Source organism: Camarhynchus parvulus, chromosome 17 (genome assembly GCF_901933205.1).
Source record: "Camarhynchus parvulus chromosome 17, STF_HiC, whole genome shotgun sequence".
Taxonomy (NCBI): domain Eukaryota; kingdom Metazoa; phylum Chordata; class Aves; order Passeriformes; family Thraupidae; genus Camarhynchus; species Camarhynchus parvulus.
The window spans coordinates 8,354,675-8,643,032 of record NC_044587.1 but is presented as its reverse complement, the minus strand read 5'-3'; the positions used below and the strand labels follow the sequence as shown (position 1 = coordinate 8,643,032).

The 288,358-nt window shown below is 45.9% G+C and overlaps 3 protein-coding genes across 3 annotated transcripts; all 3 read right to left on the bottom strand.

Moving 5' to 3' along the window:
- Nucleotides 1–26,352: 26,352 nt before the first annotated feature.
- On the bottom strand, nucleotides 26,353–44,166 carry TNFSF15 (TNF superfamily member 15). The gene is made up of 4 exons (XM_030961462.1): nucleotides 43,889–44,166; nucleotides 35,283–35,334; nucleotides 33,884–33,931; nucleotides 26,353–27,065 (listed from the first exon to the last, which is right to left on the bottom strand). The coding sequence occupies exons 1-4, from the start codon at nucleotides 44,075–44,077 to the stop codon at nucleotides 26,638–26,640; spliced, it is 717 nt and encodes a 238-aa protein (XP_030817322.1). The 5' UTR covers nucleotides 44,078–44,166; the 3' UTR covers nucleotides 26,353–26,637.
- Nucleotides 44,167–89,816: 45,650 nt separating this feature from the next.
- LOC115911065 (tumor necrosis factor ligand superfamily member 8-like) lies at nucleotides 89,817–115,211 on the bottom strand. The gene is made up of 5 exons (XM_030961751.1): nucleotides 115,116–115,211; nucleotides 111,106–111,285; nucleotides 103,187–103,232; nucleotides 90,825–90,899; nucleotides 89,817–90,226 (listed from the first exon to the last, which is right to left on the bottom strand). The coding sequence occupies exons 1-5, from the start codon at nucleotides 115,209–115,211 to the stop codon at nucleotides 89,817–89,819; spliced, it is 807 nt and encodes a 268-aa protein (XP_030817611.1).
- A 26,727-nt stretch (nucleotides 115,212–141,938) lies between these two features.
- On the bottom strand, nucleotides 141,939–219,167 carry TNC (tenascin C). The gene is given in 28 exon segments (XM_030961241.1): nucleotides 141,939–143,244; nucleotides 144,839–145,002; nucleotides 146,998–147,159; nucleotides 147,837–147,933; nucleotides 149,826–149,977; nucleotides 151,938–152,070; nucleotides 152,996–153,126; nucleotides 154,747–154,890; nucleotides 155,921–156,040; nucleotides 157,242–157,385; nucleotides 158,560–158,682; nucleotides 163,055–163,327; nucleotides 165,043–165,315; nucleotides 166,884–167,159; nucleotides 169,421–169,693; nucleotides 170,751–171,023; nucleotides 172,934–173,206; nucleotides 183,397–183,660; nucleotides 185,322–185,411; nucleotides 186,156–186,341; nucleotides 187,376–187,645; nucleotides 188,214–188,370; nucleotides 188,451–188,566; nucleotides 189,565–189,828; nucleotides 191,104–191,370; nucleotides 191,373–192,323; nucleotides 193,270–193,862; nucleotides 218,907–219,167. Coding segments are annotated over 27 exon segments (6,150 nt in total). The 5' UTR covers nucleotides 193,733–193,862; nucleotides 218,907–219,167; the 3' UTR covers nucleotides 141,939–143,133.
- Nucleotides 219,168–288,358: the final 69,191 nt, after the last annotated feature.

Below are 288,358 nucleotides of genomic sequence, written 5' to 3'. Positions count from 1 at the left end.
ATCTCCCGACTTTACAGGCAGTGTCAATAATTTGCTGTGCTTGGAATCAATCCAGTTGTCACTATTTGCAAGTCTTGGCTTGGTTTGCCTCATTCTTTAACCCCAAATTTCACCCTGTGGAACGTTTACAGCTGTGAGTTGTGATGTTGCTTCATGCAAATCAAACAGAAAAACAAAACAAAGAATTTTGTGGGTGACTTTCCCTTCTGCCCATTCACCTTTCCAAAGTTTTTTTCTGCCTTTTTTTTGGACCTTTTTGATGACCTAAAAGTTATTCTGGGGGAAACCACCTTGTAAAATTTGGAGGGTTTTCTGAGTTTTTAATTTATTTCTTTTCTTGTTGCTACATTTCCCAATTCTCTCTCATTCTCTCATTTCATATTTCATGTGTTCAAGGCTCTCAGCTGCGAATTTTCTCCTCTGACAAATTCTCTGAGTCATTTTTTTGGCTTCTTGTCAGTGGCAAAAGTATGTGCAAAGCTCACAAATATTTCCTGCACGATGCAATGCCTTTGCCTTCGAGGGTTGTAGTGCTCATTCCTTGTCCTTTCACTGTGGTACCAAAACAAAAGCACATTTTGAGGGGATCAAAATAATCCTAATTCTAGATTTTCTCCCTCTGTTGTGTGTTAGGTGCTTCTGTGCAGTGGTTTGAAAATATTTATTAAAAGAAAGCCATTAATTAGGGTTCAGGATCTGCTGTTGAACTGGAGGTTGGATAAAACCTTTTTACTAAATAATTCAATGAATGATAGACTGAATTGGGTATTTTTAATGGGAATTGGGCATTTTTAATGGGAATTGGGTATTTTTAATGGGAGCTTTATGTTATAGAGGAAAACCTCATTTAGATATGAGCAGGGGAGGCATTTTCAGGCATTGGAGAGGAAATAATTTCTTCAGAAATTACAAAAGTTTTTGTTTCACTTTTTCCCCAGAAAAAAAAAATTGGGCATCTTTATGCAGCAAATTTCTGTATTTCTGGTTTTTATCTCACTTCAAAGTAAAGAAAACCCAATCCAAATGTCAGAAATTGCCCTGGGGTGCAAGTTCTGTTTTCGGCTGTGATAGATCAGGACTTTAAAGCCACAAATCTCTCCATGTTCCCATCATCAGACTTGCTTAGGGAAAATCCTTAAACTTTGTGAGAAATCAACATTTCATTCTCTCCCTGCTTAAAGAGCTTTGTGTGTTCCGAGGTTAAAGGTTCCAAAGATTTTTACCTGAGGAGTAAATACAGAAAAATTGGGTTAATTTTGTTTTTGTTTTGGGGGTTTTGTTTGTTTGTTTTGGTTTTGGTTTTGGGGTTTGGTTTGGTTTGGTTTGGTTTTTTTTTTTGGTGGGGGGTTGTTGTTTTTTTTTGTTGTTTGTTTCCTTTTTTGGGTTTTTTTTTGGTATTTTTTGCATTTTTCAGAGTTGAGTTTGGAAGAGGAGCAGCAAACTCTGGGAGCTCCAGGTGGAGATTGCACAGGACTTTTAGAGGTGAGGAAGGATGTGGGATTCCTGAACTCAGCATGGTCAGATTTTCATTTTGTTCATGAAAAGCACATTTTCCTAACCTCAACATCTGAGATGTCAAGTTTGGATTAAAAACACCCCAGAAGCAGCTCTGAGCACAACAGGGATATTCAGAGGTGACTTCCTGGGAGAAAAGGCTGTTCTGGAGCTCTGGCTACAGAACTGACCAGGATCCAGCTGTTTGTGCCTCCAAGGATGGACATTCAGGTTCCAGCCACACCTGCCCTGCTCAGGTGGGGACTCAGCCACAAAAAGATCCCAAAATCTGCCTCCCCACAGGTTTCCAGAGGCTTTAGCTGATAAGAAACCTCAGGATTTGAGCTTTCCAGCAGCTCAGGGACCTGAGGAGTGTCACAGGTGGCTGCTGCCTTTGGGGATGTAACTGTTCTGATGTCATTCTCACCATGTGTTTGGAGCTGGGTGAGGTTGCTCATCTCGAAGAACCAACAGAAAATCCCCAACAAACCCCAAAACAATCACGGCTTGCTCAGGGACACTGGTCTGGAAGGAGAAGCCTGAACTCAGATTCAACTTTTGGTTTTGCTTTGTGTTTGTTTTGTGGAGCAGAAGCGGTTTCAATCTCCAGCTCCCAGTCTTGCCCCAGTTCTGCTTTTCCTCCCATTTCCACGTTTCTGTGCTGGGCTCATCCTGTCTCTTCTCCTCCTCCTTTGCTTGTTTTGACCTCAAATTTCACCAACAACTCCTTAATTTTGCTCTAGGGAATGAGCAGTGTTCAAAAGGACACAATGGGGTCCTGGGGGAGAGGTTCTGGTGACATCTGGAGTGTTCAATCCTTGGAATAATGCAGGGAATCTGTCTGTCTGTCAGAGTTTTCATGTCCTTGGCTTTTTGGAGCATCCTCAACACAATTTGTTTATTTAGTGGCTGAGTTAAAAGTCAAACATCCGAGGAATGAATGCCTGGAGACGTTTTATCCCTTAAAAAAACACATTTGAGGACAAAACTGAGAGGAAGGACATGCTCAAGAAGGGATCTTATATAAGAGGAGGAGGCTTCAAGGAGATATTTTTGTGGCTTTAAAGGGGATTTGTAAGAAAGAGCGGGACAGACTTTAGAGAGGACAAGAAGTGATGGTTTCAGCTTTTAAACTAAAATAGGAACAATTTAGAGTAGATATAAGGGTTTTTTTACAATGAGGGTGGGCAGGCCCTGGCACAGGGTGCCCAGAGCAGCTGTGGCTGCCCCTGGATCCCTGGCAGTGCCCAAGGCCAGGCTGGGCAGGGCTGGGAGCACCTGGGACAGTGGGAGGTGTCCCTGCCATGGCAGGGGTGGGATGAGGATGACTTAAAAAATCCCTTCCAACCCAAACCCTTCCATCTTTGACCCTCTGCGAGTGAACTCTGGGGGAGTTTGGGCTAAATCCAGGAGGAAAACAGGAATCCTCCCCACATGCTCACCTCTCCTACAGCACCAGCAGTGCCCTGCTGAGCCAGTCCATCACCTGGCAGCTCTGGCACATCAATTTTTACCCTGGAGACTCAGCAATGCTCTCTTTAGAGCAATATTCACTGGATGGACCTTCTCTTGGTACCTTTTGCATCTCCCCCAGCATCAGGGCAGATGCTGCTGGTTTTTGGGGCGTTTTTGGATGGCCCAACCCTCCTGCAGCCATCCAGGCTTTACTCCCTGAACACCAACCACAGTCTGGCCTGCTGCAAATCTATGGAGAGGTTTTACAGCAATTTCAGAGAGCCAGAGAGAAGTTTGATCAGAGGATCCATGTTCACCCCTGGAAGAATTTTGTACCAAGGTTGTGGACACAGAACCCAAGAAAGAAAGAAGGAGAAATAAGAGAAACCTGCACCTGCCTGTTCCAATGAGCATTTTCTTTGTCTTTCCTGACCAATGAGTAAAGTGTGAACGGATGAGTTTGTAAGAATGTATAAAAAGCATCCAGGCTAGAATAAAAACAGCTTGAAGCCTTCTGAAAATGGAGCATGTGTCATTGTGATATATTATGAAAAATCCTTTTGTCAGGATTTCTTCTCCTGGGAAGCTGGGAAGCTTCAGCTTCTCCCTGTTTTGCTGCTTTGGAATGCGATTTGGAGACTTGTTTACCCAGCATGTGAATTTGTTTTAATTTAATGACCAGTCACAGTCCAGCTATGTCGGGACTCTGGTCAGTCACAGGTTTTTATTATTCATTCTTGTTAAGCCTTTGGTCTGTATCCTTTGTCTTTTTTTAGTATAGTTTTTGTATAGCATATATGATATGTATGATATGATATGGTATGATATGATATGGTATGATATGATATATGATATAATATAATATGATATAATATAATATAATACGATATAATATAATATAATATAATATAATATAATATAATATAATATAATATAATATAATATAATATAATATAATATAATATAATATAATATAATATAATATAATATAATATAATATAATATAATATAATATAATATAATATATATAATAATATAAAAATATAAATATAAATAATATAATATAATATAATATAATTACCTAACATAACATAATATAATATAATATCAGCCTTCTGAGAACATGGAGTCAAATTCTCATCTCTCACCTCATCCTGGGGACCTCACAACACCACAGAGTGTTTTTTTATTGTGACTCTCTGAACTCTGACACAAATCTTGGCCAATACAGAGCTTCAGCCCAACATCCCAAACCCCCAAAACGCCTTAACACCATGCTGAATACCTGCAGGATTTATAGCTTTGTCAGGTCATGTTCAGGTAGTTTCTGTTTTAAGGGAGGTTGGGTAAATAAAGGAAAATCAACAACAAAAAAATCCTTCGGACACTTAATCCTGGAGCTTCCTATGAAAAAAGAAATCACTTGGAAATTCAGAGCACAGTCTGTGTAAAACTCCCAGGAGACAGGAGATGAGTCTGTCCTGCATAAGCCCAGCCCTGAAGTCAGGCTCTCTGCAGTGATTTTCCCTCTCCTGCTCCCGATGGTGCTTGGACAAGGCAAATTCTCCTCCTGGCCCTGGTGAATCAGCAGCAGAGTGGCTGCAGGGGCTGCTCTCCTGGCAGAGTTTATTACAGAATCATGGAATGGTTTGGCTTGGAAGGGACCTTCAAATGACCTCATTCCAAGCCCTCTGTGTGAGCAGAACCAGCCAAACACGGATTTTCCTGCCTGGTTTGGCAGGCTGCGGGATCTGGGGTGCTCAGTCAGCTCCTCTCCCTGCGTGCAGAGATTGCCAAACCTGCCCTTGCCGCCAAAGCCTCACGGCAGCTGACCTTTTGCCACATGACAACATTTCCTGTCCCATCAGCTTTGTCTAATTACTGGGTTCAGGGGTGTAACCGAGTTACTCCTTGAGATCATGCCCAGCTGAGTCCAGCCAGGAATAAACACTCCTTGGGTCTGATCAAAAGCTTCCCTCTATGCATGTTGTAGTGTGTTTTTATGTTTTATAATGGTCTTGTCTTTGTATCCCCTTATTTTCTCCAAATGGTTTACCCCAGATTGTGTCCCCCTCCCTCTATGTCGGGGTCTCTAGCTGGTCAGAGTGACCCCGAGAATATTCAAAGTCTCTTTTCCCAGCCTGGCACTTGAAGAATGAGTTGGAGCTCTTCAGTTCTCAGTCTCAAGGTTGTTTATTGTTCCTTATCTATAAAAATTTTTCTCCTGTCCAGCCAAGGTCCATCCAGCAGGACAGTTCCAGGCACTCTGCCTGCCCCCAGGGCAGTGTTATGTCTTTATACTAAAAACTACATGTACAATGTTTACAATTAATTCCCAATACCTATCACCTATGTTAGACAGTGAGCTTCTACTCTAAACCAATCCAAAAGTGCCAACATCACAGCAGAAGATGGAGGCCAAGAAGAAGAAGAAGGAGAAAGGCTGGACACGTCCAGTTCCCTCCATCTTGCCCCCTGAACCCCCATACCAGAAACCCCAAAATCTACTTTTCCACCCCATGATAACTTCACTAATATTCTACTTAAACTGTTGTGGCTTGCAGATCTTCATATAAGGTTGATAATTTGCTCCACGGGTCATAATCAAACCCACAGGTGTTTTGGGCTCCGTGCCAGGGTCTCTGAGCCCCCTGGCAGGGGTCTTGGCTGCTCAGACAGCCAGAGGGATGTCCTGGGTTCCCACATCTCTACCTGTGTAATCCCTTTCCTTTGCTGAGATCATCCCCAAATCCCCACTCTGGCCCTCTGTCAATCACTCAGCATCCCATCCCCTCCATCTAGAACTTTCTGTCCAGGACATCAGTGATTAGCCAGAGGCCAGGGGTCAGCCCCCCCATACACTGTCCTGAATGTCCATTCCCCAGTATCCATCCCTTAATTTTTCTTACTGGTTTGTAACATGTTATCTACTTTAGATTTCCACCTCCCTTTAAATGTAACCTTGGCACATCTCTGTCACAGACATCTTTTCTGAAAAATCCTTTCCTTAAGAGGCCTCAGGAACAACATGTAAACAATGATTCTCTGCTGCTGTGGAATGCAACAGGTGCATCTGTGATTGGTCTCATGTGGTTGTTTCTAATTAATGGCCAATCACAGTCAGCTGGCTCGGACTGTCTCGGTCAGTCACAAAATTTTGTTATCATTCCATTCTTTTTCCTTTGCTTGGTAGCCTTCAGATGAAATCCTTTCTTCTATTCTTCTAGTATAGTTTTAATATGATATATATCATAAAATAATAAACCAGTCTTCTGAAACTTGGAGTCACATCCTCGTCTCTTCCCTGGTCCTGGGACCCCTGTGAACACCAGCACACATCTCCTAGGGCTCTCAGCAGGAGCCCCTGAGGTTTGTGGGGCTCCCCAGAGCTCCAGAAATAAACCTTGGATTAAGCCCTGCTAAGAGTTGGCCCCTTCCCATATGGGCATGGGCAAACAGCAGCTGGGAGCTTGTGTCTGCCAGGGGAGGGGAAAAGTGGGATGTCACCAGGTGTGGGGGACACCAGTAGATCCTGTGAGCTCTGGGAGGGGACCTGGGTTTCTCTGGCAGCCCCTTGGGTGAGAGTGGAACTCAGAATTCTCATGGGAATGACATTTAGGGGACTTCACTTAGCTTTCTTGAACAGCCCTTGGTGTTCATCCACTGGCACTCATCTCTCCTACTTGTTACAAGGGGTTGGAGGTGGTTCCCACCAGGGATTTTCTCCTTGGAGGCCCTGCCATGGCACACCAACCCGGCCTGGTGTCTCCTGCTGTGCCAAGGGAAATTCAGGTTGAATATTAGGAAAAATTTTTTCACAGAAAGAGTGATAAAGTTCTGGAATGGCTGCCCAGGGAGGTGGTGGAGTCCCCATCCCTGGGTGTGTTTAACAAAGCCTGGATGTGGCACTGGGTGCCAGGGTTGAGTTGAGGGGTTGGGGCTGGGTTGGACTCGATGGTCTTGAAGGTCTCTTCCAACCCAGTGACTCTGTGAATTCTGTGAATTCTGTGAATTCCTGTCTCTGTTCTGCTCCCAGGTCACCCCCATGGCCAACCCTGGATAACCAGCAGAGGATGTGGATTCCCAAAAACAAATCCAAGCCACTTTGCTAGACAATAAACACTTCCTAAAACTCCCTCCCATCACAAGCGGAGTCAGCCCTGGGACAGATATTAATTACTAAGAAGCTGCCAGTGGGATTTATTGGCTGAGTAACCACTAACCACTGACCCCATGGGTTTGCAGGAGCCTCTGGGGAAATGCTGGGGAAGGCCTGACCCAGGGAAGGCTCTGGGAGCTGCCTGGCTCCACAGGTCCCTCCACCTGCAGCCTCCCAAGTGCTGCTGCTCCCTGGCCCTGCCAGCTGGCAGCTGGTGGGTCTCTGGAGTAAGAGCATGAATTAGAGACTTTCACCCTGCGTGGATGATAACGAGCCCAAGAACAAAGACAGATAACAGTAATCAAGGGCTGGATCAATAACTTTAATCCTAGGACACAGACAGGCCCTATTAATTCAAAGTAAAACCCTCCCAGACTGAGAATTTAGTGGTTAGAAACAACATGGTTTCGAAAACTCATTTGTTTTCTTTTTTCCCCATCCCTTCTCTAATGCAAGACATGCAGCAGGGGGTGGATTTCTTCTTCCAAGGAGGAACACTGGCAACCTTGGCTGTCTCTGGAGACAGCCAACAGAGCAGGCAGGAGAGTGGGGAGAGGCAGTCCAGCTTTCCTGAGCACCGAGGGTCTCCCTGCAGACCCTTTGCCATGGACACCAGACAATTCCAGGATTTCTGGCCTAGGGGCTGTGCATGCTGCAGGGCCAGCTGGTCCCAGCCCCATCCTGGTGCCTGGGAGCTGGGCTGGAGATTTCCCTGTCCTGGGGAAATGTTCCCTATCCTGCTGGCTAGGAGGGACCCCAGGGGACAGCCCAGGCTCTATGACCCCATAAGAGACTGGGGTTGCCTTTCCTGGGCTCCTTCCTCTGTGTGCTGCTCAGGGGATGCTGTTGGTGGCCAGAGGAGGTGGATGGGCAGCAGGGGCAGGGTGACAGCAGTGACAGCAGTGACAGCAATGACAGCAGTGTCCTGACCCTCTGGAGGAGGGGGAGTTCCACAGAGGAATTCCACAGAGGGGGCTCTCACTGTGCCCTGACCAACAACCCACAGCATGGGACAGGAGACAGGTCAGGGGACGAGGGGGGACCTTGGAGGACCTCCCTGGTTCCCTTTTCTTCGGCCACCACAAGTTTCTCTGTGACTCCAGCCAGTCATTTAATGTCTCCAAGGTTCCCCATTTGCAAAAGTGGACTTTCCCACTCTCCCAGGAATGTTACAGGGATAAATACACCAAGGAGCCTTGAGCACTCTTTTGATGTAGCCTGGCTGAGGCCGGTTCAATCAGGACCTCCCTAAAGCAAACAGACAGGAAAGCTCCTGGTTTTCTGGGAACACATCCTGGTTTTCTATGAAAACCAGGACCAAATCTGTTATTTCAATGAAAAAAAGATACAGGAGTATCTTGTGTGGCTGCATCAAAGCACACAGGGATGTTTGGAAGTTGTTCTTGATAAATAATTCCATTTATCATGAGCAAGACCTTGGAGTAAAGGCTGCTGCTCTAGGTCCTTGAATAGCTAGAGGGCAGGCTGGAAAGGCAGAGAACATGAGGAGTAAAGTCCAAAATGTTCTCAGTGTAAGCAGGAAATATTCCTGGTGAGGTCACTTGAGCAGGGAGAGCCGTTTGCCATCCGTGGATGGGATCAGGGTGTCGCTCCCAAGGAGGTGCAGAGGTCTCCTGGCAAGAGCAGAGGTCTCTCCCTCTTCTTCACCTCACCCAAAGCAGAGCCAGAGTGGGGGCAGAAAAGCAATGAAGGTGATGCCTCAGGTTTTGGCTTTTCTATTTTTCACATTCTGTGCTGCTTTAGTGGGTGGGTCTGAGCTTCATATCAGGGGATGGTGAGCTCTGTGCACAGAGCAGGGAGACAAAACAATTCCTGCTCCAGCTGGGCACCAAGGACAAATGATCCAAATCTCAGCCCAGGAGCACAAACACCGTGGGCTGGAGAGAGAAAAACAAGCAGGGTGGGACTGCAGGGGCTAAAGCTGGAATGGGACAATGAACTGCAAGATGCAAATGGAGCAGAACTGATCCCAGTGACAGACCCCGTGCCCAGTCGTGCATTTTGGGGCCATTTTGGTTCATCTTGGGTGCAGCCCTGGCTGGGCTCTTGTGCTGCCCAAGGTGGATCCATGGAGGCCTTTAATAAATCCCTGCTTTATTCTTTAGCTCTGTCCAGCCTCTGTACTAGGGCAGCCTGCACAAGGCATCAAAGGGAACAGGAGCTGCCTGATGTGGCCTGGAAGGAGCCCCTGGTGAGGGAGGCTGACCCTGGGTGCTCAGGAGGACACAGAAAGGCCAAGGCTGTGTCTGAACCTTTCCCTGGGGGTTTGCCATTGCTGGATTTTCCTGAAGAGGAGCGTGCAGGGCAGAGATTTGGGGAAATCCTGTCAGGGCAGAGACACACCCTGCTGCGCTTGATAGGGGGTGACAGCTGCTCTGGTCACGGTGTTAATGAGACCTAATTGACCCCGTTAATGAGAGCTAATTGAGCCCATCGGCCTTGCCCTACTCCCACAGGTGCAATGGAGAGGAATGAGAAGGGGAGAGTGGGTTGAGGTGGGGTGTTGCAGCCCAGGAGGTGTTTTGGGGTGGTTCTGGGTGTGCTGATCCCTGAAGGTACAGAGGGAAACTGAGGCAGAACACCTCAGTCTGGGAGAGTTGAGAGTGTTCATTGGGAGAGGAGAAGTTCCAGGGAGAGCTCAGAGCCCCTTGCAGGGCCTGAAGGGGCTCCAGGAGAGCTGGAGAGGGACTGGGGACAAGGGATGGAGGGACAGAACACAGGGAATGGCTCCCACTGCCAGAGGGCAGGGCTGGATGGGATATTGGGAATTGGGAATTGTTCCCTGGCAGGGTGGGCAGGCCCTGGCACAGGGTGCCCAGAGCAGCTGGGGCTGCCCCTGGATCCCTGGCAGTGCCCAAGGCCAGGCTGGACAGGGCTGGGAGCACCTGGGACAGTGGGAGGTGTCCCTGCCATGGCAGGGGTGGAATGGGATGGGATTTAAGATCCCACCCAAACCAATGTGTGTTAATGTCCTATTTGGGGTGGTTGTGAGGGAAGCTGAGGGACTCTGATTCCTTATGGTCAACTATTTTTAAAATTTTTTAACAGCTCAGTCAATTCTGGCTCCTTCAAATACCCAGACAAAACCTAATCAGCCACACCACAGTTCAGGCTCATGACTGGGATATTTCCTGTCTCCTGTGCTTCTGAATGGACTCAGGCCTTTGCTGCTGCAGCCAAAGACTTTTCCTGGTCCCCTTCCAGTTAAATATCCCTGGGTGAGGAGTTGTGGCTCTGTTCTGTGAGCCAGCTGCTGGCACTGCTGGAGCTCCTTGTAAATCCCTGCTGTGGGGAGCTGGGCTGGGAGCAGCTCCTGCCACGCTCCTCCCTGATCCTTGGAGCTGGCTCCCCAAGAACTGGGTGGGCTCCTGGCTCTGTGAATGGGAAAAAGGGAAATTGAGTAAGGAACATTGATTCCTGATGCAGAGCCAGCTGGGGAAGCCACCAAAGGGGAAAAGAGTGATGGGGCAGCAATGTCCTGGCTGCTCTCTCTTTTCTCACAGAGCACAGATCAATGATATCACAATGGGGGGGGTGGCAGGGTGAGAGGAAATATCTCATCCAGTGTAATTTCTCAGAGTCTGGAACTGGCTGTGCTGTCCCTTACTCATCCCCAAAGTCTAAGGGTGTTCCTTCGTCCCAGGGCTGCTCAGGCAGTGCAGGGAGCCAGCTCTGAGGGTCTCTGCCTGATTCCCATGGCCCCAGGGTGGCTCTGGTGGCCAAAAAGACAAACAGAGGTGTGTGACTGTGTTCACAGGGGTCTCAGGATGAGGGAAGAGATGAGGATCTGACTCCATGTTTCAGAAGGCTTGAGTTATTATTTTATGATCTATATTATATTAAAACTATACTAAAAGAATAGAAGAAAGGATTTCATCAGAAGGCTAGCTAAGAATAGAATAGAAAGGAGTGATAACAAAGGTTTGTGGCTCTGCTCTCTGTCTGAGCCAGCTGAGCTGTGATTGGCCATTAATTACAAACATCCAACATGGGCCAATCGCAGATCCACCTGTTGCATTCCACAGCAGCAGATAACCATTGTTTACATTTTGTTCCTGAGGCCTCTCAGCTTCTCAGGAGGAAAAATCCTAAGGAAAGGATTTTTCATAAAAGATGTCTGTGACATAGGCTGGCCCCCGTGTGTGCATGGGAGGCAGAGAAGATTCCTTGTGGCTCTGCTGAGGTTTCTTTCGCGTGGCCCAGGCTGCCGAGTGATGAGCAGCTGGGAACACGGCTGCTGGCACTCAGCTTGGTGCTCCAGAGCTCCAGCCAAGAGGGAGAACCTGCCCCAGACTGATTCCAAGTGCTCCAGGTGAGGCTGCAGCTCCAGGGCTCTTCCCATCTTCAGGCTGGAACAGGTGAGAGCGTTCTGATGCAGTGAGCAAAGAATTTAAGGAATCTGTTACAGGAAGCTGGGGGAACAAATAATGCCAGCTTGGTTAGAAAGTGCTGAGGTTAATTGTGAGTTTAATGCTGAGGGATGGGTGTGGATGCACCTCTGGAATCATTGCTGGGGCAGCAGGACAGGAGGGAAAGGAGGCAGGCAGCCCTCAGCCCCTCCTGTGCTCCTTAAACAGCATCTCCCACCACTGCTGTTCAAGTCCTGCCTCCGTGCTCCCCTGGCCTGGTGTTTTGGGATGTTCCCCATGTCTGTAAGGGGCTCCAGGCCCAGATTCCCTGGGGGAATGCTCAGCTGCAGCCTGGCTTGTGTCAGTCCCAGCAGGGCTGCCTGGCAAAGGGCACCCAGGGACCCTCGTGCCACAGCAATCAGCTCAGGGATCCTTCTCTCAGAGGTGGTGAAAAACCTTGGGTTTGGGCCGAAAAACACATCCCAGGAAAGATTTATCCATGAAATCTACTCTCTCCTCACACCAACCTGTGGTTTTGCCCAAGTGGTGTCTTTGGAGGAGAACCCTGAGCTGTGTGTGTCTCGGGTTTGTTGTTGCTGGAATGGCTCCTGAGGCATTGGAAAGTCTCTTTTTTCCCAGCCCTGAGCTCGAGGAAGAAGTTGAGATTCCTCAGCTCTGGTTTTCAAGGCTGTTTATTTTCTCTTATCTAATACATTCTCTTTTGGACCTGCTGGATCTGTCCAGCAGGTTGGTCCATGGCACACTGACCACCCTCAGGGCAGTGTTAGCTTTTTATACTAAGAACTAGGTGTACTTTATTTACAATAATTTTCCAATACCTATCACCTATGTTAGACAGTCTGTCTCTGCTCTAAACCAATCCAGAAGTGTCACCATCACAGCAGAAGATGGAGGACAAGAAGAAGCAGGAGGAAGGACAGGACATGCCCAGATTCCTCCATTTTGCCTCTTGAGCCCCCATTCTAAATCCCCAAAATTCTACTTTTCCACCCTGTGATAAATTCACAATCATTCTACTCAAACTCTTGTGGCTTGTAACTCCTCACACAAAGCTGGTAATTGTTTCCATGGGTTAAAACCAAAGGCATGGGTATTTTTGACTCCGTGCCAAGGTCTCTGAGCCCCTGCCAGGGTCTCAGGTCATCCAGGGCAGCCAGAGGAATGTCCTGGGTTCTGACAAGTGTGCTCCCCTCTGCCAGGACTGCACTTGTAGCATATTAAAATAGTCCTGGAGGGTTTTTTTTGGCTCTGAGTGGCAGAAAGATGCTTGTTCCCAAACTGGGAGAAGCCACTGGAGGTGGGATATTCCCAGATGCTGGGTGGTGACTGCTGAGGCTGGTGAGGGCTCTCAGAGAGGACTGGGTATGTTTAGTGAAGCTTCAGCTGAAGTTGTTAATCCTCTCCTGATTTCCAGCCTGTGTAAAAATCAACCTCAATGAATGAGCCTTGATTAGTTTGCACCAACTCTGACATCAGACAGGCCCCAGTGTAAGATGAAGGTAAAATAATCTAATTTTTATCATCTACTGCAAAGGAAAGGTGTCCTGTGTGGGAGCAGAGGGACACCTGGGGATGCAGTTCCTCCTGTAGGGATAGCAGAGGGAGAACTGAGCAGAGATTATCTTGAGGAGCCACAGCCCCATCACAGAAATTATTGGATTTATCCTACTAGAGGATGGGTGTCACCATGATATTTTAGGAAAAATCCCTTCACCAGGATTTCTTCTCCTGGGAAGCTTCAGCTTCTCCCTGTTTTGCTGATTTGGAATGTGATTTGGAGAATTGTTTATCCAGCATGTGAATTTTTTTTAATTAATGACCAATCCCAGTCCAGCTGTGTCAGACTCTCTGGTCAGTCACAGGTTTTTATTATTCATTCTTTTCCAGCCTTCTGATGTCTCCTTTGTCTTTCTTTAGGATAGTTTTAGTACATAATTTTCTTTTAATATAATATCGTAATATAGTAAATCAGCCTTCTGAGAACACAGACTCAAATTCTCATCTCTCACCTCGTCCTGGGGACCTCACAACACCACAGATGGGCATGAACCCATTAATTATGAAATCAAGACACTGAGCTTTAGCAATTGGAACTTTGCTTTGATGCTTGGAGCAGGACAACCTGGAAACAGAGGCCAGAAAATGTTAAAAATATAAAAGTGGATATATTTAATGAAGGACCTTCAGGTACATTAAGGGTAGATGAGGTGTCCCAAGGAGCTACACCCAGGATGGGCCATAGCCACGAGTTTTTCAGACAATTATAAGTTTGGTCCATTTACATATCAGGGGTTAATCCTTCAATTACAGCTTCAGGTAATTAAGCCATTTACCTCCAGTTTGCTCCCACTAAATTAACTTTTGGTTTTAATTATAATTTTGTTTATAAGTCACTTTTTACTTATAATTTTTGGGGTCTGAGGTAGAGGATGTCCTTGGTTCTCAGGCTTAGAAGGATTGTTTTGTCTGCCCAAAACGTGAAGGGAGCTTACGAACGCTCTGTATGGAGTTCAGAGTTATTATGAACTAATGCACTTCAGAATCTGAAAAATAAAATAGCTCAGCTCTCAAGGACCAGCTGGCACCTGCTTAAAGGGAAAGAGGAGAAGTTCAGCTCAGAACTGCCTGGCACAGCCCAGGAGCCTTCCTGTGTCTCCTTCCTGTAGGAGCGACGGGGAGTAGGATGGTTGGGATGGAGACGAGAGATCTCAGAGCCAGGTCTGGAACTTGGGGTTTATTGCAAAGGGCCTGGGTGCAGGGCCCTGCTGGGAGCTGCCAGCCACAGCTCAGAGCAGGCTGAGAGAGGAGAGGGGGAGAGAGGATGAGAGGGTGAGAGAGTAAGAGAGCGAGGTTCCCATTACAATACCATAAATCTTCTTCCGTGCTGAATATTCTAATTCTCACTAACCAATCTAGTCCAAGATACAAATCCTATAGCATTTCCATACAGCCTGTAAGAATCATTACATTACCATCCTGTGTTACATTTTAAACTCTAAAAACTCCTCTTTGGGCCCCTTCTGCCAAGCCAGTAGGGTCTGCTCTGACCCTTGGGCCTGTCTGCAAGCAGAGGGTGTTGTTCCATCAAAAGGGGATCACCTTCAGTGGCCACACCATTGTTTTCCATTTGTGCAGTAACTGAGGTATCTCAAAGCTGCTTTCATTTCAATCTCACTTATAGTTTCTATATTCTCAAAATCTCTTGCCAGACAATCATATTGATAAGGCTTTCCTGTTTCATCCTCCCCAACAGTTCCCTTGGCTGTGGGTGGGCAGAGGAGTTCCCTGGGCTATGGGAAGGGAGGAAGGGGAGCACCTGGAGCAGTCCCTGCTGGCCCTCCTGCCATGGCCAGGCTCAGCCCGGAGTCTTCCTCTGGGATTTTCCAGGATGAGCAGGGCAGGAGCTGGTGAGGCAGGACAGTCTGCCTCATGCCTCGGGAGATCCACCCAGTGATGCTGTCAGACCTCTCGGGGAAGGAAGGAAGGATGTGGAAATTCCCTGTTGCAAGGGTAAGAGCAGCTCTTCTTTACCCAACAGTTTTTCTTAAAATAGCAAGGCTTTGCTCAGCTACACCTTGGGAATGTTCCAGAGGCACAAATAAAGTCAGAGCCCTTTGAAAAACTGTGGTGTCATTGCTACAGTTCCAGCCCAAAAGCCTGATCCCACTGAAGCAGGAAAATCATCCCAGAGTAAGCTGTGCTTGCCAAACAAATGGTTTGTGGTTGCACACATGGCTTTGGGTGGGTGTGTTAATGTCTTCTGGAAACTGGGATTGGGATTTAGAAGCTGGGTAAGGACTAACAGATTTGCTCAACAGAACCTGCCTGATGAATGAATACTGAACTGTGGTTTGTGGCTATGGAGGGTCAGTAATCCCAGAATTGTTAATGTTGGAAAAGACCTCAAAGATCATTGAGTCCCAGCTGTGCTCAATCGCCACCTTGTCACCAGAGCTCTGAGTGCCATGTCCAGGAATTCCTTGGACACCTCCAGGGATGGGCACTCCAAAGCTCCCTGGGCAGCCCCTGCCAGTGTTTAATCACCCTTTCCATGGGGAAATTCCTGCTGATCCCCACCCTGAGCCTCTCCTGAGGCCGCTCCCTCTGCTCCTGTCCCTGTTCCCTGGGAGCAGAGCAGGGATGGCAGGGATGTGATCAGGATGTCTCTGGCTCATCTGGAGGTTGCTCTGAGCCTCTGTGGCTCAGCTGAGCCAGATCTGCTGGGTTAGGGAATCAGCCAGGAGAGGGAACACACACTCTGGTTGTGTGGCTGCCATGAATAAAACAGCAGCCAGTTTAGGATCAGGATCATTTAGGTTGGACAAGGTTTCCACAATCATCGAGTCCAACTTGTGCCCAATGCCCACCTTGTCCCCAGCCTAGAGCACTCAGTGCCACCTCCAGCCCTTCCTGGGACACCTCCAGGGATGGGCACTCCAAACCTCCCTGGGCAGCTCCATTTGATGTTTAACAACACTTTCCATGGGGAAATCCCTGCTGCTGTCCACCCTGAGCCCCCCTGGCCCAGCCTGAGCTGTTCCCTCTCCTCCTGTCCCTGTTCCCTGGAGCACAGCCCGACCCCCCCGGCTGTCCCCTCCTGTCAGGAGCTGTGCAGAGCCACAAGGGCCCCCTGAGCCTCCTTTGCTCCAGGCTGAGCCCCTTCCCAGCTCCCCCAGCCTCTCCTGGGGCTCCAGCCCCTCAGGGTCCCCCTTGCCAGGAGGGCCCAGGACTGGACACAGCCCCTGAGGTGCCCCAGCAGTGCCCAGGAAGGGGACAATGACTCTCCTGGTCCTGCTGGCCACTCTGCTCTTGATACAGGCCAAGACAGGATTGACCAGGTGGGACACACTGATGGCTCCAAAGCTTTGAATTTATGTGAGCCAATGGCTTTTTCATCCTCCTTAGCCTATCTCCTCTATTAAAGAGTTATAAAAGGAAAAATTCTGAAGGGAAACCAATGAGCTGCCCCCATGTGTGAGGTAGTGAGAGCTCCAGGGACTGTGGTTCCAGATCTGCACACAGATACTGGAATTGTGCCCATACTGTGACACCTTTTCTACTTTCTCACCACACAATCTGGCAGCAGACAGGAACAGCCCCACTTCTAGAACAAAAAGCTGTTTCATATCTCCTTGTTTTTGCTCTAGAGATTCCCCTGATTACCATACAGATGCCCCACTTCCTTTTCTTCACTCAGTGAAGTCATCTTGCTGAAGGGCCACGAGCAGTGCCCCTGTGGGAGGATTTCACTGCTGGGAGAAGGGAAGCAGCTCTGGGCTCTGTGATTTCCCCACCTGGCAGAGGTGCTGGATCCTTTCCCCTGCAGGCAGGAATGCCTCCCATCCTGTCTGCAGGATGAACCCAGCCCTGGTGAGGTGGTGCTGTGCCTGTGGAGCCCCCAGCACGGGATACTGAGCCCCTGCCCTTCTTGGCAGTGCTCCAACACTGAATTAATGAGTTTATTCTCATCAGATGGGGAGGAATGTGACCGTGTTCACAGGGGTCCGAGGATGAGGGCAGAGACGAGGATCTGACTCCATGTTTCAGGAGGCTTGATTTATTATTTTATGATATATATTACATTAAAACTATACTAAAAGAATAGAAGAAAGGATTTCATCAGAAGGCTAGCTAAGAACAGGAAAAGAAAGAATGATAACAAAGGCTTGTGGCTCAGAGAGTCCAAGCCAGCTGACTGTGATTGGCCATTAATCAGAAACAACCACATGAGACCAATCACAGATGCACCTGTTGCATTCCACAGCAGCAGATAACCATTGTTTACATTTTGTTCCTGAGGCCTCTCAGCTTCTCAGGAGGAAAAATCCTAAGGAAAGGATTTTTCATAAAAGATGTCTGTGACAGAGGAGGGCAGGGAGTTTTGTGCCAGCTGTTGAAAGGGGACAGCCCTGAGGGCAGGAGCCAAGTTCAGGCTCTGCTTCTGGGAAACTGTCCTGGTTTAAGGTAAATTTGAGAGAAAACCTCCAAAGGGGCCCCTCCAGAAAGCAAACCCACACAGCTCCTTCCCCCAACCAGGTCGGGAAGGATTCCTTGGAGAGAAGTGGAAAGAACCTGTTTATTTAACAGGCAAAGCACCCCCAGCACACAGAATGAACAATACCAGATGACACCACTCTGAAAAAGATGACAAATTCAGAAAGTCTCTCTTGGTGGTGATCACTCTGTTGTGAGTCCCTCCTGTGCTGGGGCAGCTGCTGCAGCCACAAGCTGCAAACTCTCGGTGTTCCCAGGTCCCAGTCCAGAGCAGGTTTGAGTGATTCCAAAAAAGGGAAAGGAGAAACAGTCCAGGGAAAATTCAGACTGCTTAGCTAAACTAACTAATGGGCAGAAGCAAAAAGCAAGAGTGTCACAGACATCTTTTATGAAAAATCCTTTCCTTAGGATTTTTCCTCCTGAGAAGCTGAGAGGCCTCAGGAACAAAATGTAAACAATGGTTATCTGCTGCTGTGGAATGCAACAGGTGCATCTGTGATTGGTCTCATGTGGTTGTTTCTAATTAATGGCCAATCACAGTCAGCTGGCTCAGACTCTCTGAGCCACAAGCCTTTGTTATCATTCTTTCTTTTTCTATTCTTAGCTAGCCTTCTGATGAAATCCTTTCTTCTATTCTTTTAGTATAGTTTTAATATAATATATATCATAAAATAATAAATCAAGCCTTCTGAACCATGGAGTCAGATCCTCGTCTCTTCCCTTATCCTAAGACCCCTGTGAACACGGTCACGCAAGAGCAAAGCAAAAAGCAAAAGCAGCACCATGTACTGCCCTGTCTCTGTGTCCTGCCAGCTGTGGGGGAGCAGCTGAGAGCAAAACCAAACTTGCACTCTTCAGAGCCAGTCTTGAAGGCACAGAACATGATATCCAGCATAGACAGAACACACAAATGGGGATACAAGCATCAGAACGTCACCCCAGGACAGAAATGCTGCAAACATCTTCCCTCCCCAGCAGGGTCTGGCTCAGCTCAGCAATGAAGCCAGGGTGTGATTCCTGCCTCTGAGCCCTCTGCAATCAGCTGAGGAAGGGAGATGGTGCTGGCAGAGTCAGCCCAGCACTGGAGGCTCTGGGAGAAGCCATGCTGACACCCAAATTCCAGGCTGCAGCTTGCAGCCAGCCCTGCTCCTTTAGCTGGCCAAACCCATGAGCCAAACCTGCTACTGCAGGACACAGAATTCATTTTTCCCTTTGTTATTTTTTTTTGTTTCTGTTTACAGAAATAGGAATTGATGGTCTCGGTCCAATGGGGCCTATCGTGAGAATTAGCAATTTGGTTAATCCCCATAAAGGCCTCTGTTGTGAATCATAAATCCTGTTCTGTTCCAGTGTTCTGAAATTGTAAAGAAATCCCAAAACAAAGCAGGGTTTTACAAAATAATCTCCTTATTGTTGAGTAAAAAGCAGTTAAATGGGAAAATAATTTTTTCATTCAAAAGCCTTATTTATCTTTGGGGCTTGTTATGGCTTTTTGAGGGGGTACCCTTAGAAATGGGACTTGGGCACCCTTAGAAATGTAGGTCAGATTCAGTTGTGTCTAGAAACTAAAATAGGAACCTGTGGAATTTGAAAATTACTCAGATGAGACTGGAACAAAATTCTCTAAAACCCTTAAAGGCTCAGGGAAATGTCTGAACCTTGTCCTCGCATGAATAGGGTTTAATTTCACTGCTCTGGAAATGCCAGGATTACTCATTGCTGTGTGTATTCTGAATGCAATTAATAGTTTATATAAAAACCCCAACCCTACACATTTATAACACACCATAAACTTTGACATAGGGAAATGTCTGCCCTTCCCAGCTGTGAGTAGAGCACTTGGTGGGCGCTTATTAGAATAAAATAACACTCAGGAATAAATATGAATCCAATTAATTTTATTTTTTCCCTTTAAGACATAAAGAACATTTTTAAGAACGATCTGTGAACTTAATTTCCCAAAGAAATAGCATCAAGTATAACAGATCTGAACTTTATACCGTGAATATTACAATTTCTCTTCCATAAAATTAAGACATCTCTATGTACAGTACCAATAAATATGCAGCAAAACTTTTCAGTGCCTTTTTTTTTGACGTTTTAATATAAAACTCTACAATCAATGGCAGAACATAAGGAGATTTGTGCAAGACTGAGAGCAGCTGGAAAGCTATTTTAGTTCATAATTCAGCAAAGAAACCGAACACTGCTGACTTATGTTGCTTAATAAACTGGGTTATGATCTCCCAGGCAATGATTTTCATGTTGTTCCAAGGGATTTAACAATCAGGAAACGGGGATTTGGAAGTGTCACTGCAGAGTTCACACTCTGGGAGAGAATTGCAGCCAGTGCTGGCACCAGGACTCACCAAGAAATAAAAGTGGAGCTCTCCTTTCCTTTGGGAACCTGTCTGCTTGCTGAGGGGGATGGGAAACACATCCCTGCCCTTCAGCTGGGATTTTTATAGGCTTGGACCTTCCTGGGAGGGAAAATCATTTCCAGTTTGTCTCAGCTCGTGCTGCATCCTCCATGGGGATAAAGCCCTGCCAGAGGAAACCCCAGAGCTGGATGTGCCCCCTGGGATCTTGTGCCCAGCTGGGAGAAGGGGGACAGGGTTGGGAGGGATTAATCCAGCTGTGGCTGGGTCCTGGAGAGCTGGGAATGCCCAGCTCCTGTGGGCAGTGTCCTGTCTGCAGCATGGATTTCCTGCAGTGGCTTTCCAGGATGAGAAAAGTCACCCTCCCCTCAGGATTGGTGCCCAGCTCTGTATTTAACATTAAACCCTCCCCAAAAAGATTTATCCACCCACCCCACAGTGAGAGCAGTGGGGTCTTCCCTTTCACCAGCTGCTTGGGTCATCTTTACCCAGAAAAACACCACAAAAATCCCTCTCCAGCCTGGGAGAGAAGCACCCCAGTGATCCCCACCTTCCCTAGGATGTGCAGCCTTCCAGGGATGTGCCTCTCTCCCCCTCCTCTCTCTCGAGGGAGCCTGGATTTATTGAGAGCAGACACCTTTGATAAGATTAAAGGAAGCCCAAATGCAGCATAATGCTCACACTCAGTGTGTTTAGACCACAAAGAATCTCAAGTTATTACCCTAAACGTGCAAAGCACGGAGTAGAATGGCAGGGAAATTGAATTCTGCTCTGCTCAAGTTAAAATAGAAAATAATAATAATAAAATTCTGTTTTGCTTTTGCTAAGTGTGAGGTAGTTATTGGATTAAAAAGAAAAAAAAAAGAACCCCAGCATAACAGCAAGTAACATCTTTTTGGTGTGACAGGGGAAAGCAGCCTGATTCCCACTGTCTAATCAACTCCTGGCTGATCTACAGAGGCTGTTAACAAAACCTCTCAGGGATCTGCAAGTGGGTGGAAAGCAGGAGAAACAAATGTCCTCCACCAGAGTATTCCAGTGAAAACCTTCCAGGAGGCAGAGCACAGAGCCCTTCCCCAGAAACCTCTTCTGAAGCAATTTAGATGCGATGCTCCGAGTTCAAGCCAGGAAAACAAAACAAATTTTGAGAATAAGAAATAATATGGCAAATGGGAGACTGTCTCTCAGTGCTGCTGGTGGAAAGAAAGGAATTTGCATTCTTGGCAGCAGAGGAATTGCAGATAGCAGCAGCCAGGATGAGGAATGAACACCCAGGGGATGCTGCTGCTCTGCTGGGAGGGTAAGGACAGCCAGGCTGGAGCTGGAATGGGTTTAGGGGTGCCCAGGGCTCTGCTGCCTTCACTTGGACTCTCATTTGGCCAAAATTTCCTGGTTGGTTTGTGCCTGTCAGCCAGGAGCTGAGCAGCTGGGAATACAGAGTTCCCAAAATGCTGAGGTGTTTTTGTGTGTGGTTTTTGCCTTATGAAGTGCAAGTGTCTCTAAATTCCCAGGGGAAAGTCTGGACCTGGTTTCACCCTGCTGAGGGACCTCTAACTGCATGAAATAATGATTATTCACACTTTTACACACAATCAAACTGGTTTCTTATACATCAGCATTAGCTGGTCACTCTTAATTGTGATTAGTGTTTTGGGAAGGGACTGGGATCAAAAGTGGTCACATTTGTTAAGTTGCATTTTTATTATCATAAAACTTAGGAAAATATAAAGAAGTTAAGTCAGTTCTTGTGGTAAAGATACATCTCAGTGCTGAGGCACAAGACAAAAGACAATCCCTTCTAGAAAATCCCTTACAATAGCAAAATGCTATTACTGGTGTGTAACACCCACATCGGGGCAAAGATCCTTGACATTTTCTGATTCTTCTAAAGAATGAATTCTCTCCTCATTTCTCATCTGAAATGATGGGCCACTCACAAGACAAATAAAGCAAAGGACAGGGTGGTCAGTTGTGCCATAGAGGGGTGAAAAACCAAGATTCCTTCAAAATTCTGGAATATTGTGTTGAAATTTTCAAGCGAATTCCTAAATCTGTTGGGCTTGGTTGGGGACCCCATTTGTAGAGAGGTTTGCTCATCACAGCCCCTGCCAAAAATCATCTCAGCAGCATCTTTTTGGGTCCATCCTTTGGACTCTGATCCTGCCAACACCTCTGTGCTGGACAGTCCCTGCAGTCACTCCTTGATTTGGAAGATTGCACCAAACCATGATGGAGCTGAGGATAAACACAATTAAAACTTTTATTTAAAACTTTTAATTTGAGGCATGCAGGTTTTACTCCTCCCATCCACCAAACAGGAGTTGATCCCCTTCAACCACGTACTCAGGGCTGTGCTCAGCACAAATAAATGTTGGCAGGATTGGAGCTGCTTTCTTTATACCTTGATTAAAATGTACTAAATTTATTTCTGCGTGTGCATGGAGAGAAAGTTAATGCTTATTTATCAATATTCAGTTTTTAAGGGGAAAGGAAGTGGTAGGAACACTGATGGATTTGGGTTGTGCTTAGTGTTAGTTTTTTGGGGATGGAAAAGATTAGGGAAGAAGCCAACTCCTAAGATCTAGAATATTTTGAGCAGTTGTTAAATAATAATTTGATACTTCTTCTTTTAGTGGTTTTGTTCTGAAAAGTGCTTTTGGGTTCTTTTTCCTAAGAAATGGAAGGGTCAAAACCTAAAATCATATGTTTAACCTCATTTAGCTCAAGCTGCCTATTTCACATTTCTTTCTCCAGATTCCATTGTTTTTTTTCCTGATAACAGTTTTCGTTTCACAGCCCCTCCCAAAACAAAGCACATGTTCAGCTTGACCACAGACTTTAAGGTCACTACTTCCCATGACCAGATCTCACCAGCTTCTCATTTAATTGAAAATGCTGATGCCTGGGCATTTTCACATCTCCAGAAACACTTTATGTTTTCTAGCTCAACAAACACAAGTTTCTGAGAATGCTTGTGTCCTTATTTAACTTAAAAAAAAATTAAAAATCTGAGAATCCACAGTTTAGGTTCAATCTCTTGGAGAGATTTCCCTCTAAGCTTGACTTTGGTCTCACTAAAGTGGCTTTACTCTGACTTCATGCCTTTCGCTTCTGTGGAGGAATATCTAATATAAAACAGGGGCAGAATCAGCCCCTGAATACTTATTTTATGTGCTGGTCACTGTTACAGTAACATTATTAGCACTGAAAAGGGGGGAAAAAAGGGAATATAGAGAATTTCCATGAGGATGCATGTGGGGATCAATATGTCTGCACCACTTTAAAACAAGTAATGCCACATATATTGTTTTATGTCCTATAAAATGTGTGCTAAATGTGCTCCAAGCTGGTGTGGGTAATGGGGTGCAAAAGCTCTAACTGGACTAAAATAAATATTTCTATGGATTATGGAGAATCACACCTGGAATGGAGCTGCAGCAGGCAACGTTTTGCTGCTGAAGTTAATCTTTAGTGTGCAGTAGACACAAATTCTGTGCTAGAAAAGGCTCATTATTGCCAAAGGAACTTCTGGGGACTTCTATGGAATATCCACCAAAAAAAAAAAAAAAAAAAGGTGTGTGTATATGCCACATTCTGGCTCTTTGAATGGCAGGTGTTGCATCCCCTCCTCCTGTGCCCCAGCCCTCACAATTGCCATCGTTCAGCACACCAGGATTGAGTGATGGTGCCTTGGGATACAGCTTCCCTGGGAATCTGCCGTCCCAGCCTGTCAGGATTGCCTTGTGCCCTCAGAATGATCAGCTCATTCACAGAAAAGAGAAGCTTTCTGTATTACTGTAATTATCTCAGAATAGAGAGAATTTCCCTTCCAATTTCCTCCAAGGATAAACCAATTTCACACTATTTTGTCCTTTGCAGAAGCTCTCCTGCCTAACTGCTGGGAATCATCTGTTTTGGAAAAATGATTTCAAATCTTCCTTACATGAGACTGACCATGTTGTTTCGTGTGCTGGTCAGCTAAAGTGCTCTACATGTTCCAAAAGCTGCAGATTTTGTGTTTTCATGAGTTCAGATCCTGCTTTGGGCACACAACCAAGTGATCAAAGACTCAACATGAGGTGTGAGGGAACACTTCGCAAAATTTGAGCTATGGAAAGTCTCAGGGTTTCACTGGGAGTAATTTTGTCTAGAATTGCAAAGAATGGGGGATTTCACCAGATTTTACCCTGGTGGAGGGGATCTCTGAGCAGGAAGAGGAGCCCTGAAAAGGAGCTGGATCACCAGAACAAGGCTGAGGTTGTGTGAATGGATAATTGGGGAATAACTGCTCCAAACACAGCTAAAAAAACTAGGCTGGGCAGGTGGAGACAAAATAGGAATAAGGGCTCAAAGATGGAAGTGATCTGGATCATAAAGACATAAGAGGATCCCTTGACTCTGAGTGTTTCCATCTGCCTGCAGGATAATTAAATTTACTTTCTCCAATCCAAACCTATTTTGAGATGTCACTTTTCTTTGTGGGCTGGAGAAATTGAGTGTAAAAAATGGCATTTGGACAAAGAATGTCCTATCACTTGATGGACAGGGCCAGGAAGGCAGGAGGGAGCAAGAGGACAGCTGAGATGTGGATGTGGGGAGGGTGAAGGATGAGTCAAAGAAAGGATGGGGAGCCAAACGGGGATGAGGTTTTGATGCAGGGAATTTGTCAAGCTCCCCAAATAGGCAGAGTTGTGCCAGGAGCCAACACTCAGTGATGAGACTCAAGGAAAATCTGGAAGCAGGAAAAGAGGGCAGGGCATTTCGGGGTGGCAAAGTCCTGGATGTTGTGATGTGCCTAAAACAGGGAAGGACTGAAACTGTGGGGTCCAGGAATTGCAGGCTGGGGAAGAATGGGCAAAAATCCACCATTTTGAGATGATTTACCACAAAAAACCTGCCAGTTTTCATGTCACCAGGATGTCCTCACACCAAGATGTGAAGACATCCTGGTGCTGCCTGGACCTTCCCTCCTCCTGCTCTGCTCCTCTCCCTTCCCAATCTCCTTGGCCTCTCTCCCTGCTCCAGCTGCTCCACTGACAGCTCAAGCAGATCTTCCCAGAGCAATAAGAGCTCTCCTGGTGGGAAGGGCTTTGCCATGGCCAAAGCTGCAGGATCTCACATGGGCTTGTCCCCAGCACAAAGCCTGTGCCCAGTTCATCTCTGCAGACACAGCCCCTCACCCCAGTGCTGCAATTCCCCACCCGTGATGGGAGCACCTGGGGCTCCACCAGGGCTTTGGGTGGAAACATCAGTTCAGGGACAAAGCCTTGCTGTCATTCCTGGGCAAGAAGTGGAGAAATGGAGGAAATCCAAGGAGGTGAGGCAGGGGAGAGCTGCAGAGCCTGGTGGGTGCTTGGCTGTGAGACCTCAGGGCTGCTCAGGGTGTAAAGTCCAACCCATGAGGGTCCTGAGGCACTGCTGGAGATGTGTTTGCTGCAGGAGGGGAGGGGAAAATGGGATTTTCCCTGAGAGGCAGAAAGGTCTGTGGAAATGAGTAAGTGCAAGGTGGGAAGTTAAAGTTAAACAGCCCTGAGCTCCACCAGGGTCGTGTTTCTGGATCTTTTCACCTCATGTGGGGACAACTGGTGGCCAAACTTCACCCAGGGCAAGGCTGGGAGTCCCTTGGGACCAGGGGCCACCATCAGCTGTAGTTGGAGCCCAGGCAGTGATTTCTTCAGTTGCATTTGCCTTGCATTAAATATAATGGAAAGCAAAGCATTGCAGAGGTTTTCTCCCAAAATTTCGGTGGCTGATTTAAAAGTGTGCAAAATTTTGCTCTGTGTATCTCTCTACCTTGGTTTTTTTTTTTTTTTCTTTTTTTTTTTTTCTGTTATCCTAAAGTTAGGACCTGAAGGGGACATTCCACTTTCATGCTGAAACAGAAAGTGTTTTGTGTGTTCCCTAGATCTTTTCCAGAATATTTTGAGGCTGTATATGGACTTAGAGAACTGTAAATAATTTTTTTTGGAAAAACCAAAAATCTCAAGTAGCTGCTGCAAAGCACATGATATAATTTTAATCTACTTTACAGGGAAGTTGGAAGGGATTAATTAAGCAGTTAATAATTAACCTGAGCTTTATGTTAGTGCAAAGTACTGAGTAAATGTATTAATAAGAAAATTATGAGAAGCAATTACCTTTTAGAAAGGAGAATCTGAAGAAGGATCATGCAAAACTATACTGGAAGTGCTGGAGAAAGCTCAAAAAACCTTCTTTTTTTGGGGGGGGTTGAGGAAATTGTACATTGAAGGTGGAACTAGGGGCATAGCCTGGCTCAATATTCAAGAAGAAACTTCCGACCCACAGGTATCAAACGTTCCTTTTTAGCTTACAAAGTCATGAAGAACTTTCAACTTTTGCTTTCAAAAATACATTTTTCCCCCCTCCAATATGACTTTCATTTTTCTAATTTGGCTTTTCTTTGTTTGTTTGTTTTTGGGTTTTTGTTCTTGTTTTGGGTTTTTTGGGTTTTTTGTTTTTGTTTTTTTTTTTTGAGTTAGTTTTTGTTTGGTTTTTGTTGTGTTTTTTTGGGGGGGTTATTTCACTCCAACCTGCAGCTTTACCTTTCCCTACCCATTAAATTAAGGCTCTACTGTGCTGCAGGGGAGTGATGGCACAGAAGAACAAGAAGAAGAAGAAGAAGAAGAAGAAGAAGAAGGCAAACAGCAGAGATCTCACCCCAACACACACCCACAAAGCCAAAACCCAACAAAATCCCCCCGATGACCCTGGAGGGATCCCCCACCATCTGCTGCAGGCCACAGCCCTACAGCAGAAAGGCCCCAAAGAAAGTTTTGTGCTCCTTGGTGTAATCCACCAGCTTGATGTCACTCACGTTGACCATCAGCTTGTCTCCCACCTCCAAGGAGACCACAGCGCCCAGGTAGATGGGTTGGAACCAACCATTGCCGTTCTCACTGAGGGTCTTGGTGCCCATCAGCAGCTGGGTGGGCTCAGGGTAGCTGTCAGTGACCTTGGTGATGATCTCAGTGACAGAGTTGGCCTTGTGGCTGCCCTCCACGGGCCCTCGGAAGGTGACCTGGGCATACACGTAGTAATCTCCGGTCACGGGGATCACCAGGGCGTTGCTGGAGTAGCTCAGGTTGTTCTTGGTGAAGGCCAGGCCTCGCTTGTCCTCCCATTGCAGGATGGGCATGTGGCTCCCCACGTCGCTGGCCAGGTCCTGCCTCTTCACTGCAGCAAGGAGAGAGAGGGAGAGGAGCGCGGGTGAGGGTGGCACAGGGTGGGTGGGACGTGAAATCTCTGCTCTGAAGGGAGAGGGGTTTAAACAGGGTGAGCAAAAAAGCTGGGGCAGAAATGTTCTTATTTCACAATGAGCTGAATGGGCTGCAGGACTGTGGGAAATGCATTTGGAGAGAGTTCTTAGGGTTTGATAGAAAGAAACCCTAAAAGAAACCTTTATATCAAACCCTTAGGGTTTTGTTGTGTTTTTTTTGGGATTATTTCACTCCAACCTTCAGCTTCACATTTCCCTACCCATTGAATTAAGATCCCCTAGGGTTTGATAGAACCTCCTCCTCCTCCTCCTCCTCCTCCTTCTCTCTTCTTCTTCTTCTTCTTCTTCTTCTTCTTCTTCTTCTTCTTCTTCTTCTTCTTCTTTGTCGTCGTCGTCTTCTTCTTCGTCTTCTTCTTTTTCTTCTTCTTTGTCGTCGTCGTCTTCTTCGTCTTCTTCTTCTTTTTTTTCTTCTTCTTCTTCTTCTTTCTTCTTCTTCCTTCTTCTTCATCTTCTTCTTCTTTCTTCTTTCTTCTTCTCCTTCTGTGCCATCAATCCCCCTGCAGCTCAGTAGAGCCTTAATTTAATGGGTAGGGAAAGGTGAAGCTGCAGGTTGGAGTGAAATAACCCCCAAAAAACAACCCTTAGGAGTTTGATAGAAGGAAACCCTAAAATCTCTCTACAAGTCCATTTCCCACACAGGACAACTTTCCAGTGCTGTCTCCAGGGTGCCCACGGGGTGTCCAGGTCTGAGCTGTCAGAACTGAAAGCCAAGGGTGCTCTAGGAAGATCTTGACAGTGTTAGCTAGGCCTGGGGGTCCTGGTTGTGGGTCAGACCCCAAAGGATGAGCTGTCCATCCTCAAGGCTGAGTCTCCTGGCACTGGGAAGATGGAGATGGCTTTACCTTCCCATCTCACCCATTTCCAGAGTGAAAACCTTTTCCTCAGGTGACACCAGCACTGGGGCAGTTGTACCATGCTTGTTCCTAAGGGTTGGGGACGGGAAGAGGAAATTCTAAACCAGCTTTTCCTTCAGGAGGGGTGGGTTGCAATTCTGTTTCTTAGAAAGACACTGCTGAGCTTGCAGAATGCCCACACTGGTCACCACGATGTGTCACCACTTGGACTTCTCTTCCTGCTCCTTCTTAAGGGGGGTTGGGGCTCCTCAGCCCTTCTCCTCCTCTGTGCTCCCAAGGACATCTCTTGTAGAATTGCTTTTGGTTTAAAATCCAAGGTCACTGGATTTTAGCAAAAAACCCCAAAGACCCCACTGTGCTTCAAGAGCTCCACTTCCTAAGCAACACATTCTATTTTAAACCATTTTCATCCCTCTCTTCCCTTTTTTTCTCTCTTTAATGCTTTTCTGGAACAAAATACTACATTTGGAGTCAGCCTCAACATTCCTCCAGGCTTTTTCCCCCCAGTCTTGTGGTGAGCAGATTGAGCTCCAGTCCTGACCCCAGCATCAGTCTGACCCAAGCTGAGGATGCTTCCCAGCCTGCAGGGGAAAAATGAGGGAATTACTGCCCTTTTGCCTTCACCACTTTGATTTCTCACACACAACAGAGAGGACAATAAACCTCAGCCCTTGCATGCTCTTCTGCAGGGAAGCAAGAGTTGTCTCTGCTCTTTACTGCCTGCCACATGGAATTGTTGTGCTAAAACAGCAGCAGTGGGAAGAAGAGGATAAAAACCATGAAGATTATCTCAGGTATTGAAATGAACCTGGAAAGTGAATGATGAAGGCTTAGAAAAGATTGAGGGAAGAGAGTTACAGGAACTGAGACCTTTCAAATGAGCTTGTGTTCACGTTTCAAAGCTGATTTTTATTCAGTATTTGGGGAAGGGGGTGTGGGCATGGGAAGGGGGGCAAATGGAATGCAGGTGAGGGAAGGCTTTGGAATTCCCTTGGCTATAACCAGTAGGTCCATCCTGGGTGAAATGAGACTCAGAAAAAGGAATGTGCTCATGTCCCAGTGGCATCTATTTCCCTCTTTTCCAACAGTAAATAATCCATGAGGATACAGGAAGCTGTTGGGAGTACAATTCCTTTTATATTCTCTGAGCAGCACAACAAATAACAGCTTTTTTTCTTTGTTTTTTTTTTTTTTTTTTTAGTGCTGCTGAAGTATCAAATCCTTCTGATCTTTTCCCAGGAGGCAAAGGATGGGGAAAGCATTTCAAGTATTTCAGGGATGGGGAAGACACACAGGGATTGTGGCAGCAAGGAAAGCTGAATTATAGTAATATTATAAAGGTTAGAGACAGTGGAGCTTTGGCACAGAGTGGGGAATAAAAGAAAGTGCTCCTGGTTTGCCTTCATCTGCATCCACCTCAATGCATCATCCCTCAATTCAGGGACTTTCTGAATCCTGGGAAAAGCTCAGCTAGCTTTGGATCACTCTAAGCTTTGCAAGAGCTCAGAGCAATTCATCCCAGAGAGCAGAGGAAATCTTGTTTGAGGTGGGAAGGATGAGGAAAGATCAGAATAGTTCCAGAAAATGTCCTGGGCTCTATTCCATCTCTGGAATTTTGGGGGAATTTGAAGAGAAGCTGCCTGTGAAATATTATTTTCTTGTAGAATGATGAATTTAAAATGTCAATGACACTCAATTCCACAATGAATTTTTATATTAGTCATAAAATAGATTTTATTAGTTATAGAATATAATAAGATCTCAAATAACTACATGACTTCCTGACTTCCAGAATTAGTCAGGTTTCACAGCTTTAACCTCCCTTTTAGGATGAATCTCCCTCTATTGATGCTCTCTATTTTCAAGTTAATTAGTTTTTTCCCATGCTTTCAGCAACAGGAGAATAAAATGAATGTTCAAGTGCTTTTTAATACAGCACAGCTCCTTTTCTAGCAGCAGCTGTACTTTGTACTTGTCTTTTATTTATTTATTTCCTAAATTCTGGAGCTCTACTTCCTGCAAATATACCTGTGATGCTAATTCTTAAAGGCATTAAAATCTGCTTCTAATAAGAGATTCATTGCCACAGTTCCTTCTGTTTTCTCACACACTATAAATTTCTGGCATCCCTTAATTCTCCTGTCCCCAAATCCCTTTTGGTTCAGTCCCTTGCTGGAGAATCCCTGTTGCCTGTCAGATTTTGGGTCTATTTTGTGGGGTTTCTGCAGTTCTTAGCACCAATGGGAGAGACTAATCCTCAACTCTGAGTCTGAGCAAGAGACTGGAGCCTGTGCAGCCCTTGTGGTGAAAGGTTCTGTGTCTGCAGGGTCTCTGCTGCTCCAGTTCATGCCCTGAGGGTTTAATAAAGGCGATTGGGAGGCAGAAATGAGGCTCTGCCCACATTCAGAGGTGGGTTTGGGACCAAACGAGGAGGAGCATGAGCCAGGTGCCAGGTTTGGGACCAAATGAGAAGGAGCATGAGTCTGGGTCAGGTTTGGGACCACAGGAGGAGGAACATGAGTCAGGGTCAGGTTTGGGACCTAACAAGGAGGAGCATGAGCCAGGGCCAGGTTTGGGACTACACAAGGAGAAGCATGAACCAAGCACCAGGTTTGGGACCAAATGAGAAGGAGCATTAGCCAGGTGCCAGGTTTGGGACCAAATGAGGAGGAGCATGAGCCAAGTGCCAGGTTTGGGACTACACAAGGAGAAGCATGAACCAAGCGCCAGGTTTGGGACCAAATGAGAAGGAGCATGAGCCAGGGCCAGGTTTGGGACCAAATGAGGAGGAGCATGAGCCAGGTGCCAGGTTTGGCACCACTGCAGCACCAGAAGCACGAGGTCCTGCAGCTTTGGCCATCCCCTGTGCCACAGGCTGGTGACAAGAAGGAACAGGCACTGCCCTGAATCCTGACCCCAAACCCAACCAAGTCAGTGGGGAGGGGATGGTGGCAAGGCAAGGGGAAGCCCCAAATGAACATTAATGCACAGGAGGAAATGGGCTTGGAGGGAACTCTGAGCTGGGTTTTGGCACATCTCAGTAGGTAAAACCATCAGGGAGGGGAGATTTTGATTCCAGCCTGGGTGAATAAAAATTCTCAGTGTGAGTTAAAAAGGCCAAGGGCAGCTGGAAGATTTATCATAAAGGAACAGACACCAAAACATGGAGCTGTTCGGCTACTGCCAATTAATCAGTGCATTCCCAAAGAACTCCATCCAATTCTCATTCCTCTCACTCCTCTGTTCTCACCTTCACAACAGATGTGCCTAAAACTAGAAAAAGACAGAATAAAGGTGTGGAAGAGATTTCCTACAGTTTAGGATTTGTAATCTGCCACCTTCACATTGAAAACAACACCTGAGGTGGGGGGATGTAACAAAGACCAGGGGAATAATTATTCCTTTTACACTTTCTGTGTACAAGTCATTGTTTCTGAGAAGAGAACACCAGGGTGGAGCCCAAGAAATTATTTATGCACAGAGTTGAAAATAACAGGAAATATTTTCTGCCTGCAAAGTGCTGTTAAGCTGGGAAATTCATTGCCACAGGGAGAAGCACCAGGAATATGTTCAGGCTAAAAAAAGGTTAAAGATAATCCATAGATATTGGGTTTCTTGATGACTACACAGCACAGCACAGAAAGGAGAGAGAAACTTCCCTCAAGTTTCCCCTTTTCTTACTCTTTTCTATGGCCAGCAGTGACTGGCCCTCAGTGGAATGCCTGAGAGGAGGGACACAGACCCTGGGAGGCTGCCTGCGAATGATGGCAAAGGAATTTTTGTAAACATGGGGGCTGGAGAAATGTGGAGAAAACTGCTGGGTGTTTCCCTGTGGCAGCTGGGCTTTTGTGCAACCCAGGGAAGTTCCCAGCAGCAGAGCAGAGCTTTGGCTGCTCCTCTGAGTCACTGGAGCCTCTGCCAGGGGGGATTTAAAAAACCAAAACCTTACAGCAGCAAGGCTTTGCTCCTTAAAACTGGCACTTGAGCAAAGTTGTGATTGTGGCTAAACCAAGCCAGGTTTGGAGCTCCAGAAACCCACGTGGCAAAGGGAAAGGCACCAGGGATGTGCATCAGGAAGGAGGAAAGGAAAGGAAAGGAAAGGAAAGGAAAGGAAAGGAAAGGAAAGGAAAGGAAAGGAAAGGAAAGGAAAGGAAAGGAAAGGAAAGGAAAGGAAAGGAAAGGAAAGGAAAGGAAAGGAAAGGAAAGGAAAGGAAAGGAAAGGAAAGGAAAGGAAAGGAAAGGAAAGGAAAGGAAAGGAAAGGAAAGGAAAGGAAAGGAAAGGAAAGGAAAGGAAAGGAAAGGAAAGGAAAGGAAAGGAAAGGAAAGGAAAGGAAACTCTGCTGGGAATGCATCAGCCCTGAGCTGCAGAGTGATGGGGCCCTGCGGGTGCATTTGGATCCCTGCAGGAAATCAAGAGAGAAACATCCCACCACTTCCTGCATTTCTCAGGTTACAAAGTGCACCCTGGGGTGCTGGGGAAGCCTCTGCAGTGAGCTGTACTTTGGAGAGGGATAAAAGGCCTCGGGCCAGCTGGAAAACCCTTTGGCACTCACTCCATCCACACTGGAGCCAGGCAGGAACTTCTCTCTGGGAATACCTAAATTTTCCACCTGGGTGGAGCTGGTGGGGGTGGGGGATGTCTCAGGGCAAGGTCCTTGGGGTGGTGACAGCCTCAAGGCTGAGGTGGTGACATGGGGACCTTGGAGATGCTGGCAGCCCCTTGGAAAGGCATGGAAGACCCTTGGACAGGCATGATAACTCTTTGGAAAGGCATGGAAGCCTTTTGGAAAGGCATGGAAGCCTCCTGGAAAGGAATGGAAACCTCTTGGAAAGGCGTGGAAAACTCTTGGAAAGGCATTGAAGCCTCTTGGAAAAGTATGATAACTCTTTGGAAAGACATGGAAACTTCTTAGAAAGGCATGATATCCCTTTGGAAAGGCAGGGAAGACCCTTGGAAAGGCATGATGACTCTTTGGAAGGCATGGAAACTCTTGGAAAGGCATGGAAACCTCTTGGAAAGGCATGGAAGACCCTTGGAAAGACATGGAAACCTCTTGGAAAGGGATGATAACTCTTTGGAAAGGCATGGAACCTTTTGGAAAGGCACAGAAACCCTTTGGAAAGACATGGAAATCCTTTGGAAAGATGGAAAGCTCTTGGAAAGGCATGATAGCTACTTGGAAATGGATGATAACTATTTGGAAAGGGATGATAACTCTTTGGAAATGGATGATAACTCTTTGGAAAGGCCTGGAAGCTCTTTGGAAAGGCCTGGCAGCCCACTCTGTGACAGGACTTTGTGATGGCACCTCCCTACCACAACATAAAAGCTCGGAGGGCTCAGCTTGGCATTACCTTTCCCTGCTTGCTCTGAAGTGTGTCAGAGATTATCTCACTGAAAACAGGGAGGAGGATTAATGGGAATATGGTGTGTGTGGATTCTGAGTCAGGCCTTGCAGAAAAAGAAAATAAAACCAGCCTGATTTGACCTGATTTTGCTCCAAAACTTGTAATTCTTGCCAATTCACTGCTCCACAAGGGCTCACATGAGCTCCTTCCCTGCCTTTTCTGGGGGATTCAGCACATCACCGAGACATTAGGAACCTATTTCAGTTCAATTACAAAAGCTGGTCATTCAATGAAAGAAACAGCTCAGAAAAGTGACATTTCTGTCAGCTGTCCCTTCGTGGGCCCTTCCCTGCAGACACACTGCACTCAGCCTGGCCTGCTCAACAAGGCAAAGCTGATTATTCTGCTCCCCATGCTTCCTGCAACACCTGCTCCCACCAGATGCACAGGGACCAAGCTTACTGAACCACAACATTGGCTGTAAAAAGGCTTTAGTGGTGAACAAGAATTACCTGTCAGGTGAGCTCGCGGCTTCTCCGCGCTGGAAAGTGTGTCTGTAACTGAGGGAAAAGGGAAAAAAAATGGTGTGAGGATCGTTGCTGCTGTTCAATAATAAAATCACAGAACATCCTGAGCTGGAGGGACCCACAGGATCATCAATCCCACCTCTGTCCCTGTACAGACACCTCAGAATCCCACCCTGTCCATCCCTGGCAGCGCTGTCCAAAGGCTCCTGGAGCTCTGGCAGCCTCGGGGCCGTGCCCATTCCCTGGGCAGCCTGGGCAGTGCCAGCACCCTCTGGGGGAAGAACCTTTCCTAAGTCAGCAAAATATGAGTGGTGATTGACTCCCCTGAGGAAATGTGCAGGCTCTTTCTGAGTCAGGGCTGATTTGTTGGTCTCTTTCTGACGCCCCTGAGGTGATAAATGCAAACAGGGGAGTTTGGCAGAGCTGCTGCAGCACCAGCAGGGCACATTGTGGCTGTGTCCTGAACTGCTGAAAGCAAACAGAGGAGAAGGGTGAGGAGCACAGGCTCCCGAATCCCTGCTGGTGCTTGTTCAGGGAGTCCCACTGACCCTGCAGTGTCACCGTGATATTTTATGAAAAATCCCTTCACCAGGATTTCTTCTCCTGGGAAGCTGGGAAGCTTCAGCTTCTCCCTGCTTTGCTCCTTTGGAATGTGATTTGGACAATTGTTTACCCAGCATGTGAATTGTTTTTGCTTAATGACCAATCCCAGTCCAGCTGTGCTGGACTCTCTGGTCAGTCATGGGTTTTTATTATCATTCCTATTTTAGCCTTCTGATGACTCCTTTCTCTTTCTTTAGTATAGTTTTAGTATAGCATTTTCATATAATTTAATATGATATAATAGAATAATATGATATGATACGTTATGATATATAATATAATAGGATATGATAAGATATAATATAATAGGATATGATATGATATATGATATGATGTAATATGCTATGATAATATAATATAATATAATATAATATAATATAATATAATATAATATAATATAATATAATATAATATAATATAATATAATATAATATAATATAATATAATATAATATAATATAATATAATATAATATAATATAATATAATATAATATAATATAATATAATATAATATATCAGCCTTCTGAGAATTTGGAGTCAGGTTCTCATCTCTCACCTCGTCCTGGGGACCCTCACAAACACCACCACACTGCAGAGCTGTGGGGGAAGCCTGTGCCTGCACAGCTTTCCCAGCCTGGGGCTAGAAATGTTCCCATTTCACTCTGCCCACTGTTATCTGCCTCAGTGTGCCCTGGCTGGCTCGTCTGGGCAGGGGTTGGGGTGGTGAGGGCAGAGGTGTGCTGGGATTGCAACACCACAGGGGAAAGGGTGGCAAACTCACCAGCAGCCACTGCTCGTTGCTTCAGGAAGTGAGAGCCCCTCTCCTCTGTGACCTGCAGGGACAGCGACAACAATCAGCTCAGAGGGGTTGGTGGGAATTATCCCAGAACATGGAACAGCTGCAGTAACATCTGTCAGAGGGTCGGGGGTAGGACGGTGGGGATGGATGGAGACGAGAGATCTCTGGAGCCAGGGCTGGAACTTGGGGTTTATTGCAAAGGGCCTGGGTGCAGGGCCCTGCTGGGAGCTGCCAGGCACAGCTCAGAGCAGGCTGAGAGAAGAGAGGGGGAGAGAGGATGAGAGGGTGAGAGAGTAAGAGAGCGAGGTTCCCATTACAATACCATAAATCTTCTTCTGTGTTGAATATTCTGATTCTCACTAACCAATCTAGTACAAGACACAAATCCTATAGCATTTACATACAGCCTATAAGAATCATTACATTACCATCCTGTGTTACATTTTAAACCCTACAAACTCCACTTTGGGCCCTTCTGCCAAGCCAGCAGGGTCTGCTCTGACCCTTGGGCCTGTCTGCAAGCAGAGGGTGTTGTTCCATCAAAAGGGGATTACCTTCAGCTGGCCACACCATTGTTTTCCAGTTGTTCAGTAACTGAGGTATCTCAAAGCTGCTGTCATTTCTATCTCAGTTATAGTTTCTATATTCTCAAAATCTCTTCCAGGCAATCATATTTATAAGGCTTTCCTGTTTCATCTTCCCCAACAAACATCAGTGAATTCAAATGGAGCATTTTGGCTAAAAGGTGAGCCCTGACAAGCCTTTGTTCACTGCAAGACATTTCTGCTGTTAGTTTAGAGCTGCCCTCATCTCTGACACGTTCCAGGTCCTGTGGGGGGGTTTGTTACAAACCCTTGGCATAGCTGGGAGAGCAGCAGCAGAGTGACCCAGCCATGCATGGTGACTGTCCAGCCCTGCAGAGCCCCTCCTGCCCTCAATCCAGGCGCAGCAAGCAGAGAAAAGGGAGAGATTCTCCTCAAGTTAGCCAGGTCTGAGCCCTTACAGGAGCAAAGGTTCCCCACAACCCCAGGAGAGACTGAGGTGGGTCAGCTCCACCTGCCTTTTGTCCTGCACTTGTCTTCTTCCAGACCAAGGCTGTTCCTTAGGTCTGTCTGGAATTCTGGGCGTCCTCCTGGGCAGCAGGAGCTGAGCAGAGCCAGGGAGCAGCTGCAGGGTGAGCTCTGCTGCTCGGGTGTGCGCTGGGGAAAGGCTCATCCTTCCTCTGCTCTGCAATTCCCTCCTGCAGCTGGACACTCCCACTGCCCTCATGGCCCTGAGGCCCTGCCCTGCTGCCACCGAGCTCGGGCAGTCCCCAGGGGCTGTGCCTGTCACACACCCCAGCCCTGAGCCACCTGCTGTGCCCCCTGGGTCACCGGGCACGGCACAGGGAGTGGGCTGGGGGTCTGGGGATGCTGGGGGTACTGGGGATGCTGGGGATGCTGTGAGAGAGATGCTGGGGAGTGATGTGGGATGGTGTGGGATCCTGGGGGGATGCTGGGGGATGATGTGGGATGCTGTGGAATGGTGGGGGATGCTAGGGATACTGGGGGTTGCCGGGGGTGCTGGGGGATTGTGTGGGGTGCTGTGGGTGTTGGGGATGGTGGGGATGATGGGGGTTCTGGGGATGGTGGGGGTGCTGGGGATGCTGTGGGGTGCTGTGGGATGATGGGGGGTGCTGGGGAATGGTGTGGAATGGTGGGGGATGCTGGAGGATGCTGGAGGATGCTGGGGATGCTGTGGGATACTGGGGGATGTTGGGGGGTGCTGGGAATGATGGGGGATGCTGGGCAGTGCCAGGGGATGTTGGGGGATACTGGGGGATGCTGGGGGCTGCCAGAGATGATGGGGATGCTGTGGGGTGCTGGGAAATGCTGGGAGATGATGGGGGATGATGGGAGATGCTGTGGGGTGATGTGGGATGCTGGGGATGGTGGGGGTGCTGCCTCACCTCCAGCCTTGTGGGGCTGTGAGGAGCAGCCCTTGGAGCAGCCTGGGTTGTGCTGACCCTCAGGACTGACCCTCAGGAGTGACCCTCAGAGCTTCAGGAGCCCCCATTTGTCAGGGACACACAGGGCTGGCACCATGTGTTTTATGGGCAGACACCCAAACCACACTGAATAAATGGAATAAACCACCCCTGGTCAGCTCATAGCAAAGTATTTGAGGCACTTTGCCCAATAAACCCTGGAACAATATTAATATCTAGGTGCTGAAGCTGGCTCCTGCTGGCTGTGTCTCACACAGCTTCAAACACTGCAGGAGAAGGAGAGAACAGAGAATTCATACTGGCTGGGGAAGGGGAATGTTTGTGGAAGGAGAGGCAGCCTGCCTGGCATTGGGGGCTGCTGGCTGCTCCAGGAAAGCCAAAGAGAGTTTAATGTTTTACTGGAAGTAAACATCCGTGTGCTGCTGCAGCAAACAGTCATTTCTAAAATAGCTGCTCCAGCATGCTGGGGAAAATGGAGAAGGAAACAGCAGGGAAAATTCTCCTTTTTGTTTTGTATTCCCTTGCCCACCTGTACAGAAATGTGTGGCCCAGCCCCAGCAGCCTCCTGGCACAGACTGGTGTGAACTTCCAGTGTGGGGCTGTGTGAACTTCCAGAAAATTGCTGCTGTGCTGTCCAGGAGATTCCTGAGCCTTTCCTCATGTGTGAGGAGTTCCAAGGTCCTGCTCCCTGTGGTGACTAACCATGAGTGCCCTGCTGATGTGACTCAGTCCCAGCCTTTGTCCCTGCCCTGGTGGGAAGCACAAGGTCAGAATTTAGGATTTCCCTCACGCTCCCCTGGCTTTCAGCCAGGTGTATTAATCTAGGACTATATTTACACATTCCTTGTGTGGCATTTCCTACCTGTTTCCCAAGTGACTAATTCTAGTTAGTGATCCCATTCTCTAAGGATTCTGCAGCCGGGAGAAAAAATCAACCCCAAACCTATATTTAAGAATGTAACTTCTGCGGAACTGTTTACATACTTGAAGCTTAACTTCTGCTGAAGTTCCTTGTATAAACTTGGATGTTGCAATCCAAACAGAGGTGGCAGGAAAATGGGAAGGAGAGCAAGAAGAATTATGCTTCTTTATAAAAGATAACAAAAAGGTTTTGTTTAAACCTAAATTTACTTGTTTCCTAAGAAATCCAGCTGGAAACTCCAGGTGCAGGAGCTGCATTCAGAGATGCTGAGCGACAGAGCAGACAGAGCAGGGGGACACAGCAAGGTGTGAAATTATTCTAATGCTTGGCAAAGGTATGGCTGTTCTTTTTTTTTTTCCTACTTGTGCTATCTCATAAAGGTGTAAATATAAATACAAATCTCCTGCAGAAGGTATTTTAGCAGCAGACAATGCTGCATAATGACCAGGTGTCAGAAATAGGCACAGCTGTTGTGCATTGATGGGGAGGGAGAGCTGAGCAGCAGGAGCCAGTGCAGAGAACATTCACACAATCAGTGCTTTTCTCTCTTTTCCCTTTCTTGCTCAGCTGTGGTTCTGTAAAGTTCACAGCTCCAATTTTCCCTTTGGTTACTGTGGAGAGCCCAACCACTGAGTGATGCTGAAAACCCCCCTTGAGCTGACTCACAGATGTTTGGACAGGCAGCTCTAATGAGCCTGGGCATTGCTGGGGGCTGAACACTTCTGGTACCACAAATCTCCAAAAAGCCCCAGTGCATTTGTATCCAGGTATTGCTAAACCCAAACAGGAGGGCTGATTTCCAGTGGTATGGCAAGAGCAGCTGGCTCTGCAGGCAGAGGGACTGTGAGCAGAATGAATTCCCCCAGCTCCTCCATCCACTCCATCTCAGCACTGTTCCACAGGGAGGGGCTCTGCAGGCCATGTGCAGTACATAAATCCAATTTTTTCTAACTCCAGAGATGCTGCATGGCCTGGGCTGGGAATTTTTGGCAGGAACTGGTCTGTGCCAGTAAAAACTGGCTTCAATCAGAACATTTTGCTGCCCAGTGGGAGGCTGTACCCAAGGCATGTGCCCACAAGGAACATCTGCATCCAGCCAGGCAGGGATTTAACTGGTGCTGGCTTTGGAGGGGAATCCCAACACCTGGGCCCATCCAGATGTGCTTGCTGCTCCTTCCCAGGCATTTCTCCTTCCCAAAGTTCAGGAAGCTTTTGAGGTTCTCCCTCTTTTATGGGCAGGCCATGAGGGCAGATTTCTCCTGGGGTTTGTTGCCAGTGTTCCAGCAGGATCCAGATGGAGCCTGTGGGATTTTCCAGTTCCTCCTGCTCTGCAGCAGGTCCTTTCTCCAGTGCCAGCTGACATGGCACAGTCCTGGCACACAGGTACATGTCCAACCCTGCTTGGGACAGGGTTTGGAATCCCTCTTTATGCTGCTTGTGGCGTGCCGAGGATGCCATGAAAAATAAACGCAAACACCAACTCCTCCAGGCCACAGGACTTGATGCTCTGCTGAGTGGGATGCTGAGGCAGCCAGAGCTGCTCTCCTGTGCCCTTCCATCGATGGTTTTGGAAACTCAGCCCGAAACTTGGCTTCCCTTTGAGGAAGGATTGCCCTTCCTCCAGCAGGGCACCACGATGGCCTTAAAATAGATTTCCTGCTAGCAACACAAGCCACGTGTTCTGGTTTGAAAAACCCTTTTTCCTCTCCTCCCTCTGGACTGAATCAAAAAAGAAAGTGGCGTCTCTTTCCCAAAGGAGCATGGAGGGAGCCTGGAAGGTGTCCAGGGAAAACCATCACCAGAGTGCAATTATTCATCCAACATGCAATGCACCATGACACACAGAGAACACTGGTAGCCCACGCATTTTGCTGTAATGACATAACCTGCCCTGCTTTTTCCTGAAAGGGACATTTCCAGTGAAAGAGATGAGTTTGCATCCCTTCAGAGGCACCGGGTGACACCAGGGCCAGGCAGGGATGACCAAGGTGCCTCGCCCTGCGGGCAGCATGCCCAGGGACACTCCCCTATTGCACAAACCTTCCCGGGCTTCCCTTCTCCTCCTTGCTCCAGGAAGGACTCAGGAGTTTGCTCCATCTGCTCCTCACCTGCTGAGTCCCTCCCTCCTCCCAGGGCTGTCCCCAGAGCACTGGAAGGTGACAGCTGTGTGTGGGCAGAGCTCTGTGGGGCAAGCACAGGACTCCTCCCGTGGGTGCAAGGGTCAGGAGGCCAATGCTCATCTGCCCACTCATCCCAGGGCACCCACACCCCAAACCAGTGCCCCAGAGAGCTCTGCCACACCTGGCTGGTCCCAAACTCCTGACCCGAGCTGTCAGTGGGGCACATGAGGACAGAGCCATTTAGCAAACTCTGAATGCAGAAGGAAATGCAAAAAGACATTTTCCTGAGAGCTTTTATGCCCAGAAATACTCCCAGGGCCTGAACCTCTCTGCACCTGCAGGCTCCTGGGGGATATTGCTCCTTGGGGCATTCAGAGGCAGCCACACAGGCAGAGAGATCCACCCCTGTGTGCTGTCCTGCTGGACAACAGTGATGGGCATAGAGCAGCAGAGGGGATGGTGGGCACAGAGAGTGGCACAGAGAGCAGCAGAGTGAATGGTGGGCACAGAGATCAGCACAGAGAGCAGCAGAGTGAATGGTGGGCACAGAAAGCAGCAGAATGAATGGTCACCCCAGAGAGCAGCAGAGTGAATAGAGTGCACAGAGAGAAGCAGAGAGAGCAGCAGAGTGAGTGGTGAGCACAGAAAGCAGCTCAGGGAATGGTAAGCACAGAGAACAGCAGAGAAATCAGCAGAATGAATGATGAGCACCAACAGCAGCAGAGTGAATGGTGACCCCAGAGATCAGCAGAGGGAATGGTGGGCACAGAGAGCAGCACAGAAGCAATAGAGTGGATGATGAGCACAAGAGCAGCAGAGAGAAAAGCAGAGTAAGTGATGAGCACAGAGAGCAGCAGAGGGAATGGTGGGCACAGAGAGCAGCAGAATGAATGAAAATCGGGCTGTGGCAGGGCCCAGAAGAGGTGCAGCTCCTCCCACAGCACCCCGGGCACCCTGCCAGCCCCGATGACTTTCCTCTTCCTCCCTGGGACTCGCAGAGGTTGTGACTCCTCTATCACCTCGTAACATCATTGTGGAAACATTACGTGTTGCTAATTGGGAGCAGGTGCATGGGAATGCACACCAGAGTTGCAATTCCAACCGTTTACGATGTGCTTTTCCTCTTAAGGAGCCAAACCCACTCATAAAAGAACTTTTCTCTGCTAACCCTGCCAATAGGGTCACGATCCAGGAACGCATTGGACTGATTAAACAAGTTAACATTTGATTATTCTTTTGCTCCAAGATTGTTTCTATTCTCTGGTGGGACACAAACAAACCCAGAGCAGCAGCACAGTGCCCAAAGCACCTCGTGAATTTTACCACCCCAACCTCGAATAGCACCCAGCTTTTCAAGCTCCTCCATTCAGCCTCTGCTCTGCTGTAATTCCACATTTCCGAACTGAAGGCCCCCAAATCCTCTGAGATCGTGCCCAGCCCCTGAAGAGAGCTGTGCTGGCACCTGCAGACAGGGCAGCCTGGAACTGACAGCAGTGAGGGCAGCATCACTCAAGGAATTGCCAGATTTACCAGCCCGAGGGGCTGCACCAGGTTAAAACCTGGTGAGGAAGAGGATGCTGCACCCTGAGCATCACTCGGGCAGAGCAGCCTAGGGGTCCCAGCAGAGCCAGCACAGCCCCAGGAGCCATCAGCAGCTCTCGCCTCCCTGAACATCCCCGGGCTAAATGTGAGCCAGGGGACAAACCTGCCTTCGAGGCCACCCAAAACCAACCCCCCTTTCTGGGGCCCTGCTGGTTAGCTGGGGAATTTCAGACCTGAAGCTAAAATTCAAAGCTTAATTCACCAGTTTACAGCACGGGGCATTCCCCGTGGGAATAGGGAATTGCAGGAGGGATGGAGCAGCAGAGAAGTTTGTATGGCTGGGAGAAAAGTCTGGCGAAGGAGAAGAGATGAGAGGAACTCTGGACTGAGAGAAAATTCTAATAGGGAGTTAAAAACAGGATGCAAAGTTTAGGGCCAGACTCCCTTTTATTGCCTCAAATCAGATCTCTGCAGAAGTTCTCATTAATAATAATTAATTATTCAGCAGAGCTGTAACTGTCAGCCCAGTAACGGGTGACTGACCCACTGACATCAGCAGATCTTCCTGAAATCACACACTGTGAGGGGAAGCCACAGATTTAACCCAAAAAAGGGAGGAGAATGAGCCATAGCATCAAAAATCTGGCAGAAATCAGTGATATTTTTTTAAGGCATTCCTTGCGTCACAGCAATAAAAGTTTTAAAGTCATGTACTCCTGAAATTAGACACTGCCAAGGGAAGCCACAGATTTAACCCAAAAGAGGGGAGGAAAATGAGCCATAGGGTCAAAAATCTGGCAGAAATCAGTGCAGAGACAGTGATTTCCACCAATCAGTGATTGTTTAAAGCGTTCCATGCACACCAGCAAAAAGTTTTAAAGTCATGCATTCCTGAAATCAGACACTGCCAAGGGAAACCGCGGTGTCATGTCCCAGATTTAACCCACAAGAAGGGAAGAAAATGAGCCATAGCATCAAAAATTTGGCAGGAATCAGTGATTTTTTAAGCATTCCCTGCAGCACAGCAGTAAAAGTTTCAAAGCCATGTACTCTGCTTGTGACCTCAGTGAAAGTAAGGAACCGTTAGTTAAAAAAGAATGAGGAATAATGAGATTTATCCTCGGGGTGAGGAAGAAGGAATGCAACAGCGAGTCTCACACGTGCCCTCGGACAGGAGAAATTCACAAAGAGCATTAAAAATGTTTCATGGACATAAGAAATTCACAAAGAGCGTTAAAAGCGCTCCAGGGAGGCTCCGTTGGGAGGCGCAGACAGTGCTCAGGTGCGCCCAGGTGTTGGGAAGGATGAAAGTTTGACAAGAAAGTCTCACAGGTATGTGTGCTCAGCAGAAAGATTTTTGAATGTAGGATCTGAAGAAGGAATAGAGATGGAAGCAAGTTTTGATACAGAAGAAAAGAATTACTGGATAAGTAAAGAGGCAAAGGGTGTGTTAGTTAGAAGGGGTTTTTATGACGTAGAGCAAAGGATAAACCCACCCCAAACAAGAAGATGTTTTTACCAAGCAGAAAGATGGCACAGGCAAACAAGTCAGCAAAGTTGCAAGTAGAAAAGAGGTCTCAGAATTTTCCACTGCAAGAAAACTGAATAACAACTTCTAGCTTAAATTGTAATGTACTAACTTTTAGTGATTGGAGAAAAGTAACATGAATATGGTAATTACAGTAGTTATGACAGGCTATAGGTAATAGTCAAGGTATAGATTGGTTCTGCTGTATTAAGATGCTCAGCAAAGGAAAGTATATAATGCATTGTAACCAAAAGAAAAGTATATAATGCATTTGTAACAAAAAGAAAAGTATAGAATGCGTTGTAACCAAAAGGAAAGTATATAATGCATTGTAACCTAAACTAAGGCTCTCCAGGCTTATCTGCTGCTGGAGCTGATGGCTGTAGGCACAGGCTCTGTAAGTCACGACCCTAGATGTAATAAACTGCATTTTGAAGAGCCTCCTGGAGTCCCGCATCCCTCCCTTCGGCTCCGACAGCCGTGCCTTACCTGGCCGCAGGAGCTGGGCGCTCTCAGGTTCCCGACCAGCAGGTACGCGGTGGGCAGCATGAGCAGCAGCACGGCCAGCAGGCAGAGCAGCAGCGCACAGCGGATCCTGCGCAGGTCCTGCCGCAGCCGCATCCCCGCTCCGAGCGCGCTGCCCGCAGCCTGCGCTCCCATCTCCGCCGCGCTCTCCATGGCTCCTGCGAGGGAGCCGGGCACCGCCAAACCTCCTGTGGCGCCTGCCCTGCATGGAGACCCCCATTAAATAAGAGCAGTGCGGAGTGTGGGAAGGCACCGGGCGCACGCATTCCCTCCCTCCCTCCCGAGGAATGCACCGCCTACAGTAGAAACCCGGCAGGAGCCGCGGGAGCGCTCGGCCCCGCTCCTGCCTCCCAGCGCTCCTGCTCCCCCCGCTCCCTGCTGGAGGAAGCCAGGAAAGTCCCGCTGGGTGGAGCCAGGATCAGCCCTCCTGCTGGTGGGGCTGGTGGTGGTGCTGGCGGGCTGGAGCTCCGCGAGGTTTTCCGCCTGGCAAAGGGAACGTGAAACCGATGGGAGTGAAAGTGAGAAGCAGGGCGAGAGCGAGAGGCAGAGAGAGCACAGCTCGGCAGTTTCTTCTTTCCCAGAGAAAGGGGAAGAGGCTTTTGGGGAAGGTGAGATGACAGGAAGCAAGTGACCCCAGAGAAGGGGTCCGCTTCTCTGAAGTGTTGCTTCATCCCCCTCATTTTAGCAGAATTCACAAGAGGCTTCCCGTTGCTCAATGTGCACCTTTCGCACAAAACCGTCAGGACTTAGGCACAAAATCGGATGTTTGTCTGCTCTGGGGCTCATCTTCTCCCGAATCATCTTAATTAAAAACCTTAACAAAACGTTGTGCTGTCACAGGAGTCTGTTGTGATTTTACTGTACTTGGGGGAGAAATGATGTCAGCGTTACTTGGCTGACAGCTGCCCTCCCTGACAGAGAGGGGCTGCAGCCTGTGGACATCCTCTGGAGCTGATCTATGGATATTCTTAATTCAGTTGGAGAAAGAACAGAGATAATTTTTCTCAGGCTGAGCCTGGGAATTTTAGAAAAAAAAATAATTAAACCAATTATTATTTCTCTTTCTGTAACCATTGTTTGTAGTTATGGTTCTCCACAGTGTGCTATTCATAATCACTAATAATGTGAGATGTTTTCTACTTTGAGCCAAATCAGGTCCCAGCTTAGCGAGTGAGACTGTAAAACTCACAACTTCTTCCTCTGCTGTAATTCCACATTTCCAGAACTGAATTCTTGCTAATAAAGAATTATTCTATTTTACCTTCTGATCCATCTAAAGACTTGAGTCTTTATACCCATCCCTGATTCATCAGCATCACTGATCAGCAGCACAACTGGGAGGAACAAGCTCTGCTGGCAGCTGATGTCCAGCTGGAAGGGGTTCCTGTATCCCAGGAAAATTCCTAAATTTCTTCCACTCTGCAGCAGCCCACCCTCCCCAGGGAAATCTCTCATTTAGGAAGTGCTTGGCATGCAGATGTTGCCATTTAGACTTGCCCACACTGTTGAAATTGTTTTTTTTTTTTTTTGTCCCCAGGAAAGTTCTCATGAAAACAGAAACTTTCTTTGAGGTGTATATGCACACACAATGATGTGCAGGAACTTCTCCTTTTTCCCTGGGTAGAGAAACAGGCTGGAAACTTCAACACTTTTTTTAGTGACAGAGATTTGGTTCCTCCCCACAAAAAGCTTTTCAGATTTGGGCTTTTAAAAAATAAGATCAAGGAAAGAAAACTAATTTTTTGTGTCCCAGGCTGTCTATAACATCCTTTTCCCTCATAAAAATTCAGCCAGCTCTTCTCACTTCAATGAAAAAAAAATCTTCCTATTGCAATAGTTGGTGCAGCTCTTGATGTTCTGGAGAGCTCCAAGTCATGCTCTGAGCAGAACATGTGGTTTGGTCAGCAAGGCTGAGGCTGCCAGCAGCAAGAACAGGATCCTTGCCAGCAGAGCAGAGAGGGAAGAGACCAGGGAAAGAGAAAGTATGAAAGAGTAAGCAAGAAATTGTGAAAAGCAGGAGGTTTAGGGAGTTGAGAGAGAATCCTGGAGTGGTTTGGGTTGGAAGGGATCTTAAAGGTCCCCTGGTTCCACACCTGCCATGGGCAGGGACACCTTGCACTGTCCCAGTGCTCCAGCCTGGCCTTGGGCACTGCCAGGGATCCAGGGGCAGCCCCAGCTGCTCTGGGCACCTGTGCCAGGGCCTGCCCACCCTGCCAGGGAACAATTCCTGATTCCCATTATCCAATCTAAACCTTCTCTCTCTGAGTTTGAAGCCATTCCCTGTGTCCTGTCCCTCCATCCCTTGTCAATCTTCTCTCTCCATCTTCCCTCTTGTCCCCTCCAGGCCCTGCGAGGCCACACTGAGGTCCCCCCAAAGCTTCTCCTGTCCAGGTGAACAATCCCAGCTGTGCCAGCCTCTCCTCCCAGCAGAGCTGCTCCATCCTCTGATCCCCCTGGAGCCTCCTCTGGATCTCTGCAGCAGCTCCAGCTCCTCCCTGTGCTGGGCCAGGGCTGGGGCAGCTCTGCAGGTGGGGTCTCACCTGAGCCCAGGGCACAGGGGCACAATCCCCCTGCCCTGCTGCCCACGCTGGCTCAGCCCAGGGCTCAGGGGGGTTTCTGGGCTGGCTCCTGCCCAGCTTCTCACCCAGCAGAGCTTTGTAAAGCACCAAAGGCTCCGCGCTCCAATCCCAGCCAAACCACACCGCTCCTGTCAGGCATTAGACAAGTGACTGACTCTGTTTCCTTCCTTAATTCACTGTTTGTTTTCATTTAGGTTGTAAAACCTTGGGGACAAGGATTGCTCGCTGCTTTTGCAGAGCCCAGATCTCATTTCAGGGTAGGTGTGGCTCCATTTATCCTCTAACAAAACTCTTATTTCTCTGAGGTGCTGTGTAGAAAAGTGATTTTTTTACCTTTTCTTTTTTTTTTCCCTCTGGGGTCCCAGTTGCATATTCTAGAGCAAAATACTAAAAAACCCCAATACTAATATTTTGACCACGAGTGTCAAAGTTAATTTTCTCTTCACTGTGAGTGCTACAAACAGCTGAAAATATATTCAAGGCATGAGCCTTGCCAGCAGACGGACACAGATATCTCCGGGGAATGCCAGGAGTTTATTTTTATTTTATTTGCCAAGGATTTCCAGGGGAGCCAGCTCTGAGTTACAGCAGCTTGTAAGAACTTTTATTGGCCTCAGCCTTCTTGCAGCAGTGCCCTGCAAATCTTTGGCTGGAAGAGGATGAGCAGCTGGAGCCTCTTGAGATGAGCTGGGAGCAGGCTGATGCTCTGCTCTTGGCACTGAGGCTGAGCTGAGAATTTGCTCTTCAAGATCCCAAGAGAGGAAGGAGAAATTTCTTTTTTCCTGTGCAGACAAGTGTGCCTGGCAGAGAGGAGCCTGGTACTTGCCAGGAGGGGACTCAGCAAAAGAAAGAAAAATAACACAGAAAAAGAACATTCCCAGATATGGACTTATTGGGAGAGGAGAAAAAAGAGAGGAGCACTGAGAGAGATTCACTCCCATCTTTTTCCCCCCAAACTGGGTATTTTGGTACCTATGGGTATTTTGGAATTTTTGCACATATGGGTATTTTGGTATTTTGGAATTTTTGCACATGGGTATTTTGATATTTTGGAATTTTTAGATATGGTTATTTTGGTATTTTGGAATTTTTACATATGGGTATTTTGGTACATATAGGTATTTTGGTATTTTGGAATTTTTACACATAGGTATTTTGGTATTTTGGAATTTTTACATATGGGTATTTTGGTATTTTGGTACATACAGGTATTTTGGTATTTTTACACATAGGTATTTTGGTATTTTGGAATTTTTACATATGGGTATTTTGGTCTTTTGGTACCTATGGGTATTTTGGTATTTTGGAATTTTTACACATGTGTATTTTGGTACCCATATTTATGGGTATTTTTACATACCCTTGCTGGGTCTGTAAAAATAAAGGGCAAAGAGTGATCCTGAACTGTCACATACATGGGACAGGCACCATTTAATGTTCACAGCAGGACCTCAGGACCTCCCTGCACCATAAAGGGATTTCCAGGCCCAAACAAACCTGCTTGGTCTGGTGCCTCCTGTCTCACCTTTCCAAAATGAAACTCTCTCTGGAGCTGCCAGGAGAAACCCAGCACTGGGATGCACTGGGATGCTCTGGGATGTACTGGGATGTACTGGGCTGCAATGGAATTAACTGGGATGTACTGGAATGCTCTGGGATGCAATGGGATGCAATGCGATACACTGAGATGTACTGGGATGCTCTGGGATGCACTGGAATGCTCTGGGATGCTCTGGGATACACTGAGATATACTGGGATGCACTGGGACACACTGAGATGTACTGGGATGCACTGGGATGCACTGGGAGGTACTGGGATGCACTGGGATGCACTGGGATATACTGGAATGCTCTGGGATGTACTGGAATGCTCTGGGATGCAATGGGATACACTGAGATGTACTGGGATGCTCTGGGATGTACTGGAATGCTCTGGGATGCTCTGGGATGCACTGGGATGTACTGGGATGCACTGGGATGTACTGGAATGCTCTGGGATGCAATGGGATGTACTGGGATGCACTGGGATGTACTGGGATGCTCTGGGATGCAATGGGATGTGCTGGGATGCACTGAGATGCACTGAGATGTACTGGGATGCACTGGGATGCACTGGAATGCTCTGGGATGCTCTGGGATGCACTGGGATGTACTGGGATGCACTGGGATGTACTGGGATGCTCTGGGATGCAATGGGATGCAATGGGATGCACTGGGTTGCACTGGGATGCTCTGGGGTGCTCTGGGATGCAATGGGATGCACTGGAATGCACTGGGATGCTCTGGGATGCACTGGGATGCAATGGGATGTACTGGAATGCAATGAGATGCACTGGGATGCACTGGGATGCAATGGAATTAACTGGGATGTACTGGAATGCAATGAGATGTGCTGGGATGCACTGAGATGCACTGAGATGTACTGGGATGCACTGGGATGCTCTGGGATGCACTGGGATGCACTGGGATGCACTGGGATGCACTGGGATGCACTGGGATGTTCCCCAGCCATCCCTGGCTGCCCTCAGGGAATGGGGACCCTGGGAACCACCATGGTCTCATCTTTCCTGTGAAGGGATCCTGATCAGGGCGATCAGGGATGGTCGTGCTCAGCTGTCAGTCATGCCACATCATGTCACATCATGCCACCTTTCACACGTCTCCTGCTGCTCCCTGTTTGTCCCCAGCTCCTCTCTCAGCCCAGACTGTTGTGTAAATTCTCCTGCTCTTGTGCAGACATGTCCCAGCCTGGGATCTTTGAGTAGTTTCTACCGATGACAGAAATCTGCAGGGGTTGTCAACTGCTGCTGCAGCTCAACGAGCGTTAAAGGGGGCAGACGTTCTGCTGGGGAGTCACTGTGGGGCTCAGAGATGTTTTGGACGAGCTGAAAAAGTATGAAAGGAATTAGGGATCCAAAGAAAAAACAGCTTGGCACTGGGGCACGTCACTGCTGTGCTGCTGAGCTCTCTCTGCTGCCTGAAGTGCTTTTTGTTCTCCCTGCGTGTTTGTGCCTGATGTGTCTGAGGGCATTTTGTCTGAGGACAAGCTGGATCACATCTAGAGCGAGGAGAGAGAAGTGCACAGGGATGGTCTGACAGCTGTTCCTGTCTTTAGCATGGAAAATTCTCATTATATGGAATCTTTATTCATTCCGTGTGTACATCAGGACCTGGCTGTGCTCAGTTTTTAGGCTCATCATGACAAGAAGGACATTGGAGCATGTCCAGGGAAGGGAACAGAGCTGGGGAAGGGGCTGGAGCCCCAGGAGGGGCTGAGGGAGCTGGGAAGGGGCTCAGCCTGGAGAAAAGGAGGCTCAGGGGGGACCTTGTGGCTCTGCACAGCTCCTGACAGGAGGGGACAGCCGGGGAATCAGGCTGTGCTCCCTTGGTAAGAAATAACAGAAGAAGAGGAAACAGCCCTGAGTTGTGCCAGGGGAGGCTCAGGGTGGATATGAGGAGGAATTTCTTCACTGAAAAGATTTTCAAGCCCTGGCACAGACTTCCCAGGGCCGTGGTGGTGTCACCATCTCTGGAGGGATTTAAAAGCCATGTGGATGTGGCACCATGGCCCAGTGGTGGCCCTGGCAGTGCTGGGGAACGGTTGGACTCAATGACCTTGGAGATCTTCTCCAAGCTAAGCAGTTTTATAGATGGATGAGTCTATGTCTGTGTTTTAAGTTTTGAAGCTTGCACTGAGTGTGGAGAAAAAAATACTTGAGCATTCCAAGCCCATTTCACAGATTTTCTAAGGGTTTTCAAAGTGATTTTTGTTCACTGTGTGGGGAATGCTTAAAGTTTTATTTACACCACTATTTCTGCTGAATCCTGAGAGACTGCCCCAGAAATACAAAGCACAAGGGAATCCTCAGCTGGGAGAGGAGAAATCAGGGTGTGAGTTTGCTCCCTCATCATTTCCTTCTGTCCTGGTTTAGGACAAATTTGTCAGAAAACCTCTAAAGGGTTTTCTTTTAGAAAACAAATTTAAGTGGCCCTTCCCTTAACTGCTTAGGGAAAAAGATTTCTTTGGAGAAAAGTGGGGAAAAATCCCTGTTTATTTAACAGCTAAAGCATTTAGTAGTACAAAACCCAAACAATATTAAATAATAAAACCTCTTGCAACTTCAAAAGAGATGACAAACTCAGAAAATCCCCTCCACGGGCTGTGGCTCGGCTCGCTCAGTCTCTTATCAGTCTCTTATCAGTCCCTCTGGCTCTGGAAATGCCACGGCCCCTGCCCGGTGGGCACAGGTGTGAGCTCCTGGTGCTCTTCTGGTGTTCAGTCCAGAGCAGGTTTAAATAGGTCTAAAGAAAAAGAAAAACCTCGGTGCAGGGAACTTCTCTGCCTCAGTGAGCTAAAACTAACTAAAAGCAAAGGGGGGCTCTGTCCTGCTGTCTGTCTGTCCATCCGCAGACAGCACAGTCCAGGAGAAGGGATGTGGAGGAGCAAGTGCAGTGTCTGAAAACAAACTCTTCTTCCTTCCCTTTCGCTCTTAGAATTAGCCTTAAAGGCGCAAAACTTGTTTTTGGGCTGTGGAAAACGCGTATTTTATTATTGGATTTTTGCAAATATTGAAATGAAAATTATAAGTGTTATGTTAGAAAGTAACGCTGTATTAATTCTCTTAAGTAGTGTGTTAAATATAGTTTTAGGTTATAACAATGTTAAAATAGAAACGATGCTATGTAAGATCCTTTTTAAAGAAGGGACTTGCAGGGAGATAGCAGCCACAGGACACCTAAATCTTTCAGAGAAAGGGAATTTATTGCTCCATTATCAGAAGAAATTAACTTCTTCCCACCTCGCTCAGCCATGAAGAGCTGTTAAGATTCAGAGGAAGAAGCTGACACTGACCAGACAGAATCCTTTATTTGAATGGAATTTATGCATCATGTATGAGGTGTATGAATATGCAACAGGCTATTGCTTTTAAGGGTTAATCCTTTGTTAATGTGGGTCCTTTTTTGGGCTTATTTTGCCCAGAAAGAGGTACCTGGACTTCCCATAGCTCTTTGTTTCTATTGTCTCATATTGTCCTAATCCAAATTGTCCAAATTATTATTACTCTAATTATATTGCTATTTTTATAACCATTTTATTATCATCAAACTTTTAAAATAAAAAAAAAAAACCCCAAGTGATTGATGTTTTTCACAGGGCCAAGCAAACAAATGGAGATTCAGAGTCACCCTGGGACACCTTCCTGCTCGGCCTTTGGCTGGAGCATCTGGAGTCTCCCACCAGAGGTTTCCTGTGTCAGAGGTGCAGCAGGACTGGAGTGGAGGCAGAGGGATGGGAGGGCTCCTCTCGGCATGATCAGCTCTTGGGCTGTCTGTGGAAGGGTTTCCTGTTGGGTTTTCTCCTGGGCAGGTGAGGGGCTGTGTGCCCAGGGGCTTTCCAGGTCACTCCTGGCCCTTGCACAACTCCTGAACCCCAGTGAGCAGAAGTAGGGCAAGTTTCCACCCTGCTGCTGTGTGGAAACATCACCCAGTCAGACTGGGTTTGCCAGCAGGCAGGAGATGGGGATCAGCTCCCCAAACACCTCTGGCCACGGGATGTCACCCCATGTCCCACCTTATGACAGCCACAGGTGAAAAATGCCAATCACTTGTTTTTAAAATTTTAAAAGTTTAATAGTAATAAAATGGTTATAAAAACAGTAATACAATTAGAGTAATAATAATTTGGACAATTTGGATTAGGACAATATGAGACAATAGAAACAAAGAGTTACGGACATCTGGGTACCTTTTCTGGGCAAAAAAAGCCTGAAAAAGGACAAACGTTAACAGAGGATTAACCCTTAAAAGCAACGGCCTGTTGCATATTCATACACCTCATACATGATACATAAATTCCATTCAAACACAGGATTCTGTCTGGTCAGTGTCAGCTTCTTCCTCTTAATCCTGATGTCTCTTCATAGCTGAGTGAGATAGGAAGAAGTTTGTTTCTCCTGATAATGGAGCAATAATTTCCCTTTCTCTGAAAGATTTAGGTGTCCTGTGGCTGCTATCTTGGTGCAAGTCCTTTCTTAAAAAAAAAAAGTATCTTACATAGCATAGTTTCTATTTTAACATTGTTATAACCTAAACTATATATAACACACTACTTAAGAAAATGAATACAGCATAACTTTCTAACATTACACATGCAATATTCATTTTAATATCTGTGAAAAGCCAATCATAAAATACACATTTTTCACACGCATGAGACGGGAAGGAGCGGGAGGTGTGGGATGGTTCCCACCTCACACTGTGACCGTGTTCACAGGGGTCCCAGGATGAGGGAAGAGATGAGGATCTGACTCCATGTTTCACAAGGCTTGATTTATTATTTTATGATATATATTATATTAAAACTATACTAAATGAATAGAAGAAAGGGTTTCATCAGAAGGCTAGCTAAGAATAGAAAAGGAATGATAACAAAGGCTTGTGGGTTGGACAGAGAGTCCGAGCCAGCTGGACTGTGATTGGCCATTAATTAGAAACAACCACATGAGACCAATCACAGATGCACCTGTTGCATTCCACAGCAGCAGATAACCATTGTTTACATTTTGTTCCTGAGGCCTCTCAGCTTCTCAGGAGGAAAAATCCTACGGAATGGATTTTTCAGAAAATATCATGGCTACGTCACGCCGTGTCCCTCCTGTGACCTCCCAGCTCCCAGCTGCTGCACAGCTCCTCCTGCCACCACTCTTCCCTCCCACGCTCTGAGGGAGCCCTGGGCAGGGCTGGGCTGAGGTGGCAGGAGCTGGCAGGAATGTCATGGCCCAAAGGGATGTGGCTGTGCAGGAGGCAGGGGCTGTGAGATGGCAGCTGAGCCATTCCAGGGACTCCAGGAGAGCCTTGCAGGGTCACACCTGGCCTGTTCCCTCCCCTGTGCTGTGGGAAGAGAGAATGACATGGTCAGACTGGAATTCTGGTGTTTAGAGTGGGCACTGGACACTGCTTTTGTTGGAGCTTTGCAGGGAGTTTTGTGCTGTCAGGCGCAGCTTGGCTGGACATTTCGCTGTCCATTCCAGCTCACAGCAGGAAGTTTGCTCTGTAAAGTGCTGCCTATTGTAAATCAAAGGTGACTCTGATGAAGGGGAGAGAGAACGAGGAGAGAGAATGATGCATCTGACTCCATGGATATCAGAAGGCTAATTAATTACTTTATTATACTATACTACGTACATTGTATCTAAACTGAATCTGCCATGCACTCACTCTTGCTCACAACTGCTCAACTGCACTCATCATCTCTGATTCTCTCCTCACTGTCCCGTGAGAGTCTGACACACACACCTGGCCCTGATAGGCCAAGGGAACAAAACATCCTCACTCTGGGTAAACAATCTCCACATTGCATTCTTGTAGGAGCATCAGGGGGTAGGACGGTGGGGACGGACGGAGAGGAGAGATCTCTGCAGCCAGGTCGTGGAACTTGGGGTTTATTGCAAAGGGCCTGGGTGCAGGGCCCTGCTGGGAGCTGCCAGGCACAGCTCAGAGCAGGCTGAGAGAAGAGAGGGGGAGAGAGTATGAGAGAGAGAGAGGATGAGAGGGTAAGAGCATAAGGGAGTAAAAAAGGTAAGAGCGTAAAAGGGCTAAGAGAGCGAGGTTCCCATTACAATACAATAAATCTTCTTCTGTGTTGAATATTCTAATTCTCACTAACCAATCCAATACAAGATACAAATCCTGTAGCATTTCCATACAGCCTGTAAGAATCACCACATTACCACACTGTGCTACATTTTAAACCCTAAAAACTCCTCTTTGGGTCCCTTCTGCCAAGCTGTAGGGTCTGCTCTGAGCCTTGGAGCTGTCTGCAAGCAGAGGGTGTTGTTCCATCAAAAGGGGATCACCTTCAGCCAGCCACACCATTGTTTTCCAGTTGTTCAGTAACTGAGGTATCTCAAAGCTTGCTTTCATTTCAATCTCACTTATAGTTTCCATATTCTCAAAGTCTCTTGCCAGACAATCATATTGATAAGGTTTTCCTGTTTCATCTTCCCCAACACATTCTACTTTGGCACAACACAGGCACAGCAAGCGAGATAAGAATTGTGTTTTCCTTCTTCTCTGCTTGTCTCACAGCTTCTGTCTGTTCAGAGGCCATGTGAATACCACAGCTCCCTCCATGGCCAGGGCTCTGTTCCCCTCCTGGCTGTCCCCAGAAATCGAGGTGGAGCCTTGACTCTGCCCCAGCTTCCCTGCTCTATGTGCTTGGTGTCCATCACAGCAAACCACAGCTGACTGCTGGTGTGTGGACATCCAGGGGTTGCTGAGGACACACGGAGCAGCATCAGGGACACGTGGTTCTACGTGACAAAGGCAGGGGCAGAAGATCTGGTTGTACAATGCAGTGACTGGTGATTCCCTAGAAAGGATTGTATGGCGTGAAAGAATGACTTGTTCACTGCCTTCCTTGCACATGTCACAGCTGGGCACAGCTGGACTTTCCCTCTCCCTTCTTTGGGAGTGATGCAGCCCAGAGCTGTTCCGAGTGAGCAATGGGATCTTGGAGCCTGCTGGCTCCAGACTCCGAGTTTCCTGAGCACAGCAGTGGTGACATAGTCTGAGCTCATGGTCGCAGCCTGCAGTGCTCCAAAACACTTCAGCTCTTGAGCTCGGTCTGCCAAAGATTTGTTTCCTTTTTAGCACAGGCCTTCAAGTTTTAGGCTGCTGCTGCCACGTGAAGTGAATGCTCTAAAAACCCAGGGGGTGGGTATTGTGTTCTTTCCCTGAAGGGAGGCCCCATGTTCCCCCAGACAAAGCCTGCTGCTCCCATAGACACCAAAGCTGGCAAAACACCCCCAGGCATGGCTGGAGTGCCAGCTGGGCAAAGGAGCCAGAGCTGAGCACAGCCAGGGTGCCATTCCTGTGCTTCTGCTCCCCAAAACCACCGGGCATTGATCCAGGGTGCCGTTCTTGTATTCCTGCTCCCCAAAACCACAGGGCATTGATCCAGGGTGTCATTCCTGTGCTTCTGCTCCCCAAAACCACAGAGCATTGATCCAGGGTATCATTCCTGTGCTCCTGCTCTCCTGAACCGCAGAGCATTGATCCAGGGGGCCATTCTTGTATTCCTGCTCCCCAAAACCACAGAGCATTGATCCAGGGTGCCGTTCTTGTCTTCCTGCTCCCCAAAACCACAGGGCATCAAACCAGGGTGTCATTCTCGTGTTCTTGCTCCCCAAAACCATAGAGCATTGATCCAGAGTGCCATTCTCGTGTTCCTGCTCCCCAAAACCACAGGGCGCTGATCCAGGGTGCCATTCCCATGTTCCTGCACCCCAAACCACACGGCATCACCAAATCCTGCAGGAACTTTCTCACAGGAGGCCCAAAATTCAGAAACAAACTCCAGATGGTTCCTCCCACCTCAATGAGAAAGGATTGTTTGCGTGATGAAATGGAGATTTATGGATTTTCTCAAGTTCATCATGGAAGGTTTGTGTCAGATCCAAACCTTTTCCGCTGTATTTCTGATTTAGCTGCAGCCTTTGTCCAGTGTGTTGAAAAACCCACCCAGAGAGGAAAAAGGTTGACACATCAGTCTTGGCTCAGGAAGCAGAGAGGTGGCTCTGGGGCACAGAGGGAATGACTGTGCTAAAGCAGAGCCCTCTGATGAAGTGCACGGACTGTGAAATCCAGGCTCTCAATCCTTGTGCTCTGGGGAACACGTAACTGTCTGGGGGAAAAGGAGCTCCCACTGCCTCAGTCGCTCTGATCACACCTGGCCCCACTCCAGCTCCAGGCCTTGGCCAAGGGCAGAGTCAGGAAAGGGAAATCAGCACAAATTTTCGTCAGGACCTCGCTGTCCTTCTGTGCATATGAACAGACAGCAAACTTTGGTTTTCACATCTGGGAGGAATTAATGACTTCCCATGTGCCAGTGATTTCCTGGCACTGATCTAGCTGTGGTTTTCCCTTGAAATGAACAATATCATGGGTTTATTCCTCATTCAGCCATCCCTTTCCACACTTCTGCTATCAAGTAATTTGCCCTTTTGTGCCATTCTGTACTGGCTTTATAGCTTGCTTTGTCAGAGGCTTAATGGATCATTTCCTATCAGGTAAACAAACAAAGACAGGGCCAGTGGCCACCACTGGGATTAATTTCAGAGCTCTCCTTCCCAACAGCTCACCCAGGAGAAGGACCTGATCTCTTGTGAGCCTTGTGATGTGTTGATCTGTCTACAGATGTTGTTTGTGAGAGTGGTGATACCAAGAAAGCCCTTGTTTGAGTGGGGAGAATGCAATTAATAATTCAGTTAATTGCAATTAATTGAATGTAATTAATAACTGTACAGAAAGAAACCCAATGCCCTCCTGCTCTCTCTGGTTCTGGGCAGGATGCCCAGCCCTGAGCAGACCAGGATTTTACAGCTGATGTTACAGCTTGGTTCCCACTGAGTGAACTTTAGAGGAACTCACAGAGAAATTTTATCATCAGCCATCACTGCCAGGTATTTATGGCCACCATCACCTGAACCAATTAAATTCATAACATCAAAGAATTTCAGACTTGTTTTACTTAAGGGACCTTAAATATCATCAAATTCCACCCCCTGCCATGGCCAGGGACACCTTCCACAATCTCAGATTGCTCCAAAAGCCCCATCCCACACTCCCTGAGATGGGACATCCACAACTCCTCTGGGCAACCCATTCCATTGATGCCTTGTGCAGGCTGCCCTAGAACAGAGGCTGGACACAGCTAAAGAATAAAGCAGGGATTTATTCAAAGGATCTCCTCAATGGATCCACCTTGGGCAGCACAAGAGCCCAGCCAGGGCTGCACCCAAGATGAACCAAAATGGCCCCAAAATGCACGACCGGGCACGGGGTCTGTCACTGGGATCAGTTCTGCTCCATTTGCATCTTGCAGTTCATTGTCCCATTCCAGCTTTAGCCCATGCAGTCCCACCCTGCTTGTTTTTCTCTCTCCAGCCCACGGTGTTTGTGCTCCTGGGCTGAGATTTGGATCATTTGTCCTTGGTGCCCAGCTGGAGCAGGAATTGTTTTGTCTCCCTGCTCTGTGCACAGAGCTCACCATGCCCTGATATGAAGCTCAGACCCACCCACTAAAGCAGCACAGAATGTGAAAAATATAAATCCTAAAACCTGAGGCATCACCATTGCCTCATCAACCTCACAATAAATAATTTTTTCCTAAAAACAATGTATTAAATAAATGAAATTATTGCCAGGATCTATTGAATTAATGTTAGGATTAATGTTGGAGGTGTCCAGCTGCAGGTAGCAGAAAACAGGCAGTGCTGGGACATTTCTGGAAATTGCTCCCTGATATTGGCAGCTTGTCATGGCTCCAGTGGGAGGAGATGGATGGAATCTCTGCTGGGTCTGGAGGCTGGAGCTGCAGAGTGGGGTGGGGGCAGCCTGTGCTCAGCAGAGGATGGCGTGGCCATGCTCAGCCTGCTGCCCTCTTGATCAGGATTTTAAGTGACAATCATGGAATTTCCTGAGCTGGAAAGGACCCACCAGGGTCACCCAGCCCAGCCCCTGTCCCTGCCCAGCCCCCCCACAACCCCACCCTGTCCATCCCTGGCAGCGCTGGCCAAAGGCTCCTGGAGCTCTGGCAGCCTCGGGGCCGTGCCCATTCCCTGGGCAGCCTGGGCAGTGCCAGCACCCTCTGGGGGAAGAACCTTGCCCTGAGCTCAGCCTGAGCTGCCCTGGCCCAGCCCCAGCCGTGCCCTGGCTCCTGTCCCTGTCCCAGAGCAGAGATGGGAGCTGTCCCTCGGGAGGAGCTGCAGCCCCGGGGAGCTCTGCCCTCACTCTGCTCCAGCTCAACCAGCTTCTCCTCCAGGCCCTTCTCTGTGTAATAATTACACATTTCCTGCTCGCAGCCTTTCAGCCCACTTCGTGTCCTCTGCAGAAACCCGATCCCTCGGGTTTCCCAGCGGGATGGGACAGAGCATCCCCTCTGGGCCCTGGCCCAGTCCTGTGGCCGCGTGGGAGACTCCTCGCTTGTATCGCCCTTCCCCTCCCTCCAACACACCCTTTCTGTTGGCTGCAGTTCTGAAGAACCTGCTTGCCCACACAAAACTCTTACTGAAATGAGGGATTAAGAAATAAATGCACTTAGCAGAGGCTGGAGAGTCAGCCTGCTGAATGTACAGTTCTTCAGGAGCTGAGCTTCACACCGCTGTTCTCAGAAATGTGATGTATCATGAGAATTTCAGTGATCCAGTTGGAAATGCCACAGGAAAGTACTCCAAGGCTAGTCTGCAATTCTAGATCTCTGAAAATCTCTCTCTCTAGATCTTTCTATAGATCAGAAACAAAGCAGGCTGGGAAAGGCATATGGTTTGTCCATGAAATTTTTCTCAGGCTGATCTTATTGTTTCAGCCTCTCTCTCTCTCTCAGAGGCTCTGGATGAAACTGTGTCATTTTGGTTATTTTCATTATTTCAGGGGGATTTTACTTCTGTTGACACTGAGATTACCAACCCATCACAGGTACTTTTTTGTGGAATGTGAAGTACAAATAAATAACTGCAGTTGTTATTCTGACCCTGACAAGAAACATGCACTAATCCCAGCCAGGGTAGAGCTCCTAGATTCCACCTTGCAGTGGGATAATGGCTTATTGTTTATTGATCCTCCTCCTGTAAAAAGTATCTTCATTTGTCAAGGAAAGCAAATCTTTTGTGGAAGTGGAGCCCGAATCTTTGCAGAGATGGGAAACACCCCATTATTGGGTGGACAACAAAGCACAATACATTTCTTTGTGCTTCAAGACTTTCCGTCTCTCCTTGTTTTTCCTGGAGAAGAGAGGATAACCACTGGAAATGTTGTCAGGCTTGCAGGAGATGCTCGGCTGTGGGGGGACAGAGACCTCTCAGGGCCAGCCTTTTGCCAGGTATGTCCATTTGCAGGGCTGTCAATATATATTTAGATTATAAAGGATAATGTTCTCTTTAGCCAAACCAGCTTTAAATGGAGGCTCTCTGACCCAGTGTGTGACTTGAGAGCAGTTGCCAGGCAGCATTAAGGCTTTTTCCATCCATCCATCCATCCATCCATCCATCCATCCATCCATCCATCCATCCATCCATCCATCCATCCATCCATCCATCCATCCATCATGCATCCGTCAACCATCCATCCATCCATCCATCCATCCATCCATCCATCCATCCATCCATCCATCCGTCATCCATCCATCCATCCATCCATCCATCATCCATCCATCATCCATCCATCCATCCATCCATCCATCCATCCATCCATCCATCCGTCATCCATCCATCCATCCATCCATCCATCCATCCATCCATCCATCCATCCATCCATCCATCCATCCATCCATCCACAAAGTGCTGACTTTGAGTTTCATCCCTGGAAGTTGCAATGTGTGTGTCAGACAATGTGTGATTTTGTTTACTGGGATTTTGGAGGCTGCTTCAGCCCAGAACACAGCTCATGCTTAAAATTAAAAAAGAGACACTGTCAACATCCTGTGAGGCCTCATGAGTTGAGTGGGCAAATTCTACTCATGGTGAGCAAAGAAAACCACAACTCCTGGGTTGTGAAAACCACAGCCTGCTGGCATAAGAGGTGAGGGCATGGAAATTACAAAGGGGCAGAGGAAATCGTTGTCATCTTGCACAGAATATGTTGTCATGCCTTTGAATGCAGAAGTGACATAAGTGTGAATGAAGGACAGATTCAGCCTTCACTTCCCTCAAGCTTTGTGGTTTTTAATAATGAGCAAATTCAGGGATGATTTAAACATCTGTGGAAGCTGCACAGATGTGCAGAACCCTCTCAGTTTTACAGAAGTACAGAAGAATCTCATTAGCTCTAGGCAGCATTTATTTTGACTGTGTGGCTTCTCCCTGTGAAGTGCTGGCTCAAAATTATCTCAACACCTGGAAATTATTGTCCAGAGAAAAACTGTGGCTGCCCCTGGATCCGTGGAAGTGTCTAGGGCCAGGTTGGATGGGGCTTGGAGGACCTTGGGATGGTGGAAATTGTCCCTGCCCATGGCAGGGGAATGGAACTGGATTATCTTCAATGTCCCTTCCAACCCAAAGAAGTCAATGATTCTATGAAATGCAGCTATTACAGGAACAATCCCTGACATCTGCTTTTCTTGGGCAGATCAGGCCTATTTTTCTTGAGATGATGCCCAAGGAACAATCAGCGCATTCCTGAGATGCACCATTTGGACAGGAGGAAAGCTGGGAAGCTCCTCCTGGTTATTTGAGGTGGCATTTGAGAGGCAGGAGGTCTCCTACCAGGACAAAATATGTTTGCATTCATGTCGTCCAAGGGAATTTCTTTGGAATTCATAACATGATTTTGATTTTCATTTGGGGTTCATAATTTCAAGAACTGGGATTGGTTGGAAGACTTAATCAAGTGAATATAGAAGAACATGCCTTTATCTTACTCTGCCTAACTACTGACCTGGGACAACAGAGAGCTGCACTTGCAGAGGTTCACCCCCGAACACTGACCAGGGAGAAAATAACTGCACCAAGCATCAGTGCAGACCACAGAAATGAGTAGCAGTGAGATGGGACCCCTGCAGGGAATTGCCTGACCCCTGGGTTGTTGTGTAGAGGGGCTGCATGACCCAGCTGCTGCCATGAGCTGCTCAGGGAGGTTCCCATCCCTGGAGAAGTGTGGTCAAGGTGGGAAGGTGTGGAAGAGATTTTACAGTGACTTCTGAGAGCCAGAGAGAAGTTTGATAGGAAGATCCACATTCACCCCGGAAGAATTTTCTACCAAGGTCATTGACACAGAAACCAAGAAAGAAAGAAGGAGAAATAAGAGAAACATGCAACTGCTTGTTCCAATGAGCACTTTGTTTCTGCGACCAATGAGTAAAGCGTAAACTGGTGGGTTTGTAAGAATGTATAAATAGCATGCATGCTAGAATAAAAACAGTTTGAAGCCTTCTGAAAATGGAGTGTTTTGCTTTGTATTGTGACTGTCTGAACTATGACAGACAGGAGACAGGCTTGAACTAGGACCACTTTGTGGGTGGATGTGGCAGCAGGATGAGAGAGCAGCAGGGAAAGAGCAGGTCTGGGGAAGAAATGATGGCAAATGTCATGGTCAGCCTGCGCAGAAGGGCCTGCTGGAGGTTTGGAACTGGTTTTACACTTGGAAGGGCTGAGGAGGGAAAATGGAACCGTGACATGCAAGGAAGGTGCTTGCAGCAGCTTGAATGCAGCTGGGTGAAGCCTGCTCTGATACCACCACGATTTGGTAAAAGCCATGGTGGAATGAGGATGGATCTGCAGCTTTGAATCCCCATGAGGATGGCGCTGAGAGGAGCTGGCGGGTGTGGCTGTGAGGCAATCCTGCCAGGCATTACTGCTCTGTCAGCTCCATGGGGGCACTGACATGCTGAGGAAGGAGGAAGGAGACTTGTTGGGACAGCCCAGCCTGGGATGCAGGATCTGGGTAGGAGTCTGTGCAGGCTCCTCTTCCTGGCTGCCTTCTGAGGTCAGGAGTTTGCTGCTTCTTAATTGGGCCTGTCTCACAAGTTAATTAGTCAATTCCTGAAACTTTTCAACAGGGCTGTGCTCCCTCATCTCCTCCCGTGGGATCTGCTGGCACAGTCTCAGCTGTGGGGTGAGGAGCCAGCCCTGAGCATTACGCACTGGCTTTGTGGGTGAGCCCTCACCCAGCCCATGACCACAGTGCAGGACACGACAGGGGCGCGCCAGCATGGACATGCAAACGAGGAAACAGGGACAGCATGTCCACGAGCCTGGAAAAGTGATGTAACAGCCCTCAGCTCCCAGCCCTGGTGTTTGGGCAAAGCCAGTGAGTCAGGGAACTCTGGGGAAGAGCAGGAATGTGTTTTGTAGCAAGCATCGAGGCTGAGATTTCCGGTGGGTGAAATAATGGAGCATTGCTAGAGTACAGCAGCGGCTCGTGCAAGGATCTCTTGACACAGGATGTGACTCTGCCTCTATCCAAATGTGTTTTGACTGCCTGATAAGGCTGATTGCTGATAATGCTCATGACTTTTGTGGAGCTGAACTCTGGGCTGTAGTACGCAGAACAGAAGTTATAATTTAACCTACGGATAAATCAAGCAATAAAACTTTCTTTTTTCTTTTCTTTATTTCTTTCTTTCTTTTAAACTGGAATCAAAGAATAAATTGAAAAGCAAAATTCTCTAAAAGCTTTATATTTTTTTCCCACTTGAAGCCTCTCTGGTATGGCACAATAAAAGGACAGTGGTTGAAGTGGAAGGTGTTACACGGGGAAAATGCTGAGAAACAGATGCTCAGCTTAATGGCTCAGTCTGTGCTTTATCACAAAATTATACCTAATCCTATACCTAATTACACCTGCAGGTTTTATCTGCAAGTGCTTGTCATTTCCCAGGTTAAACATCAGCTTGTTTCTGTAATGCCATCTAAACTAATTGTTACTTACACACAGCTGTCAGGACATAATGCTTGGCAAAATGTTCTGCCTCCAAAATGTTCTAGCAGCTGATCTGGTGGGATTTGAAGCCTATAAATGAACACACTGCCATTGACAATGGGAAGAATTTTCATATTTTTGAATATTTTAGAATAGAGGATGCAGGAATGTCATGGATAAGTGGAGGTCTCTTGTGGAGAAAGGTTGTTCCCTTGTACTCTCCCCCATTCAATTATTTAAGGCAAATCAATTCTGGTTTACACTGGTCTGTAAAAATCTGGGCTTGCTAGTCTAAGAACAGAAGGAAGGTGAGAATGTAGGCTGGGGGAGATAATAACCCTATTAGAACAAATATCCTGGGGATATTCTGGGGAAATAACACTACAGAAATACTCGATGTTCCTTACCTCATTCCCCCTTGCCACACACACCTGTCCTGTAGCTCACACAGCAACACTTCCCATTCAGATTTTGGCAGTGCTGTGGCCCTACAGAGCCACTCCAGCCCCAAAGCTGTCCTGCTCCTCTCTTGTGTTGCTGTTGATAATTGCTGCCCTGAGATGTGCAGGATATCTCTTCTTCATGCAACTGAAGAACAAGTCTGGACTCTTCACTTTTCGGTCTTGAGGTTGTTTATTAATTCTTATCTATAAAATTTTCTTTCTGCCCAACCGAGGTCTGCTCAGCAGGGCAGCCACAGGCACTCTGACCGCTCCCGAGGTGGTGTTGTCTTTTTATACTACAAACTACATATAACATATTTACACTTAATTCCCAATACCTATCACCTGTGTTAGACAGTGCACTTCTACTCTAAACCAATCCCAAAGTGCCAACACCACTGCAGAAAATGGAGAAGAAGAAGAAGAAGAAGAAGAAGAAGAAGAAGAAGAAGAAGAAGAAAGGCTAGATCCATCCACGTGATCCCATCCACGCCCAAGTTCCTCCACCTTGTCCCCATAACCCCCATACCAAAAATCCTAAAATCTACATTTTCACCCCGTGATAATTTTATTATTGTACTATTTAAACTTCTGTGACTTTCAGGTCCTCATACAAAGCTGGTAATTTTCTCCAGGGGTCAAAATCAAATCCCCAGGTGTTCTGGGCTGTGTGCCAGTGTCTCTGAGTCCTCGGCAACTCTGGACACCTGGAGGGATGCACTGAGTTCCGACACTCCTCCAGGCACTCAGTGACTTCCCAATGACAACCCATTCCTGTCACACCCAGCTCCATGGCTGGGAAGGGGACAGGGACAGAGAAGGCTGGAGGGAAGTGCTGGAGTGCTGCCATGGTAAATGAAACAAAGTGCAGAAGGGTTTGAGCCTCGTTTCCTCATCCATTTCTTTTCTGTCTTTCAGTGTCGTTACTACCAAGGTGCAGAAGGAATGAGGAGCAGGACGTTCAGAAACACCTGGGGAGTCTGAGCAACACAGCTTAGGGGGGCAATTTGGAGTACTGGGAAGGGCTCTGTGGTGTAAGAGTCACTGAACAATGAGAGAAGGGACACAACTCACACCCAGGGACACACAAATCACACCCAGAGATGTAAATCACACCCTGTCTGCTGTCATAGGTGGATCAAACAAGAACAGCACGATTTCTAAATCTGCAGAATAATTTTGCCCTATGTTCTCATCTCTTTGTCAGGTACAAGATGGTATCAGCTATAGCTGAAGGACTAATACCTGTTTCTTCGTAATTACTATTGATTAAACTCTCCTCTCCTGTTGCTGAAAGATGAGTTATTGTGGAAAGCTTTAACATCTGTCTGTGCTGTGTAATAAAACTCTGCCGTTTGCAGAAATGCCATGCAGGCTGCCATGCCATTCCCAGAAATTTTGTCTATTATCTGAAACTGTGAAGAATAGCAAGAGGGGAAGCATCCTGAATAATCTCATTTCTTTGAATAAGCAATGGTCTCGAGAAAACGAAGCTGTGGAAAAACCACAGGAGGATCATCACAGCGACTTCTACAGCTTTCAGCAAACCAGTCTTGATAAATAAAGACAAATGATTCATCTGTGTGTGTTCATTTGGAGCAGACACTGGATGAAAGATGCCCCTCTGCTTCCTTTATCCTGTTCCACTGAGCCTTCAGCAGAGCAGCCTTCCCCACCTGATGGGAGGAAAGAAGGAGCTCAAATCATGAAGCTCTTCCTCCCTCCCTACCTATTTTAGAGACTCCTGTGTTTTGTTTTTCCATCTGTTTGTTGAGACACAATTTCCCTCATCTTCTCAAGCTCCTCTTCCCTCTTGTTCTCTGGGTCATTCCAGTAACACATTTTTACAACTATGAATATTCCAAATTCCCAGTGGGATGTCTCACCACTGAACCCTCTGGATTTTGAGGGCACTTCCTCAAGTCTTGGGCATTCATGGGGAAAATCTCCCTCACTAAATCATCTAGGACTGGTGTTTGCAATGAGTAATGGAAGGGCATTTGGGGTCATGTGGTATCAGTAATGTTGTGTTTAATGGAAATTAAGCACAATTTAATTTTAATTTAATTAAACACAATTTAATGAAACACAATTTAATCTTCCAAGAAGATTGGAAGAGAACTGTATTCCCCAAAAATTGTTCTTTTCTGACTGGGACTGTCTCACGGTATGATAGCCACGGGTTTGATCTTACTGCTAAGCAGAGATGATACTTGAAATTTCCTTTCTCTGGGCCATGTTCAGATGTTTCGCTTTGTTTTCTTTCAGTACACAATGAAAAGAGAGGAGAGGAGAGGAGAGGAGAGGAGAGGAGAGGAGAGGAGAGGAGAGGAGAGGAGAGGAGAGGAGAGGAGAGGACAGGAGGGAGGGAAGGAAGGAAGGGAGGAAAGGAGGAAGGGAAGGAAGGGAAGGAAGGAAGGGAAGGGAAGGGAAGGGAAGGGAAGGGAAGGGAAGGGAAGGAAGGGAAGGGAAGGGAAGGGAAGGAAGGGAAGGGAAGGGAAGGGAAGGGAAGGGAAGGGAAGGGAAGGGAAGGGAAGGGAAGGGAAGGGAAGAACTAGGGAATGGAAGAGAAAACTAGAGAATCAGGTAGGAAGGCTTCTCTTTCATCTAGATCTAGATTTTTTTTAAATTTTCCCCGTGCCTTTCTCCAACTGGGCTTGACCCAGGAGGTTGCAGCAGCTCTGCTCTGCCTCCACTCGCTGCAGGTCCCCACCCTGCAGAGCCCTCCCTGTGTGTGCCAAGGCGCCGGTGCCACCCCTCGGTCACGTCTGCAGCCGTGCCTGGCAGCTGCCAGCAGGCAGGGTGAGCAGCTCTCAGTGGTGGCTGCTCTCCTGGCAGGGAAGTCACCTGGCAATCAGCAGCAGCCCTTGCACAACGCCTGGCACGCACGGTGATGTGCCAGCAGCCACCTGTGGCTGTGCAGCCAGGCTGGAGCCTACACTGCCCTGACACCCTGGGGTGGCCCTGGGTCCCCAGGCAGACAGTGCTGGCTGTGCTCTGGGGGTGTCCTGGTGCCCTCTGTGCTGGGCTGTGGTCGTTCAGGGGATCATTGTCTCTGGGAGAGGCTGGAGAGCTCTGGGGTGTCAGAGCTTTGCAGTGCTGGCATCAAGGGATTTTATTGACATTCCATGGCAGAGACACAATGAATAACATAAAGTGCTGTCACAGAATCCCAGAGTGGTTTGGGTTGGAAGAGACATTAAATCCATCCAGTGCCACCCCTGCCATGGCAGGGACATCTCCCACTGTCCCAGGCTGCTCCAAGCCCTGTCCAGCCTACAAAACTTTTTCTCTCTCTTTCTTTCTTTCTTTCCTTCTTTCTTTCCTTCCTTCCTTCCTTCCTTCCTGCTTTCCCTCTTGCTTTCCTCCTTTCTTTCTTTCTGGAATCAAAGAATTAGTTGAAAAGCAAAATTCTCTAAAAGCTTTATATGTTTTTCCCACTTGCAGCCTCCCTGGTATGGCACAATAAAAGGACAGTGTTTGAAGTGAAAGGTGTTACATGGGGAAAATGCTGAGAAACAGATGCTCCCTGGCCTTGGGCACTGCCAGGGATCCAGGGGCAGTCACAGCTGCTCTGGGCACCCTGTGCCAGGGCCTGCCCACCTCACAAGGAACAATTCCTTTACACATTGAAGCTAATTTCCCCCTCTTTCAGGTTAGAAGTGTGTTTGTCTCTGGTACCTCTGTAGCAGCATGTCCAATTGCAGGAAACCCAGGAAAACCCAGTGAGGATTGCTCAGGGTGTGGGCAATGCAGGCAGCAGAAGGCACAACATGAAGGGTTTGGCTAAAAGATGACTACAGAGCTTCTTTAAGACTTCATGGAATGTTTTTGAGAGGACAAAAAGAATACAGAACTGATAAACAACTTAAAAATGGGCCAGAGAAAAGGCTTTAAATTGTGTGTTCTGCACTGACCAGTTGCTCTTCTCTTCTGGGCTTTGAATTTACAATAGGAAAATGCAGGCTGGGATTCTGGGCTCCTTATTTCACATAACCATTGATGTTGGAGTGGACTTACAAAGTCATTGAGCCAAAACTTTGTGAAGCACTTGATTTAATCAGAAATTGTTATCATTAATATTGCTACTCCCAATATTACTACTGGTATTGTTATTGTTGTTATTGTTGTTATTAAGTAAATTTCTTCAATGGCAGCTATTTCTTAAATGCTAATAATAGTTTCAACTTCAATATCAGTGTTTAGATCAGTCTCTGCTCTTTAAGATTGCAGATCTAGTATGAAAATACTTTCAAAATCTTCCCAGATTGCATAACACAGAAGTTCTGCTGTTTAAAATAATGGCTGGGAAGAAGAGAGCAGCAGGACTTAATTTGCACAGAGGGTGAGAGGCAAAACCTCAATCCCAAGGTTCATCCAGCCCTAGGCACCTCACATTGAGCCACGTCAGAGTTAAGAGAATCTTTCTGATAAAAATATTTTTCCTCTGGAGAGAAAATTAGCTTGAATCAAATGAAAACTTGAAGGAATGATGCTGTCAAGAGCGAACATCAACAGTTTTAATTTCAATGATATTTGATTGTCCTGTTTCAACTTTGTTTGATTTAATTTCAAAATAATCCCTATTTTCTCTGTTTTGGTAAAAGTTAAAAAAACCCATCAGGACTCTACTGTAGTTAAATATTAGACAAATCAAGGGATTATATTCAGGGAATGATTTTCAGCTTTTCATTCTGTACTGAAAGGAAACAAAGTGAAACATCTGAACATGGCCCAGAGAAAGGAAATCTCAGGTATCATCTCTGGTTAGCAGTGGCAAGATCAAACCTGTGTCTGTCAAACTGTGAGACAGTTCCAGTGAGAAAAGCACAATTTTTTAATAATACAAACAGTATTTTCACAGAATATGGACAAGCACATGTCCAGAGCTGTCCACATTCTGATTGCACCGGTCGGAAAAAAATTGTTGCAATATTTTCTTCCTCAGAGTCTTTATTTATCTATTTGTTCATCCTTGAAAAAGGATGTGCTAAAAAATAGAAGCAGAACTTTTGGCTGTTTCACGCTGGAATGGTGCAATCAGCAGTGTGTTTGTGAGATGAACCCCGTGTAGTCATGTCTACATTGCTGTGCTGTTACTCCAAGGATCTTAATCCGTGTTTGTCACAGCTCCTATTATTAGCTCATATTCTAAATGTTGTTTGAGGTTGCCAGAAGGAGTTCACTGGAGGTTCTCTGGACCCTCTGATCCTCGTCACTTCTCAGCTGGCCTTCCTCACATTTTTTGGAGGAGCCTGGGAGTAACTAAACAGAAACAGAACTATGCAGAAACACCAAACTTTGGGTCTGAGGTCAGGCTTAGGCCTGACACACATTACCTGGGTCAATGGATTACTTTAACTTTTGATACTTCCCTGTGACCGTGTTCGCAGGGGTCTGAGGATGAGGGAAGAGATGAGGATCTGACTCCATGTTTCAGAAGGCTTGATTTATTATTTTATGATATATATTATATTAAAACTATACTAAAAGAATAGAAGAAAGGATTTCATCAGAAGGCTAGCTAAGAATAGAAAAAGAAAGAATAGTAACAAAGGCTTGTTATTATCCTCACTGTGATTGGCCATTAATTAGAAACAACCACATGAAACCAATCACAGATGCACCTGTTGCATTCCACAGCAGCAGATAATCAATGTTTGCATTTTGTTCCTGAGGCCTCTCAGCTTCTCAGGAGGAAAAATGCTAAGGAAAGGATTTTTCATAAAAGATGTCTGTGACACTTCCCCTGTTCCATGTCACGTTCTTGACAAGCTACAGGAGCACCAAGGCTCCTCCAGCAGCCAGAGGAGCTGGGGACAAACTCCTGAGGGCAGCTCTGCCCTCAGAGCCACACAGAGCTGTCCCTGTGTCTGCTGGGACCCCCTGTGCCCTGGGCTCAGGTGAGACCCCACCTGCAGAGCTGCCCCAGCCCTGGCCCAGCACAGGGAGGAGCTGGAGCTGCTGCAGAGATCCAGAGGAGGCTCCAGGGGGATCAGAGGATGGAGCAGCTCTGCTGGGAGGAGAGGCTGGGACAGCTGGGATTGTTCACCTGGAGGAGAAAACCTTCAGGGTAAACCTCAGTGTGGCCTTGCAGAGCCTGAACGAGCCAACAAGATAGAGAGAATTTCCAAGGGCCTGGAGTGTCAGGACGAGGAGGAATGGCTTCAAACTGACAGAGAGTGGGTTTAGATTGGCAATTAGGAATAAATCCTTCCTTGTGAGGTGGGCAGGCCCTGGCACAGGGTGCCCAGAGCAGCTGGGGCTGCCCCTGGATCCCTGGCAGTGCCCAAGGCCAGGCTGGACAGGGCTGGGAGCAGCCTGGAATAGTAGGAGTGGAACTTTATAATCTTTAAGACCCTTTCCAATCCAAGCCATTCTCTGACTTTGTGGCTAAGAGAACAAACTGTGGTTTTCTGCTTCTGTGGGGTTGTCTCCCTTCTTTCCCAGCTGGCAGCTCCTAAGGAAGCCCAGGATTTTCAAGATCTCTTAGTCACAGTCTTATGTTGCAACAAATCCTAACGAATCTGGTCACTCAGCTTGGAGGCTATCTGAGGCTTTTTTGTGGTGCTTCATGGCAGCATCACATCTCCTCCACACAAGTTCCCACCAACTGTCTTTCCCCACCATCCTGCACATGTGAGAGGTGGGCAATCATGAATCAGAAGCTTTTGTGCATCACAAACCTTCCTGTGGTCACTCTGAACACTTTACAGGAAGGAGGATTTTTGGCAGCCACCCACTGCACATTTCCTGGGGAGAATGTTCTGGGTGCAAAGCTGACAAGCACAGCGTGCAAGGACTCCGTGTGGCCCCTGCTGAGGATGTGGTCCATGATTAACACAGTTAAGAGGATTAATTTGGAAAATATTTAGGGAAAATTTCAATTTTTTGTTTCGGTTGAAAGACAAGATTGACTTTTCTCACTTTGCTGGTCAAGTAGAGCAGCCCTGTTTAATCAAGAAGCTCTTCAGCCACGATGGAAAAATTCCCAAGCATGAGAGAAAAGTTCCAGAAACAGTGCAAAGCTTGATATCCTCACACTATTATTCACATTTCCAGTGAAAAATACCTGCTTCTATCTCTGGACGTGATTTACATAAAGATGCTGATGGAAAAAAAAAAAAAGAAAAGAAAAGAGTCAAGTCCTGTAATCCCACGCATGTGACCACAGGGGCAGAAAATCCCATGGCTTGCCTCAACACACCCTCTGCCAAGTGTTTCCTCTGTTTCCTCTCCTGCTCTGTGACTGGGGGTGGCCTTTTCAGCCACCCCCACGCAGAGAAACTCTGCAGCTCCTTCTCTGCTCTGCAGCTCCTTGACAAGGGAGGCACCGAGGAATGGTGTGGGTGGGACATCTCCAGGGAAACCCGGACCTGCCACAGGAAAAAGGCATTGAAAACAAACTTTTTTTTTAATTCCTCCAAGTACTTGTGAGGAAGGAAGGAATGCAGTGAGGGTCACCAGAGTTGTGGCGGGGTGACACTGCTCGTTTTGGCCCAGGGAGGGGAAAACACCAAAATCCAGAAAGGATTTTTTTCATGCTCTGTGTGCAGCTGGCAGTGCTGCTGGGTTTGTGGCAGTGCTGGGAAAATTGGGACTGCTTGTGCCCAGTCCAGTGAAATCAGTGGAAGGAGTTCTGCAGCTTTTGGGACAGGCCTCATTGCACCAAAATGATGGCAAAGCCAGGTGTTTTCTTTTTATCTTGTTAAAAGTCAGGAGAAGAGAGGCCAGAAAACTAAGGGGCAAGGTTAGGGCTCTCCACTTGGTGAGAGTGAGACTGTGTTGGGAATGTAATGTCCATTTCTGGATCAGGAGACTGGGATGGGATGGGATTATAGGAAATCAAGGCAACGCCGATGAAGGGGAGAAATGACGAGGAGGACTCTATTGATATCAGAAGGCTCATTAATTACTTTATTATACTATATTATTCTATACTATATTACATTTCATCTAAACTGAACCTGCCCAAGCACTCAACTCAACTGCACAGAATTTTGTGACTGTCAGCCCACAGTCCCAACACACACCTGGATTCAATTGGTCCATGAATCAAAACACTCACACCAGAATCCAGTTAAGCAAATTCCTTCAGGTAAACAATCTTCCTCAATGTATTCCACTTGTTCCAAAATACAGAAGCAGTAAACGAGATAAGAATTGTTTTTTCTTTCTCTGAAGTTCAGAGAATGTGAATCCCAGAAAATATCCTTGGGAAGTTGTGCCTTGCTTTTCTCTGTGAAGAGAAATGTGGCTATGTGGGATGGAATAGAAAATAGAATAGAATAGAATAGAATAGAATAGAATAGAATAGAATAGAATAGAATAGAATAGAATAGAATAGAATAATCTCAGTTGGAAAATACCTACAAGGATTGTGTCGTCCACCTGCCAGACCCCTGCAGGGCTCACCCAATGTTAAAGCAGATTCTGAAGGACATTGTCCAAAAGCCTCTTAAACACAGCCAGGCCATTCCTCTCCAGGAATTCTGCTCCAGCCTTTGACCACACTCTCTGTGAAGAAATGTGGAGTCTAAACCTGCCCTGATGCAGCTTTGGACCATTCCCACATGTCCCATCCCAGGGAGCAGAGATCAGCACATGCCTCTCCAGTTCCTAGAGATGCTCAGGGTCCTGCCCAGCACAACCTGGGAGAGGTTGAGGGAGCTGGGCTGGTTTTATTTTTGGCAAAAGTTAGCCAAAAAGTCCTGCCAGTGCCAGATAATTCACCCAGGGTGCCACCACTGCCTTTTAGGAGATGGATGATGGAAGCTGGATAACCTTTATCACTCAGAAGGTGATAGAGCTCAGGAACAGGCCCTCAGAGAAGTGCCCGAAACCCTTCCCTGGGGAGATGTCAAGGCTTGGCCAGAGAAAGCCATGAGCAAACTGATCTTGTGTCAGTGCCAGTCTTGCTTTGAGCAGGAGGCCAGGCTACAGAGCCCCAAAATCTGGTCCAGCCAAAGTACAAATTTATATCCCCATGTAAATCAAAGTCCTTTCAGCCAAGGACTTTGATTAATTAAAGCTGATGATGCTATTAATAATAATTTAAATAGCAGCCTTGTAGTGTCAGGTTTCTCATGTCTCAGATATTATGCAAAGTGAAACAATCATTGATTATGCAGCCAAATTCCTGCTATTTCCTGAACTCACTTCCTCCAGCTTTGCTTAACTGGGACAGTGACTGGCAAGACACTTTTCCAACACATAACTGGACCCATCCCAAACCAGAGTTATCACTGCACTAAAGTTCACATAGCAGAGAAGTCGCTTTTTCTGAGACTTTTCTGGGGAAATGTTTGGATGCCTTTGGAGGTAACAATTGCTCCCTGCAAGGGGTGAGATGGCCACGTGGCCCTGAGAGGGGACAGGGATTAGGATGAGGCAACACTGGCCAGCAGAGTAGGCAGCCCTGCGGATTTCTATCCACGTCATGGTTTTATTTTCCTGATTGTGAGATGATGACCATGATGACCACGAGCAGAAAAAGCAGAAGGAAGACTAAAGCAACTGCTGTGAGTCAGCAGGGCCAGGGCTTTGTGGAGCCCTGCCTGTACAGCTGCCTGGCAGGGAACATGGCCAGGACACAGCCAGGGCCCAGCTGAGGTTTCTGTGCCTTTGGGGCTGCGTGTGGGGCGGAGCTGCTGGTGAGGCAGGCGGCACCTCACCCTCCTTTAGGCCCCCTCTGGGTCAGAGAACATGTTCACCTTGTGGATCCTGAGCAGATGTGGAGCACACTCAGCCTTCCCTGGGGATGTGCAGGTCCAGGAGGGCAGGCGGCTTCTCCTGGCTCTGTGGTGGCCACTGGAGTTCCTGCCATGGGAGCCCACATGCTACAGATGGCTGGGAGCCCAGGGAGGAGGGGGAGGACCTGGAGGAATCCCAGGAAGCGTGTGGGAATGGTTTGTCATTGAGAGCACAGAAGAGCTGTAGGAGAGGGATGTTTTCTGGGGCAGGGGAAGCCCAGTCCTTCCCACAGCACTTCCAGGTCTGTGGTTGCCCACAAGTCAACAGCAAAGGAAGCGTGGAGAAGGCTGAGCAGTTTTTGGAAGCTCAGCAAGGCCACTGGGGACAGACAAAGCAAAAAACCAAGTCTCCAGAGCTGAAATATCCTTTTGTTTTTGCCTCTCTCCTTTTCTGCAGTGGGAGACCATTCCAAGCTGCAGCCAAGGCCTGTGATGAGTAATTTGTTTAACTCTATTCAGCTTTTCTTTTCTAAAAGTTTTTCTCCCAAAACCAGCCTTCCCTTCCTGCCAACAGCAGGCTAATTGTTTACTGAATTGGCCCAAGTCCTGGAGCCATTTAGCTCCCTAGCAAGATCCCACTGATTTTGCAATGTCTGCTAGGGCCTGGTCACATGTCATCTTCCTGATTAAAGAGCCCCTTATCTGCGTGCTTCAGAAGAAGACCCAGAGCAGCAGAAAACATATGCAGGGCTCCTTAACATGCACAGTACAGAGTTAGGCACGAAGGAAAGAAATTAGGATGGGAAATGTAACAGGACCTTGAGGTCTTGCACTGACGTTAATGAAAATAACGACGTAAAGCAGCGACCGATGGGCAGCTGGCTATTGTGTTTTAATTAAAGTGAAATTGATGTCTATTTAATATTAAATGCTCTTTAAGGAGGGGAGAGGCAGTTTCAGGGCACTGTGGCTGTGGTGGAAGGAGCAGGAGCTGGATGCTCTAGCTCACGGGCATGTCTGAACACATGTGAGCTGGCTCTGAGGACGTCACCGTGCCCTCAGCAGCTTATGTAACTTGTTTTGTTTGATCCTCAGCAAGAGGCCGGGCCTGAAACGGGAGCCAGGAAAACAGGAGGCAAATTGGTTTAGCTCCTGGGCTTGCGGTTTTTCGCCCTGGTGCTTCTCACTCTCCTCCCCCCCTCCTTAATTGAGCTCCTTGCATGGTTTCAGGAGAAAGTGGAAAAGATGGGATCACTGCCTGTGCTGTCCCAGGATAAGGTCTAGCAGTGAGCACATCTAATCAACTAATTATCAGACTGAGCAGCACTTGCTGGCTCCTGTCTACAGCTCTCAATCTCAGGTCACTTTTGCTTCTAGCAGGAGAGTACCTGGTAACATCAAATGTTCTGCCAAAACCACAGGGTTTTGCATTGCCTGTGCTCAACCACATCTTCCGCTTGCACAAGACTTGTGTGTGGGCCTCTTTCCATGGATGAGATGATCCCAGATTCTGCTCAGATTCACAGTGGCCTCTCCTGCATGCTGAGCAAGTTGCCACCAAAGCCTTGCTGTTGAAGTGTGATGGGTACTGGCTGCCTCAATGCTTGACAAAATATCTGTAAGATCACTGCTCTTTGCTCTGCCTTGAGTGATTTCCTCCCATTTCCCACCAAAATGAGTTCCTGGATGAATCAGAGCATGGGAGTTTTTATTTATTCAGAAACCTGCAGGATCTCTTTGGTTAGATAAAGATTTGCCTCTTAACCTTTCACCTTTATTTGTCACTCTGCTCCTGCTGGCTGGGAAAGGGGCAGAGTGCTAAAGGCTCTTTCCTTGAGCCACAACAGCAGGAGAAGTGCCAGAGGTCCCCAAAAAATTCTCTGGGAAAGAGAATTCACAGGGAAAGAAGGGAAAAGTACAGTTCGTGGGGCTTTCCCTGGCTCATCATGGTCATGGGCAGCCTAGGCCTGGCTTTATGGAAACCAGTCTGTATGACTTCATGAAACAATCATTGATTATGCTGCCAAATTTCAGGAAATTTGCCCCAGAAAAAATGTGCTGGGTTTTTGCCTCAGCCCAGGAGGGGCTGGGAATGCTGCTCTGCCAGCCTGGATGGGGCTGGGTTGGGATGGCTCCACAGGGAATGTGGCAGCTCCATGCCAGGGCACAGCTCGGGGAGGCTGAGGGAGTGTGGAACTCAGAATGATTCTTCTGGGCAACTCTACTCGATATCTGGGAGCAGTGAAAGGAGGGGAATTTGTCCATTGTCATCCTAAAAACGAAAGCAATGAGAGCAATGCACACAAATAAATGCCTACGTATAATTTCCAAGGTGAAATCCAGCATCCAGCACTTCCAAGGGAAGTTGAAGAGAGTCTATGATTGCTTATGACCTGTGATTAATTTTTCTTAATATTTTCTAGAAAATAATTAGAAAAGGATTTGACTTCCTATTGTATGAGACAGACAATTATTTTCCACCACAAGCTTACGGGTTTTTTTTGACTATTCCTTCTATTTCAATATAAGGAGTCCTAAATTCTAATACCCCACATGTTAAGATCAAATTGTTTCAAGTAAACTGGAATATCCTGAAAAACAGAAATCATGATTAAACAGCAACATTTTGAACAGAGGAATGCACTGAAATTTCACTTTCAGAGAACTGAGGAGAGTAGCAGATTTAAACTTTTTCTTTGGGAGACACCTCTGTGCTTGAAGTACATAATCCAATATGTGATGTACAGTTGAAATGCCTCCACACTATTTTGAGTCTGTGTTTCCATGCTGAATTGATTGTGCTTCCACGGCTTATGGATGCTGATCAGGAGCACTGGGGGAGCTGCCTTGGATCCCTTTGTCCCAAGGCTGTGTCCCATAGGGAAAATTCATCCATGTGCAACAGTGAAAACTCATCTGTGAAAGTCTCTGGGCTTTCTACAGATGCACCTGCTAGTGTTTGCAGCTTCTTTGAGAACATTAATCCCCAGCTTTTGAGCACCCATTTATGAAGGGGAGTTGGAGTAGTGTTTGGTGGGTTTCAGGTGTGTTTTATTGTGGATCAGAAAGCAAACTTCACACAGGATATGGGCAGATATTTTCTTCGATCATTTCGTGCAAGTGCTTTTGGAGGGTAGTGAGAGCAGGGATGCACCTCCAGCAGGGCTTGAAATGAGTCTCAGAGTCATTGTCCTTGACTTGCCAGGGCTTGCAAAGGATCCTGAGCCAGCTTTACTGTCCCTTTGCTGTCCCATGCTGTCAGTGCAGGAGCAGGCAGCAGGACATGGTGGGAGGTTGATAAGGGGTGTGAGGGAAAAGTGACCCTCACGGGGGCCAGGATCACACCTGCCTGCAGGTGAGCCAGGCCAGCCTCTCTGTCTGCCCTGGAGCAGCACCACTGCTCCCAGGATCCTTCCTGGATGGTCCCAGCTTCATGCTGGTGTGGGGTTTGTCACAGCCAACCCACCAGCATCCCACACTGGGACTGACCATGCCTGAGACAAACTCGGCTTCTTTTGGGGGTTTGAGAGAAAAGCTCAGAATTTACAGTCCATAGTTGTTGGAGCCTTCTGGGAATGTCCACCACTCCCCAGAGGAGGTTGTGCCATCCTTCTATCTCGTTCCAAACACACCCTTGGAGCAGCACCTGGAACAGCACTGGGAAGCCAAGTCATGCCTCAGGTTTTGGCTTTTCTATTTCTCACATTCTGTGCTGCTTTAGTGTGTGGGTCTGAGCTTCATATCAGGGCATGGTGAGCTCTGTGCACAGAGCAGGGAGACAAAACAATTCCTGCTCCAGCTGGGCACCAAGGACAAATGATCCAAATCTCAGCCCAAGAGCACAAACACCGTGGGCTGGAGAGAGAAAAACAAGCAGGGTGGGACTGCCTGGGCTAAAGCTGGAATGGGACAATGAACTGCAAGATGCAAATGGAGCAGAACTGATCCCAGTGACAGACCCTGTGCCCGGTCGTGCATTTTGGGACCATTTTGGTTCACCTGAGATAAACTCTGCCCTCAGGCTGCTGTGGGCACAGCCATGCTGAGCCATGGCAGAGCTGGGAATGATCAGAAATGCTGTCATTTCAAGTATCTGCTGTCCAAATCTCAGTGGGTTTCTAAGCAAGCTGTACGTTCACTCTTTCAGACTCCTTGGAAAACCCCAGGCAAAAGCCACTGCAAGCTCTGGCAAGATGACAGATCATTCTCTGCATCTTGCAAAACAGTTTTCTTCTTTCTCCAACTCCCACAGAGTTTCTTGCGGGAAGAGGAAGCAGGCAGTGGTGTCCCAGTGCCCTTCCACTGCAGAGTTTGTGTCTCACTGTGTTTGTAGGACACCTCCCAGTGATGTGACCCTCCCCAAGGTGCCGGAGGGAAGGTCACAGAGTGCAGCTGGAACACGGAAAATCAGCGTAGGAGAGAAAAGGACTCGAGGAAATGGAAAGAGGAAGAGCTGGCCAACACTTTGTACTTCCTGCTTTTCTCTGTTGTTGGGAGGAAATACCAAAGAAAAGACCCAGCACGTATTTTCCAGGGATTCCCTTGTTTTTAAGGGAGGAGTAAGAGCCTGATAGCAACAAGACAGTGAGGCAGAGCTGGAAAATCAGTGAGGGAGAGTGAGCACTCTTGTGATGCCCTGTGCAGGCTGCCCTAGAACAGAGAATGGACAGAGCTAAAGAACAAAGCAGGGATTTATCCAAAGGATCTCCTCAATGGATCCACCTTGGGCAGCACAAGAGCCCAGCCAGGGCTGCACCCAAGATGAACCAAAATGGCCCCAAAATGCACGGCCGGGCACGGGGTCTGTCACTGGGATCAGTTCTGCTCCATTTGCACCTTGCAGTTCATTGTCCCATTCCAGCTTTAGCCCATGCAGTCCCACCCTGCTTGTTTTTCTCTCTCCAGCCCACGGGGTTTGTGCTCTTGGGCTGAGATTTGGATCATTTGTCCTTGGTGCCCAGCTGGAGCAGGAATTGTTTTGTCTCCCTGCTCTGTGCACAGAGCTCACCATGCCCTCATATGAAGCCCAGACCCACCCACTAAAGCAGCACAGAATGTGAAAAATAGAAAAGCAAAACCTGAGGCATGACTTGGCTTCCCAGTGCTGTTCCAGGTGCTGCTCCAAGGGTGTGTTTGGAACAAGATGGGAGCATGGCACAACCTCCTCTGGGGAGTGATGGACATTTCCAGAAGGCTCCAACAACTGTGGACTGTAAATTCTGAGCTTTTCTCTCAAACCCCCAAAACAAATAACTGACACTCATTTATTAGACCTCCACCACGGAGATAAGGCATTCTGGTTCCCCAGGGGAAATCTGACATTTTTCGACCACCAACCCTTCCAGCAGAGGGGTTTTACTGGACCATCCCCAGCAGCAGCTCCCAGATTCAGTTTTCAGCACTGAGGTTCTTCCTTAGCATTTTTGGGACTTTAAAAAATCTGTTATTAGCAAGGAAGCACCAGCACTGCAGTCAAAGAGAGGGACACCCCAGCAGGATGTTCTTAAGCACAGTCACATCCCTGTGTTGGTTATCAGGAATTTGAGCAGGGCTGGGCCTGGTGTAAAGCTCTGCAGCCCCTGCTGCCTCTGGGAAGAGCCAGATCCCCTGGATATTTTCTGTTAATGCCTTGGTTTTTCTGTGGTTTTGATCAGAAATCCCAGCGATGCTCTTAGCAGTCCCTGTTGATACAAGCTCCAGTGAAACTGGTACTTTCCAGAAAAAGTGAGAAAATATTGTGTCTTGGTGGAAAAATCTGTGGCTTACACTTTCTGAGACATTGGTTTTCCTCGTGGGCTGAGTCCTGAAAGCTTTGGGAAAAACAAACAAAACTTTTGGGTTCAGTTTCTTTTCTGTGATACTTCCTTTTGTTTTCAACATAAACTTCATTTTCATTCTCTATTGGGCAATTGCTAGTGAAGAGTGGAGAAACAAATCTCTTTTTCCCCCTCTGGATTCTGATCTTTCTGGAAAAAAAAAAAATCAGGAATGATAAGAGTTTATGTATTCAGTACTACAGGTCCCTGTTAAACAGGGGAAAATCAGGTTATTTGCTCTGAGTAGGCTCAGAGTATTTTATAACCCTGGAATGTAAACCAACTGCAGCCTATAAACTTGAAAAAATCATCAGGGGAAAAATTTCATTCCTGTTAGGAGCTGGGATTCCTGCTAAGGGACGGGAGTGGATTTTTTCCCCTGGATTACATGTTGCAGTGGCTGCTGTTCAACACACTCATTTTGCCTCATTTTGATAAGATTTGGGAAGAATGGGAAAAATAGAGAGTTTCTAGGAACCCTTTGAGATGTATGAAACCAGATTAGCTGAGTTATCTCCCAGTTATGCAGGGCACTCTATGACTGGGCTGCTCTTCATTGTTTTCTCTTTTATCCTCAAGCTTCCTCTCTGGATGGTTTGCTTACAGATCCCTGGATTTATGCATTTTCCCTTGTTTTTTTTTTGTAGGCTCAGGCAGCAGCAGGAGGGAAAACTTGCAAAACTGAACAAAATCAGCAATGTCACCATGAGTGCGGGCCGTGAGTCATTTTTGAGGGGACACGATGAGGGAAGCCAAGCAGTGATGGCTCACCCTGACTGAAAGGTGATTAATTCAAAACAACCCAGAAGAGTGATTCTCCCCTTCATATTGCTGAATAATTAATTAGTCTGTGCTTGTTGCACCTCAGGAGGTTGGAGTGGGGAGATTTTAATGGGATCTCTTTTGGTACAGCATGTGCAGAAGAGCTGAGACATCTCATGGCAGACCAGGGGATCTCCTGGTGGGATGGGATGGGGCATGGGACAGGCCTTGCCCTTTTACCTGCTGGGTACTCCTGGTTTTGACTCGAGACCAGCAGGTTTTGTTTTCCCCTGCAGTGTTTAAACCAGCTTTACTTCAATTTTAAAAGGCTCATGTTGCAGTAAGGTAGAAAAATTATAAAGAAAAACCGTATAAAATCAGGCCTGCTCTGGCTGGCCTGTCATTTCTTCTAAGTCAAGCCAGCACTGTGCAAGTTCCCAGGTGAAAGCAATCCCGGTGTGAGCAGTTCATTAGCATGACAATCCGTTCCTGGGTGAAAAACAACTTGCACCTGTATAAACTCTTTTTCCACCATTAGATAAAGAAATCAAACTATCTCTCATGAGCAACTTTTCCTGCACGTACACACCGAGGGTTGGAGTGACCAATCCATGCAGAATAACAACTTGTTACTGACCAATAAAGTGATTGGCAAGAAAGCTCCTGGCCAATGGGAGTCACACATGAGGTCTGTAAAACTGTATAAAAAGGAGTTCTGTGAATAAAGAATGGGCTTTTTCCACCAGGAAGAAAATGGAGTCCATGTGATTTATTCCCATAGCTGAAGTGCACCCTTGACTGTAACATCCTAATGAATCTGCTTCCGTAAATCACATCCTTCCTTCATGAAAGCAAATCTCTGGCTGGAAATTTAAAAAAGAAAATAAGTATTTGGAGTTGTACGTGGCATATTACTCGTGGGGCAGATAATTAGTAAAGTTATTTTCTGCTTTCTTTATCTTTTACAAGAAGGAAGTTACTTTGTCTAATCTTCATGGAATTTAACATAAAAGACTTATGGAATGAGTCAGGTCTGTTGTGTTTTCTTCTGAATAGTTACTGTAGTTTTCTTTTCAGGTTTTTTTTTTTTAATTTTTTTCAACAAAAGTCAGCTTAAGAATTTTTTTCCCTTGACCTGTTATCCTTTGAGTGAACTTATGTCACACCTGAACAAAATGCACACTGAAGTCCTTGTTGCTTAGTGAGTTTTGCATCTTTTAAATTGACATTAGTGAGTTTTACACCCTTTAAATTAAATTTATTTGGGCCTTAAAACACCCCCTAATGTGTTTTGTAGTGAAAGGTCAGCACAGGCTGCCCAGAGCAGCTGTGGCTGCCCCATCCCTGGAATTCTCAAGGCCAGATTGGACAGGGTTTGGAGCAACCTGGGATAATGGAAGGTGCTCCTATTTTTCCATCCTTATTTTTTGCATAGAAGTGGATAGAAAAGGAAATCCAACATAAGTTAAAGAGAGAAAAAGGAAAGAAAGCAAAGTGTGGAGAATTTAGAAAAATACCCCAGCAGACATGAGCTCTAAGAAGCCCTGACTCCAAGGATGTGAGGGAATGGGGCTCTAAAGCCAGGCTGGGCAGGGCTTGGAGCAGCCTGGGATAGTGGAAAGTGTCCCTTTCCATGGAATACAGTGGAATTAGATGACCTTTAAGGTCTTTTCCCAACCCGAAAAGTTCAGTGATTCCATGATCAAAGCTGGAGGGGAAGACCAAGTGACTCATTAAAAATACTGGCACTAAACAAAGGTATCTTACTCAACTGTTGATACAACGCCGTGACCCCGAGCTGCTGCAGCACCTGAACTCCTGCACTTTGACTGTTCCTGCTTAAAACCACTCCAGAACTGAAGTGGTTTTGTATTTTCAGAGCCTCTTGTTTGCTATTAAACACCTGCTGGCAGTGAGGTCTGCACTGAATGCTCCTCTGCGTCAGAGCACAAGCACGAGCCCTTTCCAGGCCTGAATTCCCAAACCTGGACTGGGATCCAGCTAAGCTGTTTGAATCATTAAATCTTCACATGGACATTTTTAACCTCCTGGAGAAAATCAGAAACCAGCCAAGCGCTGGGAGATCCTGCAAATGTCTCTGCAGCTCTGAAATGAATCAGAGAACCACAGGGAATGACAGAGTCAAATTAAGTTGGAAAAGACCTCTGGGATCATCGAGTCCAACCTGAGCGTGTGGTGACAGGACAGGGGAATGGCTTTAAGCTGGCAGAGGGGAAATTTAAGTTGGATAATGGGAAGAAATTCTCCCCTGTGGAGGTGGGGAGGCCCTGGCACAGGATGCCCAGAGCAGCTGTGGTTGCCCCATCCCTGGAATTCTCCAGGCTAGGTTGGACAGGGCTTGGAGCAATGGATAATGAAAGGTGCTCCTATTTTTCTGTCTTTATTTTTTGCACAGAAGTGGATAGAAAAGGAAATCAAACACAAGTTAAAGAGAGAAAAAAGAAAGAAAGCAAAGTGTGGAGAATTTGGAAAAATACCACAGCAGTTGGAACAGTTAGATGAGCTCTAAGAAGCTCTGGCTCCAAGGATTTGAGGGAATGGGGCTCTAAAGCCAGGCAGGACAGGGCTTGGAGCAGCCTGGGATAGTGGAAAGTGTCCCTGCCATGGAATGGGGAGAATGAGATGGGCCTTAAGGTCCCTTCCAACCCACACCAGTCTGGGATTCTGTGATTCAGTCCCAGCTTTATGGGAGAAGGGCAGTTCCCCCCCTGCAGCCCTTTGTCGCCACATTTCTCTTCACAGAGAAAAGCAAGGCACAATTCTTCCCAGGAATTTTTCTGGGTTTCTCTGAACCTCAGAGAAAGGAAAAACAATTCTTATCTCGCTTGCTGTGCCTGTGTTTGTGCCAAAGCAGAATGCAATATGGAGATTGTTTACCCAGAGTGATGGTGCTTTGTTTCCTTGGCCTGTCATGGCCAGGTGTGTGTGTCAGGACTGAGGGTGACAGTCACAATATTCTGTGCAGTGTGAGCAGGGTTGAGTGCTTGGCAGATTCAGTTTAGATGCAATGTAATATAGCGCAATATAGAATAGAATAATATAGTATAATAAAGTCATTAATTAGCCTTCTGATAAGATGGAGTCAGATGCATCATTCTCTCCCCTTGTTGCAGCTGCCTGTGAATTCCATTGCCCTCAGCCCAAGCAGTTGTCCAAAGGGATCTGTGCTCCAGCACCAGGAATTCCTTTCCCATAAGGAATTTGGGCCTACAGGACCAGCCTGTGCCCATCTCTACCCTAAAAGCTGCCCTGTGATTTGTCTGAAGATGGTTAAAGACACTCTCACCACCGTGCTCTGAACCAGGTGTGTTTATTCAGGAAAACACCTGTGCTCCCAATATTTAAACTGAAATAATTAGCACAACACAATTTCATTTTAAATGGGAAAATTGGTTTTTCATTTCATAGGTGTCATTGCTAGAGTCCCCAGTGAACACTCACAACACAGTTGAGTTTATACATGAAAAAGACCCTTTAAATATCAAGGCTCTGCAATGCTGCTCATAATTCTGCCTGCCAGAGGCACAAGTCCTGCTCTCCCACCACTGTTCATGTTGAGGAACTTGGTTGAAGCCGCTGGAGTTGCATCCAAATAAAGTGTTTTAAAATTGCATAAAATTAGCATTTTTCACCATAAAGCTTCGTTTTCCTCTACATAAGATGTAGAAATTGCTCATGTCAAATCGTGATTGATGTGAATATTGGAATCAAAGGATCCCAGTGGAAGGGACCTTAAAGCTCATCTTATTCCCCCCATTCCATTGGCAGGGACACCTCCCACTATCCCAGGTTCTCCAAGCCCTGTCCTGCCTGGCCTTGGAGCCCATTCCCTCAAATCCTTGGAGTCAGAGCTTCTTAGAACTCATTTAACTTTTCAAACAGCTGTAGTATTTTCCCCCAATTATTCACACTCTGCTTTCCTTCCTTTTCCCCCTTTACCTTATGTTTGATTTCCTGTTCCATCCGCTTTCACACAAATATAGAGACACAAAAACAGAAGCAAAGAGAGGAAAAAGCAGAATGACAAAAACCCTAGAAAATTAAGAATTTAAAAACTGAAAGAATGAAAAAAAGTCATATGTTTACTACACAGTTTTCTATGAGAAAAGTAGCTTCAAAGGGACTTCCAGTTCTGAATTGGTGCTTAATTCCAAAATGTGGCTTTCCCTCTTTCAGGTCTGGACAAGCCCAAGGAATAAGTGGAATAAAAATGACCTAACAGGCAAATTTTATTCTTGTGTGGCCATAAATCTACCAACTTGCTCAGTTGTCGTTGTGTTTTGCCTCACAAATGTGTCCTGCTTGGAGGCCTCAGTCCATAAATTTCCCCTGGAAAGTGGCCATAAATTATCAATCCACGCATTAAATAATCATTTCTTTATCTGGAACTGCATGAGGCTATTGAGTGTGAGGTGGCTGGGCAGAGTAAAGACTCACTCAGCAGCTGAGCCTGGCTTTTCTAGGCAGCTATTTTGGTTGCTCTGACTCACCTGGAGTTTCCTGTTTCACATTGGCTCTAAGAAGGAATTAGGGAGCCTAAATTTAGAAGCTGTTGACATGAAGGGAAATGGAATGTCAGGAGTGCAGGATATGGCAGCTCAGGAAAAGCTGATGGCTTCACTGCTGGGGTGCAGCACCCCTGACTTGCACCAGAGCACAGAGGCTGCTGCAACCCCAGGGAATGCTGCTGCAATCCCAGGGAATTGTGAGCATGGAGAAGGCTCTGCCCCCATGGAAATGTCCAGCTCTGGGGTCTCACAACCTTCCCTCTCCTTGGAAGCACCTGAATTCCTCCTGGAGCCTGAATTTCAGACAGTGCCACGCTGTCCTTGGGGCTCCACCCTTCTCCATCCCAAACCTTCAAGGTCCTGGGATCAGCAGTGAAAATCAAAACTGGGGATTGAAACCATGGGGGGGCTGGGGAGGTTCCATGTCTGACTGCAGAATGTGCTCTTCCAAAACATTTTTCCAAGACCATTTATCCTCACATTCATTGAAACTGAGCCAATTAAAACCATTAAAAGCTGGGCCTGGAGGTTTTGAGGTCACTACGTGCAGCTCCTGCTGCCCCAAGTGTTGCTCATCAGAATTTGCATTTGTTTCAGTCATTCTCCCTCCAGAAGCTGCCTTTGCTCTGAGGTTTTCTCTTCCTGTTTGCAGTAAACACAAGTTATATCACTTCCACTTTCTAAGGTCCCAAACAGAAAAGTTTCTTATTTATTTTTCTTTTTAGGTTGGTTATTTGTGTTGAGTAGTCCCTTTCTTATGTTATCTTCAGATTAGGGTCCTTGAAAACAGTGGAGCTGCTTTGAATTTTTCTATCTAGTAACATTATGAATAATTATAATAACAATAATAATAATAATAATTTAAGAGCATGAGCAATTAGCCAAGAATTTTGCAGAGTGCTGCTAGTTCTCTCAAGGGATCTGTGTGGCTCAGAGCAGTGCAGAGTCAGGCAGTGGCTACCCAGAAGGTCAGGGCCCTATTGATCCAGGTGAGATATTTAAATAAAAACTGCTGTGCATTTTTAGGTTGCCAACAGCCCCTGGTTGGCACAGGAAGGGATTTTCTCTCTAAGTGACTGATGTTTTCTTTCTAAGGTCCCAAATATAAAAGTTTCTTATTTATTTTGCTTTTTAGGTTCATTATTTGTGTTGAGGCATCCCTTTCTTATTTTATCTTCAGAATAAGGGGGCTTGAAAACAGTGGAGCTGCTTTGAAATTTTCTATCTAATAACAATAATAATAATAATAATAATAATAATAATAATAATAATAATAATAATAATAATAATAATTTAAGAGCATGAGCAATTAGCCAAGAACTTTGCAGAGTGCTGCTAGTTCTCTCAAGGGATCTGTGTGGCTCAGAGCAGTGCAGAGTCAGGCAGTGGCTACACAGAAGGTCAGGACCCTATTGATCCAGGATATTTAAATAAAAACTGCTGTGCATTTTTAGGTTGCCAACAGCCCCTGGTTGGCACAGGAAGGGATTTTCTCTCTAAGTGACTGATGTTTTCTTTCTAAGGTCCCAAATATAAAAGTTTCTTATTTATTTTGCTTTTTAGGTTCATTATTTGTGTTGAGGCATCCCTTTCTTATTTTATCTTCAGGATAAGGTGCTTGAAAACAGTGGAGCTGCTTTGAAATTTTCTATCTAATAACAATAATAATAATAATAATAATAATAATAATAATAATAATAATAATAATAATAATAATAATAATAATAATAATAATAATAATAATAATAATAATAGTAATTTAAGAGCATGAGCAATTAGCCAAGAATTTTGCAGAGTGCTGCTAGTTCTCTCAAGGGATCTGTGTGGCTCAGAGCAGTGCAGAGTCAGGCAGTGGCTACACAGAAGGTCAGGACCCTATTGATCCAGGATATTTAAATAAAAACTGCTGTGCATTTTTAGGTTGCCAACAGCCCCTGGTTGGCACAGGAAGGGATTTTCTCTCTAAGCGACTCTGATGTTTTCTTCTCGTGCTGAACAAAAACTGAAACAAACCCAGAAGTGAATGTGAAAGTCCCTCCGTGGATAATGAATCTGTGTCACATAAGCCATGGCTTCATTTTCACAGCTGAGCTTTCAGGAGTTTGGGTTGGGGCCAATTTCATGGGAGGTGTCACTGAGCCTTGTGAAATCTGATTGCTCTCGTGGTTTCAAAGTCTCCACGGCTCCAGCAGAGCTCAGATGCAGCTCTGTGATCTATGATCTTAAAAACCTGATCAGATTTGGGGTTGCTGCCCCCGGGTGAGCTGGGATGGAAATGTGTTACATCAGCATGGCTGCAATTGAAATCCCTGTTCAAGATTTCCGCAGCAATTAACGTCAGACACAATTAAGCCAATAATAGGAATTTTTTTTCTTTCTCAACTAAGATTATGGATAAATCCTATAGATGCCCCATGGCCAAGCAGAAATCAGATTAAGAGCGCAGCTTTATCAGTGATTGGGGAGGCTCAAACTCTTTGACAGAGCAGAACTGTGGGATTATTGCTGCTCCCTGTGTCTGGTGGAGTTGGCAATAACAAGGCACAGAAAACCCCACATTTGCCCCATCTGAGGACCAGGGGAGGAATTTGTACAATTTCTCCATTATTTTGGTGCGTTAGGATTTTAGCTTTTATATTTTCCATATATTTGTAACCCTGCCGTACAATCTCCATGAATATGGAAAGTACATGAATGTACATCACTGTGAATTTCCCTTCAAATGTTACAACCCTAAATTCTTTAGTGTGTAACTCCAAACTCCACACTCAGTGTGAGCTGCTGCTTTCCCATTTGGGGCAGACACAACAATTCCTCTCCAGGCCTGGCAATCAAGGACACCTCACTGCCTCAGGCCCCAGAGATGGAAACAAAAGTGAGTTTTGGGGGGAGCAAACTTGGGGTCAATGACTTCATTAGCTGAAGCTGTAATTAATTAACCCCCAATATGCAAATGGACCAAACTTATAAAAGTGAAAACCCATGACCCATCGTCCACTTTGGGCGTAGCTCCTGGGGGGCTTTGTCTGCCTAAAATGTACCTGAAGGGCCTTCAATAAATATACCCGCTTTTTATTCCCTTAATTTTGTCTGGCCTCTGTTTTTAGGTATCTCAAAAGGCATCAACTTCAATGCATTTGGGATTTTTCCCCTCTCCTGTGCTGGGGAACCAGAGCAAGGAGTGGCTCCTCAGAAGATGGAACCTCCTGCTGCAAACTGGGCTGTTCCCCACAGGGAACTGCTGTTGATGCTGCTGGAGAGACACATCCTTGTGGGAAGGACCAACCTGGGTATTTTTTTAAATACAGGTTTGTTGTCAAAATGACCTGCTTCAAAAACTTAGAAAAAAAAAATAAATGAAGGAAAAGGGATGAAAGAATGAAGTGGCTTGGAGTGTGCCTGCCTCAGGGCCTTGCTTCATTTAAAGCTATTTAACATTTTTGTAACTGATGAAGAAATTGTCCACTATTAATGGGCTTTCTTTCTGGCTATAATTTATTCTTATTTCTCAGAGGCAATGGGGTAGAGGCCAGGTTTCTTTATCCAAAGGTATTAAAATGCCTGGGGCTGAGCAGCTTAGCATTGCTTTGTCAGGATTTTCTCCATCTGGCAAAATATTAGAATAAAATCACCCTGTGCAGGGAGATCTGCTTTATTTTTAAAAGAATGCCCTTTCTCCTTCAAGTCAAAGCCTCGAGGGAGAGGAGGAGGGGTGGGATGTGTGAGGAGAGGCATATTTTCATGCACTGACTGCTTCCATATTCAGGAGCTATGATCCCTCTCTGCCAGGCTTGCTTTAACTTCTCTGGAAACTGGTTGTGTGGATCAAAGTGGAGGCAAATAGAGGATAAAAGCCCTGTTCAGAGACCTGAGGGATTTATAGGGCCCAGAGGAGTGAGGAGACCCCAGAGGAGGTTCCAAAGTCATAGGCAGGGTCAGCTGATTCTTTTAAAAATAAATTTCTCTATGCTAAGAGAAAAAGAAAGAAGAAAAAAACTAAATCCATGTTTTTTTGTTTTTTCCTTTTGATTTAGTTTCCTTTTTTTTTTTTTTCCTGAGTCATTAACAGCAAAAGGAAATTTTGGTTGCATCAATGTTCATCAAAACAGAAAGTGGGTATCTCTAGCAGTGAATCATATCAGCTCCTGACCTTTAGAAAGTGTCTGGTGTAATTTGAAGTCACCTGGATGGATGAGACAAAACCTCATTGATATGCACCATCAGTTTCTGGTGATGTAAAACAAGAAACAAATTTCTGCTCTGAGGAATATTTGGAGTGTGATCACACAAACTGAGCTCCATCAGTCACCAGCATCCACTGAGCTTGGGTGATAAAGCACCGGGCTTCTGGAGCCAGAAACTCAATCTATGACTAAATGTTTGCTGTGGAGAGTTTGCCAAGCTGCAGTCATAGAAAAATGTCAGTTGTGCAAGGAGAAAAACTCCAATAATGGTGACAACAGGCCTTCCTGGATTCCCAGAGATGAAGGGAAAAGGGAAGGACTGAACCAGCTTGGAACCAGCTTGGGAACATCTTAGTCCCTTCCCTCCCCACACTGTAAGAATGAAATTGCAAATACATGTCTGGGTTACTGCAATTCATGGAATACGAGGGCCTGAGATTCTTCTTTTATCCTGAATTCTCTAAATATTCCAGGCATCCAAAGAAGCTCAAATACCACCCATCCTCTGGCCTGCTCAAACATCTCAGCTCTCAGCCGAGGGCCAGTCTGAAACTGTTTGGGAAAGTGTGGACTTTGGGGAAGTCTGGAGCCCTGGCTTTCCAGGAGGTGCTGGTGTTGGAGGAGGATTCCCAGCCCAGTGCGGTCTGTGCCAAACTGGCAGGGCAGCACTCGAGGAAAATGCATCCTGATGGACTTTGCTATTTGCCAGATTGGCGACTCCATTGCTGTTTTAATGTTGAATGTGAAAAGGTCTGAGAACCCCAGGGGAAAACAGAGGTTGAGCACTCTGCTTAGACCAAGTCTGTCCCAAAGAGCTTTATATTTAAATAGAAAAGATGGATAAATAGTGACAAGGAAGACACTTGAAAGAAACGACATAAAGTCCATAGCAGAATGCAGCCCAGAAATTTCCTGTAAATCCCAAATCTCCTATGTCCTGCCCCAGAGTTTCAGCTACCAGCCCGAGAGTCAATAATTTCATCATTTCTGCTGTTGTACAATGAATCTGCTCCAGAGTTGTCATTGTGTGCCCGTGGTAAAGAAAAGCTTTGGCTACAAGCTTTGACTGTTGGGTTTTTGGAAAGACTGAGTTAAAACACTACTCCATAAAATAGAGTTAAACACATTTCCCCATGTCCAGAGCACATGTGCCAGCAGTTTATGGCCCTAAAAATCTCTGTATTGTGGATTCTTGCCATGATCTGGCTGGGTTTTAGTCTGTGTTTGCACAGATTATTTTGAGGAACCCTTGGTGGGTTATGTGCTGGATAGTCCAACAATCCCACCCAGAGCCAGGCCAGGGAACCTGGCAGCTGTGGCTCTTGCAGTGGTTTTTTTTTTTTTCTGGGACACTCACAAAGTTCCTTGTTCACCCTAGGGATGAGGTAAGGTGTGAAATTTAAACCAAGGTGGTGCCTAGTAAAAGCAGGCTGCTGGTGTTCAGAGGAAGGGTCTGGGCAGCAGTGGCAGGTCAGGGAGCTGCTCCCATTCCATCGCTGTACTTCAAGACCCCAAGAACATTTTCATTGGGAAGAGAAACGTCATTCAGGAACTCAGGATGGTTCAGTGTTACTGATATTTTGTCCTCCTTGTCCAGGTGTGTCAAGTGCAGCTGGATCAAGGTCTTAAAAGTCTCGTCTTGGCACGTTTCTGAGGCACAGAATGTGGACAACGTCTGCCTGTCCACCCTGTCGTTCACCAGGAGCTCGATCTTGAGGTCGATGGGGCTCTTGGAGCAGTTGGGAAAGTGAAAGTTCAAGTTGCAGAAGATCAAGTAGAGGCCTTGTTCCCTGATCACCAGCTCTGGGCTCTGGCACTTGATGGCCTCACAGATCCCCTTCTCCACCAGGCTCAGCTTGGAGCTGTTCACAGCCCTGGACACTGCAGGGAAAGCAAAGGGATGTTAGCTCCGAGCTCCACTGAGCTCCCTTCAGCCCTAGCACACCTCCAGCAGGGTTTCCTGCTAAAAGGAGACACGTGTCCAATGATTTCCTGCAGGAAACTCCAGGAAAAACCCCCGGAAAGACAGCTGGGAGCTCACACATGGAGGTGGGGTGCTAAAAATTCCAAGGATTTACTCAGCCCTTGGGAAATCCAGGACAGCGAAATGCATGAGTGTTCATCTCCATTATTTCCCCACTTGGCATTTGAAGGGAATTCATAGAAGTGTACATTCATGTACTTTCCATGTTCATGGAAATTGGACAGCTCATGGAGGTGTACCTTCCTCCATGCATGTGCAGAAGGTAAATCTTTATTTCCTTTTATGTTTATCAAGTTAAAATAAAAGTTTCTAGTATCAGATAGGGGTTTGCCAATCACATTCCAGGAGAGCTAAGGAATTTTTTTCCTATAAAATGCCCTTTTGGACAAAAAGGCTATTTGCTAGTAAACCCAGTGTGAATGACATGAGCAGCTTTTCAGACAGCTCTGAAATTTTCTTTTCCCAACCCTCTTCCCCCCTGGACTCCTCGCTGACCTCTCATGTAGGCAGCAGTTCCATTGGCTGCTGGGACACTCTGTAGGATCCTCAAATAGTCTTCAAAGGTGTTACCTGAAGAAAACAACAGATTAACTCATTGCTCCTGAGCTTTATTTAAATTTTTTTGGTACAATAAAATGCAGCCAGCACTTGGTACCCCACTTCCAGCATGGTTCTTACTCCTTGGCTGATGATATCTGATCTGCCCAGGGAATTCACAGCAGTGTCACTCAGCTGGTAAATCTATAACAACCTAAAGCTCTGGCAGATTGCAGCTCTCAGCCGTGAAAAATTAAATTCCTTACCCTGCTTCTTAAAAATAGGAGTGATGGTTTTCAATTCAAAGAGGGTGCATTTGGAATAGACACAAAGAGGAATTACAGTGAAAGTGGGCAGGTCCTGGCACAGGGTGCCCAGAGCATCTGGGGCTGCCCCTGGATCCCTGGCAGTGCCCAAGGCCAGGCTGGAGCAGCCTGGGACAGTGGGAGGTGTCCCTGCCATGGCAGGGGTGGAATTGAGATGAGATTTAAGGTCCCTTCCAACCCAAACCAGTTTGGGATTCTCTGATTCTATGAAACAGAAATCATGTGCAGGTAAGCTTAATTTAACCAAGTTGTTTTTGTGGTGCAATTACAAAAAGCTTTTAAACATTTAAGTGGGACATAGTTCTGAAAATGGCTATTTGGGTGCTTTTGAAATGTTGCTCTGTTCCCTCATGGTTAAAATGTGGATTTCATCAGCACTTTAGGATGTTCATGTAATCCTAGAGTGGTTTGGGCTGGAAGAGACCTTAAAGCACATCCTGTTCCACCCTGCCATGGGCAGTGACACTTTCCACCATCCCAAGCTGCTCCAGCCTGGCCTTGGGCACTGCCAGGGATCCGGGGGCAGCCACGGCTGCTCTGGGCACCAAGGACCCGAAAGCTGCTGCTGGAGGGGCCGAGCCGGCCCCGCTCCCCCCGCACACCCCGAGCCCGCCCCACGCCGCGGGTCCGAGCCCAGGGCAGCGGCCGAATCCGGGAATGCCCCAAATCCAAAGAGGAGGAACAGGGACTGCCCCCCATCGGAAACTGCTCCAACCCTCGGGAGCTGCTCCGTCTCTAAGGAACTGCTCCATCCCTCAGGAACTGCTCCATCCCTCGGGATACAGGAGCTGCTCCATCCCTCGGGAACTGCTCCATCCCTCGGGATACAGGAGCTTCTCCATCCCTCGGGAACTGCTCCATCCCTCGGGATACAGGAGCTTCTCCATCCCTCGGGACACGAGAACTGCTCCGTCCCACGGGAACTGCACCATCCCACGGGATACGGGAACTGCTCCATCCCACGCCACGCTGGGATGGCTCCATCCCACGGGATGCAGGTATTGCTCCCTCCCACTGCCTCGCGGACTGCTCCGTCCCACGGCCGCAGGAATTGCTCCATCCCACGGCCGCGGGGACGGCTCCATCCCACGGCCGTGCCCGGCACTGCAGGCGGCCGCAGCGCACCGAGGAACCGAGTCCATCCCCGCATCCCGGCACCGCATCCCGGTGTCCTGGCACCGCATCCCAGCACCGCATCCCGGTACCGCATCCCAGCACCACATCCCAGTGTCCCGGTACCGCATCCCAGCACCACATCCCAGTGTCCCGGTACCGCATCCCGGTACCACATCCCAGTGTCCCGGTACCGCATCCCGGTACCACATCCCGGTGTCCCATCCCCCGCATCCCGACACTGCATCCCGGTGTCTCGGCACCGCATCCTTGTGATCCAGATCCTGCATCCCGGCACTGTATCCTGGTGTCTCATCCCCCGCATCCCAGCACTGCATCCTTGTGATCCAGATCCTGCATTCCAGAACCTGCTCCCCACTTTTCCCCCTTGCATTTCACCTCCTTTCCATCCATATTCCCGCCTTTCATCTCCTCTCTGTAAGCTTTTCCTCGTCTCACCATCCTGGATGTTCAGTTCATGGCACTGATTATCCATTCCTGGCAGTGCCCAAGGCCAGGTTGGATGGGGCTTGGAGCAGCCTGGGACAGTGGAAGGTGTCCTGCCCATGGCAGAGGGTGGGATGAGGTGAATTTTAAAGTCCTTTCAAACCCAAACCATTCTAGGATTCAGTCAATGATTCTGTGATTATTCTGTCTTCGTTCTGCATGACACAGAATTGTCCCCTAGGTCCACACATGGATGGACACACAGACAAGGTGTGTCCATCCAGGAAAACAGTGCATATCCCAGTGCTGCAGCCTGACAGGTGGATGGTTATTTCTCCTTGCATTTGCTCTCCTTTACATCTCCTGGCCCTGCTCTGGCTGTGGAAGTGCACAGGAGCTCAGATGGCAAACTGGGAATTTTCTGTGTTCCATTCCACAGCTGAACACCAAGAATAAAGCAGGAAGGAGTTTCAGCAAAGCTTTTTAAAATTATACTCCCTCTCCCTGGGTACACAAAACTCTGAAGTTGTCCTGTGACTCTGTATATAAAACTGATATCAAAGTCCCCAACCCTACAAGGGTCTCCTGAAGGAGCAGTTAATGCACAAAACAAAGTCCTACTAAACCTGACATCAGCTGCTGTGTGTCATGATCCTCACATGTCCCACTCTGCTCGGTGCTGGTGTGGCCTCACCTCAATTCCTGGGGGCACTTTTGAGAGTCACAATGAAAGAAAGATCTAAAGCTGTGAGAGAGTGTCCAAAGGAGGGGCACGGGGATGGGGAAGGGTCTGGAGGGGCTGTGAGGAGCAGCTGAGGGCTCTGGGGTTGTTCAGCTGGAGCAGAGTGAGGGCAGAGCTCCCCGGGGCTGCAGCTCCTCCCGAGGGACAGCTCCCATCTCTGCTCTGGGACAGGGACAGGAGCCAGGGCACGGCTGGGGCTGGGCCAGGGCAGCTCAGGCTGAGCTCAGGGCAAGGTTCTTCCCCCAGAGGGTGCTGGCACTGCCCAGGCTGCCCAGGGAATGGGCACGGCCCCGAGGCTGCCAGAGCTCCAGGAGCCTTTGGACAGCGCTGCCAGGGATGGACAGGGTGGGGTTCTGAGGTGTCTGTGCAGGGACGGGGGTGGCACTGGATGATCCCTTCAGTCCCTTCCAGCTGAGGATATTCTATGGTTCAATGATTCTAACAAGAGCTCTATTTATATGCAGACTAGGATAAGGATCTTAAATTTCATAGGATTCCTGAAACTGGGGTAATGATAAGAGATTTAAATCTCCAGACCCTTGCTGTATCTACATGACCTGATTTCTGAGGGAGTTTTGATAACAAAGATGGACAAATCAGGGAGAAGCTGGTCCCACACCCGAGTTCCCCTGGTTGGAGGGGGTTGGTGTGGTGTATATTGCACCCTTTGCACACTCCACTGGAGACAGAAACTGTGGATATCTTGAAAAAAATGTGATATTCATCTGATCTCAGTATTTAAAGACTTTTGTGGTGAGCAGGAGCTCGCTGCTCTCCAAGAATGAGTAAGTTATGTACCAAAGTCCCTTCACCATTCTGGAAATCCCCAAAGAAAAACCAAAACCTGCTTTCCTGGTGTTAGTCATGTCAACCTGGTGTTTTAGTGAGGGCACAGGCACTGCAGAGATGTGGAGATATGGCTTGGGATGGGCAGAAACCCTTCTGGCCCTTATCCAGCTGTGGTGATAACAAGAGTCTGGTAACACAATCAGCACCACGAGCCCACTCACACTCCTGTGGCTGCAGGAAGGGGGAGATTATTTACAGAAACTCAGTGGCATTTAAGGGGTTTACCCTCCAAAAGCTGAAAATCCCCTGCTGCAGCAGCAGCCCTTGGAGGCTGCAGCCCTGTGAGCTGTGCCAAGCCAAGTGCTGAGCCTGCCCAGAGAGTGCCCAGAGCTGCCCTGAGCTGCTCAGGGTGTCCATGGATTGTCCAAAGATCTCCCCTCTCTGACATGGCTGCACTGTGCATTTCCAGAGCTGTATTTAACATTTACTGCTGTCAGCAAGTTTGGTGTGCCTGTGTTTAAGTTGGGTGACATCAGCTGCATTAGTCAGAAGGGAAATTATGGAAAAAAATATTTGTTTTAGAGAGACAGGTCTGGTCCTCACTCTGTTGAGGCAGTTTATAACTGTTTTCTACTTTTATTTCTCAAGTTAATTCTTTTATCTGAAACATTTCAGCTCAAGCCAAGAGAGGCTGAAATTCCCTTCAGGACTGATCGATGGATGTGCTCACATGGCCTAATTGGCTCTGCACGAGTCATGGTGTAAATCAGAGCTAATCCCTCTGCAGTCAATGGGATTAGATGGGTTTAAAATACTGTGAGGAGGAGGAAAAACAAAGCTACATCTGGGGCTAAGGACCCAGGAGAACACACTGGTTTGTGTTTCACTGTGTGCTCTGAGGCACAGACACTGCAGATCTGCTTTAAGGAGATCTGCTGGGTTAGGGAGGGGTCTCAGGGGGGAAACCCTAAAGAAGATACCAGGAGATCACTTATTTTTGACCCTTTTGACCCTTTTTATGGTAGGATGGGCATCCAGAGGGTGCAGCCCCAAGGAAAAGAGCCTGAATGTTTCCAGGAGGTCCATGCAGCTTTTCCCCACTGAGCCAAAAGGGGCTGGGAAATGGGGCTGGGAAATGGGGCTGGGAAATGGGGCTGGGAAATGGGACTGGGAGATGGGACTTGGAAATGGGGCTGGGAAATGGGGCTGGGAAATGGGACTGGGAAATGGGGCTGGGAAATGGGGCTGGGAGATGGGGCTGGGAAACAGACTGGGAAATGGGACTGGGAGATGGGACTTGGAAATGGGGCTGGGAAATGGGGCTGGGAGATGGGACTGGGAAATGGGGCTGGGAAATGGGGCTGGGAAACAGACTGGGAAATGGGACTGGGAGATGGGACTGGGAAATGGGGCTGGGAAATGGGGCTGGGAAATGGAACTGGGAAATGGGACTGGGAAATGGAACTGGGAAATGGGACTGGGAAATGGGACTGGGAAATGGGACTGGGAAATGGATCTCAAAGAAGCTAAAATTCCACTGAGCCCCCAGAATTTCACCCTGAGGTGCAAAATGAACCCCTGGGGTTTTCTCAGAGCACCATGTCCAGCCAGGAGGAAGCCAAGGGCTCAGGGACACAAGGGCTGCTGCCAGACATGTCCCAGAGGATGTGGCTGTGCTGGGGAAAGTTCTCTCTGCTGGCTGCCTCAGTTTCCCCACCTCTGAGATGGGTCTGACGGGAGCACCAGCAAAGGGCACTGAAACCACGAGCTGAATGTGGCTCTGTCAGCATGGAAGGTGCTGCTACCCAGGCATGGAAAGCCCCTCGAGGGGGGCTCCTGAGGCTCGTCCTGCTCCCAGCCATCCCTGGGTGACATTCCACTGCCAAGGGGGTGGCATCACCTCTGGCTGGGGGCTGAGTGTGGGCAGGCACAGCAGCAGGGCAAAACCCTGAATTATTCTATGAGGTAAAGTAAAAGCAGGCAACAAACAGCTTTAGATTCCTCTGTAACCCGCGCGGATTGAAGTGCTTGTGGAATTAGGCAAGGTGATGTCACACATCTCTGTCAGCAAGCCAGAATTAGCAGAATTTGCTTCGTGTTATTTCGCAGCAGCCACTCCCTGAAGTCCCTGTGGCTAATTTTAACCCTCTCCTGCCAGTCCAGTGCCCTGCAAACAGCAGCCAAAGCACTGGCCCAGCCTGTGATGCTGTGACAAGTGGCAGCTGGGTGACATCCCCTGCTGGGCTCTGTGACAGAGCTCTGCGCTCTGCTGCTGCCTGTGCCTGTCACACACACACCCAGAGCCTTCGGACCTCCAGAGCCCCAGAGCTGCCACTCAGGCCCGAAGGGGACTGAACTCAGCTGCCAAATTTCCTTCCAAAACCAGAAATTAAAGAAATATTCATTTTTTTCCCCCACCAAATTTAGGAAGAACATCTGATGAATTCCTCACTGCACACCTGAGTACTGCCAAACCTGTGGAATTTGAGGTTAAAACTCTTCAAATCTCTGCTTGCTTGGTAGTGTAGCAAAGGACACATAATATCATGAGTTATTTATATATATATATATATTTATATATATATATAAATAAAACTATAAACACAGATATATCAATATAGATATATCAATATAGATATAGATATAGATATAGATATAGATATAGATATAGATATAGATATAGATATAGATATAGATATAAACACAAATATAATCACAAATACAAATATAAATATATAGATAAATATAAATAATAGATAATAGAAAAATAAGATATAGATATAAATATGTGTGTGTATTCATATATATATTTATATTTATTCACACATATTTATTGATATATATTCACATATAGCTTGTGTTTTAAGTGTTGGAGAGAGGGCAGAGCCCCCCCTGAGCACTCTGAGCAATGCCCATCAGCCCAGCTGTGATGCCCACCCTGGCTGTGTGTGGTGCATTTCCCCCCATGCTGGCCTGCAGGAGGCCTCTGCACTCTTTCCAGCATTTGCAAGTGCAGGCTTGCCCGGGTTTTCAGCCCTAGAAACACAACTGCTGTGCCCTGCCCTCACAGGGTCACATTTATGCACCCAGACACCTGCCTGGACTGAGGCTGACAAGGGAAAAACCTTTTTGGCTTAGCGTGAAATATCCACTTCTGAGGAAGCCACTGCTGTGGGATTGGTGTCTGATGCCCTGCACTGTCATCACACAATCACAAGGTCATCCAGGTTGGAAAAGACTTCCAAGATCATCAAATCCAATCTGTGCCAAATCCCCACCTTGTCCCCAGCCCAGAGCTCTGGGTGTCACCTCCAGCCCTTCCTGGGACACCTCCAGGGATGGGCACTCCAAAGCTCCCTGGGCAGCCCCTGCCAATGTTTAATCACCCTTGCCATGGGGAAATTCCTGCTGATCCCCACCCTGAGCCTCTCCTGAGGCCGCTCCCTCTGCTCCTGTCCCTGTTCCCTGGGAGCAGAGCAGGGATGGCAGGGATGTGATCAGGATGTCTCTGGCTCATCTGGAGGTTGCTCTGAGCCTCTGTGGCTCAGCTGAGCCAGATCTGCTGGATTAGGGAATCAGCCAGGTGAGGGAACACACACTCTGGTTGTGTGGCTGCCATGAATGAAACAGCAGCCAGTTTAGGATCAGGATCATTTAGGTTGGACAAGGTTTCCACAATCATCGAGTCCAACCTGTGCCCAATGCCCACCTTGTCCCCAGCCCAGAGCACTCAGTGCCACCTCCAGCCCTTCCTGGGACACCTCCAGGGATGGGCACTCCAAACCTCCCTGGACAGCTCCATTTGATCTTTAACAACCCTTTCCATGGGGAAATCCCTGCTGCTGTCCACCCTGAGCCCCCCTGGCCCAGCCTGAGGCCGTTCCCTCTGCTCCTGTCCCTGTTCCCTGGAGCACAGCCCGACCCCCCCGGCTGTGCCCTCCTGTCAGGAGCTGTGCAGAGCCACAAGGGCCCCCTGAGCCTCCTCTGCTCCAGGCTGAGCCCCTTCCCAGCTCCCCCAGCCTCTCCTGGGGCTCCAGCCCCTCAGGGTCCCCCTTGCCAGGAGGGCCCAGGACTGGACACAGCCCCCGAGGTGCCCCAGCAGTGCCCAGGAAGGGGCACAATGACTCTCCTGGTCCTGCTGGCCACTCTGCTCTTGATACAGGCCTTTTCCCCTTTCCTCCTTTTCCTAGCTCCCTCCACTGCTTCTCACAGTGTTGGGATCACATTTGGTTGCAGAAGGCCAAAGTGCCCTCTGAGACACAGCTGCAGATCTGGAAAGGCTCCTTGGCTCATTGGCTTCAGCCTGATTTTCTCCACAGTAGCAGGTTTGTGACTGTCACCTGTATTATATTAATTTCTCAGAGCCACATTTTTCTTTGGGAACATATTTCCCATTAAAACTGAGAGCAGGGTGCTGGATTTCTTTTCCTGGTTTTGTCGAGTGTCAGAGAAAAATACCTATAAATTGTGTGTGCATGTGTGTGTGTTCATTTGTATCTGCAGGGTTTTTTATTTTTTTATTTTTTTCTCTTTTGCAAATGAGAAGATATTTTGATACCAAATCTTTTCAGCTCAAATAACAAGAAAAGCCATCAGCCCAGACTACACAATTCCCAGTGAAATGAGGCTCAGAGAGGCCAGCAAGGAGATGATGAGGGCTGTACCTTTCCAGGTCATCAATTTGTCTGTGAGTCCATTTTCCCTCTAAAAAATGAACTTAACAATACCCCTCAGATCCACACTAATAGATGATTTGTTATTTGTGAAATGGGGATGAGTTTCTGCAGAGAAATGCTTCCACAGAAAGAACATTTCACAAACACTTGGTGATGGATTTCATTCCTCCCTCTGTTGCTCAGGTACTGTACAGACATGGCACGGAGCATTGGAGGAGACTGATCCCATTTTTCACAAACATTTAATGAGCTGACATTGCATCCCTCTCAGCCTGTGCCTGTGGGTTCCTGCAGCCCATCCATTGGGGCCTGACAGCTGAGTCAGGGCTGGAAAACTCCCATAAATCTGCTTTAGTGCCCACTGGTGTTTAGCTAACAATAGAACATAATCTCATTGGGGATTGAAATTAAATCATTGCATTTCCCTGCTTTAATAAGACACAGTTAATCCCTGTTGTGGCTGGGGCTGGGCTGCTCCAGCTCAGTGAGGTCTCTGCCTGAGTGACCTCAGCTGGACCCAGCACTGAATTGTTGTGTCAGAGGATCATGGAATGGTTTGGACTGGGAGGGACCTTCAAGCTCATCCACGGGCACCTCCCACTATCCCAGGTTGCTCCAAGTCCTGTCCAGCCTGGCCTGGGACACCTCCAGGGGTGGGGCTGTGTCCCCCAGAGCATCCCTGAGATGCTGGCACTGCCACAGGGCTGGAGCCAGGCTGAGCACCCAGCTGGGCAATGCTGGGTTTTCACTCCCGTGCCCATTTTAACCGTGCAGGAGCCCTGGTTTGTAGGAATGTTGGGGGTAGGATGGTCAGGACAGAGATGGGAGATCTCTGCAGCCAGGTCTGGAACTTGGGGTTTATTGCAAAGGGCCTGGGTGCAGGGCCCTGCTGGGAGCTGCCAGCCACAGCTCAGAGCAGGCTGAGAGAAGAGAGGGGGAGAGAGGATGAGAGAGTGAGAGAGTAAAAGGGGTAAGAGAGCGAGGTTCCTGTTACAATGCAATAAATCTTCTTCTGTGTTGAATATTCTGATTCTCACTAACCAATCTAGTCCAAGACACAAATCCTATAGCAATTACATACATAAGAATCATTACATTACCACACTGTGTTACATTTTAAAAACTCCTCTTTGGGCCCTTCTGCCAAGCTGTAGGGTCTGCTCTGACCCTTGGGCCTGTCTGCAAGCAGAGGGTGTTGTTCCATCAAAAGCGGATCACCTTCAGCCAGCCACACAACTGTTTTCCCGTTGTTTAGTAACTAAGAGGTCTCAAAGCTTGCTTTCATTTCAATCTCACTTATAGTTTCCATATTCTCAAAATCTTTTGCCAGGCAATCATATTTATAAAGCTTTCCTGTTTCATCTTCCCCAACACTGGTTCATGGCTACAAACCACACCCAGTTTCCATCTGGGCTGCCTGGGAGGCAGAATGGATCCAAATCTAAATCCACAGCAACTCCAGCCTCAGCTCAGGCCCCTTCCTGAATGTTTGACCTGCTCCTGTCTCTGGGTGGGACCTGGCAGCAGTTGCCACAATCCCTGCTTGGTTGCCAGCAGCTGACAGAGCTCCCTGTGAGGGGCCCTCAGTAAATCACCCACTGGGTATATTAATTAATTGTTGGGGTACACAAAACAGAGAGTACTTTGGACCTTAGCAGAAGAGATTTGACAAACAGAATACCTTGGCAAGAGCAAACAGAACTTTGAGGATTCAAAATGCAAGAAGATTCAGACAGGTTTACCAGAAAATGAAAATTACATCAGACTTCTGCAAGCAAGAGATGTTTAAAATGTATAAGTTTGTTTATGTGATCTTTAACCCAATCACTGTAGTAAAGCATTACTAGTCTCCCTAAAATAGAATATAAGCATTTGTATCCCACAATAAAATCAGATTCTTTGATCACTTCAACGTCTTCCCCATCTCTCTGCTGATAATTAATATGCTCTGCTTTGTGGATTTTAAGAGGAAAGTAAAAGGCCCTGACAATTTGCTCCCACTTGAATGCTCTAATGCTCTGTTACCCTCCATATATATATATATATATATATATATATATATATATATACACATATATATATATGATTTATATATGGTATATAATAATATAAATTGATATATTTTACATTTTAAACAAATTTAAAATATATTTATAAATTTATATTGATTATATTTTAATTGTATTTATAATTTTTATTTAAATAATACTTACATAAATATATAATATATAATATTTATATAAACAAACAACACATATATAAACATTATATAAACATTAAATTATTATTAATATTATATAAGGTAATATTAATAGCATTACATAAAGTATTATTATTTTTATATTTATTTATATTTTAATTAATATTTATTTTTATATTTATATCATGGATCATATAAATATTTATATTATAGACAGAGATAATATAAACATACCATTTAATATTTATGTGATAAATAAAAATATAGATATAAATACTTATGTTATAAATATTTATATGTATATTTATATTTATAAATAGTAGAAATATAATTATGAATGGACTTTTGGACCAGTGACCTCTCTCTCCCTGCCCTGGGAATGCCCCTACCCCTTGTGCCTTGCTTTGAAAAGCACTGACCTACAGGTACAACCTCTGTGGCATCTCCTCTGGGGATCATAAGGCTCTGTATACCTCCAGGTCCTGCTCTATTTCTGAGCCTCTTCAGATATGAAATAAGGCACTAAAAGACTTGAGAAAAGCATAAGAAGATTTAAAGGGATGCTTAGGGTGCCAGAGATAAAGCAGTGTGTGTGTTAGGGTGCCTTAGGGAGGGCCTAAGGGGAAAAGAAAATTCCTCCTGGTTACAGGAATTTTACACCTTACAAAAAGTGATGGTCAGGCAGGATGTGAAGCTCTCAGGAAGGACATGGGGACACTCAGGGGCTGCCTGGGGAGCTGTGGGCTGTGAAGTAAGCCCAGCATGGGAGAGTCAGGGATTCCAAAGTAACGTAAAATGCAGTAAGGGGTGCCCAAATGCTGCAAAAACGCAGCTGCAGAAAAGGTAATTGTGGGACTGGGACACTTCAGACCTTGGGCTCCTCTTACTAAGAATCCTGGAAGCACAGAACATCCTGAGCTGGGAGGGACTGAAGGGATCCCCCAGCCCAGCCCCTGTCCCTGCCCAGCCCCCCCACAACCCCACCCTGTCCATCCCTGGCAGCGCTGGCCAAAGGCTCCTGGAGCTCTGGCAGCCTCGGGGCCGTGCCCATTCCCTGGGCAGCCTGGGCAGTGCCAGCACCCTCTGGGGGAAGAACCTTGCCCTGAGCTCAGCCTGAGCTGCCCTGGCCCAGCCCCAGCCGTGCCCTGGCTCCTGTCCCTGTCCCAGAGCAGAGATGGGAGCTGTCCCTCGGGAGGAGCTGCAGCCCCGGGGAGCTCTGCCCTCACTCTGCTCCAGCTGAACAACCCCAGTTTTCTCCAATCTCCCCTTCTGCTCCACCTCTGGATGAACACAGGGCTTCATTTCCCCGCTGCGGGGGAGGCAATGGCATCGCCTGCCCTCTGGGACTGGGCACCAACTTGCATTTGCAAGGAGTCAGATATCGGTGCTGAGAGCCATGAGAGGCTCATGTTACAGTGTCAGTGACATGAACAGTGTCAGTGACATGAACAGTGCTCCTGATTCACGCGAAGGCAAAGCAGAATCTTGGTAAATTGTCTCTGTTAGACAGATTTTCTTATTTCAGGCTCCCTGTGCTCACACTCTGCCTGTTCCAATTCCTTGCTTTGTTCCTTTTGCTTCTGGTCTCCCCTTGTCCATTCTTGACCCACCCATTCCCTTCTCCCTTATCCCCTCAAACCAGGAGCTGGTTTGGAATATGCCAAACACTGTTTTACCCCTCCCTCATGAAGATGAGGACTTTACACACATTTGCAAGAGCCAGCACTTAAAATAAGACCTTAAAATCAGAGTGATGTTCACATCTCCTGGCAAAAAGCTCTTTGGAACAGACACCCCAGGGCACATTCAGAAATATTTGTTATTTCCTCAGCCATACACTTACCCAGATGTACTGAGTAATTTGAAAGCTTTTTTCTTGTTTTCATTTTCCCCCCACTACTTTAGCTCTTCACCAACAGGAGCCTTTATTGGAAATGTTAAGATGTGCACAATTGAGTTATTTGTGCTCCTGGGCAATATTTGCATTAGAGATAAGACAAACTGCCTGTGTTGTTTACGGGTCTTACCTGTCCTGATGGGTTTTTTGATGCCCTCCATGGCAGGATCAGCTTCCTGAAAGAGAGGAAAGAGTAGAGATGGATTATTCTGGCAATAGGAAATACCCATCTTGTGTGCAACTGAGGATCTGAAACATTTCTGGTTTTTTCCTAACATAGAAAATTGACATTTTTGACACAGCCAGATGCTCTCAGTGCAGTAAGAAAATTTTGTGGGTTCTGTTGGGGCTGTTGCAGAAACACAAGTCCTAAAAAATCCCTCTCTGTGTTTTGCAAGGCTTGGAGAGAGTAGGACAGAGTGGGACTGGACAACCTGGAGAGCCAAGGGCTGGGAAAGATCACTAAAGCCCCAAACAGGTCTGAGCATGACAGTGATGCCTGTCTCACTTCTACTTCTTGCTGAGGTGTAAAACCAAGGGTGAAAATGGCACAGGAAATTCTCCTCAATCAGCATGACATGAGAAATTCCCAGAAAACCAGCTCCAGGGGTGAAATGCAGCAGGATTCTTCTGATGACACCTTCCTGTCACCCAAACACACACCCCAGAGCTCCTGGCACCTCATAAATGCCCTCAAGGGGCAAAATGTTCTTCCAACAGCTGAGGAGAGCACTGGGAGCTCCTTGTTGCAGTAAGGTAGAAAAATTATAAATAAAAGCCATATAAAATCAGGCTGCTCTGGCTGGCCTGTCATTTCTGCTGAGTCAAGCCAGCACTGTGCAAGTTCCCATGTGAAAGCAATCCTGGTGTGAGCAGTTCATTAGCATGACAATCTGTTCCTGGGTGAAAAAACAACTTACACCTGTATAAACTTTTTAAATAGAGTTTTATAACAGTTTTATAACAGTTTTTATACTGTTAGATAAAAAAATGAAACCATCTCACAAACAACTATTCCTGTACATATACACTGAGGGTTGGAGTGACCAATCCATGCAGAATAACAACTTGTTACTGACCATAAAGTAATTAACAAGAAAGCTCCTGACCAATGGGAGTGACACATGAGGTCTGTAAAACTGTATAAAAAGGAGTTCTGTGGATCTAGAAGGGGCTTTTTCCACATGAAGAAAATGGAGTCTGTGTGATTTATTCCCACAGTTCCTCACTGTGTGTCACATCCCTTCAGTGCCACCCTGGGTGATCCCACCAGGATTTCAGTCACAGGGAGTGAGCTCTGCTCAGGCTGGGCTGAACCAGCTCCTCTTACCTGGGTGCAAATTACCTGGGCTAATTGTGCAGGCTAATCAGGCCAGGTCTAGCTTAGCACATTGGAAGGGATCCATTAGGATCAAGTGCTTCTCCCTGCTCCTCATTTACCTAAAATTAAACCACAGGACCTAAAACCTCTCCCAGCTGCTCCTTGAGCCTTGTCAGTGACCCACCTGAGCACCTCCCTGTTCACTGACCCACCAGGACGTGCAGGGAGGAGAAATTTGGGAAGCTCTACCAGCTCTAAGATAACATCTGATATCTCCTGCCGTGGTGGGAACAGCTTCATCCATAGTGATATTACAGCACAAACACCTCATTTCTGTGTGAGAAGTGGATAATGGGTGCTGTGGGGAGGAGGAAGCTGGTTGGACAAGGAGAGAAGATGTGCTGGGTCTGTTTGTGGTGCTTAATGTTCTAATCTTAAATGTTCAGGAAGGTTTTTAATTAGATTTTGGCTTCGTGTGGCCATGTTTTGAACAGCAGAGGAGTGTGGAGCTGCATCTGCTCCCAGCAAAGAGTTGTTATGCTTTGGTGTGATACCAAATGCTGTGTCCTGCAGAGGTGGCAGAGCTGCTCCCAGGGGCCTGGGCAGTGACAAGTTAATGGTTGGACTCACTGATCTTTGGGCTCTCTCCCAGTTTGGAGGATTCTGTGATTCTCCAGGGATTTGGAGATCTGTAATTTGGTCATTTTCTCTCCCCACACCTGTGTAAGGCAGGGCAGAGTCACCTGTTGAGCCAATATTTCTCCAGGTGACCTTCCTGAGTCTGCAGGGAGGTGCTGGGCAGCAGAAGAACAGGAACCCAGAGGTGGAATATGACAAAATGGAGATTTCCAAGCTTTTTGGCCCTGACACAACACCCTTCCTTGGGAGCTCTCATGGATCTCATCAGGTACCACCAAATGTTAAACTGAGCAGGCTTTGGGCTGAAAACACTCCCAGGAATCTCTGCCAGGACCTCTCAGCCCCTTCCCTTGCCCCTGCCCTGGGCTGTTGTCTCACACACACTCAGGACACAGGGAAGTGTTGCTGTTCAATGCAATATCTGAACGTTCCTGCCCTCTGTGGAGAATTCAGGATATTTTAGGTGACAGGAAAAGGGGGCTCTGCCCCCAGTGAGATTGCACTCAATGAAATCAGGCAGCCAGGGAGGTGTTTTCCTTGCTGGTGGCTCAGAGCCTGTTCTGCATAAAAACAAAATTAAAATGGACTAAAGGCATTGTGTTCTCACCTGGGAAGGCTAAGGGCATAAAAACAAAATTAGGGCATAAAAACAAAATTAAAATGGACTAAAGGCATTGTGTTCTCACCTGGGAAGGCTCCCAGCACATAGCAAAGCAATTTATTTTAGTGACAATTGAGTAGATACTGAAATCAACCTTTAGGACTTCCTTTGAAATATTATTGGTATTATTTCTTTCTTTTCCAGCAGCAAGAATATCACATGTAATGCTGTCATTTGGAATGCAAAGAGGTACACAGGAGGAGCCCAAACAGATTAAATTCTACAGTGCCAGCTAAGAAAAAATTCAAGACAACAAATTTCACTCTGTCTGGAGCGATCTGGGGGCTGGTGATGAAAGAGCTCAGTCTTTCCTCAGCAAGCAGAATAATTTGAGTTTGCTTTATTAGAGAAAATGATAATCAGGTGCCAGTGAAAGTGATTTATTTCTTTCTCTTAATCATTTTACAAGAAGCTTTCTCAAGCTGAGGCAGAATAAAGGGTCATTCTAAATTCCTGGGTCACAATAGTGAATATTCATTGAACCAGACACCTCTGACCCCTGTGAGGGTGGGCAGGCCCTGGATCCCTGGCAGTGCCCAAGGCCAGGTTGGAGCAGCCTGGGACAGTGGGAGGTGTCCCTGCCATGGCAGGGGTGGGATGGGATGAGTTTTAAGTCCTTTCCAAGCCAAACCAGGCTGGGATTCTGTGAATCTTTATCTACTATAGAAAGTCCAAGGAAATTTCCCCCTGACCAGTGCCCATAACTGGGCCGGGGCTCTCCAGGATCATCTCCTCATGGCAGCTCTGTGGGCAGGAGCTCTTTGGTCCCCTGCCCTCAAAGGAAATGCTTCCATTCCAAAAGAAGCCCCAGGGCGCTCCTGTGTTTCTGCCCAGCCTCTCACCACCATGATTTCAGCAGGAATTTCCCCATGGAAAGGGGGCTCAGACCTTGGCAGGAGCTGCCCAGGGGATCTCTGGGCTGGGGACAAGAGGGGATGGGGAAGTGTTGGGGAAGATGGAACAGGAAAGCTTTATAAATATGATTGCCTGGCAAAAGATTTTGAGAATATGGAAACTATAAGTGAGATTGAAATGAAAGCAAGCTTTGAGATCCCTCAGTTACTGAACAACTGGAAAACAATGGCGTGGCCAGCTGAAGGTGATCCCCTTTTGATGGAACAACACCCTCTGCTTGCAGACAGGCCCAAGGGTCAGAGCAGACCCTACCAGCTTGGCAGAAGGGGCCCAAAGAGGAGTTTGTAGGGTTTAAAATGTAACACAGTGTGGTAATGTAGTGATTCTTACAGGCTGTATGGAAATGCTATAGGATTTGTATCTTGGACTAGATTGGTTAGTGAGAATCAGAATATTCAACACAGAAGAAGATTTATTGCATTGTAACGGGAACCTCGCTCTCTTACCCTTTTACTCTCTCACCCTCTCATCCTCTCTCCCCCTCTCTTCTCTCAGCCTGCTCTGAGCTGTGCCTGGCAGCTCTCAGCAGGGCCCTGCACCCAGGCCCTTTGCAATAAACCCCAAGTTCCAGCCCTGGCTCCAGAGATCTCTTGTCTCCATCCGTCCCGACCGTGCTACCCCCCGATGCTCCTACAGGGAACAGGTTGGATTTGATGATCTTGGAGGGCTTTTCAATGATTCTGAGATCTATTCTGTGACCCAGCTCTGGCTGGGGAAGATGTTGGGGGCACTTCCTCCTGAGGTGCCAGGAGGCAAAGGTTGAAGCTGGACATGAGAAGAGCAGAAAGCAGAGCATTGTCCCCACTGTCCCTCGTCTGATAATGGAAACACAGTGAAAATCATTTTTCCTGTGCTGACCAAAGCAACATCCACAGCAAGAGCTGGGCCAGGGCAGTTTTCTCCTAAAATGCCTCCCTGGATTTCCTGTAGTGCTCAATGAGTGGGAATTCTGCTTTGAGAGGAATTTTCAGTATTTTAATTTTATTTTATTTTTGAAAGTTTATTTTATTTTCCTGTCTGTCAGGGTTGCCACAAGAGGGGGCACCCGGGGCCAAAATGAGATTTTAGGAGACATAAAACACAATAAATAGTGCAGGACTGTGCTGGCTGCTGTATGAGTCATTCACAAATCTACTTCTAAAGGTTCTTAGCAGCCTTAAAGAGCAGATCAGCAAATAGAAAAAGCTGCTCTGACCTTTAGTATTTGCCACACTGCTGATAAAAGGTTTTCCCCACACAGTTTAGAGGTTCAATAGATGAAGTCTACAAAATCCAGAGCAGTGATGGACTAACCCTGATCATGGACTCAGGACATCCACACAATTTGTTAATGGGAGGCCCAGGTGTCTGATGAACTTTTCTGTACAGCACCAGGCTTGTGAGGGTCTGTGTGCCTTAAAATGACATTAACTGTGTGCCTTTAAATGCCTTAAAATGACATTTTCCAGCCCTTCCTGTCCCATTCTCTGTCACTGGTTTGCCATGTCTCTCTCTATGCACACAAATATCTCCAGAGGTGGGTATATACACATATATCCAGCAGAGAATGCAGCAGGCACAAGGGTGGAGGGTTTGACACACTTATAAACAGTGTTAAGAAGAAAAATGATGGCTCCAGACCACCTTACAGAGACTGTGCTCATTCCAGAGGAAAATTGAGTCACTTGTGACAGATCAACAATGGCCTGAAGCCAAGTGGCTCTGCAGATGAAAGCTGAAGGAATGAACTGACTTCAGCACTGCAAATAGTTCCAAAAAAACAGAGTTTAGCTCTAAAATTGACCCTTCCCAGATATGGCACTAACGTGCTGTGCCACCCGTCTGAAAAACAAGGCGTAAAGGAAATTTCTTGGGGTGCTGGAAAGTGGGGAGGTGTGATAATCTCTGTTAGAGGTGCTGTAGGATTCAGAGAAGCAGTTTTGAATCATAGTTGCCTTTTTCATTCAGCCTTTCATGTTGTGTTTCCCGTCTTTGGAGCACTCAGATTGTGGGGGTTGCAAGTGCCTGGTTTCTGCAGAGTTTGATTTTCCTTTTCCAGTCTGTCTTCCTTCAACTTAAATTAGGCAATTATGAATTCATCAAAAGGCAGCCTGTGATAGGGGCAGGGACAGTTTGATTTTGTCACCACAAGTCTCTTAAAGCTGTGGCACCCAAAAGGTCCAACCCCTGCATTGTGACCCTCAAACATCCCTTGGAACAGAGGGAAATAAAAGGGTGAGGAGGAAAAAGCATGAGCAGGGTGTGAAGTTACCCCTGAACTCATACACAATCCAGCTGGCAACCTCTGGAGGGAAAACCTCATTGCCCCAAGGAGATGATGACACAAAATGTTGGCCCTTTTGTCAGAGTCATAAAGAAAATAATGAGGTCAGCTGTTACTGCTCTGATCCCTACAGCAACTCAGGGCTGTTGGTCCTTTTGTCGGAGTTACAAAGAAAATAATGAGGTCAGCTGGTGGTGCTCTGGTCTCTCCAGCAGCTCGGGGTTCCAAGGGCTCCCCAGTCAGGGCTGGAGATGCTCAGATTCCCCAAAGATCCTGAGCCCAGCCTCTCTCTGACAGTGCAGCCAGGAGCTGAGGTGTTTTTGGAGCAAGCCTGGAGCTCCCTGTGGAACCTGTCCCACAGAACCAACCCTTCTTCTCTGCTCTGCGAGTTCAGGACCAGGCACAGATGGGGGATGGCTGTTCTGCTTCTGAGCTCCCTGAGAGCAAAACACTATCTGGGTTTCACTGCCAAATCCTCCTCAGAGCGTAAAATTGCTGCTTGATTTTATTTGTTCCTCACACCTCTCAGCTTCGTATTTCCTCCTTCAGCCAAGCTTGTTTTCAAAGCAGCTGCCATGGTGTCATTACTCTTTTAAATCAAAACCTTGGCTCTTTCAGCAATCCTGTTCCTCTGGCAACTCCTGTAACTGCTTTATCCCGATGGAGAGGTGATTTAATGCTTGCTTCCATAATCAGTACAAATGAAAGCCTCATTATACAGCAAAGCTGTGGCAAGTCTGTAATTACCTAGACTGTTATTTTAAAGATCTCCCCTGATAGCCCACTATTTCTCACTTAAAAAGCCCCATGTCTCATGTTAACTGTCCTCAAAGTGCTTCTCTTTTGGGAGAACACTGATTACAGGTAAATGATTCCTCTCTTGAAGGAGTATCAGTCAAGCCTTCCTGGTTTAATTTCTGGATAATGTGCATACACGGGCACACAAATTGCACAGGGTAAATTTAGCAAGAGAAAATATTGAGTCAAAGGATCATATTTTGTTTTCCATGGCCAGTTCCTCCAGCAGCTCTGTGCTGGAGCTTTCCCTCTATGAACAGTAGTGGGGGTACCTCAGCACTTTGATTTTTGCAATAAGATTTCAGAGACTATAAAACTTCTAACCTGGCATTTTACCTTGGTGAAGTTGATGGTAATGTCCCTACAAGGTCAGAAATTCACTTTTTATCCTCACAACCATCCATCTCCTCTCTGGCTGTCACTGGTTCCCCATCAATCCCAGATCCATTTGAAAGCACTATTTTATTTTAAGAAGTTAAAGCGACTGTTGATGGAGGGAAGAGTTGTTTGTGCGTGACCTTGTGTCACTGATATCCTTTCTACAACTGTGGTTGTGCACTAAAAATCACACCCAAGGCAGGACTGAGGGGACAGGAGGCACAAGGGAGCTCCTTGGTCCCCAGCACTGCTCTGGGTGCTTTGGGACAGCTCTGCCTCACATCAGCAGGCAGCACCACAGGGTGCCACAGAGCTGTGCCATGTCCCCTGCTGCAATCCATTCCAGAGAACCAGACCAGACCTTCTCAAACACTGGTTGCTCTCCAAGAACCAGCAGGAGACACACACCAAACCAGGTGGGACAGAGGCTGCTTGGCACCTTGGGTCAGGAGCTTTCTCTTTCCATTTAGAGTAGGAACTGTGTGCCAAGAATAAGTGGTGTCTATGGAGAAAGGTCCTATTTCCTGAAGTTCTTTTATCTGTGTTTCATCTTCCCCCTAATTCACGTGTGTGTGCATTTATAACAGAGGTAGGAACTGTTCTTCTGGCCACAGAATGAAAAAGAGGAAGGGAAGGGAAGGGAAGGGAAGGGAAGGGAAGGGAAGGGAAGGGAAGGGAAGGGAAGGGAAGGGAAGGGAAGGGAAGGAAGGGAAGGGAAGGGAAGAGAAGAGAAGAGAAGAGAAGAGAAGAGAAGAGAAGAGAAGAGAAGAGAAGAGAAGAGAAGAGAAGAGAAGAGAAGAGAAGAGAAGAGAAGAGAAGAGAAGAGAAGAGAAGAGAAGAGACGAGAAGAGAAGAGAAGAGAAGAGAAGAGAAGAGAAGAGAAGAGAAGAGAGAAGAGAAGACAAGAGAAGAGAAGAGAAGAGAAGAGAAGAGAAGAGAAGAGAAGAGAAGAGAGAAGAGAAGACAAGAGAAGAGAAGAGAAGAGAAGAGAAGAGAAGAGAAGAGAAGAGAAGAGAAGAGAAGAGAAGAGAAGAGAAGAGAAGAGAAGAGAAGAGAAATGAATCAATTTCTTACCGTCCTCTGGACGACCAGGACCATGATGGTGGCCAAGGCAAAGACGAGCAACACACCCAGGGTGGCGATGATGGAATACAAACAGACTTTGTTAGTGGCTCCAAGCCTCCTGGAATCAGTGTCTTCATTCACATTCATGGCTGATTCATGCGAGTCCTTCACCTGAGAAAGTGTTTGCTCCTGTTCCTGTTATGTTCTTATATAGCTCGCCAGGCACTGCTGTGTGTCTCCCCTCGGTCAGGTTCAAGTTGCAGCCCATCTCTGCTCCTGGCAGGATTTTCCCCCTTCATCCTGGCTCATGTGATCTGGAAAAAAAACTTCATCACTTGCCGTACAAAGAGAGAGGGCCCCGGGGGCGTGAGGCAGGACGCAGCTGTGAGCAGGGGAAGGAGCTTCATGTTCTTGCTCAGGGCTTTCTCCGCCGAGGTCCTGCGCTGCAGCCGAGGTTTCTGATGTCACAAGGTGCACAGACACCGCGATCCCCCGCCCCAGGCTCTGTGAAATGGGCAGATATGCAAATTCTCTTTCATTTTATACTCCGTGCAGCTGCAGTTGGGCTCAGGGAGTCGCCCCGAGCTCTGCCTTCCTGTTGTGCACTGAAAGCTCTGCTGCCTCCCAACAGGGAGCCACCTCCAGAGCTCTGCATCCACAGGTGGCCCTTGGGCAGCCCCACTGGGCCCTGGGGTGCCCCAAGCACAGCATCACATCCAGGGGACAGAGGGAGGGAGGAGATGGACCTGTTCTGCCCTGCGCCTCGAGTGCTGGGAGCAGTTTTGGGCATCTCAGCAGGAAAAGGACATTGGACTCTGAGGGTGTGTCCAGAGTGGTGAGAAAGGCACCAAGGGCAGCAGGACTTATGAGGAACATCTGAGGAGATTTGGTTTGCTCAGGCTGGAGAAAAGGTGGTTGAAGGGACTCATGGCAGTCCAGAGCTTCCTCACAGCAGGAGCACGGCAAGAGCTGCTGGTCCTGGAGCAGCTCCTGCCCTGGAGCTCTGCATCCACAGGTGGCCCTTGGGCAGCCCCACTGGGCCCTGCTTTCTCCTGCACCTCGAGTGCTGGGAGCAGTTTTGGGCACCTCAGCATGAAAAGGACATTGGGCTCTGAGGGTGTGTCCAGAGTGGTGAGAAAGGCACCAAGGGCAGGACTTATAAGGAACATCTGAGGAGATTTGGTTTGCTCGGGCTGGAGAAGAGGTGGTTGAGGAGGGGACCTCATGGCACTCCAGAGCTCCCTCCCTGCTGATCCTACAGCAGCTCCTGCCCTGGAGCTGCATCAGGGGAAGTTCAGATTGGACATTATTGAAAGGCTCTTCCCTGAGAGGGTGGCTGATCACTGGAATAGGCTCTCCACAGCACTAACCCTGCCCAAGGGGAAAGGAACCTCTGGGTGAGCCTCTTGGTCACAGGATTTTGTGCTGGGCACTGCTAGGAGGAGCAGGAAGTTGGACTCAATCCTATGGATCCCTTCCAGCTCAAGATATTCTATAATTATGTGGTTACCCTTGTCTGTGGAGGTCTGGAGATAATTTGGGTGAGATTTTCATTGAAGAGTTTCACAGAAATGTGTCAGAAATGAATTTCTGATTCAGTGTGCAAGTTCTAGGCAGAAAAGAAGCAATGACACCAAAGTAGCTGAATGCAGAGGTTGGGATATTCCCACAGAGGGTGTCAGTAATCCCAGGTTTATCTGCAGTCAGGGAATTCCTGCTCATTTCTATCCTGTCCTGGCCTGGGACTATCGCCCTGGCTTTGCACAGAACTCAAGTGAGATTTATCTGGAAACATTCCCACTCTGTTCCAGTGCTAAAGGACCCTGCATGTTTTCTGTGGGATGACTCCTGACTTTCTGGCCAGACCAAGCCAAAAGACACCTGAGATTTTCTGACAATGTTCCCAGCTGGATGTGTGTCCCCTTTTGAATCACATCCATTCAAACAAGTTTATTTATTTAACAGGAAAACAAATCCTGCGTTATTTGTTTTGGCTAATCCCAATTTGATATTACAAGGACATCAGAGAGGGCAAAGAGGATTTTACCAATGGTCCATCCAGCTCAGCACCTTGCCTTCAGCAGAGAGCAACAAGAAATTCCTTGGGAAGAATATCAGAACAGAAAAACCAGGCATTTATTGAGTGCAATTCTCCAGTTTCCTCTGATTTGGGCTCGTGGCCTCCCACGAGATAGAACTTTTAAATTTTAATCCAATTGTTCTTTACACTCCTGACACGACAGAGTTGTAGCATTTTCCTATCATTACCACTATCTTTAATAAAATCACTGGAGCACAGCACTACAAAGGCTTCTACAGATTTGCAAAGCAATGTTTTTCACAGCATCCCTTATCACCATGGGAACAGGCACAACCTGTTTAAACCAGAGACAAATGAGAAAATGGCCTCACTTGGTCAGACCTGGCAGGCTGGATGAGGTGGATCTTCACCTTCTTGGTGGATGCAAAACTTCTAGACATGAGAAGCAGAGGTTCTAAAATTAATCTGGAAATTAATCTTTATTGTAAAGGAAATATTTACAACTTCTTGCATGTGGAAGTTCATTTGACCCCTTAAGGCAGCCAGTGCAGAGCAGCAAATCCATTCTTTGGGAAGCAGCACATGGAGATTTCCCACCAAAGTAATCCCCAGCCCTCCTCAACAATGTGACAGCTCTGAAATGCAGAAAAATCCAAATTCCCAATGTCCTGCAGTGGCTCTAGAGCAGGCAGCAAGCAACTCCTGCTTGTGACTGAGCAGGTACATCCCTCACTGGGGTGGATGATATTGCAGAGGATAATGGAAGTGTAGTTTGTGGGATGTCACCTTGTGTGGTGTCATGAGGGTCTCAGTGAGCTTCTAGGCTTTTACACTCACACCTGGACTGCAGGTCAGATCTTCAGACATAAAAACACCTGTGCTAAACTCATGTAAGGACAACCAGGTGTGATGGCTGCAAAAGGAAAAGAGATCAGTCAATGTCAGTGAGAAAAAACGGGGTAAATTTGTGTAAACAAGTGTAATCCAGGTTAAACCAGACCTGGTGCTTTCTGAGATAAATCTGCTCAGCCCACGAGCACAGCACTGCAAACCCACAGGGTGAGCTGGAATCTGCTGGGAAGGTCCCATAATCACAGAATTCCAGACTGGTTTGGGTTGGAAGGGACTTTAAAGCTCATCCTGCCCCACCCCTGCCTGGGCAGAGACACCTCCCACTATCCCAGGCTGCTCCAAGCCCTGTCCTGGCCTTGGGCACTGCCAGGAATGAGGTACCCCCCATTACATAGAGGTTTTGGAGTCTTCTGGCTGTGTGTTCTGGCTCAGAGGTGGTCCCTGTCCTGGCCTTGGATACTTCCAGGGATGGGACACCTCCATTAAATAGGGGTTTGGGGTACTCTGGTTGTGTGTTCTGGCTTAGAGGTGGTGATGTGCTTTCAAACATGACAGCATCACCCTGCACACCTTTCACACTCTCACCTGCCTGATGGTGCTGATTCCCTGAGCAGTTTCATTCTTCTGACCAGAATTGCATCAGTTCTCCCCAGCTCTGGTTCAAGAGGTTAAAGAGCAGGTGCTTGCCCCAAAGTTGCATCAGCACGAGCTGTGTCCTCTGCAGCAAAGAGCTTTGCATAAAAGGGCAGGGAGGCAGAAAACAAGGCAACCACAAAACCAGCAGCTCTAATTATTTCTTGGTAGATATTGCAAGTGATTGCCTTTGTCAGGAGAAATACAAAACATCCCAGCCTGTTGTTAGTACTTATTGTTTTGCTCCTTGGCTGAAAGGAAATGAACTCACTGAGAGCTGAGAACCCATCCATGGGGTCACTGGAAATTCACCCTTGACTGAAGTTGTGATAATTGAAACTATATCAAAGACAATAATGCCCAATTTTTGAGAGATGTGTGGGCATCCAGCTGCCACTGAAATCCAGGGGGTGAAGAGTGTAGGTGCCTTAGGAGGTTCCTGGGTTCATATGAACTGTGTCCATTTCTTGTCAAAGCCATCAGCCATGTTTACATCCATGTAGTTGATTCCCAGAACCTCATCCAAGATCTGAGAGACAAAATGAACCATCATCATGTCTGTTTTATTAGCCTGAGTGATTCCTGCCATCACCCGAATGGTGAAGCACCCCATTGATAGCAGGGATGCTGTCAGGCTCCTTATGGAATCAGGGAATCACAGAGGGCTTTGGGGAGGAATGGACCTTAGAGATCATCCATCTTTGCAATGTCACTCTCAGTTTGTGCAGGCTGAACAATTGAATCTTGCCCATTCTTGAATTCTGCCTCCCTCTTATTCCTTTCTTTGATGTCTTTGTGCAAATCTCTTGGGGCTTCTCGGGCACACCACACACAGCAGGTTTTGCTGGTGGAAAAGTGGGATTTTCCCCTGTCCAGAAGAGCTGGGCACTGAGATGCCTGAAGGACACTCAAGAGAACCCATCATCATGAGCCACTGTAACAAAAAGCGTTTTTCTGGCGGTTCTGCTTTTCCAACCTTTTTCCTTAGATTTTCCACAGTGGAGCTCTGCCAGCCTACATAGATCACAGAATGGTTTGGGTTGGAAGGGACCTTAAAAATCACCTGATCCCACCCCCTGCCATGGGCAGGGACACCTCCCACTGTCCCAGGGTGCTCAGAGCTCCATCCAGCCTGGAATAAGAGGATTTCCAAAATCTTTCATGGAGGTGTTCACAGGGGTCCCAGGACAAGGGAAGAGATGAAAATTTTGACTCCATGTTTCAGAAGGCTGATTTATTATTTTATGATCTATATTATATTAAAAGAAAACGATATATTAAAACTACTAAAATAATAGAAGAAAGGATTTCATCAGAAGGCTTGAAAGGAAAGGAAAATAATGATGATAAAATCTTGTGACTGACCAGACAGTCCGAGCCAGCTGACTGTGATTGGCCATTAATTAAAAACAACCACATGAGACCAATCAAAGATGCACCTGTTGCATTCCACAGCAGCAGATTATTATTTTTTACATTTCGTTTCTGAGGCCTCTCAGCTTCTCAGGAGAAAAGATCCTAACGAAAGGATTTTTCATAAAATGTGTCTGTGACAATCCTTTATTTTCAGTGAGAGACCCCAGTGGCTGCAGGGTTCTCTGGCCCCCTCTGAGCTGCAGCTGATTGCACACTCATGAACATGTCAGCACATGTGGAGAGCATTTGATATGGAAATGCAAAATCAGTAAATTGAGGTGGCTGCAAAACACCCGGAGCGCTTCGCGGATGAATCACCTCACTGGAGGCTTTGTTTCCTCTGATGAATCACTGAGGGGCTGTGCTTGAGCTGCACATCTCAGCCCTTGGCCAAGGCTGAAAAAGTTGTTTGGGTTTATTTTTAGCTGTATTTATTAGAATCTCTGTCCATTCACATGGTCCTGAGCAGAGGAAATGACACTCCAGTATCTCATTCCCCGCACTGCTGTGAGGATACCTTTGGCTGTCAGCACTAAACTCTCTTTTGAGGGAGATGCTGCCTATCTCCCATCTCACATCCCAGCCCCTTGGAGAGTTTCCAAGAATAGCAACGTTCTTTACTCATTTTGTTTCTCAAGTAAGATCACTGGATAAAAATAGACATCAGACAGGAGGAAAATGAGGGGGGAAAGGGAAGGTTAAAGCTGCCATTGAGCAGTGTTATCTCCTTGGGAAGCTGCAGAGGGTTTATTCATGCTGTGCTGCTGCCTCCTTGCTCAGAAGAATTCTATCACTCAGTCATGTAAGAATATGGAAAATCAGGTGTATTAAATTAGCTGAAAATTGGTTATGGAGGAAAAAAACACCTCTTGATACTGCAGTGGATGTGCACCATCCATCTCTCCTTGGAGAGCAGAGGTGTTAGGAGAGATAATAAAAAGCAATAATAAAACAATACAAATGGAACAGTTATAAAAGTGCAATAACTTCCACAAAATTTGTCAGAGACAGAGTTTGCTCAGTGGGATTTATTGTCTGCTCAAACACACCCAGAGTCCTTCCCCTGTGGCATCCCCCAAACTGGGGAGCTGGAAAACTTCTGGTGCCTTTCAGCAGCACTTGAGAGAGTCAATCCAAGTGGAAAACTCATTTCTGGGTATTAAACCCCTCTGTGTTCTGCTTAATGACCAGAAGAAAATAATACATGAATTGCAAAGCTGTAGAAATGGAATAATTAATATAGTTTACATTAAAAAAAAAAGTAGAGTTAATCAGAATGAGATTTTCAGGCACATCTAGAGATTTCAAATCACTGAAATTCCAGTTATTCTGTTATAGAACACCAGAAGAACATTCATTTCCCACAAGGATCTCATAATTTCTTGAAAACCAGGCTATTTCTCTGTGATTTCAGCAGCATAATAAAAATATTGAGCCGTACAGAAGTACATTCAGACTCTCATGCATACTCTGGGATCTAATTAATAAAAAACTAGAAGAAGATTGTATCCATTTCAAGTTCATTAAGAGAGAGAAAAGGAACATTTACATTTGCTGGTGTGAGTGTGGCTCTTGAAAATCTTGGCCTGAGAAAATCCATGAGGTGGATTTGGGTCAGGAGGAGGAAGTGCTCATGTATGGATTTGGGTAGCAGGAGGAGACAAGCACGGGAGCCCAGGGCTGTGAGGGGAAAAGCTCAATTTCTCACACACACCCCAAAAGCACCACCACAAAAGCATCACTGAAAAGCATCTTACCCACAAAATCTGCAGGAAAATTACAGGATTTAAGCCAAAAAAGGGCTTTTTAGATCATATGATTGGACACACTATTCAGGAAAGGGCACAGAGTTTTATCCCAAACCCTGGAAAATGAGAATTGTGCTGAGCATCAGGTGGGGGCTGAGCTGTGGGGCAGGGTCAGGCTGGAGCAGCATCCTGGGGCCCTGTCAGCCACCCAAGGGACAGAGTGAGGCTTGTGGGCACCCAGGGGTGGGCATGAGCAGTGCTTCTGGAAGTGAGGACACTGGGAAGGGCAGCTTGGGTGTCTTGGGGACACAGATCTGAGGGTCTGGGTTAGGACAGGCAAGGCTCTGGAGTGGTTCAGCTGTAATAATCAGAATTTCCCTGTGTCAGTATGAAATATTAATCACTGGCCATGGGAAGAAGTGGAACTATGAGCTAAAGGTTGTTCAGTCTGATTTAGGGAATTGTTATTTGTGTTCCTTGTGCATAAGTGTTGGAAGCTTTTGATAAAAGAGAGATGAGAGATCTGAGGTGAGATTGAAAACAACCAAACCTTTCTAGGGACCACACCATCTCTGGTTAGACTTCAGTGGGAGAGCAGAGTTACCTCACAGCTGAATTCACCTGGCAGCATGAGGTACCCAGGTTGGAAATAAATCCCCCCAAAAGCTGGCATTCAGCATTTGACAGCTCTTAAATCTCCCTGTGTCCTACAAACAGGGCCTGCTCAGCGTGGCACTCATACACTGAACCCTACTGGAAAATAATATCAGAACCACTGAGAAATCAAAGTTTCACTAGCTTGAGATGCAGTCTGTACATCAAGGGAAGTGCAGGAATGTGGGGTGAAAGTCTATTTATAATTCTGGCAGGTTGAAAGGCTTTGTTGGTTCACCTTTCTCAAAATAAGGAAGCTCCATCACTCTTCTGCTCAGGCAAGAAACTGTGAAGTTGTTTATTTTTTCCATCCCTATAGGGCAAATAAGGAAAGATCTTACAAAATTCCCTCTGTAGAGTTCCTTGGGTGCCAGGGCCACCTTCTGTCACTCAGTCTGGAGTGGATTTATCCCCACAGCAGCTGCTGAGGGGGGTCAGTGCTGGTGTTCCTCCTCTACCTCCCCATCAAAAGACAGAAATGAAGCATCAGAAGGTGGAAGGGTCTCTGTTTCACCTTGGGGGTTAAACACAGCTGTGCCCTCCAGTCTGAGGGCCCTCTTTAGGTGTTTGTGGCCCTAAATGCTCCCTGAAGCAGTCCCTAAGACTCTGGGGTGTCTTGGGGATGCCCTGATTGGCAGCCATGCCAACAACAGCCATGACTGTCAGGGCATCACCGCTGCCTGTTCATTTACATGAGCTACAAAATGTAAAAATCACAGGAGAATGGAAAAGGAAAATGAAAATATTCAGCCTTGAGTGACAGTTTTTGTTTGTCCCTACAAAGGAATTTATTTGTCAGGTAAAATCCTGCATCTGCCAGCATTTTCTCTGGAACAGTTACCCTGAAATTATCCAAAGCCTTTTCAGAGCTGTTTTTCCTGGCCACAAGAAGGACACATCCACTCTGGATCCCATTTGGTTTGCCCTCTGTGGAATTAAGTTTGACATTTTTCTTTGATTCCAATCAGGACATACAAAAGCTCTGTGCATTGCCATTGATATTCACATCATTTCTACTCCAGTTTCTCTTGAATTAATGAAACCCCAGAATCTTTGCAATGTCACTCTCAGTTTGTGCAGGCTGAACAATTGAATCTTGCCCATTCTTGAATTCTGCCTCCTTCTTATTGCTTTCTTTGATGCCTTTGTGCAAATCTCTTGGGGCTTCTCGGGCACACCACACACAGCAGGTTTTGCTGGTGGAAAAGTGGGATTTTCCCCTGTCCAGAAGAGCTGGGCACTGAGATGCCTGAAGGACACTCAAGAGAACCCATCATCATGAGCCACTGTAACAAAAAGCGTTTTTCTGGCAGTTCTATGTCAGAATTCAGGACATCCCTCTGGCTGTCCTGGATTGCTCCAGCCCCTGCCAGGGGGCTCAGAGACCCTGGCACAGAGCCCAAGACACCGGTGCCTTTGGTTATGACCCATGGAAAAAATTACCAACCTTATATGAGGGTCTGCAAGCCACGAAAGTCAAAGCAGAATAATAGTTAGTTTGTCACAGGGTGAAAATGTAGAATTTTGGGGTTTTTAGAATGAGGGTTCAGGAGGCAAGATGGAGGAATCTGAGCATGTCCAGCATTTCTCATTCTTCTTCTTGGCCTCCATCTTCTGCTGTGATGGTGGCACTTTTGGATTGGTTTAAGGTAGAAACTCACTGTGTAACATAGGTGATAGATGTTGGGAAGTTACTGTAAATATTGTACACATAATTTTTAGTATAAAAAGATAACACTGCCCTGAGGATGGCCAGTGTGCCTCTGTCTGACCTTCTGGACACACCTCAGCAGGCCAGAGAAAGAATTTTGTAGATAAGAAACAATAAACAACCTTGAGAAAGAGAACAGAAGAGTTCTGACTCCTTCTACGACTGCTGGGCTGGGAAAAGAGACTTTCCAACATATCTCACTCTGACCGGCAGAATTCTGAGAGTTCTACTTTTCCAAACTCTTTCCTTAGATTTTCCACAGTGGAGCCCTGCCAGCCTACATAGATCACAGAATGGTTTGGGTTGGAAGGGATCTTAAAAATCACCTGGTCCCACCCCTGCCATGGCAGGGACACCTCCCACTGTCCCAGGTGCTCCCAGCCCTGCCCAGCCTGGCCTTGGGCACTGCCAGGGATCCAGGGGCAGTGACCCAGCTGCTCTGGGCATCCTGTGCCAGGGCCTGCCCACCCTCACAGGGAAGGATTTATTCCCAATATCCCATCCATCCCTGCCCTCATTTATCTTAAGGCCAGCCCCCCTTGTCTCATCACTGCCCATCCTCATGAAAATCTCTTCCCAACCTTCTCCTGAGTCCTGTCAAGCACTGGAAGGTGCTCTGAGATCTCCCCAGAGCCTTCTCTTCTCTCAGAAGAAGGGATGCCACAAGGGGAAGTTCAGCCACACCTGCAGAGGTGCCACCAAGCAGCACTTGGGGACCTGTGTGTTCCCAGAGCTGGCTGACAATTCCCAAGGAGCTGAAGCCCTGGCGGATCCAGGGGCTGTGGTTTGGTGAATCAGCAGCGAACACCACCCAGAGCAACTCAAGGTGATGCTGAACTCCGTGAGCAAACCTGGCCTGCGGTTTCATGCAAAGCCCTTTTCCTTCTTTTAGTCTGTGTGGGTTCATGCCCCCTAAATTTCGCTCTCAGTTTCAGGTGTGAATAAATTCAATATCTTCAGGTTGTGTTGAGTTAAGAGAAACTCCCCAGTTCGGACTGGTTTCAGTACAAACCTAAGCAAAACCACAGAATTGCTCCTGGTCTCCAGACCAAAGCATGCAGTTCCCGTTGTTTTTGGGGTTTTATGATGAAAATTTCATGGAGTCTGAAATAGAATAGACACAGAGCTTTGAATTTTGGCCTGTCCACTTTGGCCTACTGGGAATATAATGGTTGGTGATGGAAATCTTTGCTGCCAAGAGATATTTCTGTGCTGCCCAGTTGGTTTTAAGTGAAAATTGATTGATTTATTTGCCCTCCTTGGGTCTTGAGCTTTGAGCTTGGTTTTGGCCCTTGCTTTGGTCTTCATAGCATGGTTTCAACCCTGTCACCCACCCAAGGGACAGAGTGAGGCTTGTGGGAACCATCAGCCCATGTCTGGAAATCAGAAATGATGGATTCTTCCTCATGGTGGGAAATCAGTGCAAGCATGCAATAGCCGAGCCTGTATCTTCTACATCTCAGGGTTTAAAGAGATTTAGAAAATGGTGAGACTCTGCTGTTGTTCTCTCTTGCTGATTAACAGAGATTCTTCCAGGGGAGATTAAAACTTGGATAATTTCTAAGTCAGGGAAATGATCAAGCACTTGGTAACTCAGAGTTCACACTTAGGTGAGTGTGATGCACAGGAAATACAGCTTCAGCCTTGAATTTGTGACAATCAAATAGCAGAGACATGAAAACACGAGTGAGATGGAGGGTGGGCAATACTGGAGAAAATTTGTAGAAAATTTGTCTTGAAATATATCTCATTTTTAGTGATACACAAGCAGATGTGTGTATTTTTCCTGGGTACATTTCCAAAGGCCATGTCTCACCTACTGAGCCAATTCTGTCATCCAGGATACATCAGTGCTGATCCATTCTGCTGGATTCCTTAGGAATTGCCTTACTGAGCACAGCTGAACCAAGAGACAACTAGACTGGAAGATTTCATATTAGAAGACAGCCAGGTTTCAGCTCAAAGCTTCCAGTCAGGGTGGACTGGCCACTTCTTCCAAGGAGTCATGACAATGTTTATCTTACTCCAGTCTGATGGATTTGCTCCTCTTTTCTGTTGGATTGACAGAGCCAGAGAGAAAAGAGGAAAACCTTGTGGATTATTTTCCCTCAGCTGTTGTTAACTCGCATTTCCACTGGTCAGAACTTTCTTTATTTTAACCTAAATTCACATGAACCCAGGTTCAGATTTCCTTCTTTCCCCAGCTGGAATAAAAAATAAATAAATAAATAAACAAACCAAATTTGTCATATTTCTATTAGTAAAGATATTTTCTAGACCCCAAACCATTTGTTCACTCCTGCTGCTGTTGAGCAAGGAAAATCTGTACCCAATTTCCCCTGCTCAACAGAGACAGTGACTTCTCAAAACACGTAGGATGGGAAAATGCAGCTTCAAACAGTGTTTTGAATGAATGAAATAAAAGCACAGCAAATAATTGAAACGTTTGAGGCATCCACTCAAATGAAAAAAATATCCCCTTTCTGTGTGACCACTGCTAAATGTAACGAGGCAGTTTCAGGATGTGTCTTGATATTCTGTTTTTGGTTGGGTTTGAACTATTTTTTAGAGGAGGTTGGCCCATGGGAAAAACCCAGACTGGGAGGAAATCTGGTTTCACATCTGGTCCCTGCCCAGGGCTGTGTCACAACCGTGTCCCACCCTGGTGGCTCTGGGAGAAAGGAGCAGGGCATGACTGGGAGGGTGTCAGCATCCCTTGGAAGTGGAGAATCATTTTAGAGGAGATACTCAGGACTTTGCCTCAAGTTTCTTAGGCCAGAAACCCAAGGGAAAAGAGTGGGAGAGAAGCAGTGATCAGTCTACAAGGAAAAATTGCTCTTTTATTGTTGCCCATTGTTTCAAGTTGATGCATTTTAGGTAGAAAGGCAATCAATGCTACATACATCCCAAATATTACAGTAAAATTCCTGACTAACTATGTACCAGGAACTCCCAAATCATTAAAATTAAAGCTATGACCTCACTAGGAATATTCAGCACTTCAAACATTTACTTGATTATGGGATGGAGCAGCATATCTCATTTAAGGGAAGCTTTTGATAACATATATTTTAACATTTTCTTCAAGAAATAGGAAGTAGGAAATTGAAATGCAGCGTAGGACTCAAGACCACCCAAGGGTAGAAAGAATGATAGAAGCAAATGTATCTGAAAACAAAATCTTAACTCTTCCTCCTACAGCTTAACACTTAAGAGCCACCAAGATGTGCTTTGCACTTTTCTGCTGCTCCATGAACACCTTGGGAAGGGAGATGTTTGAGCCCAGTTCTGAGCAGAAGCACCTGATAATGATAATATCTACGTGTCTAAATCCAGCTATTTTCACCCCACAGCTCAAATCCTGTTAGAAGCAAAATTTTCTTGATTTTTTTCCATTTTACAGACAGAAAACCTCAGGCAGGGGGTGGAGACGTGAAAAATGGAGCAGAGACTCCCCAAAAGCTTTGCCAGATGAATTGGGTAAGTTAGGCCTGTGGAGCTGCAGTGGGGCTCTTCCCTGAATTCCAACAGGATCATTGGGCAGAGAAAAGCTCCAGGAGCACTTGTGACAGGGGGCTGTCCCTGTTGTCCCAGCTGAGCAAGGCAAGGAATGAGGGAGGGATGTGGTGAAGATCATGAGGAGGTGGTGGTGTAGGTTGTGAGAGAACATGAAGCAGCTTCGAGACAGGCAGAGGAAACTTCACATTTGGAATTTCAAAAAGTCAACTCGACATTTCTGCTGTAGCAGATAAACATCTCAGTCTCTTTTATGGCTGGGAATCATCTTTTTCTGTTTATAAATAGAAAAATACACAACAAGTTACCCGGTGTTATTTCCTCTGGGGCTTTTTGGGGGTGGATATCTGTGGGTGCTAAACAGCCCGCAAAGAAGTTGTTGTTATTAATAATCAATGTGAAGCAGGGGAGGGCGGGGGCTGAGGCTGACATGAGCCTGGTTTGGGCTCACCACAAACCAAATATAGGTGAGGGAGGGATGGCACAGCCACGCTGCTGCTCTGGGGCTCTGATTGTTGGACACAGTCTCAAAGTGCATCAGGGGAAATATAGGTTGGATATTAGAAGGCAGTTTTGCACAGAAAGAGTTGTAAAGTTCTGGAATGGCTGCCCAGGGAGGTGGTGGAGTCACCATCTCTGTTTAAAAAAAGCCTGGATGTGGCACTGGGTGCCAGGGTTTAGTTGTGTTAGGGCTGAGTTGGACTCGATGATCTTGAAGGTCTCTTCCAACCCAGTGATTCTGTGATTCCGTGAATTGCTGCTTTGTGATATTTATATCCCTACCAGCATTTTTCTTGCCAAAAAACACCTTAGGCAGACACACAAAGACCTGAAAGCCTCAAAACTAGAAATGAGCCATGAAGGCATTGACAAGCAGCTGGACAATGTGAGCAGAGCACTTGAGGAAGTGTTTTAGCCTTGGCAAAGCCTTGCTGGTGCCGTGGTGCCAGCCAGCAATGGGCGCCTGTGGGCTGGGGCGCTGCACAAACACACTCTGAGGCAGCCTGGGTGTGATGGTGTTCACAGGGGTCTGAGGATGAGGGAAGAGATGAGGATCTGATTCCATGTTTCAGAAGGCTTGATTTATTATTTTATGATATATATTACATTAAAACTATACTAAAAGAATAGAAGAAAGGATTTCATCAGAAGGCTAGCTAAGAATAGAAAAAGAATGGAATGATAACAAAGATTTGTGGGTCGGACTCTCTGTCTGAGCCAGCTGACTGTGATTGGCCATTAATTAGGAACAACCACATGAGACCAATCACAGATGCACCTGTTGCATTCCACAGCAGCAGATAATCATTGTTTACATTTTGGTCCTGAGGCCTCTCAGCTTCTCAGGAGGAAAAATCCTAAGGAAAGGATTTTTCAGAAAATATCATGGCTACACCTGGGGAGTGCAGCCCGGTCAAGTGGTGCAGAGGTTGATGAGGAGGAGAAGCACAGCACATTTATCAGAGTTTTGAGGCTCTGTGTGCCAGTCTGGAGTGCAGGGACTGTTCTTGTTCTCCTGGAGCATCCCCAGGGTGGGCAGCAAAGCCTTCAGTGCTGCTCCTGCAGGGGATGGATCTGCCTTTGGGGAGAGGGCAAGAGAAAGCTTTGGAGTTGGGACTCTGAGGCACCCACGGCTTTTTGGCATGCCCAGGTGGGCTGTGGCCATGGGGGACAGTCCCAGCAGGTGCCAGCTGGTAAATCTGTGCCAGCTGCATCAGCAAAGCCAAGATACCCTAAACCCTGTGGGTGCTGTGGCATTGGGATGTACTGGGGGCACATCTGGCCAGTGAGGCTTTAGAGTGACCTTCAGGGCAACCTCAGCCATCAAATCTGAACCCAGCTGGGGCTTCTCAGGGTGCCCAGAGCAGCTGTGGCTGCCCCTGGATCCCTGGCAGTGCCCAAGGCCAGGCTGGACAGGGCTGGGAGCACCTGGGACAGTGGGAGGTGTCCCTGCCATGGCAGGGGTGGCACTGGATGGGATTTAAGGTCCCTTCCAACCCAAACCATTCTGAGATTCTATGAAATACTGCAGTGGATTCCACTCCTCTCAGAAATGCTGTTTCACTAGAAGCAAAACTGGATTTTGGAAAGATGATCATTCTGATAAAAGTATTCAGAAATAATTTTTAAAATCCCCTTTATTTTAATAAGCTTGAAAGACACAAGTTCAGCATTTGGGGAATAGAATGATTTCATTTTTCTATAAAAATGGCATTTTGTTTTGGAACTCTTCACTTGTTATTAATTTATTTATTCAATATGTTTATTCAGCTTGAAACTATTGGGAAAATTAAGCCTTTTGATCTATGTTTGCTACATTTTAGTGGTGGAGAAAGGGACTTTTTTTTGTGATACATTTCTAGGATTTTTTTTTTCTGTAAATAGAATTTATTTCTTAAGCTGCCTCATTACAAACCAAACACAACAGCTAATTAATTCCTGATGAAATATTTGCATCACTGGCAGTTTTTCAGTGATAGCAAACTCTGTCAGCACTTCTATTCAGCAATTCAGGAAGCCTTGCCTTACTGCCAATCTAATGGATTTTGTAACACTTTGGAAAAGGATCAGTTTTGTTTTATTTCCTGAAGAAACAAAGAATTCCTCAGTGCAACAAGGACTGGGTGATGATGCACAAGAGGGGACAGGGACTTGCAGGCAGGAAAAATAGGTGATTATAGGAAGAGGTGGAGAAGGAAGGAGCTGTAGGGATAAGTGAGGATTAGGCGGCTGAAAGATTTAACTTGTGGGTCCAAGGGAATGGGAAGGATGTTGTCATGAAGTTTTCATGGGACCTGGGCACAGGAAAAGGTGCCCATCCTTGCAGGGCACTGTCCCAGGGGATGGAGCCAGGCAGAGGTCAGGCAGCTCCAGCAGAGCAGCAAACAAACATTGGTGACTACACTGAATTTCTTTGGGAAATTCTTTTGGGCTCCATTTTTCTGATTAAAGCCAGCAGTTGGATCAGGGAATCTCCACACAAGGAGCAATTTTCTATAGGCAGCCTTTGAGACCTCTATAATGTTAAAATCTAAATATTTAGCCTAAATATATATTTATTTATTAAATAAATTAAATATTGAATTAAATATTTTTATTTTTTTCATTTATTTTAGTCTAAATATTGATTTGGCCTCCAGCTGAGTGTGCAGCACAAAGGGAAGGAGAGCAGCCAGGTAGAAACCAAAACCAGAGCACACTGTGGACCTGCAAGTCAGAGCAAATCCCTGTCAGAAGCAGAGTCTGGTGACCTCAGCCAGAAGTTCACTGGGTGCAGCCATTGAAAGGCAATTGATGTGTTGGATTAATTGAGAGGTAGAGGAGGAAGTACCCCAAGAGCTCAGGTTAGCACAGGATACAGTCCTAGATGCCTGCACAGCCCACAGCCCGAGCTTTCAACACCCCTGCGGTGGAATGGGCTGTGATAGCCATCTCTGTGAGCAAAGAGCTGCCTGCCAGGAGATTCTGGAGCTCCAAAGATGGGAGAAAATCGTTCAGTGACTCATCAGTTCATTAGAAAAGGAACTTTCAGGTTGACCAAGCCTGTTCATGAATTTGAGTTGGGTTTTGCTGAATGGTTGAGGTGAAACCACAAGTTTTGGAAGCGCTGAAACATCAGAATTAGACAAGATAAGGCAGTGGTTTAGATCCAAGATTGCTCGCTTGGTTTGGCTCTTGCCAAACCCTGAGACAGATGATGGAGGTATTTTTCCTCATCCATTACCAGGCTGATTAATTTACCACTGGATGCCATAATAACAGATGTAATCTCCTCTCTGAGTAATTCAGAGCACAGATTTGAGCAATCTTCCCCCATCTTCAAGAAATCATGACTGTGACAGCATGCACAAATTAGAATACCATAATCTGAATGAAAGCACAGGAAAATACATTATAATAATTCCATGAAAACTGAAGATAAAATTCCCTCCCTGGGGCTCCCAGAATGAGTACGTATTAGAGGAGTCTGTGAATTTAGACCTGGACTCAACAGGAGATCAACAACCCTTTCAATATTAGCTGAGTAAAGATGAAAATGTCTTGGCTTACAGTTCTATCTTTATTTTTATGCCAGAGCAGAAAGTTGTGTTCCATACACACTTAAAATAATAAATAAATGAATACATACATAAATAAATACATATATAAATATATAAACCATTCTGGAGCCCAGCAGGGACAGATTGTCCAGAGCCACCTCGTCAATGGAATCACAGAATGGTTTGGAAGGGTCCTAAAAGGATCATCTGATTCCACCCCCCGCCATGGGGACACCTTCCACTGGAGCAGGGTGCTCAGAGCTCCATCCAGCCTGGCCCTGGGCACTTCCAGGGTCACCACCTGCTCTCTTTGGTCCCTGCAATGAGCACAGAGCAGCCCAAATGTCCATCCAGCCCAGTGCACCATCAGCAATAACTGAGTGCAAGATGCTTTGGGAGAGAGGAAAAACAACAGCTAAAATACAGCAGGAATTCACCTGAGTGAGTCCTGCTTGAGCCCAGTTACACCCTGTGACAGTGACATCCATGATTTAATTGTGCAATGTAGAAAACAAGCATTATTTTAATTTCATTTTTTAAGTGCTGAAGGGTTTGTTGTCCTTGAGCCTGTCCCCATGCTTGGGTTATGGCCTGGATTACTCTCTGGCTTGCTGCCTCCACTCAGTCAAGGTTTAACAGGGATCTTTGAAATCTCTTCATTTTGAAATCAAGAGAGAGAAATGGAACTTTTCCAGAGGGGATTGTCCAGTTTATTTTATGCCTCTGGTTCATGTCCTGTCCCTCCCCAGAGACTCCACTGCCATCAGCTTTGGCTGAGAGAGCTCCATGCCTGGGACACTTCAGTGTCTGGCCAAACACAGCCTGGCTGGGCAGGGCAGCACTTCCTGAAGTCTCAGACAAGGGAAAGAAGGAGGAAAATCAAAAGCAAGGTTTGGTCTTGATATGAATCCTGCATGACAGCCAGACCCAGAGAGCTGTGACACCCGTGGGACAATGACAGAAAGTGCCTGAGTTTTATCTTGGAGCAAAAGCCATTCAAAGTGAGCTGGATGAAGGGGGAAGATGTCTCTGCTGGTTTCTAGGATGAAGCAGCTGCAGGACCCTGCCCCATGGGAACCAGAGCTGCTTCCCATCCCCTGCATGAGGAGCCAGCAGGGATGCAGCCCTTCCCAAGGCCAGCCTGGCTGGGAGGCACTGAGCAGCTCTGCTTGGCCTTGAGAGGTTATCTGAGAGCAGAAAACTCCGAAATCATGAAGAAAAACTGAAATGAAACACTATTTGCTCGTTAAAAGAGCTGAGGCAGCTTTTTAGGTTTGTTTTCATTTCAGCGGATGCCAGGTCATTTTTAATTTTGATGTGTGTTCATTCTCCCATCCCTACAGATGCAGGCACAGCAAGAACACACCTCAGGCTGCCTGACAGATTTCTGGTGTGGTTTTGTAAGGTTTCCTGAGAATCAGGGGACATTTCTTGTTTTGCAGCTTTACAAAAACCCACAAGTGCCTGAGTGCTGTGGTGCTCTAACAAACAGGTCAGTGAGGGGAGAGGTTACCCAGGGGCACAAACTGTGGCTCTGCTCAGCTGCTGGCCCCTGCCACAAACCCACACTGGGACTCCTGGTGGCCCCTCAGGGGTTGGGATGTGCCAGTGAGGTTCTCCTGGAGCTGCAGGGAGAATGTGGTTTGTATTTACCAGCACCTGTGGCAAATTCATCTCAGATCCTCCCACAGGGCACCCTGTGTGCACACAATGATGCAGAAAGAGCAGGAGGAGGGAGCTGTGTCAGATGTTCCCCTGCTGCTGGAGAGTTTAGTTTTGAAAGAAGAAGAAGAAAAAAACCACTTTAAGGTACTTTCTGTTGTTTTTTTTTAATTGTTTTTTTTTTCTTTCACTGAGGACATTGGGTGGAAATTATTACATTGTGTTTGAGTGAGCTCTGCCCAGCCCTGTGCCTGGAGCAGCGAGGATGTGAGGGAAGGGGATGGCAGAGCAGGGAGGAAGAGGATGATGCTCTGGGCTCTGGCAGTGATTTTCTCTGCTGGTTTGTGTCTCTGTGCTCAGCTTTTGACACAGGTGAATTTGAAATCCCCAGGATTTGCTGTGTTTGAGGGGTTCCTCTAAGAGGGGTTCTCCAGCAGATTTCTCAATGAGAAGAAAAATTTAATGGAAGAAGAGGAAAGATTAGGAATATTTATTTTACCTTCCTCGCCATGCCCACATGAACACCTCTATCTGGCTGTGCCAGATAATTTTAATATAGAATTATTAGATATACAATTATAATATACTATAATATTATGATATTTTAAATTAATTAAATAAACAATGAATGAAATATATAAATAATAAATAAAAATAAAGAATTAAATAAATAATAGATGCATAGTAAATAATAAATTGATATAATTTAAAAATCAATAGTATAAATATTATAAATATTACAATTTAAAATAATTATTAATAGATAATGATATTTTTATAGTAACACAAGAAAAGCTTTAAGGAAAGGCTTTTTCCATGAAGAAAACCCTCTTCCCTAGGTGGGAGACAGCAAGAAAAATGCAAAATTCCAGAAAGGTGTAGAGCCAATGACACTGGGTGATTAATGAACCAACCCCTCTGTCTTGCCCCAACCACAGCACCACACAATGGAGTTTCACTTTCTCCCAGGGGCCTCCCAAACATCCTCACCCTGAGGGCCAGGCTGCTTCGAGCTGATGTTTCTGCACTCAGAAAGGGGCTGGGCTCTCACTGGGGAAGGCACTTGTGTAGGAATTTCTGGTAGTTCTCTGTCCTGAATGGTGTTTATGCCAGGAGCAGCAATAAACACAGAAAGGTGTGTTCATTACATACTTAAAATAATAAATAAATAAATAAATAAATAAATAAATAAAAATAAAAAAGTAAGTAAATAAATACATACACACATAAATACATATCAAAATAAATAAATACATATCAAAATAAATGAAACCATTCTGGAGCCCAGCAGGGGCAGATTGTCCACAGCCATCTGACCAGTGGAATCACAGAATGGTTTGGAAGGCACCTTAAAGGATCCTTAAGCAGCTTTGGAACACTGCAGTGTCTCTTTCCCTGCAACATGTGAAACAACTCCTGAAAGGATGGAGATGTGAAAAATAATCTTGTGACTCTTGCAAGAACCAAGGGTGTAGCCTTCAAATTATGAAAATATAAATCACACTGGTGCAATTTATTGCTGTCCGCTCCCTAGGAGCAGCGTGAGCAGTGAAATGAGAGCTGCCAGATGTGAGAACTGCCCACAAATGATCTGATTTTGAGAGCAGCTCTATATGTCGTGCTGGTTGAAGTCCAATAAACCTCAGAATAATGTGCTGAGTATTGTCAGTCCCACTGGAAGTCAAAGTGGAGGTCCTGTATCTCAGAAAGGGTCCTTGAAACATCTCCCCTTGGCCAGGTGGAAATGAAGGCTCCCAAAATGCCAGATGTGGTCACAGGAGCTGAATGAGAGCCCTTTGTGCCAGCCTTGGCCTCCCCCAGAGGTCTGCAGGCTCAGATCTGTAAGCAGTTTGAAACCATAAAAAAAGGGAAAGAGTAATGGAGTAGTAGAATAATAGAATCATAAAATCCCAGAATGGTTTGGGTTGGAAGGGACATTAAAGACCATCCACCACCATGGGCAGGGATACCTCCCACTGTCTCAGAGTGCTCCAAGTCTCATCCAGCCTGGCCTTGGGCACTGCCAGGGATCCAGGGGCAGCCCCAGCTGCTCTGGGCACCCTGTGCCAGGGCCTGCCATCCCTCACAGTGAGTAATTTCATCCCAAATATCTTATTTAAATTTCCCCTCTTTCAGTTTGAACCCATTCTCCCTTGTCCCATCTCTGCAGGTCCTCATGAAGAGTCTCTCTCTGGTTTCCAGCTGCTGTGAGGTGCCCACACAACTCTCTCTTCTCCAGGATGGGCATTCCCAGCTCTCCCAGCCTGTCCCCATACCAATGTCATGCCCTCCTCTGCACCTGCTCTGTTCTGCTCCATGCCCATGAGGGAACTTGAAGATTTTGGTGCCAAGGCTGTGCCATGGCTGCCTGTGCCTCAAGGGATGTTTGCAGCACCTCCAGTAAAACAAGCTGTGGCAATTTGAGAGCAGGGATTTTTCTTTCTGGTGAGGCCCATTGGGCAGCTCACCCACCAACACAGCCTTTGGGACCATGGTGCCAACTCACAGCCCTGGATCACTGGGATTTCTGATCAAAACCACAGAAAGACCAAGGCATTAACATAAAATATCCAGGGGATCTGGCTCTTCCCAGAGCCAGCAGGGGCTGCAGAGCTTTACACCAGGCCCAGCCCTGCTCAAATTCCTGATAACCAATACAGGGATGTGACTGTGCTTAGGAACATCCTGCTGGGGTGTCCCTCTCTTTGACTGCAGTGCTGGTGCTTCCTTGCTAATAACAGATTTTTTAAAGTCCCAAAAATGCTAAGGAAGAACCTCAGTGCTGAAAACTGAATCTGGGAGCTGCTGCTGGGGATGGTCCAGTAAAACCCCTCTGCTGGAAGGGTTGGTGGTCCAAAAATGTCAGATTTCCCCTGGGGAACCAGAATGCCTTATCTCCGTGGTGGAGGTCTAATAAATGAGTGTCAGTTATTTGTTTTGGGGGTTTGAGAGAAAAGCTCAGAATTTACAGTCCACAGTTGTTGGAGCCTTCTGGAAATGCCCATCACTCCCCAGAGAAGGTGCAAAGTTTTTGTTAGAAATAAATGGGCCAGTGGATTTTTTTTTCTATTTGAAGAGTGTTTGTTTTCTGTGCTTTAATTTTTTCCAGGAAGAGATAAGTGAATCTCAGAACTGATGCACTCCCAACTTTGACGCTGGCACTGCTTATTAGCTGCTTGCTCAGTGGAGAATATTCTTCCTTATATAGGTCTTTCGGAAAGTAGGTCAGGGGATTAACATGAGTGCTGGGTGCTAAAAATCCTCTTTGACAGCCTGCCTTCCTTTATTATTTTCTCACTCTGCCCACTGCAGATGCCAACATCTGCCACCTCCTCTGCTGTTTTCTCCTGCGGTCAGTGGGGATGACCACAAAAGTTTTCTCCACTCAGATCCCACAAACAACCTTGTCCCATTGGTTTTTCTCCTGGGGTCAGTGGGGATGACCACAAAAGTTTTCTCCACTCAGATCCCACAAACAACCTTGGCCCATTGGTTTTTCTCCTGGGGTCAGTGGGGATGACCACAAAAGTTTTCTCCACTCAGATCCCACAAACAACCTTGGCCCATTGGTTTTTCTGGCATGTTTGACCCCTGACATTGCTGAGCTTTGAAGAGACAGAGGTTGATTTCCAAAGAAATGTGGCAGTGCCACACCAGCCCTGGCACTGGGGTGGTTTGTCAGTGGAAAAACACCTGGGCACAGATGGCCTTGGCCACTGAAGGATGCAGCTCTCAGATCCTTTTTGGGAGTTCTGTTCTGAGAAAAGAGCAGCCGGGCCCAGTGCCAGGTGGGGTGTGAGGAGCTCCACAGCAGCCCTGCAAGCAGCTTCATCTTGTTGGCAAGAGCTTCTAGGAAGTTCTGCAGAGCAAATAACACCAATCACCACCAAAGCCTTCTGTGAAATGTTTGCTCTCCACACCATGTCCTCGGTTCAGTGGCTGCTGCTGGTGTTTGTGCTGATGGGGCATTTCTTGGGCTGTTCACAGGAGATACAGAACAGCTCTCTGGGACATCCTTACAGTCCCACAATGGCCTGGGGGAGCAGGGACAGTAAGGATCATTTCATCCCTCCCCTGCCATGGGCAGGGACACCTTCTACTGTCCCAGGCTGCTCCAACCTGGCCTTGGACTCTTCCAGGGATCCAGGAGCAGTCACAGCCTCTCTGAGCACCCTGTGCCTCACCACCCTCACAGGGAAGAATTTCTTCCTAATATCTGACTTAAATTTCCCCTCTGCCAGCTTAAAACAATTCCCCTTTGTCCTGTCACTGCTTGCTTTTGCAGTCTCTCATATATATATATATACACACACAAAAATATATACCCATGCATATTCATGTAGTCATGTCACCAATAAAAGATCTAAACCCCATCTTCAGAAACTCGTTTGTTTGAAACAGAAATGGTTTATGAGACCAAGCAAACCACTATTATCATATATTCACTTCATAGACACTCTTAACCCGAGTCTGTGTCTGTGTGCACATCCACACCTATCTCGGGACATGTCTGAGGGGCCCTCAGCCCTGAGTGTCCCTCTGTGTCCCTGAGTGTCGCTGGGTGTCCCTGAGTGTTCCCACTGTGTCCCTGGGTGTCCCTGGGAGCCCTACATTAGCTATTGGGAATTAAGTGTAAATATGTTATATGTAGTTTGTAGTATAAAAGGACAACACCGCCTCAGGGGCGGTCAGAGTGCCTGTGGCTGCCCTGCTGAGCAGATCTCCACTGGGCAGAAAGAAAATTTTATAGATAAGATTTAATAAACAACTTCAAGACCAAAAACTGAAGAGCTCTGACTCGTTCTTCAGACGTGTGGGCCAAAACAGAGACACCCTGCACGTCTCAGGGCTGCAATTAACAACTAAGCTCACGAGACCTGGGTACCCACAGAGGCACCCTGATCAGGTGCTGATTATTTCAGAAGAAGAAAACAGATTTTTTCCAGCAGCCTGGGTGTCACAAAGCCTTCAAAACCAACGCTCTGTTGAGGTGGGAAATCTGTTGAGAAGTGCCAAACTGTAGCAAGGAAAGAAGCTCTGAGGGCACAGATCGATGAAATTTTTCTGTGGGAGATGCAGAACTTTCCAGATAGAATCACTAAAGCTGGGAGTAGACCATCACTGTCCCTTTAATTTTCTTCACCACCTGCTCGAGCCTGAGGCACAGGACACAAGCTCTGATCTGGGCTGAATCCCTCCCAGGACACAGACACCCTTTGGCTCTCCCTTTCTTTTCCTCTCATGTCCTTTGAAGCCCAGACATCAGTGATTTTACAGGAATCACAGAACTCCTACTCATAATCACGCCTTAACAAGAAAGAACATTATTCACTCACTAAGATGGGGTGGAAGGGGGGAATCCATCACAATATTGGGGAGTGCTGGTGATCCCTGAGTGCCTCAGTGTGGGGCTGAGGCCACAGCAGCACCAGGCAGTGCTGTCAGCTCTGAGATCAGCACCTGCTGCCACCTGAAACCTCGGTGGTTTCCTCTTGCTTTCTAAGCTGCAGGAAACACTGACAATTTCTGCTGAGCTGGCAGCACCCTGGGGTCTGAGTCCCAGTGATGCTCCCAGCCTGGAAATCATTGTGTTTTTATAATTGTTGTATATATTCATGTTTCGTTTTATAGTTATATGTGGGTGTTTGTGGGCAAACACAGACATGGATGGTTTTTATATGTATATACACACCTTTGCACCCATAGATCCTTTAGAGTTATAAACTAAAGAATTGCAGGATTACAAATAGATGAAAAATATATAAACTAAAACCCTAAGGCATTGTTCACATCCCTCTGGAGGCTGTCCCTGCTTGGCAGCTCACATCAGTGCCCCCCGTGTCATGGATCTATTTTATGAAAAATCTTTTTGACAAGATTTTTTCTCTTGAGAAGCTGAGAAGCTTCAGAGAAAAAGGAAAACAATAATTATCTGCTGCTGTAGAATGCAACAAGTGCATCTTTGATTAGTGTCATGTGGTTGTTTTCAATTAATGGCTAATTCCAGTTTAGCTGTCTTAGACTTTTTAGTCAGAAGATTTTATTATTATTTATTTCTATTTTATTATTATTTAATTCTATAAAATAATAACTTTAATATTATTTTATTCTTTTTTAAGCTTTTTGATGTATCTTTTCTTGTATTTTTAGTATAGTTTTAATATTATTATATTATTTTTTCATATAATTATATCATAAAATAAGAAATTAGTTTTCTGAAACATGGAGTTAAGATTTTCATCTCTTCCCTCATCCTGGGACCCCTGCAAACACCACCACATCGCTGCTTCTGGGGCATCACTGAAACTCCAGGAGGCAAAGGCTGGCAGGTGGAAAGGGGGCAGGTGGAACCCAGCCCCAGGAGATGCCTTTGCCCCGGCACAGCCCCAGTGATGCCTTTTTGGGGCTACCTAAAACAGAGGCCAGACAAAATTAAGGCAATAAAAAGCATTTCTATTTATTGAAGGCCCTTCAGGTACATTTAGGGCAGGCAAAGCCCTCCAGGGGCTACACCCAAAATGGATGATGGGTCACGGGTTTCACACTTTTATAAGTTTGCTCCATTTGCATATTGGAGGTTAATCTGCCAATTACAGCTTCAGCTAATGAAGTCATTGACCCCAAGTTTGCTCCCCCAAAACTCACTTTTGTTTCCATCTCTGAGGCCTGAGGCAGTGAGGTGTCCTTGATTGCCAGGCCTGGAGAGGAATTGTTGTGTCTGCCCCAAATGGGAAAGCAGCAGCTCACACTGTGTGTGGAGTTTGGAGTTACACACTAAAGAACTGCAGGGTTACAGGTCCTTCAATACATAGAACTGTTTTTTATTCCCTTCATTTTGTCCGGCCTTTGTTTCTAGGTAGCCCCACAAAGGCATCATCACATCCAGGAGCTGCTTTTCCCTCCAAGGCCAAGTGAGATGGGAAGGGTTTGGCATTGGGGGAGGTGGTTTGGCCTCAGAATTGCTCAGGGACACTGAAGTTTAGGTGATTGAGAGGCTTTTCCCCATTTCAGTGAGAAGAGTTCAGAGCAGTGGCTGGAGCTATGAGTGCTTGGAAAGCCTTGTGGAAAGGCAAGAGCAGAACCCATGAATCCAGGTACAGCCAAGAGTTGGGTGTGGGGGTGACAGTCGTTGGTTTCTCTGGGTCTGGATTGAAGGCACTTGAGATGATAGTTCATGTTCACACTCAGGTGTTTATTATTTCTGATCAGTAAAACAGTCTCACTACTGTGAGTTCGGCAGCTTTTCATTAGAAGGCACAAAATGGCCAACAATCCCTTGGTACAAGGTCTTTTAAGACTAAAATATCCAATTAAGAGCTGACACCTGGATTATTTTCCCTTTTAACCCAATAACTGATCCCAAAGAGCTGCAATGGGGACTTTTCTGCCCAATTACAAAATGCCACCCAAACCCATGGAGAAGGAGGAAGAAGAAGTATGAAGAAGAAACCCAGGATGACACCCTGTGCCCTCCATCTTGCTTCCATCCACAGCACACTAAAAATCCCAAAACCTCAATTTCTCACCCAGTGACACACCTACACTGCTCTCTATAATCTATTTCACACTTTTGTGGATTCCAGTCTGTCTTGAAGTCTGGGAAACTTCCACCATGAATGAGGGTCAAAGTCAGTGCTGCCCTGGGGGTTTCCACAGTTGGGATATCTTTACACAAAGGGCTTCAGAGGAGACTCCTCAGGGCTGATGGGAGACTGCCAAAACACAGAGCTGCCACCTGTATGTACTTTTTATCATGAAAAAATTGCAATTAATGTGACTGCTGTGCCAGTGCTGCACTGTGTGTGTGGGGGTAATTTCCAGGTAGCCTGGTTACCATAAAGCAGAGGATACACATCGATTACACTGAATACAAATAAAAATTACAATCTCAGGGGTCCAATCTAATTTTTACTATTTATTTCCTTGGGAAAAGTCAAATAGTTCAGCATATAAGGCAAATCAGAATATGATTTTTTTTTACTTTTGTTCCAATTTCTCTCAGCCATTTACACTTCTTTGGTTGGTTATAATGGAGTTGAGACATTCAAACTTATCTTTTAAAACCTTTTTCTAGGGAAGACCTGGTGGGTTTATTTTTGCTGAGTACCTTCTTTGCAAGCAGCATTCTATTTGCATGAAAGCCTAGAATATCTCATTAATAAAAAAGTCCCAGCTCTTCCTGAAGCTGTGACTTTTGCAATCGGTGTGATGACAAAGTGGAAATTATCTCTCAGACTAAATCTGAATGCTTGTGCTCTCTAGTGACACAGCCAGGCATTTTTTTCCTTTCACTTGGACATAGCCCAGCCTTTTTCACATTATTTCTCCTCTCACTTTCACAGAATCACAGAACTAGAAGGACAAGGCACGAAGTAAAGTAAAAGTAAAGAGGCAGAGGAAGGGCGGGGAGGAAATGAGCACCTTGAGTCCTGGAAGTAGTTTCAGTTTAAGCAGGGGACCAATTCTCAGGTTAGATGTTGCTTTTAACCCTCTCTGCTGCTCTAAAACAGGTGGATGCCTCAAAAGTGGGAGTGAAAGGGATTATCTGCACCGAAACCACCGTGTGTTGGTTTTCCCCCCACCCCAGTCTCTCTATCTGTGTTGGTCTCTTTCTCTCTTTCCTCTTTGCAGCACAGAATTTACAGTAAAAACACAGGAAGCTGAATGATTTCCTCTGAGGAAAGTACCTGCCGGAGAGGTGAAGGAGCAGAGTCATCAGCAGGCCCTTTGAGCCATCCCATGCAGTCACTGATGGTTTCAGGAGCTGCTGCCTTGGAACGAGACACCTTGCAGGTGGTTTTTGCCAGGTCAGGCAGGCTGGCACAGGAGGATTGGCTTTTTTTCCTGTGGCAATCCCAAAAAAGGGAGTCCTGAGTTTGTGAGTAGCAGTTGGTGATCTTTGAATAACAGCAGATATTTTTTTTATTTGTTAGTCATGCTGTACTTTGTGCACCAAAAACCACTTAACCACAGTTACTCTGCCCACAGTGGTGTGGAGGCCCCTCTGTGCCTCCAGGGGACGTGAGGATGGCCCTGGGGAGGGACAAAGAAGCCACTTAGGGAGGGACAGACACATTTTTGCTGCTGTTCCAAACCTGTCCCTCCCCAAGGAGCTGAGCTGGGAAAGCCAACCAGCAGCACTAAGAAAGGAGACCTGGGCCCCCTTCCATTGCGAGACCCTTTGGAAAAGCTCAGCCCAGACTTCCGAAATTTCAGAGGTCTTGAAAGGGGACTTTTGCCCTAAAAATACCCAAATCCTTTTCCTCAGTTTCATCTGAAAGGGCACAAGTGAGTAACCCTGCAGATAGCATCTCAGAGAGGCCGTGAGCTCCCCACACTTCACGAGTGACTAAAGCTGAAGCGCATTTTTCAGCTGAGTGGGCCTAAATGTAGGAGTGGAAGGGATACAGAGATGGGTACAGCACCAGCCTCTTTATTTTGCAATAACTTCTCCTGTCCAAGAACTGCTGCCCCCTCCAGGAAACTTTCCTTTAGCTTACAGAGCTGTTGAAATGCCTGTGTGGGGTTATATTTTCCTACTCTGGCCTCCACTCAGGATCTCATTGCCACTGCAAAGTGCAACAGGCCTGATTCATTTTGCAGCAGGAACATGATTGATGCAAGCCCGGATGGAGACTCATTCTCAGCCCTCTGGAAATTCCTCAGCAAGGCTGCAAGTCGAGTGAAAACCTCACTGTACAATCATCAGGTTGTGTTTCTACTCCTAAACCTTTTGGGATGGAGCCAGGAACAGCTTGTGAGCAGGCGAGAGTGACCCAGAAAGCCAGAGCGGTTCTTACATCATCTTTTATTCTGGTTTTGTCTTTTGGTTTTTGCTTTTTTTTTTTTTTTTTTTTTTTTTTCTGAGAATTGTCTTTCCCTCTCACCTACACCAACTCCTTCACCTTTAGATTGAAGGCCTGATTAAGGTGTGTGTTTTATCAGGGCCCTCCAAGAATAAAGATCATCCGTGCAGTTCTGGCTGAGCTTTGCTCGCAGTCTCCTGTTGACAAGCCACACCTTGTTTATCAGGACTAACATTTGTTGAGCACACACAGAGCTGCTGGAACTCTGAGGGCTGAGATTTCTGTACCTGCTGGGGAAATCACCAAGGGAAAGGTGGAGGAACAAAGGCTGGAGCAGACTTTTTTCAAAGAAAATGTTAAGGCTGTGCAGAACAGGGGCTCCAAAGCTGCTGGGGGAGTTCAGGTCTCCTTCTGTATTTTCATTTTACATTATTTTTTCCCACATCCCATTAAATAAATGGTATCACTTTATCAATTCCCTGTGTTTGTAACATTCTGTGAAGAATTCCACTCTGCCTTGAGCTCCTGATGGAGTGCAGAGAATCAGCAGCAACCAGCCCAGCACCACCTCAGCAATCCCAGCTCTATTCCTGGCTCATCTTGTCCTCATCCCTGCAAGTCAGAAATAAAAAGTGGCAAGGTACCTGTGAGGCTGATGCCACCTCCTTGCCATTTCCTGGGATCAAGCTGCTGCTTGTTGATGACACCTGAACATTTCTGTTCTGCTTTCCTTTCTAATCAAGTTCTAGAAAATGTTCAGTGGGTCAAGCACAAAGGGTGCTGAGAAGAAGGAGAAGAAGGAGAAGGAGAAGAAGAAGAAGAAGAAGGAGAAGGAGAAGAAGAAGAAGAAGAAGAAGGAGAAGGAGAAGGAGAAGGAGGAGAAGGAGAAGGGGAAGGGGAAGGGGAAGGGGAAGGAGAAGGAGAAGGAGAAGGAGAAGGAGAAGGAGAAGGAGAAGGAGAAGGAGAAGGAGAAAAGGAAGAGAAAAAAAAAACAAAGGAAAAAAGCTACTGCCCCTTTCATAGCCCGCAGGATTAACAGGGCAGCTGCAAGAAAGTTTTTCAAGGCTGCAGTTTTGGATTCAGATAGTGAAGCCTGAGACCAAATGAGTAGCAGGGGCAGCCACTGGATCAGTGTGTACTCAATTTCTTGTTTTTCATGCTCTCTGACCCTCAGTTACGCTCAACTGCTTTTAAAGCAAACCAAGCCAAACTTGTAATTTGATTGAAGGGACATCCTTGGGTAGGAAAGATGGAAAATTTGTGTTTTCTGTCACAAATCACGGGGCTATTTATTCACTACTGCAGGCTCAGGTGAGATTCCCTGGGTTTCTGGTGACATTCAGCCCAGAATGGGTGCGATCAGTTCCCTTGGCTGGAATTGCATCAGGAGAGGAGGTGAGGGAGCTGCACCCAGAGGTGATGCAGCACGTGTGGGTGCTCCAGCTCGGCTGACATCAAGGTGTTACTGTGGCAGAGGGAAGAATTTAAGGTATTTGTCATCTCCCACATCACCCTGGAGTGCTCTGATTACTGCATACTCACGCCTGGAGTCAGAAACAACCACATCACTTAGCAGTCCAAGTCTCACAAAAAAACCAGGGGATTGAATAACTTGAAAGCTGCCATCAGCCTTACTCCCCCAAATTATGCATCCAGCTGACTTTTGCCCACCTGGCTTGAAGCCTTCACCTCACTTAAGTAAGAAACCCAAGCCTGAATTCTTGCTCAGACTGTAGTTAAGGTTAGGGCAGTGACCCTGGAAAAGGAGTTTTCCATCCACTTGTCTCAAAAATACCTCATGGATACAGTCCTAACCCCAGAAACCCCTCTCTTGCCCCCAGATATCCCCTTCAGTGCCTTTAGGACCTTAAATCTGGCTGAGGAAATAATTTTGAAGCCCTTCCTCTCCTGCCCCCTTGAGGCTCCCAAACTGCTTCATCACATTAAGGATGAACCCCAGCGCTGAGGCTTGGCAGGTTCATGAACAGATTTCAAATCTGAGCGTGTTTTTAAACTCTTCTCACGGGTTACAAACAGGAAAGGAGGAAAAGCCAGTGAATTTCCCTTCCAGGAGCCCGTGGCGGAGCTGCTGGTCCCAAATCAAGCTTGTGTCAGCTCTGAAGGGTGTTTTGGCAGCTCTGACTCCAAGGATTTGCCAGCTTCCCTCTCTCAGTGGGGATCACAGAGAATACCAAGCAGGGCATCTGTCAGTGAGTAATTACAGGAAATATCAGCTTCCTTTTGTGCAGCGTGTTTGAGTCTTGTCTGGGGTGAGGCACAAAGCTGAGCCTGTCTCCAGGAGCTCTTTGGAGCTGCCAAGGTAAATGACACCAGAGGCAGAGCCAGGCAGCTCTGGGATGTTACCAGAAATGAAGAAATCATTCCATAAATGTCACTTCTTCCCCCGACTGTCTGCAAACAGACTGCCAGAGCTTTCCAGCACCCAGAAACACAGATCCAGTGCCATTTCCTCATAGCTTGGAAAGCATCTGGAGAGCAGAGCATATTTCTTCATTACTGGATTTGTTCTCCTTTATGCTGCCTATCATTTACTGTGATAAACACCTAGGAAGGGAGATTAATTACAGAGAATTAATTTAATATAGTGCTGCCAGTGCCCTGGAGGGTCAAAGGAGATTTATGTTCCCCGTTCAACACAAACAGTGCTCAGGAGTGTAACTTCAGCCAGGAGGGAGGCAAGAAACATTTACAAAGCGTTTGCAAAATGCAACCTTGAAGTAGGGCAGAGAGACTGGATTAAAACAAGAGATCTTTTATTGTCTTGAACTGCAGGGTGTGATACAGAGGAACTACATGGAATTTCATTCATTAAAAAAAAAAAAAAGAGAGCCCTTTATTTACACAAGTGTTCAAACTGCCCATGGTACCTAACAACAACTCTGCGTTCTCTTTGTTTTGCTTTGTTAGTTATTCCCACCTAGATGGAGCAAGCATTGGTCAGTAGCACTTAGAAAAACATGGAAGAAACTTTTGGGTAGGAAAAAAAAAAGAATTCTGTTCTGAAAGAACCCAAATCCTCATGGGCATTCCACTGTAACAAACTCACCAGAATAATTACAACCAGTCACTGACAAAAGGAACAGTTTTCAGTAGGGGTTCAGCAGCCTCATTAATCTCAGTCTGTCTTTATTTCCCCATCTAAGTAAATATATCCCGGACATGCACAAACTCCACATAGATGAAAAAAAAAAAAGGTAGAAATTTATTTAAAAGCCATTGTGCTTTTATTTATAAAAAACAAAAATTTACAATCAGACACTGTCCTGCTGTGTTTCCAAAAGCATGGTTCTCTTAAAAATGACAAAATGTAGCTTATTATTATTATCATTATTATTATTATTACTTTGTCTTTATATTAATAATATTAATCTTATGCTTAAGTTTAAAATCATACTGCTTTCCCTTCCCATCCCCTCCTTCTCTGTGGTACTTGATATATATATAAAAGGCATTCAAACCACCAATTTTTTTCACTTATAACTAATAATAATAATAATAATAATGATAATTAATCTTACACATTTCTGTCTGTAAAATATGGCTGGTTCTAAAACAAACTACCAATGTACAAAGCTGTTCTCCCTCCCCTCCCCTGGGCCACCCAAGAGATCGTCAGATGTCGGAAGAACTTTATCCCAGACGCTTTCTGGCAAAAAATTAAAAATAAAAAAAAATTAATAAAACAACACAGAACCCTTGAGATCGTTGTCTTTGGCGTGGAGGACATTCCTGGTGGGCAGCTGGAGCTGCTCTGCTGGAAACTCTGGGATTCTTTAAGGCTTTTTTATTGTGTGGAATGCTGCAAAGCCTCTGCTGGGGCTCACCGATGCTTTAGCGCCAGTCCCAGCTCCTCGCACCCCCCAGGCCAGCCATGCCAGAGGGTCTCCCCACACCCCCTCTCCATCCCCTCCCACCCCTGCCCGCAGCCCCCCGGGCCCTACGCTCGCTTCCGCCGCCCCTCCAGGTTCCGGAAGCTGGAGGGTCTCAGCTTCATCTCTGCAAACTGGATGGAGTACTCGTGGCCCTTCCAGTGGAACCAGTTGACGCCCTGTGAAGGCAAAGGGGAAAGGTTGGGGGGTCACACCTGCATTTGCTGCCCCAGGTTCAGACTGGGGGTGTCGCCATGATATTTTCTGAAAATTCCCTTTGCCAGGAGTTTTCTCCTGAGAAGCTGAGAAGTCTCAGAGGAAAAGAAAAACAATAATTATCTGCTGCTGTGGAATGCAACAGCTTTGATTGGTCCATGTTGGTTGTTTCTAATTAATGGCCAATCACAGTGAGCTGGCTCAGATTCTCTGAGAGTCACGAGCTTTTGTTATTCATTCCTTTCTATTCCTTGCTAGCCTTCTGATGAAATCCTTTATTCTATTCTCTTAGTATAGTTTTAATATATCATTTTCTTTTAATATAATATATATCATAAAATAATAAATCAGCCTTCTGAAACATGGAGTCAAGATTCTCATCTCTTCCCTCTTCCTGGGGCCCCTGCGAACACCACCACGTGGGGATGTTTCTGGTTTGGGCACAGAGGAACCACAAAATGGAAGATTTTTGGGATGCACAGGGGCTGTGGAATGTCCAACCTGTGCAAACCCACCCACATGAGGTCACAGAATCATGGAAACACACACTGGATGGGCTGGAGGGGACCTTAAAGATCATCTTGTTCCACCCCTGCTGTGGACAGGGACACCTTCTACTGTCCCAGTGCTCCAGCCTGGCCTTGGGCACTGCCAGGGATCCAGGGGCAGCCCCAGCTGCTCTGGGCACCCTGTGCCAGGGCCTGCCCACCCTCAAGGGAAGAATTTCCTCTCAGTATCTAATCCAAACTTATTCTCTGTCAGTGTGAAGCCATTCCCCCTTGTCCTGGCACTCCAGGCCCTTGTCAATCTTCTCTCTCCATGTTTGTTGCCAGCCCCTCCAGGCCCTGCAAGGCCACACTGAGGTCCCCCCAAAGCTTCTCCTGTCCAGGTGAACAATCCCAGCTGTGCCAGCCTCTCCTCCCAGCAGAGCTGCTCCATCCTCTGATCCCCCTGGAGCCTCCTCTGGATCTCTGCAGCAGCTCCAGCTCCTCCCTGTGCTGGGCCAGGGCTGGGGCAGCTCTGCAGGTGGGGTCTCACCTGAGCCCAGGGCACAGGGGCACAATCCCCCCTGCCCTGCTGCCCACGCTGGCTCAGCCCAGGGCTCAGGGCTGGGGCAGCTCCAGCTCTCACCCCCAGCACCCCCAGCTCCCTCTCCAGGGCTGCTGCAGCTGCTCAGCCCAGCCTGGATTGATCCCAGGGGTTGTCCCAACCCAGGTGCAGCACCCTGAGCTTGGTCTTGTCAAACCTCTGTCCCTCAGAGCTGTCCCTCCTTGCCTGGCTTTCATGGCAGGAAAAATATTTTTGTTTCACATGTTGAAAACGACAATTATTCCCTGCACACTTGGGATATTCCATTGGAAAATCAGACAAAGCCAACAAGATTTCACCAGCTGATGTTAAATTCTTGTTTTGTGACTGCCCTTATATTTCCCTATCTTCCTGGAGAGTGAGAGGAGGGGATGCTGTGATTTTTGGCTGGCTGAACCATCAGAAAAACCCATAATTGCAATTCCCCTTCCTCTCATGCATTAGTGAAGCCTTCAGAGCCAAACTCACCTGACTGTGGCTGTTGTCACCATATCTGCCCATCAGGTTGACTCGGTGACAGTTCTTGTACCAGAAAGCTCCTTTGTATGACAGAGCACAGTTGGTGATGGCAGAGTCGTGGTCCTTGTCAAAGGTGGAGAAGGACCTTCCGTTGTGGTAGGTCATGGAGTCACCTGGATGGGGGGGCAAAAGAAAGAGCAAGGTCAGTGGGTTCCCTAGTTAAGATTTCATGAATATATTTGGATTGTGCCATGCCCTGTCTGCATCTAAATTAAAAAACAAATGACTTGTTGTAATACAGAAATAAATTCACAATTTTTGGTCTTGCAGGCAGGTCTAAATATTTCTTCAGGTGGTCTCTAATCCCCAGTATATGAAGTGGTTTTTTTCCATGCAGCTCAATTTCTGCATTTCTTGCTAAAAGCTGGATTTTACAGTGTGGACAAGCCAAGACAAAAGAGGTGTTCACAAAGAAGGAATCAAGGCCAAAGGAGTCTCTACACTGACTGAATCGTACTCGTGGTAGCACTTACTACTGCTCTGCACTAGACAATTTGCCTTGAATCACAGAATCATGGAATGGTTTGGGTAGGAAGGGATCTTAAAGTTCATCTCATTCCACCCCTGCCATGGCAGGGACACCTCCCACTGTCCCAGGCTGCTCCAAGTCCCATCCAGCCTGGCCTTGGGCACTGCCAGGGATCCAGGGGCAGCCACAGCTGCTCTGGGCACCCTGTGCCAGGGCCTGCCCACCCTGCCAAGGAAGCATTTATTCCCAATATCCCATCTAAATTAAATAGACATTAATTCTGCTGCTGCATTTCCTTTGTATCTCTGTAGTCTGGGTAAAAGCTCCTATGCTGGTCACAGGGCAGAGCCCACACCTCTGCTCTGGTTAATGCACCCAGCAGTGTGAAATTATCTCCTTTTAAGATTTATCTCTTAATCCTGTGAAGCCCTGAAAAGTCTCACCAAGAGCTGCAGGGTTTGCCCCAGTGTGATTACAAAAGGCAGATGATTTGTTCAGCAAAATCATGAATCACATTACAGCAAGGCTTTGCTGCAAATTCTACTGACAAGAGAAGAAGCTGTGCCAGGCTATTATTGGCTGTATAAATGACAGCCAAGATTGGCCAAATGAGATATATTGTGGTTTAATACACTTGTTTCACTGCTGCCATAATCAGTTCATAAAATATGGCACCAAAATGCCTGGAGGATATAAAACAGAAACATAAATATATTGATATGTTTGATTTTTGAACACCTCACTGTCCTGGCTTGCAAGATATGGTTGGGGGATGTGTATTTCCCATCTGTCAGAGCTGGGGCAGTTCTCTGCTGTCCATGGGGCAGTTTTTTCTTTATCTCTCCCACAGCCAATCCTCCCTCCAGGAGATCTCTGCTGTCCATGGCCACTGAGTGTCCCTGCAGGGCTGATCCAATTCCAGCATCCCATGGGGAGATGCTGCGCCCAGGGGAGGAGCCAAGCATTCCTGCCTGGATCCAATCTGAGCCTGGAGCAGCACAGCAGCCTTTGCCCACTGCATTGCCAGAGGAGCAGCTTTCTGCTGCCCTGCATTGCCAGAGGGAGCCCAGGCCCATCTGCAGCAGCCCTGGAGCTGCAGAGGAAAACTCCCCCCTTGTGCAGGATCCCTGCTCCAGCAGCAGCACAGCTGGCACTGCAGGAGGGCTGAGCCCCCATGGGATGGGGCTGTGCCACCCCCTGAGCCACAGCGTGCCAGGGCCTGCCCTCACTCTGACAGGGTTGTTTTGTATTACTGCATTGTTTATTTTATTTTTTAAATTTTCTTCCCTACTAAAGAACTGTTACTCCTGCTCCCATATCTTTGCCTGAGAGCCCCTTAATTTCAAAATTATAATAATTAATAAAAATATAATAATTAATAAAATTATAATAATTCATAGAGAGTGTGATCCATAGAGAATGTGATCATCATCAACATAGAGAATCATCATCATTCGTAGAGAGGGGATTTACATTTTCCAATCAGGGGTGGCTCCTGCCTTCCTTAGCAGACACCCCTTCAAACCAAGGCACTCCCGCAGGAGAGGCACCTGCTGATCTGCAATATTCACAGGGTTTCCCTGAGTCAGTGGGAGGCAGTGTGTCCCTAGGAGGAGGGACAGCCAGTCGGGGCTCTCACCTGCAGTGCCGCTGTAGCCATCCACGCGCAGGCGGTAGCGGCTCTTGGCGTCGCCCACGCTGAAGCGCTCATACACAGCATAGGCCATGTCCCCCTTGTCCCTCAGGTCCACCCGCAGCTCGTACTGGCCCTGAGAAGTGATCTTGTGCAGGTTCTCCAGACCTGTGGGCAGGAAGGAATGTTTGTCTTGATGCCGAATGGCTTTTTTGCCTTTTTTCTCTTCTGTATTCTCGGTATTCTTTACACACATATTTGGAGCTCTGTAGCCTATTGCTGCTTTCCTACTTGGTTTTCCCAGTGCTTTTCCCTGCCCTGATAGGCAGAAAGACAAAACACATCCCACAGCCCCTGTCCCATCTTGGCTCTCCCTGGGAACCAAGGCCAAAACAAAGCTCTTTGAGACCCATTTTCATCAACAAAGTTCAGTTCCATCTGAGGTGGGAGGATGTAGAAGGGGCTTGAACAGGGGGGAATTGCATCACCACTTGTGCTCCTAATTGGTGATTTTGTCAATTATGCTAATTTGCCAAATTTATAAAAACTGTGTTTACCTCATGGGGGAGGGGCTTTTGTGGACATTTTCCATATTCATCTCTAGAGGCCTCCAATAAAGATCACCTTTACATTACTGGTGACCCCAGCATGGCACCCTTGAACTGCAGGCTGAGCCTGGCCCTTTCAGTCTCCCTCACATTGGGTGTCCCTGGCTCATTTTCTCCTGTTCCCCTTTACAAATACTCCTGCCAGCTAAATGAAAGCCTCTAAGTGGCTCCTGGACTTCTGGTCTGTGTTTCTTTCTTGTTATTTTTTTCCCAAAAATACGAATTTTCAGCATTTACCTATCCAGAATTCCTCCTTAGGATCTCCAAACCCTGCCACATACGTATTCCAGTTCTTGTAGAAATCTTGCTTTCCATTCTGACGCCTCAGGAACACCTAAAAGCAGGAAATGTTATGGACAGACTGCCCTGGCCAGAGGGGAAGAGCTTTTACAAACACAGAGCCCTGCATTGCTCCTGCCCTGCCTTTACCCCTCCCAGCAGAGCCTTGCTGCAAGGATGGAGTTGCACAGGTTTCTGGATGCTCCATTTATTTTTTAAGTCTCCAATTTCTCTGTTGGGTTCCCAGGCTCCTCTGCATGATGTGGCCTCTCAGTTCCTGCTCTTTTAAACCCATCCTGCAGCTCTGGATTTCTCAGCCAAGGGCTTTTCCACCCCTCATCTTCCAGCCAAGCATTCCTCCAGCTCCTCCTGCTTTTCTGTGCCCTGGCTCCCTTTGGCATGTTCAGATTTGGGGGTGTCACTGTGGAGAGGTGGCATTTACTGCCATTGGCTGGGTGGGATGTGTCCCTTGCACAGTGGCTTTGGAAGCCACTGCACCCCGTGGCTGCTGAGCAAATGCTTCCCCTGGGACGTGCTTTAACCTCCCTCACTCCCTCTCTCATTCAGAGTCAGTTCACCCTCCCCTCTCCTTGGTGATTATTTAGAAGATGTGTTATCCAATGTGGTATTTCAGCAGCCCTTACACCAGTGGAGAGGCATCAGGGCTGAAACCAGGGGTGTGACCATCCTTTGGAGACACCTCTCTGTCCTCCAGCTACACAAAGAGCTGGCAACCCTGTTCTGGGCACTGAAATGTCCTACTGTCCTAGTTTTTTAAGAAGGACTTCACTCCCTAAGTGAACTGAAGAAAGACAATTTTAGAGATGGTAAACTGACTGGAAATTTAAAGTTTCAGTTTTTTACATTGTCAGTGGAAAAGGGAAGGTTGTGGGGGGAGGAGAAGTGTTCTGAAGGGTTTGTTTTAATTCTTACTTTTTTTTCTTTTAGTTACTGTTATTAAATTTTTCTTTATACCATTTTAAGGTTTTGAACCTGCTTTGCCTTTCTCCTATTCCTATCTCACAGCAGAAAGTGAGTGCACTGGTGATTAGCCAGCACTGAACACTCCACACTCATTGGTGAGTTGTCTGGGAAACCTCAAAATTGGTGAAATCTCAAATTAGTGAACCAGACCACTACACCTACCCAGGATAAAACTCCCCAAATTTATAGACAAGACAGCTCTACTGTGGTAATAACACTATTATCCTACTGTGATAATAACACTGTTATCCTACTGTGAAAATAACCCGCCACACTCATTGGTGCGTTGGCCAGGAAACCTCAAAATTGGTGAAATCTCAAATTAATGAACCAAAACCACTACACCTACCCAGGATAAAACCCCCCAAATTTATAGACAGGACAGCCCTAGTGTGATACTATTAACCATACACTACTATCCTACTGTGATAATAACCCACCACACTCATTGGCGTGTTGGCTGGGAAACTTCAAAATTGGTGAAATCCCAAATTAGCAAACCAAAACCACTACACTTACCTAAGATAAAACTCCCCAAATTTATAGACAGGACAGCCCTACTGTGTAAATAACACTATTATCCAACTGTGAAATAACCTGCCACACTCATTGGTGCGTTGGCCAGGAAACCTCAAAACTGGTGAAATCTCAAATTGGCAAACCAAAACCACTACACTTACTTAAGACAGAACTCTCCAAATTTATAGACAGGACAGCCCTAGTGTGATAATAACACTATTAACACTATTATCCTACTGTGAAAATAACCCGCCACACTCATTGGCGCGTTGGCTGGGAAACCTCAAAATTGGTGAAATCTCAAATTAGTGAACTAAACCCATGACACCTACCCAGGATAAAACTCCTCAAATTTATAGAAAGGACAGCTCTACTGTAATAACAACACTCTGGGGGTGCCTGGGAGGAGCAGGATGGGATGTGCTGCCCCTGCCCCATACTCACGATCCAGCCGCCGCCGGCCTCGCCCATGTCACAGAACACTTGCAGAGGCTGAGCCTTGTCCCCGTTCAGGTAAATTGTGTAGAGCCCAGAGGTGGCTTCTCCATTCAGCAGGGCCTGGGAGCAGTCCTTGGGGTAGGGATAGAGGAGCCCAGCTGCACACACAGGGAAGAGAAAGCATTCCTTAGGAAATCGGCAGTAACAAGGAATGTGCCCAATGCAGATGGCTCGGGAAAATCCCTTGTGGGACAGATCCCAGGCAAGGTTTATCCTGCATACAGAACATCCACAGGATACAGCTGGTGAGGTGAATACTTCTTTTGAATGTGGTTTTTCACATCTGTCTACACTTCTGGAAGTGCTGGGAATGTGACATAACTACTCCCTGCTAGGATGGGAGTGCATCTTCCAGGTAAAGGCTGAAATTCAGGAGCTGTGTTACAGCAATTTTTGGGGAAAAACAAATGTACCGATCTCTGCTCATGTGACAGAAAATGGAGGGGGGATACAAGGACGGGAATTCAATCAAAAATAAATTAGTTTCATGTGTTTTGCCAGCAAGGACAATATAAAATGTGTTATAAAGCTACCCTCCCAAAAAAACAACACAAACAGCAACAGTCGAAACTACAAGAAAATGTTGTTAAGCTTTTCTTTCTGACAACAAGGCAATAAAATCATTGCAGTCAGAACAATTTCTAACCTCCCTAAATAACCTTCCTTTTTTTTTGTTTTATTCACTCAGGTAATTAACTTTTTCAGCCAATTAATTGTTGTTCCAGGTGTCTCCACAGGAGAGTTTTTACCTGCAGATTCTCACTGGCTGGTCCTTGCCAGTGTTGCACATCCCTGCCTGTGCTTCAGCTCCAGAGAATTTCACAGAATCATGGCATTGTTAAGATTGGGAAAGACCTTTAAGATCAAGTCCAACCATTAACACAGTCCCACCATCATGCTCACCACCATGCCCCAAGTGCCACCTCCACAGGTATTTTGAATACTTCCAGGGATGGGGACTCCAACACTGCTTATTCCAATTCTTTACAACTCTTTCCATGGAGAAATTTTTCCTGATATTGAATCTAAACCTCCTGTGGTGTGATTTAAGGCCATGCAAGTTTCCATCAGCTTTGGGATTTGGAGAAAAGTGGCTCTACAGGGGGCTCCTTCAGTCACTAGATGGTGACTGTCACTAAATAGTCCCTGTCAATAAATAGACATAAATGTTGTTTAGAGTTAAGGCCAGGCTTAAATCTCTGCCTGCATGAGTCTGACACTGTTCACATGGCTGAAGACACCTGGTCAGTCCCTGCTCATGGTCAGTTTGGCAAACATCACCTAAACACACCCAGATTTAATTCCTCTCCTGTTTCTGGATGTGTTGGTGAGTTCATCCTGCTCTGCACAAGCAGTGACAGGGCAGACTCAGAGTGACTTCTGGCAGTCCTTGGGCTGGATTTGGTGCCAGCAGCAGGAGGGGGAATGGGGATGACTGAAGGTCCTGCTGGGCCTGAAAGGCTGAAAACTGGGAAAAGTGAGACAAATGACAGGCAAAGTGTCACAGCTAATACAGAACAACTCCCTTTTTAATGTCAGCTGTGAAGTGACCTTCAGAGAAGCCAATTTATCCTTGCAGAGCTGTCCTGTTGGGCCGGAGCTGATGTGCAGAGGGGCTTTGAGACAGCCCATCTCAGAGAGAGGAGAAAAAGCTGCCCAGAAATCCATCTGCTCAGCCCCCAGCTCTGATTTGTGTGTGCCTTTGTGGTTTGCTTCATTTCAGCTCCAAACTCTGATTTGTTTCCCCTGCTCGCTGGGATCGATACAGGGAGAAATCAAAGTGTCAGCTGGATTTTAAAGAATTCCTGCTGATATTTCACATGGGCAAGGCAGAATGTTGCACCAGACTGTGAGGGTGATGTGGATGGATATTGGAATTTCACCCTGCCAAGGGAAAACAGGTCTGGGAGAACAGGGACTTTGCACCAACACTACAAACAGATTAAAATCTTGTGTGAAGTCTGTGTGTCCTCACAGCAGAGCTCAGCAGTATTTAGATTATTTTAGATTAGTATTCAGCATGATTTTAGATAATTTGGGTTCTTCTAATGTCCTTACTGGTGGTGAGTATGGTCTGGATGGTTTTGCTCCTCAGGGCCCCGCTCAGGGCCTGCAGTTTCACCGTGTACTGCGTGGAGGGGCTCAGCTCTGTCAGGCTGTAGGAAGTTGTCTCAGGGTTTAGGATGACTTCCTATGGAGAAAAGAAATAATACAGGGAAATCTCAGAGAAATAAATCATAATGAACAGAATGGTTACATGTTTTAGTCTGTCACATTATTATTTTGTCATAATTATTGATGGTATCTTTAACTATCTAGATTAATTAATATAAAGCTACTCCTCTAAGATTTTTACCAAGCTAATCTTTAAAAGTTCAATAAAGCCTGCCTGGAAATGATTGTTTACCATTATAATGTACAAGCTGGGAGGTTTGAAAGCAAAGCAGCATAAATGTTTACATGTCCTGAATGTACAGATTATGAAATTCATAAAAAACTAGGGAACTCATCCTTTAGGGCAAGGAAATGTTGCACTCCAGGCTTTAAAAGGCTGTTTTGCTGTGACATTAAAAGACTGATTTTCACTATGCTTGTGAAATTTGCTTTCCTGAAAATTAGAATCCTCTCCATTGATCCAGGCTGGGCATCCAAAATTTTATTTTTTCTGGGATTCACCTGATTAATATTTAAATATTTAGTGTAATCTAATTATGGAGGAACAAATTAAAATTATAGGATAATAAGAGGCAAGTTCATCCTTCCTTAGACACCTTTGCACAGGGATTCCCCTGAGTTTAGAAAAGTGAATCACATCCTTTGGGGGTTTGAGTTGACTCCATGGTATCTGTTTGGAATGAAGAAAAATGTTTGTGATTTTTTCTGTATTGTGGAGGGATGAAAGGCAAAATTCAGGCTGCAATGGAGCTTCTGTTTCAGGGTGTAATGTACAAAAGTCCTTTAACAGGTTTTAAATGCTTTTGTGTTCAGTCTAGCACTGAAAGAGGCAGTGAGTATTTTTAAATGTAGTGTTTAAATTAAGACACACGATTATGTCGCATTGCTGGACTGTTCAGAGCATCTCCAGATTTGAGGCACAGCCCCTGAGGTTTATTTACCTTGACTGTGCCATCGATGGATTCATAGATCAGGAGATATCCAGTGACTGGAGCGCGGGGAGGCCTCCAGCTCATCACAGCTGCTTCTGACTGCACCTCAGTGGCACTCAAATCCCTTGGAGCATCCAGCCCTGCAGGAGACACCACAGCAATTACAATCACTTCCACACAAAGTCAGTTCCACAGGTTATCTTGTGGGCCATATATTAAAACAAGGCAGGAAAACAAACCTTCTCTCCAGAGAAATTTGAAATGAAAAAACACTTCAACCTTAACTTTCGTGGTTAAGAATTAATTTTCCCATTGGTAGTTTAAAATAAAGGTGTTAACTTTATCTAAGTTAAAATATTGCCTTGTTCCAGGCACCTTATTTAATGAACAGTTGCACTGAAATGTCTTTTGAGAGAAAATTGTGCGTTTCATTATTTCTCACAAGAAGACAGATTGGTATTTACATATTCCCAGGAAATAAAACTCTAGTTCCAATTATGCATTTTTAGAATAGGAAAACTTTTTTGAATAGGAAACCTTTATAGAATAGGCAAACTTTTCCTGCTTGGTCTGGCTCCAATCTCCAGCTTCCTTTCCTCTCTGTGATTACAGGACTGGATCGGTGTGGCTCCCTAATTAATACCCTGGGACAAGCCAAGGCAGGAAAATGAGAACCATCCCTGATCCCACTGATGCTCATGGAAAGCCATGAGTGTGAAACCAGCTGGGCACCTTCAGCAGCCAAAGAAGAGCTCCTGCTCTGAGTCTCTGCAGAACTGGTGATCTCATATTTTTATAAGTTTTGGTTCATTTGCATATTGGAGCTAATTCTCTAATTACAGCTTTAGGTTATGAAATCTCATCCTTCTTGTTTTTCTCTCTTCAGCCCACATTGTTTGTGCTCTTGGGCCTGAGATTTGGATCATTTGTCCTTGATCCTTGATGCTGTTGAGTCAGGGATGGAACGAAAGCCGTCCAGTCTTTAGACGGATCAGAAGGCAAAAGTGTCTAATAAAATTAGTGGATCTTTTTATAATGTGACTTGCTAAGGAGACACTTGATTGGTTTCAAAGCAGAAACATCTCACACTATTGGTGAACTGTGAATAGCACACTCTGGAGAACTATATTTATAAATAACAGTTACAGAAAGAGAGATAATAATTGTTTTAATTCTTTCCTTTAAGATTCTCAGCCTCAGCCTGGGAGAAATTATCTCTGTTCTTTCTTCAACTGAACTGAGAATATCCACCTTGGGCAGCACAAGAGCCCAGCCAGGGCTGCACCCAAGATGAACCAAAATGGCCCCAAAATGCACGACCAGGCACGGGGTCTGTCCCTGGGATCAGTTCTGCTCCATTTGCATCTTGCAGTTCATTGTCCCATTCCAGCTTTAGCCCAGGCAGTCCCACCCTGCTTGTTTTTCTCTCCCCAACCCACAGTGTTTGTGCTCTTGGGCTGAGATTTGGATCATTTGTCCTTGGTGCCCAGATGGAGCAGGAATTGTTTTGTCTCCCTGCTCTGTGCACAGAGCTCACCATCCCCTGATATGAAGCCCAGACCCACACACCAAAGCAGCACAGAATGTGAAAAATAGAAAAGCTAAACCTGAGGCATCAGTGACAGAAAACCACCTGTGGTCAGCCCCAGCAGAAAAAGGTGATGCAAACACTATGAAAGTTCAGGTTTGCAGTGAAAAAGACACCAGAGGAACACAGAGCAGGTGGGACTGAAAGGGCTGGCTGTGGATGGGGATGGCACCTGTGGTGAAGTGTGTGGAGAGGCTCTCGCTCCTCTGCGTGTCCTTCTGCGTGTGGACGCTCAGCCTGTACTCGGTGGCAGGCTGCAGCCCCTGCAGGTCGTACTCCACCGTGTTCCCTGACACCAGCTGGGTCACCTCCGGCTCTGAGAACAGAACACAGCACAAAAGAGGTGTTGATTGCATTCAGACACATCATGGTGCGTGGTTTTTTCAGGGTTCCCCGTGGCAGGAAGGAAATGATGAATCTGACTTCGTGTTCTTAGAAGGCTAATATTTTATTTTATTTTATTTTATGATATATTATATTATGTTATGTTATGTTATGTTATATTATGTTATATTATGTTATGTTATGTTATGTTATGTTATGTTATGTTATATTAATGCCATACTAAACTATACTAAAGCATAGAGAAAGGATACTTACAAAAAGCTTAACAAGATACTGATGAAAAACTCATGACTCTCCAGAGTCCCTACACAGCCTGATCATGATTGGTCATTAAGTAAAAACAATTCACATGTTGGATAAATGATCTCCAGCCACATTCCAAAGCAGCAAAACACAGGAGAAGCAAATGAGATAATTTTTTTTTTCTCTAAGGCTTCTCGGCTTCCCAGGAGAGAAATCCTGGCAAAAAGATTTTTCCAGAAAATATGATGGTAACAATGGTGTGCTCAGCTCTGTGCTCCACTCACTGATTTGTTTTATTCCTAGTTGGTGCAAATGCAGAATGATAAAAGCCCAGGGCTGTGCTGGCACCTCTGCTGAGTCTGGGTTCCACCAGAGCCCTTTCTCTAGAAGTGTGAGCTCTCTCTAGTGTTCACAGGGATTATAACACCGCCTCTGCTTCCCAGGAATCTCCCCTGCGTCTGCTCAGGGCTGAATCGAGAGTGCTGGATTAAAACAATCAATTTTTAAATGTTTCCAGCAAAACCCCTTCTCCAAATAACAGCCCCGAGGCTGCCAGAGCTCCAGGAGCCTTTGGCCACCGCTGCCAGGGATGCCCAGGGTGGGGTTGTGGGGGGTCTGGGCAGGGACAGGGGTGGCACTGGATGATCCTAATGGGTCCCTTCAACTCTGGATATTCTGTGATTTTCCTGGAGTTACAATCAGCACCTCCTGAGACCTTTAACCCTTCAGCTCCCCAGCCCATTCCCAGCTCCTCTCACCTTTCTCAGAAGAGTAGGACACCACGTAGTTATCCACAGCAGCAATTGCTGGCTGCCAGGTTGCCAGAGCCTCAGAGTCTGTGATGTTCACCACTACCAGGCCTGATGGGCTGTCCAGAGCTGGAAGAAAAACAGATTGGAGGAATTTGACAAAAACAGATTGAAGGAATTTGACAAACACTCTCAGCTCTGTGCAATGCTCTGCTGTAAATTCATGAGAGAAAATGCCCAAAACGCAGTGCAGCTTTTATGGCTCCCTTTGGAATAGTGGAGTTCTGCAGGAAAGACGTCAGTGCCTATGAAGAGACACCAAAACCTCCCCTGGAAAGGGAGGTCAGTGCTGGAAGAGATGAAATTCTGGGAACAAACAGAGCTAACCACGTTCTCAGATCACTCTTGATACCATCAATCTCAACAGCTCTGTCAAAGCTGACATATTTCTCTCAACAACCTCAAATCTGAGTTGTTTTTTACAACAAATTCAGGAGACAGAGCTGGGAAAAATAACAAAAGTGACAGCAGCTGATGGCCACTGTGACCTTCCAGCAGCTTGTTTGGAACAAACCAATCCCACAGCCAGAATCCCAGACATCCAAAATCCCTGTCCTGCTTTGCCTCCTCACAGGACTCCACTTTTCACACAGGTTTATGCTCTCCCTGAATTAAGATAGGATCTTTGCCTCTAGAACAGCTGGAATGGGTTATAAATCTCCTGTCATTATCCAATACTCATCATCTTGCTCTTTGCCTCAGCTCTCTGAATGTGTGTTAGCCCCCAAAAAGATTACAAGGAGGGGTCAGCAGGAGCAGAGTGAGCCCTCATTGCCTGCAGGGATATTTAAAGAAAAAATCAGGAGACAGAATACTGAGAAAAATGCTGAGAGAATATAGAAAGAAAAAATCAGGAGAGAGAATGTTTTTACGCTTAGGACAGTCTGGAACCTGGGACATGTGAAGTCCACAACAGAAACCGGCCTGAACTGCTCAGCTGACCTCATCCTTTGCTCCTTCATATCAAAACCAGCATTAATCTAAAAAAGAACCAAAGAAACTTCTGATTTTTTTTTCTGGTGAATTAGAACTGTAAATACATGGATTGTCTCCATCTCACAGGTTTATTTAGCATTTAGCAAGTGGGAGCCTGACCAAATTTACAAGTTCCATTTTCATGTAAAATGCACAGACAAAGAAGGAGGGGGGAAAAGAGCTTCCTACCGTTTGTATGGGCAGCAAGAATGGGATCTTGGTGTGTCTGCAGCTCCAGCCCCTGAGTCAGATGAGCCATTCAAAGAGCTGCTATTTGCTGCTTTTATAGTATTACCTGTTTTCAGGATGCCAGAGACGGGCCCGCTTTCTTCAAAGCCTTTCACAGAGATGACGCTGACATTGTAGTCCACACCTGGGACCAGCTTCACCAGCTTGGTCCTTGTCTTGCTCCCTTCCACTGTGACAACATTTGGAGTACCTAGGATGAGGCCAAATGCCAAGGGATGAGTGACACAGTACTCCAGGAAATGCTTGAAGGGTTGTTTTCAAGTTAAAGATATTTTGGCTGCCATGGAAGTGCTTCTACAGCAGGAGATGAATTTTCCCTGTTAGTTTAAACCACAGGTGTCAAATATTGTTGCCATAACACCTAAATCTAAACCATTGCTTTGTATTTAGTAAGAAAAATTAACATTTTTAGTGGAAGGTGTCCCTGTCTGTGACAGGGAGTTGGAATGAGGTCAGCTTTAAGGTGCCTTCCTATGCAAACCATTGTGTGATTTCTGTTCAGAAAAATACAATTTCCCAGGCAAGGTGTAAGCAGAAACCCCAGCGGTCTCTACATGGGAGTTCAGACACCTTGAGGACAGGACTTGCAGTTTAGATCTGCCTTGTTTGTGGTGAGGGCTGGAAGATTCTCCTTTACCCCCCTTATTTAGAATAAAGATACAATAAATGTTATTTTAAAAGGTGCTGTGTGTGTGGCTGAGGACTTAGCACCCATATTTACTGCAAATTCTGGGTTTATTCCAGGAAAGCACTTAGACAAGTGCCTAACTTTATGGCTGGATTCCTGTTCCTCTGTGGGACCAGTGTATTTAAAGCTGCATGTGTGCTTCCAGGCTATATTGTCTAAAGATCTAAATCTTCCCTTGTCTCAGTCAACAGCAGCAGCTTTTTTTTGTGCTGATGTCTCTAGTGTTTGTCCTTTAGCTTTTTCCCTTCAGGGATGTCCCTAAATTAGGTTAAAAATCTGTTGAAGTAGAAGAAGTTTTTGAAGTTGGACACAAAACCAGAATGAGACAACGTTGGGGAGCACTGAGTAAATCACTGCCTTGAAACTTCATTGTAACCATGGATTCTTGTTGTTTCCAAGGGCCACCTTTTCCAGTGTGCTCAGCTCATGAAGTGCCTACAAAATAATGACAATTTGGAAACTAATCCTTGCTGAGGAGGTTCAGACAGAGACTTAGGAGCACAACCACTCCAGCATCCACCTCTGAGCCCTGCCCATGGGATGTGGGCACGGTGTGCAGACAGAGGTTGGCTGCACACTCTCATTGCTGAAGAAGAAAAAGAGATGATCTGTGCAGGATCACCTGGGGGATGCCCTGAAAGGAGGGATGGCAGCCCAGCAAACCCTCCCTGCTCACCTCCTGTGACAGGGACGTAGGAGATCCGGAAGTTTTCCACGCGGGAGCGAGGGGGCGTCCAGCTGACTGTGGCAGCATTTTCTGTGATGTCAGAGAAGGAAATTCCCTTGGGAGAGCCAACCACTGTCAGGGGAGAACAGAGAACACACCACACAGGAGGAAAAGGTAAATCGTTTGTTTGTCAGTCCTTAGTGCTGAAAAATTGATTTATCACCCTAAACCATGAGCTGGTTCTGTCAGTGTTCTGCTCTGAACAACATTAATGCAGAGGGTGCAAAACTGAAGGGTTTTATTACAGCAACAACCTATTTGGTCCAAATTTTCTTTTTTTTTCAGGACCAGTCCAGTATTGCATAGGTTAAAAATACCCAACGTGTATCTACATATAAAAATAACAGAGATTTCAGTACTGTGGAAAAGCATGGGGAACATACACAGAAATGACATTCTGCTATCCATGGTATGCTGTATTTAAGATTTTTTTCTATCCTAGTTTCACTTGGAGGATTTTTAAACTTTCCACTGAGCCCCAGAGCCCTCTGTGACACACAGCAGTGACTGCCATGGACAGATCTCTCTTCCTGAGCATAAAGTTCCTAATGCAGGATGCTCCAAGGAGACCTGGATCAGGTGTGGGAGCCCCTCAAGGCTCCTCTCAAGGACTCACTCCTGGAATTTCTGTTGGCTTCAAACCAGAAGCAACAAGATTTTCCTCCTGGAACCTGTCTCTGAGCCCATGATTTTGCTTTCAAGCACATCCATCCAGAGAACATCCAAGTACAGCCATCATGGGGAAGGCACCTGCAGCTCTTTTTCATAAAACTCAGTCTTTCCCTGTCAGACCCTGAGCATTGCATTTGCCCACAAAAATTAAATCAGTAAGCTGGGCAAACAAAGCCCAAATTTTTACCAAAAATAACCCAAACTTAAACCCAGTATGTATCTGAAACATTCCAGTTGGAGGCTTAATTAAGATCCTTGAGAAGAAGCATGGAAAGGGCTTTGGAAGGACGTGGTAAAGAGAGCTGCCACTTCCAAGTTTACATTGAGCATCCCATTTCCAATCTTTCCAGCTTTTTTTGGCTGTAACCAAAACAACCCTGAGGTATTAAAAAATAAACAGCACACAGAGAGCAGGCCATTAGTACAAAGTGGAGAGATCCCAAACATCAGCCACATGAAGAGGAGTGGAGACAGGCTGAGAGCAGGGCAAGGGGGGCAAGAGGAGGGGAAAAAAAGTAGGGATTGGGCTTGAAATAGCTTGGAAAGAACATTTCTGCAGGAAAGGAGTCAGAGGCTGTTTGTTCCATGTGTCCCCAAAGCAGCAGGGCACTAAATCAACTGGAAGGCAAGGAAAGAAAAACAACTGAGCTCTCAAGAGAAATGTAAATTATGTCTCTGGAGCTCGCTAGAAGTGTTGTGTTGGTGGGGTTTGCTCACGTGGACAAGCCAAGGGAAGAAAAGAATTACAGATAAGAAAGGAATTGAGGAGGATGGGTTGGAAAAGCTATGTGGCACAAAAGGGTGCTGCTGGTTTGGGTACAGGCTGAAGGGAACCAGACAAAAGAAAGAAAATGTAGGAAAGATAGAGAAATTAAAATTAGATTGGTTTTTCTTTACATTATAGGTGGCCTGAGAGGCTGAAGAAAAAGGGAAGTGGTGATTTTGGAGACCAAACAGATGGACCAGTGCTTGGTTTGCATACACATGGAGAATTTCAGCCTTTCCCAGAAAATAAAATCCCCAATCCGTCCCACTTGGACTCTGCTGTGCACATTTCCATGGGCCTCAGGCTTGTTTTCTGCACCAGGTGAGCTGCATGACAAAGAGCAGTAAGAAGAGCTTTGATGTGAATTTTCCACATCCCCAGGTCCCCCAGCTGCAGCTTTCCTAGGAGAGAACCTGGCAGGAAATACAATGGACCATCAGAGCATCTGTCCTGGAATGAGTCCCAGAGATGGGAGAGATTTGCACCTTGGAGCATGGGGAAATTAAAAAAGAAATGAATTAAATCATCTTCTTGGGCTACCTGGAAGCCAGAATGAAGCAGGCAGGGAAAGCAGCCAGTGAGCTCCTGACCTGGCACTCACAGAGAACCTCAGGCCATCTGTGGGGCAGGCACAGGTAAATTATCTTCATCCTCCAGCATCATCCCCAGAGAGGTGTGTGAGGGACAGGGAACTCTCCTGAGAGGCTGCTAAAGCACCCAAAGTACCTGAGAGAGGCTGTTTTTTAGGGATTTTTTTTGCTAATTGTTCTTTCACTCCCAGCAGACTAGAGGAGGATGTTCCCTGGCTTTCTCCTCCCACTCAACAGGAAGCAGCAGGTTGCATTAATCACAAATCGAGAGCATGTGAAGTGTTTTGTGATCATCTCAGGGGGGAAAAAATGCTGTCACAGTGTGGCAGAACACCATTGGAAGAAGAGGAAAGGAGCAGCATGAGACTCACACCTCCCACAAGGATATTGATTGGACCATAGATGTGTTGTGATCTCCCAGTGGGGGTTAAATTGCACCTTAACCGAGATTTTACAGATAAAATTCTAAAAGGCACCAACTCTGAGAGCAGCAGTGGATAAATTCCCTCTTCAGGAACAGAAATATTTCCTTGCAACCACACTGGAAATGCTATAAATATCCATATGTTTGTGCAATAATCCACTCCTAAAAAAGAAATTAGTTGTCTGCCTTGGCAGCCACCCACCCAGTGCGGTGTAACCTGCAGCCCAAATTATTTAGCTGGGGGTTTGTGGCTTTATTGTCCATTATTCATGGGCTATTTACAGCTGACAAACATCTCTTGGGCTATTGGCTAAATCTCCCTGCAAGGGCTGCACAGGGACATGGTTATGAGGAAAATGTCAACTCTCAGTGACTTCGATAAATCTCCTGGAGTCATTGAGGATGGGGATCTGCTGCTGACAAGTGCAGGGGGCTTTAAACACCCCTCTCCATTAGGAGTCAACTGCTTAGGGCTCATTTGTGTCCTTTTTTGTCTAGGGGTATTATTAGTTGTTTTGTGACTAGGTTGATAAACCATAGCTGGAGGGTTGAGAGTTGGTTAGTGATTCATTGATTGTCTAGGGAGGGTAGTAAGAGAGCAGGAATGTTATTGAGATGAGGATTAGTGGGATTCCTAGGAAGAATGGCCTTGAAAATTGGTCGAAGAAGCTTAAGTTCATGGTCAGGTTCAGGGGGTAGTGCTGGCCAAGGGGGGCTGCTGGTGCATGTTCTGCTTCATGAAAGTGTCTGGGGGATGGTGAGGGTGGCCTGGCTGTTTGTGGCAGGGATGGGATGGCAGGAGGGCAGCTGAGCCCACAGGCAGCAGGGGGGAGGATGAGGAAGAAGAGAAGGAGAAGCTGTTCAACACTGAGGTGTTGCTGCCTGGCAAATGCCTCCTTTGGGCATTCCTGCTGCTTTGCTCACTTGTGGAACTTAGAACATACCCTGAGCTGGGAGGGACTGAAGGGATCATCCAGTGCCATCCCTATCCCTGCCCAGCCCCCCCAGCAACCCCACCCTGTCCATCCCTGGCAGCGCTGGCCAAAGGCTCCTGGAGCTCTGGCAGCCTCGGGGCCGTGCCCATTCCCTGGGCAGCCTGGGCAGTGCCAGCACCCTCTGGGGGAAGAACCTTGCCCTGAGCTCAGCCTGAGCTGCCCTGGCCCAGCCCCAGCCGTGCCCTGGCTCCTGTCCCTGTCCCAGAGCAGAGATGGGAGCTGTCCCTCGGGAGGAGCTGCAGCCCTGGTGAGATCTCCTGTCTCATCCTCTTCCTTTCCTCCCATAACTAATTTGATTTCAAATGACCACATTTTCAGATCAGCAAGCTCAACATTTTTTAAAGACCAAATTTAGCTTATGAGACTTTACATCATATGCTTCAGGTTTGAATGTGTTTCAGAAGGAAACCACGATTTTGGTGTGGAAAAAAGGATTGAAACACTTCATTCAAAAGTGCCAAAATGAAACGCTTCAATTACGAACCTGAATCAAAGCTTTGATTTTGCAAAGAAACTCAAGTCAATTTGAATTACCCAGCACATGTTGCTCCTGGTAAGATCAGTCTAAATTAATGGTGCTTAGGCCTTTGCTGATCAAGCCATAAATAAACTTCTCAATGGCCCTGGTAAATTCATTTTGTCATAACTCTTTCCTAGGGAGGTAAACTGTTGTGCAGAGCTGAGATGTAATTAGTCACAGAAAATCACTGAAAAGGCTGATGCACAGACAATATTTCTTGGCCCTCAAAGACACTGTTTTAATTGCCACACTCTGCTGCCTAATTCCTGGCCATTAAAGTAATTTAATTAAACCATATTAAATAGACAGTGACGAAGCTTGGGAAGCTGGGACTGATTACAAACAACCACACCACACTGAAGCAGTGACTTGGACAAGGGACATGCAGGAGACACTTCAGGACACCTCTGGAACAGCACAGGCTGGCTGTGAAGAGGAGCAGGGAATGTCACACTTTTCCTTCTGCAAAGACAATACCTGTGGATGCTACTGTGTTTACAGGCTGGGAACGTTGTCCACTGCTAATTCCATAGAGCTCAATCTCATATTCAGTGCCCTCTTTCAGCCCTGTTATATCCTGGGTGCGCTCATGGCCTGGCACTATCAGCTCCAGGGGGTCAGATTTCCTTTTGGTGTCCCTGATTTTTACAACAAAGCTGTTGAAAACCCCTTCATCTGCAGTCCAGGAGAGACGGAATCCATCTGGGGTTGCGTCTGAAACCAGGAGGTTGTCGACCTCGGGTTCTGCTTCTAAAAAAGGAGAAGATAGCAGTGGGGAAAAGAAAAAATGATTTTTTAATCAGTTGATCAGAGACCTGCCTGAGGTCTGGCTACAGCACACTGCAAGAATCCGACCACAGTTCAAAGCAAGGGGAACAATCTGCCAGCTATTAAAAAAAAACAAAATAAAATATTAGTGTTATACAAAAGAGGATAAACGTGAGTGTGTGCAGGCTCATTCTAACTTTCACTCTTGAACAGCAAACCACTGCATGGACACACAGGTTCATCTCCCACATGCAGAGTTACACATGCTAAAGGTGAGTGTCCTGGGCATTTATCCCTCCCTACCTGTGTGACACATTTATGGCCAATAAAAACTAGCTCTTGTTACAGAACTGCATGTCTGGAACATTGTCAGAGCTCTCTCTGCTAGGAGCACAACATAGAAGCCACTGAAAGTTCTTTTTCTCCATGCAAACCCTTGATTCATGCACTTCTGGCATCTGTGATGATTCTGATCAGATGAATCCTTTACTGTGATCTCAAACAGCAAAGAGGAACCATAAAAATTCCTCTCTTCAACAGCACCCTTCAATCTAAATGCAAGAGCTGCTGCCTTTGGTTAATGAACCCATTCAAAAGGATCCCAAGGGCTGTAAGTTATTAATTACCTGCAAAACACCTCTAACTCATATGGTCAGGCACCATTAGCTAGAGAAATGCTGCTGGAGTGGTTATGTCCTACAGCACCCCCAGTGCAATCCTTCCTTCCACACACAGCTATTCCTATTTATTTCCTCTCAAACCTCCCACCAAATGCAATCCTTCCTTCCACACATAGCCATTCCTATTTATTTCCTCTCAAACTTCCCACTAAATGCAAACCTTCCTTCCACACATATCCATTCCTATTTATTTCCTCTCAAACTTCCCACTAAATGCAAACCTTCCTTCCACACATATCCATTCCTATTTATTTCCTCTCAAACCTCCCACCAAATGCTGTTCTTCTTTCCACACATATCCATTCCTGTTTATTTCCTCTCAAACCTCCCACCAAATGCTGTTCTTCTTTCCACACACAGCCAATCCTATTTATTTCCTCTCAAACCTCCCACCAGATTCCCCCTCCCAGCTTCACTGGTGCCCAGGCAGGAATGTGCAGATGAGAGCTGATGGTTCTGGGGCTGGAGAATCAGCCTGCAATCCTCTCCCAAGAAAGCTCAAGTGCTGCTGGAACACAGCAGCTCTGATGGGGTTGGAAGCATGAGCTGGTTTGAGGAGAGAGGTGCCAGCTTTGGGGTGGCAATGATCCCGCTGTGGCTGGAACCACACAGAGAGGGAAAGAGAGGAGGCCATGGGAAGGAGTCCATGGCTCTTCCTGAAGCTCCTGGTGGCTGGAACCTGGGAGAATGCTGCTGTTGGAGAATGCTGATGTGCCCAGCTGTTAACAAGACGAGCTCTGCATGCAGCCATTCTTCTTTCAAGACTTTGTTAGAGGTACCTGCAAGACCAGAAGGAACTTTCACCCCTCAGGCCCCCACATGCTCCTCCACAGGATCCCTCAGGGGGAAACATCCAGTTAAAGGGAACAGAATTCCACTGGTCATGATGGAGTTACGTGGAGCCACGATGCAGAGAAGGATGCAAAAGCCAAGGTTTGCACGGAACATCTTCCATGTGAGAAGGAAAGTGAGAGAGAAGAGGGTGGAAGGGAACAAAATTTGCTCACATTGAAATACCTGTAACAGCCAGAGCGCTCAGGGGCTTTGTTTGGTGCCCCTTGGCAAACCCATAAAGCAAAACCTCATAGCCAATGCCAGTAATTAGGCCTTTGAGCTTCAGCTCCCTCTGGGCTCCCGAAAGGAGGAACTCCTGTGGGTCCAGCAGCTTGCCAGAATCCACCACGACTACTAGAAAGTTGTCAAAGGCATTCTCCGATGCCATCCAGGACACTGTGAACCCATAGGGGTTCATATCTGACACTGTTAGGTTTTCCAGTGGGGGCATGGCCTCTAAAAGAAGGGAAGGTGCAAAAACACACACACACAAAAAAAAAAAAAAAAGAAGAAAAGAAGTGAAAAACATTGCAAATTAGAAAGTGTCACAGATTCCATCAAACAAAAATCACATTTTTCCTCCTAGTGTGGATCTAATAGTCAGGACCACAAGATGAGGATTTTCAATGGAGCTCAATTTTGATTTTTTCTCAAGGATGTCTCAGGACGTCCTCTCACAAGCTCCACTGGAACCCCTCCCAAGCTCCCTATGTAAGGATATTTCTGCTGCTACCCTAAGAAAGTCATAACCAAAACTGCTTTAGAAATGGTGCACATAAAGCTTTCAATTTTTTTACTTTTTTACTTATTTTTACTTCCCTCCACCGTCAGTGCTTTAGGGACAAGCCTCACTTTGGGCATTCACAACTCCTGCATTTTGCTTCTTTACCTATTGCATGTGAATATCTCCAGTGTTAGTTTTCAGTGCTGGAAGGGTCAGAGGTGCCAGAACAGGAACATTGATCACTCAGGGTCACAGCCAGTGCAAATCAGCTGCTGCTGGGCTCTGTTGACAACTTAAAGAAATTCCACTGAGGGCTCCTTTTCCACATCAGTGTGACATTTGTCAAAGTGAAAAGATGTGGGAAACACTTCAAAACATATCCACTAAGTCTCAGCGAAAGAAAAAAAGGCCACAAGGTTCTCAGTGTATTTTGCTCACTCAAAATCTGACAAGTCAAGTAGGAGGATCAGGTGGCTCTGCTAAGCCCTGGCCTTGATCCTGGAGCCCAGGCATTGCTTGTATTTCTCAAAAGGATTTGTCCAGCCTTGCTCTGTTGGCTCAGGAGCTGATTCAGCCAATCTTCCAACCACTGAAACTCCACTCACTTCAGAAAACACCACTTAGTTAAATGCAGAACCTTCTCCTGAAAAGGGCTTTGGGCTTGCTTTTGACATTTCACAAACATTGAAGTGGATTTTTTTTGAACTTGCCATAAAAAATTCCCCCTGAAGAGTTATAATTTGGAATTCCTTATGTATTTATATTTACCCATTTGAGTACTCATTTTAGAGATATTTTTTGCATCTTATTTACTTCTAATCGAGCAATCCCCAAGATTCACATTTTGGGTAGGTCTCTGGAAGGGAACATCCTGGGACAGGAGGCGTTCCAGTCCTGACTGATCAACTTCTGAACAGCAGGCAAATTTCTCCCTCAAACATCAGGAGTTATAAAAGATTATTAGACATGGGAGAAAGGCTCCAGAGGGGTTTTAATGACAGAATCACAGAATAATTTGGGTTGGAAAGGACCTTAAACTCATCCAGTTCCATGGGCAGGGATGCTTTCCACTATCCCAGCTTGCTCAGAGCCATATCCAACCTGGCCTTTTAACTCCCTTTAAACTAATCCTGCTCCTAGGAATTTTTTTAAGGTCAACATTCCTGTTCTGACCCCTCCTTGCAGCAGGTTTTCAAACAAACCCATCGCTGCTGGCGAGACACTTCATGCTGGGGAGATCCTTTTCGCGACACACATTTCCCTGAGCCAAGAAAGGGACTCCAAAGCTTGGAGCAGGTACCTGTGGTGACAAAAGCAGTGAGGGGCTCTGTGTGGACGCCTGCCCTGGTGGTGCCCTGAATGTGAATGTCATAGGCAGTGTGGTCTGTGAGCCCTGAGATGTGGGCGCTGCGGGTGCCCCCCGGCACCGTCAGCTCCTGGGCTTCCTGTGCCGCCAGGGAGTCTTGGATTTTGATAACAAACGTGGCAAAGGACCCAGCTCGGGTGGTCCAGGACAGGTTGAAGCTGTCAGGGGTAACGTTTGTGAGGGTGAGGGTGCCCAGCTGTGGCTCAGCCTCTGGGGGAGAAAGGAACACAGGTGAGCAGGCAGCTTTACTCAAGGGGGTGGGGAATCAACAGAGAGGGGTTGGAGGTGCTCAAAAAGAATGCCCTAGCCTTGTTTTGCTGTGATTGAATAATAAAAATTAAATAAAATGATAATTTTTTTAAAAAGCAGTGTTGCAAGAGCTATTTTCTCAGGTTTTGGAAAGAAGCCACTGAAATTAGTGCTGACTTTTATATTTTTTCATTAAATTTTCCTAAATAAACTCAACTTGCCTAATGAAATCTAGGCCTGGTTTACAGAAGCACCAACAACATGCACATAGAAATTGTGGGAATTCCATATTGGGAATTTGATGGGAGCAGACCCACAGCAATTCCAAAATAGAGAAAGTTGGATTCAGGCAGGAATCCTTGAAATCTCAGTCCAGGTTTTGTTTGGTGTTTCTGTTGCCTAGAGTTGTACATACTTCTGGTTTTGGACTCTGAGGTTTATGAGGGATTTCAGGGATTATCTCAGCACTAATCTCAGGCCAAAACCTCCCTGGACTCCACAGATAAGGTGTTCCTCATCCTCTGATTAGGCACAATCAGAGAATGTCTAATAAACAATTAAGCCCACAACCTTGCTCTTGCTCTCCTTCCTGACTGTTCAGTGGTCAGGGCATCTCCTTAAGAAGTCAAAACTTTCCTTTTCTGCTGGAGAAAATTCAAATTCACATCTTTGCCCTGCCAGGAGAGAAACTTGTCCTTCAGGAGAGGGAGAGCTCCTTACCCATTCTCTTTTTAAACTTATACTTAGCACAAAAATAATTAAAGTTTCATTAAAGCCCAGAGAGAGAACAAACACGACCCAACAGTCAGAGGGTCAGAGAATCTTGTGTTTGCTCTCTGGACTGATTTTCTAATTTTTATGTTGTCAATTGAGTAGGAACCAAGAACACCTTGGGAAATGCAGCCAGTGAGACACAGAAAAATAATGATGGAAGAGTGATCCATGCTGGGAGAAAAGCCAGGGAGAGGATCCCACCGACAGAGAGTGGTGAAAGAGTGAAAGCTTTTCTTTGCTAAAAACAACTGCTGCTGCAAGATGTTCCAACTTTTACTCATGTCCCTCATTGCAAGACTTTTAAATAATATTCCACCTCCTTCTCTGGAACTGTGTGGGAAGAGGTGAATGGAAGTGGCCCCGATTAAGGACACAGATGTCACAGATGTCATGCTATCAACCAGTGCCATGGATGCCTTCATGGCCAGCAGGGAAGGTGCCACCATGGTGCTCTTGAAGGCAGGCAAGGAGATCAGAAAATATCCACAAAGCAAACAGGTTTGGGTGGAAAACCCAGGAAATCTGAGCCCTCAGCCCCACATGCAGCTCAGAGAGGGCAAACTGAGTCTTTCCAACCTCATCCTGGCATGGCCACATTCCTTCACATGCCACCCGCATCCATGGTCAGGCACATTCCCATCATGACAGCCTGACTCCCAGGAATGTTACATGCAAAATGAGCTGGAATCATATCCTCAGGCAAGTCTTAGTGATCTCCTGCCATCCTGGAATCACCACCACCACCCAGGGAAACAAGACAGGATGTGGAGACTCAAAGGGAGCAATGCGAGGAACAGAGTGGTGGGCTGACCACCAAGAAAAAGGGAATTTGTTTTTTGAGCCCTGCTCTGTGCTGAGAACATAAAAATCCTGGGCAGAGAAAATATGAGAACCAGTAGAAGGTGGCCAGACCCCTCCATGCAGTTTGGGTCGATCATTTCACATGCGGCACGGACACCCACCAGGGATGCAAATGCCTTGGGAGACATTTGGGTTTAAGGAGGACAAAACTGACATGCAGGAGCCCTCTCCAGGCTGAGAACCACATGAAGGCCTCTCTCCCACCCCCAGCAAAGCAAGTGAGGGTGGGATGAACAACTTCATTCAAGATCAAGTGCAAAGATGCTGAGTGAAACACATCAACCATCTGGAGCAAGGCAATTATATATACACTGAACTTGCAGAGGGGTGTGTATATATAAGGAAACCATCATGGTTTACTACTGCCTCTCTTAATGCTGGGGGCACTTTTTCAGCCTTTTCCATTGCCACAGATCTTTTTCCAAGCCCTCTCAGTGCATTTCAGCCTCCCCTGATGGTTGGAAGGATCCATAGTATAATTCCCCAAGGGAACGATGATGAGTTGGAGCCATGTTTTAGAGCAGTTTGGTGGACAGCAAGAGAAAGGAGAATAAAAAGCAAACCTGGAAGGTGAAACAGTGAAATACCTGTGGTTGCCATGGCTGTCAAGGTCTGCCCACCTTGCCCATCAATTACCCCATGGAGCTGGACTGTGTAATTAGTGGCAGCTTTGAGGTTGGTCACTACAGAGTGCCGGGAGTCCCCTGGCACTGTGAGCACCAGGGAGTCCAAGGGGAAGTCAGAGTTCCTGACTTCCAGAATAAAGTGGTCAAAGGCCTTGTCCTGTGCCTCCCAGGTGAGTGACAGGCTGGCTGAGGTAGCGTTTGATACACTGAGTTTGCTAAGGAGAAGTTCCTCTACTACGGGAAGAAAAAACAAATGGAAATGTATCACAGTTATTAAAAGCCAAAGCAATAAAATAAATTAATAGAGAAGTTTGAATTCACACGACCACAGGTCACAAGGGTCACCCAGCCTTGTGTTTCCCTATGTTTCCCATACCCCTGCTGCCACCCTGACCCTGCTACCCATCATCAAATGAGGATATTCATAGTCTGCTGCTGCTGGAAATTGATAATATATTATCTGATAGCTGAAATTGGATATTTTGCTTTCACTGACCACATTACTCCATTCCTATGGCAAATCACTACAGCAACTTTTCCTAGAGGGGCAAAATTTGGTGGAGGTGTTTAACAATCATAACATGAGCCATTATCTTCCTACAATAACAATGTTCTGTTTCTGTAGTCCAGTCCTCACTTCCCACTCTCATCCTGAACATTTGACTTCCCTGTCTTTTCTGGGAAAAATGTCAACTGTAAAACCTTGAAATGTTCAACATGCCAACAACTCAGTGCCTGCCTATTCCCTTCTCTGACATCAACTCAAATGGACTTTTCAATCTCTCACCCAACACAGCCTGAATAATTGAAGGTGAATTCAAGCAGTGAATGTGCCTTGCAGGATTGTGCTGGCACAGACTGAAATGTGCCTGACATCTTTTGGGTAAATCTGTGTCTAGAAATCAGCTTATCTGAGAGAAGCTGTGTCCTGTCTGGGCTGTGGGACAGATGCACACACAGGCTGAAAGGTGAACGTAAGGAATCATCTCCCACTTGGTTCCTGGGATATTTGCTTTGCTTCTCTTCTGCCTCAGATGCTGCCCCAACCTTGATGTCTGGACTCATGGTGTGAATGAAATCCCAGCGCAATGGGATTGCCTGACTGTGCTGCATGGGATGGTGGCTCAAATTCAAACATTCCCAGCTCACAGTGTCCCCAGCCGGTCTTCCTCGGAAGGCAGAAGGTTGGGAAATGGGTGGGCTGTGGGGTAGCTGAGGGCAGGGAAGGGGGCACAACCTGTAAGGAAGAGTTCAAAAAAGCAGAGTTAGCAGTGAGGTAGGCTTTGTGTACCTGTGGTAGCTGCAGCACTGATTGCCTGTGTGCGGAACCCGCGAGAGATCCCGGAGAGGTAGACAATGAAATCAGTGCTGGGAGAAAGCCCTGAGATATGAGCAGTCCTTGAGTTGCCTGAGAAGTTGAACTCCATGGGCTCCAGCAACCTGTTAGAATCAATAATTTCAATGGTAAAGATGTCGAAGTCGCCATTGGAGGCTGTCCAGGAGAGGTTGAAGCTTTCGGGGGTAATGTCGGAAACCGTGAGCTCAGCAATGCCGGGCTGCTCTCCTGGGGAGGGAAACAACACCTGTCAGAAGGGCCCCCGACCCCCTCCTTATCTCACAGGCTCCTCTCTGCCATGCTGGCAGCACTGCCAGCTGGGGAAGGGCATGTGAGTAAAAGCTTGTTATGAGCAGACAGGTATTAAGGGGAGGAAATTAAATTAAAACGTCACAAAATGTTAGATAAGAAAAAAAATTAAAATAACATTGAAAACTATGGTTATTTCCCTTTCCCTGCAGGAGCAGCCGTGCCTTTGAGGTCTGAGCATGAAAGCAGATGCAAAAGGACTGTCTTGAATGCCCCTGGGGCATTTGGAAAAGACGGCTTCCAGTTTTAGGAGAAGCTAAAACCAAAGCTGTTGCTTTATCCAAAGGAAAATCTTGTGTTTTGTTTACTCTTCTACTTTCCCTTTCAGCTTAAGTCTCTGAAAGCTGGCTTGTAATTTTGGAGCTAGAGCCAAAATGCAAAACAGGGAGAGATGCCTTGGGGTTTCTTCCTCTCTGCAGACATCCCCACAGCGTTACAGGAAGGTTCAGATATTTTTTAACAATTGCAAGTCCCCAGAAGGGAAGATTTTGAAAAGCTGGCTGCTGAGCTTGACCCAGAAAGGGAAGGGAAAACCTCAGCAGGGCATTTTCTGCTGTTTTCACCAGGGTAAAGGAAGGGAGCACATTGCATATTTAGGCAGGACACCCATGATGTGTTTCCTGCTCTGTCTCTTTGTCCAGCACTTTGCTCTGCTCTCCATGGGCATCTGCTCCCAGCTCCTGGTGAGGACTCTCAAAGCTCAGCACTTTCCTGGGACACAGCACAGCCATTCCTGCCCAAGCCAGGCTGCTCTAAGCACTACAGAAACAAGCAAGCTCTGCTGCACTTCATGCTTTAATTCTGATTAGTTCTCACAGGCGCTTTCATCCCTTTCTGGGCAGGGTACCATGTGCTGGGGGCAGCCTGGCCCCAGCCAGCCCTGGCTATCTCACAGAGACAGGAGGTTGCAGAGGGCTGAGGGGGAGCCCAGAGGCAGCAGAAATTGTCTAATTGTAATAATTTCTTGTAGAAATTATCTGAAGGAAAGGCCACTGATGCCCCTTTAATGCCAATTAATTCACACTGTTCATTACAGTTATCATAACACCTGGGAGGATCAGAGAGCCACACAGCACAGATGTAAATATACATTTATCTCTCATGGTCAAAACCTGTGATAAGCTCATATTTCAAACTGTTGTGTTTCACATGATGAGCCAGAAAATTATTTTGGGGCCCTTGATGAGCTTCATGCAAGCTCCTGATAGCACAGAGCTCACTTGCCTCCTTTCAGGCCAGTTTTATGCCAGGGTAGTTCTGCTGATTTTGATTTTTTGCATTATATCTTTTTCAGGCCAGATTTTTTCATGATCTTAGATGGCTTAATGCATTTTATTAGTCTTATTAGGAATTAATTTGTGTCCTTTCCTATATGAGAACATATGGAAGGCGTTTGTCCTTACCCTGAGTCAGGTACACACAACTTTACTGAGTCTGAATTCACAGAGAATTTTTTCAGAGGCAGCTTCTGAAGGGTAAAAACTGAACACTCTCAGGCTTTGATTATCTGGGCTGATAGAGGAATGATTTTTATAACTTTACCAGGCAACCTGGCCTTTCCCAAGCAGGTACAACATCCAGTTGGGTTTTGCTGTTAGTGTCAGCCAGGTAAGTGAGGTTAGGGAACAAAAAAAGGGAAAGCAGGGAGGGAAGGGCTGCACCAGGGCACTGAAGCTCTGACCATGGGAAGCCTGACCACGAGGCATTTCCATGCCAGAGATGTTCAGCCGAGCTTTAAGGAGCTCGTGCAAGGCTGTCCCAGCCAGCAGGACCTGCCCAGCACTGGCAGGAGCTCACATCTCTGTCACAAAGAGCCGCAGGGAAGGTACCTGTGGTGGTCTCAAGAGAAAGGGGCTTGCTCCTGTGGCCCCGAGTGAGCCCCTGCAGGGTGATGGTGTAAGGAGTGCTGGCCTTGAGGCCGGTGACATTCACAGAGCTCAGTGTCCCCGGCACTGTGACATTGCGGCTCTCCTCGGGGCTGCCAGCCTCCTGCACCTGCAGCACGAAGCTCTCAAAGGCCCCGTCTGCTGCTGTCCAGGCGAGCTGGAAACCATCCCAGCCAGGCTCTGACACTGACAGCTTCCCCAGCTCGGGTTCCTCCTCTGGATAAGGACAGAGAGGCAAGCTGTTACTTGGGTTGCACGGTGGTGCTGATGTCGGATTATTTAATGAGGTTCTGTGTTAATGAATTTCACATTTAATCAGGGCCACAGAGATGCCTCCCCCCTGCATTTACATTATCAGCTGCCTCAGATAACTGCAATAAAGTCTCTTTGGAGACATGGCAAAACACAACCGTGAGAGAAGAATTGTAATAATTAACAAATATTGGGAGGCTGCCCACAGAAAGCAGCTCATAGAGGATCTTACAGCTTTATCAGCATTATCAGCATTAATTAAACTCCTTATGAGATAAGTAGGTATTACTGTAACAGCTTTACTCAGTGTGATACACTGAGTTGTGAAACAACTTTACTTCAGTGCCATTCAGAAGTAACTGTGTTGTAAGGGTGGGAAAGGGTATGGTTCAGAGTAGCTGGGATTCAGGTATTTATGCTTTTAATTGCATCCACTTGAAGGATGCTGCTTATGCTTCCAAGCTATTTCTAATAGAAAACAACAAAGAAGAGGAAAATGCCTCCATGTCTGCATGTCTTTAATGGATTTGTCTTCTTTTAGCTCATTATTCTACTTACAGGACCTTTCTGTGGGTGTAGACAGGACTTTCAGAGTTACTGATATGTGTCTAAAATCAAAATGTTCATCCACAGAAATTCAGATTCTCGCAAACCCCCACAGGAGTGGCCAAGGAATTTGGGAGCCATCAGAGGTGACTCTGCTGCTGTTAAATCTGAAAGCTGAGGTCATTTGCTCAGCAAGAATGGAAAGTTCTTTGTTACAAAGGGGACACAACTGATTCCTTAACATTAACAGTCAGTGGTAAAAATGAGAGAGCACTGCTTGGCTTTTCTACCTGGAAACTCCTGTGTGCTCTGTCACTGACTTGTGGCCTGTGCTGATTTTCTAGCACCCTTCTGATTTATTTGAATTGTTGCACATAAGTGTTACAGTAAGAACAGAGTGTCTCTGAATAATCCCATTCTGCATGACTGAGAATTCATAAGAGATGCTGCATGAAGGGAAATGGATCAGATTTGTCAATTGTAGACATCGACTTTATGCATATTGTAATACAGAAGTTAAGGGGGCCCTGGAATAAATGAAATTTAGGCTCAGCAGCATCACTCATATGGAGTTTCTCCCTGTAAAACCAGAGTGATTATTGCATGACTGCTCAAAGCCTTAGGCAGGCAGCTGGGGCTGGATTTTCAGAGGTTGAGCGTTCATAGATCATAACAACCTTCAGTAAAATTCATTAACAAATCAGTAAATTGCTAATATTCAGGAACAGAAGTTCTGTTGAGCTTTTCCCATGCTGTTAGAAGGAAAGAGATTGTTTATGACATGATGGTGGTGTTCAACAACAATAAAAGAAATGCATTAATCCAGAGCTGTCTTCCCTTACCAGGAACAGAAAGGAAATTCATTGAGGTAAAATATGAATTCTGCCAAAACAAGACTGTTATCTGGAAAAGAGAAAGCAGGACAGCAAGGGAACTGGTTGTATCAGAGATCACAATCTGTTGGTGTCAACAGAAACAAATAAAACAAATACATTTCCTTAAAATGAAAGTGAAACTAAAGTTACAATGAAGTTAAATATTTTAAATAGAAGCTTGGTTATAATAAGTAATGCAGGAACAATCACAGGTTGAAAGCAATTCTGATTTCTCTGAAAATGCTCAGTTTCATTCTCCTCCATGATGCAGAGCCCCTTTTCCTGCCATTTGTTGCTCATGCATGTCTGACAGAAAAGCAAACTACCCTCTCATGCTCTCCAGTGACCAGGGGGCTCTCCTGTGGAATCATGAACCAAACAGGGTTGCTGGGGAGCTCCAAAATCCTCAGCCAACCAGCACAGATGACAAAGCAACCACAGTGCCATGGTAAAGATCAAGGGATGATGTTTCTTATTAAAACAAACAAACAAACAAACAAACAAACAAAACCCACCAAAAAATAAAACCAAACCAAAACAAAAAAAACAAAAAACCAAAACCATAATCAGAGAGAAGAAACCATGGAGAGGTGAGACTGTTCTGGCTCTGTGAAATAATCTCTGTGTCTCTACATAGGTAGTTTAAAATTTACAAATACCACAATGACAAAAAAGTATGTAAAGATCAAGGGATGGTGTTTTAAAAAACAAAACCAAAAACAAACATAAAAAACAAACCATGAGAGTATTTTTTGTAATCTCTGTGTCTCCTATTGGGAGTTTACTCCTGTTGGGAATTTGGTTTTGAGGGCTGGACAAGTGCAGTCCTTAGATCTGAGCTCCCACCCTGGTGCTTTGGTCATGACTGAACTCAGCCCTGGCACCTCATGGAATTCATGGAACAGGGGTAAGAGGTGGGAGTTTGAAAGGTGCCACAGTCTTTTTTTCTCTCTGACATCACCACTGCCATGCCAAACTCCTGCTGTGTTTGAGCACAATCCAGACAAGCACGTGCAGCATCTCTCTGCTCCCACATCCCTTATCAGCAGCAGATGCATCAACGTCTCTCTTTGCATGCAATTGGAAAAGAGGGATTTGATGCTGCATCACCTTCAGAACTGCATGGGGCAGTGTCCATGCTGCACCACCCCAGGCTCTCATTCCACAGCTGTAAGAGTTACATCCCATGCAAAAGGAAGAATAAACCAGCCAGGAGGAAAAGCATCACTCACAAAGCCTAAAATCTGTACCAAAGCCATATGGAAATGAAGTTCTGGGTTTTGAAGCAGAAAAGGAACAGGTGGCTGTGAATCCATGGGAAATACCTGCAGCAGCTAGAGCTTCCAGGGACCAAGAGAGCTGGCACTGGGTACTTCCACTGAGGTTAATCTGCAATTGTGTGCCAGCTGGGAGACTGGGAATTTCTGTTTCTCAAAGATTTCCCAGCAGAAATAATTCCTGTGCTCTGTTTAAAATGGACAGGCCTTTCAGAGTGATGGGGAACTGATCAAATACCTCATCCTGTGCTGCCCAGGACAGGTGGAACCACTGCAAGTCCTGGGGGTTATGTTAAGGTCATGAAGAGCCACAGTGATTCTGAGCTGGGTGAGTGAGGGGGAATAAAAGCAGAGCAGGAGGCTCAGGGCTGGGGGATGTTAAATAACTGAGCTGGGGAGGGGCAGGGCTGGGAGGATCAAATGGTGTTTCACTGGTTGATTCTCCAGGTGTGGTGGCCGGAAGTGCTATAAAAAGTGCCAAAATTTCCTGATAATAACCCCCCAAACAACAGCTAACACCTGCTCCAACACCCTCTGTGGGCTGTGCATTGGGATCTCCTAAACAAAGCAAGCAGAGGAGTTCTCCTGGTTTTGGAGACTGAAACCAGGCCTGGAGCACAGGGAGCAGCAGCACTCACAGCCTGGTTCTCACAGAGCCACCGAGCAGCAGAGATGAGCTGGAACGCTTCCAGCAGGGAGCTGGCACATCCTCAGCTGATGGAAATCAGTTCTCTTTGATTACTTCCAAAGAACTTTGCTCATTTACATTGCATTGGAACCCTCGGTATCCAAACATGTCCTTTGTCTTTCCTACACCCATCAGCGAATGCTCCTGACACAAACCATGGAGGGAATTCATGCGGAAAATCGCAAACACATCTAAAGCCAGGCTGAGAAATCACAGCAGAAACATGCTAAAGCTCCTCACATCCTACCAAAAACAGGCTTGGAGGAGTTATTCATTGTGATACATGCAGAAGAAAGTGGAGGGGACACACATTCTTGCCTAAAAACTAGGATAGAAAGAACTTAAAAAATATTTCTTATAGGACATTCCCAGGAATGGAAAGGGGAGAGGCCTGGCTTTCAACATGCTGAATGATCTGTGGATATGTCCTGTAGAACAGTCAGATTCTGGAAATCTGAGAGCTGTGGAGGTCACAGGCAAGGAGCTTCTGATGCCAGCCACAAGGCACCAGGCAGGGGATTTCTCTGACATGCAGAATTATCTCCTCATTAGTGGGAAGCCACATCATTTCACACCTCGGTGACTTCCTTGCTTTCATGCTCCACTTGCATTCAATAAGAGAGAGCAAGTCATCGAGCACCATCCATCAGCTCAGCACAAATATCTGCTCAGGATTCATGACATGTCTCCAAATTCACACATCCATCACAAAGAAATACGTTTTCAGAGGAGCAAAATCAATTAGAAATGTTTTCAAATGGATGCAGAAATGTTAGCTTGTAAATATGCTCTCAGGTAACTACAGGTGTGGAAACATTGTTTTCTGCTCACCTCTGGGAAGGAGAGAAGCCTGTGAGGCAAAGACTGATTTATATTTATATATAATATGAATATTTATATTTACATATGTAATTGATATTCTTGATTTAGGTAAGAACTGCTCTTAAATCACCCCAGACATGTTCTGAGAAGGCTCTACCTGTGCTGCAGCCGGGAGATAAGCGTGTTTCCACCACACCAGCACAGCTACAGCGCTCACCACTGCCATCATCCCCTCTTTCCCAGTAAACCCCTGTCAGAATTGTTATCTGCCTGCTCCAGGGCTGCTCGTGGAACAAAGCAGGAAGGTTTGGAACCATTCTGCAACTCCCAGCTGCTTGTGCATCAGCAGGTGCCAAGCAGGTCTTTCCTGTTCTGGGAACAGGCAAAAAAATACAGCATCAAGAGCACTGGCACTTGTTTAGTCTAAAAGTTGTTCATTTAGCAGGCACAGAGGTGGCTTGGCTTTGGGGGGCTGGTGTTCCAGATTGCAATGCAAGATGTTTTCTATTACCATCTGTATGGCAGATTACCTTTGTCAAGTGGGCAGTTTGCCTTATCTCTCTCTCTGAGTGACCACATTCACACCTCCCTCGGGAGGGGACATTGCTGATAACAGACTATTGAATATCACTGCATGGCTGATAAGAACGATAACATCCCATTGGGAGATGCTCCGCCCAGAGGGAGGAGCCAAGCATTGCTACCCAGATATAATCCAGAGGTTTTGAGACACCAGCACAGCTTTCTCCATGGGATTCCCCAGAAGAACAGCAGCTGTCTCTTCTTCCACTGGATCTTCAGAGGAAGAATACATCCTTCTCTACAGGACCCCCCTGCTCCAACAGAACCACCCCTGACACTGCAGGAGGGCTGCAGCCACAATTCCAATGGGACTGCCACCAACACCCTGACCAACAGGGTGTCAGGTTGGGTTCTGACTCTGTCAGTGTTGTTCCAGTGGACTGCATTGTTTATTTTATCCTTTTATTACTTTCTTCCCTATTAAAGAACTGTTATTTCCTGCTCCCATATTTTTGCCTGAGAGCCCCTTTAATTTAAAATTACAGCAATTCGGAGGGGTGGGGAGGGTTTACATTCTCCCTTTCAGGGGAGGCTCCTGCCTTCCTTAGCAGACTCCTGTCTTTCCAAACCAAAGCTGGGCTTTGCTGGGAGGGTTCCTGCTCAAGACAAGAGTGGGCAGTCCAGTGGGGAGGAGAGGGCAGCAGTGCATCCTACAGGGACAGCTCCCCCTGGGAAACTGAACCCTGAGCTGGAAACTGAAGATAAAACATTCAAAAATACAAGAGGCAACATAAAATTAGGGTGGCGTTACACTCCTGATGTACTGAGGGTGTGTGAGAGAGCCCTGTGTAAGATCAGTCAAAACTGGCCCCTCATTTTCCCTGACCATGCCAGGTCTCTGCCTGTTCTAGCACAGCCACACAAGGATTTGGTTACTCCAATCTGGATGGAAAATGCAGCAGCAGTTCAAGTATATTATAAAAAACCTGAGGGACCAACCACCTGTGTGAGATTTGAATCCAGAAATTTGCTGGATTCGCAAGTGGATTTATTTTATTGTGCCAACTTTGGCAGCTACATGGAGGTTCCATGTATAGGCTGTCCCATGGAACATAGGGGATGTAATTCTGAATATCACCTTGGACTTAATGACTCCACAAATGAATTTGTGGGTGAGAAAGAATGGTTTTCCTCTACCACAGATATTAACACTCGTATATCCCACATTAAATTCATGTGTATCAGGGGAATATGTGGCTTTGTGTACAAACAAACAGAAGATGGACAAATGAAAATGATGTGAATACATGGAAAATACTCTGATACCACAGAAATATCAGTGTTCTTTGTTTAGCAGGCAGAATGCTGTAACAGATAATGGAAAATCTGGAAAACAATCAAACTGTAGAATAACAAGAACAGTGGAGCTCCAACACTTGATTTAACAATGAGGGGAATAGATGGGCAGAAAAAGCAGAGAGCTCTGGGAGCTTTAGGTGGGTGGGTGACAGCCAGAGAATGATTCACAGTGGTGAGATGAATGAACAGAGATAGAAGCTGTGTAAAAGGGAAACTGGATGGATAACAAACATACACTCCTTCCCAGGCTGGAACACTTCTTACTGTCAGCTTAGGAAATAGCTCAATATCTCTTGGTAAAATCTCCAGGCTGAGCCTGGCCTGAATACATCTGTGGAGTGGTGTTGGCCTTTTGAGGAATTCCACTGGAATGTTTCTCTGGAGGTTTTACTAAAAAGGATGCTCGTGTGCTGCCAGGACATTTCCCCAACTCCTTGGGATAGAGCAAGAAGTATTCTGGATTATTTCTTTCTTCTGAATCTGGGATTTTAAATTACTCCCCAAGAGGGGCTCTCAGCCACTTTCCCAATCTCTTGATGACCCAGCAAGGTTTTCTTTTTAGCCCCTTTTGGCTAAACCACTTCCCCCTCTCTTAATCAGCTGATTAAACTGGGCTTGCAGTGCCTGTGCGCCTCTGAATTTCATGAAGAAACCACTGCAGCACATCACAAGCCAGAAATACTCCAGAAATGGAGTAGCTACCTCTAAAAACTGAACTCAGGCTCCAGGTGCTCTCAGAGGAGGAGTCAGCTGAACAAATTGGACAATCTTCCCTGGCAAATTTACTTTCCCAGTGCTCAGTACTGCACTTTCCCATGGAGCTGGCTCACCTAATCATTCTTGCTGATGTTTCTTTGAGTTTGTATAAGAAAGGGTGGTGCAATCTGAGCCTTGGAGAAGCCAGGAGAGGAAGAGGGGCTGACGCACACCACGGACAAGGGCCTTTGGTAAACAGCATAAATCTTGTGGAAAACATTCAGCAGAACGGAAAAGTCACTTCTCCAAGCCATGCTCTGCTGTTCAAGCTCACTCCCAGAGGCAAGACAGTATCACATCCACGATCCATCAGCAGTTGCTGCACAATCTGGGTCCTTCAGCAGAGGCATTTGAGCTTGGCTCTTGGTTTCTCACTCATTTATCTCCCCAGGCCTCTTATGGCTGATGTATTGGCATCCCTCCTGCTCCAGGCCCCACATTGTGCTCTGCAGGCAGGGCTCCAGGGGCAGAGCAGGACAGAACAAAGCTGCAGTCTGAGCACTGGGGACGTGCTCACCCTGCAGATGAGCTGCTCATCTGCTGGGACATGCTCAAGGCAAGGTCCCTCCAAGGACTAAAATGGCTCCTTTTCTTTAATTTCTGAGTCAAACCTTCGTGCAGTGGCGGGTGGGACTCTCCTGGCACCTTCACTAATAACAGAAAGGAGTTTCCTGTTGGAGCCACAGCTTCCAGAGGAGCAGAGTGCTGCTCTCCAGCCCATCCTCACACCTCAATTTTATAGGAAGTGTTGGTTTGGAGGCTGTCAATCCCAGCTCCCAGGGGTTCTCTGGGCAGGAAGGGCCCTGCTGTGACACTTGCATTACTCCAGCACAGAACTGCTGTGGGTTCCTGTATCCCATGTGCAGTGGCAGGTGGGACCCTCCTGACACCCTCGCTAATAACAGAAAGGAGTTTCCTGTGGTACCTCAGCTTCCAGAGGAGCAGAGTGCTGCCCTCCAGCCCATCCTCACACCTTGGTTTATGGGAAATGTTGGTTTGGAGGCTGTCAATCCCAGCTCCCAGGGGCTCTGCGGTGACACTTCCATTACTCCAGCACAAAACTGCTGTGGGTTCCTGTATTCACACACCACAAGACACTAAAGCTGTGTGGTCTGTTCCCTTCAGGACCACAAGGTCCCTCATGGAATTCTTCTGCATTCCTGATGCTTCTGGAGCAAAAAAAAAAAACAACCCTCATTTCAGGGAGTTCCTCTGGGTCAGGACTCAATGCTTGCATTAGGGTTACACTACATGGAGCTACAAGAGACAAACAAGCAAATGGAAATGTGAAATATTCAGTCTTTCCTTTTCAGCAAAATTTAGCAAACTTCACTCTGTAATCTTTGCCATCCCTTGAGTGCAGGAGCAAGGATATCAGTTAAAAAAGACTTTGTGTCACTTGAACTGCACTTCATCCCTGTGAAGGGACAGAAGCAACACTGGCTTCCATCCTGTATTATGTATTTTGTGATGTGTCCTTTGCTAGAGGTTCGCGAGTTCTGAATGTCTCAGCTTGCCTTCACAAGAGAGGATAAAATGAGATTGTTTGGCTTCAGCCTGAGGACTTGGGACCTCCCAAGTGCTGGAACATGGATAAAGAGGAGTGTCCTGAGGGTAGATGGAAAGGCAAACTGAAGAGACCACTTGCCTTGTACCGCCCAGGCTTCCAGAGAATTTCTGCTCCCTGTGCTCTGTGTTTGGATTTGTCCATTCCTACTCAGCAGAAAGGTCACAGAGCAAGGTTATGGCAACTGCTGCTCCCAGGAGCCCACTGCAGAGCCCTCTCTGTTTACTACTGCTCTGAGTAAAGACATAAAACAAATACAGCAGCCAGAGAAGGTATTTCTTAAAAAAAAAAAAATATATAAGGCACACCAGGAAAAAGAAGCCACCTTGTGAAGCTTTGGAAGCTGGTGCTGCAAAGACCAGGCTGTGAGATTCCACAGTTTCTGCCTCTTCACCATCCCTGCAGACTTCCTTGAAACCTCTCAGTCTTCCAACAGAGAGAGTTGGAAAATTGAAGCCTGCTCACTCCTGCCACACAATCCTACAGCTTCCTTTTTTCTGTATGTACCTCAAGGCTCCCTAATTTTTCCCTGCCCTGGACACAGGCCTGACTTAGGCACCAAACAACTCATCAGGACTGATGGTTTCCAGCCCATGTAACTCTCTGATGGATTGCTGTCTCTATTGAGCATTCAGAGGTTGTGCTGGCGTGAGCGCTGCCAGGGAATATGAACCCAGCTTTGATCTGTGTAAATTATTAATTTAAGCTGTGTAATTATTAATTTGTAAAATCTACACTGTCTGACATGTGCTCACCTCACAGATGGTCACTGGGCAGAAAAGGATAAACACCTTGGTGTGTGCTAAGGACAATAACTGTAGCCCAGCTGATTGTGATTTCACCATCTCTGCTTGCTTAGAGCAGTTAAGCTTTGCCTCGCAGGATTTAGGCTGAGAAACCTAAAGATTCAGGTCTTATTCGTGTTCTATACTGAGATATAATTCTCTATGCAACAAACCTTGGCTCAGAATGTTTCACAAAAGATAAAACCTTGTTCAGTAAGTCATCTGATAGTGGTCAGTGGGAGTGGTTTGCACAAATGGAGATGACAAAAACACAAACATAAGTCACAGTATCTAGTGGAAATGGTGGCTTGGACCAGATTGGAGCAGAAAACTTTTCCAGTTTTGGATGAGAAAACTGAAATAGGGCAACACCAGAGCCCCACTAGCCCTGCTGAGGGATGATGGCCTGCTGTGAAGAGAATAAATTAGTCAGGAACAAACCAAGTTAAACACATTCTGCTTGCTCTTCCTCTTAGATTTTTGGCTGTAGAAAGCAAAACATGTTAGAAGACATGATGTACAAAAATACCCAGCCTCACCTAAAACAAAGAATGAGTTCTACATCCATGCAGGACCAGTGGATGAGCTCTTTGTGAGGCCTCTCAAGGGATGAGCAAGAAATCATTGGGAACATGGAGGTGAACACAGCAGGGAGGGACACACAGAGAGGGATTTAGCACCAGTGAATCCCACCCCTAGCACATGAAAATCCCTCTTGAGCTTGGGATGTGAAGCCACTTCCACAGAACTGCTTAGAATTAGGGGAACTGATTCGCTGGATTCAGGGATGCATGTGGAAGTGAAACGGTTTCTTGTCTTCTGCTGGCTGGTAAACCCACCTATCCTTCACTCTCATGCTGGCAGAGCTGTCTGCTCTGCAGGACGTTCCCCAGACATGGATTAGGAAATCAGGTGAAGTCCTCCCTGGGCTAGTGACCACCAGAGGCTGTTACTCACCCGTGGAGCCCTTGACAGTGGTGGGTTTGCTCTTGTGCCGTCCCTTCTCTGCCAGCAGGCTGATGGTGTACTCGGTGCCTGGCTCCAGCCCCCGCAGCAGGAAGGAGCTGCTGTCCACTGGGATTTCCACCTCGCTCTTCTTCCCTGAGGGATTGGTGTAAACCAGGCGGTAGTGGTCAAACTTGGCCACCGGCCTTCTCCAGCGCAGGGACAAGGTGGTCTCAGTGGGCTCGCTGACTTCCAGGTCCTTGGGGTTATCAAGGTCTACAAGTGAAAAACAAGCAAAGTTGAGGTGTCTCTGAAGTGCCCTGAGAGATTTTTTCAGGCATCTGTAGAGGAATATCTGTTGGAGTGACAGGGGTAGCACGGTCGGGACGGATGGAGACGAGAGATCTCTGCAGCCAGGTCTGGAACTTGGGGTTTATTGCAAAGGGCCTGGGTGCAGGGCCCTGCTGGGAGCTGCCAGGCACAGCTCAGAGCAGGCTGAGAGAAGAGAGGGGGAGAGAGGATGCAACACAGAAAGAGGATGAGAGGATAAGAGAGTAAGAGGGTAAGAGAGTGAGGTTCCCATAAAAATATGATAAATACTTTTTCTGTTTTGAATATTCTGATTCTCACTAACCAATCTAGCACAAGATACAAATCCTACGGCATTTCCATACAGCCTATAAGAATCACTACATTACCATCCTGTGTTACATTTTAAATCCTACAAACTCCTCTTTGGGCCCCTTCTGCAAAGCTGGCAGGGTCTGCTCTGACCCTTGGGCCTGTCTGCAAGCAGAGGGTGTTGTTCCATCAAAAGGGGATCACGTTCAGCTGGCCATGCCATTGTTTTCCAGTTGTTCAGTAACTGAGGGATCTCAAAGCTTGCTTTCATTTCAATCTCACTTATAGTTTCTATATTCTCAAAATCCTTTACCAGGCAATCATATTTATAAGGCTTTCCTGTTTCATCTTCTCCAACAAATATCTCCATTGGGGGTCTGGCAGCAGCTCAGGGTCTGCCCACCTTTGGGATCCTTTGAAATGGGTAGAGAATGATATTTTCTGAAAAATCCTCTTTGCCCAGGATTTTCTCCTGGGAAACTGAGAGGCCTCAGAGAGGAATGAAAACAATAATTATCTGATTGCTGCTCCTGTGTTTGCTGCTTTGGATTGTGGCTTCATCAAACAGGTGAATGTTTGATTGGTTCCATGTGAATTATTTTAATTAATGACCAATCACCATCAGCTGTGTCAGACTGAGGAGTCAGTCACGAGTTGTCATTATCATTCTTGTGAAGCCTTCTGTCTGTATCCTTTCTCTTTCTTTAGTACAGTTTTAGTATAGTATTCTTTTAATATAATATAACATCGTAAAATAATAAATCAGCCTTCTGAGAACATGGAGTCAAATTCTCATCTCTCACCTTGTCCTGGAGACCTCACAAACACCACAGAGAATGATGATGTTCTCCTTTACAGACAAAACCAGAACAAATTTCCTGCCCTTGTACTTGAGAGGCAGAAATAAAGCCTTCAGATTATTCAGCTGGGAAAAGGGGGTATTGTGTGAAAAATTCTGGATTGGAAGGTCAGTCAGGACTACTGCAACCTCACTTTGTCACATCAAAATTTTGGCTACCACCATTCCTGTTAGAAACCCTCAAAGGCAGAGGATGGCCAGAGTGATCAGTGCAAGCATAATTATCATTAAGGAGCTGACCTGGAGATGAAACTCCCAGAACATTAAGAGGAGCGGGAAAAAGAAAGATTCAGAGATCATGACCTTTGTCAGAATTTTTTTGTTTTCCTTGAGGAGAAAAGTAGCAAAATGAAATCAAGAACTTTCTAAAATATCTCTTCCAGCATCTCTTAGAAATGAAAGAGTGGCTCCACCTGAGGTGCCTCCTCCAGAGCTCTAATGGGACCAGGACACTCACCAGTGCCGGCATTGATGGTAGCAGGAGCACTTTCCCTGTCGTTCCGCACTGCTGTCACTCCAATGCCATATTCAGTCCCAGGCCTCAAACCTATGAGATGAAGAGAAGAAATGTGAGTTCCTGTCCATATGAATATGCCTGCAGGTGTTTGTTGGAATAAGGAAGGCTGAATGGATGCAGAGTGAGAGATCTGCTTTTCTCTATGCAAAGAACTGAGGTTTCTGTTGACCCTCCAGCTGACAAGCTGCAGACTGGCACCAGTGAATCCCACCCCTAGCACATGAAAATGCCTCTTGAGCCTGGCATGTGAAGCCACTTCCACAAAGCTGCTTGGAATTAGGGGAACTGATTTGTTGGATTCAGGGATGCATGTGGAGGTGAAATGGTTTCATGTCTTCTGCTGGCCAGTAAATCCATTTCACATGGCTTTCAATTCAGTTTGGTCTACTCAAATTATAGAATCATGCAATAGTTTCAGTTGGAAGGGACATTAAAGATCATCTTTTTCTACCTCCTGCCATGGCAGGGACACCTCCCACTGTCCCAGGCTGCTCCCAGCCCTGTCCAGCCTGGCCTTGGGCACTGCCAGGGATCCAGGGGCAGCCACAGCTGTGCCAGGGCCTGTCCACCCTGCCAGGGAACAATTCCTTCCTAATATCTCATCTAATTTCAAATTTGCAACCTCTTGTCCCCCCAAAATGTGCTTGAGATCACTCAAAACTTGTTTGTACCTCTAATGTATGTTGACCACAAGGACACTTTTTTGCTCCATGTCTGTGCCCTGGGGTTGACAAAAACAATGTGACACTAGTGACAATCTCTCCATCCCCCTACCTGTGAGTGTAGCTCTGGTTGTGGCCTGGCTGCCCTTGGGCACTGTGATCTCCACGTGGTCCCCACCAGAGATGGGGGCGAACTTGATTCGGTAATTATCAACGTTGGCGTGGCTGTTCTTCCACTCCAGGGTGATGCTGCTGTCAGTCTGGGACACCCGCTTCAGGTTCCTTGGAGCATCCAGGTCTGGAACCAACCAAGCAATAAATTAATAATTAGGAATATTTCTCTTCTGACAGCAGTCTCATGTGACAGTGCTTTTTAGAAGGTGAAATGACACGTAAAGCTTCCTCTCACATGATCCTGTTATGTCTTAACTGTAAAAAACAGAGGTTTTCTAGCATGAAAAGTGAGTTCATCAGGTTCAGTTCAAGAAATTTAAATTCTGTCTCCTGAGACAAAATTAATATTTTCATTGGAATAATTAGTTTTATTATAAAATGGGTTTGTGGAAAACATACTTGGATGAGAATAGTTTTCCTTTACAAATACCCCAGCTTTCAAAAGGAAAAAAGAGTAAAGAACTGGTCATATCTAGAATTTGTGTTCAGTAACGTCTTGCATTCATGGCTGGAAGGAACTCTAAGTCCCAAAAATAAGGTGAATATTATAGGGAAATTCAATGAGCTTTCATTTTTCACACCTACAGTAGCCTCAAATCCTGCTCCAAAATAACAACTGTATTTTAGGATGAAAAGGGATGTAATTCACAGCTCTCTTAATGCATCAAGCCTTGATAACCTGCTAAAGGACCCACATTTTCCAAAAACATTCCCAGAATCACTGAGGAGCACAGTAAATTTATAAAAGAATGGCAGGGAATATTTGCAGAACTGAAGAAGAAAAAAAAAAAACAACCAATTCTCTGCTTCTAAACTAATTAGGAAAGAGAAATAAGATGGAATAGGAACTACAGAAGATATTTAGCTCATTGGACAGACAAATGATTCAGAGAAATTTGCTTTTTAAAATAGAGATTTAGGGGAAAAGACACAATAACCTAATTCCCATCTTTAAAATACATTCAAATTCTTACGGGGAGGGTCTAAATATTTTGGTGAGCCAACAAGGCATAAAAGGCACAGGAAATTATTCTCTACTTTCATGTACCTCTAAAACTGGGCTGATTCTGTGTTGATCAGTAACTGCCAACTCCAGCAACAGGACACAAACAGCACAGGAGGATGGGTGGTTCCTGTGGCACCTTCCCAGCCCCTCACCTGTGACAAAAACTTCCTTCACGGGGTCACTCTCCATGTCCCCTCGACGAGAGACCAGCGTCACCTCATACTCTGTGTGTGGCCTCAGGTTGCCAATGGAGTATTGGTTCTCATCTTCAGAGAGGTCAATGGTTGTCCTGTCCCCTGGAATGTCCTTGGGGCCATAAGTGAGCTCTACACCTTCAACTTCAGCCAAGGGTTTGGACCACGTGATGAGAGCTGTGGTGTCGGTGACGTCTTTGGCCTCCACCTGGCTGGGGGCATCAAGCTCTGTTACCAAGAAAAAGAGAGGGGAAAAGGGGCTTTAAAAATAAATATTGCCATGAAAAACGTCCATATTCTTATGCTTTTAATTGGTGATTCAAAACAAAGTTAAAATTAATATCCTCATTTATGCTCTTCCTTTGGTTCTTATAGTTTTGGACCCCGAATGGAATCAATCCATCAGAAGCAAATCCATCAAAACTCCTTCAAACTAGATGCTGAAAGAAAAACAAGCAGGAGCCCTAAGAGCCTCGCCACCTTCATATGCTCTTCATGCAAATATCACCAGGATGAAACAAATTCTAGCAAGGAATTCCAGTTCCTGCTGATGTACATCTTGAAAAAGGAATAAAAGTGCATGCTAAGCTGGACATAAATTTCCCTTCTGCTTCAAACAGGTAATGTGGAGAGGAATTATTTTTTCCTCATGTATTCATTAGCAACTCCGCTATCTCCTTCCCCCCCTATTAACTCACAGTGTAGAGCTTGACTTTCACTTTGTTTACAAACCCCCAAATAGCAGATGTTTTGTTGGTGGCCAACTAAAACCAGACCAAACACAGGTTGTGCTTACTTGTGGTGATGACTTTGGATAGGCCTGGTCCTCTGGTGTTGTTCTTCACGATATGGATGGACACATTGTACTGCTGCCCAGGTGCCAAACCTGGCTGCATGTAGGATGTCTCTGGCCTTTTCAAGCTGCTGGTTATGTCACCATTATCATCCTTTTTCTGGAACACGTGGGACAATCAGTGAGTACAGACATAAAAATCCAGGATTTTTCATTCTATACATGAAACTTCTTCCTCACCATATTATGGAAGACCAGCTCCCAGCCATCAAAAGAAAAGTTCAGAGGGTCCCACTCCACCTGGACGGACGTTTCCCGAACAGATTTGAATCTCAGACCTTCTGGAGCAGGCAGATCTGTGGCAGAAGAAAGAGATATTCTCACATGAGTGTCAAATTCCCATAAATAGGGCACCGGGGTGGGACATCTTTCCACTTCTAAAAATATCTGCCAGGTGGGGATCTGCAGATGAGGTGGTTAAACTCTTCTCAGATCCAGTTATTGTGGCTTTGGAGAGGTTTTCCTGAGCTGGTTAAATGTCACCTTAGAATAAAAAAATTTTATCCTCGTAATCTCTTTTTTTGTGCTCTCCTGAAAGAAGCCTGGTGTTAACTTTGGAAGTCAGGAGAGCTGAATCCTGCCCCAGCTCTCCAGAAATGAGCTCAGTGACAGAAGTCAAAGAGCACCTTTTGATATTGGGATGTTTAGATATGAGAGTGATGTGCACAAAACAAAAAGAAGATGAACAACAGAAGTACAGACAGGCAGATAAAAGGTAAGATGTAGTAAATCACAGCAAAGATGCAAAACAAATATAACCTGTATTTCAGCCAAAATAGTTTGAATTCAAGTGATTTCATATTGCTCTTTTATATGCTGTGTCATTTTAAATTTTTTTCTCAGGAAGAATTACCAGAGTTTTTTAAATGAACATTACAGTAAAGAAATGCACATTATAATAAAGAAATGTGCATTTTAATAAAGAAACCAAGGTTCTTAATTCATAAAGACACCATATTGGGAGACATTGAGAGCAGAAGAGCTTGTGAACTGTGCTTCTAACACAGTCCCTGGTATTGGAAAAAAGTAGAAAATGGAAGTGCAGAAGGCTGTTTTTTCCAGGCCAACATTTGATTTGGAAGTAGAAAATACAAAAGAAATGATATCCCAAAAAATGGAATGTAAATCAATATATCTGAACCGAAAATAAAGAATGCAGAATAAATACCCCCAAGAAAGGGATGCAAGCCAACACATACAAAGTGAAAACAGAAAATAAAAAATAAGCAACACCCCAAAAGAGGGATGCAAATGGAGTAGACAAAAGGATGAACACAGGGAACATTAAACTCACATGTGGCTACCCTGGCGCTGACTGGAATACTCTTCTTGTTTTTCAGGATTGCAAAGACACGGATGAAGTACTCCACCCCTGGCTCCAGCTCGTGGATGGTGGCAGCTGTGTGGTTTCCTGGCACGGTGAACTGCATGTCCAAGCCCCCACTGCTGGTGGGGACGTAGGTGACCAGGTACTCGTTGACGAGGTTCTCGTGCTTCCACTCCAGATTGACAGTTTTATCTGTCACGTTGGTCACAGTCAGCTCAGTTGGAGGAGACACTGGGAATGGGGGAAAAAAGAAAAAAGAAAACCAAGCCAAAGTTATAAGAAGTTCTCAAGGCTCAGGAAATAATGACTTGCCCAGTTTCACATTTTCCCAGGAGTAGTTCCTAAGGCTCATCTCACACGCAGGGAATGGGGAAGGCATGTCCCACAAATTAGCTGCTGAGGAAAGGAATGCTCAGCTGATGGAGACTACAGACATTTCCAGAAGCCAATTTCTGCTCTCACACTTGCTCACAACCTCTGGCTGACTGTGTTCCAGCTGCTCCTCTCATGGCTGCAGCACAAGAGTGCTATAGCTGGGTCCTGAGGGATTCAGATGTTTAATTCAACTGCCAGCAGCATGTGATTGTAGAGCTAGAAGTCCTGGGATTTCCACAGATTTTTCCAAAGTAAAACAAAACATTATTATTTGAGTAAATACTTGCAACGTATCTGCCTGTGCAAGATCACAAAGGGCTTAGGCACCTTCCAGAAGGAGGAGATGAATGATGGGAATTTCTTTTAAAGGGTATTCATTGTCTTTTATAGTGTTCCCAACCCCAAGGTACTCTTTCATTACCAAAATTTAGTTTCACAATTTCTCCCCCAGGATCTACTAAAGAAATCCACCTCATTTATGTTGTATTGCCTGTCATTATCAGGCTGCCAAAATTTTCTATCAATTTCCATAGAGTCACTGGTCCTGGGAAACCAAGCATGTGACTTTATAGCTAAGTTTCCACTCCAGCTGATCCCATGATTTTCCTGTAAGCTTCTGTGAGATCTAATATACACACATCCATATACATATGTATTGTGTATTTTTTTATATATATGTATATATATGGATACACAAACACATGTGGAGAAGACGCTGGACCATTTCCCTTTTCTCCTTGGCTAGAACAGCTTCCTTCAGCTTTTTTTTCTAGCATCAAGAGGTACTGTGAGAAACTGAAGGGTCATAGTGACAAACAAACTCCAGCCAGTGCTGGCTACAGCACCAGTGACATTGTGGTGGGAGCGGAAATGGAGGTGACAAAGGCACTGCAACACCATCAGCAGCCTGTTGTATTGGTGACCACCAAAAGCCACCAGAAACTGCTACACTACTTATCCCTGGTATTTCAGGACGCTAAGATCTACTGGTGTTGCTGTATCCCTGATCCTGCTGCTTGGACTATGCTGAAAAAGCAGCAACAAGGCCCAGCTCTGTGGAAAAACTTCATGGAGTGTCCAAGGCTGTTGGCTGGCCCAAGGGGAAGCAGTTCAGAGGGACACTGCACCTACCATCGGAGCAGTCATCCCCGACGTAGCCATCCTCGCAGACACAGCGCCCATCCACGCAGCGCCCCGCGTTGTTGCAGTCGTTGGGGCAGGAGCGCTCCCGGCAGTCCTCACCCACAAAGCCCTCCTGGCACACGCAGCGCCCGTCGACACAGCGCCCACGCCCGTGGCAGTCATTGGGGCAGGCCAGCTCACCGCAGTCATCCCCTGTGAAGCCATTGTCACACTCACAGCGCCCCTCCACGCAGCGCCCGCGGTTGTGGCAGTCGTTGGGCAGCGCAGCTCCGTGCAGTCCTCGCCCGTGTACCCCTCATCGCACACGCACTGCCCGTTGACGCACAGCCCGCGGTTGTGGCAGTCGTTGGGACACCGCAGCTGGCCGCAGTCATCCCCGGTGAAGCCCTCGTGGCACACACACTGCCCGTTCTCACAGCGCCCGCGGTTGTGGCAGTCATTGGGGCAGCGCAGCTCTCCGCAGTCCTCCCCGATGAACCCCTCGTGGCACACGCACTGCCCGTTCTCGCAGCGCCCGCGGTTGTGGCAGTCGTTGGGGCAGCGCAGCTCCGCGCAGTCCTCGCCCAGGTACCCCTCGTGGCACACGCAGCGCCCGCCCATGCAGCGCCCGCGGTTGTGGCAGTCGCTGGGGCACCTCCTCTCACTGCAGTCGTCGCCCACAAAGCCCTCGTGGCACACGCACAGCCCGTTCTCACAGCGCCCATTGCCGTGGCAATCGTTGGGGCAGGTGAGCTCGCCGCAGTCCTCGCCGGTGAAGCCCTCCTCACAGAAGCAGGTGCCGTTCACGCAGCGCCCGCGGTCAAAGCAGTCGTTGGGGCAGATGAGCTCGCTACAGTCCTCGCCCGTGTAGCCCTCATCACACACGCACTCGCTGTCCACGCAGCGCCCGCGGCCGTGGCAGTTGTGGGGGCACAGAGGCACGCTGCAGTCGTCACCCACAAAGCCCTCGTGGCACAGGCATTGCCCGCCCACGCAGCGCCCGTGGGCGCCGCAGCCCTGGGCGCAGAGCTCCTGGCCGCAGTCCGGGCCCGTGTAGCCCTCGAAGCACACGCACAGCCCGTCCACGCACTTGCCCTGGTCGTTGCAGTCGTTGGGACACGAGGCCTGGCTGCAGTTGGGGCCCTTCCAGCCGGGCTCGCAGACACAGCCGCAGATGTCGATGCTGTAGTTGCCGTGCCCGCTGCAGTAGGGTGTGGTGTCCAGGCGACCTGTACCAACGAGCCAAAAAGTTATTACTCCCAGTGGCACTAGGATGCCTTAGGCCAGCAGGGCACGTATGACCCAAAAGGGCTCTGATTTTCCTAGTTCCCTAAGGATATCAGTTTTAAAAGTTTTTAAATGATAATCTCTTTCTTTCTCCAGCTAGATTTTCTTTACCACGAAAGCTTTAATTCGCTCTAATGCCAGGGAAGATTCCCCACCAGCAACTTGGTAATTGAGCATGCTGGATTCCTCCTCCCTTCTCAAAATCCTCTCCCACTGGCTGAGGAGCTTTCCTGACTGCTTCATTAGGGCATGCATGATGGAACATCATTCATCCATTCACCCCAGAACACAAAAGTCAGGCAGCACATTGTGTCATCAGCTGTATCAGCAACCAGGAGGCTGCTCTGAGCTCAGAGGGACACATCACTCTGAAGAAGACTTGTATTTCTTCTCTAATATGACCAACTCCTTCCCTCAACTTAAAAATCAACCAGACAGACATATTTTTCCCTCTTCTATAACTATTTGTGCTTGTCTATTGCCTTATGTCCTGCTGTATTTTTATTGGTCTCTACTAAAGAAAACTTGGAAGCAAAAATGGTTACATTGGCAGCTTCCTCAAGGGGACAAAAAGTGGAGCCAAGAGTTTGGACTGTGAATTTTAATCTTAACTCCAACACAGATTTACCATGTCCAAGTGCTGTCCATGCTCAGTGCCACATCTACAAAGGGTCCCAGGCCACCTCCTGACCCACAGATCCATAAAGCTGTGGAACTGTGAATGAAGATACATGCACACTGGCCAAACACGTTCCCAGTTTTGATTATGATTCAAATTTAAGAGGTTGACTTGCGCTCATTCTTGAAAGAGATTGGAATATCACTCTAAACAACATCTACAGCCAGCACAAGAATTTTTCCTAGGAGCAGCTCCCCAGCCTGCCTTACCTTCTACTGCCTGGGAATTAGGACAGCATCCAGCCCCGCTGGCACACTGCTCCCGCAGGGAGGAGACCAGCCCCTCCAGCTCCTCTAGTCTGCTCAGCAGATCCTTAATGTCTGGGGCAGCCGCACAGCCACAAGCCCGCCGGGGAATGTTAATCCTGTGTGTGAAGACAATCTGGTTGCCCTCATTCACCGTGTGCTCCTCGTAGTTCTTGACGGGCTCAATTTCTGCCTTCAGGTCGGCGTCGCCGCTCGCCGAGTCCAGGTCCACGGAGCAGAGGGAGCCAACGGGCAGCTTAATGTTGTAGACATGGTTGAAAACCACAGGCTGGTTATCCTCTGGCAAGGTCACGTTCAGCCCAGTCTCCCTCTTCTGCCGGATAATTCTCTTGATGAGTCCCCCAGTGACGTGCTGGGACAGCAAAGCGAGGATGGCACAGGCCAAGACCCTGCTGGGGAGTCCCATTGTGGTGCCCAGTTCCCTTTTGAGGCTGAGAGAGTCTTAGGTCTGCTTGGCCTTTGTAATCTGCAGCAGAAATTGGAGAGCCAGGCCAAACCAAGGTGGAGATCCTTTTCTTTCCTGGTGTGTTTGTTCCCTAAAAGAAGAAGGAACAGTGTAAGGGATTAACAGCACAAACCAAGCTGGAGATCCTTTTCTTTCCTGGTGTGTTTACTAACACCAAAAGAAAGAAAGAAGAAGGAACAGTGTAAGGGATTAACAGCAGCTACACCACCCAGCAAAGATGTGGCACTGCTTGTGTGCTGCATCCTCAGAGCACAACACATTTGGCTCTACAACACATTTAGGTTTTATTCAGCTGAACTCCAGTTCTAATTCAAATTGATAATGCACAGTACAATAATAATAATTTAGATGCTTATTTCTTTTGTTCTTTACCTTTCTTTTGTGTTTTGCTTCCACTTGTTATTTTTTGTCTAGTATTAAACACCTGCAAATACCTTCCAGTGTTTTAGTACTTCAACTATTTTAGGTTTTTTATTTTACATCAGAATGTTGAATTTCTACCACAGGACCATCACACTTCACCCAAGCTGCTGAGCTTGCTCTGATATATAATAACAGTTGTTTTCCAGGATCTCAGTGTGATTCTGAAGGAAATCCCACCAGACATGAAGAAAGCTGCTGTTATTTCCAGGTTAGAGCAAATACAGTGGGTTGTAGAAAATTTAACTTCCTCAAGCAGAAGACTGAGGCAAAGATGCCTGCTGAGTCTCAGCTCAACTGAAAACAGAGGGAGATAAAATAAATATGTGTTCTGTTATGATTTAACCAATGTTAAAATCTGTATTTCCTTCATCCCTCCACTGCTTGAAGGCTGCTCAAGGTTGGACCATGTAAGAAACTCAAGACATTTTCAAGAGGTGCATCAACACCACCAAGCTCATTCCATCCCTTTTCTATATGTTTTAAATTACTCCAAGATTCCTGTGAAATCTTAACTCCAGGGCTTGTAGCTCCATAGTAAGTTCCACTATATGATGATTTATCAAGACCATGAAGATAAGTGGAACTCTCTGCAGGTGGAAGGTTCTGGTGTCACTGCTTGTATCACAGGGATATTTTAGTATAAAACTAGTGAGACACAAGAGAAGCAGACTCCAACAACAGAGACATAATAAAACTACATGTGTAAAAACGCCTTTTTAGCAGCCAATATCCCTTTCTATCGGGCAGCATTTCCCACTGCCCGATCTTTCCTCAGCTATAGCACAATAACTCGTGTACAGTTACGAGCACCTGGCTGGGCTCTACAGCTCCTCCTGAAACTCATTCCTTTCAATTAGCTCCACTATTTCCTCTTCCTCCTCAGTCTGTGCCTGCTCCTTTTCAATGGAGTGAGCCAGGAGAGTGCAAAGACATCCACTGACTTCCATGCAGGGTCAGCCCCTCAGCACGTAGAGTGAGGAGCCAGGGCAGTAATGGACTGCCCAAACAAGCACACCTAATAAATGTCATCTCAGCATTTGTTTTCCTTCCCTCTCCCACAAGAGCTTGGTTTAATGGTTAGATCAGTGACTGTGCTTTCAGTGGTTGCAAGCTATGAAATGCCAGTAATGGAGGAAACAGCAATTTATTCTCTAAACACCATCGTGTTTTGATGTTAATTTATTTGTCAGATGAGAGACCAGCCTCTTCCACCCTTCTGATTCCCCCAAAGTGGAGGGATTGTTTTTCCCATGCTATCCCAGCTGCTTTTGTGAGGGAATGACAATAACACATCTGACACTTCACTGGAGTTCCGTGGGTTTTGTAGGGAATGGGCAAACTTCACCCCTTTTTACTGGGGAATAAATCAGAAGTAAACAAGCAGCAGGGAAGGTTTTTTCCTTGTTACGGAAAACCATTCAGCTTTAAGGCATTTCTAACACTTACCCCATTTGCTCAAATATTTCTGCAAGCCCTGTCTGCACCAGAAGAGATCACAGGGTTATTAATAAAGAATAACAGAGACAGACATGATCCAGGTCTCATTTCTGACTCAATCCCTAAACTGCGTTGCCAGTTCATGAAAAGTGTTCAGGACTGTATTTGAAGTAGATTTTGATCTCGAGCACTCCCACTTGGGCTTTGCAAAGTGCTTCCCATGCAATTCCACGTGCTGCTATGCACTTTTTGCCCCAGGACAAAGTCATACAGCCAAAACTGGTGCCTAACCCTCAAGTAGTCATTGAAGGGACAGGCTGCTTGACAGATGGATCACCAATGGAAAATGGAACAAACTGGAGGCAGCTCTGCATCTCATTCTCACTGAATTTTAGTGAAAGTTGAGCATCCATTCCCTTATGGTTTCTGTAAATCCCAGCCTACAGGAATACAGGCCTTGCCCAAAGCAAGGAAATTGCACTTTTTTCTGCTGACCAATGTGAGCTGACAAATCACTTAATCATAGTATAGACTGTGATTTCTTTAATATGCCTGGAAAATTAAAAACCTCTTCTGGCAAGAGCCACTGCCGCTGTCACCTTCACTACTGGTGAAAGCCACATGAACGCCAGGACTCTGAGAAGATGCTGCATTAGAGGCAGCCAAACCTCTCAGCTCACAGATGAAACTGGAAGAATTAACATGTCTGGGCTGACATCCTTTTGAAGTTTCTGGAGAAACATCGTGGTGGTCTAGGAGCAGCATTGCTTGCCTGCTCTGTGACCCCTGTGCTTGGCACCTCGTGTGATGTCTGAGCTAATCCATCCCCATCAGGTGTTTCCCATCCCATCTGCCACGGGCCCAGCATGGTTAGCTGAGCTCCACTCCTCCATCTGACATCTACAAAACAAGACACCTTCCTCCAGTTCTTTATACATTAGCTATGGTTTTGGCTGGGAGAACAAAGAGGACATCCTTCTCTCCAGCCCCAGCTCCTCAGGCACATCCAAACAACAGCTCTGACCACAATCGACCACCCGGGAGCAGGAGAGAAATGAAGCCACAGTCACTGCCAGGCTCTGCTGTCCCTTCATTTTCCCTCCTCTTCCCTTCAGAGCAGCTCATGTAGATTGCATTTTAAACCTGCCTCTTGGAGAAATCCTCTTGATATTTTCTTTGCAGACACCAGCTGCTGGATAATTTAGGGGCACCTAAAAGTCTTGCAGCAAAGGTTGGCAAAAAAATGATCCTTCCCAGCATGAGTTTGGCCCTGTGGTCTGTAAGAGGAGCTGGGTGATGTCTGACATCTCTCAGGTACTTTGAGAGGTTTGTATGACCCAGAGTGTGTCTATTTTTACAAATATTTTGTCTAATAAGAAACACCTATCATCCTAATGAGCTGTGCCCTCAGATCTTCCTGCCACCCTGACTACAAAAATCCTGGACATGATGATGTGGGTGATCTGCAAAATGTTCTGCTTGTCATGCAGGACAGTAAATCTAGAGCTTGTGTTCTCCCCATCTGGTCACTGGCACCTTCCCACCCTCCTTGGGCAAGAGTTATCTCCTGCTCTCTGAGGCACAACCTCAATATAAATAAGAAAAAAATGTGTTGTGGCTTCTGACACATCTTAAATATCTGATTAAAAAATAGAGATTATGAATTGAGAAGCAAATTGTAGCATCTCTGCAGTATCATCTGGGGCAAAAGGAGATTCAGGTAACAAAAGAGTTTTCTTATATGAATATTAACTTTAAAAGTTAAATTTTAACCAAAGAGCAGAAAAGGGCTCTTTCTAGCAAACACTCCTTAAAAACTTGATCACTGCCTGGTGATACACTTAATAATATATGGTGGAGGTAAGGTGGACTGTCAATAGCACAAAGGGAAGGAATAATTTTCATTTCCAGTGCAGCCCTTTCATCTGAAGATTTGAAAGCACGTCACAGTCTGGCTGTAAAAGGCTGAAAAAATGTTATTTAAAAGGGTTATTTCTTTGTTTAGACATCCCTCCTTCCCCTTGCCCCCTTCCTAGCATCAGAACTTTTTCAGGACCTTTCCATTTAATTAGAAATTTGTTTCTTAATAGGAAATTTTCAATCAATCTTGAAAAAAACCCACAGGAATCCTGACTCCTGGGGAATACTGAGCAAAGGTAATGCGTGAATATTTCCCTTCCCCAAAGCCATATTTGCTGGAAAGCAGCAGGTGTGAGAAACTAAATTAATGTCTGCATACTTTAAAGTCCTGGTGTAGCACTCCAGTCTCTCCTGAATGTTCAGGAGTGGCAGAATTGTGAGATGATTTGTGGGTATGTGGAATGATAAATATGCAGATGAGAGCCCTGTGCAATTTTAATCAAAACAGATTGCAGCAAGGAAGGAATGGAGGTGTTAAAAACTATCTCAGCTGTCCTTCCTAACGAAGGCAGAAGGCTGATTAGATTTGCTCAGACACCCTCTACATGTCATGACTTGGAAATTAGACGTGAAAATGGCAGGGAAAAAAGAGAAAGGGAGGAAAAAAAGGAAATAATTCCTGTCTAAGCAGATACTTCCTACATTTCAGCAGGAGGGGATCAAATATTGTCAGCACCATACTGGATTCAAGCACATCTGGTTAAAATCTGGGTAAAATAGCAGCAGGCTGGATTGTGACAGGGAGGAAGACTCAGCTGGAGAAGAGCAAAGCCCTCTCCAGGGAACACAAGGAGCATTTTGAGGTTTGTAAATTGCTAACCCCAAAACAATTCTCTGTGATCTGTTAACTGCAGGAAGTTCAAGTTTCCAGGGTTCCCACCAAGGTGTGATCTGTGTGTTCTCTGCAGCCTGGAGTGCCCAGCAGGACATGTGTGGAGTTATTACTGCCCCCCTCCTCATCTACTGCCACCAAGACAAATAGAGTCATCATCTCCTGGGGATATTGATCCCATTCCCTGTCTGCAGACATGGGCAACTGGGGCATTTTCTGCAAGGAATGCCAGCAGTGCTGCTCCACAGGACTCATAAATTGAGACCAGAGGGCATTTTCACAAGGCAAGACCTCAAAAGATCCAACCCCTCAAAGCCAGAGTGCTGGGCTGGTTTTACCACGACCCTGACTTGGTAAAGGCTCTGGGAATCTTCTCCAGAAAAACCAGATTAAATCTGAAGTCAATTGAAATGTTCTCAAAGCAAGGGGCTGGGGGGACCTGGAAGTTTTGACGTGTCAGGCCAAAACATGAACGGCTCTGACTTCATCATCTCTCACTGCTGTTTCCACACATTCATAACAGCAGAAAATAATTTTCTTTCCATTCCCAATTCCAACAGGGTGAAGGAATCAGCAGGGATACTCAGTGCAGGTCAAACTCCATTAAATCACAGTGGAGAGCAGAAATTCATAACAGTCCTAAGCCATCAGGCCTGAATCTTTTCAGCTGAAATGATCAAAGACAAATTGTTACCTTTTTTTCCCCCCACCCGCCTCTTCTTTATTTACACATTTACATTCTAAGGAGAGGAATTTTAAGGCAGCTGAATTTAGAGTAATTCAGAAAATCCACTGTGTTCCCCAAGGCTCCCAGAGAATGTGTGTGCAGAGAAGTGTGGCAATTGTTTCCACCCCAATTAGACCCCACAGATATGAGCAGGCCCCGAGGGTGTGAAGCTCCAAAGGGAAATTTTCATAATTCAGGAATTTTCTTCAAAGTCTTAAATCAGCTGCACAAAGAGGTGAAAAGAGGGTCATAACTTTCAAAGGGGACAGGAGGAAGCTGATTGCCTTTTTCTCTAACAGCTAAAGCGCAGAGTGATAGGCAGAAACCCATCCAGGTTGCAGGTTGAGAACTTACCTTGAATTTATAGTCAAACAGCTTCACTTCTACCTCCATGGCCAAGTCACAAAGAATAAACACCCTGCAAATGCTCTGCAGTTTTCTAGATAAGAAATCCCATATCTGGGAAGCCCACACAAAATTATAGATCCAGGCTTGGTGACCTCCCTTTAATGAATAGCAAAATGTGAAAGCCCTGAATAAAAAGCCTTTGCTACCCCACCTATGCCATACTTTCAGACTAAAGCTCTTCCTGGAAGTGACAAAGGGAGATAAGAATTAATCAAAATGATCTGGCTGGTTGTGGGAGTGCAACAAGAGTGAAAAAGAGGGAAAAAGCAAGAAAGCATCCTCTGGAAAAACTCCATGGAGAAAGGGGCAGAGAGGAAACAGCTGGAAGGAAGTTTTAAAAGTTGTTCAACTAGAGGAGTTGAAGTGTAGGGATACAAGTGACACAAACCCATTTTTTCTGTCACAGAAGGGACTCAGTGATGTTCACAGCCCCACAAGAGGAGCCTCATGGCATCCACATGTGCTGGAGGAAGGCAAAGAGCCTCTTCTCTGAAAGCTTTTTGAATTAAAATGGATAAACAAAGCACACTCCTCCACTTTAAATACAGAAAACTGGGACATGGAGAGGCTGGCACTGAGACTCCCAAGCTCCCCAGGAGCCTCTGCCTTTTTGCTGAGGTATTTTACCCACTGCAAGCCAGAGGAAGCTGATGCCGCTTTGCTGAGTCCCACCACAGTGGTTCAAACACCTCCCAGAAGGCATTTATGGCTTATAAAAGCACATTTTCCTCTGGATGTGCCTGCCTTTGTGACTCGGATCCCTCTCATTCCAGGACAAACCAGCAGTTTGTGTTTGATGTGGGTGAGCAGCCACAGGGCTCTGGATGCCACCTGTGTCCCATCTGCCGCTGGCACTGCACATTTCAGAGCAGTGCAGCTCTGTGGGACTGAGCACAGACACAACCCAGAGCATTCTGAGTGCAGAGATGGGAACTGCTCTGCACGGCTAACTCAGGATTTACTCCTGAGCTGTCACAAATGACAGTTTTCCATGTATTCCAAGGGCTTTGCCCATGCCACTGGAATCAGTCATAAAAACAACAGGAATTTTAGATCATCTGAAATCCTATGAGAGGTCCTGTGATCACATTTATACCTCAGACTCTTTCAAAGAACCACAATTAAACAATTAAAACAATTCCTGGGTACTTTTTGGCCCGTGCAGCCCCTGAGATCCTGCATTAAATATCACTGAGCTGAGCCTGAACTCTTCACTCCAGCTCAGTTTTCACCTTTGGCTACAGCTCTTAGGTGATGTTCCTGTTTTGGGGAAGCTCTTGGGTCTCTGCTTCACAGATCCTACTGCACATCATCATGAAATAAAACAACTTGGATGCATTTTGGCCTCCACCCATTCCACCTTGGCTGGAAAGCAGCACTGCCAGGGCTTTGCCAGGGCTGTTTTGGAAGGAATTTTAATTAATTGCTTTGTGTACAATTTAGAATTTAGCAAAGGCTCATATTTCAAAGCCATCAGCGTGACAGTGCCACAAAGGGGAAGGAGAAATAATCCACTGCAGCCAACATCCATAAAATGTGAAAGAGCTCTGGTAAATTCTGAATGATAAGCATAAAAGGAGACCCATGAGAGACTAAACCTTCTGTTGTACAGTGACCATTTTGAGGTAAATTAGCATGATTATTCCATTATAAACTACTTTTGTTTCAGAAGTTTTGTCCTCTTAGCCATGGAAAATCTCTGCTGGTCTATCCTTGTTGAGGATCTCAGAGAGAGAACAGAATTTTCCAAACCAAACAATGAGTTTGGCTCTTTTTCAAAGCAGAGTAAAAATTCAGGGATTGGAGGTGGTCTTATTCCAGTGACACCTTTGATCAATGAAATATTGAATATATTGAGCAAATCTCATGAGTTAAATGAAAAGCAGAGATGCAGCTGGGAGAAAATGACTGCTGAAAACAAGTAATAATTAAAGAGAAGTGAAAAACAGATTATGGGATGCAATAACAGCATATGGAACCCAGCAATCAAGAGGTGCCTTCCAGTTTCTGGGTCCTACAGGCTCTGCTGATTTATGTTTCTGGGGAATTACCTGGCTGATGATGAGACAGCAAAGAAATGCTGCCTGAACATCCATTGCTGTTGAAATTCCACCAGGAGCAAAGCACAAGAGCTCGGGGGAGAGCCAGGAATGTGGGAATGGCACCGAGCTGGGACCTGGGGGAGCTGAGATCATCCCTCAGCTCTGCCATTTCAGCCCAGTCAGTTCTCACCCTGATTTCTAATAAGTCTAAACAAATTACAAATACTAATCTTCCTAATTCTATGTTTCCAACTGCTCTAGAAAGATTCTTCAGTTTACCCCTATGAAAAGGCTTCCTCTGCTCTCAGTTTTTCTACATAAACTCTATTATGCTCTCCATGCTAGAATTCTTAATTCTTTTAATATATCACCTGGATTAGAGGTAGCCCCGGGGGTGTTAAATAAGAGGAGCCAAGAGCCCACAGCTCTTAATAAGGTTTAATAACAGCCATCCTCTAAATATCTTGGGGCTTCTGCTGCTCAGAGTGATCCCAAGATGTGTTAGAAACTCTCTTTTCCCAGCCCGGAGGTCGAAGAAGGAGTCAGAGCTCTTCTGGTCTCATTCTCAAGGTTGTTCATGGTTTCTTATCTATAAAATTCTTTCTCTGGCCTGCTGAGATCCATTCAGTAGGTCAGACAGAGGCACACTGACCACCCTTGGAGGTGGTGTTATCTTTCTAGACTAAAAACGACCTGTTTACATTATTTTCCATAATTTCCCAACCCCTATCACCTATGTTAGACAGTGAGCTTCTACCTTCAACCAATCCAAAAGTGCCACCATCACAGCAGAAGATGGAGGCCAAAGAGAAGAAGGAGAAAGGCTGGACATGCCCAGATTCCTCCATCTTGCCTCCTGAACCCCCATTCTAAAACCCCAAAAAAATCTAGCTTGTAGATCCTCATATAAGGTTGGTAATTTTTTCCATGGGTCATAACCAAGATTACAGGTGTCTTGGGCTCTGTGCCAGGGTCTCTGAGCCCCCTGGCAGGGGTTGGAGCAATCCAGGACAGCCAGAGGGATGTCCTGAATTCTGACATAAATAGGTCACAGGTGGGGACAAGATTGATGGTGAAAAAGGCAAAGCAGACCTTTGGAAATGGCACAGCCTGGCAGGAGCAGAGCTGCTCTGACACCACCACCGTGGTGGTTAGGGCAGTATTTACTCTTCAGGCCAATTATTTGTAGAATTAACTCAAACCTTGAGGCTTTGCAACATCTCTCTCCAACAGGTATCCCAAGCAGGATGAAGAATTCACATTTACAGGAGCAGAGCCAAGGAAGTGGCATCTGCTGAACTCTGTGATATCCAGCTTGCCTTGGCTCGTGTCAGAGCCTTGCAGCTATTTCAGCTGTTGTTTAAATGAGAAGCATCCAACGTGGCATTATGTAATAATTATATATAGGCAGCCAGCCTCAGGAAGAGTCCACACTAAAAACAGGAATCCAAAGCTCTTAACTCATTTTTGGTACCACCAGATTTAATAAAATTATCTGTTTTAAAATGAGTGAAGGTAATTGCTGAGTGACTTAAAAGCATGGTGCAGAATTAATCAGACCACACTCGTAATGTGGTGTTTAATCTTTCATGTAATTTGCTGCTAAATGTGCATAATTAGAAACAAATAAATGATACATCTCAGTGTGAGCCACAGATGTGCTGCCTTCCAGCATGGTTATGAGCTCCTGACTAGGGATAATGGGGCTTAAAGCAGGTCTCCAGCTTGGGACTTGACAGTGATGCCTCAGGTTTAACTTTTCTATTTTTCACATTCTGTGCTGCTTTAGTGGGTGGGTCTGGGCTTCATGTCAGGGGGTGGTGAGCTCTGTGCACAGAGTAGGCAGACAAAACAATTCCTGCTCCAGCTGGGCACCAAGGACAAATGATCCAAATCTCAGCCCAGGAGCACAAACACCGTGGGCTGCAGAGAGAAAAACAAGCAGGGTGGGACTGGATGGGCTAAAGCTGGAATGGGACAATGAACTGCAAGATGCAAATGGAGCAGAACTGATCCCAGTGACAGACCCTGTGCCCGGCCGTGCATTTTGGGACCATTTTCGTTCATCTTGGGTGCAGCCCTGGCTGGGCTCTTGTGCTGCCCAAGGTGGATCCATGGAGGCCTTTTAATAAATCCCTGCTTTATTCTTTAGCTCTGTCCAGCCTCAGTTCTAGGGCAGCCTGCACAAGGCATCTTCCATTGATGTAAGAGAATGAGCTGGACCTGTACATTTTGGGTCAGTTGCAGATTTTTCTGCAGCAGGATATTGCCTTTTTCAACGGGATATTGCCTTTTAGTTCATTTTACTTCAAGAACTGCAGGAGTCCTTCCTGCATTTCCTTGGAGACCTTGTCCAGCAAAAGTGTGCTGGGGTGGGGACCTGCTCCCCACGTCCTCCTCTTCCTCACAGGGGCAACAGGAGCTCAGTCTTGAACCCAGACTGAGATCCCAAAGCAGCTGGCTGGAAACCCATCAGCAGGGATGGTATCCTTGATATCCTTGGAATATGGGTTCTGTCCAATATTAGGTGCTAAAGGCCCTGAGAGCTCCAAGACACCACAATGGTGTCACTTCTCATCCATCAGGGAGGGATTTGTGCCACTTTTTGGCAGAGGGGAGGTTTGGGAAGTGCTGTGTGTGACCCCACAGAGCCGCTCCCGGATGCCAGGGCTCCGAGCATCCAACAAAACCCCAGCACACAAAGGGAGCTGGGAGTGAAATCCCGCTCCATGAGAGCATCCCTGTGCCAGGGCTGGCTGCTCCTGCAGGGCAGCGGCCCAAAGGCAGCTCCAGCCAGCAGGGCAGGCTGCTTGGGAGCACAAAATCTGAATTTCCATACGGATTTCGTCCCAGCCACTGAGGAGGACATTGGCAAAGCATATGCCTGGCCAAGGGGAGGTGGATAAAGCATTTCCCTGCAAAGGTTTATTTTGGGTGTGCTGGAGGCTGAATTCCTGTGCTGGAGTAATCCTGGGGATGAGGTCATGGGCTCCCTGAAGGGGCTGCTTTGTAGCCCGTGTTAGTTAGCAACGCTTTTGCTCTTATCAAGCATCTGATTAAACTCACAAAAGAAGGGTCTTTAAAAAACAGGCTCAGGCAGAATTGAGAAGTGAATAAATAAATTGAATTTGGTTGGGTTTTGTTTTTTAATTTTTTTTTTCCTGACAGGAAAAGCAGAGAGGAATAAGATGGGAAAGTGGGATAAGACACTGATTCCTTGTTCTGAGATGACAGAACAAAGATCTTCATCTATTCTCAAGATTTCTACAGAGCCAGCCCTGTGGCAGACACCAGTTATACCCATCCATGAGGCAAATGCCACCTGGGAGGGTCACAAAACAGCACCCAAAGAGCACAGACCATCCCAGACCTCTCTCTGTGGAGTGACCCAGCACCCACCTTCTGCAGCAGTGAACCCTTCACCAAACTGAGCTTTTGATCCATTTTGGAGGAGGTAAACTGAAATTGGACTCCAATTTTTATTTATCTTGAAGAAAAACTTGTCTGGTTTGCACTGGTAAGCACTCAAGAATATTTAAATATTTAAAAATTATATCTACTGTACTTACTAGAATGACAATATTCCAAATCAGTTATTTGGTGGCATCAGTGGTCCCCTATACAAGAAGAAAATATTTCTCTTTGTTCCTCTCATTTTGTAAAATTTCATTCGGTATTTCCCTCCATTGTCCTCTCCATTGGATGTCCAGAAAAAAAAAAAATGTAAAAGTTGCCTCTATAAAATAACTGGAGCCCAGTGATGATAAATTAACAGGTACAACTGCTTGAAAGTTTTTCACAACACATATTTGGTCATTGAAAGGTGCCATTTTTCATGTGATTCTGAAGACTCAGCAAGAAGGAAGCTAAGAGGGAATCAGCAGCATTTCAGGAGTTCCTGTTCTTGAGAAAAAATTCCCTGACAAATCTTTTTTGTAAATGTTTGAAACCAGTAATGGCTTCCTTTGAACCAAATGGCCTGTTGGAAAGAATGCCAACCTCAATCATTTCTTCAAAGGATTCCTGCTCCTTTTTCTAATAAAAGCTGGAGCAGCCTGGCCTTCAATTACTAAGTGAAAATTTATCAAAGTGAACCCATAGTGCTCGTGCTCTCCTGCACCCCAGGACCAGAAAAAAGAGAATTAATTTCATGTTCACTCCCACCTCTAAAAGCTCAGCCTTGTGCCCATCGGGGAGTAAAACATGTCAGTGCATCTTCAAACACCAAACTGAATTTTCAGGCAGCAAAATACTTCAAAAATACTGGTCCAGGAGCCAGAGGGCTCCTTCTTGCTGGCTGCTCTGCCCAATTACCTTCAGCTTGTTACCATCTCCAAGCACAGGGATTCTCCTTTTCCCAAGACAAATTCTGCTTGTTATCCACCAAAGGGCTGTAACTAGGGATCAATAACATTCTCCTGCCCTCAGGATGTTTGGCTGGGAGTCAGCTTGGCTGGGGATGTAAAACAAACAGCTTGGCAGAGTGGGGAAAGAGAAGAGAGCAGAGCTGGGGAGGGAGGGGCAGCAGAGGAGACAGACACTGAGATTTCTCAGGTTTGGGATTTGATGGTGCTGCTCTGGTGTCTTAGACAGCTCCACTTCCCCTTTGCCTCCACAACATGTTAGACCAGCTGGTGGGTTTGACCCCTTGGCACTGCAGCTAAAAATATAACTGTGTATGATGTTTTTTAAAATCCTGGTTTTGTTGGAGGCAAAAAAAAAAAAAAAAAAAGGATAAGGCCATGCAAAAAGGAGGCTGCTGAATGAGTACAAGGGAATAATGCAGCCTGGAGTAGGCTGGCTGAAGTAATGTCTCACTCATGGTTTATGTTGCTCTTTCTCAGAGGTGCAAAGCCCAGGAAATGAAAAATCTGCATCTATAAAAAGCAAAGGGTTTTTCTTACAAATTAGATCTATTCCCTTTAGGATGTGAGGAGGTGAAACTCTGAATGCTGAGCTGGAAAAGCCAAACAAATGTTCATTTGGGGTAATCTTATTTTTTAGAATATATTTCAGCTAACATTTCCAACAGTGGCACATGTGTGGGTGTGATTTTTAACCTGGTTCTCATGCAGCATAAGGAAAGGAGCAAATTCCTTCTGGATTTGTCCTGTGGAAGGTGATGGACAGGAAAGGGGGCACAGAGCTCACCTGTGCTTTACCACAGAGCCTTGGTTTGTGGTGCTGTGATGTTTCTGGAGAAGATAAAATCTCCTTTATGGAATCTAGGAATACAAATGGCCAGATTGGCTCACCAGGGAGTCTGCTGAATGATGGGGAAATCTAAACTGGGATAAAGTTGGAGGTGAACCAATAGGGCAGCCAAGGAATCAGAGTTTAGTGGAATAGTGAGGAACAGAATTAAGGTATCTTTGCAGAGTGGGAATGAACAGATCTCCCAATGAATGGATTCCCCAGGCTTGGAAAAACTACATCTCAACAATGAAGGCTGAGATAAAACCTTCCTGACTGAGGCTCTGCCATCCCCAAGTCTTTTCCATAACAAGAGAAATGGACCCATGGAATTGCCACAACATCTTGTGCTCTCAGCAGAGATTCCAGAAACTGCCCACAACCTTGGGGTTCAGGGTGTGGTCCATGGTTAGGACTGAGGCCTGAAACTCAGGCATCCTGCTCTGAAATGATTTCATAAATCATCTGCTGTGCCTCTGTTCAACCTCTGGTAAAACCTCACAGGGCCCATGTGTGTCCCTGGGAATTACGTATTCCAAGGACCTCACAGGAAAGGTGCTGTTAAATCCTCATTTCCATAATTAAACATCTTCCTGAGGAGTGCTGTAAAATTGTCAGAAAAGACATCATTAAAAAGCAAAGAGCTGGAGTGTTATCCCTGCAATGTGGGAGAGAAAGGGAAATCTGCAGAGCTGCCCCAGCCCTGGCCCAGCACAGGGAGGAGCTGGAGCTGCTGCAGAGATTCAGAGGAGGCACCAGGGGGATCAGAGGATGGAGCAGCTCTGCTGGGAGGAGAGGCTGGCACAGCTGGGATTGCTCACCTGGACAGGAGAAGCTTGGGGGGACCTCAGTGTGGCCTTGCAGGGCCTGGAGGGGCCAAGAGGGAAGATGGAGAGAGAAGATTGACAAGGGATGGAGGGACAGGACACAGGGAATGGCTCCCAGTGCCAGAGGGCAGGGATGGATGGGATATTGGGAATTGGGAATTGTTCCCTGTGAGGGTGGGCAGGCCCTGGCACAGCGTGCCCAGAGCAGCTGTGGCTGCCCCTGGATCCCTGGCAGTGCCCAAGGCCAGGCTGGGCAGGGCTGGGAGCACCTGGGACAGTGGGAGGTGTCCCTGCCATGGCTGGGGTGGGATGGGATGAGTTTTAAAATCCATTTAAAACCAAGTCATTCTTTCATTGTTTGATTTTTTTATTTTTCTCTTTTTTTTTTTTTCTTTTTCTTTCTGAGAGATCTTTTGCTCTGTAGAAGAAAGTCTGACCAGATGCGCAGCACAAACGCACAGAGCCACAGGACTGCCTGAAATTTTGGGGTAATAATAGAGAACTGCAGCCTTACTCTGAAGCCAAGAGGTTGTGCCAGGCCAATTACCAGAATGAGAAGATGAATCCATGGAAATAAATTGTAAGGTTACCAAAACCCACAGGGAAAGACACCAGAGAATTTGAGAAAAATCTGCAAGTGACCCAAAATGCACAAGTCCAGCTCATTCTCTTACATCAACTGAAGGTCCTTTCATCTCTGGAAGATTTTATGGGATCTGAGGGATCATTCCCACACATGTGCATGATCCTCCTGCACCTTGGTGTGCCAATGTTTGCTGCTGTTACACAACCCAAGTGATTCACCCCTGTGGATGGGAAGTGCAGGAGAATCCTTCATCCAGCTCTGACCACAGAAGGAATTTTTCTAGCAGCCACAAGAAACAGCCTGGCTATTTTATAGAGCAGATCATTCAAATGTGTTGCATATAAAGAAAAAAAAAAAAAAAGAAGCAGCATTACAAGAGGTAACCATGGGAGAGCTCACACCAAACCCAGCTGGTCTAACTCACAGGGACTGGGATGAGGCACAAGTTAAGAGGGAATTCAGTCTGCCCTTGGAGCTTGGTTTTATGTTAAAGGCTCGGACACTTGAGCATCAATTCTGGAAACGGGAGCTCAGAAAAGAGAAACAAAACAAGCAGGGCAGTGGGGGCTCTGGAGCTGCATTCAGGCTCCTGGTAGGGGGCACAGCAATCAGCCAAGTGGAGCAATTTGCTACAAACTCAGGAGAGGGGGGGGAAAAAGCCATCTGCTAAATACTTTTTTCTCACATCTGCAAAGCAACCTCTGTTCTTGCTGTAGCTGTCAGAGGGGGAAGAAAAAGGCCATGGCAGACACAGCCTGGACAAAAACTGTGGGCTAGAAACAGCAGGGCACAGCCGAGATGGGAACAGCAAAGGCAACAATGGGTTCAGAAAAACTGGTGCTGTTCTAAAAACAGAAGCAGAGCTGTGGAAATGGGTCACATCCAAGGGACTCGTGGAAAGCAGAGTGGATGGGTCACACTTTCCTTCTGCCTGGGTTTTAATCACCTGGATGTCATGGCCAGACATATTCTGAGTGCAGATACTGAAAAGGGGAATATCTTTCCCATACCTTTGCATGTTTGAGTTCAGAGCAGCAATTCTTGGCACTTCTGCTGAAAATGTTTTCCACTCTAAGACTGATTTAAAAATATAAAGAATTACTTGATCCTTCACTGTTCTATAAAACATGTATTCTACTAATTTCATAGCTGGGTAAATAAGAATCATATCAAGGCCACATTTATAAAAGGAGAATGCGCTGCATCTTCCTTTTCCTTCATATGAAGTTATGAGCTGAGCATTTTCAAAACCAGGGTTGCAGAAACACCTGGTTTCTGCCTGGATCCCCTGTTAGCATTTCCAGCACAGGAGTGACTTTTACCCATCCCTCTCTGAGGACACCAGCAGGACTCTGGGCTCCTGAGCAGGGAGTTGAATGCAGTCCATGGCAGAGCTGCCACAGACACAGAAGCCTCAATTAGTGCCTTTTCCAATATTAAAAAAAAAAAAAACCCAAACCTTTCACAGCAAAAGCAGCTCCTGTGCATAACCTCCCAGCAGAAACCACTGCTGCCTCTCAAGTACGTCCTGTACCTTTTAATAAAGCCTTTGCTAATAGCAAAAGCATTCGCTCGGGCTCTTGGCTTTTCCCTGCTTGCAGCAAAGACATAGAGCTGGAAAAGATCTACAGTTTGCTAAACTTGTCTTTGGAAAGTTTCTCTGCCAAGTTACACTTTGTCAGGAGATCATTATTTTCTGGAGGCTTCGCTTTGAAATACTTTGAGGGCTTTGCTGATGCAGTTTCAGAGCATGGGGTTGGTGCGCTCGCTCGCATGAATCGCGGCAACTCGTGTTCCTTCCACACACACAGCTCTGCTTCATTTCCAGGCCCTACTCCACGCTCTTGCTTCCAAAACCACCTATAAATTTTCCAGAGCCCATTTCACAAAGTTCTAGGTGGTTTTGGGATGAGATGGGAAGAGCAGAAATTCAAGACTTCTGAATTTTCTTCCCACTCCTTTCGTGCCAAGCAGGAGTTGCTGAGAACAAAGGAGCGGCCAGTCCTGGAGATGGGAACTTGGCCAGTGTGATTTGTCTCACAAGTTCATGATTTAGGTATTAAACATCATCTTTTTTACTGATAATGAGAGGTAGGAAATAAGCCATCAATACATTTGATAAATGTAATAACAATAGGTGAAAGAATAGCTGGTCTGATATAAAAAAAAACAGATGCCAAATTAATATAATAACCAAAAATATTGGTGAAATCTGTGCAATAGAAACAAGGATCATTTATAAACTACTGACATATTAAACAAATACACAGTGAATAAGCACTGAGACAGCACTGCTTTGTACAGCACCTCTGAGGAAGCTGTTTTTCAAATTTCTCCTGGAGGTCAGGAAAAAGAGATGAGCCAAAATTCTGCTCCACACACCCAACCCCACACTTTTCCATATTTAAAATCATTTTAGCTGGAGGAATGTCACGTACAGAAGCAAGAGACGTGGAATTCTTCTCTTTTAACAGCTTTGCTGTAAGTAAGAGCATGAACAATTTACATTTATATTGGTCTGGAATAATGGAAAGTATTTAATTGTATGGATTGCTGCAGATGATATTGGTCAGCAGGCAGCGGGGTACTTTCAGAATCCATTATGAATATTTGCATGTGCTTTATAATTTTACTTTGATTTAACCATATACTTATTCAAGCACTAAAAATGACTCAGGACTCAGCCACAAAAGCCTGCTACTATTCCTGGTGACCAGAATTATCATTCCTGTCATTAACAGACTTCGGGCATGGTTTTAAAAGAAGCTGAGGGAACAGATGGGTAACCCTTCACCAGGCAGCTCCTTGCTTTTAAACCAATTACAAGTTTCCCTGGGCAGCTTTTCCTCCCTGCTGGAGCTCCTCTGTCCTTGGTACTAGCACCTCAAACACACAGGAATGTGCACATTTTTCTAACTCACAAGACCACAGAAGGAGTTCCTTGAAATCTGACTTCCAGTAATCGCCCCCGGGCTGCAGATCTGCCTGGCCTAGTTCTGTCACATGTGGTAGCATCAAGAATTTGCATCTTTGGCAACCCAGGGAAGGGTAGCAAACTCAGAGCAGAGCAAAACACTTCATGAAGAGAAGATGGAATGAAATCAACCATGGCTTGGCAAGGCAAAATGAAATATAAATGAGAGGCACAAGATATGAGACAAATTGAGTGCGAGGCATTTGGAAAAAGAGAGGAGGCTGCTTCTGAAAAGTCCAGTCTGGGGATGTTTTGCAGTGCTCTGATGTAAAGCAGAGGCACTTATGTAATGTAATGGAAATTACAGCCATAAACACAGCCCTGAGCAGTGATTAGTGACTGAACTCGGACAAAAATCTGCACTGCTGCCTCAAATGTCAACAAATTGGCCACTGCCACATTAATGGGAGCCTTGAGAGACGTCCACCAGCTCTGACCTCGTTCTCTTAACCCACAGCGACTTGAGCCCTGCTTCTGCTGAAGCCTTGGCTGGCAGCAATTTGACCTGTGGGATGGTGAAAGGAGGGACATGGAGCTCAGTTATCCAGCACCAGATCCCCAGTGAAATCAATGCCATTGTGTCACATGAGAATTTGGCTGGCAGCCCCTGAAGTCTGCCCAGGAGAAACACATCCCCTCAGCAGGGTAGGCTGGAAGGGACAATGCAGGCAAAGAAGGGCATGGAAAATGCTCTGTGGGTTTTAATTTTCCCCTCTGGCAGCCTGGGTTTGGCCCTCCTGACCTATATGAGCACAGAGCAAACTGGAGCAGCCCAAGGCATTCTCACCACAAAGATATCATTAAGGCAATGGGTGTTCCATGGACATCCAACACCCCACACCAAAGGGAATTCAATATTGCTTCTGTCAGCAGGAAAACTTTCTCCCAGGTGGAGCTTGACACCAAAAACTCAATTTTTAGTTAATTAATTTAATTTTAGTTGAATTAATTAATTCAATTTTTACTTAAATTGAGGACCTCCTTTTTTCATTTCATTACAGGATTACAGGTTATATAGGGCATAAATAACACAGAGAGGCTGGGGATTCCCCATCCCTGGAATTGTTCTAGGCCAGGCATCAGAACAACCAAAAAGGCTTCCCTGCCGCATGGCTGGTGGTAATAAACTGAATTTCCTTGTTTCTGGCAGCAACCCTGGCAAATCCCAATGCATGGACCTTCAGTTGATGTAAGAGAATGAGCTGCACCCGTTGCAGATTTTTCTCCAGTTCTCTGGTATCTTTCTCTGTGGGTTTTGGTAACCTTACGATTTATTTTGCTCTTGCTAAGGCAAATAAACAATATATGAGGTAACAGCCAGAGAATGACAAATAAAGCCACAAGTAATGCTGATGTGTTTGAGAATGGCACTCTCTGGGTGCTGCAGGCTTTCCATCAAGCCTGGAGCTGCAGCACTTGGAGTGCTGGCTCCATTTGATTGACTTGCTAACCTGTAAAGTGGCTAAGTCGACATCATAATTAACACTTGGCAGTGGAAATATAAATTCCCTGGCTTGTAGGTGGTATATCCTCCTCTAAACACTCCACTTGGCCACCAAACTGGAAAAATAGATAGGACATTCATAAGGAGCCCTCACCATGGGAAATGCCAGAGGGTTTTTGTTTTGTTTTGTTTTGTTTTTTTTCCTGGAAACTGTTTACATGGCCAAAATCCTTCAGTAAGAAAAATGATCTGAGAACTTTCCCTTCATATGTATCCTGTTCTCCAGTGCCTTGTGGCCCACAGTGTGCAGCATTCATCAGGAGTCAGCCCTGAATTACTGTGCTACAAGCAATGCAGGAGGGAAGTACAAGCCACAAGCAAAGGGAAAATATGCATTACACTGGCTCTGGCCAAGAGGAATGGGCTGCCTGCAGATCACAAGCTACCTTTATATCTTTCTTGGCATAGACCTTTGTCCCACAGCACAGAGAAGCTATTTAGGAGGATTCAGCACACCCAAAAGAGGCTGGCCTTCCAAAGGAACCACGAGAGACAAAGAGCCAGTGCAGAGTGGGCACTGAGCTCCTTTTGAGAGGCCAGCAAACAGCTCCTGACAAGATGAAATCCTGAGGAGGGAGGTAACCACCAAGGGCTGGTGCTGAAGTGCTCAGCACACACTGCGAGTGACCCTTTCCTGTCCAAATAAAGGCTTTTCATCACAGCAAAGAGGCACAAAACCACTGTCCCCAGAGTCCTCAGCCTCTCTCACCTGCATCCTGTGCCTGACAAAAACCCCAAACTGCCTCTTTCCAGGTCTTTTGATTTCTTGGCGAGGAAAAGTGAACTTATGTCTTGGAAATAAAGCTTTTTTTAGCCCTTTTCCAGCCTTTCCTTAATGGTGGAAATAACTCTTTAGCCAGATCTGCTGGGCACATAGGGAAAGGATCTCACTGTTTGATTTTCATGTATAAGAAGCAATTTATGCTCCCTTTTTGCTTTGTGCTGCCAGCATGGTGGAAAAGAAGATAAATTTAAAGAAGAATCAAGACTGCTTAGATTAATATTCTGGTAAATATCCTAATTCCATGACAAAATTAGCATTTGCAATTTTAGGCTTATGAGCTTAGCAAGTTCTGGCGCACGAGTTAAAGCCAAAATCATTATAATGGAATTTCCCCAGGCTCTCAGTTTCAGCCTCCTGGGAGGCTCCTGGCCAATATCTATCCACACATAGTCAATGCTCCTGCCTGCCATGGGAAGAGACAGCCACCACAATAAACCTTTGTTGAGTCCAGGATTGAAGCAAGCACTTTAGGAAAAAAAATCTGTATTTAAGGTTTCTGTCCTACCACCCTGCACTTTCTCCTCAGTTGCTGAAGAGAATATGTTTTTCTGAGCATGAAACAATATCATTTTTGTGGGGAGTTTGGAAAGGGAGCGCTTGTATGAATCGAAGAAAAGCTTCCTTTCTCTGCTGGGTTTGGGGAAAGGCCTTTCTGTGGGAGTAATCGTTCAAAGTAGGAAGCAGAGCTCCCCCATTGCTTGGGAAGAATGGACCTCCAGTGGGCTAATATGTGATGGATGACTGAATGCAAACTTGGCAACGTTGCCCTCCGCTCCCCAAAGAATACAAAATGCCACTGCCTATTCGGGCACCGGGGCTCTCCCCTTGGAAGTGCTGAAAACTTGGCACCAGCCCACCTTGGTTTAATTGAAACTGCAGACAATTAAGGATGGGAGCTTGGAGAAATTTCTTGCGACGAGATCAGCTCAGGGTGGATTTGTCTTGGGTGATTGGCTCGTGCATAAGGCGAACAAGGACATAAATGGGGAGTTATTTCCCACTGAATCCACAGCCAAATCTCACATTTGTTTAGGAGGGGTGTGTTGGGAGGTAGGATTTATATTAATAAGTATTATTCAAATTCTTCATCTGGATATGCTCTCTGAAGTTATAGGTGGAGGTTTTTGATGTTATTTGGTCAGCAACAGGACAGGCAGCATATAGGAGAGAGAAATGATGCATTTAGAAATACAGGAAAATCTTACATTAGGACAATTCTAGTCATAAGGGCACGTCTATCATTCATTCGATGCTAAAAAGTGACACAAAATTATTCAAAATTTTTCCTTTTAGCAAAGGATCCCCATCCATTCCTCTCTTCAATGCCCAGACACTTCCTGCAGGCTCCAGAGCCACCTCTTGTCAGGCAGGATCCCACTGACTCCTCCTCCAGTCTGCCCATTCCGCACCGTGGGGTTACATCATGCACTCAGGGATTTCAGGGGCTGGAACCATGCCCAGTCTCTAACTTTTCCCACATGTGGGAGGCTTTTAACTCCAGCTCTGACTGGCCAGAGGGTCAGACACACGAGTGGACAGTGAGCACCGAGGTTTCACACTTGTAGAAACCCTGAGCTCGGTGGAAACTGCGACCACTCAAGATTGTCCCTCAGGGTTCTTCATTTCTCTGCTTTCCAGCAGTCCTCTTCCTCAAAGAACTGCCTTCTTATTTCCTTTTTCTCTTAACTATACAAAGAATCTTTTGGGGAATAGCTAATAATAGGAATTGCAGCTTCTTTGTGGCAGAGAGCATAATTTATTAAACCTCTTCATTCCTAAGGCAGTGAGGCTCTAAAATGCTGGACCAATAATTACAACATCAACCAAGGAAAGACATGGATAAACTCTTTAATACAAGCAGTTTAATGAACTAAATTGCATCTTAAAAACTCATAAGCAATCTGTACACATTCCTAATTTTGAGCTCATGACCTCAGGTTATGCTGTTTCCTGTCCAGAACTCATTAGTTACTAATCCTATAATTGCTTGCAGTTTTGAAGATTTCTGAGCCTGGTAGGTGACAAAATATTAACTTATTTCACTTAGATTGCTGTCTTCCTTAGTTTCCCACTTCAGCAACAATGATTTTTTCTGCAATATGACTTCAGCAGCTTCCTGAAAACCACTAAGAGCAGCTATTACATTTTACAGTAGTTTCAGACGTCTGCAGTTTATAACCACAGGGTTAGATCAGAGCTCAGTCTTTGAGCAGGGTGTGCTAAACTCACCCCAGTAATTAAGCCTGAGAAAGCACACGTTGGTAAATCAGAGCCCAGTTTCAAAGCCTTGCATCTCAAACTGACACAGTTCAAAACAAATTCCTTTTATTATTGGAAAGCTGAGATTTTGAACTTTCCGGGGATGTAAATCATCCACTCCTAAGCTGGAGTTTTATGAGCCACTAGACCTTAAAACTGTCTGTGGCCCTTCAGCTTAGCAGACTGTGATGGCACGAGGCCAAGGAGGAATTTATCGAGTCACAGGCTTCAAGTGAGAGTAATTATTTAAGCACTGTGGATTTCTTGTGGCACAGAGGTAGGACAGGTGGATGTGCAGCTGATAACCAAGCAGACACCACTCTCTGCATTAATCTTCCTTCCAAAGGTGATATTCCTCCAGAGATACCAGGGCTCTCTAAGTGATGCAGGACTGGATGGAAACTCTTTCTCCCTCACATCCACTTCCACCAGACACCCATTGTCCAACCCAGGACAATTAAATGCCATCAGCACCACTTAAACCTTTAGGCACATCCTACAAGGATGGGTAGACAGAGGCACTGTGGTGTTGTACCAGGAAAGCAGCACAGAACTGGCCAAGCTGGTTTTCCAAATGGTTTTGCCAGGAGGGATGAAAGGGTTAAAGCTCTGGCTCCAAAGCAGCATCACTGTTTCACAGACACTTCTGCTTTTTAGTTCTGCCTGACTCTTGAAAAGGGTGAGAGTCCCAAAAGGCACAGACCCTGCCATTTAATCTCATTTTCTTATCAAAAAAGTGAGACAATACTCAAGAACAAACTTTGACAGTCTCTTTATAGCAAGTCAGAACGTCTTCACCCATGAATAGACTTTGGCTTTTTTTAGATATTTTATAAAAAGCACTAATATGAAAAAAAGCTGAATGTCAAACACCTTTAGAAATTATGTTAGAGCAACATGATAGTTAAGTTTGAGTGAATACTGAGGAGAAATGATTCAGTTTTAAAGAGCTGGGATAATAAAAGAGAATGGCTTTCAAAAATCTCCAGCTAACAGTTACTCAGAACCTGTGGAGCACATTTTAGCCTGTGCTTAGGGATTTCCCAGTAACTTCTAATACCATTAAGCATCACTATTTCAACAGGAGATTTGGGTCTGGTTGTTTGTCTTTTCCATGTGCCCATGACCACCATCAGTGATTTCTGTAGCAGAATTTCTGCTTTCTCTCCAGACGAGACCTGACATTCTCATCTGCAGGCTGGGGGCTTTGCAGCAGATCCTTTGCCTCTTCTAGGGCTCTGGAAACACTGATAAAGTAACTCTAGTGACAGGATTAAGGGCTGGGACTTGTAAAGAAATTTTTCTGGGCTGAAAGGAGCCACAGGATAAAATTAATGAGCAAAAAATATGGGAAGTGAATGCAGGTTTGGTATTTGGGAGAGTGTGACTGGGTCAGTGATGGGAGGCACAGCCCTTGTCACTCCTGTCCCACCTCTCTGCTCAGTTCAGGGGCAAATCCTCCCCTGGGCACGGGACAGGACCTGCACTGGGAGCACCCTGACAGCTCTTCCAGCTGCTCCCCAAATTCCCTGCCAGGAAAGCTGGGCTGCAGGCAGATCAGTTATCTTCTCTTGGCTAAACACTTTCATCTGGTCAAACTTCTTCAGATTCAATTTGTCCCTGTGTTCCCAACAATCCAAAAGCCATTGCATTTCTGCAAGTTTCCCTAGGATTCAAAGGATGGTCCCTAATCCCCATTTTCCACCTCATTTTTGGACTCCAGCACCACTAAATTGAGCAACCTGGTCTAGTGGAAGGTGTCCCTGCCCATGGCTGGAGCTGGATGATCTCCCAGGTCCCATCCAACCCAAACCATTCCATGATTTCACAGCTTTAAAAGGGAAATGCACAAACCCAGCACAATAAAACAACCCCCACATGGAACATTAAATCAGAAAGGGTGTATAAAGAATTCACAATATTTAATATGATCTTAAAAAATTAAACCAGCAGAGAAAACCAAACCCGAGAGCTGGACAGCAAGGCTTTTACCCAGACCATAGAATCACATCCACCTCATTGTTTTCTGTTTTGTCATGAAGAAAAAGCTTTTATAAATGTTTTCAGTTTGCTTTTTAATTTTAGATTTCCACTGTGCAACACAACACATCACCATCATTTCAATCCAAACATTCCTTTCCATAGTATGAGACAGACTTTTCAGAAGTTTAGATTAACTGCCAAAAACTTCTCTGTCCTGGTAGCCAGACAGAAAACCAGGCAGGGAAAACTCTGCAAAGGTGATGTAACACAAAGTCTTGAGTGAGTGAGTTTAGCTCCTAAATGAATCTAAGTGTGTTCACCTTCTCCCAGCCAGCTTCTCCTTTTTAAGCCAATTTGAGCCTCGCTGGTAAGTGCAGACACAGTCATGCAGAAAATCTCAGTGCACCAGGGAGCAAGCAGCTGAGACACGGAGCAAGTGCCTCTGTTTTTCCATGAGGATGGAGAATTTCACCCTCCCACTCCCAGAACCCACCCAGCAAAGCAGGGGTAATAAAATACCAGTTGAATCTTCCTTTGTGCTGTGCTCCCCACTGCAGGCTAATATTACAGGACTTTTAAAAGAAACTGGAGCCCAGTGGGGGCGGGGAGGAAGGTGACAAAGGCTTTGGTGCAAAGAAAAAAAGTGTGGGGACAGCAAATGACCAGCAGGAAGGGCCCAGCTCTCATCAGGTCACAGACAGGAGCACAAGAGGAGTTGTGCTTGGGAGGGTTAAAACTTGTGAGTGGATTTAGTCTGGTTTGGGAGGTGAGGCTGGGGGAAACATTTATAGCATGCCAGGAGCCAAGAGGAAATCCCAAATCTGCTTTCCTGCCCTGCCTGTCAATCTGGGCTCTGTGAGGATGTCCAGCACCCAGCCGGCTCCTGCTCCATTCATTCATTGGGTTGGGTGGATGTCATTGAGACATTTCTGACATTTCTGCATCGGACAATGCAGGCAGACTTTGAGGCAGGCATGCTCCGATCCCAAATGATTCCCTAACAGCATCCCTGCCCGTTGAGACATTTCTGACATTACTGCACAGGACAATGCAGATAGATTTTGGGACAGGCATGCTCCAATCCCAAATGAGTCCCTAACAGCATCCCTGCCCATTGACCAGGCAGCCAGAGCCACCAGGGCGATGCCAGAGCACGGGGTCACCGCAAACTCGTGTGTGAGAGGACTTTTTCATTCAGGGAGGAAGCAGACTTACCTTAGAGACTCTGCCAGAGCTTAGATCCCGCTGTGAGCAGCCTCCATGAAATAAATACTCTGTTCAAAGCCAGCTGGGCTCTCCTGACTTTTGTTGCCGTCCTGTCAAAACTCGGCGAAGTTGCGTTGTCCGGTGCCGTGTGCGAGCGCAAGGCAGAGAGCTTTGACAGCAAGGCAAACTGGTCAGAGCAGCCAGATTCTGCTGGGTTTATATAGCTGAGCTGCAAATCCTGATCCTTGGCTCGTTCCACTGTAATAGGATGCCTGAAGGCATTTTTTTTTCAGTTTTGCTTTAAAGGAACAGCCTCTCTCTCTCTCTGGCGCGCACACACTCACACACTCACGCTGTCATCCACAGGCACACACACACACGCACAAAAAAAGAATTTGCATGAAATTTATGGCTAAAGAAGGAAACCCCCTGAACCATTCAAAAAGAAAGTCAGCTCAGGGCAAATGACTCAGAAAGCAGAATATTTTCCCTACAGCATCAGCGGAGTGCTTTATCGGGAGTTTTAATCCCCTCTCCCCCGTTATTTGAACGTTGTGAAATAGTAGCAAGCTTACGTGAAATCGGGGGAATCACAAGCAGGGTTTAAATTCCAGGGACTCTTACAGAAATTAATGGATTTAATGTCAGTGTAAATAGACCCCACTTCACTGGAATCAACTGCAAAATTCAGATTTACACAAACAGAGGATCTGGCATATTCCCATTTTTTCAAGCTGTCATCTCTTTTTCATCCTTTTGCCCTCCTGCTCTGAAGAGCTTCAGGCAGAAGCGTGGGGAATTCACAAGAAAAGTGAGCAGAGTCGTTGCCTGAGTCTTTGTAAAAAAAAAAAAAACAAACCAAAAAAAACCCACAAACAAAAAAAACCCACCCAAACTAAAATAAGAGAGATAAAAATCCAAAAAGGACAACACAGGAGGGATTCCCTTTCTTCTCAGATCAGATAAAAAGAGATTACGTGTCTGTCTGTGTGTACAGATAAGCCAGGCACTTGCGTGAGGCTCAGGGCTTCCCTGCTTCCCATCCCGGAGCTATCAGTGACACACAGAGCGCTCAGCTGGGACCTTTCCAGGGCTCTTTGTTGTCTCTGAGTACCCTGGAACCCGAGGCTTGTGGCAAAAAAGAGAAGATCACAGTTAAAGAATTCTCATTAGCAGGGATTTCCCTCCCTGAACATTAAAATCCTGTACCCCAGCCCTCTGTGTTCTGGGTTTCTGCTTCCCTTGGGTTCTGCTGCTGGGGAGGTGGTGGCAGAGGAGGGAAGAGGAAGATTTATCTTGAGCTTTCAGGTCTGTCTTCCAGGATTAAAGATGAAATCACTCTTCTGTTGGATGGTTTAGAAAGTAAGACTTACCCAAACATGTCTGAGGGCCATGAAAGCACAAACCTCTGCTCCTGGGATCCCCCTCAGGAGCAAAGATGCTCATAAGGATAAAAAGAGGTTGCCGGGGAATTTTGGGTGATATTCCTCTCTGAACACATCTCCTCCCAGCTGTCCTTTCCCTGGCTCCTCAGGCACATCACTCGATGAGGGAAGGGTGTGAATCTGTGTCAGACAGGCTCAGGCTGAGCTCAGGGCAAGGTTCTTCCCCCAGAGGGTGCTGGCACTGCCCAGGCTGCCCAGGGAATGGGCACGGCCCCGAGGCTGCCAGAGCTCCAGGAGCCTTTGGACAGCGCTGCCAGGGATGGACAGGGTGGGGTTGTGGGGGGCTGGGCAGGGACAGGGGCTGGGCTGGGGGATCCCTTCAGTCCCTCCAGCTCAGGATATTCCATGATTCCTGTGTGGGTCAGGATTTTTCCTGTTTGCTCTTCTGTAGGAGCGTTGGGGGGCAGGACGGTCGGGATGGACAGAGATGAGAGATCTCTGGAGCCAGGTCGTGGAATTTGTGGTTTATTGCAAAGGGCCTGGGTGCAGGGCCCTGCTGGGAGCTGCCAGCCACAGCTCAGAGCAGGCTGAGAGAAGTAAAGAGAGTGGTACAGAGGATGAGAGAGAGAGAGGATGAGAGGGTAAGAGAGTGAAGTTCCCATTACAATACAATAAATCTTCTTCTGTGTTGGATATTCTGATTCTCACTAACCAATCTAGTACAAGATACAAATCCTATAGCATTTACATACAGCCTATAAGAATCACTACATTACCATGCTGTGTTACATTTTAAACCCTAAAAACTCCTCTTTGGGCCCTTCTGCCAAGCTGTAGGGTCTGCTCTGACCCTTGGGCCTGTCTGCAAGCAGAGGGTGTTGTTCCATCAAAAGGGGATCACCTTCAGCCGGCCACACCATTGTTTTGCAGTTGTTCAGTAACTGAGGGATCTCAAAGCTTGCTTTCATTTCCATTTCACTTATATTTTCCATATTCTCAAAATCTTTTGCCAGACAATCATTGATAAGGCTTTCCTGTTTCACCTTCCCCAACACTCCTCCACAGCACTACCAATCCTACACATTTAGAAAAGGATGGGGGAATCCCTGGCGCTGAAATTCTGACTATTCTAGGAGACCATAAAAAGCAGAGCTTTTTGGCCCACTGAACCACTTAAATTTTCCTTGCTGTGGCTTTTCTGTATGACACTGACCCCCTGTGTGCCTCCTCTTATTCTGATCATATCACTAAGCTCACCCCAAGCTCCCCATAAATTGTAGTCTTTATGCACAGCATAAATTTTAGTCTTCTCCAAATATCAACACCCATTTCCAATTTCTGCGTTAATTTTGTGAAATGCTGTGTTTCATAACAGTCACGCCCTCAGAGAAGAAATGAGCCTGTGATGAAAAGAGGGTCAGAAATGTTACTTTAGTCCTGTTAAAGGCATTGGATCCTCCTTGAGCACTGATTTCTTAGAAGAACATCTTGTTCTGGGCATCTCCAGCAGCCCCAAAGGCAGTGGGGTTGTTGGATACAGTCATCAGCAGGTCTCCAATTTTTGTGTGCAAATCTCAGAATCTTCCCCAGCTGGTTCTGCAGCCAGCCTGGGCCAGCTCAGCTTCAATTCAGGGTGAAATAACCCTGAGCTTGTTGGATCCTTCAGAGCTGGACTCAATCCTTGTGTGTCACCTCCAGCCCAGAATATTCTGTGATTTAAGGATTATTTCTAATTCAATGAAGTGTGTGCTCAAGACCAAAACCTGCATGGGACATGTAACACAATTTTTCCAATAAAATCAGAATAGGACTCAGGAAATGACATTTCTCCATACAATGAACTAATTCCTGTCTCTTATTTCTTAGTAGTTCTTCCACAAAACACTTTATTTCCCTGTCCATACACACAAGTCTACACAAGATAAACTGAGGGAAGAAACTTGTGGGATTTATTTTGGAAGCATTTGCTAATGCCATTTTTCCACCAACAGCTGCTGAACCAAAAGTTCGACTAATTTTTTCTCCAATAATTCACCACCCACTTACCCGACTTAAAAAAAAAAAAATGCCACAGGAGATAAGTTCCAGGTAAGAGTTCAGGCTTGTTCTTGTTTTATCATTTTTGGGCTCACCCATCCTTAATCACAGTCTGTGGCAAACATTGAACCATTGGCTGAGTCAGAAACAAATGATAACATGAAAGAACAGGGAAAATGTATTTTAATCAGAAAGTTAGCTCCAGGTTGTGATCTCTAATGAACAGGACCAGCACTGGATTCTGTGCCCTGAGGTGCCCTCTTTCATCAGATGAATGTGGATAGAAATTGATTTTTTTTTTTTTTAATGAAAGGAACAGGGAGAAATTAAATGAACACGGAGCTGAGTGTGCTGGAGTTTGTTGCTGTGGTTTTATGGGCTTGCAAGTCAGTGTTAGGATGAAATTCAAAGATCTATGGAAAGTCGTAAATTATAAACAAATCTAGGGATAGTTTGATATTTATGAAAGCCTAAAAGAGAGCAACTAATTGTTTGGGGAAATATTAGTGAAACGCCAAAAACTTCCTCATTATTACCTTGGGACAAAATTGTTACAACACAGGTGATTAGATTTAGCTCCAATTTAATACCTGTGCTGCTTCACCCAGCCCTAGGAATAATCTGCTTTGTAGCAGTATATTTGAGAGTGAAAGGTGCCCTGAATATGAATTAACAGCACCCTTAGTGGAGCCTGAGAATCTTTTGCCATGCACAGAGTGCAGCCAATTCGAGGAGCACACAGATGGGAATGCAGTGAGCCACTGGAATACAACATCTGAAACATAAATGACAAGATTTGAACAATTTTAGGAGCAGTCAGTGCTTGTGGCTGGAAGGAAATGTATTTAGCAGAGAAAATTCACATCAGAATAGGATTACAGAATATCCTGAGTGGGGAAGGAACCCACAAAAATCACCCAGTGCAGCCCCTGGCCCTGCACAGACACCCCAAAAATCCCAGCCTGGGCATCCCTGGGAGCTCCTGGAGCTCAGCAGCCTCGGGGATGTGAGCACAGAGCAGGAGCCTGAGAACAGCCCCAGGTGAGTCCCAAGGAATCCATCCTGCTGAAACCTCCTTCAGCTGCAAGGGAAAGAGGGAAAATCAAGGTTTAAAGAGAGACTGATATCACAGGGCTGGTCCTTAAGGAGACTTTAAGATCCTTTTTGTGCTCCAGTCTTAAGATTGATGATTTTAGGTCAATTTCTTTGACCTTTTTACACTGAGTCTCCTTTCCCTAAATTTTCTGTCTTTCTGACCACATTCACAAGGTTCTCCTGGCATACAACCAAGATCAAGATGCTTTTGTCTTTCCACCTGCATTGCCTTCATTCCTTTCCAACTGTAGCCAAATACAGCTCAGTTAATTCTGGTTTATTGAGCAATATTCCAGCAATCCTGCTAAAATTGGCTCTTGGATTACCACCTTGTCTGTTACTTTTCTCTTGGTTTCCCAGGAATTTGCAGAAAACCATTTGCTGCTTCTTCTTTGACAACTGTTTGCAAACAAACTGATTTTTATGAGAGCATTTCCTTACAACCACTCAACACAATTAAACAAGACACTTCAGGTTACTTCCCCAGAAAACATCTCAGTTATTGCTTTAAATATCTATTTACAATAATTCACGTTATTTCTACACTAAAATTCTCCCTTCCCTGATGTGATGACTCAAAAGGGCTTCTAAACACTGCAGACTTTTGGCCACTTTTCCAGTGAAAACACTCATTTATATAATTATAATTTATATAATTATATATTGATAGAATTTTTCCAAATACTAGTAGTAGTGGTCAGACTACCATGCTGAAGACAACATTAATTTGGGGAGGGATTGACCCTGACAATTAACCCATGTTAAAAAGTGCCCACAGTTTGGGATCAGAGAATGCAGAAGCTCATTCTTAACCCTGGGGAAGTCTGAGCTAAATAAAATGCAGAGACTGAATTGCTGCAAAAATAAAAAACCTGTAAAGGCAACGCTCCCCAATATTCACTCTTATATAAAATATCGCAACAAAGAGTGAAAAAAAACCAAAGCAAAAATACTCGACAATTTTGGATTTTTTAAGAGATGATCTCCAAAAATGAGAAGGAAATTTCCTCTATTATTTGTATTTCTTGTTTGTATCAGGGCATTTCCCAAGGGCTGCATTTCTTCTTTGAATGAAGAAATAGGAAGCAGCTGCTGGGGACAGATCCACAGGGGCTGTGCAGTGCCTGGGGTTGGGACAGATTCTCCAAAGAGCTGGCAATGTCCTGGCTGTGTCTGCCAACCTGGGAAGCCACAGGCTTAATGACAAACAAGCAGGAATTGAGCAAATATTGGTGTTTAATAAATTTATTGCCAGCTCTGTGGTCACACCAGTGTCCCAAAGTTGTGGGACAACTGAGAGTGGGACCTGACCTTGATCCTCTCTTTCTCTGATCCATAAAACAAAAGTCCTTTGCAAGAGAGGCATCAGCACACTGACAACCACCAGACCAAAAAAATGTGTTGTTAGTGATATCACAAACATTTACAAAGATAATCTCTGGGCAAAACTCCCTCGAGGAAAATCAAAATAAAAAGAATAAATAGACAATGACGACTATGCTGGTACATAAATATTTTCCATGCAAGCTGCTGGTGTCAGACTTGGTGAGACAGAGTGACTTCTTTGGCTTTTATCATATTTGCAGTAGATTTATTAGGAGTTTATGTGACAGAATATGGCTTTGGCTATGCACCAAGGTATGAAAACTGACAAAGAAGAGAACATCAAGCCCCTGAGGACTGAGGGAGAAAGTGAAGCTCACTCTGTGGGCTGGTGTAAAGTTTATCAGCTCATTAGCATCAATCCAAGAGTGTTTAATCCAGAGATGGCACAGGGAAAACAACTCAGCTGCTGAAAAGGTTTTACCCTGTGCCACAGCAATTTGTACCCTCTAAGTGCTTGGCTTCATAAAAATGCTCAAGTGCTTCTACACATCCCAAAATACTTACATGCACTTTACTGCAATCATGGTTTCTAAGATTGTTGGTGTCAAAATTGCAGCTAATCATGTTGAACATATCCCCAAATGTCTTGCAGGCACAGTTTCCCTACTGAAGCTTAAGTAAGGAAAACAGCAAGGCAGAAATCTGTAGTTCTTATCCATTCCAGAGGAAACAGGTTCCAATATGATGAAAATCAGCATGTGCCCCACTGGGAAGAGAACTCCTGCTGCTAGTGAAGGGCAGAGAGTGGATAAATATACAGCACAAACAGATGTGAGCACACCTGAGCATCCATTTGATGGAAAAACTGAGGGGAATCCACAGAATCCCAGAGTGGTTTGGGTTGGGAGCTCATTTCATTCCAGCTCCCTGCCAGAGCTCCATCCAGCCTGGTCCCTTCCAGCCCAAACCAATCTGGGATCCCAAAGTTTCTATTCAATTTATTCCAATCAGAGCAGAAGGGACCTGTCTGTCTGTCTGTCTGTCTCTCTGTCCTTTGAGTAAAAAGAAAAACCTCCCCCAGAAGAAAGCCATCTCTGCAATGCTGAGAATCTCTAGGTGTGGCTGAGAAGACAAGAAAAATCCCCAAAAGAGCTGAAAACCTGTTTGTGTTGGCCTTAGACACTGAAGTCTCTGGCCTTCAAAGAAGATCCTAAAAAAAAATTGTTTTGAAGTATTAAACCATGGTCATAGATTAGGGGGAAAAAAAGGGGATATTTAACCTCCCCATGCAGCAGATAAAGCCATCAGGGGAAGCCAGGAATTTGCAATTCTCAGCCTCTGCAGGCAGCAGAAGGTGAAGGGGTCCCAGAAGGAGCAGAGAGAAGGAGGCAGCAGAGCTCTGTGAGCCCAGCACTGGCACAGGAGTTTTCTGTGAAACTTGGGACTGGCCTGTAATTTTCCAAGGAAGACCTGAACTTTGGATGTAGAGCCTTGTGTTCAAGAGCAAAATCCCAGGAGCAGGGCCAGGGGGCTGGTTGGAACAATATAAATTTAAAACACAATTTTGGCTTCCTCAATTACCAGCAAGGAGGTTTTTATGGTTAAATTTTCCTGATTATTTCCTGACTGCTTGATAACACAACAAAAACATGGTCAAGGAAAAGCAGAGTTGTGGGAATTTCCACTGGATTTCCCAGCTTTATCTTGATTTTGAGTGGAAAGATTGTATTAGTTTTGTTCTCTCCTCTGTTTCTTATCTGAATTTTCCCCTGTCCATCTGGAATATCACATCCAGATTGCTAAATGTTGCCAAGATCCAGCTCATGATCATCTCCCCTCCCTCACAGGAGCCCTCAGAGCTGTGGGGACTGAGGAGCTGCTCACCTCCAGGTGTGAAGGGAGGGGAGCACAGCCCAGATCCTGCTGCTGCCCCATTTATCTGGGGTTCCTGTGGAACCAGCAAGGGGAGAGGAGCTGCTGTGTGTTCCCAGAGCTCTGAGCCCATTTCCCTGGCAGTGAGGTGTTGGAGGCCTGGATGCTGAGAATTTTACACTTTCTGTGCTGAAGGGCAAAGACCCACAAGAAAATGCTCTGTTTGACCTGGGGCCATGGAGAAATCTTCCAAAATGGAATGATAGCACTGGGATTGTGGGTGTGGAGTTTGATTAGAAGTGTGTGATATCACCGGGTGGAAGGCTTGGAGTTTAAGGGTTTAGAATATAGCAGTATATATAGGGAAGGATGGAGGTTTTAGGATGGAGGCTGGTCCTTCTTCTTCCTTCTTCTTTACCTTCTTCCTTTTTCTCCATGGGTTTGGGTGGTATTTTGTAATTGGACAGAAAAGTCTGCATTGCAGCCTTTGAGTGATTAGTTATTGGGTTAAAAGTGAAAATAATTTAGGTGTCATTTCTTAATTGCATAGTTTAGCCTTAAAAGACCTTGCAACAAGAGTTAGTTAGCCATTTTGTAGCTTGTTCACAGAATCACAGAATCACTGGGTTGGAAGAGACCTTCAAGACCATCGAGTCCAACCCAACCCCAACCCCTCCACTCAACCCTGGCACCCAGTGCCACATCCAGGCTTTGTTAAACACACCCAGGGATGGGGACTCCACCACCTCCCTGGGCAGCCATTCCAGAACTTTATCACTCTTTCTGTGAAAAACTTTTTCCTGATATCCAACCTGTATTTCCCTTGGTGCAGTTTGAGGCTGTGTGCTCTGGCTGTGTCAGTGCTGCTGGAGAAAGAGCCCAGCCCCAGGTGAGCACAGGCACCTTTCAGGAGCTGTGCAGAGTGATGGGGGCAGCCCTGAGTCTCCTTTTCTCCAGGCTGAGCACCCCCAGCTCCCTCAGGGGTTCCTCTCAGGGTTTGTGTCCCCAGCCCCTCTCCAGCCTCATTGCCTGCTCTGGACACACTGCAGTGCCCCAAAGCCCTTCCGTGTTGGTAGAATGCTGTAGAACTCACCACTTGTAGTATAGATAAAAAATAATAAACACCTAAGCCTGAACAGGAAATATTGTCTCGAGAGTTTCCATCCTTCTTGACAGAGGTAGAAAAAAGGAGCCAAAACCCAGCAGTGAGGGCAGCTGAATGAAGCTCCTTCTGCCCTCCCCTCTCCGCTCACAGCCTGTCATATTTCAGATAGTGACAATGCAAAGCAAACTCAATTTTCAGCAGACTTCAAACTGTTTTTATTCTAGCCTGCATGCTTTTTATGCATTCTAACAAACTTATAAATTTACATTTTACTCGTTGGTCACAGAAACAAACAAAGTGCTCATTGGAACAAGCAGTTGCAGGTTTCTCTTATTTCTCCTTATTTCTTTCTTGGTTTCTGTGTCAGTGACCTTGGAAGAAAATTCTTTCAGGTGTGAAAGTGGATCCTCTGATCAAACTTCTCTCTGGCTCTCAGAATTCCCTGTAAAACCTCTCCCACAGCAGCTGAGGTCACGTCACCAATCCAGAGCAGAGGAGCAGAGGGAGCCCCTCTTTCCCTTCCTTTTCCCCCAGCATTTCCGGAAGGAGCCTGGACACCTCTGCTCATATCCTGCATTTGGCTTCTTCTGGGACCAAAGGGAAACCTCAAAGCAGATGGGATTTAGCTTACTTACATTCCCTAAAGCTAACTCAGGTTTTATTAAACACAGCTGTAATCCCAGACTTCTTGGGATGCGTGAGCTCACTGCTGACGTCACTGCTGGGCCTTTGGAAATCCAGCCCAGCAAGAATTTTGAGGGGGAAGGAAAAAAAAAAAAAGAATGAGACAGAAGATTTGTCATGAATTTGTCATGAATTGAGCAAAAAAATTGGAAGTTTGTAACTGAGCCCAGAACAATCCTTTTGTTCTTCACATCCAGCTTAGACTGAGAGCAGAGTCCATCAAATAGCACTGAAAAAGAAAAATATACACCAGACTAAACCAGGATAAGGCTGAATTGACTTCTCCTTATACCAGCTGCCTTCCCTGTGTTCTCCAAACCCCAGCAGTGCCCTGTGACCTCCTCACAAATCTGGGGCTCTCTCAACATCAACAGCACAAGAGCAAATTTAGTTTAAACTTTTTCTTGCTCATAACCACCTTTCTCAGCCCACATTTAAGTTTATCTTTGTTTCAGAGCCAGCAAATAAAGCAAAACTCCAGGAGAGAATAATCCAAATCGCTGCACATTAAAACAAGGTTGATTTTATGACAGTGCAACAATAGACATCATGTAAGCTGCTTTTATTCTGAATACAATCCTTTTATCCCCATATTGTTTGAGTGCCAGTGGTATGATAGTATTGTACAAATACTCCTCCTAAACTTCATTTACAGCATTGAAGTTAACTGAATGCACGAGTTCTGTCACAAAAGAACTGACATTTTCTTTAATTTCCCTGCTATTACACATCAATAATTTAATAATACCTTTGTTTCCAAAATGACCAAGACAGAGCAGAAAAGTCTTGAGGTTGTAAAGGGGTAAAATCAAGAGGTTTTTTGTTCTAAACAAATGGTAAGTATGCAACTAAAATGTGGATCTGTCCTAAAGTGACTTTATGATGCAGAGTTCTATCTCCATTCATCTATTTAGCCCAGAAAAATTATTAAAAAAATCCTGCTGCTGTGAATAAGATCTCTAATTTAATTTTTCCTCTCCAGAACAGCCCAGATTTGTGAGATTGTAGTTAGGTTTTTTCATCTAAAATAATTTTTAGGACAAATGTCTGCATATGAGGGTTTTAGTAGTGCTGTTGTTTTAAACTGCATTTATTCTGGCAAAGGCAGTGCCTCCCACAAGGCTGAGACTGATGTCTGGAGAACAGAGAGAAGTCAGAACCTCCGTAGGTATCACATTCCAAATATTTTATTTCTCTCCTAAAAGCTTTTTACAGAGCCCGTTGTGCAAGGAGCTTTGGAAGCTCTTGTGTAACAGCCAGGGCTTTACTATCCCAAAATGATCCTGTCCAAGATTGCTCATTACAGTTAGGAAGTGATTCCATTCTGTAAAGCCAACAAAAGGTACTCCCATGTCATGAATTCCAGTCAATTATAGCCAAATTCAGCCCATGGCCTCCTACTGGAGTTTTCCACAACCTCAGCGTGGCAACAGAAAAGTTTGTATCTCACTGTGTGTTGCTAAATAAAAATAAACTACAAAGAGAAGGAGCAGTGGGGTGGGAATTCAGCACGTCAGGAGTCTGGGATTTCAAATTGGCTTTTGGCCAAGGTTCAGGAGCACTTGGGGACTTCACACGTATTTCTCTGATAGCATTGTGACTTCTGGTTTTATTTTATTTTCATTTCCCTCCTCGTTCTCTCTACACGAGCAGAGGCTGCTCCCAATTTGCTGTGTAATGCCGTGACCCAGGGTGTAGAAATCGCTTGGAGCAGAGTCCCCAGGCCCAGTGCTGCTGGGGACACTGGTGGCTTTGGCTTCAGGACCAGCCCTGGCAGGGACAAAGCCCAGCAGAGTCTCTGTAGAGGGCTGGGGGAAGCGAGTGAGGACACATTTTCCACACCATAGGCAGAGGCCCATCTTACGGGAAACTTCAGTCAGTAAAAGCGAAATGTTACTGGAAGGTTGCCTTCTTTGGGCTCGCATGGAATTTTTTATTATGATTGAATTTGGAGAAACAGGTGTGAAAAATCCATCCTGATCCCAACTGGGCTGGCTGGGATGTTGGAGGTGGTGAGGACTCTGCTCCTGCCTGGCCCAGTTACCTGCACAAATCCCTGTTCCCAATCATCCTGCAGACAAATCCCTGTTCCCAATCATCCACAGGTGCTCCCCTGCCTGCCCATCCCAAGACAAGCCAGGAGGAAACCATTTGGTAATTAAAACAATATTGTGTGCTCAAAGAACTGCACATGGGCTGGGGGGTTTCCTTTTCCAAGGGAAGGCACCATCCTCCTCTTTAGGAGCTCATCTCTGGAATCTGGACATCATAATGAAGTGAGCTGGAGCATCTCAGATCCTTGGAGCAGCCACAATGGAATAAATTTTCCCCTGGAGCAGAGGATGCTCAGCCCCACTGAGTGATCACAGGACCTGTTCAGTCAAATCCTTCTTCCCAATACTCCTGCACACAAATCCCTGTTCCAAATCATCCTGCAGACAAATCCCTGTTCCCAATCATCCACAGGTGCTCCCCTGCCTGCTCATCCCAAGGCAAGCCAAGAGGAAAATATTCGTCACTTAATACGATATTGTGTGCCCAAAGAACTGCCAGATGGGCTTGGGAGCTCCCTTTTTAAGGAGAAGGCACCATCCTCCTCTTTATGAGCCCACCTCTGGAATCTGGATATTATAAAGAAATGAGCTGGAGCATCTCAGATCCTTGGAGCAGCCACAGTGGAATAAATTTTCTTCTGGAGCAGAGGATGCTCAGCCCCACCAAGTGACCACAGGACTCGTTCAGTCAAATCCCTGCTCCCAATTATCTACAGGTGCTCCCCTGCTTGTCCATCCCAAGGCAAGCCATGCCCTGTGTAGAGGAGGTGCCACAGTCCTACAACACTGGAAAACATCAAAGTTAGAAGCTCCTCAAGGAAGCAGCCAGACAAGGAATTGGGAAAAATAAGCTTTTTTTTTTTTTTTAATTCCCTGGGGCTCTCAATTGTGAGCTGTGTTTGTTTAAAGACATTACAATTGAGGAAGGACAGTGTAAGAGAATTTACTCCTTTCAGCAGCTGGCTCAGACAGCAGAAACTTGGATTCAGGGGGTCTCAGATCCAGAAATTAGATTTAATAAGTACAGAGAGAGTAACAAGCAGTGCCTCAGTGAAGCAATTTGCATCTGCAGGCTAATGGACACTTGAGGAAGTTGTTAAAATATAATCTTGGAAGTGACTCTTGGCACCTGTGCCTGTTCCAGTGCTGTGGTACAGATGAATAAAATAACCCACAGTAAAAGAGGAAAAGGATTATTTTACATTCTTTACATCGACTGACAGACAAAAGCAAACAGCCCAGTAATGAGAGCAGGGAACATACAGAACGTTCTGGGTTTTCCAGCTTAACTCATGTCCTGTCCAGGAGCTGGCTGCAAGGGATGCAGTTGGTGTAAGAGCAATATTGAGAGGAACAACAGGAGTCTTTCAGGATTCCTCTTCTGAAAGCAATCCAGGGAATTAATACTTTCTGTACTATGTATAAAAAATTAAAAGAAAACACAAAAAAACACCCAGAAAAAAAAAAAACAACAACAAAACTTTCAGGTTTCAGTCCTTTCACCTTATTTTTTATTACGTGCACTTTGCCAAGGTGAGAATGAATAGGATGCACTTACTACAATGGGAATCTTCTCTCCAGACCCTGGGCTGAGGGAGTTCTCTCAAGGCAGCACTCAAAGTGAGCTATTTGTTCCATAATTAACCATTTCAGAGACGCTGCCTGTGCTGCTGTCTAGACCTGGTCTGGCAATTCCCATTTCCTTGTGGGCTCTAATGGAGTTGCTTATGTATCACATATCCTTTATTTCATTTTACTTTTTTAACCGTGAAATTAAATCTCTTACCTCATTAAAGAAGAATCTGATGAAAGGCAGATCTATTTCAGGGTGAGTTGATATATTTACCACAATGGTCTAGGACTGCCTGACCTCCAGGTTGCTGGGATTTAATGTGGGAGCTCCAATAACTCCAATGTTTTAACTGGGCAGGAAGGGGCTGAGAGGAAGGAGAGCACTCAGGAGCAAATTCTGCTCTTAAGGGGGTGTAAATCAAAAATAGCCTCGCTGAAAAAACATGTCATTACTGAGGTTTTGATTGGTGTAAAAGAGTTTTGCCCCTAAATGACAGGTCAAGAGTTAGGGAGGAGGGGAGGAAGTGGTTAATGTTTCACCGCGCTGTAAAAATCCAACTGTGTCAATAGACTGAATTCCACCTGGAGACAGAAACTTTCTGAAAGTGGTCAAATTTGACATCAGAAACCCAGAGCTGCAGCCTCCTCTGCAGAAGGAGGAAACACAAGGCCAGACAGAGTTCCTTGCTGGGGTGTTTTTCACCTCAGGAATATGAATAATGCGATCATTGAAAATGTGGCTCTGGGACCCTCAGGACTCAGGGTGGGCTGTTCTCAAATTCCTCCTCAGGTTAATAGGTCTGTTTGGAGAAATGTCAACAATCTGGCCCGTTCTACAAAGCTTTCCCCAAATGCCCCCTGTCAGTTTGGCTTGGAAAGCAGGCTGGGCACAGCAGGACCCCAGCTCTCCTCGGAGACTGGCTGAGCGTAATTTGAACATTTCTTGTCCTTGAAAAATGCAAATTGCACCAGAGGTTTTGAGGATTACATAAACATGACGATGACTTATTTTTCCAGGGATAAAAGTTCCTGGTCATAGACCCATCCTGAAGCCAATTCTTTCAAGAAAAAACCAACCATTTCCATTCTGCAGACAGAGTGGGCAAAGGATAGGAGTTGACACCCCCAAGGTCATGCAAGTCTGAGTGCACACCACCATGTTAGAGACCACTGGGCTCTTATTGTGACTTCCCAATGCTGGATAATCATGGAATATCATATTAGAGGACTTAACTGTCCCTCTCACCAGATCCTGGCATCATTATCCACAGAAATAATATTTTCCAGGCGCAAAAGCCTACATTCATTCTCATTATCTATCTCTAAAATCATCTTTATCTCTGGGAATAGACTCAGACTCAGAGGTCTTCTTCTCTCCCTGGGGGCACAGGGTCTCATCACTCTTCTCTCTCTCTCTGTTCAAACTTCTCATAGATCAGAACTACTTTATTATCTGCTTACTTTGGCATGGAGGCCCTTTGCTCCATATCAGTTTGAACACTTTCATCTCCCCATAGTTCCATGCATTATAGGGAAAAAGAGTCTTCTCCATAGATTTACAAGAGGATTTCAGCCCCAAGATCAAGGCATCTTCTCCTCATCCCTACCACCGTCTTCTTCTTCTTCTTCTTCTTCTTCTTCTTCTTCTTCTTCTTCTTCTTCTTCTTCTTCTTCTTCTTCTTCTTCTCCTTCTCCTTCTCCTTCTCCTTCTTCTTCTTCTTCTCCTTCTCCTTCTCCTTCTCCTTCTCCTTCTCCTTCTTCTTTCTTCTTCTTTCTTCTTCTTCTCTTAACCAGCAGGGCTGAGGAGGGAAGGAGGTTTTAGAAATCAACTCAACATCTCTTCCATCCTCAGGACCAACAGTTCTCCCAGCAGACCCTGGACCCTCATGCCCTGGACAAGCCTGTCCAGGACGTGCAGCTGTCTCCAGACTGCTGCCAAAATCTGCTCAGAGAAATATATTTTCTTGTTCATTTCACACTCCTTGTGCAGACCAGCCCCTCTGGTTCCTCCTGCCTGCAATGGAAATGAGAACTACAGGAGCAGCTCCTTGGTACCTTCTGTCCTCCCAGCCATTTGTCTTCTCATTCAACCTGAATTTGGGATCCAGGAAAAAGTTAGAAACAGCTTGTAAAGGTGTTCATAAGCTACCACGATCAAACAGAGCCCTTGCAATCAGCTGCAGCCTCTTCATTCCCTTTAAAAGGTGTAACTTTGTTTGATGTCCAGACAAAATGCAATTTAAAAATTGTGAGAGCAGCTGATGGCAACTGGTTTTATTCTGGATGTGAGTGGGTGTGAGGGCACAGAAAATCCAGTTTCTATACAGATTATTTACTAACATTTGCCTCACATCACAGGTGTGCTTCAGAATCCCAGGAGTGTTCCAAGCCCTCTCTGAGCACCACAGAACTGGGGAGTTTATTTGTCTACACTTGAGCCAAGGTTAAACTTCCCTCCCAGCACTGCCCTGCAGTACAACATCCCCAAAGGCTCCATAGAAGTGTCTGGCTCTTTCAAATAAAAATAGAAAAATAAAAGCTAAAGGTGCTTGCCAAATACCAGAGAGTCCCAGCAAGTGAAATATTTTTGGGAGTGACTTTTGGGCTGTGCTTTCCCCTTTTTCCAGGGGCTCAGGATGCACCTTAAGCTCTGTGTGGATCCCTGCCAGAGCAGGCAGGACAGTTCTGCTCTGGGCACAGCCCTGCCTGACTTCCAGGGATTTTCCACTTCCCATGAGCATTCCTGCCTGGCTGGGGTGACTTCCCTCGAGTTACTGAGCACTTCTTTAAGCAGAAAAGAAAGGAAGCTGACAGCTGAATTGGGGACTGCTAATAAATATGGACTTTAAAAAAAGCTCTGAACAGATTGTAAAATTCATCCCTTTTTATCAGCTGAGAGAAGAATATAAATATATAAATATGATATTTATATTATACTTTATATTTATTATTATTTATATTTATTTTAAGTGTATAAATGTAAATAACGGAGTAGCAGAAATTTTCTAAGAATCTTCGCTGTGGAAAAATTTGCAGCAACATGGAAACCTTTTATATTGGCTATATAGTTAGTGAGTTCTTCAGAGATCTGCAACATCAACTCCTTTTTAGAAGCTCCCAGGTGAGCCCTGCCCTGGAATAAAAGGGATCTTTGGCCTTGCAGCAGTGTGATCTCTGATGAAAAGAGTCCTGTTCACACGCCCCAAAATATTTTTGGGATTCAGTTGCACAGCAGAATGTAGATAAAACTTCCCATGCTGCTGTCACGGTGGTGACACAGATAAAGGCTGTGATAAGGAGGTGGTGCTGGGGATTGGGCTACAACTGAAGCTGCCTTTGAGGGTCTGCTGGAGACTGTGATTGTCCAGTGACAAAATCTGATCTTATTTTAAAGGTCTTTACTATTTAAGCCTCCCATTTCGAAGCTTACTTGGAAATCCTGCCCTTTGATGGTTTTTGTTTATCCACTCTCTGTTTTTCTGGCCAGTGTGAGGGCAGAGAGGACAGGTGGGCTCTGAGTGAGTTCAGTGCAGGCTCCTTTTAAAGCAGTTGAAGATCCCCTAAGTTATGGCACAAAATGACATCCACAGGCACTCTGCCTACAGAGGTTTGTGATTTTGTGACAGAAGTCACTTCATTATTTAAGTGGATAATGAATCACAGAATAACAGAATGGCTTGGGTTGGAAGGGACTCTTAAGGTCGTCTCATCCCATCCCTGCCATGAGCAGGGACACCTTCCACTGAACCAGGTCCTGCCCAGCCTGGCCTTGGGCACTGCCAGGGATCCAGGGGCAGCCCCAGCTGCTCTGGGCACCCTGTGCCAGGGCCTGCCCACCCTGCCAGGGAAGGATTTCTTCCATTTATTTAATCCAAACTTATTCTCTGTCAGTGGGAAGTCATTCCCCCTTGTCCTGGCACTCCAGGTGCCAGGTAAACCTTCTCTCTCCATCTTTCCTCTTGTCCCCTCCAGGCCCTGCAAGGCCACACTGAGGTCCCCCCAAAGCTTCTCCTGTCCAGGTGAACAATCCCAGCTGTCCCAGCCTCTCCTCCCAGCAGAGCTGCTCCATCCTCTGATCCCCCTGGAGCCTCCTCTGGATCTCTGCAGCAGCTCCAGCTCCTCCCTGAGCTGGGCCAGGGCTGGGGCAGCTCTGCAGGTGGGGTCTCACCTGAGCCCAGGGCACAGGGGCACAATCCCCCTGCCCTGCTGCCCACGCTGGCTCAGCCCAGGGCTCAGGGCTGGGGCAGCTCCAGCTCTCACCCCCAGCACCTCCAGCTCCCTCTCCAGGGCTGCTCTCAATCCCTTCCTCTCCCAGTGGATCCCTTCCCATCATCTCCCTCACGTTTCAGATGTATTGACAAACATGACTTTGCTCCCATTTACAGCCTGACCAGCATTTTCTGCAAACCAGAGCCTGGCAGACAATCTTGTGCCATGTTCAGAGTTCAGAGCTCCCTTGCAGTAAGGAAACAGGATGTAGGATTTAATTGCTCCTGCACCTTGTGAGCTCCAAAGTAGGATAAATCCTGTGGGATGTTGCTCAATGTCATTGGGCCAAGCAGCAGCAAGCAAAGTGATCTCATCAAAGGCATCAAGTCACTTTTTGGAGACATTTGGATGCAGAGGCTATGCGGGGGACTGATTTCATTTTGTAGGAATCCCAGCTATAAACAGATTAGCAAATTATTGTGACAGACAGCGAGCCCTTCGTGAGAATGTTTACCACCAACGCCCACAGGCCAGGCTCTGGCCAAGCCTTCATCCAGTGAGCCCAGACTTCCAGGAATCAGCTCAGGAGGTGCTGCAGGACAGGCTGGGAGCTGAGGGATGGCTGGGGAAAAAGTGGCAGGGGGGTGGTGTAGGAGCGTCGGGGGGCAGGACGGTGGGGACGGACGGAGAGCAGAGATCTCTGGAGCCAGGGCTTGGAACTTGGGGTTTATTGCAAAGGGCCTGGGTGCAGGGCCCTGCTGGGAGCTGCCAGGCACAGCTCAGAGCAGGCTGAGAGAAGAGAGGGGGAGAGAGGATGAGAGGGTAAGAGTGTAAAAGGGCAAGAGAGTAAAATGGTAAGAGAGCGAGGTTCCCATTACAATACAATAAATCTTCTTCTGTGCTGAATATTCTAATTCTCACTAACCAATCTAGTACAAGATACAAATCCTATGGCATTTACATGCAGCCTATAAGAATCACTACATTACCATCCTGTGTTACATTTTAAACCCTAAAAACTCCTCTTTGGGCCCCTTCTGCCAAGCTGTAGGGTCTGCTCTGACCCTTGGGCCTGTCTGCAAGCAGAGGGTGTTGTTCCATCAAAAGGGGATCACCTTCAGCTGGCCACACCATTGTTTTCCAGTTGTTCAGTGACTGAGGTATCTCAAAGCTGCTTTCATTTCAGTCTCACTTATAGTTTCCATATTCTCAAAATCTTTTGCCAGGCAATCATATTGATAAGGCTTTCCTGTTTCATCTTCCCCAACAGGGTGGGGGGTGACATTCTTCCTGGGCTCTCAGTGCAAGAATCAATCCTGGCAGCCAAGGGACACCAAGCCAAGGAGCTGAACACATCTGGAACTGCAGGGTGACAGTCAGGAGAGCCTGGCAAATGGAGCTGTGCCCACAAACCCAGCCCCAAAGGTGCCAGGCTGGAGCTGTGTGAGGGCAGATGTTTGGTTTGGGCTTCCTCTGCTTCAGGTTAGAAGCATTTTGCATTTTACATTTGGGACCTCACCACATCACTTGTTTCCTTGGTGTCCTGTGAGAGCTCCAGAACCTGCTGTGTCTTCTGCAGCTGCTGAGGTTTTCTCACGGTTTAGCTAAAAAGCCCCTCCTGTGGCAGCTTTTTCCAGCAGAAAGATATCAAAGTCTTGGAGTCGTGCAGTGAAGGATGGGAATATTTGTAGAGGTACTTTCCTAAAGGAGAAAGAATAAATGTTCTGGGATACACAACTTGTTCTTCCTGGTGTAGCAAACAGCATAAAATCCTTCTTGCAGTAAGTCAGGGCTAAGTTTGAAAGTTGTACCTGAAGAACAATGAATTGTGCATAAATCTGTTCCTTGTCTTCCCAAAATCCCCTGCCTGGTGCCCACGCTGTGACACAGAAAAGGCTGCACAGGGTGTCTGTGGCAGAGCCAGGAGCAGCCAGATCTGCCAGCACCCAGGAGCATCCTCAGCCAGACCAAACCCTTCCTCACTTCCCAAGGCTGCACTGGAACGTGGCACCTGGGCAAGGCAGAACCAGAAGGAAATATTCTTTGGAATGGACATATCTGGGGAAAAAAACCCAAACATTTCAGCTTTTCCAAAAGGACGAAAACCAACCTAACAGTCCTTTCCCATTATTTAAAAGTTAATTTTTCCTAATGACTCATAGTGTCTGTCAGAGCCTGAGCTTGCAGACACACATTGAGCTACAACCACATCACCAAATCTGCTGCACTGGTGTCACATTGGCTCACTGGGGCCACAACACAAGACTGAACAAAGCTTGTGGATTATTAGAGCCAGCAGGGAACAAACACATCACTGAAATCAAACTTCTGCCCTCAACGCACCCAAACACTTCCTCTCTTTCTTCAGCATGCTGGTATCAACACAGGAATAATCCTCAGCCTGAAATGAGCATCTGCATCACTGCAAAGCTGCTCAGCTGTCCAGAGCTTCAGAAAGGTAGCAGAAATCTGGGGAAGTACATGGATTTCACTGGCCCCCAATGTGCCTGATGAGCCTCAGCCATGTTTGCCCTTTCCATTACTATTAATGCCAAGTAACAGTGCATTCCCTACCAATGATGGCTGTGTTCATAAATATTTACAACTGGCTGAATGAAATCATACTTTGTTCCATCCACCCATCCACACTTAAGTGTGTCAGAGAGCCTAAACTATTGCCCTGCCAAAATGCAGAGAACTCCATGAAATATAAAGCAGCACACTTCAACTGTGCTCAAAGAGAGTTCAGCCAATTTTCCTCAGCTGCAGATCAGGGTTTGTGTACATTTTACATTTAGGACCTCACCACATCACTTTCCTTGGTGTCCTGTGAGAGCTCCAGAACCTGTTGTGTCTGCTGCAGTTGCTGAGGTTTTCTCATGGTTTAGTTAAAAAGCTTTTTCTGAATTCAGGGGGTTCTCAGTCACCCCTTCTGAGTGCCACACCTGGAGCTTCTCCAAAGGCAAAGCTCAAACACAACTCTGGATTAAATTTTTGGCCCAGGGCTTTAGGTTTTTTTCCCCTTTATTACAAGGGGTTATTTACAGATGGATTATTTACAAATGGAAGGGAACTTTGGGATGGGAAGAGGAAGGCTCTGAATCTGCTCTCATTTCATCTTCATCACAGAAAATTAAACAGACCTGAGGGCTCACCCCTGACTCTACTGCAGGAGCAGCAGCAGAGTTGGAAAGAGGAAAGGAGAGTAGGAAAGAGTTGATGTTACAGATCTCTAAAGAACTCACTAACTATATAGTCAATATTAAATGTTTCCATGCTGCTGCAAATTTTTCCCACGGCAAAGATTTTTAGAAAATTTCTGCTACTCTGTTATATTTATATATTTAAATATCTTAATGTATCAATTTATAGACAACAAGGCTCTACCCTTCTCAGTTTTGTCTCATGTTTCTAATTACTGATAAGACTGGATTATAATTTTTTTAATACAGCTATTAAATATAAATTGAGTCATGAAATTTCAGCAGCTCCTCCAATTGCTGCTTCTTTGTGTTTCTGCCCACTGGACACTGAAATTGCCATTTAATGAAGGTTTTGGCTTGCTGCATTTATTCTCATTGATCCTGAATGTAAATAAAGTTTCAGCTTGTTGGATTCCAGTTGAAAGTGTGACGCAATGTTCTGTTTCACAATATTCAGAGAGGGGGAAAAAATGAGAGAAACCAAGGAGAGAGTGAATTCTCAAAAAGACAAAGAGTAGTGCTGGAATTCCCTAAACCAAATCTGCTGCTTTTCCAAGAAAAAGCTTTGCCCTAAAAGGAGTCACTCATTTTCATGTGTATCTATCCCTAGCCTTGCCTTGACTTTCAGATAAAAGTATTTCTGTGTTATTCCCTGTAGTGATAATCCAGCTTCTCAGGATTTAGATAAAAGATCCTTCAGAGGAGGGCATGCTACATCTTCAGTGTGCAGATTTTATCCATTTCAGGTTTACTTGTGCTTTCTTTGTTGCTTTTCCTCGTTAAATCAAAAGGCAAAACAGATCAATAAACCAGAATATATTAAATATGATCAAAGTTCAGAAGGATGTGGAAAGGCAGTCTTGCAATAAATGCCCTGATAACCCCCAAGACACAGAAAAATAATTCATATTCTTTGTGCCTGAGTTTCATCATCCACTGATACCTGTCCTATATTTTTTCCAACTTTTCAGGTCCTCTGTCCATAACACAACAGATTAAAGCAGGGCCCTGCAGTAAGACAAGTAATGCACAAAACCCATGGAATTGAGGCCAAAATTACAGGATTGCCAAGTAAATGTGCTCCATCCCAGTTCGTATATACAAGGGATCAAATCAGAATTAAGTTCAGTGTCAAAAAGAAAGAATCAACTCCATAAACCCCCATTTTCCACAGCCCTGGGGTTCAGTGACACATTCACATCTGGGTTTAAAGGCAGGACCCTGCTGACTGCACACAGAATTCCAGATGTTCCTGCCATGGAGGTGTTGGAAGAACTCCTCAATGTCCAGCCCCTGTGAGGAGAATTCCCCAGGCATTCTCAGGGGTGAGGAGGAGGCAGCTCCCTGGCTGGCCCAGCACAGCCTCTCCATCACTTTCCTCTCCCTGTTTGGGGGCAATGGGAGCTTTCCAAACATCTGCAGGCAGGAGAGGCCACGGGTCCTAAATCCCCTCAGTGATTCCCTCCCCACACACCCCTGCCTGTGGCAGTTTGGATTCTGCAGGACCTGCAGGGTTTGTTATTTGCCCTGCAGTGTTTAAATCTGCTGTGAGGAAGCCCAGGGGATGTTAAGCAGAGCTGTTCCTTTCCTGTCAAAATATGTAAACATGGACAAATATGGGGCCTGTCTGGAGAACATCAAAGTCAAGTCACACTTAGCCTGGCACAACAGCCCAGAGCTGGGGGGACTGAAGTGTGAAAGAGTTCTTGTTTTACATTGTGCTGGCTGGGATTCCACAGCCTCAGCCCTTCTTCTTCTTCTTCTTCTTGGAGCTGCCTGGAGCCCGATTGTTTCAGCCTTTTGTTTGCTTTCAAGTGTCCTGTGCTGCCCTTCTCCAAACATCCCACGCCCTGCTCGTCCTGCTCTGCTGGCTGCAGGCACATCCTGGCCTGGTGGGGAGGGAGGAATCTCTGCTTCCACATCACACACGACACAGACAAATGAAGTGGCCACACCGTGCTCCCAAACTGTGTGGGGATCCACACAGAAACATCTGCTGCTGTCGCAGGCACTGACACTCCAGCTCCAAACACTCCAGGGCAGAGTCGCCCTACCCACGTCTCAGAGCCCTGCTGGGAATTGATCAGACGTGGAATTGTGGGGCAAATGTCAGTCTGTACTTGTTTGAATAATCAAATTGATAAGTCCTGTATTTATAGACTATTTATAGTTTCTATTTTCTTACATTGTCTGTGTAGGAAAAAACTCTGCTTGGATTTAAACTTTTCAAGGATACGACATCCTCTAGAGTCTAAATACACTGCTCATGTTTTGGGATTCAGTGTCACAGACATCTTTTATGAAAAATTCTTTCCTTAAGGTTTTTCCTCCTGAGAAGCTGAGAGGCCTCAGGAACAAAATGTAAACAATGATTATCTGCTGCTGTGGAATGCAACAGGTGCATCTGTGATTGGCCCACGTTGGTTGTTTGTAATTAATGGCCAATCACAGTCAGCTGGCTCGGACTCTCTGTCTGAGACACAAACCTTTGTTACCATTCTTTCTTTTTCTATTCTTAGCTAGCCTTCTGTTGAAATCCTTTCTTCTAGTCTTTTAGTACAGTTTTAATATAATATAGATCATAAAATAATAAATCAGCCTTCTGAAACATGGAGTCAGATCCTCATCTCTTCCCTCACCCTCAGACCCCTGTGAACACGGTCACAATTCAGGGCCACAGCTCTGTGTTGATAAAGCTCAGCAGATTTTGGGAAAGCCATGAGTAACAAGCTGGTCTTCCCTCATTATTTCATCATTTTGAGTTGCCCTTGCTATTTTAAATGGCCTGCCTGGGGTTTCCCATACCAGAGCTGACCTCCAGGCTGCCCTTTGCTGTGATGACACAACAATTTCTACTTGCAAGCCCTGAGAAAATCGTGTAAGAAAATTATGGACCATTCTTGATCAGCCTTCCCTCACCCAGTTCAAAACACTCGGCTCGGTGATTCAGCTGCAAAAATCAGCTAGAACCCTCCACATCTTGTTTGTACAGCAGCAAACCTGAATGCACACACCACATCTTCCCTCCAGATGGGGAATTCCTTCTCTCCATAGGTCTATTTAAAGTGTAAATTGGCTGTTACCTTATAAGAAAAAGAACAAACTGTTTTCCTTTAATCCTGTCTAAAAACAAATTATTTTTTCCCTACAGCGCTGGTGGGCTGCTGCATCTAGCAGGTGTATCTGGCCATTATTAATTCTGTGCAGAAGTCCATACCCCTCTGACAGAAGAGTCAAGCTCTCTACAAATCTGCAATGGGCAGCATGGAGAGAAAAATCCCCTCTGACAATTTTGTCAAAGCTGTCTTAGAAGACCTGGATCTCCTCCCACATAAATATGTGCTTCCTTTACCGCTTCCTCTCCCAGGAATGAAGAACACTTTCATCAGGACATGGAAATGAAGGCTCCTCTTGCACCTTTTGTGTATCTTTCACTGGAAAAGTCAAACCACCAAAATAAACTCAGTGAGTGGCAGCCAATGAGCCATAACTCCATGTACAAACCTGTTGGGAAGGATGAAAGTTTGACAAGAAAGTCTCACAGATATGTATGCTTAGCAGAAAGATTTTTAAATGTAGAGTCTGATGAAGGAATAGAGATGGAAGCAAGTTTTGATACAGAAGAAAAGAATTGCTGAGCCAGTCTCACTGGCTAACCAAGGAGGCAAAGGGTGTGTTAGTTAGAAGGGGTTTTTGTGGCTTAGAGCAAAGGATAAACCCACCCCAAACAAGAAGATGTTTTTACCAAGCAGAAAGAGAGCACAGGCAAACAAGTCAGCGAAGCTGCAAGTAGAAAAAAGGTCTCAGAATTTTCCACTGCAAGAAAACTGAAAAACAACTTCTAGCTTAAACTGCAATGTACTGACTTTGAGTGATTGGAGAAAAGTAACATGAATATGGTAATTACAGTAGTTATGATAGGCTATAGGTAATAGTTTAGGTATAGATTGGTTCTGCTGTATGAAGATGCTCAGCAAAGAAAAGTCTAGAATGCATTGTAACCAAAACCAAAGGGTCTCCAGGCCTGCCTGCAGCTCTGTCACCCACCATCCTGGACTGCTGTAACACCTTGGATACAATAAACTGCATTTTGGAGAGCCCCTGGAGTCCCTCATCCCTCATTTCAGCTCTTACACAAACCCACTTTCCTGCCCAGCTCCAGCACCTCCCTCTCCATCCAGTGCCAAGTGTCCCCTCCAGAGGCTGTGTGCTGCCACTGTCACACACCTAGTGTCACCCAGGCACTGACAAGTGAAGAGAATTCCCCTGTGAAAAGCAAGTTCTGAAATAAAAGAGCTGCAGCAGAGGGATCCTACATTCAGTAGAGTTCTCACTCTAGGAGGAGAGATCTGCAACAAATTCACTTGAGGGCTGGGGTAAGTTTTTAGTCCTATTTTGTTCTTTATCTCTCTCCATCTTTCCTGCAGGCTCCTTAAGGTCACAGTGAGGCCACCCCAAAACCTCTCCAGGCTGAACAATCCCAACCCTCCCAGCCTTTCCTCAAAGCAGAGGTGCTGGAGGGACAATTGACAAGGGATGGAGGGACAGGACGCAGGGAATGGCTTCCAGAGGGCAGGGATGGATGGGATCTTGGGAATTGGGAATTGTTCTCTGGGAGGGTGGGGAGGGGCTGGGATGGAATTCCCAGAGCAGCTGGGGCTGCCCCTGGATCCCTGGCAGTGCCCAAGGCCAGGCTGGGCAGGGCTGGGAGCAGCCTGGGACAGTGGGAGGTGTCCCTGCCATGGCAGGGGTGGCATGGGATGAGATTTAAGGTCCCTTCCAACCCAAACCATTCCATGATTGTAACAATTTACCTCCAAAGGCCACCCAAGGGTTGCAACCCAGCAAATCCCCACTGGGACAGGCTGACACAGCCTGGCCTGTGTTGCTCTAGGACACAAAATAAAACCACATGGACACTGGACTTTCTAAGGTAAAAAAGGGGGTGTTTAATTTCTGACTCCAACATTTATAGATTTCCAAAAGTGACAGTGGATTGGAGGGTGAAGGTGCCACCTCTCCAATGACACTGGACAAACCAACAGCCCATCAAATGTCTCCTCCTCCATAAAAGAATGCAAAACAATAAGTGATTTACAGAAAGTGCGTGAGAAAGTTTGTTATGAGAATGTAAACATTAGAAGGCTCAGAAAAACTTAAAATAACAGGTGACAGGCCTGCATGCCCTGAGATGCCAGTGCCAGCTCAGAGCTCACCCTGGCCAGCTCTGTGTTTGCCTCCTCCAGGCTGCCCTCACATGAGCTGGGACTCGTGGGGGCACTCAGCAGAATATCCACAAGAGAGCTGACTGCAAATAAAAGGAAAATGAACTTGAACAGCAGTACTTTCACCCTGATGGAGCAGCCCTGGACTCCTCTGTCCCCTTCTCTGCCCCAGCAGCCAGGCAGCCACAAACTCTTTCTCCCCTGCCTCTCTGGACAAGGTCACACCACAGAACCACTTTCAGCAAATCCTTATGAAGGCATCAAGCCCCAGCTACACTCAACTCGAATTTTTTTTCTGCTCTGCACAGCAAATTCCACCCCCACTACAGATCCATGACCTAATTCAGTCTCAAAGGCTCCAGCAGAAGCAAACAGAGACAAGCCAAGGAGTGCCCTGGAATTATGACCCTGCATCCCTCAGACAGGACTAAGCCTTTCCATCCTGGGTGTGTTTTTGTTACCCCTGACAGCTCCCTGCGTGTGATCTGTGGCACGAGGCAGTGACACAGGGCAACGGCTGAACAAATTCCTGCTCGCAGGGATCGAGGCAAAGTGACATTTGCAGGGAGCAGGATTAAGCTGCTTTTGTGTGATGCTCCAGAAGGCTTTAGGGGCTCTTGACAATTGTTTGGAAAAGAGTGACTTTTTTCTTATTGAGGAACAGATTCTTAGGGGGGAAAGTGTGTTATCACTTGTACACAAACCAGGCAGGCAGAAATTCACATGGAAAAGAAGGCAGTGATGGGGAATGATGCTTTGGGTGATTCCAAACCAACAAAGTGGGTACAATTACCTGGAAAGGGAGTGGCAACATCTCCCAAAAACCCTCTGCTGACTTGACTTGGCATGTGCTGACAGAACTTCTGAAATCTTCAATGTTTAAAGACAGATTTCATGGAGACACTGTGCTTGACAGTGAGACAAAAGCTCTCTGCACTAGCACTACTAAAAAAGAAATCTAATTAATTTTTTCCATCTTGCTGTGCAGCACATTCAACTTCTTGATTTGGAAGACAGAACAGACTGGATGGAAAGCTGTTGTTCATATATATTTTAGGAATCCCTTTCCTGCACTGACAGCTCCCAGGAGAGTAAACTCCCAACATTCCTCATGGAAGAAAGCAACTTGCATTTGCTAATTGCCCAAGACAAAGGAAAACTAAGGTCTGGGTGTATTGAAGTGGGATGTTAACTGAATTTGGGCATCTCAAACAGCTTCAAAATCCCATTTAACTTTGTTGTTATTGACACTTTTCCCCACCAAAACTCATTTGATATCTAAAATTCTGGTTTTTTTATGTCACAGGAGAGTTCATGTAGCTCATGTGCTGGGAAGGGCTTTTCTCAACTTTGGCACTCCTGGGAACCATCCCTGTAAGAAGAGAACCAAACAGTTGTTAACAGGGGAAGGGTGGACATAACTTAATGCACTTTATATTAAACTGAAGTAAATTCAAATTTTTAAAATAAAAAACTGGGACAGTTCTATCAAACTAAATAAGACTGCACCTGTGTAAGGAGTTGCCCATTTCTGAGGGCATCAGCACATATAAATACTCTGTATTTCATGGAAAAGGCACCAATTTAAGCTGTTGGAGGAAAATGAACAAAACCACACCAGAATAAGCACCAGTGGAAGACAATTTTCCTCCTTGGGTCTCCTTTTTGCTGAGTAAGGTGCTAAGAAATAACTCTGCTGAGGCTATAAAAATAAATAATATGTCCCTGTCTCAACCTCAGAAGTCACAGCCTGGCATCCCCTCCATGAGCCCTGAACAGAGGAGCTCTAAGAGATAACACTAAACTGACAGAAAACCTCATCAAATTGAGCCAATAGGTCCTGAACTTTCTTCTTCTTTCCTTCTTTTTCCATCTGATTCCCCATTTAAAACCTGAATTTCCCAATTAAAACCTGAATGTTCTTCCAAGAGTTTAGTGCAGGTCAGGCATCCTTTATATAAAGATGAATATATTCCTGCAATGATGATGATGATGATGATGATAATAATAATAATAATAATAATAATAATAATAATAATAATAATAATAATAATAATAATAATAATATAAACAACAAAGCATTAAAAGACACTTGTAACTACCAGCACCATCAAGTCCCCAGTAGATTTGAAGTAAGAAAGTGAAAAATGTCACAACTTTTGGAGCTAAAATACAGTCAGACACAAAGGCAGAGAGAAGCACTGGGATTCTCCATCACTTCATCTGAAAGTCTCAGCCACGTTATTTCACCTGATAATTTTGATGATTTCTGAATACACAATTTGTGTTTTGCTTGCAATTTCTCTGCTAAAATGGCTGTGTAGATCACTGAGACAAATCAAACAGGTTTCCAAAGGAATTCTGTGGCACAGCATGGAACAACTCCAACAGCTCTAATATTCGAACAGAATTCATATTTCCTACAGAACTCCACGTACCACGAACCAATTTACAAATGCTGTGGCCAAGGCCTTTCTGTGGAGCTGTTTTTGCTGCCTGCAGTGCAGGACCTGGTGAGAAAGCACGTCCAGGAGGGCTGTGCCAGACCACCTACTGCCCTGTTCAGCCCCTGCCAGCAGCTGCAGCATGCCAAGTGGGCCAGTGGGTTTCTCTCCCCACATGAACTGTTTGTGTCCTGGCAAGGGCACCGAGTTCAGCCCCAAGACAAAGGCCCATTTCATTTCTCCTGCTTTCCTGCTCCACTTTTGTGGCTGCCTCTGAGTGGCTGTTGTTAAAAGCAAATGATTAATTGAGCACTGAGGAGCTGTCAGTATTATTTATTTTTATTTTTTTTAACCAACGGACTTTTCCTCAACTCAGATGCAAAGTGCTTGGAGATATTTGGGGTATTTTTTTTCTGGAAATTTTATGCTCCTAAGTGCATGGTTTGCTCTGTGTTTAGTTATTTTTTAGGATTTTTTTTTTCTTAAAGGTTCTTTATCAGAATTTGTACTTGATGGAGCACAAAGTGAGCCCTTACAATGTGTTAATAAGGCTACAGCCAAGTCTCTCTCCCTAACTAGTGTAAAATCCAAAATCATTCTTTTCACTCCTGTAGAGAAGAAGTAACATTAGGTACTGCAGCATAAATTAGAGTCACATTAATTCTGCTGAAATGGATCCCTGTTCATGGTGGGGGGGTTGCAATTTGAGGATCTTTCAGGTCCTTTCCAACCCAAACCATTCTGTGATTCTGTGCTGCTTCCACCACCAAGGGGCTGTTTCAGCTCTGAGGGAACCATCAAAATCATGGTTTGGACCTGGTGGGACAGGTGGGCAAAACCTCCATCCCATCCTTGTTATTGAACTCTGTGTGTTTCCAAAAGCTGAACAACACCTGGAGCAGCCATAAATCCCCTTTATCCCCCGAGGGACAACTTCAAACAGACTCAGAGTCTGAGTGTGTGGAAAAAAAAAACCCTTTGCTGTGCCCTCCTTCGAGTCTGCCTCAGTTCAGAAGCTACAAAGCCTCCAGGATGCAAACAGATGCTTCTTGTGCACTTGGGCTGTGTTTGGAAGCGCCACTGGGACTCAGCATCACTCCGGGCAACAGAGCCTTTTCAAATGTCCCTTTAGCCCTCAGCCAGGAATGGGAAAGAACAACCAAAGGCACAGAAGTGAAGTTCTCTGCCCACAGACATCAATGGGAATTCTGTCCTTGACTCCACTGGAGCCAGGCTCTCATCCAATGTATTTGCACTTTAGGTTTCCCGTGGTGAATAAATAGAAATGAGGAGTGCTGGCACCGGGGCTGTGAGTCAGACAATCAGGAATGTGCAGAATGCATTTCCCTAAAAGAATCAGGCTTTGAGGGCACTGCTGGGGAGGTAGCCAGGGCTGTGGGAGCTGGTGAGCAGGAGCAGAGCCTCCTGCAGGGTTTGCAGACAGGAAGCCAGCAGGGTTATCAGAACCCAGGAAGATCTGCAGGTCCAGAGCCATCGGGAATGCTGGGGAAAGAGGGCTGTGAACAGAAGATTGTCCAAGCTGGGACAGCCCTTGTTGAAACCTGTTGGATAAAATATTCATTTTTGAATATTTTATATTGAATAAAATATTCATATTTGAATAAAATATTCTTTTTTTTTCCTGTTCAAGAAAATAATTACATATCCTCTGAACAGAGAGAGACATGGTTCTTCCAGGAAAATCCCGGGAAGCTGTGTAGAAGCTGTGGGAAACTTAGAGGAAAGAATTCAAACAATTGTTATCACTCTTTCTGTAACCATTGTTTATAGATATGGCTCTCCAGAGTGTGCTATCCATAGTTCACCAAGAGTGTGAGAGGAGATTCCTAAAGGCCAATCAGGTCTTTATAGTGTTCAAAATGACCCCCATGGCAGGGAGAAAGAACGAGGAGGACTCCATGGATATCAGAAGGCTAATTCATTCCTTTATTATACTATATTATTCTATGCTATATTACATTACGTCTAAACTGAATCTGCACAAGCACTCAACTGCACTGAACTGCCCAGTGATTTATTAAAAAATATGGATATTGATCTAGTACCGATATCCAACTGTGATGGACAGAAACTCTCTAACAGGTTAAAGTTAGAAAGTGTGTGTTTATTGTGGGATAGCTCCCACATACACACTGCAATTTACAGGTGATTACAGAGTCCTTTTATCTATACAGGTATTGAATACCCAAAATACAAATACAAATATTCCTAACTCTGCTACATCTCATTCCCCACTTCGTATGGTAATTAGTTCAAAAGCCATTAAGCATGAGTAGTTTGTTCCTTGAAATGGGTCGGTGGTCCCTCCCATGGGGAGGGGTCCCAAAATGAGGAAGTAAATGAAGTCTTTCTCGATCTGACCTTTCTACCTTTAAAATGCAAATATGACAAACGAACCCTTGGTAGGACTCCTACTCCCTGTTTTCAATTGGTTTCAGAACAGAGGAAGCCTGCAATTTTCTTATGTTCCTAAAATCTATTGATCAGTTTCTATATTCTTCTTTATAAACCCAGCTAACCAAACATTGTGCTGACAAGTTATTAAACTACTGACTCTTAACTTCATCAAGGCCTACCCATTTATTATAATTAACTCCAATAAAGCTTTATCTCTGACTAAAATCTTAGCTCCTCTAAAATTTCTAAATTCCTTAAAGTTAATGTCTCCTCAGCATCTCGTGACTGTCAGCTGACAGTCCCGACAGACACACCTGGATTCAATTGGTCAATAAATCAAAACACTTGCACAGAATCCAATTATCAATTCCTTTCAGGTAAACAATCTTCCTCAATGCATTCCACTTGTGAACAACACGGGAGCAGTAAATGAGACAAGTATTGTTTTTCGTTTCTCTGATGTTCAGAGAATGTGAATCACAGAAATATTCTTGGGAAGTTGCGCCTTGCTTTTTTTCTGTGGCTACAGGTCTGAGGTCCACCATTGTTTCTATAAGAACTAGATTCTAATAATAAAGAGATTTCTAATAATAAAGTGTTTTTTCATGCCTTCTGATGATGGAGTCTCTGTATCACCTTTGGCTGTCCCTGATAACCCCCTTGGTGATACAAGAACTATTGATCCATCTAAATAAGCTAATTAGTTTTTTTATGATAACTTCAGAGTTATCAGAGTTCTTCCCCACTAAGACAACAGAAACCTGTGGTAGAAATATAATTCTCCATGCTATTTTATCACTCAGAGCTTACTGTTTTATAACCCAGAGTTTACTATTTTATAACCCAAAGCAATATTTGGTGCCAAATAAGAATTTTTCCCCATGACCCATCTGAAAGATTCTGTCCTTCAGAGGAACTTACAGCACTAGGCCAAAAAGCATTAGGGAAAATATTGCCACAATTTTTACAATTGTTAATCGTTACCATGCTTTACAAACACATATTTTACCCAGAATTACTCCTCACATTAATTTACTCTGAGCTGTTTGATGCTACACTGTAATTTTCCATTAGAAACATCTGACTGGAAAAAAAATAATCAAATCTATGTGAGGCTGGTATTAAAATCATATCTGCAAATCTTTTATGCTGCTGCTTTATGTTGTTTGGCCTTTTATCTGTTACATGTTGGAAAAAATGCACTATCCCTATTATGTGTAAAAATCCCTGTTTTTTTCTTCTCTGATTTAAACACTTCCACAGAATGTTTTATTTTGTATAGATCTTCTGCACCAACTGTACCAGTTTGGGGCATCATTTCAGAATAAAAATAAGTGAAATATTATAATCAATGTTCAGAGCAGGATTTTTAGCATCTGTAGAATCAGAAGCATTCTTCTAATTACTTCTTATAGCTCATATTTTCTCCCATGCAAAATAACCCCCATCGGCTTTGTCAGATGGATGGAGAAGAAATCCCATTAAAACCAGGTTTAACTGGCATCCAGCAGTTCTAAAGGTAGGATTTTCCTCTTTCTCTCTCTGGTTTTGGTTGGGTTTGGTGTTGTTTTTCTTTCATAAGCCACAGGTCTGTGACAATTGTCCTTGCCATGTGTGTTTGAAGGCCACCAGGGCCATTCCAGTGCTGCATCCACACCCAGCACAGCTCATGGACACCAGCAGGAGGGCTGGAGGAGACAGACCTGACCCTGATGCCACCAGGCAGTGCCACATTCTCCAGATGAGCAGCTGCTCAAGGGAGCTGTGGCAGAAATCCCAGAGGTTTTCCTTCTTTGGGCCATCCTCACCTCCCTTTTCTTCTTTGCTTCTCCACAGGGAGCTCGGCTCTGTGCTTCACAGACTTTCCATGTCTGCAGTTGCTCAGATTCCCTTGTTGTGGTTTCTTGGGAGCATTCCTGAACTGTGAACTCGTTAATTCTTCCAGATGCTCCCAGCAGTGAGAGCAGTCCAAGGGCCTGGTATTCCCCCCTCCATGGGGACAGACAGAGCTCAGCTGCCGTGCATGTGCAGCCTGAGCTCTGCTGATCCTACCCCAGCAGGATCTAACTGCACCTTTTCCTGCAGAAACATCATCACTCCAGAGCTCCCCAAAACAATCCCAGCAGCTGCTTTCCTGCCTTTGTTGATGCAGATACCCACAGTGAGATATATGGGTGCCCGTGTCCTTTTCCTTCCTCCAGACTCCTTTCAAAACCAATTTAACCCTGTTCACTGTTTTCCTCTTTAAGCCAAATGATCCTTTCAGGCATCTCAGCCAGCTGCCTGTGTGAGTTTGGGGGGAAAGTATGTACACACAGCTAGGGAGCTGCTCCCTGCCCAGAGTGAGGGCAGAGCATGCCCTGAGCAGAGAGGACACCAGGGAGCCTCATGGACTGGTGATCCATGGGCAGCCCTTGGACCACAGAGAGGATTTTTAGCATCTGCAGAATCAGAAGCATTCTTCTAATTACTTTTTATAGCTCATATCTTCTCCCGTGCAAAATAATCTGCTTTGTCAGATGGGTAGAGGAGAGAACCATTTAAAACCAGGTTTAACTGGCATCCAGCAGTTCTAAAGGCAGGGTTTTCCTCTTTTCTCTCTGTTTTTCGTTGGGTTTGGTGTTGTTTTTCTTTCATAAGCCACAGGTCTGTGACAATTGTCCTTGCCTGATTCAGGGCGGATGTGTTGTCACAGTGACAGGAGTTTGTTCTGCCTGTGTTCAGCTCAGACAGAGCTTCTGCAGCTGTGGACTTTTCATGGAATCACAGGTTGGAAGGCTTGGAAAGGACCTTAAAGCTCATCTGATTCCATCCCCTGCCATGGGCAGGGACACCTCCCACTGTCCCAGGCTGCTCCCAGCCCTGTCTAGCCTGGCCTTGGGCACTGCCAGGGATCCAGGGGCAGCCCCAGCTGCTCTGGGCACCCTGTGCCAGGGCCTGCCCACCCTGACAGGGAACAATTCCTAATTCCCAATATCCCATCCAGCCCTGCCCTCTGGCACTGGGAGCCATTCCCTGGGTCCTGTCCCTCCAGGCTGCTGTCAATAGTCTCTCTCTCTCTCTCTCTCTCTCTCTCTCTCTCTCTCTCTCTCTTGGTTCCCTTAAGGCACGGGAAGGCCACAATTAGGTCACCCCTGGTCTCTTCTCCAGGCTGAACAATCCCAATTATCTCAGCCTTTTCCCACAGGAGAGGTTCTCCATCTCTCTGATCCTGCTGATATCCCTGCTCCTTTTGTCCACGCTAATGAGGTCTGCAGAGATTTGGCTGTGCTGGCTCAGGCACAGAGCCCTGCACAGTCCTGTGCCTTTTGGTCACTTCAGTGCTGAACAAGCTCATATTTAACCACACAGGCATCATCTTAAACCCCCTCCAAAACTGCAACCCAGCTCCTCACTTTCCTCAGGCTGATCCTGTTAAGGTTACTATTTGTTTTGGTGTCACCATGGTGATTACCTGGGCAGGTGTCTCTGATTCAGATGATGTGGTTTAAAACTATTAGCCCAAGGTAACAATATATTCTCCTCCAGAGTGAGTGTTTGTAGTGGTGCTCACCAGGCTTCCAGCTGTGCTTCCCACAGACCTCCCAGGCTCCAGCAGCTGCCAGGGCCGTGGGCAGGGGTGGCTCTTCTGAGGAAGATGCTGATGCATCAGTTCTTCCTCAAGAGATTCTGGTTACATGGCAGGAGACTGAAAAAAATGATCCCCCCTGTCCTCAACAGGGCAGGGGAAGAACACAAGATGGAAAATGTGTAGGTTGAGATAAAGGCAGGGAGATCTCTTAGCAACTACAGCCATTGGCAAAACAGTTAAAAAAATAATAATGTATTACTGATTAAAACAGGTTGAGAAAGAGGACTTGAAAGATCTTTGCCTACCCCACACCTGTATTCACACGCTCAGATTCACTCCTGGCTCCTGTGCTCCCCCAAGCCCTGCACAGTGCAGGCAGCCAGGGGATGGAGGGTGATGGTCACTCCATGACTGCCCCTGATTCTCTTCCCTCCTTACATTTCACACCTGTTCCAGTGTGGGTCCTCCAGAGGCCACAATTCCTGTCAGGAAACACCAAATAGAGCCTGGGTTCCCTGCAGGGTCCCTGCTCTGCTGTGCTCCTCTCCCCAGGCTGCAGCAAAATCCCTGCTCCTCCTCCACCTCTGCTGTCCTGGGTGTTTGCAGGGCTGCTGCCTCACCCTTTTCTCCTCACCCTCATTGCCTGGATGACATTTTGGCTCTTTTTAACTCCCATTTTTCACCGAGGCACCTCCTGGTAACTCCCAGGCCCAGCACTGCCCTGCTCAGAGGAGGCTGAAAAGGCTGAGCTGGGCATGGGGCAGGCCTGGCCTGTCCCCACAGACCCCTACACCTTCCCCATACCTAAATCACAACCTTAACCATGCCCTAAATGCCCAGCACACACTTTTAGAAGCTTTATTTAAAATGTGAGCTGTTTTTTTTTTTTAATTTTGGGTCTTTCCCCAAAGCACAAAAATTCTGTACAAATGGAAATGCCCATGAAGCTCCCTCGTTAAAATTTTTCATTCATTTTTCAATCCCAGCCATGAGAATTTTATTCAAGTGCCCTTGAGCTCTGAGAGCAGAGATAAGCCTACAAATATTAATGATTTTCTGATGATTTAATGAGTTTTGATGCAGTCCTCACCCTCTCTTCTGATGATCCCTGTAGGGTCAAGGCCTGGTGCTGCTGGTGAAGTATATGGAGACAATTCTGGCATCTGGCACCCAAGTGCTGTTGTTTATTGGAATGAATGCTGGGGAATCCATAACTAGCTCCCGTTTTGGCTGAGCCACATTAAAACTGGATTATTTTCCTTCCTCTCTTTCTCTTCTTGTGGGTACAACAACCTCCAGGCTGCCCCTCAGACAGGGAGCAGCACCTCCCAAGCCTGATCTGGATTCCAGCTGAATCTGCCTCCTGCCAAGGTTCCCTATTCCATAGTGTCAGGAAAATTAATCCACAAACACCAGAGGTTTATGTCCAAAAAGGAGACAGAGGAGTCCTTTTACTTTATTCCAATAAAGGGAAAGACCATGGGGCATTGCCCTGGGATCTCTCACATTTTTGGAGGATGCAGCCTCCTTTTTATCCCAATTTCCCAGCCACATTTCCCTTCTCTCTTTCCCCATTGGCTGAGGTACTTGAGAGGTTCAGACTTCTCGAAACACTGGATGCCAAAGATTTCCCTCTAATGTATAACCCTCCCTTCTCATTTTTAATTCTTATTGAAATTAGGGGTTTTTCTTCCCCATTGTTTCTTTCATCTTTCAATGTCCAATTTCATTTATCAGCAAATCTAAAGTTTATTTGTAAAAGCAAATATCTTTTTCCATTCATCTTTGGAATCCTTCCTGTTAGTTTCTTTTATCTCCAGTGCTGGTTTTATCTACCAGCAGACCCACAGCTTGTTTGGGAAGACGAATCCACTATTCCTCTCAACAGAAACACCCTGGGGACGTGTGGAATCCTGCAGGAGAACACGGACAGCCCGTGCCAGCCTGGCCTGGCTGGTGATGAGTAACCCAACATCCTCCTTCCCCCTCAGCTCCCAGCCCGTGAGTCAGCACCCCAGTCCCGCTGCTGTTCCAGCAGCACATGCTAACACAGCTTCCACTGCTTTTTAAGGTCATCCCGAGCTGCTGCATGGCCAGAGGCCAAATCCCATTGCAGGGTTTAGCCAAGCCCTGCTCTGAGATGATCCCTGTGCTCTGCTGGCTTCCTCCTCCTCCGCCACCTCTGCGTGGCACTCCTGGGGCAACACGGGACAGTTCTGGCCCAGAAATACAGCTGGAACTTGGCTTTCCGGGCTGGCAAGGCAGGGAAATCCTCCCCAGCACAGCTGGGGCTCCAGTCAGACTGTAACTGGGGAGTTTGGGCCCGTGCTGAGGTTTCCTTTAGCATTTGAGTGATGTTTTCGCGTGACTGTGCATCCGGTGAGAACACTGAGGTGCGATCTCCTGTGTGTCCTGGATTGCCAAGCAAATTGTATTCTATTCACCATCTGTGTGGCAGTTGGCTTCTGTTCAGTGGGCAGTTTTCCTTATCTCTTCCACAACCACTCCTCCCTCCGGGGAGATATCTGCTGATAACAGCTATTGAATGTCACTGCATGGCTGATAAGGGCTACAGCATCCCACTGGGAGATGTGAGCCCAGAGGGAGGAGCCAAGCATTCCTACCCGGATATAATCTGGAGATTCTGGAGCACCAGCACAGCTTCTCCACTGGATTTCCCAGAGGAACAGCAGCTGCCTCTTCCCCTGGATCTTCAGAGGAAGAATACACCTTTCTACAGGATCCCTGCTCCAACAGAACCACCCCTGACACTGCAGGAGGGCTGAGCCACAATTCCAATGGGACTGCTGCCAACACCCTGACCCACAGGGTGTCAGGTTGGGTTCTGACCCTGTCAGTGTTGTTCTAGTGTACTGCATTTTTTATTTTATCTTTTTATTTTCTTCCCTATTAAAGAACTGTTATTTCCTGCTCCCATATTTTTGCCCAAGAGCCCCTTAATTTAAAATTTATAGCAATTCGGAGGGAGGGGGTTTACATTTTCCATTTCAGGGGAGGCTCCTGCCTTCCTTAGCAGACATCTGGCTTTCCAAAGCAAGACACTGTGCCTCCATCCATCACCCCCAGCCAGGGATGCACAGGATGGAGGTTTTCTCTCAACGTTGCCTCAGAATCTCTCACTTCATTGCAGTGAAGACACAAGAAGATATTTCCCACGTTTTTTTGTGCAAGGATAGAAATAAAAGGGATTTTAATGTCAGCCTTGGTCACGTTTTTTTTGCTGAGTGCACTTGGTATTTGTTGTCAATTCAGTGATACCTCCATTGCTAACAAAATATTAAAGAGCATAGAAAACCCAACTCTAAACCCAGTAACAACTTGAAATATCAATAGATGATTCTAGGAGGGGTGGAAAACTTCAACTGAGGACAGTTAACAGTACAGAATTCAGCTGTGCTTATCCTTCACTTATTTCTCTGCTCCCAAATAGGGACCTCACTGTAGAAATAAGGGATTATAAATAAGGGTACTTAGCTAAAAACGTGTATTCAACAATTTTTCCCCAGCCAGAAACCCCGTGTGGTTTCCTGCCGCTCTTTCTCACCTGGGAACCCCCAACCTCTATCCTGCCACACAGAGGTGCCACAAAGCAAACTGTCTTCAACATTAGGAGATGCTCTTTTAATTTCAAACCCAGTGAGATGTATATCCTGATTTCAGAGCAAGAAAACCAGACAAACTTCTGGACAAGCTGAAAAATATCCCTTTAAATTTCGCTTCTGTCTCAATTATAGTTTTTCAATTCCACTTATGTCAACACCTCATTTACCCCTAATCTATTAATGTCTCGAGCTGCAGCTGAGGTGAGAACCTGCACATTTAGAATAAAAACCCTCAAAGAACTGAGTAAATAAGGACAGGTTCTTGATCCTATGCCCAGCCAGTTGGGATTACTGAGTAATGCAAACACTCCATTAATTATCACCGCAACAAAGGAGGCCTCTCATAAGGTTTGCAGGAGGACACCAGCTCTATCAAGAAGCAGATCAGTGAGATATTAAAAACTACAAGAGAGAGGTGGACCATGAAGAAAATCCAGTGTTTAATTCTGGACTGAAACTAACTTTAATTTTTTTTTTAATTTCTGAACTGAAACTAATTTTTTTTTTTAATTTCTGGACTGAAAGGAGATGTTTATTTCTCAGAGGCCATCAGTGCAGGTGAATCCCATCTCCCACACATCCAAGGAGACAAGTTGTGCTGTCCTCTTCCACTCAAGGCCAACAGCCAAAGCCATTCAGGGTGAAGGAGACTCAGGACCAAGACCCAGAGCTGCTGGATTTGGAGCAAGGATGGGAACCCTGGAGCCCAAGGTCCCACAGCAGCCACTAATTATCAGCTGGCAGCTTCTCAGCTTCTCCTCATGAACTTGCTCTGCTTTGTGTCACTGGCTAAATATTTATTGGAGCAAGGACAGGAAGCTGTTCCCACATTTTATCATATTTCATATCAAGAGGAGCATTTGCAATGGGAGGACAGCTCACCCCAGACGACCTGCTAGACCAGACTCTATGCAAGTCTTTAAGCCATGCAGAAGAATTTGCCACAGATCCTCTGGGTAAAATGTGACACTTTCATCTGAGCCTTTTTCCCAGCAGGTCAAAGCACTCTCTGAGTTCAGCTGTTGAATCAGGCACACAAGAGAAGGCAAAACCTCTGTGTGGAAAGTGCCAGAACCCACCTGTGAAAGAACTGCCAGCTTCATTAATGTGGTAATGGAGGAGCAGAAAGGAGCAGAAATTTAATCACTGTTGATTTTAGGAGTTAAAAAAGTTCAGAGATTTGGGGTGCTTCAGGGCAAGCTGGCAGCTGAGTGAGCGCACAAAGAATAACTGCAGTAGATTCCCATGTTCAGAGGGACAGAGTGGCACATAAGGTCCTTCAAAATCTTCCTCTCCTGCCTGGAATTGTAAAATCAAGTTCTCTTGGGTGTGCAAAATCAGCTTTCTCCGGATTTCCACATTGTGAGAGCAGAGGAATCATCTGTCCTAATTTAACCATACCAGGATTCTAAGAAACATTGTGTACACATTTTAAATTTTTTCAGATGAGAATCCAAGTGTGAAAGGTGTGCCCTTGACAACATCTAAGACTGAGTGGGTAAAAAAGGAGCAGAAAAGTTCAATTGTCATGAAGGTTCCACTTTTATGTTGCTCCTCAAATCTAGAAAAGGGCAGTGAACTTCTCTGGAGTTCCCAGTCTGGGCACTTCTTCAGTAGCAGCAATAAAAGCTGGTGGATAACAATATGCTGGCTGGATTTTTATGATGTTTATTTCTTAACAAGATGTTGATTCATTTGTTAATTAAGAACATGGTTTGTTGTGTAACCTCCTGTTACACATCAATCAAACTTCAAATGGAGAAAATTAAATAGTGGCTCACTTACCAAGGAGAGGAGATCCTCTTTCAGTTAGAAGTTGTTTTGTCTGAGGGTTGGGATTTTTCTTTTTTTGGTCCCAGCATATCACAAGTGTGCCAAGAACATACAAATCAAATACAAACAATATGTATTTCAGCAAAATGAAAAGCCAGGATTTGGTTTGAATTTAGGACAGCAAAGAGGTGATTCTTTCCGTAGTGGTTGTGTTACTCTCACGAGTTCCACACCAACCACAAAACTCTCCTGGTTTCCTCTGGGCAGAGTGAATTTCCATCCTAGAAGCTGGTATGGCAGCCTGCTTTGGGTTGAGGATGGGATGATGTTGATAACTTGCTGCTGTTCCAGCTGTTGCTCAGCAGTGCTTACTCCAAGTCCAGCACTCCTCATCTTCCCACGAAAGCCAGGGCTGGGAGGGGACACGGCCAGGCCAGCTGACCCAAAATGACCAAAATTGTCCCAAACTTTCCCCAGCTGGCCCCAGCTGACCCCAGGGATGTTCCATGCCATCTGTCTTGCTTGGCATCTAGAGCTGGGGTAGCTGCTGGGGGTGCCAGCCTGCTCCCTGGGGACTGCCTGGGCATTGCTCAGGAGAGCAGGGAGCAATTGCAGAGTGTCACTTGCTTTGTGTGTTCTTTTATTGTTTGTGCATGCTTTTGTTATTATTATTTTATTGATTTGATTTTCCCTTCCTTTCCTGTCCAGTTAAACTGTCCTTATCTCACTCTGTAAGTGTGGCATTCACATTCCCTGACAAAAATCCCTTCTCCCAGGGTTTTTCTCCTGGGAAGCTGAGAAGCCTCAGAGAAAAGGAAAACAATTCTTATCTCATTTGCTTCTCCTGTGTTATGCTCATGTGGAATGTGTTTGGAGATTGTTTACCCACAGGTGATTGTTCCATTGGATTCTGCTGGGAGTTGTTTTCACTCTTTGGCCAATCAGGGCCAAGCTGTGTCAGGACTCTGGAAAGAGTCAGGAGTTTTCATTGTTATCTTTTTAGCATTCTGTAAGTATCCTTTCTGTATTCTTTAGTATAGTATAGTATTCTTTAAGATAATATAATATCATAATATAATAAATTAGCTTTCTGAGAACATGGAGTCAGATTCATCATTCCTCCCTGCCACAGGGATCCCTGCAAATGCAATATGTAATTTTTTGCTATTTTCCCCAATTCTCTCCCCCATCCCACCGAGAGGGAGGGAGTGAATGTCTGTGTGGTGCTCATTGCCTGTTGGGTTAACCCTCACCACCTCCTCACATCCCAAAAATCTGCACAGACTTAGGTTGGCTTGCACGATCAGAGAAAAAAGGAGTGACAGCCACATCAGGCACATTCCCTGGGGTCAGCTACCAATCCTTATTTCCCAGAGAAAACAGCCTCATGCTTCAGGCAGCACAAGTGACTTATCCAGAACCTGCTGCAGGATTTTCTCCCTGGGTTCTAGCTTGAGAACAGCACAGCTGCAAGGCTGAGCTGCAGCAGGACTGCAAAGCTGCTCAAAGATAAAAAATGGTTTTAATCTGAAAGATGAGAGGTTTAGATCAGATGTCAACAAGAAATTCTTTATTCAGAGGGTGGGCAGGCCCTGGCACAGGGTGCCCAGAGCAGCTGTGGCTGCCCCTGGATCCCTGGCAGTGCCCAAGGCCAGGCTGGGCAGGGCTGGGAGCACCTGGGACAGTGGGAGGTGTCCCTGCCATGGCAGGGGTGGGATGAGATGAATTTTACGGTCCCTTCCAACCCAAACCAGCCTGGCATTCCACAATTTTAAGATATACCATGAAGGTTTATAATGAGGTGTAAACATCCACCCGCCTTCAGCAGCTGAGTGCAGCAAACCAAGTCATTTATAATGTAAAGATGAAAATCTGCAAATTGTGCAAAAGGCCTCAGCAAAACCTCTGGAAGGGCTGTGAAAACTGGGTTGCGTTTCCTGTAAGCTGCTATTACACTTGAACTGAAGGGCTGACAGAAAGAAAAATCAGCATTTTGGGGAGAAAATGTTAACTCTGAAAGAATGAGCACATTGCAAAACAAGCCTTGTGGAAATCTTAATGACACCAGAAGCAGCTCCTGGTTAGGGGAATGGATAGCACAGCTCTGTGCAGCACTCACCACCTGCTTGTGCTCTGACACTCAGGGTAATTAGGCAGAACAAACTGCTGGAGGGAATGGAGCAAAGACATGCAGGAAAACATGGATTTCAGGAAACAGAGACACAAAGTGATCTTTAGCACTCCTAAATTAAACCCTGAGCCCAAGGGGTACAGCAGTGCACACATTTAGCCTGATTTCTCGTTGAAACAGAAAAAATGACTTCCAGCAAGGTTTTCCATTAAAAGGCTGGTTGTCAAAGTCGCTTTGGTGAGGATTACTCAAAGGCTGCCCCTGCTATGACTTTTTGTCATTTCAGGAGCTGGAGGTTTGTCTGCTGTTGGTTGAGCCCATTAGAGTGGCCCCATTAGAGCTCAGGAAAGCAGAACTCATCTTCCTTCACTGCTGATCCCATTGAGGAGCTCACGCAGCAATGACATTTAGAGTGACTGTAACCAATGCAGTGTTTTGCTATGAGGGGGACAATCCTAAAACTTTTCTGAAACAAGGTTTTTGTCTCTGTATTTTTACAGCAGTTTCATCTTCCTCATGTTGTCCCATGTGGCTGCTAATCTTTCTCCCAGTTTTGATTTTACAGAGGAGTGGAAATGCAGGGAAGCTCTGGTGTGCCTACACAACATATCTTCTTCTCCTAAATGGAATATTCTTGGTTGTTAAAATAAAAAAGAGTCTTGCCTTAATCATTCACCCTCATTCCCACTGTTAGTCAGGTGTGTGCAACTTTACAGCAAGGGATGCACAGTCCATCATGATTTAAATTGGATCCACACATTTAAAAAGATCCTCTTTTCCCCCAAACCATGCCTCAGACCAGATGATTTTTGCCTTCTGGAGGAATCCTGCTCCTTCTGAATTTCCTTCTCCTTACAGCCTGTTTCTACCTTGTTCACTGGGATTGTCTAGAAGCAAAAATTTGAGCAGAAAAACTCATTTTCTTTTGACTTCCTTTCTGTAAAGTACTTGAAAATTTTTCCTATTTCATAAAAATGCTGCTAAAACCAACTAGGCTGTTGCGACACTCAGAGACTATTCTGCCAAATACCTCAGAACTTACAAATCTCTAAACCAAAGTAGTCCAGCATTAATTCTCCAAAACGCTCTGCTCCTTTCTAGTGCCGAGCAGAGCTCTGGCCCATGTTTCCATGGGAGGCAGACAGGAATGATTTGCAGGGGCAATGAACGTCACTGCAAATTTCTGAGAGTCCAACTCAGTGTGAAAGCCAGGCCAGCACCAGGATGTTTAACACATGAGAGCATCGGGGCTAAACCAAGTCAGGGCTGCATCTGCACAGGGCATGGATCCCACAGACATGGAAACGTCTCTGGGAGTGCAAGGGGGACCTTGGGAGGAGGGAAATTCATGCCTGCCATCTGTGCCCAAAGCAGGAGTGTGGGGCAATCCTGACACAGATGGAGGAGGAACACGAGATCTGAATCAGGGGAACATCTCACCGTGGTCTGCAGCTCCTCCCAAGGGGCAGCTCTGGGACAGGACAGGAGCCAGGGCACTGCTGGGGCTGGGCCAGGGCAGCTCAGGCTGAGCTCAGGGCAAGGTTCTTCCCCCAGAGGGTGCTGGCACTGCCCAGGCTGCCCAGGGAATGGGCACGGCCCCGAGGCTGCCAGAGCTCCAGGAGCCTTTGGACAGCGCTGCCACGGATGGACAGGGTGGGGTTGTGGGGGGGCTGGGCAGGGACAGGGGCTGGGCTGGGGGATCCCTGTGGGTCCCTCCAGCTCAGGATATTCTGTGATTGTCTGAGAATGACATCAGTGCAGTGACTGTCAGAGCTGTTACTCTGAACAGTGAGAAGTGGCTGAACAGCAGATCACAGAGGGTTGGAATCAGTGACAGAGGGTGAGGTTGGAGGCCTGTCACTGCTGCTGCCCCGCAGGGTTCAATACTGGGCCCAGTATTGTTTAATCAATTTATCAATGGCTTGCATGAGAGGTTGGTGCCTCCTCAGCAGCTCAGTGATGACACAAATCTGAGAGGAGTGGCTGATATACCCCCAGTGCTGAGCAGCCCTTCGGAGGAACCTCAGGAGGGACAAAGAAAAACTGTCTGAACTTCAACGAGGGCAAATAAACGGTCCTGCACTGATGCCTCAGGTTTTAGCTTTTCTATTTTTCATATTCTGTGCTGCTTTAGTGTGTAGTTCTGAGTTTCATACTAGGGGATGGTGAGCTCTGTGCACAGAGCAGGGACACAAAACAATTCCTGCTCCAGCTGGGCACCAAGGACAAATGATCCAAATCTCAGCCCCAAGAGCACAAACACCGTGGGCTGGAGAGAGAAAAACAAGCAGGGTGGGACTGCAGGGGCTAAAGCTGGAATGGGACAATGAACTGCAAGATGCAAATGGAGCAGAACTGATCCCAGTGACAGACCCTGTGCCCGGTCGTGCATTTTGGGGCCATTTTGGTTCATCTTGGGTGCAGCCCTGGCTGGGCTTTAGTGCTGCCCAAGGTGGATCCATTGAGGCTTTTAATAAATCCCTGCTTTATTCTTTAGCTCTGTCCAGTCTGTTCTATGGCAGCCTGCACAAGGCATCAGCAGCTGGGGAAGAACAACCCCACTCACCGGTATGGGCTGGAGGCTGACCTGCATTAACCACATTCACCATATCTCACACCTTCACCTGTGCTCTGTAACATGTTCTGGAACTTGCAGCTTCACCAGAACATTCCATCACAAAAGCTGACCAAAAAAAAAAAATTAAAAAAAAAAATTAATTATCCATCTTAGAGAAAAGGTACAACTTCAAAGGGATTGTTATTTCATGCCCCATCAGAATGAAATCAAACCATTTTAGTTCCATTCAGACAATGAACTCAAACAATTTTCATCCTATTCAGACAATGAAATATAAGCCCAAGACATCACTAAGAAATTAGTGGCCATTGCACTCCAAGGAATTGTGCTAAAGTGGAATCAATTCACTGCTCAAACTGTCCCATGTCAGGAGAGAATTTTAATCAGCAAGACAGTAAATCTTTCTTATCAGAGCTGCACTACTTTTAGATAAGGAGCTGAACCTGACCTGGTCACCCTCCCAAATGGGACTGAGTTACCACAGTTTATCTCTCCAAGAAGAGGATGGCTTGAATGTGACTTCCTCCAGTCCAGCCTGGGACACTTCCCTTGCCTTGACTTCCACCACTGGGTCTGGTTAGGGACAAAGAACTCTTCCAGATATATTTAATTGAAATTCCTCCATTTCCAAGAACAGCTTTGGACATCTACCAAGGTTTTAGAAAGCTCCCAATCAGCCCCTCAGCCTTCTCATCTTGGTAAAATGACTCCCTGAATCAAACTGAGCTTAATGTTTATTGGAGAATCCCAGCAGTGTTTGCAGTTTGACTCTGGGAATCTGAGCACTGACAATTCCTGCTAACACCACCAGCACTGGATGAATTGAAGGGGGAATTTTTTAAGATGTTGCTGCCAACAGGAAGAAACCATAAGGCAAAACTTGGAAAATCCCATTGCAGGAGGCCAAAGAACAACTGTGGCTATTTCCACATCTGAAGATTAGTAGACATTTTTCTTACAATTTCCCTTTGGGTCTGGGTTTTCATTGGTTGTTTGTTTGGAGGTGGCTTGGATGGTTTGTTTGGTTTTAAAGTACCTTTTTAAAGCTCAAAAAGCAGCTGCTGGAATGGAGCTCTCTTTCCTCTGAAGGTCTTCAGAGCGTGCCTGCAGCAAGGGCAGCAGGTCACACTACCCAGCAAATCCCTGCTCTTGGACAAATCTGGGTTCAGGAGGCCAAAACATAATTGCTGCAAGCTTCCCATCTGAAGACTATCAAGCTGCTTTATTATGATTTCAGGTTTAGTTTATTTTACTGTCTTTAGAAGAACCAAGTCTCATTTGTCACGTAATAAATATATTAAAGTCTCTGGGAAACAGCTCGTTACCAAAACAAAACAAAACAAAACAAAACAAAAAAAAAAAATCAAAAAGCAATCAGAAGTCATTTGTACAGCATCTTCCCCTGGAAATTCAGTGCTCTTAATTGCTGTGTTACACTGATCATTTTTCTTCATTAGCAGGGAAGAAAACATGAGTTCCATTTTTACCCAAGAGCAAAGTTGATCCCAATGTCTAAATCCAGCAACAAGCTCTGACACACCACCTGATCAGAGTTGTTTCATTTTCTTATTTCCATTAAAAGAGGAAGCTGAAATCCATGGTTATTTGTCACTGCCTGGATGTAGAGTGCCTCCCCAGGAATGTTTTCTCTCTAAACATTTTGGTTTGTAAATAAACAAGTTCCGACTGCCGTTGTTTGCACCACAGTAAAATAAATGAATGCTTCAGTGCATCATCATCTGCTGCACAAAAATACCTCACTGAAAATATAAACAGATCCATACTCACCCCTCAGGCCATTAATACCTCTGCCAGCAAACACCTGAGGCAGAGATATTACTGGGGAAGTTTCAGATTTTAGAATTTGGTTGTTACCACAGCAAGAACTGCTAAGCCCAGCCTAAAGTGGACTTTTGTTGTAGTTGAGACAGAGACAATACAAAGCAAAACACTCCATTTTCAGAAGGCTTCAAACTGATTTTATTCTAGCCTGCATGCTTTTTATACATTCTTACAAACACATCAGTTTACACTTTGCTCATTGGTCACTAAAGACAAACAAAGTGCTCATTGGAACAGACAGCTGCAGGTTTCTCTTATTTCTCCTTATTTCCTTCTTGGTTTCTGTGTCAATGCCTTGGTAGAAAATTCTTCGAGGGCTGAACGTGGATCCTCTGATCAAACTTCTCTCAGGCTCACAGAAGTCACTGTAAAACCTCTTCCACAGACTTTAATGGAGGACTTTTCTCAAAAATCCACTGTTTCAGCATACTAAGTTGAAAAATACCCTGGCAGATGGTCGAGCATTATCTCTCCCCACATCTCACCCATCACTGACGCTGCTGCATTTCTGACACTTCTGTCAAAGACAGTCTGAAGTGACAATCCAAAGCACAATTCTGTTTGGCCAACTGTGCTCACAGAGCCTCCCTGGGAACACCAAGGACTTCCCCAACCTCCCGCAAAGGCCACAGCAGCTCCTTCTTGAAGATTTTTGGGGGAGAGAGGGGAATTCATTCACCCCAGAGTGTTTCTGTTACTATTTCTCAGCTCTTTTCTTAGAGTGACTGAGGGAATCTGGGGTAGGTGGTGACTGCTGTCAGGAGAACAAGCTGGAGCTCTGGGTTTGGGTGAGGATAAACCAGCAGAGCAGAGAGGACATGAACTTGGATGGTCTCAGCACTGCCTCCTCTTTAGCTGATTATTTAAAATTAGAGAGCAGGAATCAGCCCAGGCAAGCCAGGGCAGCTTTTGGGGAACACAGACATAAACTGCTCACTTGTTCTTGGAGCAGGCGGGCAAGAAACCACAGCTTTCCTGCTAAATCCAGAAATCTAAGTGATGCTAAGCATGAGAGAGTTTTTCCCCTTGGAAACTCAGAGGGTAATTACCTTTACAGTGTCTTTTACCTGCTCAGGACAGATTGTGGAGCCTTTTAGTTGTCTGGTTTTCGGATTGGTCCACAGCTGTGTTTGGTGAAAAGGCCACAGGCAGCAGCTCCTTTGCTTGTTCAGAGCACACTGGGCAGGACCAGGAAGACTTGTGATCTTTATAAGAAATGTTTTCATTTCCAGCTCCTGTTCTGTCTCTTAGAAACTGTAAAGGCAGGGGTTTTTGAGCGTTACTGGTTTTCTGTTTAGCAGAAATCGATTTACTCACAATCTTCCTGGTCCTGCCCAGTGTGCTTTGAACAATCAGAACAATCTAGGGCGATCTGACAAATCCAGGCAGGGAGAGCAGAGTTTCCCCGTGCCTGCTTTCCAGAGGAGTGGCCTCAAACTCAGGTACCGCTTACATCCCTCACATCATGAGGGTGGGCAGGCCCTGGCACAGGGTGCCCAGAGCAGCTGGGGCTGCCCCTGGATCCCTGGCAGTGCCCAAGGCCAGGCTGGGCAGGGCTGGGAGCACCTGGGACAGTGGGAGGTGTCCCTGCCATGGCAGGGGGTGGATGGGATGATCTTTAAGGTCCCTTTTGACCCAAATCATCCTGTGCCTCTCTGATTCACTTGGATTTGGCAGGGATGGGTTGATGGTTGCACTTGATGACCTCAAGAGCGCTTTTCCAACCTAAATGATTGAATTCTGTAATCTATAATGTAAAGTAATTAATGCTTACGGGGAATATGTATAAAATAAAAATTATAAAATGAACTTAACATCCAGCGAGCCTCTGACCATGAACAAGCTGGAGACAGATTACCACATTTGAATTATGAAACTCCTGGTGGCAGCAGGAGAAGAATGCTTAATTTACTAATAAAAGAACGTGGCTGGTGCTGAGATGGGCTTCCCCTGGAACCATCAGGGAACACCCAAGAGTGATCATCGCTTGGTAGATACCATCAACCAAGACAACCAAAGTCGCTGAGAAACATACATCTGAATACACGACTTCCCCTGACGTGATCAGCGCCTGCCACTACTCAGAAAACAGCGATTGTCCAACCCTGTACAGTAAAAAGAAACTTCATACCTTTGTGGGGTTACAAAGGAAATGGGGGCACCTCTGCCTCAGGCATAAAAAGCTGTATAAAACAGCCTTGGAAACGGCATTGGTGAACAGAGGGGGATCCGATGCGAGAGAGGTCAGATCCAGGTTGACCCAGCGCCGACCCTGGGCTCGACGCTGCCTCTGTGGCTGTGGTTTTTGAGAACTGTATTTTGGTCGCGAAAATAAAATCTTTTGCATTAATTAATTTGGCTTTCTGGTTGATCATCATTTATAACAGTTCTATCCCCTTCAGCTTTGCCATGCCTTGGCTTTTTGCTACAATTACATTCCCTGCAAATGTGTTTAGGCTTTCCCACCTTTTCTCACACCTGGAAGTTAAACATTTCCCTCCCCTTAAGAGAAAATTACACAGGAGTTTCTAGAACTGCTCAGCATTGTCGTATCTGTAATTATTTTCTACACAACACACAATTTCAACAATTAAATTATTTTCCCAAGGAAGACTCCGTTGTGTTTGCATTAATAACACAAATCCCTGCAAAAGCTATCAAGTATCTGCAGTGATCCTGCTCCCTCCTGAGATGTTGTTCTGTTAAAGACATTACTGTCTCACAGGAAATCATTACCGTTCATCCATACACTACCTACCTCATACTTTTTGGTCACATTACTATCAAAAGCTAAACTCAAAATTATGCCTAAGCTGGGATGGTCATTACCTGTTTGTACAGGCAAGGTACCCTATTCATGCACGACCACACAGAGACATCCCCCTGGAAAATGCAAACACACCGGAACTTCCTTATTTCCTTTAAAAATAGGCTGGAATAAAGGGCTCCTTCATTCGAGGGAAATACCGAGGAAATCGGAGCATTTTGTGCCCCCTTCCTTTGGATTACCTGCTAACATCTCCATTTCATTCCCAAAGCTGCCTTAGGTTTGGGCAGTAAGGGATGAAATTCCCCCATTCCCAGCAGGAAAAGCAGCAGGGGTGTCCAGGATTAACCCCAGGGAGCCCAGAGGAGGCTGAGCACACCTGGAACCTTCAGGGCACAGCAGCTTCACCTGCACTGCCTGTCCTGGCCAGCACAGCTGCTCTGCTTCCCCTCCTTACCCACTGCACTTGGCAGAGGAGTGGTGAAGAAATGTGGGAGAGGTTTTACAGGGAATTCTGAGAGCCAGAGAGAAGTTTGATCAGAGGATCCACGTTCAGCCCTGGAAGAATTTCCTACCAAGGTCACTGACACAGAAACCAAGAAAGAAAGAAGGAGAAATAAGAGACACCTGCAACTGCCTGTTCCAATGAGCACTTTGTTTCTCTTTGCGACCAATGAGTAAAGTGTAAACTGATGAGTTTGTAAGAATGTATAAAAAGCATGCAGACTATAGTAAAAACAGTTTGAAGCCTTCTGAAAATGGAGTGTTTTGCTTTGTATTGTCTCTGTCTCAACTATGACAAAGAAAGTACTGAGAACAAAATGCAGCTCCCTATCCATGGCAGCATCACAGTCTGTAACCAGCTCAGTCACTTCCTACACAAAAACAAGGTGGGGAAGAGGGGAGAGCCTGAAAAACAGACTGAGCTTGGTGGATCACAAATAAGTCAATAAATAAATATTCATTAATTAATTCATTCACACATGTAAATATTTTGGATTTTGTCATATGTACTTAGAATCACAGAATGGTAAAGGTTGGAAGGAACCTCAAGCTCATCCCATCCCACCCCTGCCGTGGCAGGGACACCTCCCACTGTCCCAGGCTGCTCCCAGCCCTGTCCAGCCTGGCCTTGGGCACTGCCAGGGATCCAGGGGCAGCCCCAGCTGCTCTGGGCACCCTGTGCCAGGGCCTGCCCACCTCCTGAGTAAAGAATCTCTTCTCAATATCCAATCTAACCCTGTCCTCTTTCAGTTTCAAACCATCTTGTGTCTTTGAGCAGTTTTGAGAGCTGAGGGGCAGAGTCATCATTGCTCACCAGAAGATAGAACGAGAGAGGTTCAAGGTGAGGCACAGAATCGGCAGAAAGGCCAACAACAAATCTTTACTCCCACGTCTGTTCTTATGTAATTTACATATGAGAAAGGCTGAGTGGGAACAAGCAGTGAAGTGTAAATTCTGTAAATTCACTTTTTAGTATTTCTATTCATGTTCACCATCCTTTGGTATAACTGGGCTGCAGGAGAGCTGCTCCTTCCTGCAACATCCCAACTCCCCTCGGGCCCTGGAGCTGCACCACATCCAGGAAGCAACCCAACCTTTGAGATAAATCACTTCAGTGCCAACACCAGTGACCAGCTTGTAATTCAAAACACTTTACCAGGTAACACAAGTCAGGCTGCAAGGTTCTGCCAGCTCTTGAAATAAAACAGCCAGAGGACAGATACAGAAAGAGAATAAACCACACTCTTTAAAGGTCTCCACTAGAGAACCTACACTATAAATAACTGCCCACCTTCATTAAGTATTAAAACAAAGACTTTCTGCCACCTTCTGTCCCTGCAAATCTGTTCCATCAATAAAATCCCTCCCCAAAGCACTGTTGACCTCAGCTGAAATACATTCACCCATTTTCCTATCAATGCAAGTGAGCCAGAGGAGCAGCATCTCATTTCTCAGCTTGAGAATCACCTCCATGAAGAAAAATAAAATCGATTTCTGCTAAACAGAAAACCAGTCAAGCTCATAAATCCCTGCCTTTACAGTTTCTAGGAGACAGAACAGGAACTGGAAATGAAAAAGTTTCTTATAAAGATCACAAGTCAATAACATTAATTGTTGTAGTATGTGGCATTTACATTCCCTGAACATTATTCCTCCACCCAGGGATTTTCTCCTGGGAAGCTGAGAGGCCTCAGAGAAAAGGAAAACAATTATCTCATTTGCTTCTCCCGTGTTGTGCTCATGTGGAATGTGTTTGGAGATTGTTTACCCACAGGTGATTGTTCCATTGGATTCTGCTGGGAGTTGTTTTCACTCTTTGGCCAATCAGGGCCAAGCTGTGTCAGGACTCTGGAGAGAGTCACGAGTTTTCATTATTATCTTTTTAGCATTCTGTAAATATCCTTTCTGTATTCTTTAGTATAATTAGTATAGTATTCTTTAATATAATATAGTATCATAAAGTAATAAATTAGCCTTGTGAGAACATGGAGTCAGATTCATCATTCTCTCCCCTCCTTGGGTTGGCTGCATTTTACAATAGTAGTGCAACATCAATGGCTCATTAAGAGAAACATTTTTTCTCATCCAGGACACATTCAGCATCCCTTGTATCAATCCCTATGAAACAAAGAGAAAACTCCAAATGGTCAGGCTGTCATTGCCTCCCTGGCTGAGCCCTCCCTCCCCTCTCTCATGTTCTTTGTGCCTCATTCCATCTCCTTTCATTGCCCTTTAGGGCAGACACCAATCTCATCTGCGGGTTTGCAGCTGGAAGTCAGAAATTCAGAATCCTCTCAGGAACATCCCCACATGCCCAGTGATGACTGGGACACTGTTCAGGGGAGCCAAGGGCAGCCCTGGGTGGGGGCAGATGGAATTTGTGTCCTTTTGGGCAGCAGAGGCACCTGGAGGTGTCAGAGCAGGGCTCCAGTGAGTCATTGCAAAGCCGGAGGTTGGACTGGGAGCCCCTTGTTCTTCTGCTCTAATCAATTAACCACTTCTCCTCTCCAGGATTTCCTCTGCTCTAATCAATTAACCACTTCTCCTCTCCAGGATTTCTTTTGCCTCTCTTGGCCGATGCCTCAGCTGCTGTAAGGAGGGCATTATATCCTACTCCGGGACAAGGGGCTAATTCCTCCTTGACACTCGCTGGTGGCTACAACATGACCCAGTGCTCCCGAGATAATCAGGCCATTGTCTCAGCGTGTTAATTGAGACAAATGGCGGTAATGAGTCACGTTTAGGTGTCTGCTTGAGTTTCCTCTTTGTTCTCTGCTCCCAGATTAATGCCTCGTTCCTCGGAGGTGACTGCTGATGTTCCTCCTCTCCCAGCGCTGTTGCTGAGACCGTGCTGTGCTATCTCACTTGCAAAATATTCTGCTTATTCAGATTTGCTATTTTCAGAGTCTTTGTGGAATTGTTTTTCCATGCCAAGTGGTTTTGAGGTTAAAAGCAGACGAGAAGATCAGAAAACAACAGCTCCTCCTCCGCCCCCACTCTTTACAAGTGAATCAAAAATGTGAACGCATCATTTACAAGCTTTGCCATTTGGGATTCTGTTCAAATGAATTTATCAACCAAACATTAGGCAGCTGTTAGCCAGTGGCATTCCTCCCTGAGCTTGCAGGAGCCAGGAACATTTCCTTACAGTGGGTGACCAGAGGGCAAACAGAGCAAAATCAGTGGAACCTCAGCTGTCTACAGCAGAGTCTGATATTTGGGGTTTGCCAGGTTCATATTTTCACCTTTGCAGGGGAATCAGGTCCTCACAAGCAGCTGCCTGAGAAAACACCACCTAAATCACTCCTCCAGAGCTGACAACACAGGCAGTTAAAATTCAAGCTAAAATCCTAAGCCTGAATTATGTGACACTTCCTCACTAATGGATTGCTGAAACCTGGGATCCACTTTCCTTCCTCTTTCAGTCCCAGCAGGCTGCAGTGGAAGGATTGCTTGGAGCTCTCTGGCTGTGTCTTGGGCATCTCTCAGTGCTGGGGCTCAGCAGAGACACCCAGAGAAGCTCTGGGACTTTGTCCCACACACAGGACCAGTGCTCACCCTCTTACCTGTGCTCTCTGCAGGCTCATTAAACTCTTTCCAAGCAGCCACAGGCTCCTGCCCATTCTCAACCTGGATGTTGGGTGGGGCTTGGAGCACCCTGGTCCAGTGGAAAATGTCCCTGCCAATGAACGAGACAATCTTTAAGATCACTTCCAACCCAAACAATTTTAGAATTCTATAATTCTAAGTTTAAGGCTGGCTAGACCTGAGCCTACTCCAGGCTAATATTACCCTGCAGAGCCTTTTCCATGCCCCTCCAAGCCCCAGGCTTGTTGCCACCTCAGCAGGGCTGCTCAGCTCCTAGACAGAGGCCAATTCATACTCAGGTGACTTCAGCAGGCACTAAAAACCAGCCATAAAGCCACAGAGACAGACTCTGCTTCTCTTCGGAAAGATCTATTTCTCTGTTTCACTAGGGGGGAGAAAGGAAATAGCCCTTCTAGAGACCCCTGCCATTTTTCTCTTTTTCTCTTTATAATCCCACATATCATTTGAGCATATTCAGCAAATGTGGCTGAGTTCAACAGTTGCACATTTTCCCCTCAGAGGTCAACAAGTTCTCCCAAATCAAAATATTGCTCAGTGTTAAAAGCAGAAGCTAAACATGATATTAAAGCTCGGGGATTTTTAGCACAGTGAAAGGCATTGAGAGAATGCCTCCTATTCAGTGGAAATGAAAATCTTCCCCAAGACATGCCCTGTGAATTAAGCCAAAAAATGCATAGAAGAAAAATCTCCCACAGAGCTGCACTGTAACCATCAATGGTCATGCTCAGCATCAGTAAATTACTGCACATCAGACACAGCCTCGAGGGAGTTCAGCAAAAGTTGTTAAAGGATTTAACAAAAGGGCACAAATCTGTGTTTAGATAAAGCTCAAACCCAGGCTTGAAGTGTCAGTAGGGTGGAATTTATTCCCAAAGGCAGCAGCAGAGATGGTGCAAACCTGTTCCTTTTGGCAGCTTCTAAAACAATTACCACATTAACCTTTGCAAGATCACAAATGTCATCAGACACTCCTGTGTCCCTACCAACCACCTGCAGCTGGGGTTTCCATGGGGTCACTCAAGTGCCAGGAGTCACATAGATGGGAGATTTGCCTATATGGAATGGCTTCAAACTGCCAGAGGGCAGGGCTGGATGGGATATTGGGAATTAGGAATTGTTCCCTGGCAGGGTGGGCAGGCCCTGGCACAGGGTGCCCAGAGCAGCTGGGGCTGCCCCTGGATCCCTGGCAGTGCCCAAGGCCAGGCTGGGCAGGGCTGGGAGCACCTGGGACAGTGGGAGGTGTCCCTGCCATGGCAGGGGTGGGATGGGATGGGATTTAAGGTCTCTCCCAGCCCAAACCATTCTGGGATACAGGCCAGGATCTGTGTGGAGCTGAGGAAGAGGCAGTAGCAGAGGAGAACTGAGCATTCCTGAATCTGGGTGTGAGCAGGGGTTAACCATGAGGCAGCACATCAGGAGTGATCCCTTTTTATACAACTTTATTCACGAGGATTGTAAAGAGGTGTTCACAGCCATTTATAACAACAAATCGTGGTCCCAAAATTCTTTCAGAAGGTGCTGCCCCTGCCCTCACTTTCATGAGGCAGTGATGCCTCAGGTTTTAGCTGTTATATTTTCAGATTCTGTGCTGCTTTAGTGGGTGGGTCTGAGCTCCATATGAGGGGATGGTGAGCTCTGTGCACAGAGCAGGGAGACAAAACAATTCCTGCTCCAGCTGGGCACCAAGGACAAATGATCCAAATCTCAGCCCCAAGAGCACAAACACCGTGGGCTGGAGAGAGAAAAACAAGCAGGGTGGGACTGCCTGGGCTAAAGCTGGAATGGGACAATGAACTGCAAGGTGCAAATGGAGCAGAACTGATCACAGTGACAGACCCCGTGCCCGGCCGTGCATTTTGTGACCATTTTGGTTCATCTTGGGTGCAGCCCTGACTGGGCTCTTGTGCTGCCCAAGGTGGATCCATGGAGGCTTTTAATAAATCCCTGCATTATTCTTTATCTCTGTCCAGTCTCTGTTCCAGGGCAGCCTTCTCAAGGCATCAGCAGAACCCCCTTGATTTGGGGGAAGTCAGCAGCTGCCTCCTGGGTGTCTCTTTGCTGGCCCCAAGCTCTTGGTTTCAGTCATTCCCTTTGTAACTGTTTGTAATTTTGATTTGTAACTGAATGTAATTTGTAATTGATTTGTAATCCTCATTAGGATTTTGTTTCCAGCCTGGAAATGCAACACATAAACACAATACAATCACATTGAAAAACGTTCTGATGAAAAAAGTTGTTTCTTGATATGTGGTTAAACTGTCACCAAAATATTTGGCTGCCACTGTAAAAAAAGGGGAATCCCCTCGATGCTGGGCTGGCTAAAATTGACACACAGCTTTATGGGTCCTTCCTAAATAAGGCCACAGCAGGATGTTCAGTCTAAAACATGCAGAAAACACTTTCTTCCCCTCTCCATTGCAGTTTCCTGTAATTTCCACCTGACTGTTCCAGGCTGGTTCTCTCTCAAGACATAAATTCCCAAGGGAAGCCCTAAATATCCAGACATTGCAAAAATAAAATATCTTTGTAAGACTATTATTGAGCTGGTTGTACATAGCAGGGACTAACCCAGGCCTTTTACTGCCTCAACAACCCAACTCTTTCACTTTTGGCCCCACAACCACACTCCTCTTGCTCTACAAACCTAAAAGGCTGAATTGTTTCAACACACCAAACTGAGCCTGACTGCAGCTGGGGAAGAGCAAACATCACAAGAATTGAACTTGAACTTTATAAAGAGCAAGTGAAAGGTCACAGCTGCTGTTTGACACCTGGAATTTAATCAGGGGGGATGAGGAAAAGCCAGACACCCCCAAACTCTCTCCTTGCTTCAGCCATTCCCTCGTGATGGCACACACAGCCAGCAGGGCTTGGGTACAGAATATTCCAATTCAATTCCCAAAGTCTTGAGTGGAGATAAAAAAAAAAAATCTCATTTCTATGTGCACAAGTGTTTTTCTTTATGAATTTGTGGCCAAGAGTGCCCATTGAAGACCTTTCCTTCTTGCTGCCAAAACAAACACAATTCCTATTTGTTTGAAGAACAATCAAATGATGCATTATTCAGTTTTCACTGGATTTATCTGACACTACACAATGGATTTGAAAAAAAGAAACAGCTAAAACAAATTAAACTGAAGGATTCAAAGTGAAAAGATGAAACACAAGCTGGGCAGATGAAATAAGAGTTTGAAAGCCAAGACCAACATTAGTTGGAGAAGTGAAGGAAAAGTCTAATCTGTCTTCTTTTAACTGCGGCCCACCCCTGCCTTGCCTCCTTCCCTGCCCATCACAAATCTTCCTGTGGCATTCCCAGACACAATCCTGTGTCTTTCATTGAACTTTGAAAACTGCAAAACCTCTGCAAGGACCACTGAACATCCAAGCTGAGACCTACAGCTACAAGAAAGAGAATTTTTTTTCTCTTGGAAGCCCTTCAGAGCCCCCCTCCTCCCCTTTTATTTTCTTTGTCTGTTTTCAATGCAGAAACAGTTTTCAAAAAAACAAAGGGTCCAGTGAATGATTTAATACATTCTGGATTAAGTAAGAAGTAAAATATGCCATAGACTTAATTTAAACAGCTGGAATATATATATATATATATATTCAATGGGCTCTAAGAGGAGAGGGAGGAATTTAGAAAGGGAAGAGAGAGTGTTTAAAGACAGCAAAGCTCTGCTGCAGTTTTCCAGAGCCTCCATGGGGAAATAGATATTCTCTGGAGGAAGGTGAATGAATGGGGACTACACACAGAATAATTTTACCGTGTGTGGCAGGGGAGGTGGAGGAAAAGGTGTTGGGTAACAGTGGCAGAAAGGGAAGGAAGGCTCCAGGGAAAGGGAGATGCCCAGGCAGACGCTGAGCTTGGCTCTGCAGAGCAGATACAGCAATTCCTGTGCTGGGCTTTGTCACTGGGCATTCCCTGAGGGCTCTGCACACTGAGCCCTTTGTAGTCCTGCCTTTATGGCCTCCCATTCTTCCCGGGGCTGGCAGGGATGCAAAGGGCAGGGGAAGACGGCAGAAACATTTGGGAAGGCTGAGAGACAGAAGGGAATCCCAGCAAACCAGATTTCCCCAAGGGCTGCAGTGCAGGAGCACAGCAGAGGTTTGAGGGAGAGTTGAATTGGGAGATTGAAACTCAAGGCAAGATAACATTTTCATTTAGGGGCTCAGCCTATTTACATTCCAGCTGCAGCTGTGAATGGTTCTGGATAACCCCCTGCCCCAGAACCCCTCCATCTTCTGGGGCTGACAGGCTCAGCCTGTGCCAGGCAGGAAGTTAAAATGTCATTTATTTTCTGCCCTGCTGTCACTGCTGTCCCCAGAGAGGCTGAGTGCAGGTAATAACCACTCTGCCACGCTCTCCAAAGAAAATGCTTTATCTTTCCCACTAGAAAAATCTCTTTGGATCTCACTTTGAGATTCAAATTCCCAAAATACAGCTGTACATCTACACTGGCTCAATTCCTTGAGATGTCTATCCCAGATCTTATTTCAGTGACATTGGAGGGTAACAGAAGCCTGAGGTCTTTATTAGGGGTGCTCACCTTTAAGGAGAGGTTGATAAAATGGATAATCCTGCTGCAGACTGCTGGGAGTTTGTTCAGGAAACCTCACTCACACCTTGCTGTGTTTAGGCTTTTCAGCTGTTCACATCCCATTATTTTCATCCTTGGTAAATTCTGTGGGACATTTTGATAACAGATGAACTCAGTTTCTTGCTCTCTTTAAGGCACCTGTGCTCTCTGCTGCCTTCTCCCAAACCGCCATCGTAAAGAAAAGCATTCAGAACAAACCAAAATAGAAAATGTGGAAATAGAAGCATGATTTCCATACCCACCAGCAATAAATCACCACCAAACCTGGGAGCTGTGGGACCTAAGGACACACCAAAACTCCTGGAGGAACTGATCCAGTACAGTGGCTTCTCACGAGTCAATTTGCACAACAGCAAAATTTCATGGTTTGAGTGAGGACACACCTAAAGCTGCAAACAGGTCCTGCCATGCCCAGCCCCAAATTCTTACAGAAATTCCTTCTTTGACTTTCTCCTGTTTGGACAACACCTGCCTTTAATTATTCTTTCATTTCTGAGAGAAAAAAGCAGCAAACTGTGTTCCTAGGGAACACTGAAATCTTCAGTCCAAGGTTTAGTGAACTTCACCACACGGTACCAGCTGAGGGGGAAAATTCACATAAATTCCCTTCCTAATGTTTGTTCCCCTTTTATATTCATCCACAGGCAGCTCAAGGGAAAGAGACAAAGATTTGGGGTTCACCAGCCTTCTGTGCCCAGGCTCCTGTTGGAAGTGGGACTGCACCCCTCCTGAAATGCCTCTGCATTCACCTGCTCAGGAATCCTCCCTGTTCCAGCAGAAAGAAACTGTGTCCTGATAAAATGTTACAGCCTCATCATTAGAGCACCTGCTTGGAGTGCCAGAGGCACAGGTTTGGGTATTTCAGGGAAGAGGAAACTGGGCCAGAGTCTTACACCTGATTGGACGTCCCAACTTCTATAAAAAAAGGTAGGAACACCATCCTTATGATTTTGTTTTGCTTTACTTGGACCAAACCACTGCAAGTACTTGCAGTAAAATAAATTTTTTAAAGGATGGTTTAATTCCAGACAGAAATGGAAAATACTGAAAACATAATTTGATTCAAATAGGTCTCTAAATTCAGGCAAAGAATAAAGACGAAAACAGTTGCTCAGTCAATTCTTATATTTGATCCATCCTGTTTCTGATTAAAATGTCTTGGTCTTCTACTTCCAACCCAGCTTCCTCTCCACACCCTTCTCCCAGCTCCCTCCTGGTGTTCTCTCATTCTTTCAGCTTCCTCCAGGGAGCTGGGCCAGATCCTTTCAGATCAGCTGGAAATGATGGGTTATACCCTGCAATGATGCAGTTTGCTGTCCTGGAACAACCCAGGGCTCCCTCATGGACCAAGCACAGCCTCGACCTCCTGATCTCCTGAAGAACTGCAGAATGTGAGCAGCAGGAGCCTTCCAGTTCACTGCACAGCTCAGAGTTTTATTTACAGGGACTGATGTCAGCTCCAACATGTGGCAATTGGAAAGACAACATTTGTGCTCTGGGAACAGCAAAAGCTGTTTCCTTTGCTTTGAAATGAGATCTCCAAGCTGGCCTCAGCCTCGTGCTGCAGGAAAATAATTTTTCTGAGCTTCCATCTCACCAATGGAGATCAGGGTTTGTCAGAATGCTCTAAAACCAGTCCTTAAACCAATGTTGGGCATAAATCCCAAGGCTTACCAACAAGTGGATCACAAAGGGATCCAGCAGTTAAACACGACATGAGAACAGGACAACACTGCAGCTCTGGAGTGGGAATGTTGTGAAACCTTTGGAATCCACAAGCAGGGATCAGCTGCACCTTTGCCCATATCCAAGTGATGACATCAGGGGGTTCTGACTTTTCCCACCATGCTGTGCGTGCCCACCAAGAAGTCCAAGTCCAAGCTCCCAAGTGAGTTTTATTTAGCTAAATATTTCCAGGTAGATTGAAAAGTATTTCAAGGTAAGTACTTTATGCCTTGTTTTCTCTTCAGAGTTTACTATACTTGGCTGCTTGTTAAGAACAAGATAAGCATAGCAAAAAATTGAGTCTGTCATTAGACAGCACACTTTTACTGCACTTCAGTGGGCAGTACCTATTACACATAGTACTCTATTTTTATATGGAGTTTGTAAGTTCTTGAAAACTATTTTTATTTTTAACTTAGAATTTCTGAACCCTCAATTTTCAGAACCCCACTCTCCAAGTCTCAGCTTCCCAGCAGCCTGTGGAAAAATCTGTGAAAAGCCTGGATGTGGCACTCAGTGCCATGGTTTAGTTGATGAGGAGCTGTTGGGTCATAGGTTGGACTTGGTGATCTCAAAGGTCTTTTCCAGCCTGGTTAATTCTGTGATTCTGTGGAGGGACACAAGTAAATTCAGAGGTCCTTGGGTATATACTCATGTGGTTGGTGCTCACCTCTGAGAGTTACAGTGGACACAAGGACAGCTCTGCCAGGGGATAAATCCTTTCTAAATTTTGTTCCATACCCAAAAAAAAAAAAAATCTGCAAGCTCTGGCCTGAAAACACTTTTTAATTCCAAGTTTGCTGTGAAATATTGAAAGAGCATTGCCAGAGCCAATTCTCCCATTTTGTAAAAATAAATCTCAGTAGGAAATCCACATGGACTCCATTTCCTCCTGAGCCATTTTTGCCCTACTGGGAGCTAAAACAGATTTCTGAAATTCTCCCAACAGGAAACATTCTGTGATGTCTCTGCTCTAGCACGACACCATCTCATCAGAAACCCCATGGTCCTCAGGCCTAATTTTATTCTACCAAAATTTATTCATAGAACATCTTATTTTCATCAAGGAAATCCTTGAGAGCAGCTCAGCACTGGGAAATTCAGTGTGAGACAATTTTCCTCAAGAAACTGGCTTCAATGTCCAGGACAGAGCTGCATTTTAGGCTTTTTTATCAGTGGAAATGCAATTCTCCATCAGGCTGAACTTTAAACTGGATCTGTGAAGTGATCTGCAATTAACTGACCTAACAGATGTGCCAGGGCTGAATCCATACTGCTTCTCTTTGTGATTCCCCACTCCCCACACACATCCCTGCTTTGTTTTCCTGACCTAGTTTGGGAAATCTCTGCCACCAAAAAGTTGTTCAGTACCAGCCAGGACAAATTTAGCAGATTGGCAGCGTGTGGAGCTGGAAAGTGATTTTATCAAGGGCTTTCCTCTGAGAGGAATCTTAGCAGCAAATCATTCAATTATCCTGAAATTTTGAGATACTTTGAGAGCTTTGGGTGTATCATTTGCAGGCACACAAAATAATAATGACTTATTCCTCATGAATAAAGCAAGAAATAAGAATGAGCAATTGTCCTTTGACTATTTAGCAGGAACATTTTGAGAAATGCAACAATTAACTCTAAGCTCAGAGTGCTAAACGTTCACAGTTTTTCCTAAAATAAGATTTCTGCTCTCCTGAGAAAAGCTGAGATTTCAATTAGAAAGCTGAAAACTCCCAATGAAAATTTTAAATTATAAGTTCTTTCTAAAAACATGAGGTTCCTCCTAGAGAATTTTATCAGGGCTTTTGAATTACATGAGGAAAAAGCTTAGGTGGAAAAATACCTGAGTAGTGCCAGTAATGACACAATCTGTCATCAGGAAAATGCCACCCCTGCCATCCACAGCACCTTGGACCATGGTCTTGTTCCTGCTTAGGGAAGAAGCCACTCTGAGAGGTGCAGCAGCAATGGATGCACAAAAAAAACCCCACCCAAAACCCCCCAAAAAACTCCCCAGAACCACAGAAAGTTAACAATTCCAGTTTTTGATGGATAATGAACCTCACAGCAGCACTTGTGCTGATGGAAGAGATCTCTCTGGAGCCCCTTTTTACCTTTATCAGGAGGTTTTATAGACAGCTGCTCATTGTTGACTACCCATCCCATTCCAAGAATAAATTTGTTAGGGGTGGACATTGAAAAATCAGTTTATGTTTATATTTCCTAATTCAAAAGGAAAAAAAAAAGACCATAAGAAATCAAGGGAACTTCTCCCAGCCACCTCATTGTGGACTGATGAATGGGTTTGATTTTGACTGCACCATTTATTCTTTACTTGATTTCATGTGACATCAAGCAAAATAAAGCTGAGAAAACCCCAGTTTGTTTTCCTGTATCACAATAAATGAATATACACCCCACAGCGCTGGCTGAGTAACAGGTTTGAAATCAGAAGGCAGGAACTTTGCTCTGAAGAAATGGGAAAAGAACACAAACAATCACCCAGAACAAGTAAAGTTTGGGAATCTGTTTTGATTTTAAAAATCTCCACGCAACTATTGCTTCAGATCTCTGGAAAGCAGAGCAGGAGGACGTGAAGAGAGGCTCTGATTTCAGCTCCCTGCCAGCAGCTGAGGGCTTAACAAGGAACATTCCCCTGCCCCAACTTGTCCTGGGGCTGAATCTCATTAACTTGTGGCAGCACAGAGAGGAACAGGGCTGGGTTTAGAAATGACCCAGGGTATTGGGGAGGGAGGAAGGGAGGAAGGAAGGAAGGAATCTGACTCCATCTTATTAGAAGGCTAATTTATTACTTTATGATGCTATATTATATTAAAGAATACTAAACTAAACTAAAGAATACAGAAAGGATACTTACTGAATGCTAAAAAGATAATAATGAAAACTCCTGACTCTCTCCAGAGTCCCAACACAGCTTGGCCCTGATTGGCCAAAGAGTGAAAACAACTCCCAGCAGAATCCAATGGAACAATCACCTGCGGGTAAACAAGCTCCAAACACATTCCACATGAGCACAACACAGGAGAAGCAAATGAGATAAGAATTGTTTTCCTTTTCTCTGAGGCTTCTCAGCTTCCCAGGAGAAAAACCCTGGGAGAAGGGATTTTTTCAGAGAATGTGAATGCCACACCAGGGTGCTGTAAGAACCAGAGCAAATCATCCCAGACGAGGGGAGGACAGATGCCACAGCAATCCCTGAGCCCTTGTCCCCTGCCTTTGGGGGGAGCAGGGGTGTTGTGGCACAGGCACACGGTGTCGTGGGCAGAGATTAGCTCATCTTGCAGTGACAGACAGAGCCTGGCCCGTGTTTTCTCCCAAACATCACCTTTTCCAAGGCAGAGAGCACTAACAATGAGTGTCACTTGTCAAATGGAACCTTCTGGCAGCACTTCCCTGGAATGACAAGCAGCTGGAGGGGAGCAGCACAATGACCCATTGAGCAGGGAAAGGAGAAAGCTTTTTGCCACAGGGCAGAGTTACAGGTCTTTCTGAAGCTGAAGGAAAGGTAATTAGAGATCCTGGATAATCCATTCCCCTCACGTCAGTGTAATGGAAAAGGGACCTCCACAGCTTTTCCATGATATTTCTCATCCTGCTGGAGACTCCCTTTGCTTTAACCACAAGGAATTCCAGTGTAATCCCCGAGTGTGAACACAGTGTGAAATAATTGCAGCACTGGAGAACCTTTACTGTACAATGGCTTCACAGATTTTTTGGTATTTCGAGTCCATCTTAATCAATTTAATGTCTTTTGCCACAAAAGCAAACCTGGTCAAACTTGGAGTGTAAGACATTAAGAACACCTAACTGCTCTTGTGATAGGGAATTAAATATTCCTAATCTTATCTTGAATATTTTGGTAAAGGCACTGACACAACCCAAATAAATAAACCTTTTTGCATCCCAGACTGGATCTTTTGGAGTAAACATCCAAAATAAAGTTGTAAATTGAAGTTTAAAAAATAAAAGGCATAACAAAATTCGTTGTGTAATTGAAGTTTGCAGAAGTATCATAAAGGGAAAAGTTGTCCTGAAATGGGACGATAGGTCATGGTGGGAAAGGCAGTTGTCCTGGGATGAAAACACTTTAAAAAAAGATGTGACAGAATTGATGAGTGAAGGAAAGCTAAGGAAGAAGTGGCTTATGGCACACTGAAAGTGTTTGATATCTGCCAGGCACAACAGGTGTGTGTGGGAAGAACGATGTGTTCCCTTAAATGTGAAGGAGAAGGGAAGAGAAACAAAAGGAAAAAAAAAGGCAGAAAACATGGAGCTAGAATGGCTTTCAATGTTTCCTGCAGAAACAGCAGCAAGCTGAAGTGACAGATCCCTCTCAAGAACTTTTAAACGCATTGGAAGTGACTCCATTCCCAGCAACTCAAAGTCTGGGCAGACAAGGCACACAAAGGAAGGGGTGGAAAGGGGAATAATTATCCAGAATTCCCGATGGGGAACAAAGGGACTAAGTTACTTGTCACACAATACTTTGCGTTTGAAACACCTCATGTCACAGGCTGAGCAATAAAGACCACCCTTTCTCCTGACAGGGTATTTTTAATTGCACTCCATTCACAGGGAAGGAAGGCTCTGTCACTGAGAAGTATTAATCCTCCTAATTAAGTGGAGTGCTTGAAAAGCAGTCAAGAAAACAAGTGAAGACTGAAAGGAGCTGAATCCCATCAGAAATAAACACTAGATTCTTGCTAAATATGACAGAGCCCCCAGGGAGGGCAGTGCTGGAGACAGATCTGGGTTTCTTGAGGATCATTAAAAGCTTGAGGAGCATTTTAATTTTAAGGGTATAAAAGCACCGCTTTTAAGGGTATAAAATCACCCTCTGGAGTGGGGCACAGCAAGTGGGAGGTCTGAGTGGAGCCCTTCAGCTCCTGCTGCCTGAAGTCATTCCAAGCTCTTTTCTTGGCTCAGCATTCACAGGAGAAGCAACCAAAATGGAAAACTCACCTTGAAATAAGAATCGAAACTCGAGACATGGAAAAAATTAGCAAACATTTTGTAAATGCTTCACCCAACCCATAAATGAAGAGCATGGAAACCACCACCTCCATGAGATGGAGGACAGCTGATGGCAGGAGCAGCAGTGGGAATTCAGATATTTAAAGCTCCATTATCAGAGTCCTTGCAGATCAGGAGCTGAGTTGGCACATCACAAATCAGAACTAAGGTTTCCCCAACTTGAATAGGAATAGACAGTTCCAAAAAGTGCTTTATTGTTGTTCTTTGGGACTTTACACTCCAAAGCACTTGGGATTGCCTCCTTAGTACTAAATATTCATGGTGCCTATGGTAGCAATAATTTGGGTCTAATTCTTCAAGTTAAGTAAATTAAGTTCACATCTTCAAGTCACATTTTTAGTCTTCGTTGTGTAGTTATCAGATTTCCTGTTCTCTTGTTTTGGGGTTTTTGTCCTCCATCTTTTCAAGCCTGCTTCAAGCCTTACTTTTTACACTTTTTCTTTTACTTTTTACATTTTTACCTTTTACTTTTTACATGTTTTCTTTTACTTCTCAGTGTCTGCAGCAGCTTTCCCCCAGTGCTTGGGTTCTGCTACTGAAGATGGCTCAATCACTACCACTCTGCTGAATCTGGATTCTTTATTTTACCAGTTCCATTTCTCTATTTATCTCTTTACCTCCTTTTTTTTTTTTTTTTGGTTGGTTGTTTTTTTGGGTTTTTTTTTATGATACATATTCCTGATATCTTTCACATTGACTGTAAATAAATTCCTGTCCTCTCCCATACTCGAGTCTGACCTCCACAATGATGAGTTCATTCCCCACTTCCCTTCAAATATCTATTTATTCTTTTAAAACCAGTTCAGACTCACTTTTGCTTCTTGTTTTATATCCCAAGTGCCTGAGAAAATGGAATTGCTCAGAAACTTTTCTGCAGAAGGCATAAAAGCCTTTAAGTCCTCAATTCCCCAGTTCAAACAATGGAATAAGGAAAGCCCTGTTGCCTCAGCACTGTAAAGGCAGCAATTCACAAAATTACAGCAGGGTATGAAGGTCAGTAATGCAGCCAGTCCTCCTCAGCTGGAATTCCTGACACACAGGAGTCATTGTCCATCAGAAATGAGCAAAAGAGAATTACTGAGGATTTCTTCCTCTCTCTGAGTAAACAAGGTCAGACACGACATCCAAGAAAACCCCTAAGTCAGCAAAACAAAAAGGGATTGTGTTCTTCCAGGACAAATATGGTCAAAAGGAAAGGAGGAAAAGGCCTTTGGACCATGTGAAGAGAGAGTTGTCAAAGGCAACTTTTATTTCATTGTGATGCTATTTCAGCACAACTCTATCCCCGGCATTTCTGGAGGGAAAAAAAAATTGAAAAGCCAAATAATTGCCAAAGAACTGAAGTTAAACAAACAAAATACTGATCCACATTCCCAGAAATGGATTTCAGTAAACTTTTTATTTGATCCTCTGAACCTGGACTTTTGGGTCCAGTGGTCCAGAAGTGCAGAATATATTTAACTACAATAATTTACTTAACCTCAAAGACTTGGTTTCATCAACACCTCATAAGATTTTTCGTTCAGAATGTGTGGTTTTATATAGGAACCTCAATTATAAAATGAAGTCTTAAAGAATTGTTTGGAAAGGAACAACTCCTTTCTAAAACAGACATTTCCTCAACACTGTTGAGTCTCCCCATCTGAACAGATAATCAGTGAAAGCTTCTGTGCTCATTACAACAACTCAGCATCAGAATGAGGAGTGGAGATTATTAAAAACCTACATTTTCCACACACTGAAAGAAAAATCTGTAGTTGAAAAACAGTGTGACACCACTGAAAAACTCCACAGCCTAAATTGCTGGTATTTAGTTTGGATTATTTTTGTATTATCTTTAAATGCTGTTAGAAAAACCTTTGGGAGATGTGGGCTGAATATCTATTTTTCTTACAGAAAGTCAATTTAATCAGCCAGGCAGAAAAAGATCAAATTAGAGTACAGCATTAACAAAAATTTAAATATCATCTTTCTAGCATAACCCCATTTCAGAAAGCAGCACTGCTCTCCTCCCAGGAGGGCTGACATTTAAATATTTATAGGATCAAATGCTAATGACAGAAGATTTACTCAGCCTTCTTTCCTTGACAAAAAAACGACACAGTTCTAGAATGTGTCTCCCAGTATTTTAATTGTGCTTCCTTTTAAGAGGCAACAATCAGGGATTTCTCCTTTTTGCCTTCAGTGGAGGTCAGCAGGCCCAGCTCCATCAGGTCATGGCAGGGGCTTTGCCACACCCCCAGTGTGGGTTCAATCCAGAAGTGGATGAGAGGTTTTACAGTAAAATATATCAATGAATCAACAGCTTTCTAGTAGCTCATTATATCAGCTCCAATTGCTCCTTTGGGTCTCGTTCTCACTGACATCAAACTCACATCTCAGCTAATCTTGGACCATCCTGACTCTTAAGCTGATTTTACACTGATTTAACACAAATCTGAACAATTTAGGATTGCTAAAACTTCAAATGGGAACTCAAGGTTGCTGTTGGTAAGTCAGCTACTAAAATTATTTAGCTGTCAAGCATTTGAATGTTAATTTCAAAACAAAATGAAGTTTTAGGAACACACCTTGATAGAATCGTGGAATGATTTGGGTTGGAAGGGACCTTAAATCCCCTCCAGTGCCATCCCATGCCATGGGACACCTTCCACTGTCCCAGGGTGCTCCAAACCCCATCCAGCCTGGCCTCAGACACTCCCAGGGATGAGACCAGTTCCTTGGTCCCTCTGAGGAAAACACAATTTTATCCTAAAATTAAAAATGCAATATTACACATATGCAATGGACAAGTCTCAGCAGATGTTGAGCCAGCAATTCTTCTGTGCTGGAAAAACTTGGGATTATCCTCCAGGGAAAGGAGTTCACCCCACAGGGGAGTTGTTGCTGTTTAAGGTGATTATGTGCCATGAACTGGCAGGGTTTGATGTCTCAGGGCATGGTGGATAAACAGCTCCTTGGAAAATGAAGCTTTGACACAGTTAAGGTGACACAACCCCCTGTGTATCAATGCTTTAACCCTTTCCTTCCCCATGGGAGAGGCACAGAAGCAGTTGATTTTGATATTGATAATGATATCTATTGATATTGATATTGATATCAATAAAACATCATCATAATTCAAGTTTCTCTTTAAAACAGTGATTTCACATTGTAATTTTTACTTTTCTCTGATTGTTTCTGCAGGAATTAAGAATCTACTGCTACTCAAGTCCTCCTCTGATAGAGTTAGGTTATATATGGCAAAAAAAGGCATCAAATATTTGCAAGAAGCACTGAATGGACTCAAATAAGCAGGTAAAACCTTCCGGAGTGATTTCCCTCTCTGATCACAACTGATGCCTTCTTGCTTTCTCCACTGAGCTCCACAGCAGCACTAAAATTTCTCACAAAGCAACAACCTGAGCTGAAGCAGTTCCTAATCACCTTCTCACCATTCAAAGCAGCAAATTCAGCCCCTAAATATCTCCAGGTCCATGGGCTGGCATTGAGAGACATGCCCAGAACACCTTATTCAGCTGAGACCACTCTTGCCTGTGAGGTTTTATGGGTCAAGTCACAGCTCTGGGTAGAAAATCTTGCTCATTTATTCATCTTGAGCATTGTGATCTCACAGGCTCTAAGTGTGTTCCTCATTAGAAGTGACATTTGAATTTCAGGGGGTGGTGGATGCTGCTGCTTTGTTTTTTGCTCTGTTTTATAGCCATTTCCACTGAGTTGTTTTTTAAAGTGATTTTAGTGTTTGATGTCTTTAAGCAGGACACAATGTGTAGTGAAATTTATGAATGCAAATGTATATATAATTTCATCTTCTGGAAGAAAGTCACATATCCCCATCCACTGTTCATTCTAAGCACAAATATAATTTATTCATCAAGAACAGAGGCAAAAGAACCCAACAGAATCTACCTGGCTGCATTATGGAGTAAATGATTGCTCCTCAACACCCCACACAATATGAGTTTTTCCTTCTCCTGGCACACCTCAAAGAAAGCCTTTTATCATGAGACAGAATGTCAAAGGGTTTGAAATGATTAAAGGCAAGAACAAATCACAATTCTTCCTCCTTCCCCTCCCCCCCCCCCCAAAAGATTAATGTAAAGCACCTTTGGAATTGTCTGCATAAAAAGCTTGGTACAAAATAATTGTGGTAAAAACGCTTGACAGCATTTGTCAAATGCTGTCCTTTGAATAAGTGACATCTCTATTAAAACCCCTCTCCATCAGGATTCCATTCAGCTCCAGTAAATGGGAAGTGTCAGGCAGTCACAATATATTCCCAATTGATGCAACTAAAAAAGAATCTGATGCAAATTCCAGCAGGCTGATTCCAGCAGGCTTCAGATGCACTTTTAAAACACTTTCCTTGGAGCCTGGTTTTTTATTTGCTGACAGATGCTTTCACAGACCTGCTAAGTTCTGAAGTTGGCAGAGAGTAATCACCCAGGCAGAGGCTGCATGGGCAGAATAAGCAGCAGTGAATAAAATCCTGTATTTTGAGTGAAACTTGAGCACTTTTGCCAATATCAACAGGTACCACACCATTGTTTCCTGGAGATTCATCTGCTTGTGTAAGCTGTCCCAGTTCTCCCTGGCAGGACAGCGAAAGCTGCTTTCAAATTTCACCTACCTCAGCACCAATAAGGAGCAACACCACAAAAACAGAATTAGTTCCAGTTTATATCAAGATTAGGGAGGTTGAAGCCCTTGAAATTTCAATTTTCCAGTCAGTGAAATGAAGACAGCAAGTAATACTTGCCTACCTTTGGAGGGATTTGGGCTGACAAATTAACATTTGCTCAGCATTCACAAACTTCCCCCTCAAATAATTCACATATTCTAAATTTGCTTCGAGTTCATCCTGTATCTAATGCCAGTGATTTCAAAAATCACCTCACACCAGAAGATGTTTGGTCAGCTTTTTTTTCTGCCTGGAACACACAATTTTCTGCTGCTGTGGCCAAATACAACACAGGCAGCTCCCATGGCACCTGGCCAGACCCAGGGCTTCTTACCTGGCAGCACACCCCAGTGCCAGCTCAGCTGCCTGAGTGCATCTCCC

Excerpts from the sequence above, each read along its gene's own strand:
- TNFSF15 (XM_030961462.1), bottom strand. The coding sequence starts at position 44,077 with ATGGAGAGCGCGGCGGAGATGGGAGCGCAGGCTGCGGGCAGCGCGCTC. Across the intron at positions 35,335-43,888 it reads CGCCCAGCTCCTGCGGCCAG|GTCACAGAGGAGAGGGGCTC; the intron begins GTAAGGCACGGC and ends CTGTCCCTGCAG. Across the intron at positions 33,932-35,282 it reads GCAACGAGCAGTGGCTGCTG|TTACAGACACACTTTCCAGC; the intron begins GTGAGTTTGCCA and ends CTTTTCCCTCAG.
- LOC115911065 (XM_030961751.1), bottom strand. The coding sequence starts at position 115,211 with ATGGCAGGAATCACTCAGGCTAATAAAACAGACATGATGATGGTTCAT. Across the intron at positions 103,233-111,105 it reads TCCTGGTCGTCCAGAGGACG|GAAGCTGATCCTGCCATGGA; the intron begins GTAAGAAATTGA and ends CCTCTCTTTCAG. Across the intron at positions 90,227-90,824 it reads AACTGCTGCCTACATGAGAG|TGTCCAGGGCTGTGAACAGC; the intron begins GTCAGCGAGGAG and ends CTTTCCCTGCAG.